The 256,251-nt window shown below is 32.0% G+C and overlaps 2 protein-coding genes and 5 long non-coding RNA genes across 11 annotated transcripts; 2 read left to right on the top strand and 5 right to left on the bottom strand.

The window, feature by feature from the left end:
• Positions 1-41,549: 41,549 nt before the first annotated feature.
• On the bottom strand, positions 41,550-86,725 carry LOC127723685 (uncharacterized). 2 transcript variants are annotated; one of them, XR_007992203.1, is made up of 11 exons: positions 85,734-86,725; positions 77,417-77,738; positions 77,042-77,131; positions 76,312-76,608; positions 73,498-73,581; positions 66,335-66,739; positions 64,990-65,082; positions 62,218-62,640; positions 55,435-55,482; positions 45,798-45,837; positions 41,550-42,440 (listed from the first exon to the last, which is right to left on the bottom strand). XR_007992203.1 is itself a non-coding variant. In XM_052230427.1 (11 exons), exons 4-10 carry the CDS (start codon positions 76,586-76,588, stop codon positions 45,815-45,817), a joined length of 1,332 nt encoding a protein of 443 aa, XP_052086387.1. In that variant the 5' UTR covers positions 76,589-76,608; positions 77,042-77,131; positions 77,417-77,738; positions 85,734-86,725; the 3' UTR covers positions 41,550-42,440; positions 45,798-45,814. The 2 variants fall into 2 exon arrangements, 1 of the variants encoding a protein (XP_052086387.1); XM_052230427.1 differs by having other exon boundaries at positions 64,990-65,061.
• Positions 86,726-95,668: 8,943 nt separating this feature from the next.
• Positions 95,669-105,487, bottom strand: LOC127723691 (uncharacterized). The gene is made up of 6 exons (XR_007992211.1): positions 105,402-105,487; positions 103,188-103,238; positions 102,625-102,723; positions 100,965-101,063; positions 97,823-97,906; positions 95,669-96,921 (listed from the first exon to the last, which is right to left on the bottom strand). It is a non-coding gene; the product is annotated as an uncharacterized LOC127723691 (long non-coding RNA).
• A 1,078-nt stretch (positions 105,488-106,565) lies between these two features.
• On the bottom strand, positions 106,566-107,808 carry LOC127723692 (uncharacterized). Its single transcript, XR_007992212.1, has 3 exons — positions 107,717-107,808; positions 107,211-107,507; positions 106,566-106,621 (listed from the first exon to the last, which is right to left on the bottom strand). It is a non-coding gene; the product is annotated as an uncharacterized LOC127723692 (long non-coding RNA).
• A 22,618-nt stretch (positions 107,809-130,426) lies between these two features.
• LOC127723947 (uncharacterized) lies at positions 130,427-254,505 on the bottom strand. Its single transcript, XM_052230662.1, has 12 exons — positions 254,478-254,505; positions 252,558-252,647; positions 252,038-252,334; positions 249,888-249,938; positions 246,451-246,855; positions 233,617-233,688; positions 188,303-188,737; positions 144,568-144,642; positions 142,664-142,738; positions 141,883-141,957; positions 139,526-139,600; positions 130,427-130,467 (listed from the first exon to the last, which is right to left on the bottom strand). Exons 1-12 carry the CDS (start codon positions 254,503-254,505, stop codon positions 130,442-130,444), a joined length of 1,704 nt encoding a protein of 567 aa, XP_052086622.1. The 3' UTR covers positions 130,427-130,441.
• LOC127723688 (uncharacterized) lies at positions 194,353-196,527 on the top strand. The gene is made up of 2 exons (XR_007992208.1): positions 194,353-194,749; positions 195,330-196,527. It is a non-coding gene; the product is annotated as an uncharacterized LOC127723688 (long non-coding RNA).
• LOC127723690 (uncharacterized) lies at positions 198,541-199,902 on the bottom strand. Its single transcript, XR_007992210.1, has 2 exons — positions 199,700-199,902; positions 198,541-199,072 (listed from the first exon to the last, which is right to left on the bottom strand). It is a non-coding gene; the product is annotated as an uncharacterized LOC127723690 (long non-coding RNA).
• On the top strand, positions 201,739-221,295 carry LOC127723687 (uncharacterized). 4 transcript variants are annotated; one of them, XR_007992205.1, is made up of 7 exons: positions 201,739-201,855; positions 216,135-216,203; positions 216,855-216,911; positions 217,442-217,498; positions 218,427-218,480; positions 220,785-220,827; positions 221,183-221,295. It is a non-coding gene; the product is annotated as an uncharacterized LOC127723687 (long non-coding RNA). The 4 variants fall into 4 exon arrangements; XR_007992207.1 differs by lacking the exon at positions 216,855-216,911 and having other exon boundaries at positions 221,183-221,266; XR_007992206.1 differs by lacking the exons at positions 220,785-220,827; positions 221,183-221,295 and adding an exon at positions 219,082-219,137.
• Positions 254,506-256,251: the final 1,746 nt, after the last annotated feature.

The raw sequence follows: 256,251 nt of genomic DNA, 5'->3' as shown, positions 1-256,251 counted from the left end.
GAGAAATTACCAAAAAACAACTAATTTCCGGCTTTTATACATACTAGAACAACACGACTGGTGTCACATGTGAAACAGGTGTTATGCAAAATATAGTCCAATGACATATTTTCCCAAAGACAACATACCATGACTTTGTATCACGAAATTTTGTCCATAAACAGACAATATGTCAAAAATGACTAGTATGAAGTTTTGACTTGTCAAAGAGAGATTATCCACGGATAAATATTGTGTTTATTAAGACAATATTTCAAAGATGGATTGTCATGATTTTTTTGTCTCATGACTGGGAGGTTATCAACATTTAATACTTTCGAAAATGATACCATTAAAGTGTTTTATTTCATTGATTATAATATAATATCATATCTTATACCTATACCATATTATCGTGGCAGACTTTTTTAATAAACACGTGTTTCAAAATCTCGGTTCTGACTTCAAGTCTTAACCTCCTGATTGCATATGTGCTAGTCTCTCATTCATATATTAAACAAGCTGGCCATGTTATTACTAGTGACCTGAGCATTGTCAATAACTCAATAATGGCCAAACGCATAAATGATAACGTGAATACTCTTTAAAAATTGGTCAAGTGTGGGAAATCGTTGATACACATTTGAATTAAAAACTGTACGTGTTGTTGAACACACATGCGAAATCTATCTTCAAACATCCAAATATTGCTTAGCACCTGACCTACGTCTTTGACAAACATTTGTTTTGCCTCTGCAGACAACGTCCTGAACAACATCTTTGTTGCATGCAAATATCCGAATCCGAGTTTCCGAATCCACTACTTCTTATTAATTCTCTAGCTGAACCAATTTCTAGTAAATTGACTGTCTGTTTTACGTTTTGACAATAAATCAACGGAATTTCATAAAGATAATTTCATTTTTTGTCTTTTTTTATTATATAGTAGGTGAAAGGATTATATCCACACGGTTCACATTTATATTTAGACATTCGACAAGTTAACATAACTGATATATAACTAAAATGGAGTGTTAGCTCCCCTTTTTAACTCCAAATTTCATATTGGTTAATAAATATTTCATTTAATGTTTACAATACAAATGATTTAAATTGAATAGATTTTGGTATTTATGATTTATTTGAAAAGACATATATTGATAATTCAGTATGTGTTTATCTTGTTTTGAAAAGATTTAAAATTTAATTACCAAAATTTAGAACCTTTGAAATTTATATATATAGTATTTAACAAAATTTAGTAAATTGTCTGAGGGCTGGTTAATCCAAATCTATAAATATAGCGCAACTGCCAAAAAACCTACCGTTTCGTGTTGCTCCATTTCATGTTGCTTTCCAAAATCTAAGAGCTATTATATATTTCATTTTCAAATAATGACGATGATTTTGTTTGTGTTTTTTACTGTCAAAGAAGTAGTTTTACGGTCGTGGCTTTTATATCACACTTTATTCAAATAAATATTTTTAATTTTTTCTCTTGTATCGATGTCATTCTATATTTTGATACTCCAATATAATTAACCTCAAGAACGTTCAAATGTTGAACATAATCGTCCTTAAAAAATAACACCCAAAATAAAACAAATAAAACAAATTTGAAATTACACGAACAAACCAAGACATAAGCTTTATTTCATAGATTACAGACGCTAAGTATCAATGAGACAGAAATCCAGTTTTTGACATTTTTTGACAATTAAGCGCTTTACGAGTTTAAATTAAATACTGATTTATGTCAGCACTCGTGGTATAGTGGTATCATGCATAGACTGAAGACTGTATTGATTTACGATGAAAATACGCGCGAGTTCGAACCCTTCATATAAAACTGGTTTTTAAGAGAATGAAAGATCGTAAGTTAAGAGTTAAAAGTTATACTATATGTTATCATAAGATAATACAGTGGTCAGTCGATTCTTACAAAATAATCTACAGTTAGAACAATAGACTGGCGTCAGAGAAATGGGTTAAATTGTTGGATCTGTCAAGTTCTCTACAACATAGTTTTCCAAACAATAAACATATTTTTTTCAGCAACCAAAGCCGGACAACAGTTTTTGTGTATCTGCCTACTCTTTAGGCGATGTGAATCAGATTTGAATACCACAAAAATATCTAAGATCTGTTAGCGAACATATACCTAAAGTCTGTTTTCCCGTGCAATAGTAAAAAAGATTTTTATCACGGTACCCTTTACAGTTGTTTTCCCCGTTCTAAACTTAAAAGCAATTGTACGAAGTATTCCAAATGTCTTTCATTGAAAATAATGTTCAACGTAGAAACACATATCTTGCTTTAGGAAGGGTTCAACAAAAAACAACTCCATGTAACATATCTTCAAGATGCTTGCTTTTTTATTGAAAACATATTTGTTACTTTTGAAGGACATGATTATCAAAACAAAATCGGCATTCCTATGTGAACCAACTTTGAACCTGTTCTTGTCGACTTGTTCTTTTATTCATCTGAGACAGACTTCATTAATGAGCTTTTCAGGAAAATATGAAAGCAGTTTCTATACTTCTTTAACTTCATGTCGCGCTATATAAATGATGTCCTTTCACCAATATGTCAAATTTTTTACCACGTTGAACGCATCTTTTCCATCGAACTAGTTCGAAAATATAACAAATGTTAATATAAATAAGAAGATGTGGTATGAGTGCCAATGAGACAACTATCCATCCAAGTCACAATGTGTAAAAAGTACGGACTTCAACACGGAGCCTTGGCTCACACCGAACAGCAAGCTATGAAGGGCCCCAAAAAGACTAGTGTAAAACAATTCAAACAGGAAAACCAAAGGTCAAATCTATATAAAAAAACGAGAAACGAGATACACTTATGAACCACACCAACAAACGACAACCACTGAACAACAGGCTCCTGACTTAGGACAGGTGCATAAAAATGCAGCGGGTTTAAACGTTTCAACAGGCGCAAACATTCACCCTAACCTAAAACAGTGGTATAACATTACAACATAAAAAGACACACAATAAAATATCAATTGAAATGGCTTAACTCGATCAAAAAGACAATACACAAAAACAAGTAAATATACACTGAAAGAATAAGTTTGATCTATGAAACTATATAGATAAAAAAGATGTTTCAATGTCAAAAAGACTACTTTAACCTAGGACAAAATGGCGTTAAATAAAGTAACGTACACAGGTAAATTTAAATATAATTATTTTGTTGTTAGGAGTACAGAAACATTTTCACAAAATAAATTTTTTATTCATAGTACGAGTACAGAAGTGAATTTTTTTTCGTCATACTAAATACTTATCAAAGTTGGTACATATTAAAAATAGTAAGACGAGATATAACACAAAATAAGTAAACATTGAATAACAGAAATGCATTACAAATTGTGTCAACAGGTCAAATTAACACGAAAGTACGATTTGAGAGTACTCGCAGTTACTGAAAACTAGCTAAAAGCCAAAAACAATTTATAAAAAAAAATCATGCATCGAGACTAAAATCAATTAAAACACATCCCAGGCAGGGATTTAGTGTTTTAATGCCATGGATAGTCAAAGAAGACATGACTTATGCAATGCCAAAATAAAAGTATCGACAGGCAGTAAGATAGTTAGAATTTAACCTTATAATAAATATGTATGGATAAAACAATCCAAAAAAAAAAAACATTCGAAAAGGATACAAATTTAGTTATGTTTTAATTTGTTGATGACAAAAAATCGATGTTAGTGGCAATGAAAACAATATTCAAAAATCTTATTACAACATTAATAAGATAACCTTTACTAATAAGTTTGTTTAAAGGTTCGATAAGTTTACAGGGATCACACTAGTGATTTCCGCTCTTTAAGTACAATATTACTGTAAAATTTAGGATGTGAAATACCATTTTTAATAAGTTTTCTACAGGTACAACCAAATTTACTAATCAAATCTTTGTATCTATGAAAGAATTTAGTAAATGAATTAAGTAATTAATGGTTACGAAATCCCTGACTAAATAATTTACCAGTGATACATTGATTACGTTCGCTAAAATCTATAACATCACTACACACACAGGCATAACGAACAAGTTTTGATATATAAACACCGTATGATGAAGTTAAAGGAACATCGCCGTCTAAAAAAAGAAAATTAACAATAGGGAATGAAAATCGTCTCTTTTGTCGTAATTTTTTGTATGGAGTTTCCGTTTAGAAATTGAAATGTCTAAATCTAGAAACTACTGCTGTGTATGCTAGATTTATTCTAAGTAAGTTCCTTTGGGTAAATTTCGGTAGTATATTTAGAGAATTCTGGATTATTTAATGAAAAAATATCATCAAGATAACGGTAGGTATTGTTGAATGTGTCAACTAAATGTATCAATGACGCGTCTTTACTGATTATGGCAATAAACTTGATTCATAGCAATATGGGAATAAATCTGCTATTAGAGGGGCACAATTAGTGCCCATATGAATACCTACTACCTGTCGATACACTTTATCGCCGAAACGTACATTTATGTTGTCCAGGAGAAAATTTAAAGCTTCAATCATATATTCACATTTCTAGTAAGTTTATCTAGCATACTTTCTTTTTTCGTTACATAAAAAGGCTTTAAACGAGTAACAGCAAATAATTTGCAATGAGATTTTTCAAAAGACCATTTAATTAAATATGAAAACATTTTCTTGATAAGATTGTGTGGAAGTGTAGTCTAGAGAGTAGAAAAATCATAACTGTCAACAAAATTAAAAGTACCATCAAAAGCACGTATTTTATCTAAAACCTCTTAAGAATTTTAACACTCCAAAAATTATTAATACTCGTTAGCCTTGTTTGTCTTTTCGTCGTTTTCCGTTTCTATAGTTTCTCTTCGACATCTGAGGTTTGAATGTCCCTTTGGTATCTATCGCCTTTTTAAATGTATAAATTATACTGATACGATTTTAGGTCATCGTACACTGTTAAACCGAATTGATAGTAATCGAATAACTGCTTCGCTTAAATCGATGTAAATCAGTTGTGGATACAAACATGACAAAACAAATCGTACAATTCATGTAAGTCTCTCTCCGCGTGCAATTACATTGATTTCATAGTTTTGTAATCATTTCTAATGCAACCTACTGACGAACGACTATATTATTTGGAAGCTCATCATCTGAGGTTCTCGTTTATCCCGGTTGTAAAAAATCATATGGTGTATTGTCCGTCCAATCAAGATGAAAGGTTGACAATTTCTAATATATTAAGATTAGAATATCACTGCATAATCTGTCATCTGAATAATAATAAAATAATGTACGGAAAAAATGAAAGCGTTTAGAACAGAAACTAACTGTCATTCTTTAAACGCACTTTGAAATATATATTTTTCATTACTTTTACATCAACCTTTCCAGAAGTTCCAGTGAAAATGAAAAAATTTAGTGGAAACCAAATTATTTGTTTTTGTTTCAACTGTTAAACACATATAACCGACTAAAATCCTTTATGTTGTGCTTAGGACATTTTTGGCATTATAAATTTACTACAATGATGCATAATCTTGATTTGACAACCAATCACAATAACTCACACAAATGTCCAAACTACCGCCATCTGAGAAAAGATCGCTTTAAGCCGTTTTGCGTATGAACATTGTATGTAATCAATATTAATATTAAATTGACAGAATACAATTCTATAATATGTGAACAGTTTAAGGGACTTTTCTTAAATATTTTTATAATTGAAGGTCTTTTATTTATTTAAAGTCATCTATAAAAAGGAAATAAATGGTACATTCAAAATTTAAAACCCATGGTAAAATTTCAAAGACTTGTTGTTTTATACAAATTAGAAAATCTTCTTGATTTATTCATCTGCATTGTGTCTTGTTCATTGTTAAAAATGTATAAATTGGTCAAAGACAGAAAAGGATGTAAAAACTATCGTAAACTGAGTACTGTAACAATCTGTGTGATAAACAATAATTTGTATTCAAGCAACAGAATATGAATATAGGGAATACAAGGTCAGGAATATGACAGTAGTTGTCCATTCGTTTGATGTGTTTGGTCTTTTGATTTTGCCATTTGATTTGGGACTTTCCGTTTTGAATTTTCCTTGGAGTTCGATATTTTTTCTTATTTTATTTTTTCATTACATTGAATTTCATTATATATCTAACCTTTCTTAACCTCTCTATTGGTAATTTAAGAAAGTATTGATAGAGATTAAGGTCCCAACTCCCTCATGCAGGTATAACTTTAGAAGATATATTATTAATTTGGTCATAAAGCTTCTCTTGCAATTAAGCGCTTATACATTATATACATTATATACAACAATTGGTTTCATAATTTTGAGCATTTCAGGTAAATCTTGAAAATGCTTTAAATACACAAAATTGATAAAGTGTTATTTTCATTTATTTAGCTTTAAAATAGCAACTTGCTATAGTTCTAGCTATGATTAGACTTAATGACCTAGATATTAGTTGGTTGTAACACTGCAAACCATAAAAGTCTGACATAAGCACTTTTGTACTCAACTGACCTGATTTTTAATTTAACATTCTGAATTTGTCTGAATTGTACTCGAATTTAGTCTGAAACATACTAAACAGTCTGAATTTGTACTCGACCCTTATCTTGACCATACTGAAAGTCTAAACTTATACTCGGCATTGTTGAAATAGCATTAATCCATTCTGGACCTGTACTCGACCTATATTTAACCAGTACTCGACTTGTTGTCTATGCCTTAACAGGACTCGACCAAATGAATTTAAGATTTGAACAATAATCGACAAAAATCTAAACCATACTCGACCAATCTCTGAACCATACTCGAACAAAGTATGAACCATACTCGACCAAAAACTGAACCTTACCTGACCAATAAACCCCACTTTAGCAATCTTGATTGTACAACTATAATTTATTTTACAATAGACGACCTTTTTTTACATTCATTTTTCTTATCTGACAAATCACTTTCTTATATATTATACTTCTTAGTCAAATTGCTACTGAATGGAAATATATCTTGTAAAAATACTCTAAATAGAAAAAAATAAGATAGACAGATTAGGAATAAGTAGAGATTTGCTCAACTTTGGTCAAGTTTGGTTCCGACGTGGTCTATTATGGTTCAGAATTGGTCCAATATGGTCAGACTTGGTCGAATATGGTTCAAACTTGGTTGAGGATGGTTCAGACTTTTGTCGATTATGATTCGCACGTGGGTAGAGTATTATTCATACTCTTGAAATTGGTTAAGAAACGGTCGGGAACAGGTCGAGTACAAGTTCAGTTTATTTAGTATGGTCAGACTAGAGTCGAGAAATATCGAGTAAAATTCCGACCGATTCAGAATGGTCGAGTACAAATCAGTACAGTTGAGTACAAATACTGCCAATTTCTGACTTTTACTGGTTTGTATTGAATGAAGTGCAAAAATTACTGCGTTGCTGCCACGCCATCAATCCAATCAGCAACAAGATCGTTAAGTAAAGCAAAAAGCCTTCCAGAGTACTTTTGATGCTTCTGTTTAAAAACAAAAAATGTTGATAAATAAAACTTTTACTGAAAGACAAATATATTTGGAACTTTTTATCACAATATAAATTGTTTTTTTGATTTTGCATAACAATTCTATGGATAAAGTGCAACATAATATTCTCATCAAAGATAGTTAGAAAACAACAGTTCCATTTTTAAGAAGTTTGTGACTTCCGGTAGACCATATTTCAGTTGATCATTGGCATACATGAAACATTTACAAAGAGGATATATATACATGGTAACAATCATGTTTAACTTTAGGTAACATATTAAGACAGTTTTGAAAGAATTTGGTCGTTTTTACAATGATTTCAAAATGGTTTATGTCACCTTAACCGACTTATTATTAACGGAGTTTGTCTCTCATTCTGTATGGAGACCGTAGAAAGTTTTCCCGTGCTTGATGTGTATGCTCTTATGGTTTTTGTTTATTTAATGGCCTATTTATTCTTGACATAACATCTCTGATGAGTGCTACATCAATGTTTTTGCTGTGCACATAATGATGTTGTATCATGGATGGATATCCTTTCTTTTATTTAATTTTCGCAAATTGTGTTACGCATTTCGTTTTTTTTTTCATATACGTAGAGGCTATTTTTTATATGTTTTCTTACTTTATTTTAAATGAGAAAATATTCGCGTTATTTATATAAATCGCATGCCAAAATTAGTTTGATATATTATTTGTTTCTTTAATGCGAAAAAAAAAAGATACCAAGGGAGTTATCGCAAGCCATGAGTCGAAGATGGATTAAGAGTTGGTTGATTAGGGTGAATGGCATTTTGGTAATTTATAATTCATAGTTGTTTCAGAAAATAAGCTGTCATAATATCGTTTAAAAAAATATGCAGGCATACTAGTGTAAAGAAGGAAACTATATAAGTGTAAATTAAGACAAATTGTAAACACTTTTTAGGACGTTTTACATATTATTATGTCTTGCCTACTTTAATATTTGGAATTAATGGGTAAATTGTGTGATCTAGGGAAGGATATTATATTTCATAATAAGAAGGATACGGTATTTTTTAATAAATTTCAACTTTCCTTCTTCACTGCAAAACATTTCTATCATTTCAAAATCTGACTGAGTGAATTAAATCCTGTGACAGTATCATAGAGTAAATTAGTTTGGTAGATCATTCTAAAAAAATCTTAGATGGAGCATGAACAGATTGTACTTTAATTCTTACAATTCGAAAATTCTTGAATTAACATAACGATAAAAAGACTTACACAAGACATGTTGTGGAATTCAGATTTCATGGAGTCAATGATAGGCTTCACTTCATTCAATGCATAATCAATCCGCTTCATCAGATCAATGCTGTTTTGAATGCTTTCGAAGTACCCTTGACACGGAACATCACCTGCTAGACCGAGACTTGAGCCTTCCAAATACCCCCACGTTGTTTCTAAATCACTTTCCCGAAGTCCATTAATGTCACTTACATGACAAAGGTAATTCCGCTGTTTGTTTATCGTATCCATCCACATTGCATGACTTGGTTGTAATTGAACACATGTTTTGATTATAAGATGTAAGAGTGTCAAATCAAGATTTTTTAAAGTACACTTTTTATTCACAGTTACACCGCACATACACTGTTTTGAAATACCTTTATAGCCTCTTATCACATGCTTAGAATTTTGATACCCAAACGTATATAGTGATTTCAGTTGTTTAATCGATAGTTGTTTTCTACTGTTAAGGACTGTAGGTACTTTACATTGACAACATGAACATCCTTCTACAAGATGGTAAAGGTCATGTTTGTGTGTCTCAAGAAAAATGAAAAAATCTTTGTTGAACTCCACATTGGTGAGTATATTATTTTCAAAGAAGGTTCGAATCACAGGCAAGGAAACCTTATCAGTAAACATAATCAGTCTGATATACTTTTTTTCTTTTTCTGTGCACATTTTTTTCTGAAAACAAAACATAATAAGATAGCAAAGAAATGATCACAGTAGTTGAACACTTTATTTTATTAGAAATATTGTATTATAAGATTTAATCTGTATGGCATTCCAAGAGCAAACAGACAATAAAACAGCTCAAAAATATATGTAAATATCGTAAGATAGCCAGTAAATGCAAACAGTAAGTCAACATCTTAATGAAATAAAACTGGACTATAAAGTATTAATCAACAGGATCGAAACCATTCTAAAACCCCTCTTTTAATCTGTTACCTTTCCTAGCCATACAACTTATTTTTCATATAAGCTAAAACAGGAAGATAAATCTTTCTCTGTCTGCTATAAAACTTTTTAATACTTAAATGGTCAAAATATGTACATGTTTCGGGTATTTTGTCGAAAACTACGGTGAAATCAAGTTTCCACCGTATGACATATCTATGATAGGATATTAAGAACAGAGTGTATTGATTTAACATGAACATTTTCCAATATTTTGAAGGCTGTTTGAAAAGTTATTATCTGAAACCTTACACATTCTTATAACCGTCTGAATAACATTCAAAAATCAATACCATCAAACACTGAACGCGGAAATAATTATCTACCATTTGTGAACACAACAATTTCGTAGCGAATGTTGAATACAATAGAATAGAACACTGAGGTTCTCATGATTAAATTTATGATTTAATCATCACTACAAAGAACGGTTAAGGTATAAAGATCTGATTACAATTGTCAAACAGGAGACCGAATTATTATTTGTATGAAATTTGAAGATCCTCTTCCAAGATTTCTAAAAATATGGAAGTACACTGCCAACATAATACATTTTGGGCAGCCAAGGAACAACCAGAAAATAATATGTATAAAGTGTCTTGAAGAAGGACACATCGCTAGTGCATGTGAAAATTACTGGCAAATGTAAAGGATGTGGAAAGTTTGGACACAAACAAGACACATGTACTGAAGGAATGTTCACAGAGGAGGAACAACACACAGACAACACAGAAAGTTCAGAATCTGATGAAGAGAAAGGGGATGAAACATTCAAAATACAAACAGGAGATTAAGAAGAAAATGAAACCGGTAGTCAATTAACAGAAACTAAATAAATTCAAAATGACGAAGGAGGTCAGGAGGCGACACAAATCCTGGGTGACACAGGGATATAGATCAATCTCAGTCAAATTTAGACCAAAACATCACAAAGGACAGTATAAGTGGAAACGAAGAAAAACGATAAACAAGACGCAAAAAAAAAAGAACCAAACAAACAAACATAATCCAAGTCAAAGCAATATGTGTCAAACTATGTAGTCAAAATGTCAAATAATACAAGTGAAAAAAAAAAAACCCAAATGTGAAATGTCTTTTGAAAATATTTCAAAAGTCACCTGTAACACCACCAAAAGAATTGCATCAGAGAGATAATCGGTCAAAAATGCAGAAAAAGCTAGACCATGGATAATATTAAGACTCAATAACAAATAAAATATACAATGCAAGATGGTAAAGGTCATGTTTGTGTGTCTCAAGAAAAATGAAAAAATCTTTGTTGAACTCCACATTGGTGAGTATATTATTTTCAAAGAAGGTAAAATTTTAAAGTTTAAGCCAAAAAAATGTACAAAAATATTTAGTCGACATGTGGTTTAATGAAATCAATGCGTCAAAAAGGAGTGATATCGATATCTGTAGTAAATACAAAAATAAGTTGGTAAACAAAAATGAAAGGTGCAATTATTAAAATTAAAATGCTGCTAAATTGCACGCAAGCAAGAAAAATGATTAGAGGATACAAACTGGTAATATGACTTCAATTGAAAGTAAACCAGAACTTGTGCAAAACTTTAATAAAAATAAACAAACTTGAGTCAATTGATGTAGCAAAAACACGTTTATATTTACACATGTCACATGAAAGCATAAGCACGTGGTACTGTTTATATTTACGTATATCACATGGAAACACACAGGCGATATTACAACGAAGTGCGACAAACTAGGTCATTAAATCAAGGTCCGAGTTAACAATTAATGACATGTACCGTACCATAGTAAATAAAATTATCGGTAAGAACAAAAAAATAAAGTATGGTAATCCAAAAGTAAATAAACTAACCTTTTCAAACAAATGGCGTTTAAACCACTTCAAATATGTTCTGTAAACACTCAAGGTTTACTGCAATCTGAAAAAAGAAGAAGATTAATTTAGATGTGCAAACACCAAAAGTGCCAAATGTTTATGGTGCAAGAAATGCATTTCACCGAGAGTATAAATGACACTTTAAATAATGATTTTCCTAGGGAAATTTTTTCATAGTTAGGCTAGTAGCGCATCAAGAGGTGTAGCTAATTGGTTTTCAAAACATTCAAAATATAATATTATAAATGAATATAGAGATCAGTAAGAGCATTATTTATTAATTTATGTTGAATTAGGAGACAATGTTAATTCTCTTATAAACATATATGCACCAAATACAGTCAAAAAAATAAAAAAACAAAAAGAAACGCCCTCTTTAAAAAAGTGAAAGACGGGACTGAAGAGCATAGTTTAGGACAAATCATAATGGAAGGAGATTTTAATGATATTCTTACAATTAATGATACAAAAATAAAGAACAAAAAACTAATTTGACAAACCAGATCACGGGATAAAAATGCCGATGAAATATTTCAAATTCATAGATATTAGGAGAGAGAAAAACCCTACACAAATTCAATACACTTGGCGTAGAAAATCAGGGCTAGAAGCAACTAGAATTGACTTCTTCCTTGTAAGTAAAGATTGTAAATCACAAATAGTCAAAGCAGGTATAAGGCTATTATATTAAAATAGCATTTTATTAAAAATAAGAACTCAAAAAGTAAACAAAGCGAAAGGATACTGGAAATTAAAAACTCATGAATACTGAATGACAGGGACTATTGTTGCAATATAGAAAAGCTAATACAATACTATGAAATTAAGGAAAAAAATACAAAAAATTTAGGTATATTGCGAGATAACTCTAAAGCTGAAGTGAAGGACAGCACTTTAGATTTTTGCAAAAGAAAAGAAAAACAAAAAAATATAAAATTCAAACTTATGAAGAAGACCTTAATAAGCTAGATATTAAATTAGATCAAAGCGAGAGCAATAATAATTCTGATTTACTTTCACAGATAAATAATATAACCGACCATTGAGATCAATTATACCTTGAAAAAACAAAAGGAGCTAAAAAAAGGCCAAGTGCAAAATGGATAGAAGAGAGTGAAAAATACAGCTTTTTTCTTGAACCTACACGGATCAAGACAAGTAAAAAAAAATATAATAGAACTTTACGACAACGAAGGCAATGCAACCACCGACCAAACTGAAATTCTAAAACAAGAAGTAAGATATTATGAAAAGCTATATAAATCATCAAATCCAGATAAATTACAGACAAATGATTATATTCAAAACACTAAAATAGAAAAAAAAATATCACATAAAAATAGCAACAGTTTAGAAGGGTTAGTAACATCTGCATAAATTACAGAAGCAGTGTTGAAAATGAAAATTAAATGGACTTAATGTAGAATCATATAGCAAGTTTTAGCCCCAAATCCAAAATTACTATCCAAGGAAAAGTTTGACAAATTCACAAAAAAATGGGGCAATTTCACCAATCTTTAAAAAGAATGATCCAAAATCTGTTGATAACTATAGGCCAATAACTTTATTAAATGTTGATGTTAAAGGTCTTTCTTATACGCTTGCGCAAAGCCAAATGATAGTTTTACCACATAGTGTAAATGCTGACCAGAAGGGTTATGTGCAAAATAGATACATTGGGTTTAATATAAGAAAAATTCAAGATGTAATTGACAATGCTGAAAATTTTAATGTAGAGGGGGCAATTTTATTTGTATCTGGGTGCATTGTAAATAATGGGTGGATATCAAACCCCTTAAAGATCTATTGTGGAATTCGACAAGGATGTCGTTGTCTGCTCTGATTTTTGTACTAGCGTTGGAAGTACTAACATGCAGAATTAGATCTGAGAAAAACATCAAAGGGTTCCAAATTAAATTAAATGGTAAAGACTGTAGTATAAAAATATGTCAATTGTCAGATGATACAACCCTATTTTCAAAATCCAAAAAGGAGATATCTTTAGTTATGAACTTAATAGAAACTTTTGGCTCATTTTCTAGCTTAAAATCAAATAGAACAAAAAATGAGAAATTTGGCTAGGCAGACTTAAACACACTCAAGACAAATTCGAAAAAATCAATTGGACGAAAGAACCAATAAAAAGTTTAAGCATTTATTTTGGCTATAATAAAGAAAAGGGTCAAAAACTTAATTGTCAAAAACATGCCGAGAAAATTGAAAAGATTATAAGTATGTAGTCAAAAAGAAAGCCAAGTATGATAGGAAGAATAACCGTAGTGAAGTCTCTTATACTCCCAAATACAACATATATTGCAAGCCATATGATATTACCAAAAGATTTTATATAAAACATAAAAACTATGATATATAACTATATCTGGAATGGAAAATATTTTGTCACAAAATTATACCGAAGGGGGATAACAAATAATTTGTTTAGATACTTATATATCAACAATTCAACTCAAATGGATTAAACGATTACTGTATGAAGAAAATGTTGAACAAAATTGGAAGATAATGCCAAAATATGTTTTGAATAAGATAGGAGATAACTTTTTAATATTCAAGATTAATATAGACTATATAAGTTTTATTGAAAAATATAACTAAACAAATTCCAGGGTTTTATCAGCAGTTGATAAAGACCTGGATAAAAGCAAAAGAAAAAACAACACAAAAGCTTACCATGTTTTGGGAAATAAGGAAACACATAATATGGGACAACGCATATATTAAAATCAACAATAAATATTTATTGTTTAAAAACTCGATACAGAGCCACATTCTAGTTATAAATAATTTATTAGATGATGAGGAAACCATATCTTCAGACATCATACTAAGTTAACTTTAAAATTAAGTAAATCTGGATTGCTGAACTAAGAAAACTGAGGAAAGTTAGTCATAAACACTGGACAAATATCATCAAGAACTCACCATCTAAACATATCCAAGTTAACATAAATAAAAATGAAAATCTTAATATCATAAATAAAAAACCTATTCAATCCCTAAATAATCATGACATGTATACCTTTTTGATAAAAACAAGAGGAATACAAGCACCTATTGGCTTTTTAAAATGGAAACCACATTTGCCACAAGAAAATACTAACCCTGCATATGAAACATTGAAATTTGTCCTCACATTTCTATAGATGATAGATATAAAATATTTAGATGGAAACTGCTACATTATACACTTCCCTGTGATAAACTATTTAAAAAAATGGCATATAATAGAAACAAATACATGCTTACACTGTAAAGAATTAGAGGATTATGATAATTTCTTTGTCAATTTTTCATATTTTGAATTCTTCTGGAAGGAAGCACAACAAATTCCCGAAAAATTAAACATTGGAAGACATGTTATTAATCTGAAAAGTATAGTTTTTGGATATAAAGTATATGATAAAGAGTAATATGAAGTTAATTTACTTTTAATCATAATTAGTAACACTATATATAAAGTATACTATATGTCAGACAAAAAAATAAAAAAAATATACAATCACTCAAAATATTAAGACACGAAATCAGAAATTATATTAAAAACAAGAAACTTTTAAGGATACAAGATTGGTAGATTATTAAGAAATGCAAGCTATTCAATCATGTTAATTAGCTTATTTAAAAAAATAAAAATATGAAGAAAGCGGAGTGAACTTGATTTACATAATGAGATAAACTTGCTATTCTTGTTAAAAAATAATACTTCTCTCAAATATAGAAAATATTACTGTAATTTCTACATATGGTAATATATGTTTACCTGCTTTTATTATTTTTTGTATAGAGCTTTGACTGTACTTTTATACAACTGTTGTTTTATTCTTGTTGTGTTATATCATTAGTCTGTTTTTGTTGTTGTCAACTAACCATTTACTGTTTCAATGATATTTAAGATATAAGGAATCTAACATGACAAGAACACTAAGTAAATGAATATTATATTCAACTCAATGATCTGATAAAATAGCATCCAATTTTACTGTAGATATATTTTGTAAAACACATATGAATTTCGATCAAACAATTACAACATAATAAAATGACGACATATCACAAATCCCGCAAAACAAATATTATGAAAAATTCCTTGGCTAATCCATTTGATCAGATAAATTCCATAGCACTACACGTGTTAATCAGGCTATTTTGTAAACAAAACAATTAATTAAAAACATAGCTCAGGTAAAGTCATAAATTATATCCGGATGAATGAAAATGTGTGTACTAACGCAACTAACCATTATATATGTTCTATACTTATGTTGACGAGGACGGGGTAAGGTAACGATATTTGATGAATTTATTAACAAATGTAAATATGTTAATAAAATTTTATTTTAAGAAGGAACAATTATTTATCCCCCTTTTAAAGCCATGTGCTTCTCTGAGAAGCAAACAATAGACAAAAACTGTAGTGTTACTTTTAAACTTAAGGTAATTGTTAAACTTTTCAAAGTCCGTATAATACAGCGTTTACATAGACTACAAACATATATTAAGATAATCAAGAATTTTCTAATGAAACTACGAAAATTTAAAAAATCTGAAAGGGGCACTAGCTACGAGATATATAAAAAAGAAAAATATGACTTTTTTTGTTCAATCATTAATGAAAGTGAAATAGTGAAATAATATATCGCTTTTAGCAGCCAGTATGGTTCAATTTTTGTCAAAATAAGCAAAGAAGCATTGATGATGAACTATTCACTTGCAAGTGAATAATTCGACCTCATTGAATCCTTATTCATGTGAACTTTATTTTAACCCCTTAGCTAGAGATGAATACCGCATGCATTGTGCGTGTTCAATTATTTAAAGGAAAAACATGTCAACATTGAAAGTGAAACAAAAGTAAATCATTTGATTGACTGATTCGCTCCACAAAAAATCATTCTTATACAGGTATAGACAATGATTAACATATATTTTTAATCTATAATATGAAATTAAAAAGACACAGAAAAATCCAAATGCACGAGTCTGATATCTATTTATATCTATATTTATGTTTATATGGCAATCGGAGGTCTTCGGGGGTCAACTCGACAGTTAATAAGATGGCGTTTAGACTAAAATACACACGAAACGAAGCTACATATTATCGAGTCCATGCCCGCTATATTGTTTAATTTAGACTTTTTATAATTTGGATAAATGTTTTACATTGTTGTAATATATATATGAGAATTTGAGTCAAATCGGTGAACATGAATTTGACAGCGAGTGCCCCTTTAAACAAACAACAATAATGACAGTTTTTTAAATTTGGGTATTTAAGTTACACACGGGACTCTTACTAATACTAATAACTTAAATACTTATAGCAACTTTGTTTTATGCATATTACCAATCTCGTTTGCTCTGCTTGTGTCTGTTTTTACGGTTAAGTTTCGACGTAACCTTTGTTTAACTGGTAAAATATTTAGTCAGGTATTTTGTTACCACAAAATTACTGAACACTTTTTCTAAATTCCTTCATTAATACACAGATTTGGTTTGGCTGAACCTATAGAAATCTTCTCACAAGCACGATATCACATCCTATATTTTTACGGGAATGTTGTTCAAAGGGCCGGTTAATTAAGAATACAAACTATATAAACGTGTTTTGCCTTGGAATAAAGCTATTCTTAAAGTTCATCAATTTAACACTGTATAAATAGCTCTCTAATGATATCTTCAACGGTACTATTATTGGTATTGTTTTTAATAAATTGAAAAACATCAAAACATTAAGGGTTACACAGTTAAGAAAAACAAGGTATGGGGAATGTTGGGCAACATAAGTATGTTTTTCCACGCAGGATACGTTAAGTGCTTGTCCTCAGTCAGGAAACTTTGACCAATCATTGTTGCTTATTTCTGTCAGCCTTATTTTAATCATTGGATTTTTTTTTTTTTTTTGTATTTAGCATATGTTTTCTCTTTTGAATTATTTCATTTTTTCTCATGTCGGGGCCTTTTATGGCTTGTGCATCTTTAATGATAGTTGGTGGTCGAATGGTTGTTTACATTTGATTTCTTATGGACTTTGTTGGATAGTTATTGGCAATCACACCACATCTCTTTTATTATTTTATAAACACATATCTTGTGATGTATAGCATCATGCTAAATTAAACATCCCATCCTGCATTGCATGAGGTGTTTGATAAAAGAGACTGACGATACCGAAGAAACAATCAAAAAGTCATAAGTCGAAGGAAAGCTGTCAACCCCGTGGCAAAATAATCTAAAACAACGAATAGATAAACATCACTACATAGAACACTTATAAAATTAAAAAAAAAAAGAGCAACACGAACCTAATCTTGTCTGGTATTATTTGCCGTCATTTGTTAGGTAGGTATTTTATAACAGTCATGCATGATGGTGTCTGTTAAACTTCCATTGGGATAAATTCATCTTTACTAAAACACCTTTGGTTCAATTTTGACCTACTATAGCATTAATGTGTCGGAAATAATGTTTAATTATAACGTAACTTTAACTGATATGTAATCAACATGAACTAAATCTATTTATTGAATTGATAAGTGTTGAAATTATCTTCCTTTTTTTGCTTTGATCATTACAAACGACATTTGATATAAATAAGAAGATGTATTATGAGTGCCAATAAGACAACTCTCCATCCAAGTCACAAAGTATAAAAAGTTACCAATTATAGGTCAAAGTACGGCCTTCAACACGGAGCCTTTGCTCACACCGAACAGCAAGCTATAAAGGGCCTAAAATGACTAGTGTAAAACAATTCAAACAGGAAAACCAACGGTCTAATCTATATAAAAAAAAAACGAGAAACGAGATACACTTATGAACCACACCAACAAACGACAACCACTGAACAACAGGCTCCTGACTTAGGACAATCATGTTGTATAACATGCCCTTTTCTATAAATAAGCGATATGCAGTAAGCTAATGAATAAAAAGACGGAAATTTTAACAATCAAAATATCAGTCATTTCGGACACATTGTTTTAATTTTAAACAAACATCAGACGGATTTCATATACAATAACATTAAAGATAAGCACTTTATATTATATGTTACGGGTATTTTATATTGAAATTATGATTTTGGTTTGAATGAAAGGATATATTATAAGTCCTTTAAATGTGATGAGCTTAGTTATGAACATATCAAACTTATGTTTTTGTGAATAACTATGCTTAAGCAACCTTACTGGTCCCTACGGATCGCACAAAGTTGCGGATCCTTACGATTTGTCAACTTTTAGGACTGATTTAAGAGTTTGTTACGAGTTATTAAGAGTCATTCACGGTTTATAACGGATTGTTCTGAGTTATTGCGATGTATTTATGGCAAAATGTCTCTATTTGTTACGAAATGTCACGAATAACTACGAGCAACTTACAAACTTTTTACGGATTACGGAATGTAACTATTCATCGAAGATATTAGGTGTTAGTTACGACCTTTTAACGTGTTGTTACCATTATGTATGAGTTAGTTACGAGCATTTACGATTCCGCACGCTTTTGCAGCTTTCATACCTTTCTAAAAATCGTGAACAATCCGTACGAATACTCGTAACTACACGTAAAGTGCTTGTTGTAATAACTGGTAACAACCTATAAAGCCATCGTAAAAACAAATTGTTACGAGTCATATATGGATTCTTGCGAGCAGTTTACGGATGGTTACGTGATGTGGCGAGCGGTTTACGAGCGGTTTACGATACTCACGGATTGTTACGAGTAACTTGCGGAAAAATCAAACCGTGGACATGTCAAAAAATTTGCCTCTGCTTTAACGGATCCTTTAGAATGTTTGCGAGTTGTGAAGAGTTACTTACAAGTACCAGCGAATTATTAACAGATGCTTGCGATTGACTATGAGTTGGAAATCCGTAAAAATGCGTAAGACAAATCCGTGTATGTTAAGAAGGTATTGATGGAATATGTCAAAAAGTATGAACCAAAACACAATTATTGTAGTTTCTTTAAATTTCTTATAGTTGTGTTATGTAATACCTTTTTATGCTAATTGTATTGTTGAAATTTATTATGTGAGTTCATAATATTAGTTTATCGTATCAATTAAAGGAAAGTTCGGTTTTGCAATGCTGAAAGTTGAGTACAAAACATTAAATACCGGTACATCATTTTCCTTTTTTCAGGAAATGTTACTAGTGAACAGTGCTAAATGAATATCGTAACTTTAACAATTACGTCGAAGGTTTTAAAAAAATGGTTTATCTTTACCTTAACTAATAGAGCAAAATCAAACATTGTCACGTTATATTTTGATTTAAAAAACCAACATTATTGATTTTAATGCTTATATAACAATATTACCTTTAATAAAGCACAAGTGTAAACTGAATCCCTTAACAACATTTAGAAGAAAGCATTCATTTGATTGAACATTATTAATTTGAAAAGAACTGGTATTAATCCAACTGTTATTGTTTAAACATAATACACAAATGCTGGTAAATGGTTTGTAAGTTGTTTGATTAAATATGACTTCAAATTAATATAGAGAAACACTAAATACCCTTTGTGCAAAGCTCCGAATTATTGTCCTAGTTTAGCTTTACTTTTGGTACTCTGAGATTTTCTCAGCTCTTAATTCAACGTTTATATCAGGTTCTGGAATTTAATATATTTTGGTCGCGACCATCACTGAAGAGACATACATTGTCAAAATGCGCATCTGGGGCAATACAATTGGATTCGTTAATGATATATCTGAGCATCAAAATATTTTCCCTTTTTGTACCAATTCATTCTTTTACTATATTACAAGTAATTTGGAGTCTTAATTAGCAAGATTTTAATTCTGATTACGTTTAACAAATCTTACATTTTCTTAAACCAAGAAGCACTGTTATTTGTAATTCGTTTATATCATGCAAAAAGATACGACTTCAAAAAAACAAATATTTACTGTGTTTAGCTGATATTGAGAATACTTGATTTGATCTTTTTTTTGAAGCCTTTTATTAATTTATTAAATATGGCAAGGGATAAATTATCGTATCTCACTCAAAGTGTCGATAGGTTTAGATTGAATATAACAAAATTGGGTGTAAGGTAAATAAAGAAAAAAAAAATATAAACAGTAAGAACTTTACTTCCAACCTTATCCTTTCCGGATCATAAACTCTATAATTAACAATAATCTGCAGATATAACACCTTCGTTACGAAGTGAACAATGTAATTTCCATTCTCAATGTTAATGTGTATCTGAAATAAAAGCGAAAGGAAGGTTTTATCTGTAAAGTAATGTATTATATACCTTTGGTACCAATTGCGGCAAATCTTAAATTGTAATATGTTGATTTATTTAACATTTTTTTAACGTATAGTTAAACTAAATATTTGGGCTTTTGAAAGTTACATTCAAATTCATCTACAGTCACGTCACAATGTTTAATTCTTTTGAAATTTACTATTTAAATTGACAAACATGGTGTCAAAGTAAGAGCGTTTCGGATCGGTTGTTAGCATTGTGTATTGTGCCTTTAACTATAAAGCTTTGTGTGACATATTATTGTTTGATCAAAACTTAAGTTGAAATAATAATTCATTATCGTTGTGAATCTGAAAAAAAGTAATAAAAGAATACTCAACCCCAAATCAATTTAAAAAAGTGGGAAATCCATAAAATTTGACAATACGAAATGCTGGATTATATCAACCAACGGAACGAATGGAAAACAAATGTTATACTCCTAACGTAGTAAAGGTATTTACTGAAGAAAATGGTCGGTGAAAACTGGTTTTATACATGTAGGTGGCTAATCTGCCACTTGTATGAAAGTTGTTTATGAATTCCTCATATAGACAAAATTGTGTGAGTAACCCAAAACAGACATAATTGGTTTACGAAACAATAATTGGAATCCAGCCGCCAAAACTATGTAAATATACATCATAGATACACAACTGACTTAACACAATCACTACAAACATACTTATAAATCTGACTTATACACTTTCTCGATATACCTGATATAGTTCAAAGTAAGTTAAATACTGATACATGGTTTACAGAATGAAAACAACACATAAAAACCTCATGCATTCGAATTGCACCTAGCGATGTACACGCATCAGGAAAGCCCAATGCTAAAAACCGAAAGATGAAGGCGCAAATACCGAGCAACGTCAAGAGTCAAACGAACAAACGGAACAACATAGTACATTAACAAACAAAGGGAAAGCTGTAAAATATATAAAATGGTGCACAGAGTCTGCACCTATATGTTGTAGAATCTTTAATAAAGGACCATCCGGTATTATTTATGAAGTTTACACTAAATATTTATCTATTAGGTCTTAGTACTTTTTGGTGAACATTTTGCGAAAAAAGACCAGTTGTTCTTTAATGAACCTTGTCTCATTTATTGCCCAAACATCTATGAAATTTTCCAAAGTCGACGAAGCAACTGCTAATTCTTGACTATCGTATGAGTTGATAAAAGTATACTCCATACGCTGGTGTTATTGTTATAGTGCTGCTAAGGCGAGGAACATTCATAATTTTAAAATTGAAATCGTTCCACATGTTTATGCGGTCCTTAGATACAATTAAAGTCGTTTGATCCCTTTTTCCCAATTTTGTCCGACTCTCAATTGAGACATTTTGACTCATTGTGAATTCGCATGGCGGTTTATACATAAATAGAACTAGACTCATAGCCTGTCGAAGCACCCGGTTTCTCTCCTTTTAGAGTTCATGCTTTCTCTCGGTTTTTGTTTGTTACCTTCAATTTGTCTCTTCATAATCGTTTTACGAGATTTTAACATCGTTAAACTACTGTCGCCTTAATCTAGAACAGATCTTGAAACGTCCATCTCTAGTACGTACAGCTTTGGAAAGCTCTACATATTTATCGAATTATTTGTTTTATTCATTTATCAATTTACTTATTCGTTGATTGATTTTTCAATCTGATCTTTAATTATTTCGAACAAGAACTTTTAAATATTTTTATGATTATTTGTTACTGTTTATTTATTCAAGTTGTAATATGTATGTTATTCCTTTTTGTAGTCGTATGAACATTTGTTATAAGAATATACCAAAATTTGTCTAATAGTACTGAACCATATACTATCTATCATAACATATGATTGTATACTGTCATAATGTTCAATCAGGTAAACAGAGATATACAAAAACTCCCCGCGAAAACGTCAATTGATGGGGATTACGTAATCCATTTATATTACCTGTCATATACACCAAACTTGCTCCCTGCACTATGAAATTGTCTTTCCGAAGAAAATATATTTTTGTAGAATAATTATGAAAACATTAGATTGCAGAAATAAGGACATGACGGATATGTTGTATGACTAACAATGGGATAACTATCTACTACAGACCAAATAACGAGGAAATAAACAGCTATATGGCAATTCACGGCTTCAATAATGAGCAAAATTGTTCTAACGTAGAACTTTACTAAAACAGTTAAGCACAGTCATATGATAGATTATTCGGAAGAGAGGATACAATTGATACCAACTGTAATATGAGGTGAAGACAGAGCATGCTCTCTCATGTTTATACTATTCATTATGTTAGTTATTAGTATTGGTGTTAAGTACATTGTTATGATAACCATGTGTTTTTTCCGAATAATGAGAAAAGCTGTGGTAGTAAAGTGAAGCTCGAGTTTTCATGGTAAAGACTTCTAATATGTATTCTTTAATATAAATGAGAATATTATCTTATGTTGATATTATATAAAAAAGAAGATGTGGTATGATTGCCAATGAGATTACTCTCCACAAGAGACCAAATGACACAGAAATTAACGACTATAGGTCACCGTACGGCCTTCAACAATGAGCAAAGCTCATACCGCACAGTCAGCTATAAAGGCCCCGAAATGACAATGTAAAACAATTCAAACGAGAAAACTAACGGCCTAATTTATGTACAAAAAATGAACGAAAAACAAATATGTAACACATAATCAAACGACAGGGAGAGGCACATACATATAGAATGTGGCGAGGTTAAACATGTTAGCGGGATCCCAACCCTCCCCTAACCTGGGACAGTGGTGTAACAGTGCAACATAAGAACGAAGTATAAAAATCAGTTGAAAGAGGCTTAACTCATCAGATGGATACAAATACAAATACTACAAATACAAGTGGACGTGGCCGGGTACTTGTACATCCAAACAACAAAAAGACACTAAGTACAGATCTGAGAGTACTCGCAGTTACTGATAGCTAATTCAAAGCCACTAACAACTAATAACAAAAACCATGCATCTAAGACTAAATTATCAATCCGTACACATCCAACATCCAATGGATTTAGTGTAAAGACGTCATAAACAGTCAGAGAAAAACATGACCTTGTGCAATGCCAAGATACAGGTATCGACAGATTGTAGATCCATGTATGTGTATATGTATATAACAATAATATTTAGTTTGCTTTTAATTTACTGATAACAAAATCAATATACGTACCAATAAAACCAATAATTAATTATCTAATTACAGTGTTGAATTGATAACCTTTTAGAGTAAGTTTATTTAAAGGATCGATAAGTTTACTAGGATTTTTTCTAAATTTCCGGGCACGGTAAACAATATTGCCGTAAAAATGAGAATGTGCAATCCCGTTTGAAATAAGTTTTCTACAGGTACAACCAAACTTCAAAACCAAATCTTTATATCTGTGGAAGAATTAAGTAAAGGTTTTTAAAAGTAATTTGTGGTAACGAAATCCCTGGCTTAATAATTTACCAGTATTTCATAGATTACGTTCGTTAAAATCAAAAACGTCACAACAGACACGGGCATAGCGAACGAGTTGTGAAATATAAACACCGTGATATGGTGCCAAAGGAACATCACCATCCATGTATGCTTCTGTCTGTAATATTATTCAGTATTCATATGTAATTCTAGTGCAAAATACTTGATATGAAGAAAACCGTTTCTGATATCTAAATTTCTTAAGCTGTAAGCTTGTTGCATTAAGGGTATATTTACTTATATGTATGTTTGTATTCCTTAAATCACAGGCAGCCATATTCAAAGCCTAGACGGTGCAAATTTTTATATAAATGATTAGATTAACTTCCGTTTCAAATACATGTAAAGCTTAATTTATATTCACACAATGCCTGAAAAGGCATTCTTAATTGTTGACAAGGCCAAATTTAGTTTAAACTATCCCTTCCCTACTATCAACTCCTTATTTTATCTGTATCAGAGTTTCACAGTGTTATTTATGCTATTGTTTGTAGAAGGTTTGTGGAGTTTGCTGTACTTCCGTATATACAAGATAACTCTTGTATTGCTATATGGCATGCCATTTAAATTTTGCTCAGTTCTCTTTTCTGAACAATATTCTTTTAAACAGTCGGATATTCTTGTTTTTTCTCTGCTGCTTGCACGAATATATAATGCTGACGTTATCCGGAAATAATATAATGTTTTCAAAAGAACGATAAAGTTTTTTTTCTATATCCCGTCATTTATTTATTTACCTATAACAATGTGTGAAGCGATCTTTTGTGAAATTTTATGAAAATCATTCTGTAAAATTTTAACCACTTCTCAAGCCTTTTTTTGGGCAAGAAACGGAATAAATTATCGTATTTCACTCAAAATGTTGATGAATTCAGATTAAATATATTAAAATTATGGCAATGGAAATGAAAAAACCAGTAAAACCTTACTTCCGATCTTATCTTTGCAAATCGTAAACTCTATAATTAGCGATATTCTGCAGATACAACACCTTCGTTACAAAGTAAACAATGTGTATCTGAAACAAAGATGATTGTAAGGCTGAACCATATTATAATGTATTACGTACCTTTGCTACTAATTGGGACAATTTTAAATTTCAATATGCTTAATTATATTCAGAAATACACACTTATAGTTACACTAAATAAACTGGCTTTTGAAAGTTACATTCAAACTCATCTACCGTCATGTCACAATGTAGAATTCTTTTGAAATTTACTAATTGAATTGTCAAACATGGGGCAAAAGTAAGAGCGTTTTGGATCAGTTGTTAGAATTGTGTATTGTGCCTTTAACTATAAAGCTTTGTTCGAAATTCTATTGTTTTATTTAAACTTAAGTTGAGCGAATAGACTGTTAAATTTATAATAGAATATAATGCTGGTATTGTTTTTAATTTATAACAAAATAAAAAACAAACGACCTTAACATTTTTTATGAAACACAAAAGCACTTCTTGCTAGCACCGTTATTTATTATCAAATGCATTCATTTCGAAATATGTTTTTCTAGTAATCAATTTTTATATCCACAGATCTTCGATAAAATATAATTGTAATTAAAGTTTTGAAACTGAAACAAATAATTAACAAAAATACCGAACTCCAAGTCAATCAAAAAAGGGAAAGTTCATAAAACCTGACAAAACAAATGCTCGATTATACCAACCAACGCAACGAATGGAAAACAATTGTAAAATCCCTAAAGTGGTACAGACATTTGTCGAAGAATATGGTGGGTTGAACTTGGTTTTATAGCTAGCTAAACCTCCCACTTGTATGAAAGTTATGTCTTATTGCCAAAATGGTGTGATCAATCCAAACAGACATAATGGGCTTACGTGTCACACTTATTGGGATCAAGCCGACAAAATTGTGTAAACATACATCATAGATATACTACACAACTGGCTTAACACAATCTAAACAAAAATACAGATAATCAATCAAAGTCGCCAACGAAAAAATAGATTTTACAGTTGATAGAACGATATAGAAAAATATAATGGCATATTATGTATACAGTTTCCCGATTACAAGTATAATGTAATTAAGAAAATAATACATGGGTATACATAATGTAAACAACAGTATAAATACCTCACGCGTTTGAATTGCACTTCAGGACCCACCAGCATCAGTAACGCTGAAAGCCAAACACCGGAAAGCTGGATGCACAACCACCGAGCCATGTCCAAAGTCAAACGACTAAAAGGAACAAAATAGTCAGTAAATATATAAAGGGACAAGTGAAAAAATATATAAAATGATACACAACGACATCACATAAAATCTATGAAAAAGTAATGCCATCCTGTATTATTTGTGAAGTTGACACTGAATATTTATCTATTAAGTCTTCGTAATCTCAGATGAACTTTTTTGAAACGTTCTTTGAAAAGAAACTCCAACATACTGATCACTTGTTTTCTTATTCTCTGATTTATTGTTTTACAACATATGGTTTAACACCACTAATTCGCCCCGGCCAGAAAGCACATACCAGAAAGTAGTACATATTTAACACAAAATAGTTCCTACGCATGAGTGTAACTTTCAAAATATGTAGAATATTTAGGTATTGTTGGTATCAAATGAAAGCTGAATGACTGGTGATTATTGTAGAACACTTTTTGACTTATAATTTTGAATATTAAAAAAACTGCACCAAATTTTATAAAGAGGGTACTTTTTGCCTGTATGTCAGATCTGAAGTACCTGTTTTGGTACATCCGAAGTTGCGGGAACCAGTTCTTTCTTATATGCCATTAAAGGTATGTTGATTTTTCCAGTACAAGACACCATAAAGTGTTGCTTTGACATGCAATGATTGTCACTTTATTTGAACTTGAAACAAAATAGCTGTGTCTGCTTGAAATTGAGGAATTTAACATAGAAAGCAATGGGGCCATGAATTAGTGGTGTACTTCCTATTACAGAGAATCATCAGAAATTCAATTTTTAGAAGTTGTACCTATTCCAATGAAAATAAGTCATATTTGATGTAAGTAAACATGTTTAATCATCTTTTTTGGATGAACAATTCTGTTTATGGGAAATTTCAGCTCTTAAATTGACATAATCAGGTATTTTAGCCTTTTATGGTCACACAACATGCATGCAGTTAAGACTTGACTCCAAATTCTTATTTTTGCATTATTTGGGATTGCAATCAATAAAACATGTATATAATGACTTGTTTATGGTAAAAAAAATAGCTCTTGGTCAAATAATCCTATGATTTTTCAAGTTTTATTGGTTTTCTTATGATAGCCATTTACAATCTAGGCAATTGGTATATACTCATATAAGAATTCCAAAATCTCACTGTACATGCAATTTTGAACCAGTTTAGCAAGTTATCCAGCTGAAAAATATATAAATTGCTCTTTATAATCTATGTTGTACCACAGAAGTATGGTTTATACCAAAAATGTCCCTTTTCCAATTTGAAGAAAAAAGGGGGGACAATTTTCTCAATTATGTCTTAGGTTTGGTCTAATATATTTTTATTAAATGAACAAACTCTGGTGAAATATGACTATTGGTAAGCACATTGTTTTCCTAACAGAAATTATTAAATACAACAATGATATTGAGAATAAAATAAGTATATTGGCCATTTATAATATCCATATGCAGTTTTCTTTGAATAACCTATATGTTACTACCAGTCCAATTTGAGCTTAAAATTAGTAAAATAGTATTTGGACTTAAGCCTTATGTGTTTTTTATTGCTTGAAATAGATCATAGAATGAAATAAAGTGATGCTGAAGTCAGTATAGCAAGTTTGGTTCTGTTATAGGTTTAACACCACTAATTCGCCCCAGCCAGAAAGCACATACCAGAAAGTAGTACATATTTAACACAAAATAGTTCCTACGCATGAGTGTAACTTTCAAAATATGTAGAATATTTAGGTATTGTTGGTATCAAATGAAAGCTGAATGACTGGTGATTATTGTAGAACACTTTTTGACTTATAATTTTGAATATTAAAAAAACTGCACCAAATTTTATAAAGAGGGTACTTTTTGCCTGTATGTCAGATCTGAAGTACCTGTTTTGGTACATCCGAAGTTGCGGGAACCAGTTCTTTCTTATATGCCATTAAAGGTATGTTGATTTTTCCAGTACAAGACACCATAAAGTGTTGCTTTGACATGCAATGATTGTCACTTTATTTGAACTTGAAACAAAATAGCTGTGTCTGCTTGAAATTGAGGAATTTAACATAGAAAGCAATGGGGCCATGAATTAGTGGTGTACTTCCATATGCTGAATTTTATCCCTGGACGACAATAACTTTCTAGCTAATGGAACACTTTTGTTGACAAAAGCATTGTGGATTATCTTTTCTAGACGGGTTTTTAATTTTTTATGTGGTATAGTGGTGTAAAGAGTGGAAAAATCTGAATTTATTTAAGAGAAGGCAAATATTCATTTTTTTTTCAGAAGTTCTTAAGAGTTCTTAAGAATCCACATATGCTTAATGCCACTACGAGAGTAGACAGTATTCTGTAACCATTCTTTTTCTTGGGACAATTTTTTGTAAATCTATTGAACAATTCATTGGTAGAAAATGCAGATCAGCGGTCACTGTACCGTTGTTTGTAAGTAGGAGTTTTTAGGTATTCATACAAACAAGGTAAGTCCTCAGATGTGTGGCTCAATGGAATGTTCAATGATGTAATGAAGGACTTGTGATTTGTCAAGACCCCATTTGTATCGTTACTTTTTTCTACATGGGATTACACGAGTGTTTTTTTATTTCCAATTCTTTGATAAGACACTCGTAGTTATATGATTTACAGACAAAAACAATATTGTTTGAAGCTTTGTCCGCCTGAACAACATCACAGCTTTTTGTTTCAAGACAAAAATTAAAATATAAACTCAATTCTTTGGCAGAGATTGTCTTGTGAGATGGGTTTCAATTTGAAATCAATTAAACGTCGTATTGTTGAAATTTGCATAATAAAGATGTAAATTTCAAACTTGATAGTTCATAGGATATTCGAATTTCAATAATTTTAGAACATGTGTAGAATAAATAGTATAGTGCTACATATTTCTATCGATTATCTGTAATTACAATATACAGTGTTAAACTTTTTTTCTTCAAATTAACATTGTATGTATTCTTTAGACACTATCTTTGATATAAATTACTCGAAAAATGGCTATAAATAGTGCTATATAATAAGGTTTGGGGAGCTTTTAAATCTTACATTGTTTTCATGCAGTAACTTATGACGGAATGACGTGATTTGACTTTCAACCAATCAAAATTTAGTATATGTAGGAATTCACCAACTAGTGTTAATACATGTGTTATTATACATGGGTAAGAAATGACGAAAATATCTATACTATTAAATGAGAAGACCTCCGTTTGTGTGTCGCTTCTCTTCCTTCCACAACAAATTAATCATCATGCCTCTGTGTCCTATTGGTACCATTCATAGTCGCATTTGTCATCCTCGCTTATGGTTATTTAGTTTGGGTTATTTTGGGAGGAAAACGAAAATAATGGCGTCCGGATATTGTTTCCATGATCGGATGGACTTTTAAGTCATAGACAAGACTTCCGTTTAGGACTGTTTTAAAATTACACACTATTTTCATAAGTACTTGGGGACAGAACAACAATTATTTTTGCGTTTTTCTGGATACTATGAACATGCATATACTATAAATAAAGTGTATTTGCTATTTACTATCAATTCCAAGTTTACTATCCACGGCGGTCACTGATGTATTATATAGAGACTCTCTGTATACGTAATAATATATCAGTGACCGCCGTGGATAGTAAACTTGGAATTGATAGTAAATAGCAAAATACCCTTTATTTACAATTTACAGAAAAACGCGAAATAAATTGAAATTAACAGAAAACAAAAAATAACGGACTTTGGAAAAAAGGGGGAGGGATAAAAAAAATTGCCCTGTCCTCAAGTACCTGTGACTTTTGGAGCCTTTCCTGAAATTTTCCAGTCATAAAATCATTTACAAAATTCATCCTACAACAGTTTACACACTTTCAACAACGCTCTTAATGCCCGCGATTTCGCGGGTGTGTTCTAGTATCTTTGAAAAATAAAGGACAAGGTATGATAATGGGCGTTTTTTGCCCCCTCCTCAAATAAGCTTATATTCTTATTATTGATAGCCTTTGTATAGAAGCTTGAGAAAATTATGATTTTTTTTATGTTAAGGTAAAAGGAACCAATAATTACCATAATTCCAAATTGGATTGTTTGTTAAAAAATAACTTCAAGTTACAAATGAAAAGTTACTTCAATTTCAGTTTATTAAATGCTTAGCAACAACCTAGCAACAAAAATACTGCTAGGCAACGGTTCAAAAAATTTTTGTTTTTGCAGTCCGAGATATAAATATAGCACTCAGTCTGTTAAAGATTATTTAGCTTCCATAAACGGTTTTTCATTCTTATATGATATCTTCATTCTTTTTTCCTAAGTTCATATTGAGCATTGCAACACACATGTTGCTTAGCAACAGCCAATATGATTCAATTAAAGGAATTTGTTATTTTATTGTAGAAATTAGAATAAAAGCAAATCAGATTGCCGTATAAAAATAAGTAACAGTAAGAAATAATAGTAATTTATTCAACTGTAATTTATGTTTATCAACAACACAGCAACCAAAATAGTGCCTAGCAACAGTGGATTAATTGGTTCTGTTTGTTACGCTTAGTATGAATTTGGCAATAGTATAAAGAATTTTCATTCATGTATGGAATACACTATAGCATAAATATATAAATCAATATTTTTCAAACAAATTTCTTCTTGAGCATAGCAAAATAAACATTGCTTAGTCACTGCCATACATGTTCAAATTAAAGACAGATAGATATATCATATTATTCAGCAATATGCATGAATACAAACCATATTGCCTAGATCTGAATAAGAAAACAAGTAAAAAGAAATCAAAAGTCAGTTCAATTGTAGTTGACTGAGTCAAAGAGGGACGAAAGTAGACTATCAACAACCTAGCAACAGAAATAGTGATGAGGAACGGTTCAAAAATGCTTTTTGTTATTTGAATTATGCATTTTGCAATCTTTTAAAAATTGGCCTCCACATATGGTGTTACGTTTTAATGTAATCTGTAAGTCATCCTTATTTTTTTAATCCCCGCAATATAGCATTTTTTCGCTGATGCGGCGTAAAGCAGCAACTGTATGAGGTACAAATACAGCATAATAGCTCAAATCTTGCTACATGTAACCACAAAAGAAAAAATATGTTAAAATTAGAGAAACCTACAAATGAATTGGTGTTTTTACTCACAAAATAGCATACATGCAAAATAGATTGACAAATTAAAAAACAGTAAGGAATGAACAGTCGGTCACACACCAAAGTTAATATACCTTACATACAACTAAAGCATATTCAACAGAGAAAGTTGTCATATCGACATGGTTTTTCATTTAATTTGAAATAATTATATTATCTATAATCAAAGTGTGTTAATTTACGAACCCAAGAACGTTAATTAAAGAAATTATTTTGTTTGAATCAGATTAAATTCTTACGATTCCACATATAAGCATTGATATTATTGATATAGACGTTAAACGTAAACTTTTTTCATTCACATACATTAACTTTCATATGAACTTTTATGATTCCATCCACAGGAATTGGTAATGGTTCTTTACATAAACAACATTAACAAATTAAATTACATAAAAAAAGTATCATATTGACACTTATATTCCTAAATATATTATGAGCATTGGCAGTATCATTTTTATAATGATTACATTTAAAAAACACAAAGCGGTTAAAAATACTATTGAAAATTCATCATCCGATTAATAAGGTTTTTGTGTTTGTAACAAATACATGTTGTTTGTACAATGCATATGGTTGTCAGTTTTAGTACCCTAGACTCTGAAGTCGTGGAGGTATGCGTTCAATATGTAAACATCACTCCCGAAGATGTGCAGATGAATAAGGCAACCGCCATGAACATTTTCAATTTAAACAAAAGTCATTAATGCTATGATAGATTTCGTGAAATAAACACAATCATTGGATCTCTCGTGGATAGTCTTCTCATTTGAAATCATACCACATCTCCTTATTTTATCCAGAACGTGACACTTATATGTTTATATGAAAACATATACATATGTACTTGGCAAGAAATATTTTATGAAACTCAAATATATTTGAAATTGATGAGATATCATACACGTGCTTTATCGTGACGTTAATGTTGCGGCAAATTAGTATTATGGAAAATAGACGCACGTAAAACCACAACCATGCACTGGTCATTTTGGGGCCTTTTATAGATTTCTTTGCAGTATGGGTTTTACTCATTGTTGAAGGTCGCATGATGAGTGAGATATAGTTTCTCACTTTGACGTCATTTGGTCTCTGTTGGATAGTTGTCTCATCATTTTATTTTTATAAAGTCCTGATTCAAATACAAAGTGACCAAGTGGTTTTTTTGAGAAAACATAGATTAACCGATCAAAAACCTTGATAACCAGTTTAGAAAATCAACTAAAAGTATCACCAGAGTAACTTCTTAAAGGACAATAATATTCAAATAAAATTATATTTAATAATATAATTTAACATCAGTTCTTCTTTATCATGTTTATTATGAAAATAGAAAAATGCTACAGTTTGAAATTTTTATGATGATGATGATGATGATTGATTTATTTGTGTTTAACAGGCGTTTGGAAATATTTCATGCATATAAGGACAAAACCATTTAAAGGCAGACATTTAACCTGTTTTCAACGTATTTGGCAAGACATTTCGGAATTTTGGGTCCTCAATGCTCTTCAACTTCGTTCTTTTTTTGGCCTTTCCTTTTTTTTTTTCATCTTTTTTTATTTGAGCATCACTGATGCGTCTTTTTGTCTCGCGTACAAAATTTTAATCCTGGTATCTATGATGAGTTTTTTTCACAAGGTAACATGTAACCCTCACTGGACACATTGTTCTGAATCAGAGATGACAAGTATTTGCTCTAACAGGTATAGAACCACTTATTTGGACAAGTTCAACTTTTTTTAATTGATTGATTGATTGATTATTGGTTGCTAAAACGTCCAGTGGCAAATATTTCATGCATTTTGAACCCTTCTTGAAATTTTCTTTTGAATACAAATGTATATGAAATTGAAATAAGAGGGCATATTTCAGTGTATTTTTTAGGAGAGTGCGAGTTCAGAGGGGTTTTGTTGCATTTATTTACATATTTTATATTTTACACTCTACAGGAACACTATACTGAATGAGAGTGACATTTTGTATCAAAATACACCGTTTAATAATTGATATCATTTACCTTTATAGGAGTTTCTTAAGCTATAATTAGTTCATTCGAAATCTTGTATGGAGGTTGAACTCCTCTGACCCCTTAGCATGGTGGGTCAGATTTTAGTCTTAAAGACCTTTCAACTATTTTTTTTTTATCTTTATGGACCCTTTCCACTATGAGGGTCTAGCACTGTTGGTCACGTCAGAATTGTGTTGTAGTTTAAATTAGTACTTCTATTATTCATTTTCTGTTATTGGTATAATTAGAAAATTTCAATTGCAAAATATATCGAGGGATCTGTACTTTTTTCTTCAAAATTGACAAAACGAGTTAAATTTATCAAGACCTCGTTATTGAACAACTTCTGAAGATTTATCTGAATATTTGAAAAACTTATTAACTGGAAATTAATTCACTTATTTCCAAGGGACATCACTCTGTATCTATATAATAAAACGCAGCCGTCTGCACTGCTGTAGACTCTAATTACACGTACAGCATATCATATTTATTAAGAGAGGTATATTTCTATTAATACGTGATGTTATGATTAATTATGAACCCCGGAATAATCTCGTAACCGGGCCGTTTCATTTGACGTATTATATGGATTTGTCAAAATTGTAAACAATCAGAATTTTTTTTCGATTTAAAATATGAGCGCCAACATAGACCATCATGATATTTCATAAAATGAAAGATATATAAATGTAGAACTGATGGTTGAAAATTTCAAGATGGTCTACGTTGGCGCTGATGTAGAATTTCGTCCCTAAACATGACTAAATTGTAGATTTTTGACACTTTTCGGCGTTCGTAGCATTTTCAAGGTCCCAGTTTGCACAGAGATGAGCACAAAAAATAACAAAATAAGGTGCTACGTGGACGATCAGATACTACACATCATTTCACATGCGAAATGAGTTTCAACTTTAAAGTTTCTAAATTCGTGAAAAGGGGGTCCAGAAATGGCCCTAATCATACCTTGTCCTTTAAAACGTTTGTGTTCCTATTGACATTTTACACAATTATCTTTAGAAACTATACATACATCATTAAGTGGACTATTTGTATATTTATTCAAATGTTTTTTTCTCAAAAGTTTAATGTAAATCAACTGATAAATTGATTGGCATTTTTTAAATTGCATGTTCCAAGTGTATTCATTAGGACTATTTGGTATGATTTTCCTAAAGGTATACAAACAGTAATTCGATCCAAGACCGAAAGAATATATAATAATTCAAAAGTAGTACACATTTCAAACAAAACAGTTCCTACGCATAGTAGTTACTTTCCAAATGCTTTAAATAAGGTGGGGGTAATTTTGCTAGAAAACAAAGCTTAAGGACCTGAGATCACCGATCAAACGTTGTTTGATGTTTATTTAGAATACTACAAAACTGGGTGATATAGATACAGATTTGACGTGACTCGGTTTTACGCATCCCGCTATATTTTTTTACTTTGGGCGTTCCTGGTGAAAGTTAGTGCCAATTTTGGACGCAATAGGTAGTGTTGTTTCAATTTTTTTTACCCTTGTATTTATATCTTAATTAATTTGCACTTTCGAAAACGTGTATACTATATACGGTATATGAACAATCAACAACAAAACTTTTTTTATCGGATTCGTTGTCAATTTACTATCAACTACAAATATTTTGTCATTTTTTTGTTTATTTTCATCTCTGTCAAATTTGCTATTAACTACAGCAATTTTTGGCTGGCGTCTTTGTTAGATTTATTTGTAAGGTTGTTTGATTTGTTTAGTCAGTGGTGTCGATTATCTGTAATGAATGTTTACACAATTTCGGCCAGTGGATCCCAATTATTGACACCCTAACCTATTATGTCTGTCTATGAACATTTCTTGACGTTAAAAATCAAACACATCTAAAGATAAATTCATCAGAAGAAATGTAGATTATTCCTGTTTTCAAATTTCTTTCTAACATTTCAACTGGACATAAATCAGGGTTAGTTCTTGCTATCACAACGACATTGCCTTGTCTGTAAACATTTATTATCGACATGATGCAGGACCGTAAGCGTTAATGACTGTATAGCAATACATATCTAGTTAACTCTCTCACTTCTAAACCCCGTGGAAATTTGTGATGCAACTTTACAGGATTATACCTCTACTAGGAGGTGTGTCGCATACTACAATGTACTAGGTCAAAAACTTAGTTCAACTTAGCCACCTCTGTGTATATGTAGAAAAACTATTTCAGCTTACTAAGTTTCAAACACTTTGGAAATTGTTAAGGAAACTTAACATGATTTGATGCCACTACCATAAGGTGTGTTGCCTTACAAGGAAGAAAACACTAAAGTCAAGGTAAAAAAAATTTCAACTTAGAAAAATCATTCCCACTTGTAAACCTATTAGTATTAGAAAATGAAAATTGGTTTGATTATTAACAACAAAGTAAAGGCGTGTGGATTCTAGGAAGGAAATCTTACATAAGAAGTTACTAGTTTAACTTAGAAATAACTGTGCATGTGTTCAAAAATTGTTTTTAAAAATTTAAAACCCATTGCAGTTTCGTGTTCAATTAGTGATACATCCGAAAACGTCTGCCTTTCAAGTCCCAATTTCTTGTCAGCTGGACGGGGTCTATATATAATGCCTCTCATCACTATCTTTTAGCTTACAAATTATAAATAAATTAGGTAATTGCAGCCTAAAACGCCACTATCGATAGGAAAACGTTGGAAAATATACAATTGATATTTTTCTTGATTATGGGTTTTCAGAATCAAATATGTTATGCTTTTTTGGTACGATACGCACAAGCTGTTTAAGTGAAAAATCACTCTTATTGGTGATTCTTCAAGTTATAGTTGGTAAATCATCCTAAAGTGCCTCTGTACATTGAATAAAAAGGATATGACAGAGTTTGAAAATATTTTAGACAAAACATTTTCTGCAAAACGTCTAGATTCAGAAGAAGCAACATCAGATATAAATTAGAACTTTAATAATGACTTGGTGCTTAGTGCTTAAATGAAGTCAGGAAACCTAGTGCTTAATGTTCAAAAAAGGTCAGAGAACCTAATGCTTAGTGTTTAAAACAGTCAGGGAACCTAGTGTTTAGTGTGAAAATAAGGTCTAAGAACCTAATGCTTAGTGTTTAAACAGTCTGAGAACTTAAAGCTTAGTGTTTAAAAAAGGTCAGAGAAACTAAAGCTTAGTGTTTAAAAAAGGTCAGAGAAACTAAAGCTTAGCTCTTAAAAAAGGTCCGACAACTTAGTGCTAAGTACTAAAAAAAAGGTCTGAGAACCTATCTTTTATGAATATATAAATAGTATCATAAAATAAAGTATTATACACTATGTTATGTATATATAAGATGAGAGCGGACTTGGATTCAAATGTAGATATGATTAGTTGAGAGGTAAATGTTATATCAAATAGAATATTTTAGTTGTTATGAATGAACACATTTTAACATATGTTCATGTTTAAATAAGTAGATCATGGGTTTTATCATTTTTTATTTTAGCTTAGATTTTGTTCTAAACTCTTGTTACATACCTTTATAAAAATGATAAACTTAAACTGACATTTTAACAGATTTAGAACAGACATTGTTTTCGATGTCTTGTTTAAAGTTTATCATTTATATGATCTAAAATGTGATTTATCGTTTGCTTAGATAGAAAATAAACAGAAAACATATCTCAAAATGACAAAACCATTAAAATAGGACGAAACACAATCACTCACAGAGTACCCGACTTGGTATAGTCAGATAAACATTGAAACTCCCATGTACATATAAATATATATTTCAATCTCGATCAGTATTCTGAGAACAGGTACATAACAGAACAAACAATGAAAATCCAAACTAGAAAAAGTATTACTTCTAAAATAACCTTATGATACAAATACCAACAAAACCATACATCATATCAAAGTAAACTCTGCAAGGACAATGTACTTAACTTTACTGTATGAAGTCATGCTATCCAACATTAATTAAAAAATGAAAAAAATAAAGGATTTGTAAAAGAATCACTATTGAATATAATGAAAATATTGGAACTAGAAATGGAAATGGAAATACATCTGTTTTCCACAAAGACGGCATATAAAGAATGCTTTCTGATACACGATCTACTAGACAATGAAAAAAAAAAAACCCAAATGAATGAGAGTAAATTTATTTATGCCAAAATATTTATGAAATGAAATCAAATGTTCCTACTTATAGTGGAGAAATCTTTGCCAATAATTCACGTAAAAGTCTCTCAATAATAATTAAAAATGGAACAACTCTCAGCTCACTGAAAGTTTAAGACGGTCACTTGCAATGATTTGCTTCATGTCGACCACGCTTCCTCTGTGAATTAATTATCAACTGCGGGGTAATATCAACAAATTATAAACTATCTAGCAAGGATGTGTCGATTTGGTGTAGACAGGGATGTCTAATATACGTCCTTGGTGTAGATTGATGTGAGTACATAGGTATATGAGAGACATTAATAATAGCTTTGTAAGTTAGCTTTCGGTTTTTGTCTCGCGTGCGACGAAAGTCTTAGTATGTGAGACATAGGTATTCCAATTCGGCGGTAGCGGCGACTGCATACATGTTTTGTTTGAATAATTAAGTCTGTCATATGTCCATTGTCCTTGACCTCATTTTCGTGGTTCAGTGACTGCTTGATAAACAAAATTGTTTTATTTTGTAATGTGAAATACTCACTTATAATGAGTAATAGAATAAATATATTTGATTTACGGGTTCACCTGACCTCGACCGTATTCCAGGGATCAGTGATCAAGGTTAAAGTTACGTGGTCAAGTCCGTATCTCAGATTCTATTAGAAATAGGTCAACTATATTTGGTGTATGGAATGATTGTAAGGTGAACATGCCGACTGACAGGTTTCATCTGACCTTGACCTCAATTTCATGGTTCATTGGACAATGTTAAGTTTTTGTGGTTTGGTCTATATATCAGATACTATAAACAATAGGGCCACTATATTTGGTGTATGGAATGATTGTCAATTATACATATCCGTCTTGCAGGTTTCATCTGACCTTGCCCTCATTTTATTGGTTCATTGGACAATTTTAAGTTTTTGTGGTTTGGTCTATTTCACAGATATTATAAGCAATATGTTATTTATATATAGTGTATTGACTTATTGTGAGGTGAACATGTCTGTCTGGCATATATATTTTTTATATGAACTTGACGTCATTGTGATGATTCATTGGTCAATGATAAGTTTTTGCAATTTTGTCAGTTTATCAGATACTATAAGCAATAGGTCAACGTTATTTGGTGTATGGAATGATTGTAAGGTGAACATGTCTGTCTGGCAGGATTCATGACCTTAACCTTATTTTCATGGTTCATTGGACAATGTAAAGATTTTTTGGTTTGATCTGTTTCTCATGTACTATTCACAATAGGACCACTAAATTTGGTGTATGGAATGATTGCAAGGTGTATATGTCTGTCTGGCATGGTTCATCTGACCGTGACCTCATTTTCATAGAACATTGATAATGTTAAGTTTATGTAATTATTGTATTTAAACCTTCATATTACAGACTTTCAACACGAATTCATGAAGTAAAACAGGCGCGACATTTCAGCGTGTGCACTATTGTTTTTTTTGTATCTAGTTCCTGTACTGACGTATATCGCATTTGTATATATATATCCCATTACTCTTTTTTTCCAATTGAACAAAAAAGTGTAGCTATTTTGCTAATACACTGACGAAAGTAAAAATAAAATCACAAATAAATATCAGTGCACAATCTGGTTGTCACCAGGAGCTTCTAACATACGACAATATGTCGTCAGGTTTTATTTGAAAATTAACATGTGTAGTTCTGATCAAACATGTTTGGTACTATTACATAATTTCTTTTACACTACAATTCAACATGCATTTAGTAACTATCAATATCCGATTCTGCAAATCCAAATAAAAAAGTTAAAAGCTTACCATGAAGTTTTTCATTGAAATGAACAACCTGGGGATAATATTTGATATTTAGTAAATATTGATAGTATATCATCCAACAAGAAATATATCATACCAAGTGGCGATAAACATCTTTAGTTAGCGCAAGACAGACAATGCCATGGCCAGGAAAATAAAAAATTGTAGGTAGCACATAAAAAAAAAATATGAAATAATCAAGCAATTGCAACATGGTCCAACGACATCAGAAGGAGTCTCCAAAAATGTAAGCAGTTTTTTTCCACAAACCACGGATATGTCTTGTCATGTCTTGTCTATGTCGTAACCTCAACTCCTCCTTTCTGTGTTAATGCCACAATCGAATGTGACGCATGACCGGAATTTACCTGCAATCAGAAATTGAAGGTCAGGAACTGCATACCTTTCTTAAGCCTAAGTTTTTGATTGGGTTCGTGTTACAAAATATATTAGTTTTCTGTACAAGTGTTATGTTGTCTGTTGTTTGTGTGTATTCATTTTATTCTCTTTTGGACCTGATGTTGCCTGTCCTTTACTACTTACGGTTTTGATTGTACCATTGGTATGATGATCTGGAAGGGGTTTAATGGTCTTGATGGACAAAAATAAGAAAGGACCATAGATTAGAAAAAAGAGAAAAATTGGCAAAAAGAATAAAGAATGGAGAATAATACTGTTCTACGATTTAAAGAATGGAGAATTATGTGGCAAAAACAATAACAGAAAAATATCCTAAAAATTAAGGATTGCCCATCCAGACCCTCTGGTATCTCATCTGCTTTACAATGTTCATGTTAAATATCCAAGCAGCATCTTCATGTGGAGTAGATATTCCCAAAGTAAGAATGTATTTCCGATTATGAATGTTTTAAAATAGAGTTGATATACATCGACGAATATTAGAAGGTAACACGCTTTTCACATTTATTTGGATATATGAATATAGATTTGGAGTTTCTTTTCTAAATTAAGATGGACGTCTTTCTTTTCAATTAACTCAATGCAATATACATATTTGATATGCTATAGCATGAGATAGAATAGTATTTTACAAAAAGAGATGATTTCAGCTTCCAAATTGTGAAGCAAAATTCCAGCAGCGCCTGTATACGGAGTATATATCTCCTAGATGATACGATATTCCAGGGCTTGTATTTCCTATCATGATTTCCTTGATAGAGGTTTGCTGCTCACAAGGAAGTTATTAAACCAAGAGTTCCAAGTGATGAAGTTGAAATCACCCCTTCGTAAATTTTACGGACGCCATCACGAGTTGGTTAACCGTTATGGAATATCCGTTTCAAAGATGATAGTGGATATGTTCCAAATGTCATAACTACAATCCCGTCCCCTTTTCCCCGAATGTGACCTACTGAATAAGACTTATTAACGGGTTTGCACTAACATGAGCAACATGACGGGTGCCACATGTGGAGCAGGATCTGCTTACTCTTCCGGAGCACTTGAGATTACCCGCAGTTTTTGGTTGGGTTCGTGTTGATCAGTCCTTAGTTTTCTATGTTGTGTTTTGTGTACTTTTGTTTATCTGATGGTTTTTTTCTTTTTAAGCCATGGCGTTGTCAGTTTATTTTCGACTTATAAGTTTGAATGTCCCTTTGGTATCTTTCGCCTCTCTTTTCCAGAGGTACCAAAAGAATAAAACTTTGAAGCTGTTAGAGAATGATCATGAAAAGTGGTAAATATTGACACTTTATATAAATATATATAGCAATTTGAATTTACATTTTTTCACTTTTATGTCAAATAATCCATCTGGAGGTACACACAGTATTCAATAATCAGGCTTTTAAAATAAATAACATAAACAAATGAAATATTGGCACTTTTTATTGTCATTACATAAGTGTTAGTAAGGAAGACTCAAAGTTGCTCTGAATTTGTGTAAAACTATCCTTCCTGAGGTACCAAAACACACTCATTAATCGAATAACATTACAAATATGTTTATGTAGATATAGGAAGATGTGGTATGAGTGCCAATGAGACAACTCTCCATCCACGTTACAATTAATGGCATACATGCAAATAAAAAGAATAATGACAACACTGTACATGATACATCATAAGAAAAATAAAAGTAAATGATATAATATACACATGTACTGATAATGCAGTTGTTGAGTCCGTTCTCCCTAGTGATCATGACCTTATAGTGAACAGAGCAGTCTACTGCATAATTGACTGAACTGAACGAAATACAACCAACCTATTTAAATTATTGATATCAAAATACGAACATGTATTTTTAGGCTTCAAAGTTATTTTCTTTAATTTAACATGGCTCAGTTTCATAATTCTTTAAAATTTACTATAATTATATAATTTAATAATTACTTTCTTTTAAAAAAATACTTTTTTAAAGAACAACTTTTTATAATTTTCTCCTTCATTTGTTTTTATTTTATATTTTACTTTAATAACGTAAATTTCATATATATATTTCTATAAGCAAACATTAAATAAATCAGGTATATGAAGGAATACTTTGTGCATGGATATCTGTGTAGAGAGTTATAAATCTAAGCATTTCTAAAAAGAATTTTTTTTTTTTATAATTAAAAGAACAGTCTGAGCTGAACAAACTGTCAACTGACAGGAAGGCAAAAACTGACTAGCTATATTTGGAATAATTTCGTTTTGATTGGTCTTGAATCCTCTTGTGTCGCTAGTTTTCGCCATTTGGTTTCGGTACAGCATTTTCTCTAAAATAGAAAAGAAACAATGAGCATTATGATAACATTTGTTTTTCAAATCAATCAAAGAAATTCGACGTTTGATGTTTTCAATAACTTTGAATCAAAGATGTGATGTAAATTTTGATCAACGCTTAAAGTTTGATGTACTGTTAAGAACTAATATACTCTTATGTATAAAAATGTCAAACCCCGTAAGAAAAAAGATAATTTCAGAATCTGTGACAAATGAGACGGAATAATTTTGAAATTATGAATTTTCCCCATTATAGCAGCAATACACCGACATCAAGAGCTTGCAGCTGCTACTCAGACTTTATAAAACGTTACCAGGGTCTGAGCAGAAAGTTGATGAACCAGGGTTATGTCAAAGAACGTCTCGTCCTTTTTATAAAAAAATTAAACGGAGGATACCAAGACATGGTTGATAAATATTCAGTATCAACTTCGCAAATAATACATGATTGTCTTGAAGTATACGATTCTCGGTAATGACCTTATTTATTATATTAATTACGTGTTATAGTGGTCCTTTTTTTGTGTTCTATATTTTTAACTTTTAATGTTTAGTCCATTGTTGGTAATATCCTTTACGCATGGCTCAGTATTTATACATCCTGCCATTGTGTTATTGTGCTATGGTCATTTTTTTAAATCTTGTCTTTCCTTTTTTGCTTTTATGCTTTGTCTATTGAGTGTTTTCATGCCATTTTGTTTTTCTTTGTTGACATAGTTGTTTGCTATCATAGTGATTAAGATAATCACAAAATGTTGACTGCTGTACCCCAATTTTTGACATTTTACCTATTATGTCTATTTGTGTTGCTCACACATTGTTGTCAATATAATGGAACTAACGCGACTGTAATACAAGTGAGAGGTTGAGCTAGCTATAAAACTAGGTTTAATCCAGCATTTTCTACATAAGGAAATGCCTGTACCAAGTCAGGAATATGACAGTTGCTTTCCATTCGTTTGATGTGTTTGAGCTTTTGATTTTGCCATTTGTAAAGGGACCTTCCACTTTGAATTTTTCATGGAGTTAGGTATTTTTGTTATATTAATTTTTACAAATATAAGCATCCTAACTAAACTGGTTGCGAGACCAATCACATAATATCACAACTTGAAAATACAGACACCCTCTCCCACACCCTAAATCGAATTTACCATAATATAGATGGGAAGTTCTACTGGTCAATACCACACAAAGAACATACATTTTTCGTCTTAGAATAAAACTCATATATTACATGAATGGTAATGTTCTTTGATTTTCGAGTGAGTTAACCTCTGTTATATTTAATGGACTTGATTGCATCAACAGTTGTGTTTAGTAAATGTAATATCCTGTTCAACCCTTTATCGCCCTTTGCCGTTTGCCATACGGAAGAATGGATGGAGCTTAGACCAGTGCATGGGCAACCATTAAGTTGATCATGGCAAATAAACAATAGCATTTGGTGATGTCATAATCAAAATAAATAGAGGACGGAATAGTGGCTTCGACAAGTTTAACATATCTGTTTTCATCTGTAATACAGATTTTTTGTCAATCAAATCATGAAAGTAAAAAAACTTTTGAAGAGCTTACTTCAGGTGTACCAAGAACCCTTGTTTCAATAGCTTTTTGTGAAAGAAGCAACCAATTACTTTTACGAAAATTACGAGTGACAACACATGATCTGAATAACTCCATTAACTTGAAAATATATACTTCATATGCAGGTGCTGATTGAATATTGTTACAATAAAATCGAAATTTCTCAGAAGGAAAATTAAAATTGTCCCTATTGACGTTAAGTTACGTTCTCAGCCGTTTCTTATTTTCAATATTTAGATTTACGTCAATATATTAAGCAGTAATTTACTGTATACAAGTATATGGTATTCTTTATTTCGAAATCAGTGGGACCGATACGATCTCCAAACTTTGAATTCTTCAATGACAGACCTTATTTTTAAAGCGGAGCGTGAAGTTAATATTTGATACTTTGTTCTAAGACTTGTAATGCTTCCTTAGAACTTTCTACATAAAACAAATGAAGTAATAAGTCCACAAGTAGAAGATACAGTTCATTCTAACAGAAATGCCAACTGATTAGTGAAAACACATGCATCTATAGACGTAAGAAATTAGTTGTAAATGAACAAAACAAGTAGAGATTTTTCGTAAAACTTTTTTTTTTTAACCAAATCCCATTCCTGAAACAACATCTTAGTATGTATGTTAGTCTTTTTGTATTATGAAATAAATGGACTTACACTTTGAATGGGTCTTTAGATTTAGAATGCAGAATACTTGTTTCAAGGGTAGAGAATCAAACGTTTTTTTTACTTTGACAGAAGAAGACAGACTGTTATTAGATGCACTGTAACATATCTGTGGAAGGTTTTAGTATCCACATCTTATTGACATTGCCGCCAAAGATTGATAGTTTCACAATGACTCCTAATTAAGAAAGAGTTTATATGGCATTTTACAGACCCAGCAAGATAACTTTGTGAAGGAGACTTATGTAATGTTGGTGTCCAGTACCGTGAAGGAAGATTAATTTTTTCACCTTTGATTGAATTAGCAAAGGAACATACAAAAGACCTATGATTGTTCACGATTTTCTTTCTGCCATGTTAGTAATGAGGGTTTTAAAATTGATAAGCAATACCTTATCCCCTTATAAATCTGTTTTATAATGTAAATGTAATGTAAAATATAATACACGGAAGTTTTAAAAGAACATAGCTTAATTGATATTTAAACCAAAATCTCGAGTAAGTATAGTTTTATCTTTTTTGTTATCTATTCAGCTATCTAAGATCAATAATTGTTTATCCCAGATATTAATTCGACTATGTGTTTTGTTGTTTATTTTCTTAATATCTTTGACCGATGGTTTGTCCAATGTTTTGATTTAGTAAATTGTTACTTCGATTGATCGTAAGATATCGACGTGTTCATTGTCAATGATAACTTCGGGCAAACGAAGATGTTTGTATACACAATCAACATTTGAAATATGAGAGATTTTGAAACAAGAGTTCAACAAAAAAAAGAAGAATTGGAAGTCATTTCTTAGCAAACCGTCCGTAAAATTGGAAACTCAATTGGGCAAAAAAAGTTGCCGGTATAAAATCTGAGATGATCTTAGTTTATATGCTCCAGAGTCCTCTAACATTTAATCAGAAAAGCGTTTTCTTAATTGAGGTCTCGGACAAAGATGCAAACATCTTGGTAAACAACATAGATATCTCGGCCGAGCAAATCAAGATTGACATTTAAAAAACAAAAAATGATAAATCGAGAAATCGGACACAAAAATGTTAAATGTGTCCTTTCAAGTTTTTTATTGAATCATATACCCATACCTTTGGAGGGAATACAATCACTGTATAATGCACTTGGAATCTAAAAAACAAAACATTGAAATACAATTGATAAAATACAAAAGTTGTAACATGCTCAACAAATATGTTCCATTTGAAACGCATTCCGTAATTATTTCAACAGAACAGAACTGGGTTTTATGTTTTTTACTAAAGAAAGGTTTCGTATAATTAAGGAAATTGGATATTTTATGTTATTTCAGTTTATTCTGCGTTGTGTTTATTTCTCAAAATAAGCTGTTATTGCTGTTATCGTTTCTTATGTGTCATTTTTTTGTACAAAGGTGAATCATTCTCAATCACCTCAGACAGATTCAAATATTCAACCATAGACAGTTCTTCTAGTTTAAATATCTTGTAAATTAATTTAAGAATGCAAATGGCAGGAAGAAAAACAGTCTCATTTTTAAACAAAATGTTTGCACATTAAATATTTGTTTTGACATCACAAATATTTCATATTGACTTTGTACCATTGCAGATAAAGATAAAAAAAAATTCAATGTATTTAGATGTATAATCTAATATTACAAGGAGTACATATGTAAGGTGATGGTATTGCATCTTCTCCTTAATACATGTTACAGTTTTGTTTTTATATATTTAACCTTTTTAGAAATATAAATGGCTGGTGAACACAACTGCAATCATCAAATAAATGTTTTCAAGCACCCGGTAGTCCATAGATGGACATAGCTCGGCATATTAAAGGTAATTTACTTAATGCCTTTGGTATACACTTTGTAAATTGATTTCCTGTCTTGGTTTTTGGTACCCAATTTGTACGATAGTCCAACTCAACTAGAATATTTATTTTTAAATTTGTATTTTACCTAATGTTAAGACATGCACACATACCAATTGTAAGATTGCAGTGACTGTGTGTTAGTAAAGAGAGAAATTGTGAGTGAAACACAAAACGTCGCTAAAGACATGGGCATAGCGAACAAGTTTTGATATATAAACACCGTAAGAAGTAAAGGCGATATTCATTAAACAGACTAAATAACAAAAGCAATAGTGAGCTTTTCAAATCTACTAAATAACAATATATATGTATATACGTATACATGACATGTGAGTGTGAATAGCCTTTTTTTTCAGTAACAATATTCTTGTATAATATATATGAATTAAAAAAAACAAACTGGATAGTCTTGTACATATTATTTAATGTTTACCGTCAAAACCATAGTCAAGTAGTTGTTGTTGGGGTATTAAATAATCCTGACTACCGAAAAACAAATAAACGATAAAAAAAAACCTCCACTATTACCGACATGGTATCATTCTCTGCAGAGTTCAACGTCAAATCTCGTACATCGACCAAATCACAACTTTCAATTTCAACAATCAATTCTCTCCACATGTTTTTCTTATTTCAATATATATATATCATGTATATGTAGCTTAAAGGACAACTTACAGAGTTAATTGTTCAAAGCAAACAGTAGCCCGAACAATCCGGCAGAAATGACCCATATAATACTTAGGAAATCTATTTGTAAAGTGGAAAGACATAAATCTTCACGTTTCAGTATACTTAAAAATGTTGCAACCTATGAGGCTAAAATGAAGGCTTGATATACGATCTGCAGTAAGTTATTGCAACCGACACATTCCATAAGATGATGAAGTTGTGGGGATAAAAGGCAACACACCAATAGATGTACAACAGCGGGACTGATACATGAACTGACTTGGAAATTGACGAGGTCCCTGTCGAATCACCCACTCAGACAAGGAATTCAGACTCTATAAATGAAAATGGTACTTTTATTCCTTAAAGGAAATACACAGAAATTCTATTCATATTTGTATACAAAAGGTCATACAGGTAAACCAGAGAATGTATATACTTTTGTGTAGCATATTAGATATTCTTTTGTACATAGAATTAAAACAATATGAAGATATTAATTTTCATACTCGTTTCTGTATAAGTAAAGGCAACAGTAGTATACCGCTGTTCGAAATTCATAAATCGAATGAGAAAAATAACAAATCCGGGTTACAATATATCATACATTTCACAACTGTATATACCACTTGTCACCGAACGTAAAGCAAACAGCAATCAATGAACCTATTTAACACCTTTATAAATTACTGTATATTCCCCAAAAAAATTTCGTAGATTTATTATTGTAATTGTTGAACAGCAAACACAAATGCAAAATAGATAATCTATCTAATGCAATTCAATTCGAGGATTCATTTAAAATAAATATAATGAGATGTGGTATAATTGCCAATGAGACAACATCAACTTAAGTTCAAATGAAGTGGATGTAAGCAATGATAGGCAACCGTGCGGCCTTCAACAATGAAAAAAACTCGTACCGTATAGTCAGTTATTAAAGGCCCCAACATGAAAAATATGAAACAATTCAATTGTGAAAACTAATAGTCCAGTCATTCTATGGTTATACCTCAAACTAATTGCAACAGAAATGTTTTTTGCGGAATTCGTGAGAGATATAACGTATAAGAAACATATTAAAAATCGAGAAAAATCGAAATAGGGGAAAGTCGTCAATTTTAGCGAAAAAAAAAATCAAGATTTTACTTCAAATATTATGGAAAGATATGGCGCCCGTAGATTGAGAAGACGATATGGGAGACAACTCGTAATGGTCAACTGCAGACGACGCATCTAGTGTCCATCCTTTTCATTCTGGTAAGTAAATATAAGACTTATATATAAAAGTTTTATATGTATTTAGCACTCTTAAGAGTAAAAGCTGTCATGCAAGGTATTTTTGGTGTTTTTGAAAGGCGTAAATACACGGGAGACGGCAAAAAGTAGTACAGGGCAGAAATGAGTTCATTTCGGTTTGCCGAGGTCTCTAAACCACAAATCACGTGTAAAACAGCTCTGCTTTTTATATTTGGACTAAATTATATACATTTCATATATAAATCGCCCCGTAAAAAAAAAATTATAGTCTACTGCCAGGAGTTGCTGACGAAAAAAAAAAGTATGGAACGCCGTTAGTGCCAAAAAAGTTACACTCCAACAAAATTGAATTCATGGAAAAAGGAAGTTGTACTGATAATAAAATTTAAAAATCGATACAGACAAATTGTTTTACCAAAATAAGATGAATATTTATTAATCAAATGATAGAGGGACATTAGAATTGTCCAGTTTAACAAAGCTACCATTATACAATTGAACTGAGCTACCATGCACCAAGCAGGGGAAAGGCACTCTATCAAACTTCATATTACATTTTGGGGCAATTTTTATTACTGTTGTTTTTCTGTGCATACATCAAGCAGGTATTTTACCCGAAAAGGAGCAGGGGCGCCACTTAATACTTGTATTAATGTCATATGTTTCTGTATAAGAGTTAACATGATAAAGTAATAAAAACACACTGAACTACGGCGGAAAGTACAAATAGAACCAGAATATCGACAAATAGAAACTATTAACAAACTGAAAAAAATTACTGTTGTAATCCTTAATCATAATGAGTACAGACACTACATATGCATTATTTTATAGTTTTAAAAAAGTCAACATAGATCTTTTTTAATATTGTATCCAAAACAAATCTTTTGATAAAATAATATGAAAGCAAAACCAAATTAATTGAATCTCGTCTTAACAGTTTTATCATTTTTTTAGGTAATGATGGATGCTTGTGTTTTCTGTCGGGTGTCTCTAAACAATGGTGAAGAAATAACACAACTAAGAGAAAAAGGTTGTAACACAGTTAATAGGACCAGCCAAACCAGAAATGATACGATCGACACAACTCCAGGACAAAAAGTTCAACAGAAATGTCGACGTGATTACATAAACGCTAATTCAATCAAGAAGGACTTGCGAGACAAGAATTTATCGACAACCGAGTTAAGTCGTGACTTACGCTCTTCCACTCCTGTTTTCGAGTTCCAGAAGAACTTTTTATTTTGTGGAAATTATGCAAAATTTTCGGAGAGTAAAAGGGGAATCGACGTGTTTCCTGTCAGGACAACAGATTTGTCTAAGACCCTTAGAAACATCTGCAAAGAAAGAAATGATGAATGGTCCGAAAACGTTTTGAGGAGGCTAAACATTGCGCCATCCGATTTGCACGCTGCATATGCAATATACCACCAAACATGTAGTGTTAATTTTAGAACTGGTAAGCAAATCCCCGTTTCGAAGCAAGCAAACAAAGAGGTCAAACGAACGACACCAGGACGACCAAAAGAAGATTTATCAGAGAAAGCTTTCCTGCAAATAGTTAGACAATTAGAAGAAACACAAGACGAACCTGCAACCGTAAGCGATCTTGTTCAGGCTATGGAAGAAATTTGCGGAGAGAAGGCGTATAGTGTGGTGCACATGAAAAAGAAACTGCAAACTCATTTTGGATTCGATATCATCATCACGGAAGTAAACGGAAAGTCGAATATAGTCACATTCAGGAGAACAGCATCATCTATACTGAACGAATTTTACAGAAGACCATCATCTAAGAGTCCAGAAGATGAAAAGCTGTCGATGATAGAAACAGCAGCTAAGCTAATAAAAGCAGATATTATGAGCCTTAAAGATTCAAAATATATATATCCGTCTTCTGTTGATATAAACTCACAGCAAAACACTGCCTTTGTCCCAGATTCGTTACGAACTTTTCTAAGTGCATTATTTAGTCAAAACGACTCTACTGTTAAAGTTGCATCTGTTGGTCAAGCTATAATTCAGGCAACCCGACCAAGAACACTTATTGCACCGCTACAAATTGCCCTCAGTGTACAAATGCATCATCACTTTGGATCAAGGTTTTTGTTGGACACTTTGAACACTCTTGGTTTTGCTTCTTCTTACACAGAGGTTCAAAGGTTTGAACTTAATGCTGCTGCTGCTCATGACAGAACCGACACACAATTTGGGAATGACACTTTCGTTCAGTATATAGCTGATAACGTAGACCATAATCTGCGCACTTTAGATGGTCATGGAACATTTCATGGTATGGGCACGATTGCAGCTGTAACTCCAGGATTTAGACTTGACAAAGCTGTCCCTAGGCTGTCTCCCACACTAAAGGAAGTCTCTGACTTAGCGAAGATTAACATAGATTATTATTAGATGCAATATAAACAATCGTTACAGGCAGAGTTCGCAACCATGAATTATGAGCCAAATATGGTCGATACAACGTGGAAGTTAGACCTTCTGTCAAACGTATGCTGGCCTTTGACATGCAACCGACCTAGTTGGTAAGCCATTATGCACAAAGTGATGGACGGTGATTATCCAGGAAAATCATCTGTTGTTTTTTTGCCAATGATAGACATGAATCCTAGTGATCTCACATGTATAAATTCAACACTTAACTTCATAAGCAAGCAAGCAAAGGCTCAACATTGTTCACCTATTTTGACATTTGATCAACCCCTCTATTGGAAGGCAATGAACATAATTAAAGATGAACCATTGGATAGTCCTTTAAAGTCAGTTATCTTGAGACTTGGAGGCTTTCATTTAGAAATGAGTTTTGTAGGCGGCATTGGTCACTTGATGGAAGGATCTGGAATTACTGAGCTACTTGAAACAGTGTATGCACCAAATGCAGTAACTCATATGACTAGTGGAAAGGCTATTGCACGAGCAGTAAGGGCACATTTCCTGGTAGACACAGCTCTCACGTCAATAATCTTGTCACACATATACGGCATACCACTTCCAGATCAAATCTAAAATGAGAGTGGAACCAATGATATTAATCCGGCAAATTACATAAATACCGACATTACTGATATGAACGCTGAGGACCTTTCGGATGAGTTGCATGAAGCAGATTCGATGTTGGATGAACTACTGAAAGGGGACATATCCGTCGAAAAAGCTTGCGAAAATGTTTTATTAGATCAAATAAAATCTAGGATAGATAACTTTCGGGTGTCACACAAAAGTTTTCGTACTTCACAACTATGGTTCCAGTATATGGATATGATAGATATACTCCGTAGATTCATCAAAGCTGAAAGGACTGGTAACTGGGGTCTACATTTACAAACAATCAAAGACATGCTTCCGTATCTTGCAGCTTCGGGACACAATCTGTATGTCAAATCATCACGAGTATACTTACAACAAATGCAGAACTTGAAAACAACACATCCTGACGTATTAGCTTTTCAACAATCAGGTTATCATGTTATAAGAAGGAGTGATACATTCTGGGCAGGTCTTTCTTCTGATTTGGTCATAGAACAGGTTTTAATGAGAAGCTTAAAGACGACAGGCGGTATGACTCGGGGCAGAGGTATGTCAGAGGGTCAGCGAGCCCAATGGATTTTATCTATGCCAGACTGCGCGGAAATGAACAATGCTTTGCAAGAGTTTACTGGAGTCAATTATGGAACAAGTGACCAACATAAAGAAGGTGGGGATTCAAGGAGATCGAGAGACTGTCAAGATTTGAAAACATTTTTATCGTTTCTTATCAGCAGAAATCCTTTTGTAGAGGAAACCAGTTTGCGAAATATAGAAACAGGGGTCTCGGCGGACAAATTTGTCAATGTTGATAATTCGAAGGAATTAGGGATTAAAATTCTAAAGTCCATGGACGGACAGAAAATTGATGAATTTTCATTTAAAAGGAAAGAACAGGCCATTATCTTAAGTGCAAAATCGGCTATCAAAGTTGATGATGATGTCATTACTGTTGATTCACAGCTTCTCTTTCAGCGCTTTCTTGCTGCATCAAATGGCATATATGAAGATCAGTCTGAAATATTCACCTATGAACTATGTAGTCATCCCAGTTCAATGTTTGATCCAAATGGGCTCATGCGAACAGCACAAAAGTCTAGTCTTGCAGATGCTATTTGGGGAAAGGGCGATTGTTGCGCATTTGAAATGAACGAAAACGACAAAACTCAGTATATTATTGATGGCGGCTCTCTTCTCCATCGTATACACTGGCAAAGCGGACTTTCTTTCGGTGAAATTTGCCAGAGGTACGTTGACAGCGTAGAACGGAAATACAGTAATGCTATAGTTGTATTTGATGGATATGCCTCGGGTCCAGATACTTAAGATGCCACACACCAGCGACGCACCAAAGGAATCATAGACACAAAAGTTTCATTCACGGATAGAACTCCTTTCAAATCTAAAAAAGAAATATTTCTAGCAAACATCGAAAACAAGCAAAACTTCATTAATCTCTTGAGTGCAAAGATGGTAGAAAAGGGAATTGAAACTAAACACTCAGATGCCGATGCTGATGTATTGATAGCCCTTACTGCAATCGAGTCATCGAAAACAAAACTAACTGTTTTGCTAGGAGAGGACACTGATCTTCTGGTACTCCTTCTTTGTCATGCGGACGTTACATCAAATTCGCTGATATTCAAATCTGGCAATGTGTCAAAACTCAACACAAATATTAAAATATGGGATATTTTGAAGACCAAATCGCTTCTTGGTGAGGAGGTATGTACACTGTTACCTTTAATTCATGCTATCAGTGGTTGTGACACAACTTCAAGAATGTTCGGTGTCAGTAAAGCAGCGACCCTAAAGAAATTCGGAGAACAAGACTTTGTAAAGGCTCAGGCACAGTTATTATGCAATGCAAACACAAAGGATAATGTAATTTCTGCTGGTGAAAACATTATTTCCTCTCTATATAATGGTGCTCCATATGAAGGACTGAAAGTTCTTCGCTACAGAAAGTTTGCTGCAAGAGTATTGACAAACAAAACGTGCGTTCAAATTCATACTTTGCCGCCAACATCAAATGCGGCTTCATTTCATAGCCAGAGGGCTTATCTTCAAATGAAAATGTGGATGGACAGGGACAATTTAAATCCATGTGAATGGGGTTGGAAAGTCGCTAATGGAAACCTTGTTCCAGTTAAGTGTACGATGGACGCAGCTCCCTCTAAATTACTCAACATTATTCGATGCAATTGTAGGACAAACTGTGACACTAAAAAATGTACTTGTAGAAAAAACGGACTTGAATGTTCAGTAGCATGTGGCGAATGTAAAGGAACTGGTTGTACAAATTCGAACAAAACAGTTGACATGGACGATTAAGTGACAATTAACTTCAAAAGATCTATGTAGAATACACAAAAAACGTAATTAGCATAGTTAAGGGGTTTGGGTAAAAACTACTACATGTTTTTGTTATCCTATAACGTAATTATTTTGGTTTCAAGAAAAAGTATCATACCGGTCAATCGGTTTTTATTGTTGTTATAAGATCTATTGACTTGACGAATTTATCATTATTTGATCTCCCTCAATATTTAACATATACAAAGTAAATTTGAAGACTCATAATCTTATTTGAATTTGGGTTTTTTAAGAAAACATAAATTCCCAGTTTTTATCGATTTTTGGCTAAAAATCCAACATTTTCACCCAAAATTTTCAACTTCCTGTACTTTGAAGTTCATCATATTTTCAAAAATTCATTGTTGTAACAAGATCTATTGACTTGATTAAAAATTATGTACGTTGCTATTTTAGTTTTTTAGTAACGGCAAATTTCCAGTTTTCAGCAATTTTTCAACAAAATCCAAGGGTTTTCACCCAAAATTAACAATTTCCCTTCATCCAAACTTTCTCGATTTTTCATATGTTCAACAGTACACCAAAATCAGCTAGGAAAACTAGAAGAACATTCTGTTGCAATTAGTTTGAGGTTTGGTCATATTTTGGCTAGAATGACTGGACTATAACGGCCTAATTTGATTTTAAAAACAACTTGCGAAAAACAAATATGACAAACATAAACCAACGACAACATCTGAACTACAGGCTCCTGACTTGGGACAGGCACATACATAATGATACTTAGTTAAGATCTTAGAGTACTCGAAGTTACTGATAGCTAGTACATAACCAATAACAATTAATAAAAAATCATGTTTCTAAGACTTAGATATCAATCAGTACACATCCAACATGCATTGGATTTAGTGTAAAGAACTCATTTACAGTCGGAGAAAAACATGACCTTGTGCTATGCCAAAATATAGGTATCGACAGATTGTAGTAAAGGTTTTAAGTAATTTGTGGTAACGAAATTCCTGACTTAATAATTTACCAGTAATACATAGATTACTCTCACTGAAATCCAAAACGCCGCTACATACACGGGCATAGCGAACGAGTTGTGATATATAAACACCGTAAGAGGTAAAGGCGATATTCATTAACGACTTTATTAACAAAAGCAATTGTGAGCTTTTCAAATCTACTAAATAACAATATATATGTATACATATATACATAAGAACAACTCAATGTTAAACATATAATGCCTGGTTAGACAATTAGGATGTCAAATAAATGATAAATGCACAGATTCAGTCATATGTTAGGAAAACAGTATGCACAATATAGTATACACCTTAAAACATAGCATAAGTTAGAATTAAGCACAACCGATAATAGCAACAAAAAGCTATACAAATTAAGCAGTCAAACACAATAATTTTTTTTTCAAAGCACTAACATTAAAGCACTAAATGCATGTACTGCATGAGCTGTTATTCGGAATCTAATTTTTTTAGTTTTTTTTTTAATTTGTCAAAAGGCAGCTCATTCGTAATATGTGTAGCATAAATAAAAAACGATTTCAAACCATACCTAATAGTTCTGGCTCTTGGGAGTACTGCTGATCCATGTGATCTAAAACTATAGTTCAGAACGTCAATTAAATGATGCAGATATCTTGGACTTGGAATAATTTCTGATGTTTCAGTGGCAATAGTTTTTATTCCCCTGGTTTAACAGAAAGTAATTTAGATTTCTCTAGCAGTTTTTTATAAGAACTATCATACTCTTCATACTGGATCAATGTAAGAGCTCTTTCATTTAAGAATAATTTCGTTTTCTACAGTAGTGGCTTAGTACTAAACAAAAGTTTGGCAGAATTATTGAAAATTATTCTGTTTACCTGCCTAGCCTATTGAGATGGTATTTGCCCACTCGTTATTGAATAGTTAATTGTCTTACAATGTAATATATTAATGTCTGTTTACATATTTAAGATATATGACATAAAGCTTGAATCTATTGTTACTCCAAGAAGTTGAACATTGTATTCACATTGTGTTCCCGTTTAAATTGAAGATCAAATTATGTTTATTTTTCCCAATGGCTATAGCCTGATATTTGTCAGGATTAGCCTTCATTAAATTTATCAAAAACCAATTTAGCAGATTTTTAATAACAGTTTCAACGATGGTATCTATGCTACAATCACTATATGATATAATGTTATCATCTACATAATTATAGTATGCACTTTTTTGTACAAAAAGAAATATGCTTTTAAAAAGGCATTAAAAAGAACTGGCTCAAGTATTGACCCTTATGGTGCACCTTTAAATTTTTGATCCCATGAACTGAAATAACGTTCAATTTTGATACACTGTTTTGTGTTTTTTCTATATAACATTTGCATTTTAGAGATGTTTTTGACAAATCATATGCTTCCAATTTTAGTTTAAGTAAATCGTGCAGCAAACAATCATATGCGTTAGAAAACCCCATCAGAATTGCAGCAATAAAATTGTTTTCGTCCGGAACTTTTATCCACTTTTTTTTTACAAGTGTTGTGTGACAACAGAATCCAGACCTAAATGCAGAAGGTAGACGGCACAGATGTTTATTTGGAGATTCCTTTGATTGATCATGTAAAGCTCTTTCATCAATTTTGATAACACATTTATGATTTCCTTTATCTAGATAGTTATTCTATCTATACAGTAGATAGCCTATAGATCATCGCGACAAAAATAGATTCCAGTTGATTTGTTAACCAAAATTGTAATAGGATATGATAGTAATGGTTGTTCCATTTTTATCATGGCTTTTAGTGATATAGTAACATATCCTATAACTTTTGTTATTTTAATTTTGTTCATATGTTTACTCAAGCACTATTCTGTTACAGTTTAAAAATTCAATTCATTAAAACCAGTTTTATTTTTTTCGATTTTTAAGAAAATGGGTGAATTCTATCTATTTTAAAGTTTTTGTCCCCTGTGTACTTAACTACATTTCTGTTACCTCGTTAGGATCACAGATAATTTTATATTTTTCATATAGAATAATTTGTTTGTAAGTTTGATTTAAATCTTTTATCATATACACACGGTTTAATTGTTGCGATTTCATGAAAAGTTGCATACAATTACGTTTTTAAAATTGAAAATGTTTATTTTTGCGACACAATACACGTCACAATTTTTGCGATTAAAAAAATTGGTAACATTTCTATATTACTTCGGTGCCATCAATCTTTTTGCGTTAAAGACATTTGCTCCATACAAATGCATCACATTACAATAATGTCATAGTTAATTATTTCACTTAGCCTCTTATGCAGGTCCCTACTGCTAATGTAAAGTTTCACTTTTATTTTTCATAAAGATAATAACACACATACAGTCTTACAAAATTCATATTCATGTTATTTCTTTTAAACCTTTTTCCTTTATCAAAAGTGTTTGCACGAAAGATCTATACAAAATACTTTTTTCGTAAAAAAAAAATGCACAAACACTTTTCTAAAGTTTCTAAACTAGGAACGGATACATTACTATGTGCATCGTAATATCAAACTGGATTTATGTGAGCTTACACCCTACCCTTTTACAAGATGTAAATGTAAACTATGTTGTTTCAGAACCTTTAATCGATGCAATACAATCTCCTATTTATCAGTCTTTGCTCAGCTTTTTACCTCAGCTCCATTTTTGAAATTGCCATCTTACCGTTGTTTGCCTATATGTTCACGGTCTTTGAAATTATCAGTATCTGATGGCAGAGATTGCCTGTTAGATATACACATATTGTGCAATTGTGCAATACGACGACGACAACGATAAAATGTTAAAGTATCTCCTAGCGAAACACAGTAATGAGTAATGTTCTAGCATTTGGGTTTATGCATCGAATACTGTATATCGTTTTTTTTTCGCATCGGCTTTTTTTCGCGATATGATGACAAAATAAGCAGGTTAGATTTTTACTGTGTATAAATTTCGCTGAATGGGATAATACACCCGAAAAATAACTATATCGTATTGTTAAAAATGTAAACAACATAAACTATATTGACTGACCGGTAATCGATTACAAATAAATATGAGTACTTCAAACGAAAACACAATATTCAGTGAACTTTCTAGGAACATAAAATATATAAGTTAAGGCATGCTAAAAATTGAAGGTTTTGATCATTACAGATATACAAATATCCGTGTAAATGTGATTTATTTTAAATCTTAAAATTACATTAGATACAATGTACAAAGATCTGTAAAATATTTGGGTTATGACATCAATCAATAGATCGTCGCTAATTAACATTTGTTAACCTGTCACTGATTGTTGTGTTGTTAAAAGGTGTGCCATGCATGATTAGTCATTTTAATTATTATATAAACAGATACCTTAATTAAATATACACTTTCTTGTGATCTACCGAACAACACAAAAGACTCGACAATCAACAGCATAATATAAATATGAAACTTTCAAATAACGATAAATCTGAGAATATGCAGTGAACATTATGCAGGGTCAAATTTTCGCGTTTCTTTAGCTGCCGCTAACAAAGCAAAAATTAAACACTCGCAAAAAAACCCAATATACGGTATGCTAAAAGCTTCTGTGCAGATAACCTATGTAAAAATATACAGATTTTTATTAGCTGATATGATGCTCTACAATTTTCTTTTTTTATCAAAATAATGTTTCGTTTCTTCAAATGGACAAAAAAATGATGGAAGAATAATGATCGATACAAGCTTGACGGCTCAAATATTTAAATCAGCAGGAATTATTGCAAAGTCAGTGGTTGATCTAGGATTAAAGATAAAGAGGAGTGACCAAAAAATTGCTATAGTATCTTTATTTTGCATGCAAGTATAAGAACTTTCACCGACAAGTCGTCTTCCTTAGTCCATAAACAATGATAAACTTCCATCTAATGGTCTGCTTCTAATTTGTACATTGCTTTTCCTTTTCGGCTTGCGTTGCCATAGCCCAAATTATTTTCCTTTGATATCCTTTTATTTAAAGCAATTATGGATTTAAAATCAATAAATTCACGATGAATTCGATGCAAACAATCGAAAGGGCTGCAGTGCTAATTATTTCATTTAATTGCTAATCAAAAAGCATCGTGAATAAGGCTGTTGTTGAAATGCAAAATAAAACAACTTTGCGTGATATTAACTGCCACTTGGAAAAAAAGCTGTGCATATTGACAATTAACTGAAAGAGTACTACAGTTGTGTATCACACTGATTGTTCGTACAATGCGTATTTTCCTTTACAAAAACGATAGTTTCACGAGACACGTGTGGTATTGTAACAGAGTTAAATCGTACACACATGTAGAGTAATAGATCGTATAAAACGGGGAACGATAAAAAATATCAATTTCATGAAAACAATAGCTTAGGGAGGAGGGATTATCTGTTTCATTTGCATCAATGATATTTTATGTGTGCCACATATTTTTTCTTGTATTTAGCAAGAATTCGTTACTGGATGATGTGAAGTTGACGATTACCCTTTAATGGATTTTATTCATATTCAAATAATGTGCTGGAAAGAAAAAAAGGTTATCTTTGAGCAATTTGAAAGTGGTACAAATGAATGAAAATAACACCTTGTAAATTCTCCCCTTATACTGATTAACCTTAATCAGAAACGCTAGAACCAAAACATTTGAAAGTCCGGGATTTGTATATGCGGAGAAACGTTGGGAGCTATATTATCATGTTCTTAGCTAATGCTTTAATTTTCAATGTTTAAAAAGCTGTTTGTTTTCCTGAATAACTGTCCCTCTTTGATCAATTTCAATTAATTGAAACACCATCTGTCTACCACTTAATAGCAGCATAGCATATTATGTTGTAAACTGACAATACTTATCTTTGTGGACAAGTATTCCTTTTTTTTTTCAGTCAGAATTTTTCAACCTCTTTTTTTTAATGAGACATGTTTAAAGTCTTACAATTAATAATCCGGACAGTATCCCTAAATTTAGCTATAAAAGTCTAATGTATGACAAAATGAGGAAATAAATAGAGAGGACACTAACGTCCTGATTGTGATAAGATGCTTATAGATTTAAATGTTCAAATGTTTTGCTGCTGTGATGATGTGTGGCTTTAGAATTTAACTATTACTTAAATATACCGCAGCAATTTACCTCAGGGAACTAATTTGAAATAATTCTTACATAAACAGCAACAATTATCCTTTTAAGATGTTGATATCTCAGTTTCACACGGAAACATTACGACAAAAGGGACATTTTTTTTTTCGTTTCCTATTCTTAATTTTCTTTTTTCAACGGCAATGTTTCTTTGGTCAAGTCTAATGGTTTGTATATATTTCAGTTCGCTATTTTTGCACATGTTAACATTCACGTTTTAGAATTCAAAGAACGAAGTTTATATATAACTTGTAAATTTTAAATCATGGATTTCGTTACAAAAATTACTTAAAACCTTTGCCAATTCATTGATACAAATATTCGATTTGGAAATGTAGCTATGTGACGTTTTATGTATAGTCAGGTCCATGGGTTACAAAGGGAAATTTCACTCACATGAATTTCACGTGAATCTAAATGCATGTGAATCTGACGTGAAATTCATGTGAATTTCACCTCAAACGAATTATTCGTGAAACTGACGTGAAATCGGTTCATGTGGGTTTCATGTGAATCTCATGTGGTACTCATGTGAATTTCATGTGAAAATCACATGATTTTTATTCACGTGATATTCACGTGAATTTAAAAAATAAAGTTATTCAAATAACATCTAAATTTTCAAATCTAATTAAAATCATGAAAAATACCAAATTTTTGTGTTGGAAAGTTCACATGAAATTCACGTGAAAAATTTCATGTCATATTCATGTGAATCTAAATTCACATGAAACTTTCCATGTGAATTTCATATATAAGCTCGTTTGAGGAGAAATTCACGTGTATAGTGATATCAACTAACCACAACTGTGTAGCATCTCAACTGAACGCAATAGGGCAATGGTCATCGAAAATATACACCACCTGCATTTTAAACCTTTTCTATCAAAAATAATGCCCCATCATATCCTACTGACAACTTTCATTATGTTACAGACAGAAATCAATACCCCCTGAGAAATGCTATTCAAGGAAACCTCATACTCCCTAAACCAAAAATCTAATTGTTCAAGAAATTTTTTATGTTTTCTGGACCATCCATGTGGAACACTTTGCCTATATCTTTCCGAAATTTAACAAATGTTAATTCTTTCAAATGCAAAATAACCATTTATTGAAATCAATCAATTAAAAAAAATATTTTTTCATAACATTTTATGCAGTTGTTGTATTGAACATAATCATAATATATGTTCTTGACTAGTGTATGTCATGTATATGTAGCATTTGTTTTAAAGATTGTTTGTTTATGATTTTCTATAATGAGGGTCTCAGTGAAGATTATTGATTAAGCTAACTGCGTAACCCTCTTAAAATAAAGTATTGTTGTTGTTTTTATAATCATGGTCTGTTATCCTCTGTTAAAAAACTAGTGGGAATTCATTATATTCGTACTTAACTGTTTCATATACAATTATAAATTTTAATTAACTACTTAAAGAGGGAAATGGCACTTCAGTTGTTGATATTAGTTCTGCTTTGGACAGAATGATGGCAATATTTATTCACGGAATTCATTGCTCGAATAATTTGTTTATTTTGGTGACTTTTATTGAAACTTAGTAGAATAATCTGACACAGAAAAACGGACAACAACGTTGACTAACACAAAAGAATCAAAGATAGTCAAACAGAGAATAGATTTACGAATAATCTACCAAGTATTCATTTTTATGATATTTGCACTTTTGTACATTCTATATGAAAAATGTCAGCTTAAAGTCTTTCATCTAAAATGTTTTACATAATGGAATTTATTTAATGTTTAACCTTTTTACCTTCACAAAATATGTCACAGATATTTTGTGGTTGCCACAAGTGAAACAGGTTCCGATTATCCTTCTTGAGTACCTGAGATAGTCTTTTTTGTTTGGGGGGGGGGGGGTCCTTGTTGCTCTGTGTTCATGTTTATATGTTGTGTGTTGTGAACTTTAAATTGTCGTCGTCCTTTGTTTGTCTTTTGCCATGAAGTTGTCAGTTTATGCCTTAAATAGCCCCATGGTATCTTCCGCCTCTTTCAAAAATTTTAAACAACCATAATGTTTAAACATATATCTCAAAGCAGTTCTAAAGTATGAATATTGATATCAATTTTAGGAAAGGCATTTAGAGCAGAAATGGAAACACTTATCTTAGGACTTTTTTATGATTAGATTACAATGAAAATTAAATACTGTATTCTCACTCACTTTTAGCTGCTGGAGGAGGAAATAGTTTATGGGCAAGCTCTTTCTGATCCATGGTTGTAGCGTCTATACAATTTGGTAGATGACCAAGGAACTTTGGGATCTCCGCTGTTGCAATCTTTATCAAATGTACTGTTATTGTGTTGTCGTTAACAAGATAGTTAACATATTCTCCTATTAATCGACATTTATGTATATTTGGTGAAACGCAAACAAATACTTTGGAAGAAGTTTCCTCTGTAAATTGACTTTTTAGTGTTTTATACCAGTGATAAATTGTATATGGCTTCATGAATTCTGTTTTTTGATTTAGAAAATTCAGTATCCATGCATCATCGATGAGTGATCCACAAAATATAACAAATAGCTGCTTTCTGAAGCCTGTATAATTTCTCAGTTCAACTTTATGATAGACTGCAGTCATCACTTAAGAAAGAAATCATAATGAAAATATAAAGACAATTATTCAATAAAAAACTTTTGAAGGTCTCTATTCCTCATTCTTAGCATGTTGATGGAATGATTTATTTATTTGTATTCATAACGTAATAACAAGTTTTTCATATTGATTTATAGTTGTTTGCACATAAAGTCAAGTAACAAATATTTCATATCTATTAATTGATAGACTCTATGCATAACGTCTAATGAAATCCATCAATCGATTGAACGTCAAGGTATATATATTTGTTACTGATTGTTTGATAGACTGACAGTTTGTTTAATATTAAGTGACAGTTATTTCTCATTTATTGATTAATTGGTTGCTTGATTAAGATGATTGATTGATTTGGATTATTGATTGCTTATTCAACGTTCTATATCAATCATTCTTCATTGACTAATTGATTTATTGATTGATTGTTATTTGCTTAGCTGTAAAGAAAAAATATTTTACGCATATTTAGTAAATGGAAAACATAACAGTCTCCCCAAAGAGGTCATCGGGTCGCTTCGGTCTGAAATGATTTCTATATCCTGAGAATGTAACGAAGGAGAAATTGATAATTGGATAACCAGCGAGAAAAAGCGTTAACAAAGAAAAGTGTTTAGTTAAACAGAGTGGGTTTCAAAACCGATATATAATTGTTCCATATCACAAATCATATAAATATCAATATTATGCCCCCCCAAAAAAAGCGACAGAACGTAATAATTATGTAAATAATTTATGCAGGTCTATCCACGAAAAACAACATTCCAATGTCCATTACCAGCGCGCATATTATATTTGTCCATGAACAAACATTTCAAAAATATCTTTTTTATATAATTGTTTTTGTTCGTAAGTACCCTACAAGAAATGTAGGCATGACATGTTATTTTGAATAGAGTTGTTTTGTTCCTCAGGCCGTTAGTTTTCTCGATTAGATTGGTTAACATTGTGTAATGATATGATCATTTATAGTTTGCTCTGTGATATGAGTTTTGGTCATTGGTAAAGACCGTACGGTGACCTTCATTTAATAAAATCAACGTCATTTGTTCTCAGGTAGATATTGTCTCATTTGCGATTATAGAATATCTTTGTTTAATGACCAATAACAGGTATATGCTCCTTAAACGACAAAGGCTCCAACACAGTTAGCAGGAAGAACGACTGAAATCGACGCTATATACTTTTTGAGGTCATTACTATGATTGAGCTGACCGCTACGATGTTTCTGTATTTCAAATCAGTAGCGACATGTTTTCGCGGACTTCGATCTTTGGATTTGCATGGTAGGTTATAAATTTACGGCAGGGGTCACTTACACTGTCACTGCACCCGGTCTCGCTTCATTTGTATTTCCTGCGATTCAATTTGTTTTTTACTCGATTTGTATCTAGGTAGAATGATGGATATGAACATTGGCAATTAACTGTAGCCTCAGAATTTGTAGTGAATACCCTCATACTTTATAACATCATATCGCTGTATTCATGCTACTCGCACTATTTTTTATTGTTTCAAATTAATGAAAATTACATTTAATAAAGTCCGCGCGTCCGATACGCTTTTCTCGATTTACCTTCAAACTGAACGCTCAAAACCTTAAATACGAAGGATGAATAAATACCTAAATACGTAAGGGACATAAAAAGAATAGCCAAATCCATCTAGGGTCACCTTTGTCTGAGGGAAGTTGATCCCTAATTACTTAATAATCAATGAAGAATTTAAGCAAGTATAATATAAATCATGTCAGTAACGGTTCACTAGAACTGACCATAAAGCTTATGATATTCTTGGGGACTTAAAGTCTAGCAGCAGTGGTATAGATCCAGTGCAAGTGCTAGTAAATGAGATAATACTTAATTAGTTCTGGGCTTTCGAGGAATTTTTCTGGATTAATTATCAAAAGAAAAGATCAAACTTAAAACTCAGAAAGCGAAGGTTATATCATTTCCGGAATACGCGAGGAGATATAAATTGCTTCATATATAGATGGAAAGACACAAGTTCGTGCAGACACAAGTTCGTTCAGATGGATAGGCGAACACATTCGATGTGATAGCTGCATATATTCTTAAAAAAAGAAAGGAAGATTTCGAAAAATTTGATTATTCTTGATAATGATTCTCTTTACTTCATTTTAATTTCATGAAGGTGTCCTTAAGCGAGATTAAGGTAAAAGATTCTTTCAATTCGTGTCTTACGGCTGACTTATACCTTGTATACATCTATATCACTGTAATGTTTTTTTTATATATATATAATAAATAATTCCAAATCTATTTGATAATAAGTATATTTCAAAAATTGTTCACTTCATTTTTCAAGTATTTACTTACATGCCGACTTGCACTTATCACAATGTTCGTCTTGTTCGTCTTTAACGTTTTGTATCTTTTTTCTCAAATGATCTTGAATAAATAATCATTGTTCTAAAAGTGTAGATCAAGCATCACAAAAGGGAAGTAAAAAAACATATGTCGCTCCCGATATTGATAAAAGAAAACAATTGACAAAAGAATCAACAATTCTCACAACAGTACCAGAGAAAATTCAAGTGTGATAAGTGAGAATGAACTGACACCTCACTCGAAATATCTTAAATTTATGTTCAGTTAACCAAAACTTCTGTATAAAATTCAGAATAATAATTTATATTTAAAATAGAGGAGAAAACACCAAAACATTATAAGTCGAAAATAAACTGACAATGCCAAGGCAAAAAAAAAACAAAAACGAAAAGCTATCAAAAGACAAAACAATAGTTCACAAAACACAACCTAGAAAGACTGAACAACATGAACCCCACCAAAAATCGGAGATTATCTCAGTTGCTCCGGAAGGATAAGAAGATCATGCTCCACATATGAAGTTTATTAGACCTTTGGTTTTCCTGTTTGAATTGATTTAAACTAGTCATTTATAGCTTGTTGTTCGGTGTGAGCCAAGGCCCCGTGTTAAAGGCCGTACTTTGACCTATAATTGTTTACTTTTTACACATTGTGACTTGGATGGATAGTTGTCTCATTGGCACGCATACCGCATCTTCTTGTTTATATTTATGTCATCATAAATACATTCAAGAATTGAGGTTGGTGTGACGACGACTTCATGATATACCTTAACTCAACCTAAACCTGATACGGGACGGATAAACGGGCTAGCACACAAACACGAAAATCAAATTTACCCATGCTAGTAAAGACGGCGCATAAAATTAGTCAGTTAAATCAAAAATTAGATTTGTCATATTATGAATATAAAAATTTAAAATCCCTGAAGTAAGCGTGACATCAATAGCTTGTGACTTTTCATAGATGTGTATATCTAATGTGCTGGTCAGATAAAATGTGGTAGCCTTGTACATGTTTTATCCATGAAAATGTCAGTCTTCTTTCTGCGACATTTAGATTTTCATCTTACAACAATTGATTCTTTGCTTTGCTCATATTTTATGCAAAGAAATTAGTCGAAGTGGACCGATATTTTTTTTTTCTCAAATAGTTATATTTAGTCATGTTAACAGTTCAGCAGTCAAATTTTATTATTTCTGCCTTATATTCATAATAAATTGTCATACTGTTGAACGACACTGCCAAATCTGTGAATGATAAACACCATTTCTGCTGAACCATGATTCAATTTTAACTCGAATTTTTGTAATATTGTATACATTTCACTCACCTGGTAGTTTAGTCTTTAAGGTATCTATAAGTCGTGGAAACCAAAGATGCTCACAGGTTGTACAGTTGATGTATGGGAATTTCCAAAGCTTCCTACGTATCTCACTTATGTAATCTAATTCGACAATTATGAGCGACATTTTATCGTCCATATAACTTTCATACTGAGCATAATTTGCCTCCGTTACTGTTAATATAACTGCTTGACATTTATTAAGGTACTGAAACAGTCTATGTTTTAATGGAAAACCATACAGATAATTTTGCGTAGGGATAGCACAAGTTATATCATACTTCGCTTTTAACACTGTCGAAATATTCTGTATCCATTCAATTTCTCTTTGATTGTCACTATTTAAAAATGCTACATCAAATATTTCGCATTCATTCCAGTGTTTCTCAATTCCTGTTAAAAAAAAATGTTAATGTTAATATGAACTGACTGTAATCGTTTCCGTGTACATTTTGCAATTCATTCCAAATTCTAATCCGTTTGCAATTGTTTCAGTGTATCAAACTCTTCAAGGGGAGTGTGGTAAAAGGGAGGGGGGGGGGAACCAAAGGGACATTCAAACTCATAACTAAACTTGTCAAAATGTTACCGAAGCGCTCTAAGTGAACCACAGTCCAGTCATTAGTGTTAGTAGTTCAAATGACCTGGATGTGAGCAAATATATGTCACAGTAAGGCACCCCACAATGTGCAAAACCCGAGCCGTATAGTAATCTATAAAAGTTTCCGACGTTCCAAGTTGTAAAACAATTCTACCGAGAAAGGTTATTGTAGATTTCATGTCTACTCAAATGTTGCCACAACAGTACAACTAAATGTCATCCTTTTTTACAATGTCTGAAGTTATACAACTGGTAATGAAGTAATGATTGAATTTCTATTTAACTGTCAAATTTAGATTATCGACTTTTTCCTTTAGGAATATCATTTTTCTTGTAATTCCATATTAAAGATTTCTATATAAATTGAGATGTAAAATATTTAGCCAAATATTTGTTTTGGCTAAAATATGCTTTTAGACAAATTAACCTGATCAGCTTTATGTCATATCAAAAAGGGATGACAAATATAAGAAAGCATAACAGAAGTACCCAACTCCCAGGTAAATTCAACAAAGGGAAACGTCATAAATACTTTAAAATTCACACGTTAGACTTCATCAACCAACATTTCGAAAAGAAAACAACTGTCATATTCTCCACTCTGTACAAGCTCTTATGTTGTAGGAAATTGTAATGGAAATAAGTTGATGGGATTGAAAAAAGAAGGCGGAAGATACCATGGAAACATTCAAAACTCTATTTGAATTAAAAATGCTTTCTTTTTCCGTAATTTTGTTATTTCTAAATTTGAAAACAGTTGAAAAATTTCAGACAAATTGAACAGTTTGATTTAATGAAACAAGTTGCAATCCGGTCAACTTTTTTGGTGAAGTGATCCAATAACAGTCAGGTCACAGAAATACACGTGTTTGTCTGGTTCGTTATTATCTATGTTTCAATATTTTCATAGTTATAACCTTAGTGTGTAAAAAGTAAAATAACAAAAATACCAAACCCCAATGAAATTTCAAAACGGAAAGTCAAATGGAAAAATCAAAAGCTCAAACACATTAAACGAATTGAAAACAACTGTTAAGACAGGATTGCAGACACTGAGGAACGTTATTCATAAACAGACGTCGTTGGTTTAGAATCAGTATCTTTGGTATATATTTCATACTGTATATTTGTATATGTGATAATGTATTTACAATTTATAATTAGAAGAATAAAATAGGATAAGATTTACATCAATGAGACAGCAACTGAACGATAATTTCTGTGAAATTACTTTTATTCGTGGGGTACCATTTTCGTGGTTTCTGGATGACTTTATCCACGAATTCACGTGTCCAACGAAATATGACAACTGTTTTCCAAATCAAGACATGGAAAGATCCCTCTGTAGGTTTGACAGCATGTACATGTATGTATACGGACATACAATCAGAGAATACATATAATATCAGCAAACGCAATAGAACAATATATACAACCTCATAACTGTTCTACTTTTAACCTTTTAATTCTCTAGGTGTAATACCATCAAATCATAGAACGTCACATCCAGTTTCATACGAAAAAGGGTCGAAAAAAAGTATTCCCTTGAATCTGACAGTTGTAGGAAATTAACCCTGCATTTCATTTCAGAAAAAAAAATTATAAGCCAAAAACATATATCTTGGGTGTTTTAAAGCACCCTTTTTTATTTGGTGTTTTTATTAAATATTTTGGAAACTTGAGGTGACATGGGGAATAGTGATATTAGTTTTCATAGATGAACGTCTGACTTCCGGTGATGAAATGCGATAATGAAGTGTTCATTTATCTCCTTTCAATTCTCATACGAAAAAAATGGGGCTTGGTATTTCATCGCACTGGAATCAATTCTACAATTCAAAGTACATTTGTAGCATTTTATGTAACTGTTTTCTTTAAGTGACATGTTTATGGCCCAGCTTAACTTTGACGGTCGTTAATCACTTGATCATTCTATCTCGGGTTAATTAGTGTAATCAGTTCTTTTTCACATGTGCAACAATTAAAGTGTTTATATAAATAAAGTTGTCAATATAATGGAATTTGGTGCGACTGTCATACAAGTGAAAGGTTTAGCTAGCTATAAAATCAGGTTCAATCCACCATTTTTTACATAGGAAAATGCCTGTACCAAGTCAGGAATATGACAGTTATTTTCCATTCGTTTGATGTGTTTGAGCTTTTGATTTTGCCATTGGTTAGGGACTTTCCTTTTTGAATTTTCCTCGGAGTTCAGTATTTTTGTGATTTTACTTTTTACTTTGCAATTTCCTTCAATCGAGACAATTTGTAAGCATAGATTTCGGTAAGCTATTATCTTATTAAAAATTTGATAAATGTTGTCAGTCATGAAAGCCTAACAAGTAAGTGAAAAGGAATACCTTATTTTGCAATGTCCCACAAATCATTATTAAACAAAATATAATTATTTTCAAGAATCTTCGTTTATGATTGATTCAAATTCTTCACTCGACTTTTTTCAGAAAACTACAATCCACGACTTTAAGAACCCGCGAACATGCAACTTTTGCTGAATCCACAAAAATTGATACCCACGAATAAAAGTACTTTCAAGTATAACAAAAAGGACACATAAGAAGCAACATAGAGTCCTCAACGATAGACATGCGTCTACACAATTTAGCAAAATCAGCACGTTCTGAAAGAAAATATTTTTAAGAGGGCCACGACTACTTTTAGAAAAACCTCATATTCATATTTGACGTGGGACAACTTTGGGGACAACATTTGCTCCCCTTTGAGCATAACTAGTTATTGGTTTCACAAACCACGGTCTATATACTACTATTTAAATCATTTGATGAAAAATTTAGATTATAAATCAAACATGCTTAGTCTCAGTCACACATTCAGGATTTTTGAGGACGGCATTGATAGGACCATTACCGATTAAATTTTACCACAATTCTTATCAAGATCCTAAGATTCTTGGCTAGATATTCAAAAATTGTAAAAAAACATATGATTATCCATGACAACAATCTAATATTGTTCAGAAAGCGTCCCGATTCGGCCGTTTTCAGTCGAATTCGTCCCGAAACCCCTGATTTGTTTGCACCATTCGCATGGTAAAAAACAACCATAAATGTCCTGAATCTCTTAAATGTGATACAACATACATAAGACAGCTTGCTTAACCTTTCCTGATCTATCTCAATCCTTAGGAACGTATACGACTGCGTTAATAAAATGATAGGACATTCCAGATAATTAAAGTTAGTAATCCGACTTTTTTTCACATTTCGTGTCGTAGCGCTGTACGATTTCAAACGGAAGCCATAACCGGCTATGTGTGAACGCCTAATCAAGGGAACTATGAAACTTGTCATGGATAATTGTTTTATAGGTTGAAAAAAAAAAACAATCGAAGATCTAAATAAATCGCAAGATATAATGCTTGATCAAAGGTTTACATGACTCTGTTAAAGCAACTTCTTTTTCTCGCCATCCTAGTTATAAAGGAGAGGCGAAAGATACCAAAGGGACATTCAAACTCATAAGTCGAAAATAAACTGACAACGCCATGGCTAAAAACGAAAAAGACCAACAGAGATACAATAGTACACAAAACACAACATAGAAAACTAAAGACTGAGCAACACGAACCCCACCAAAAACTGGGGGAAATCTCAGGTGCTCCTGAAAAAGTAGGGACTAATATTGTCACAGACCCACAATGAAATTGTGAAAAAAAAACTGACATTCATCAGTAAATGTACTTCAAATTATTACATCCATCATATACGAAGAGAAATATTCCCTTATATCTAGTAAAACACGTATGCACTGTAGTAACCAATGCATCATTAAGTGGAAAAAATTATAAGAAGTAAAAAAAAAATCGGTAAAAAGAAATCTTGGAAACTTTCATAAATGCAGCATAATTAAAGAAGTCGCCAAGTTTTAACGTCTATTTTTCACTTTTGCTAATGGAAACGACATACCATCCGTCTCACTCAAAGTCCTAGGACCCACAATTTTTAAGACACTGAATTAACATTTCATCAAATCTTGTATTCATCTACACCACAAAATGAATTGGTTCCGGAATTAACACTAATGAACAGTCGTAGACAACTACCGAATATGAAAAAAAATCTTACTTAAGCATTTACCAGAGAAAATTTTGAGATACATGTAGTCGCTACGCAAAATACGAATATATTGACGAATGAGACTCGGTGACATTCTAATCTGGATTGAAATACAAAATTAATGTCACAATGAATTACAAAACGTGTCAATTTCTTTAAGATATAGGCAATGTTGTCAACGATGACATTAGAACTTCAATACAATGATGACTATAATCTCATATCGTGAGGATATATTAACGGAAATACAATATATAAAGACATTTCAGCCACAAATGAACTATTTTAAATACGACTTAGATATTCCTACTATTGTAGCATTATGTCCCTATTGTAAAAGCATCATCTGACTCCAAATGTGACAAGGTTCCCTTGGAAAACATAAAAAAGCCTGACAAATGTCTGGTTTACATGAAAACGTTAGCAAAAAAGAAATAGATGAACTTTACTGCAGACCTTGGCAACTTATAAAGAATTATTGAAATTATCAAAGCTGTCAAGTCGTTTATTTTATTAGAACGCATTCAAAATATAGAATGTACAACGAGCGTTTTGGTTTCTAACCCTTTCAAGAAGCCCGAGGGTGTGGATGCTTCATCCTCTCTTCACGACAGAAGTTTTGTTGATGAAACAGACAGAGAATCTAACAAAATGTATTTGTAAGCAACACTCATTAATTTGAATGTCGAACTAAAGAACTATGAATTCACAGCAAAACCTGGAATTCAACATATACCCCTAAACCATTATGTTAGAAGATAAAAAAAAACCTTTTGTATTGATATACGATAGGACGATGGAAATTTCACATCTTTATACTGGATACCTTAATTTCACAAAATTCCTTATAACGAACAAAATATAACCGGTGGTCTATATGTTCAACATCTTTCTAAAGTTCTTACCACCATTTTTGTACAGTAAAACAGAGCTGTTCTACAAAAATGGGAAGCGTGTATACATATTCTTTCATTTAAAATCAAGAATAATCTTATCTTGTGAAGAACCACACCGATTTCAAAAACTAAAACACCGAATATGATATCATTTAAATCTTGGTATTTTTAATCAACAACATATTTGTTACATTTAGTGCATTGATATTTCGACAGATAATCGGCTTTCCAATGGTACTTGTTGTACACCACTACTCGCCAACTTGTTGTTGTACTCATATGATTCAGAATTTTAACAAAACCAATTCTCAAAGACAAAAAAAGGCATCTTGCAAAGCTCTTTATTTCACTTTCTGGTATGTTATTGATGTCTTGTCACTCAATATCCTACCTTTCAAAAAGTGCTTTTTAAACTCTAGAATACGGATATGACCCCAACTATAAAGTTCGCTACATGTCTTGATTTCTTTGAAATTGACATAGATTCATGACTTCAAACAAGAATCTGGAACAAACGTGATGATTTGATCTTTCAAATTGACAACTTCCAATTCTCAGCAGTACAAACCCTCTGCCCCATCACATGACGTTTACATATCCAAATTTATACATAACGATCATGCATGTTTATACTATACGTACTTCATTAGCAGGGGCGTGCTCCTTTCTCAAATACTGCGTCAACAAAGTTATGAGGAAGAATGACTGAAATCGACAGGGCACAAGTTTAACGTCCACCCTCACGAATTGGTTTGACCGATACGATTTGCCTATGTCTCAACCTACATGGGACCTTTAATGTTGTCTGTAGTTTACTTTTTCAAATGACTGTTACTTTGAAAACAAATCATCGTGTTTCATAGAACAGCTTGGATCAGGATCTGGTTATCCTTCCAGAGCACCTGAGATCACCGCCGGTTTTTGATGGGGTTCCTCTTTCTGGTCTTTAGTTTTCTATAGTGTGTTTTGTATACTGTTGTTTTGTCTTTTGGTCTTTTTTTCTTCATTGAAATTATTTTTTGCCATGGCGTTGTCAATTTATTTTCGACTTATGAATGTGAGTGTCCCTTTAATATCTTTCGCCTCTCTTTTACAAATGTTTGGAAAAAGAATTAAAAAAAACTATTAAATTATCAAATCACAATCAACTCTTATTATTCTTTTAATATTGTTTTAGAATTGTTTTTGTATGTTAATATAATCAAGTACCTACACGTTCTATTGTTAAATGATGCCCGAATGAGATTGTCAGCTATTTTTTATATTTACGTTCCCGCATCGTGACGACAAATAAAGATAGAAGCACATACAAGGCATACACAGATGGAAATCTACGAACGGAGGATATAATTTGTTTAAACCTTTATGGGAATTCGGTGCTGTTAATCCCTTGACAACTGAATGCAGAATATCTTCGACCTATATCAAGCTTACTCTTAATGATCTCAATGATTATTCACTGGCACATGCAAGTAGAAATTCGGAGCCAAATAATTCCGATGATTGCAAACTTCATTAACATGATACACAGATACAAGTTAATAAAATTATACTACATACTAGTTTGGTGTTCGTAATCTGTATCTTCTGTTTGAACAACTTTATCTTCTATATGTATGTTGGGTAGTTTGCAGGATACGTTCACTTTAACGAAACATTCGGATATTAGAAATGCTTTGGAACGAAATCATTGAACAAATATTGTGAAGGCAAATATGTAAGACTCTGAACTGCGATGGTACTCCGAACCGCGAGGTCACGTTGAAGTGGGTTTTTGTTCACGCCGAAGTGCGAAAGTGGCATTGTGACGCTATCTGTTGATAGCTTCGCTGAAGTGCGTTGGTGGTAACGCTGAAGTGCGATGGGCTACATAAACTTGTAATTGATGGAAAGGGGGAAGTTTACCTTCTGTAGCGATTTTTTTAATCTACAAAACGTTCTTTTAAGCAATCGAAGGAGCATGGCATTATCTAAATGCATCCTGGTCCGCAGACAGACGTATTATAATATTACGGTAAACGAGGAACTTATCAGAGAAACAAATTTAAGATAAAATGTTAATGAAGAAATGTCTCGAAAATCAGAGAGGATAAACACTCATTTAGTATGAACTGTAATTAAGGACATACACAGACAATGATGAACGCAAATTTATAAACTAACTATTACAAAAATGCATTTCTCATACGAATTGCACATCTGTAGATTTTAAACTAGCCGTCATGCGTCATATAGACCATCGCACATCAGCGAACGGACCATCGCACTTCGGCGCAGACCATTGCACTTCAGCGCAGACCATCAAAATCCAGCATGACCATCGCACATCCGAGTCCTATAAATATATTACTTAAGCTATAACTCTTGACATTTTAATTTTTCATCTCTTGAAGTTATCTTTGATCATAAAGGACAGTTGTTATATATACACGAGAGAGGAAATAACCAACGAAAAGATCAGATCAGGCAAGAAATATAATCATTAAAATAAAACAAGTTTAAAAATCGCCATTTGAATCTTTCTTCTGTGACTTTAAAGACAGATTAGTAATTATAAGTATATAACTGTTGTTGTACAATCATTTTGTCATTTTTTTCTTTTGTATGGAGGGGGGGGGTACATCAATTTCATACATAATATAGTTTTGAAAACAAAATTTGTATTTTGTAATTAACTCAAAGCATTGTAATTATCAAGTCTTTCTGCTTTTTTATGCTGTAGTTCTGTAAATATTCCTAGAAGGCGGTATAAGGAAGAACGACACGAATCCACACTATGCAAGTTTTACGGCCCCCACTAATACGTTTATCAATAATATGTACATGTCTGTGCTTTAACCCAACAGAAACATATCATTTAAGTAATGACTGTAATAATGTTTCTGTCTATAAAGAAATAACATCCAAATTTAGCGAGTTTTTTTAAAATGTGCACCACATTTTTGAGGTTATTTCGAATAGACAGAACAAATATAACGGTCATTTCTTTTAATTTAATTCTAAATTCCATTTCTAAGGGGTAAATCATGAAAAAAAAACGTTGATGATGTCACGGTCACATGACAAAATTAAGTCTATGAGCTGATAGACAAAAAACTTTCAGCCAATCAGAAGACATGTTACATCCAAAATTGAATTATTCTCGTTTGTTATGTAACTTTTAACATCACGTAATTATCAATATTGTGACATTTTTACTGAAACTTGATTCGCTTTATATTTGTTGATTGCATAGAACTTAGAAGTGTACCTGTGGACGTACCATATCGCAATCCGTTTTGAGTTTAGATGATTTCCTTTAGATTTTTTCGGTGGGTTTGTAAACTTAAAATTGATCTACGAGTTTGAACATCAGTCAAATTTGTTGGCTCGAATTCATTTATATCAGGAACTTACTGGTTGTCCTAAGATATATATTCATGCCTTTCTTATCTATGATCTACATAATTTCGTGTGAATGTAAGATCTTTTATATTAATAGCAAACTATAGCCTTCAAAACACATGTCTAGTATTGAAGACCGTATTTTGATTTTGTAATCATTTTCAATATTTTTATCAAAAAAAATCTCTTTAATATCCGTGTTGGGAAATGTTAGCTTTGCTCGCTTTACGTGACGAACCTTTGCAAACACCATGATAATGATCCGTGTTTGATCTATTGCAAGGATACATTGCGGTCCCAATCAAACATATCCTTTCTCTAGTGGCAGTTTAAAGTTCAGGTCCTTCATTCAGGTTGATACAATTATTATAATAATTGTCAATGTGTTTTGGTTCTTAATATCCGTGAAATATTTGCCATTGATTTTTACGAGAACATCAATGAATCGATCAATTCTCTTTTTGTTTTTTCAATTGTTCTGAGGTTGTTGTCACATCTCATTTTATTCATTGACATATCAACGCTTTGTTTGTATTTAACCATAGCGTGCCGGACGCGAGTGCAGGAGGACGTGTGTTCCATCTCCGGCCGGGTCAAACCAAAGACTTTGAAATGGAATTTGCTGCTTCCCCGCTTAGCATTCGGGATTTATAAGTAAATGCAAAGACTGATTGCCTCAGATTAGTCAGAATAATGAGATATCTGTTCTGGTCTTGAACATAAATGAAATTTTGACACTGAGAATTAGGCAAAGAATAATCAATACAGTAGTTAGACAAGCACTTTCTATTAACTGGTTTATGAAAATTTAAATGAAGGTTATCTTATTATGCTCACGTTAGTATGTTTATATTGAGACACCACGGAAGCTAATTTGGATCATAATAGCATACAACAGCCATTGGTGAAAGGGCGAAGTTAGGCACTGGTGAACTCCCTCATTTTGGTTCATTATGGTGCAAGTACATAAGTGCATTAAGATTCACAAACCTTCATTGGCATTCAAAATGTGAAGCGTGACGTCAACTTGGCATGGTATTTCTGTATTGATATTACAATCTTCTATCATTTTCGTAAGAAATGATATAACCGCAGATTCAAATGCTTCAGGATCACGAAGTATACTTGATGCTATCGTTGTTAACATAATCAAAGACCCTTTCCTCACAAATATTTTCTTAAATATTTCATCTTTGTTTGATGGATTTCGAAGAGTTGCTTCTACAACTTCAAGGTTCCAGTCCCCAGGAGTTGCTATTTGCCACATGACAGGACATTCCAATGAATCTATGTTAAAACAAATATTTCATTTCTTTATTTATTTTATAATTAACAGGTACAATTATATAATCAGATGACAAAATCTTCATACAATTTAAGTTTAAACGTTGCATTTAGTTGTCAAAAGTACTAAGGATTTTCTATCAAAGGAATTTATTACCTAAGCTGTATTATGCAACACATTTCTGCATTGTAGGTCTTCAATGCTCTTCAACTTCTCACTTTATATGGCCTATTTCAACTTTTTTGAGCTTTCCAGAAAAGTCTTTTGTAGACCAAACGCGCGTCTTGCGTACAACATTATAAGACTTGTAATTTTTAATGAGATTAGTTCAAGCTCTTAAAATTATTTTCTCTTTTGAAATACAACACATGCTTAATATCAAACATCTATTATAAGAGAATTTACTAATGTGCTACATGTAAACAGAAATTCTACCTAGTCATGGTTCCACAGGTACAAGTAAGTGATCAGGCCTTTCATACTTCACTGACAGCATTAAGTTCTGTATTGCTCTGATCATTTCCACTAAAATTAAATCATAATTCACAAAAACAAATGATAAAACATTAAGAATATGTAAGTTTAAGATTTTACTCATGTAACCTTCAGAACTCTTTTCTTCCCTCAGTTAAGACATAAATAGATATAAACAAATTAAATTGAAAATTAACATGATCCACGGAATTTGTAAAACAAACAATTAATAAGTTATTTCATTTGAAAATCTTAAATTCTCTTTAGCCTACTATTTATAAAAAACCAAAACATGACGTTTCGAAATAAAAAAAGCATATAACATAATAATCTTGCCTTGCTTTTCCTTGAATTCCTTTTGACTTTCCTTATATTCCTTGATATCTGATGTAGTTGTATCTAGTTGGTTTTCAACCATTTGTAGACTGTTTGCTTGAGATTCTTTCACTTCTTTTACCTCGTGTTTAATATAATTTTCTAAGTTCTTCTCTGTATTTTGTAACTTTTCTGACAGTGCATGTTTCGTTGTTTCTACTTGTATAGAAGTGTTTTCTTTGATATCTTCTGTGTTGTTAATTGACAACATTTTAAGCCTGCTTTCCATGGCTCCAAAATACCTGATATTGTCAGTACAGGAGGAATTAATTTTTTGTAATACCTAAAAATTAAAAAAAACTGGAGTGACAATTCTGTTTTTTCCAAAGCTGAGTGAGGTTTCGTCCCCGAGGGTATTACCATTTCAATAGTCAGCGAGTATGTGTTGATATTAAATATCACTCAATACGTCATTTATTTTTTTTAAATTACAGTTAATTAATTAAGGATGTACACCTCTGAGGAGCGAAAAATTTCTAGAATTAAACTTTTTTTCTTAACCTGATTTTTGGGTTTATATGACTGTAAAAAAATAATTGGCGAAGAAAAAATCATATTGTGGTGCACTTCTTTTTTTGCTACAGCCATTTGAAAGCACATAATTTTTATGAATTTTCCATTTTTCCTCAATTTTTACCCATTTTTGGGCTATTATCATGAAAAAAATCACAGTTTCACAATTAAACTTTTTTTCATACTTTCACTTAAGATGAAGTGGACCAATCTGAATAAATTTAACTTAAAAAACTATGGGTAGGTGTTAATATAAGAAAGTTTTATAAAATTTTGTTGCTTTTTCGTGTCAAATTTACCATGTTGTCAATTTTGTAAATTTCGGTTTTTTCTCTTTTTTTTTAGAACAAAAAGCATATTATTTCAACTTCTTTGTTATAAATGATTGAAAAAAAAAAATTCTAAGAAAATGTACATGTATCTGGTAAAATCATTTCTTGTACCCCTCGCCTATTTTCTCAACTTTTTGGCTAATGAGACTGACTTGATTGGTTATAACATTTGAAAATTTTATTACTCAAAAACTACTTATTGTAAATACACAAATTTTTCACAGAGTTAAGTTTGATTATAATATTTTTAAAATTCATTGATATTTTCCACTTGTATCACATGTTTTGGAAATAATTTCAGAACGAGATTTCAACGAGACTGAAACATCAGAAGAATACATCCTTTTATCTTAACAGTTCATTCGAAATACCAAGGTTTTATTTCCCTAGATATAGATACAATACATCATGAGTTACCAAATTTACTGATTTATGATACCGTCATATCATTTTTATTATAAAGTTAAAAAAACTGCAAGTGTTAAATGATGCGGATAAAAATGTTTGGTGGCCTATATTTGTTTACTCCTATGCAATTTGGTCTCTGGTAGAGACTTGTTTCATTGGCATTAAAAACCACATCTTCTTATTTTTATATTGTAATACGAACTATCATCAAAAAATCAAAACTACCGACTTTTTAATAACGTTTCAGCATTTTGAATAAACAGAGGAAATCTTCGCACTCTTAATCAAAGCCTTCAAAATTTTGTATTGCTAGTATTTATATTATACAATCAATCCTGGGTTACCAAATTAGCTGATTTATTTTAACTACACATAACTTTCATTATGAAATACAAATAAGGCCTGTGTTGATTGCTGAGGGCAAACTCTATTGTTATAAAAAATACTGAAATTTAGTGCGGGTTTAGTATTTTGAATAGAAAGAAGAAATTCGGACACTTTAAATCAAAACCGACAAAATATTGTAGTCATTGTGTACCAGTATTGCTGTCCTTCATATCATACAATCCATCCTGTAATGAAATCGACAGTCAAATAAAGTAACTGTTCACCAATATTGTAGTCATTTATCATGTTTATATTGTACAATCTACCCCATTGTACGAAGTTTAAAATGCTTATATACAAATATTTCAATTTAAAGTACACGTGTGACCATTATCAATGCATGCTATCATAACCAATATTTTAAGCTTACAACTGTAAGTGGACTGCCAAATTTCTAAATGGATCATAGCTGGACCTTTTGAATAAAACAAAACTGATTTGATAAATAGATTTTTTATTATAATATGTGTAATGTATGTATGTATGCAAACTGTGTCTTTCAACAGTGTGGCCAATATTTTTTTCTACTTTTTAAAAGGGAAACGAGAAGATAATGTTATTCCAATCAAAGTTCTGTGCGGACTGTTTTGTTACCATGAGAAACTTGGAAATTTTAAAATTGTTATCAATTCATGCAAAACTGTCCTGGTCACACGTTAACTAAGTGTGGAGCAGACCTTACACCTGTCCTAAGTAAAAATTTTACCAGTCAAAACGGAACGTATTTTGTAAAACTGAATGAAGCTTGCTTCTAACGCATACACTTTCAGTGAGAATTCTTTTTTTTTAATTTATTTCGTTATTCATAAAATTTTATGTAAAGGATGGAATGACAACCCATATCACTGTAATGCATGTCACAGTAGGTATAGTGTCCGGCTGGAATCGTGTGAATTCGAGTACTATAAATTCAAAGGTTTTTATTAATGCGAATAATATCTGATCACTATATCTTAATGCATATTTTACTGAAATCGCAATAATTAATCTCGCATTTTTGTCCATTTTTCACAAATTGCAATAATAAATGCACGCAATAATGTCTGAATTTACAGTAATTTGATCGTTTTTTTAGTCTGACTACGTTTTTTCGAGTCAATTTGATAAAAAATGTAAACAAACAGACTTTTTTTTCTTGTAAGACGTGAAATTGATGCTTGAACTTAATATAAAAGATCAAACAAGGTAAGTAAGTATTTTAGATAAACAGATATCATCAACACAACATTATTTAGTGTTAAAAAAGTTTAAAAAAACAGTACAATGCTTTTATTCCAAAATAAAGTATAAAGCTAATTTTATACAAATACCAATGCAAATGTCAAAGAAAATGTATATTTGGAATCTATATATCATTAGATATACAGACAATTTATAAAATTTCTCTGTATTGCAGTGAGAAGGACATTTTTACAATAAATTCATTTTTATATGTCCGTGTTTTTTTCGACAGCAGTCCAGGCATTTTAGTGCGGTCCAGGTTTTTATCGAGTGAATGAACACATTATTTGCAAAATCTGATCAATTGCATGGACACCGGCATAGGTATATTTGAATACATAAAACATGTCCATACCCTTGTTAACATGGCAGAACTATCCAACATGTCAACGTCCAGGTGTACATGTGCATGTCGTACAGATCCAAGCATACGTATATCGATGTCGATTCCATACAGTAAATTTGCGTGAGGTGAACAATTTTCATGTTCGTGTACCGAAATTGATTTCATACAGTACCGATAAAAGAGTACTCACAGTAACTGAAGGCTAGTTCAAAACCAATAACACTAATAAATAAATCATGCATGTTTAAAAGACTAAAGTATCAAGCAGTACAATGTTGGATTGAGACATACATACATTGTGTGTGTTAAGCGGGTATGTGTATTTTTTAAACATAAAATACATCCTAAATGTTTCGTTTACTATTTGTTTTTAGGAATATTTGTTTTATCGTCCTAGATATGGATAGAAGAATGCTGTTCAAATGCTTCTACTGTGAAGAAGAGTAGAATCAAGTGTTTGTTATATTTGATCATACAGCAGTAAAGCACCAAGATTGCTTTCTTTCCATCAGATAGTAGTGCCTCAAAATGGAAAATACGGATTTCTATCTAGACATTTCAATTAACAATGTATATTTACGGAACTATGCCATATGCGGGAGACATGAATTAGATACACGAGGTGTATGCTGTTATATACACATTTTTCTAATTATTTCAGAACGAGCATATTAAAGCTTTTAGATTTTTTATTTCAAATCTATTTTCAATGGGAAGCAGTACATGCTGAATAATTTTGTGTGGGTTTTTGTTGTTTATTGTATTTTATTGGTGGGGAAAACTGCCCAAGGCCTCTCTTTGTTGAATATTTGTGTATATATTGCATTTTTCTGATTTATTGCTGCTGTCCTTTAGGTTTCTTATCCCTATTTTTAAAACTATTTTTAAAACTCCAGTGTTTTCCACGGTAATATATATTAATCATAAAATTGTATTTACTGTAAAAACAAAATGTAGCATGAAATGAAAAAGGTTATGAGTCCCTCGTTCTCCGTTCTAAAGACAGTTTTACAAAGAATCTAGTAATTTCTAATATTATAAGTTACATGGTGTGCTACTGACCTAATACGATATATATGGGTGTCAGTAAATGCTATATGGAATTTGCTGACCCCATATATATCGTAACGAATTATCGTACCGACTATCTTAACATGTGGTATTTAGACTAGTGGCCTATCAAAGTGATCAAGTCTTCAATACCGTTAGTATTAAGAACCTACTTCTATTGGTCTATACAACAACAAATGCCAACAATAACAACTTGTTAGCTTTAAATGTGTTTTATGAATTTATTACAATCGTTCATCATCAATGTCTTCGTCTGTTTAAACGTTTCAGCTTTTTCCTCAACACCGTGTTGTTTTTATAAAGGGACGTAACACCACTACTAACCTTGTATTGAAATAAGCCCCGCCTACTTACCCCATATGAAATATGCAGAACAGAAAGTTATCGTTAAAAGGGTTGAATCACCATAGTAATCATGGTAATATGTTTTTGTGACTTATTAAAAATATGTAATTTTGTCCTTCGCTATATTTCAGTTACAAACTACAAAAAAATAGGTTTTAAGCTCCCACAAAAAACCAGGACCATTTGTTAAGAAGCACATAACGTTTTAAAAGTTGCTCTCGTAGAAACACAGACAATGTAAAACACTAAATTGTTAGTGAACTACAAAGAAATTGTGCGTTGTTTGTGCGCACAACATGTATAGTAGTCAGAATAAACAGTCATGAACAAATATTATACTCACGAAATAGCAGGAAATCGATCTGATCTCTCGATAAAACACGATCTCAGCCGAACACTATACATTTCTTGTATGTGCTAAACTGTGTTTTTTTTATATCTTTTATGTAGCTACTAGTGCCTCTTATAATTAAACTAGTCATATATACGAGGAATAAAATTATGTACGCCAGACAAGCGTTTCGTCTACAAAAGTAGTATCAGTGACGCTCGAGTCAAAAAGTTAAAGGACCAAATGAAGTACGAAGCTAAGAGCATTTAGAATCCAAATTCTGAAAGAATATTCCAAATACAGCTAGGGTGATCTATTCCTGGGGTAGAAAATCATAATTATTTCGAAAAATGTAAAGGTTTGTTTATAGTTAATTTATAATTCTGACCATATAAATGAAAATACCTATCAACACAGAAGTGCTTATATTATTCTTCCACTTTGTGTCTAACTTGGTGTAGTATTTTTATGATTTGTTCTGACTTTCTTTTAGTTTTTTTGTTACTTTTTTGATAATTTATGGTAGTCCTGCTTACACCTTTTAGCTTTGTTCTCATTTATGCATTACTCGATTGTCTCATTTCGATTTGAATTCCAAATTATGCAATTGTGTCTTCCCCTTACTTTGTCATTAAGTTCTACCATATCTATACAGACGAATGTTTCGATTGCTGTTAAATCTATTTTGTCAGATGTTTCGTTAAAAGAGCACAGGACAATATTTCATAGCAGTTGATATTAAATTATGTCCGCCAAGGGAAGTAATACAAAGGTTATCGAAATGTTTTTTTTTTTTTTTATTATACTTGAATTCTAATTAATTAAGAAAGGTGTATTATAAGTAGATGAATTTAAACATAAACAAATGGATGGCAGTGAACACCAACAAATTTACAACAATCTTAAGTTCAAGGAAATACCCTCAAAACTTCAATGAAAATGTGAGGCGAACACTTCGAAGAAAATATCAAAATCATAAAACCAAATTTTTACAGCAACAGTTTCGAAATGGTGTCCTCTCACAGCAGTTGATATTAATTATGTCCTCCAAAGTAGATAATATAAAAGTCATCAAAATTGATAAGTTACAGGCACAAAAGAATATGATGGAGTTTAAAATCATTGTTTTACCAAATTTACTGTTCTAGGACCAAATGTAATGGTAAAAGGTGTCCAGTGATAACATGGACACTTTTTCACAGATATGAACATTTTTTCAGGTAAATCGTGTCCTGGACACATTTAAATAAGTAAATATTGTCCATGAATAGCATTTACTATGAAAAATGTCTTTAAACAGGGAATTTTTTAGGGAATCACATTATATGTAAATTTAGGAGATAACGAGTATTATTTTGAAAAGTTTCCTGTATCTTATATACTGTAGAAACTTTCGTTTCTATTTTTCGTCCATCCATCGATCGGACAATTTTAGAAGATTTATAAACAAATTTAAACTTAATCAAAAGTCAAAGATTCCACGATAATTCGGAAAGCCCAAATCTGAACCAAAAGTCAGTTGACAATTATAAACAAATCTAACACTTCAACAAACGTATGCGGGAAACTGTAGAGAATTCTTTTCATTCACTTATCGCAAGATTGCCGTAAAATTCAATTTAAGCCCTTAACTTCCCCAAAAGTCAAGAGATGCTTTCTGCTTAACTAAAAGCATGATAATCACCAAAGAGGATTAACATATGTTTAAACAAAAATAGTGATATATGTAGGTTGTGTACAAGTTATAAGTGTGTACAATTTATAATTTGTACAATGTTTTTGTAAAAGGTATCAGTGTTTTGACACAAATCTTCTTTCAACATCGATATAGGTTTTTTTCCAATATTCAACCAGCTTGATGTTTTACTTTCGAAATAATTCTTTCAAACCATGCTCTATGCTGATTTTTTAAAACATGAATAGGCATTATAATAGTCAATATCTTTATACCGATCATTACCTATATTAAATTGAAAACAGAGCAGGGCATGACACAATGATTTCGATTTTGATCGGAAAATTTACTTGTATACTTTAAAGCAGACCTATTCATCAACAATTTTCGTAGACAACCCTTTTTGATTTGTTGGAGCAATTAGAAAGCAACTCCTAGGAAACGTCCGTTATCGTTTAGCTATATCAGCAACAAAGTAGGTTGACATAATGAGGTGGCGCCACAATAGTCCTTTTTTGGACTTGTCATGATTATAATATAACAGAATTGTAAAGTTTGTAGGTGTTGTAAATTGTAAGAAGTAAACTGAAATTGATATCACATCATCGAGTTAGTTCTAAAAATCTATCCACTATCTATCTATGATCATCTATCTTCATATATTAAAAAAAATATTGAGAGTAAATCACTTGACGGTTAAAGAACGTTTAATATCTTAAAGGAAATCGAGGATCCTATTTTTACATGTACATAATTATGAAGCCCTCATTAGTGACTAAAATACTATTATTCTGCAGGTTTTGGAAGCGTTTCTATAGTTTAAAGAGTGATTCATGTGAAAGGACCAGTTTCGTTACGTGGTAAATTCTTTCACAGTATTTAAATATAGGATTTTAGTAGAGATATGAGTTTTTTTTAACAATTTCATACGTTAAATTCATTGTAACGTAACAAAATCCTTCTCGAACTTTATTGGCGGTTTTCTTTTTTTAACACGTCATTTCAAATTAATGAAATATGTGACAGTGTCATATTGCGGATATTGGTAAAGTGAAACAAATATCATGCTTATTTTCGTTTGAAATTTGTTCGTCTTTAAACATATCATTTATACTGGCAACAAATCTATCAAATACTGAATGGACAAAAAAAAATATGGTGACCGAAACACTTCAATGTTATACGAATTGTCACGTTAATGCCCGTCAGAGTAGATATTTATGTTAATGAGAGAACAATTTGTACAACCTGAACTAGAAGGAGGAGTTGAGCGCTCACAAAAGCATTTTTTGTGCCTGTCAGAAACCTGTAATTCAGTCGTTGTCTTTGGTTCATGTCTTTCATAGTTGTTTTTCAAAAATTGTATTGTTATAAATAACAATGAATAAGGCAATCAGTTTTCTCATTTGAATTGTTTCAAGTTTTTGTTTATGACGGGGCCTTGTCGATAGCTAAATACGGTGCAGAAGTTTGTCGTTGTTGCCTCATGGTATCCTATAATTGCTTTTATCTTCTTCATTTGAACTCTGGTGAATAGTTGTCATATTGGCAATCAGACCACATCTCCTTATATTTCTCCTAATTTTTCAATTTGCAAAAAGGTACATCTTACTATTATAGACATATTTTCTTAACTGGACGATACTCACTAATTCTACTTCCTGTACTCTTTTCATCAATTCGGTTATTTCTTCTTTCTCCAAATTAACTTTTCTTAACTCTTTAATTTGCATTCGAATAAGCCTTTTGTAATGACGGTCCGCTAAATCTGCAAAAGCGTTCTCTAATTCATTCCATGCTGTATTCAACTCGGCCATCGTGTAACAGTTCATTGAATGTGCATGACAAATCTGACTTCTGTAAGTGGTAACTGTATCCAATGCTCTGGTCTCGTTTTGAGACAACGACGTCAAATTCCTAAGAAGAAACGATATTGCGCTGATATCTAATTCATGAATCGCGATATTTCGTGTGATATATTTGTGTAGACACACTTGTACAAGCCTTCCGCTATTTCGGACAATATGTCCCCTATCTTCAGTACCAGACTCATCATACATTTTCTTAAATATCCAGTTATCCATAAGACCCGTTCGCTTTAGGCTACAACCTGCCGGCGGACAAGCACAGCATAACAACTTCTTAGATTGCCACATGTGAAATATTTTATGCTTCTTGTCGTCAAGAAACAATTCAAAAGATCCACCGTACGTTGGTAAAAGTTTGTAGTCAGCAAAGGCTGATAAAACTTCAGTCCCTGTATCTACTGCACATTTAAACAGTCGCAGCAATTCCTGTGATTCATTCGTACTGTTAGTCATTGTAAAAGGACTTTTGCGGAAATATTTAGATATATTCTACAACGTTTTTCGTCATGTCAGGTGAACTATTCTATTCAATTGTAAACAATTATAAATCTTGTCGCCATTTTAAAAGTCGAATTCTTTTTAAATCGACAACTCCTTGTTATTATTAAAATTATAATTTTGTGAAACTGAACGAATCCATTGAATTCAAATGATGCGAAGAAAATCAATACTTGAAAAGTTCATACGCACAACAAAGACGGTATTCTTATTTGTCTTCAACAGTATTGTCCATGATCTTTATCAACGAAACAAACATGGCAGTTTATATGTATTCATCGGCCTGCTTTAAATAGAACAGATCAATATATAAGGTCTACCTTTGATAATAGATTTAAGATATTTAAATAAGGGAACATCTCAGAAGTATAAATTTATGTTTTTATTTACTCGGGCCACCAGTAGTTTTTTTAACATTGCTGCATTACAAATAAATATAAAAACGTCTTTTCTAGCATGATTTTTGCTTGTTTTGCATAACATCAAGTGACACGTTATTCATATAGATTTGCTGATTGTCTTTATTGATTATCTTGTCTGACGTAAAGAGACGCTCATATTATATTGATTGATTGAATGTGTTACTATTAAACGCATTTTCTTTACGCAAAAAGTTTTAAATGTTCACCCTCATACAAATACATAGGCAGAGTAGGGGAAGGGACTGTCACTTGATCTAATTCACGGGACCAGGTCTTGATAAACGTGCAACCAATAAAAAGGGAGGGTCTGGATTCCTTTAAATTACACGTTTCCAGGCCAGTGTAACATTGTACATTTTTTTTTATTTTAATCATGGCATTTCTTTGATTTTGCAAGTATTAAGCACCCCTCCAGTTTCCCCCTTCTCCAAAATTTTTTTGCATGTAACTTTATAAAGGAGAAGGTATGATAAAGCCTTTATTTTTGCACTTTAAATTCGAAAAATAAAAATCAGTGTAAATCTGCAAAATAACCTACATCAGTTTTTCATAAGATATCAAATCATTAATCGGTATTTATATGTTTAAACCACATATTTGTATCAGGGCTTCAAAACTGCAAAAGCTGCCAAATAGCCACATTTGGAGATCGTATCGTTAATATTCAAAGAAGCAAATGTATGTAAAATATATTTTGTGGTAAACAACCAACCAACCAACCAACAGAAAAATGCTTTGAAGCAATATAAGAAAAGCTTTTTTACTAATTAAATCGGAGATTTAAAAATAGCAAAGATTTCCCGTGGTACAAGGATGAATTTTAATTTAAAGAGGTCAAATGGATATATTTAGCTATACTCAACAATTAATACTGCGGCGGTCAACTGTGCCAATCATATTTTTTTTCGAGCAGTGAGTGTCTTACTCGTTTTAATATGTGACAACATCCAGATATTTAGTCTTCGTAAACTGTGGACATTGTTCAAGTAAAAAGTGTTGTTAAACATTTTAAATAACTTGAGGTATTATATAACATATACATTGATATGATAAGGGAAAACAAAGACAATTGTTTTTTTCGAAACTTTTTGTTTTGCAGGACTCAAAGTGCCAGTTTGATATTCACAATATATTGCAAAAGTGTACGAGAGACTGAATAAATGACCCTGAGACTTTCCTGGTCTTTCACAGTCAATAACATTTGTCTTAATTTAAGACTAGGTATTTGAATAGATGCTATCAAAATGATTTCTCAGAAAATTTTGATCTTCGATATGAAATTAGTGTAACTTTTCAATTAAAGTCGTCTCAAATGCAAGACGAAGAGCCCAAGCATTGCATAGACCATCCCGATTACTCAATATTCATAAGATTATGCATAGCGTTAGCTTACATAGATACAAATGACATCAATGGGAATTTTATGACATTGAAAGATCATGGAAGTTAATCCAACCAACTCGACCCTTTTCCATTGTTTGTCGTTTGTTATATATAAACATTTAGTAAAGTGGCACTTAAAGGCTCCTGAATATATCAAAAGTCGAAATTTTCAGATATATCCTTTTGATATTATTATTATATATGCCAAGTCTAACTATATCCTCAAAAAGGTCACAGTGTCATCTAAGCTGTCCCCGGTGGTCTTTTGTGATATAATTTGAATATCAAAGTGGCACTTTGAGCACTTTGTACATTTTGAAGACATACTGTTAAATTCCTCTTTTTTAACACATATATACGTTTTATTCCTAAATATTTCCTGTATACAATTACCTCAGTCGTCAAGGTAACAGGCTAACAAATTGCTCTTACAGTATCTGTATGTAGATATTAATTTACTCTGTTCTAAATGCTATTACGATTAACAGACCATGAAGGTCTGTCTAACGCACACAAACTTATTCCGCTGATTTGCGTTAAACTTTTATAGTAAATTAGCACTTTAAGTCTTACGTACGTATCAAAAATGAGATATCCCTTTGATAGTTCTGATATCTATGCCTAGCCTTACTGTCACCTAAATTGTATTGACATTAACAGATCAAGATGATCTCATCGTCATATAAGCATTTCCTGGAAGTTTTTTTGCAATAAACTTTAAATATGAAAGCGCTTTGACAATGTTCTTGAGGGTTTTCCATAGTTAGATATATTTCATACGTTAATAAATTGTCCGTGTTTCATTCCATAAATTTCATGCGTGATCATGTAATAAAATAGTATTGTTGACTCATCTGTATCGATGAAGATTGATAAACTACAGAGATAGAATCGTCTTCAGTCATAGGGTTTATATTTGAGAACAACTGAAAATTACGATTATTTATCGGAGTTAGAAAACGATTTGGTCGTATAACTTTTGACATGACAGGTTATTTATGCATCCCACCATCGGGTTTTTGATTTTTTGAATTTAGGCATTCCAGGTGCAGGTGGATCTTGAGGTGTGATTCGAACCCAAAGAAACATATTAGCACGATGACAAATAACAGAGAAGCTAAAACCAAAACGATACACAACTTCAGCACCAAGTATTTATAGCTCAAGACCATCTTATATTATTTGTGAAGTAGACACTGATAATTTATCTATCAGGTCTTGATACTACCCGATGAACTTTTTGAGAAAAACTACGAGACGTTCTTTCATAAAACGTTTAACATAGGCATATATAACATAAAATACTACAACGTATAAGGAGAAATGGTTCGTGTATTACGAATCGTAAATCTTTGTACATCAATTTAAAATCATGCTTGTTTAATGAGCATCTGGTATGTCCATGACGTATGCAAGTCTTGTCTGATATAAGGTAATACAGTAATAGTTAAATACATGTATTGAATGTAACTAAACGAACCATTTCAGATACTTTTTGAAATTGATATATTACAAAAAGGAAGGGATAGGATAAAACTTTAAATATGTAGTCACTTAACATGTCCTGAGTAGGTATTCCAGTAGAATCTGATCATCACATGTTTTTTTTTTCAAATAAGTTAACAGGTTCCTTTACTGTGACAGTCATCAGATCATTATGACAGTTCTGAAGGTTGTAGTCTATACCTAGATAACATATCTTTTTTTTTCAGTCTGTGCTCACCAAATGAATTGATTAAATTCATTACCAAAGACACTAGAGCTTTCCTACATTTTGTGAATCTGTTTAAGTTATACACAATTCGCTGCCTACATTACAATTCAATCAGGGGTTTATACTGGCTTAGACATCAGTTCATCTCTTCCTGAAGAAAATATTATTTCCAAAACGTTGAAGTAAAGTCAAGATAAGGAAAGAACGAAATGAAAGATACTGAATTAGAAAAAGAAACGGGTTTTGACGATAGATACTATTACTTTACATTGCATATTACGCTTGTTTTACGAGGCATTCGTGTGATTAAAGCTGCTCAAGACGATATGAAGAACAATTCGGACCAAGAAGATAAACTCTAGCTACACAGGTTAGGAAAAAAATGCACCTTTTCTAAAAAAATGAATGATCCCGCAACCCGGCAGGATGGAAATACTATTTTTGTAAATGCAATGCCTTCATATTAATTTTTTGTTCTTTGAAGCAGTCACATAAAAGATGAATGCAAAGTGACAACACTACATTTGTTGAAATGCAGTTCTTTTTATTTTAGAACATGAACTTTTGAAGCTTATCTTTTGATAAGGCACAACTCAAGTATATGCCAGTTTAAGAGTAGGAAAATATTTTTTTTTCTTTATTTTTTGTAACATTTAGAAACCATTGGGGTATACCTCTTCATTGGAACCAAAACAAATCTTTAAATCACCTCTTTTTATATGTGTATGATTGGAAAGTTATCATAGATACCCATTTATCATTTGGAATTGGGAATTTTGACAATGTTTTGGATTTGATTTTCTGTTTTATGCACGGTTTCATACCGATATGAAAATTAATGTGCCCTTTGTTGGTTTTGAACGACTTTCGATGGTATTTACTTATATTACAATCGCTTGGAATTCGCGAGTGTTACTTGCACAGAATAAAATCGTGCTGAAGACTTATTTGATTTCTCCGCCGTATTTAAACTTAGGTAAACCAATTTATCGATTTGGTTTACCATTTACCATTTTGGTTTACCATTTAACATTTAGGAAAATACCTTAGTTACCAAAACCGGAACTGGTAATTTCAAAAATAGGTAAAACGTCATTGTACGTCAATTGAAATAAACAATTCAGAGGTGTTTCGAATGTAAAAAACAAAGACAAGGATAATACAAAGTTTTAGAGTTAACAATGTTTAAACATACTTATACAAGAAATATATAATAACAAAAGTCATATAATATTAATTTTTGAATGTTTTTGTGAGTATTTTTTTTTTTACATTTTTAGACGTTGGTATACATTTGTGAGGATTTCAAGAATACTCATTTCTAAAATTTTAACAGTCTGAAATTAAAAAACAAATGTCTCTTTATAGATTGGATAGTTTGAAATGTTTGATAAATCTATAAAATCAGACCCAGTTGCATGCTAAAAGCATTGAAAAGTGTTGTCTTAGTGTCTATATATAATGAACAATTAGGTAAAATTAATATGAATTGTAGAAATACACATACTATTTTCTGACTGTACTGTATATTCTAATTATATTTGTTTTAGGTCCTTTTTGGTCAAATAGTTTCTTACGTTTCTAAATATGAATTCATCTCTGACTACAATATGATTGGGTCTGATCGTTAAAGATTACAGCAATTTCAAAAAGAGGTTCAGAAGCACGAAATTTAATGTTCATTGTTACAAGAATATTTTCATCATAAGTTGTTTTGTAAGAAAGTCTCTTTAAGTTATAACAAGGAATACGTATGTGCTTAGTCTATAAAGTATATATGTTATTTTGTTTTTCTTTGTTGACATAAATGTTTGATTTTATATTGATTAAGTTAATGATACAATGTTGGCTGCTGTACCCCAACTGATGACATTTTACCTATTATGTCTGTGGTTTTGCTCACTCATTGTTGTCGATAGAATGGTATTTTATGCGACAGTCATACAAGTGAGAGATTTAGCTTGCTATAAAACCAGGTTTATTCCGCCTTTTTGAACACAAGGGAATGCCTGTACCAAGTCAAGAGTATGACACTTGTTTTTCATTCGTTTGACGTCAAATAAAACAATTCAAACAGGAAAACAACGTTCTAATTTATATAAAAAACGAGAAACGAGAACCACCTATGAACCACACTAACAAACGACACCCACTGAACAATAGGCTCCTGACAGGTGCATAAAAATGCAGCGGGTTTAAACGTTTTAACAGGATCAAAACATTCCCTCAAACCAGAGACAGTAGTGTAACATTACAACATAAAATAAACACTGTAAAATATCAATTGAAATGGCTTAACTCAATCGAAAAGACATTTAAAAAAAAACAAGTAAACATACACTGAACGAATTAGTTTGATCTATGAGACAACCTAAATACAATATTAAAACGTAGGTGCCTATATAGCATAGACGTAACAGGTAATAATAAAAAAGATGTAGGAAGAGTTTCAATAAGACATGTTTTACCTTGGACAATGGCGTTAAATAAAACAACGTACACAAGGAGATTTTGTCTGATTTATAACATTAGGAAGAGTTTCAATAAGACAACTTTTACCTTGGACAATGGCGTTAAATAAAACAACGTATACAAGGAGATTTTGTCTGATTTATAACATTTAATCGAAGTCAGTACCACTTAATTCAAATGAATTGATAAAAGACGCATGAACATAGAGCGAAGGTGAGAGAAAATGTTTAATAATTTTATATCAATCTTAATTTTGAAAATATATATTTTATTGTAATTGACCGTTGTATATTGCAAGTGTGAAATTGAACAATGTTTTTATGCCATGTTTCATTATTTGTTCGTCAGTCCGTCATTGTCTTATTATTTTTAAATGGGAACAACTTTTTGGGCATACTACTCATTTCATATCCTGTAATCGAAATTATTCTACGATATGAAGGTGTTGTACAGGCTGAATTATCCCTTATTTTATCATTACTATTTATCGAACAGACATTTTGATATAAAAACACATGAAAGCATGACACAAATGAATTTAAGATTAGAAATTGTTATTTCTAAAATTGACACTATAACATGTATAACACGTTAAAAACGTCACCACTGAGAAGAACAAAACATGCAGGACTTTGGCTAAATATGACATGGGATTCCAGTTTTTTAACGTAGACAAAAGGATGGACGAAAGGTAAAGCAAACTTGTGGTATTTTCTTTTTAGAAAGTTGTTAGTACCAACGTTTCATTCAGCATTGCTCAATAAATATTCTATTTTAATATCATTGTTTTTCTGATTCATGAATTTCAGGGTGCATACATTTGTCATTTTCATGGTAAAATACTATTTTCAACGTTCCCTATACATTAATGCATATCCTTATAATCAGGCATGGGAAACGATTCAAATAATATTTATATGGACTTCATTTACAATGCTGTAGTAGCACACTAAGTTTCAACCAAGTTTGATAACACCTTGTTGACTGTTTTTCATTGTTTGATGATAGGCTGGTAGTTAACTACTGTATATTCAGAAATTATTGCGTGCATTTATTATTGCGAATTTGTCATTTTAGACTAAAATGCTATTTTAATTTTTGCGATATTGAGAAAAATCCTGTTCAATTCATATAAAAAATTTCAAAATGCGAGTTTAAATTATTGCGATCATAACCCTGTCGCATTTTTCGCAATAATTAAAACATCCCAATAATTTCTGAATTTACAGTATATGAATACACTGAGAGGAAAAATCAAGATATTTCCGCTTAAACATAGCTTTTTTGCACGGAAACAAACATTATCTGATGCAACAAAAAATCATCCCTAACCTCCAACAAGGGGTTTTATATTAAAAAAGTAGAAACGATTGTTGTACATAAGACTTTCAATTGACGGTTTTCAAACTTGTGCGTGATAACTTTTTAGTAGAAGGGAATATTCGAACCCAAGTCTCAGTACAAAACTCCAAAGAGTTTTAAAGTTAGAGAGTGGAAACTTTTTTTTTCACATATGCACAGGGATCGCTAAATTAAACTAATACAAAAATAAAAGGAGATGATTTATAATTGTAATTGAGACAAATATTTACCATCAGAGACCATTTAACAAGGACATAAATAACTATATGCCAACAATGAGCAAAACTCATACCCTATAGTAAGCAATAACAGACATGACTAAATGTAAACAATTCAAACGAGAAAACAATCAGTCTGATTAATCAATTAAAAACAATGGTGGAAACACATATATAGAAAACGGCAACCAACTACCACTGAATTGTGGACTCCTCACTGGGGACCGGCACATAAAGACTATAGTATGGTTAAAATCTTTGTGAGTCAAAGTGATCTACCCTTCACCTATCATGAGACAATGGTAGAACAGCACAACATGGCGACGAACGTACTTTTTCACCACATCTTTTAATGTTTCTTATTTGTGACACCCTTTTTAGCAGTGTTGGATTATCACGCCATAGACTAGTTGCAAAATAAGATAAAAAGTTCACAAAGTCATCACATCATTTCCCTGTTTCATATATAGTTGATACCCAGGGTATTGAATAACTTTCACAATGATCGATATATATCTCTGATTTCGGTATTTAGAAAAAGAGAAAGGTAAAATACGGGCCTATATTGAAAAAATCACATAAACAAAATCAGAAGAAAAATAGAAAATATTTATTAACAATACATACCTGCATAAACAGTTTATATATGACCAACGTTTTATGATTTATGTCATTTAAAACATGTACAATATAAATAAGCATTAGTCACTCAATCTTAAACAACAACAAAACCAAAAGTTTCTCATACTAATGAAAGATATTGGTTATTCGAAATATTTATTTATTTTATGTCTATTTGCCAATATTCTCTCTTGAAATTATTTTTTCGAATTGTTGTAAACTTTTAAAGACATACATTTTATTTATTTATTTATTGTGTACAGTATTGTTGTTTTTATTGATCAAACGCCTTGAAAGAATGATCGTTGACTATTCTCTAGACTTTATATATATTTATAAATTAATTCAACAAGTTCACAAATATCTATCTCTTTTATCAACTTTTGCTTTAGAAAGTAACATTTTTTTTTTTGAAAAATGACAATTCAGAAGTATATAAGAAAATAGACGATGGCAAAAAAGGAAAATGATTAATGAAGAATTATTTTGGCATTTTGACTATTTTATCCCGCTTATGATTAGACAAAAGACAGCTTCAATCAGAAAATATATATTTTTTAATAAAGGAAGAAAAAAAATAATAAAAAAACCAATACGACAATGTAAGCCTTCAATATATTTATAGCCTTCAATATAGTTTTTAACATATGAAAATACTGATTAAAGCATTTCCTTAATATTGTTTACTGGTTAATGTCATAAGGAAACCTTTTTTTTTTTTCTTCTTTTTTTTTTTGTAGCAGAGCAATTTATCAAATCTATCATTTTGAATATTATGAAAATTGTATTAAAGAAATAATGCCCCTCAAATTTAAAATCATGAACACATCCTATTAAAAATATATTTCAGATCAGATTTAACCTGTATTATGTTCCTGATGTCTAATCAGTTTCATAAAAGCTATGAAATACTCAACTTAAAATATCTCTAAACTTTTCAAATACTATAGCAAATAAATAAATCAAATCATACAAAATTATCAATAAATTTCTTATTATGTATTTCATGCTTATAGTACCCTTTAACTTTTACGATTTTGGATTTTGTTTTAATCTTACAAACTATCATAATAATTACATTTTCAATCTATAGGAAGATCTTAAAGGGAAACTGTATCTGCATTCTAGTTGATGTTACTCGCTGATTTAATAAGTTTGGTTTATTATGATATTTATAATAACCAGTATATATGATGAAATTTACAAATTAAAGTGAAATCTACAACGGATTTCATTTAACTACCAAACCGTCGATTTATTGCAATGACCATTACTTATCATTTATAAAACAATGACAACAAATAGAGAACGTAATATATGTTTCTTTAGTCTGATTACTCTCACACTATTATTCAATGAAATACAATATTCATATTTTATTTGCTGATAATTAAGTCACAAATGTATCTGAAGATTCTTATACTCCATATTTTCAAATAATTAAAATTTGATAATAAAATTATCTCAATAAGGCCTAATAACACAATTATTGAGAATATACCAATTCCTTATTACAATAAATGCCAATTAAAAAAACAGTTTAAATCTATGATTACAGATTTCCAAAGACCCTTAATAAATCTTGGAGTCAGGTTGACCTACTCTTTATTGTATTGTACTACACCCCTCTAGAAGCTTCTTTATACCGATTTATGTGTTAGAACTCGCCTACTTTCTGAAATCTGAACATGGACTCACAACTTATTCATGTTATTATTAGTGATGAATTTCAAAAACAGAATCAACTCCCGGTCCATAAAATATAGGCATGTTACCTACATTTTATTGCATATGGTCCGTCTCACAAAGATGCATCTGCATAATTATAGTCCTGTATTTATATTATTATTTGTCTTTCTTACAGGTATCTGCATATAAGCACGCGTAGGCGCATTACCTTTTATGATGATGAAAAATTGTACATAACATATTTAAGATAGACACTTCACTTGCAGACAATAATAATCAAAGGGAGATAAGTGTGTTATCACACTTTAAAACTGTTTTGTGTTTTAAAAGGAAGTCTGTCCATACTCATGAGTTCAGAAAAGGTATGGTTTCACAAAAATAAGAATTTTAGTGAATTTACATTTATTCGTAATAAGACGTTGCTTGCATCCTCCTTGGTATTGGCATTGAAGTCCTTCGATCAAAATGTTATTAACTAAACATTTATCAAGACATTTTACATTTATTTTTGTTTTGTTTGTGTTTGCTTCGTTCCTGTTCATGCCATTCTCCAGAATCATCCTTTTCAACAGTTACCCAATTGTTTTCACCTGCCAAAAGATTGTTTTAATAACAAATTTATACCATTTTCATATATAGTTTACTCCAATAGTTTATTGATTATGTATATATAAATAATTAGAAGCCTATAAATAGCAAAACATAAAATACAAATCTATTTAAATGTTGATTATTCAGAACTAAGATTAATTCAATTACACAAATACAATTATAGATTGCTTAGCAATTTGATTGTAACACACTTTTTAATATGTAAATATTAAATAATATTTCAAAAATAATGAACGCAATATTTCGGTAGACAAACTAGATTCATCCAGTGTGCATCTATCCAGGAGCCTCAGGTGCAAATAAAAAAAACATTGGCAGATCGTTGTACGTTTTGGTCAATCAGATCTTATTTTGCTGCGTTAAAATTAAGATGACGTTCAAGTTAAAAAAGAAATAGAATTACATTGTTGACTAATCTTTATGTATTTCAATTTGTGTACTAATTAATCCAAACTCAAACATATTATATATAGATATTCAGCTATGTGTCCATCATCTGTGCAAAAGTAAGGACCTCTAACTATTATAAATTGCTATACATTCATTTTGAATGTTTCAAGGTTGAATAAAATATCTTTCATTTTAAGTAACGTTTGTCTTTGTTCTAATTTCATGTTGTTTTTGTTTAGCTTTTTCGTATATGTTGTTCAATGCCAGTAAAACGATTTTTGTATTGATTTTGTACCTTATTTATGATGGTTTTTTTGGTCGATTGTCTAGATTTTAATTTGATCTAGGGGAGCCTTCTTGAGAATAGTTAAGCAAAATAGAGACAACACAATAGTCTTCATTTATAAATGTCCTTCCACACACATATAAATAAATATAGACTGAAATATTCTCAATTTCTATGTTAATGTCAAAATATTTATAATTAACCTGAATCATTCTGTGGCACAGCTTTTCTTGTTGTCCTTTTTGTTAAAGCATTCAGTATTTCATTAAGACTAAAGTAATGATGGTCTGGAATTATTAAAAAAAAATTATCAATTCCCTCTTAACATTTTATTTTCTAGCGTCTGAAATATGTTGTCCACATGCTCTAACTATGGAATGAAAATTGAAATGTATCAAGCAGGAAATGGCTTAGTCAAGCTTTTTCAAACTGAAATAAATTCTATCAAAACTGATTTTTCAACCCTGTATACCACCATTGCCCATCTGAAAACGAAAAATCGTCTAAAAGAAATAATCCACAATGCTTTTCAATATGAAAATGGTAGCATACACTATAAATTTATTGCTTTGATATACCATACGGCATATTTTGTTAATAGTGGACAAACACGTAAAACATGCTACACAGAGGAACAAGTGATCAGTATGCTGGACATATTTGTAGAATTTGGAGGTAGACTTTTGCAACAAATTGTCAACATTCTTATTGGCCTCTCCTTGCCGATCTCTTCTTATTTTAATATGAGTCGGAGTTCCTTCAGACACTTGTCAAAACAAGAAGATTAAAGAAGCCAGATCAGTTAATTTCAACTTTAGATATATTGATGATGATCTTTCCATTAACAATCCAAAATGTTCTGATCATGCTGATTGAGTTTCATTAATATATCCCCAAGAACTAGAAATTAAAGACACAACAGATACGGATTCCTCCGCCTCATGTTTTGATTTATACCCCGGAATTGACATAAACTGTTATCTCAGTACGAGAATATATGACAAACGAGACGATTTTAATTTTGTAATCATAAATTTCCCCACCTTAGCACCAATTTACTAACTGCACCTTCATATGGGATATGCATTTCTCTAATCATTCGGTGTTTAAAAGCTTGCAGTTGCTACTCGGATTTTCTTAAACGTCACAAGTGTCTGAGCAGAAAGTTGATGAGCCAGGTTAATGTCAAAGAAGGTCTCGTCCTTTTTCTTAATAAGTTCATCGAAAGATACCAAGACCTTGTTGATAAATATTCCGTATCAACTTCACAAAACATAATACATGATGGTCTTGAAGTATAGATTCTAGGTACTGACGTTGTTTATCATCTTAATTACGTGTTATAATGTTCTTTTTATTTGTCTTTGTATACTGTTAACCTTTACTGTTTAGTTCATTTTTGGTAATATACTTTTGGCATTGCTCGGTATTTATACATCCCATCATTGTGTTACTGTGCTATTGTAATTTTTGTATTTTTGTCTTTCATTTTCGCTTATGTCCTTTGTCTATAGAGTGTCTATATGCCATTTTATTTTTCTTTGTTCAAATAGTTATTTGTTTTTATTGTGATTAAGATTCTTACACAATGTAATCTGCTGTACCCCGATTTTTTACATTTTTACCTATTATGTCTGTTTGCTTTGCTCACACATAGTTGTCAATATAATGGAATTGAATGCGACTGTCATAAAAATGAGAGAATTTCTAGCTATAAAACCAGGTTTAATCCACCATTTTCTACATAAGGAAGTGCTTGTACTAAGTCAGGATTATTACAGTTGGTTTCCTTTTGTTTTATTTAATTAAGCTTTTGATTTTGACATTTGATAAAGGAATTTCCGTTTTAAATTTTCTATTGAATTCGGTATTTTTGTCATTTTACTTTTTACAGTTTGTTTTTATTGAGTGCACATGAAAATGTTAATGATAAATGATAAACTCCGCCGAAATCTAGATATATCTGTCCAAAGTCGGGAGCATGATATCAGTCATATTCATCAATCGTTTATTCTTTTGGTCATAAATCAGGCTGTTTGAACAGTTTAACATATTGTCATGTCGGGGCTTTTTATATATGACTATACGGTATGGATGTTGCTCAATGTTGAAAGCCCGTTTCTCTAATTCTTCGTCAATTTATCCCTCTCTGCACCCATTGTATAAAAAAAATTAATCAACGTGTGGTTCGTTTGATCTCAGTTCTTCATTGGTTAAAATCCGATTATGACGTCGAATTTTCTTGCTTTCCTCTGAATTTCCTATTGTGACGGCATGAAAAAAGGCGACCATGCCTGATGACGTCACATAGAAAGAACACATCTTTTTTTGCAGATCATTCAAAAAGAAGGAATAAGTTTGCCTGCATATTGTTTGAAAATCATTAGAGAAACAGATTCCACCACCAAATCTCGTGTAATACGATATTTATCCACTCTCGACAGTTAAATTTTAAATATTTAAAACGCTCGGCGAGCCTCGCGTATTAATTTTGAAAATTTAACTGTCTCGAGTGGATAAATATCGTATCACACTCGATGCAGTGGTAGAATCTATATATATATACAATGTATACTAAGATGCATTATAATACTATGATGCAGTAGTTGTAAATTTACTGATACTATATCATTACACACAATGAAAACGAGGCGCTCTAAATAGCCTATGTCGCTCAAATAAGGGTCATGTGAATCTTCAACTGGTAATTTTTGTTGCTTACAGTTTCTATCTTTTAAAATATACAATGTATACAGTGACCTATAGTTGTTTAAATGCACGTCATAATTGTTATAAGGATTGAGATCTCACAAAACATGTTTAACCCCGCCGCATTTTTGCGCCTATCCCAAGTCAGGAGCCTCTGGCCTTTGTTAGTCTTGTATGTTTTTTTAATTTTAGTTCATTTATATGTTTTGGAGTTTAGTGTGACGTCCATTTTCACTGAACTAGTACACAATTTTATTTAGGGGAAAGCTGAGGACCACGTCCGGGTGCGGGATTTTCTCGCTGCGTTGAAGACCCATTGGTGACCTTCGGCTGTTATCTGCTCTTTGGTCGGGTTGTTGTCTCTTTGACATATTCCCCATTTCCATTCTCAATTTTATCTCATTGGCAACTTACCACATCTACTTATTTCCATATTAATGGTACAGCATATGACAAAAAGGCCTATATTAAGCTTGGAAGCAGAATTAAAGTTGTTTTTTTTTCTATGGATAATGATAACAGTTATTTATAATAAAAAAAATATTTTGGACAAGCTGAAGCCAGCTTTCAGAATCAAAGTATATCCTCTTAAAAGTACCATAATTTTAACAGCTTCTAATTATCATGTATACAAACCCGGTTTTCTTTGTCTCAGAAGAGTTAAGGCATCTCTTACTTGTTCCTTTGTATATCCCATTTCTAGAGATTGTTTTACAGCTTGTATTTCCATATCATCTGTCCACGAATAAAATCTCAATTAAGATCTTCAATTATTTTTTTTCTCACAAAATCAGCCATACAATTATGATACTAACATGCAGTAGTTGTAAATTTACTGATACTATATCATTACCCACAATAAAACAAGAGGCTCTAAGTAGCCTATGTCGCTCAAATGGGACCATGTGAATGTTCAACTGGTCATTATTGTTGTTTACAGTTTCTCTCTTTTATAGTTTTGGCACAAATTCAACATAGGGTAAAATATCATCATAATTTAATGGCAATATCTCCTATATGGATTAGACAGACAATTTATGCCACATGTATATGACTTATTTATTGATTTTATCTTGCTGGGAGTAGATTTGTTTTCCCAATTAATTGTATATCATTTCTTCCAATGGTTGAAATACAGCTAAGATTATTTTTTATAACATCAACAATTCATTACTAGACAGCAGCTACTAAAATTTCAGTTTGGAAGAAAGACGTATGTTATTTATGACTTTATATATATAAATGTTCTTATTATCATTAGTTGCATATGTTAAGTACAAAATTAATGGCATTTAGAAAAACGTTTGAAAAATAAGGAACGAATTGGATTACACACTCGAACAGTTTCTTTCAAAAGAGTAATTGATTAAACTCTTTAAATTAGTTCTTTTTAAATCACACATTTATCTAAAGTTGTAAGTGAAATACAGAGTGCAGTGTTTTATATATAGTCATATTTTAAAAACAAGTTTTTAAAATACTAAACCCCTAACGGGAGGGATTGTACTTGATTTTCATATGATGAAGACATAATCTTTCAATCAGTTTAATTGAGGTCTGGAGCTGGCATGTAAGTAACTGCTAGTAGTCCTTTGTTAATTTATGTATCATTGTCATTTTGCTTAGTTTCTTTTGTTACCTAATCTGACATCGGACTCGGACTTCTTTTAAACTGAGTTTTACTGTGCGTATCGCTGTGTGTTTCTTTATTCTACATTGGCTAGAGGTATAGGGGGAGGGTTGAGATCTCACAAAACATGTTTAACCCCACCGCATTTCTTGCGCCTGTCCCAAGTCAGGAGCCTCTGGCCTTTGTTAGTCTTGTATGTTTTTTAATTTTAGTTCATTTCTATGTTTTGGAGTTTAGTATGACTTCAATTTTCACTGAACTAGTACACATTTTTATTTAGGGGCCAGCTGAGGACCACCTCCGGTTGCGGGATTTTCTCGCTGCGTTGAAGACCCATTGGTGGCCTTCGGATGTTTTCTGCTCTTTGGCCGGGTTGTTGTCTCTTTGACATATTCCCCATTTCCATTCTCAATTTTATTATTATTCGATTTCACTTGGTCTTTTATGTATAGTTGTCAGATTGATAATCATACCACATCTCTTAATGTTATACTAACGGTTTTTTTGTTGCTATGTAGTGATGCTGTACTTTCTATAAAATATTAATACTAATATTTCATAATTGAGGGTGTTTTGATCACGCTGAAGTCAGATTTCAGAATTAAGCCATGTCCACTTAAAAACAATACCATGATTCTAACACATCTTATTAGCATGTATACACACCTGGTTTTCTTTGCCTCAGAAGAGTCAGGGCATCTCTTACTTGTTCATGTGTATATATAATTTCGACAGATTGTTGTACAGCTGGTATTTCTATATCATCTGTTAAAGTTTAAAGTAAGTCATTTCATTATTTTACGTAGGTGCATTTGTTGTAGATTTTCCGATAGTTAATCGGGTGACCAAATAAATAAATATCGACTCTACAGGACCTATGACGCTAAAATGAGACTCTGTGTATCTTCAAATTATATGTTTTGTAGCTCACGGTTTTTCTCTTCTACCGTTTAAACCAAAAAAATAAAAGAGGGTAAAACTCAGCATTATGTAAGGGCAATAACTTCTAGAAGCAGTTGACAGGCAATATCAGCCATTTTTGTTTTTCAAAAAATTTACAAAACAATTTTATTAAATAACCCATCAAAACCTGTCAGTTGATTTTCTTTGGAAAACAGTTATGTTTCGAAGTTGTATGAATGGATAAAAACCATCTATAATTTGTAAAGGCAAATATTTCAAAATCTATCTTTTTTATATATATACAGTGGTATTCTATAAGTACATACCTAAACTCGGTTCATTTAGCGCTTCATGGGGGAACTCACAGCTTATTGATGCTAAAATAAGAAACGATTTATTATGTTATTTTCAAGCAGTTAAATATCTTTGATAATTAAAATTTGAAACAGTTTTATATGGGCATTGCATAATATGATATTTTCACTTAATGTTTAAAACATTGATTTATGAATACTACTCTGTATTCCAACAATCGGTAGGATGGCATGTTTTCATGTATATGAGTTAAATACATTTAACATGCCTACAATAAAAGCTATCAGACTGTCATACAAGTATATGAATGCTATCCACTGTCATAAAGTAAGAGGTTAAGCTAGCTATAAAACCAGGTTTAATCTACCATTTCTACATAAAACAATGCCTGTACCAAGTCAGGAATATGACAGTTGTTATCCAATTTATCTGAATTTGCCATTTACTTAGGGACTTTCCGTTTAGAATTTCCCTCGGAGTTCGGTATTTTTGTAATTTTACTTTTTGTTTTTATGTATTGGTTTTGTTGTGATTAGTTATACCGTTGTCATAGAGCTTAGTTGATTACCGTACAAAATTAAAATCCTGGTATGTATGAGTATTTTTCCAATCATTGGATCGATACCACTGATGGATGAGGTTGTCTTCGCAAGGGTATTACCAGCCCGTATCAAGCACTTCTGTGTTGACATTGATATGGTCATAATTGAAAATTAACTGTTTACTAAACTTTAAATTTTTCGAAATATAAAAATGTAAAGTGCTAAAATCACATGAAACACTTTGGTTTTTCTTCTCCATTGTATATATGGCCTTCGCCCATTTTGGACTGTTTGTCCTATTTTCAATGCTCTGCAAGTTCGTAATTGATATAGCCTTCAGAACTGTTTTCATGATATGTATGTAGACGAAATAAAAATGAACTATGACAATGCTTTCAAAGATATGCCATCAAGCTCAAGTATCTTAAAGGTCTAAAAGAAAAACGATATAAGAGTTTAGAAAATATCCCTACTGCTACCTATAATTCAATCATTAGTTATTACTCAAATAAAGTGAACAGACGAGGTACCTTGTAAGTTATAGACGTATGGACATGTGGTTGGATTACACTACTTGTTTTGCACTAAACCCTTCCTACCCCGTTATTTTTTTTATAACTCAACTATCAGTATCCTTATTTAATGCATTAATTCATGATTATTTCTGAAATTAATTGTTTCATAGAATTGATACGGTTGATGACGTCTTCACTATATAGTTTCATAGGTGAATTCCAAATTTAATACAACAATTCACTAAAAATCTTTTTCAAAACCATTTTATTGTGCTTCATTTTTCATGTTTTCTACCTTATAGCAATATAGTCATGCTACAAAAATCCGAAATTGATATCTTATATTGTACACTTTAAATAGCTAAGAAGTCTCAGAAAATACATATTAGATATTAGTTCTGAAATCTAATGTATTTTGTATGAAATTTTTAATTGGAGGAGTCTCGTGTTAGTAGTTGATGTGGTATGTTGCTCTGTCAAGTATTTTCATTTTCTCTTATTCTATCCTATTTATATTTAAATAAGTTATGAGCTAACATCTTAATTCTTGCTTTTCAATTTCTGAAATTTTATCAAAAGTCTTAAATGAACAACGATTGACTGTCCCTCTGGTATCTTTCGTCCCTCTTTTGCAGTTGTTATTCATAATTGAAAATTGTCTAGCAATTGTTTAACTGATTTTGTCACATTTTGCCATTTATATTTTTTACTATTTCCCCCTATTTCTCATTGTTCTCTATTTTCTGTTCGGAGAAGGGGCATGTGGTCAGATCATCTGTATTTTGTAACGGTGACAGTTATTCTTTTTAAGGTCTAATGAAAATGTTGAATTTGAAAACGATTTGGTTATCAGCCATAATTTAAGATCTGAAACGTAATTGTCAATTTTACTTAGGCAAGTGAGGTTAATGGTAAAAAATGCAAAGGAATGTGTTTTTAAATCGTCGGACGATGATTAGGCGGACAATGGCCAAAGCAAACATTTAACGCTCATATTGACTATGTTTCAGTTACCATAAACGATAAATAGAGTTATAGAAACCTTAAATCATTAGTTATTGAAAGAGGTAACGCAATGATTTAAAGTCAGAAGATCAGGAAGTGTGATTAAGCTGCGAAGTATAAAACACAATTCTGTTATAACAATTATAATCATTCCTTTACATACTCGGTTCAATTTCGTCGTGTATGTCATCTGTTTGAACAAATTTCTCATCTGTAGGCGTGTCAGGTAATTTTTCTGAAATATTCACTGTAACGAACAAAAATAATACTCTTAGTCAACTGTAACTGGCCAAAGCTAATTTTAACTCTATACAACTTACAAAAATGTATAATATACTTTTTATACCGGCATTCCTTGTCTTGCATTATTTTTCAGAAAGCGTTTTTGCATTTTTTATAATTTTTATTGTGTGATAAGTTTTCGGTTGGAACACAAATCATTAAGCTCTTATCATATACTATTCATTACATGTTTAGTTTAGAATAGCCAAGTGGCTCAAAGAAGATTCAAATAATATTTCCCTTAGAGTCTAACGTACACTTGTTTGTTTCACAAATACAAAATAATATTGTTATCTTCCATGAGTCAATTCTGAATATCTCAACTCATGTTATGATATTTAACCAACAACTACGGAAAAGCAAAACTGCTTTTTTAGAAAAAAAAATTTAAAAATGAGTTTTTATATGTTTATTGCCACATTAGGATTTAAAAAAATATCTAAAAATAAGATTATTTACATCTTAAATGAGTATTTGGTATTGTTTCAGAAGTTACATGTCTTCCAATTGTCATAACCTAAACATGCTAAATAAAATCCTGATATCATATTTTGAAAATGTGTTTTGCAAAAATATGTTTACGATAGTTTAGAATATATTTCAATTTGCTTTTTAGGGATTCGTTGTATATTGAAATGCATGCATCCTCATAAGTCATCTTAGGTGAAGATATACTCTAACAAATTCACATGAATATACATGTCAATTTGTTAGAGTATATCTTCACCTAAGAGGATTTACGAGGAAGCATGCATGCGTTTGCATTACAAACACTTCAATTAACCATAAAAAGAAACGTCAGAATTTCACAACTACATGCAAATGTGGTATTGACAAATCAGTGCAAATTTATTCATGTTCATAGTAAATGCTTTGAGTAAGTTATCAATTTTAATTGGACCTTGATTACCCTAAAGTAAATCACTGTTAATAAGAATATAGAAATATACAATCTCGATAATAATATGCTCATGAAGCACATGCATATGATTTATGTTGTAATCTAATTCCTTTAGACCTTTCAATTTTTTAAATCTTCACCTTCAGTTTGAACGGCTTTTTCATCTGTAGATGTGTTTGGTACTATGCAGGTGACGTTCACTAAAAGGCAAATTTTTAAGCTAAACATCTAAAAGTTTATACAATATTATAGGTGGTAAAATATATATAAAGGAAAAGGTATGATTGACCAATTTCTTGCTCCGTGGATTCAAACTGAAATGAAAAAGCATTATATATCTCCCATATAATATCATCAGTTGTTCTTGTTATATAATGGTGTCAGATAATATGACATTATTATGACATCAAGATCTAACCACAAATAACCGTATGACGAACGATCGGTATAAACTAGAATTGATATACTTCGCGTGTTTTTTTACAAAGTTCACTTTAAAGGTAGACCAAGTTGGTTTCCTGTAAGAAAATTTTTACCGACCGTGCGAGGGCTGTATAGCCAGTCCAGGTCGTTTAAACCTCCCATCATCAATGTACACAAGTAAAACACAAAACCAACGTGACAAAAAGCAACCAACGACAACCACTGGTATGTATATATTGAGACACTACAGAAACTTATTTGGACCATTATAGCTTACACAGCACATAAGCTAAAGTGCTACTAAAAGAACATTTCCTTTTTATAATATAACTATGTAACTACGTAAGTGCATTTAGATTCACAAACCTTCATTAGCATTCAAAATATGAATCGTTACGTAAACTCTACAAGGTATTTCTGTGTTGATATCACAGTCTTCTATCATTTTCGTAAGAAATGATATGACTGCAGCTTCAAATGCTTCAGGATCACTGAGTATACTTGATGCTATCGTTGTCAACATAATCAAAGAGCCTTTCCTCACAAACTTCTTCTTAAATTGTTCATCACTGTTTGATGGATTTCGTAGTGTTGCTTCTACTGCTTCTAGGTTCCAGTGCTCAGGAGTGGCTATTTGCCAAAGGACAGGACATTCCATTGAATCTAATTTTAAAATAGAACTATTGTATCTTTTTTTCTACAATTAACAAACAAACACAATCATAATATCATATTGCACAGTCTTAAAATTTTTTTTATGAATATAACGTTGCTGTTATAAGGAAACTCATTTTTTTCTTAAAAATACAACACAGGCTTCATAGTAATCGAGTGCTATAATGCAACTTATTACATATATAAAGATATTCTACCTGCACTTGTTTCCTCAGGTACAAGTAGGTTAGCAGGTCTTTCATACTTCACTAACAGCGTTAAGTTCTGTATTGCTCTTAATATTTCCACTAAAATAGAATCAACAAATGACAAAACATTAATAATATGTATTTCGAAGAATTTTTAAAACCTAGATGAACAAACATTTAAACTTGTTGTACCTTCTTATCTTTTGAACCCTTTTTGTTTTCGCAGTAAGGAAATTAACAACAAACACAATCAACAAATAGGATAGAAAAATTAAATTACAACCAACAATAAGATAACAAAAGGTGACACCAAAGAGACAGAGAAAAAAGATAAAAAATAGGGTGAAAGGAATAAAAAAGAAAATTGACATAGGCAACATGGGTTAGAATATTTTAAACCTGATAAAAGAAACATAAAAACAACAGAGTTAACGAATTATGCAGATATGAAAAAATAAAAAAAATAAAGTCCTGTTTAGAATATACAATTCATGTAAAAAACATAACATTTCGAACTGGAAAAATATATAAAAACTTTGCCTTGTGTCTTCTCTTGGTTTTCTTTTACTTCCTTGATCTCTGTCCTGGTTTCGTGCAGTTGGTTTCCTAACTGTTGAAACCTGCTTGCATGAGATTTTTTAACTTCGTCGACCTCGTATTTGATATAGCTTTCTAAGTTCTTCTCTGTATTTTGTATCTTTTCTGAGAGTGCTTTTTGTGCTTTTGCTGCAGAGACGCTTGTTTGTTCAGTTGTATGTTGTTTGATGTCTTTTGTATTATTGATTGACAGACTTTCAAGTCTGCCTTCCATACTTTTACAATGCCTGACATTGTTATTACAGGCGGATTTCAGCTCTTGTAATACCTTAGATTTAGTATTTTTTTTAAACTAGTAATAGATGTGCTCCTAAAAACTATAAATAATCAGACCAATAACGCATTTGTGAGCCTAACATCAAACGAGCGTATCTTTTACTGTAAACAATGTACTTATCGTCATATTTGCTTCAGAGGCTTTGCAAACATTGCCTAAGGTCATATGACATATTATTAACCTATACATTAATTGATATGGTCAATTTGAGTGTCAAACCAATTTGGCTAATAAGAATATCGATTGTGATTTAGCGAAAAAAAGGATTTCTCTAGACCTAGGAGGTTTCCCCTTGGCCTACAGAATGCAGCTGCCTATATTGTTTGGATCGATCAAATAGTAAGAAGGTGGGTCGAGTTTAACAGATTTTTTGGACAAAGGTATTTAACAGACTCCTTCCCAGTTTCTATAATTCAGCTTGGATCAAATGATTTAGGTATATTTGACATCAGGGAAACTATTCAGGAAAATAAAATGTGACCTGCTTCGGTTACAGACATTATATTCACCTAAGAAAAAATAAGGTCCGATATATATTAATGAGACCGTATTGACACAATGCCAATAATATTGTGGAAAAGCCATTGGAAGGGATCGCAAGATAGTGAATCTCCGGGTATAAAAATTGGTTCTGCAATCGGTGGATACGCAATGAAGCACAGTAATAAACGTACTAAAGAAAGCAATTTGTACAGATATGATGGGACACAAAGCTAGGTAATGATGGTGTTCTAAACAATTTACAAGGAGCACTTGAAAGGTTCATGATACCCGGAGTACCAGTAATAAGAAGCTGTTATTGATAGAATAACATGATAAACTCTGTTCGGGACTTCAATATGATGCCAATCAGTTTAAGATGGGTTTTGAGGTGAATTCTTTGGCAGTGCATGGATATACTCCACTTATTTGACGGGATATAACAAGACGAAAATCAAACATTTCCCCATATTGTACGCTAGCTTATGTTTGTGGTTCTCTTCTGTGTTTTACAGAGATTAGATTGGGTCTTCTTTGAATATCACAGAGAGACCGGTTGCTGAATTAGTCTCAGTTAGAAACTCAGTATGTTCTCATTGAGATATAAAATTAATACCTGCAAATGAGAACTAACCAGTACATGGAGAAAATGTTCTACGTATCGGGGCTTATTTTGTATACGATATCACTATTTTACAATGAGTATTGAAGCATTCATTGCCTGCTAGTGAAGTACATACTTACCAAAAGTAAAAGTTCGGCAGTTTTTTGCATTCATCTTGTCTTATCTTGTGTGCACAAAAATTCATACTTTGGCCATATCATTCCATATTAGTTGTTTATCGTATTTATCTTTGATACTCAAAATGAGATGAATTTATATATTTTATATAAACTATACTTCGTTAAAGAAATGGGGTGATCGTAAATGATATATAATAAAAGCAGCTGTAAGTCTTTGATATAAGATAAACTTGGAAGACCAATCACATTATATCGAATATACTTACATAATTTACCTCCTCGAAGTTTTTCAACAATTCTGTTATTTCTTCCTTATCTAAATCGATTTTGCGCAGGTACATGGTTTGTTTTCGAATTATTCCTTTGTAAGAAGGATCCGCCAGATCTACTAAAGCATTCTCTAATTCAGTCCATGCTGTATTCAAGGCAGTCAATGGGAGGCAGTTCATTGAATGAGCATGACAAATCTGACTTCTTTTAGTTGTAATTATATCCAATGCAGTGTTCTCATTTTGGGATAAATTCGCCAGATTCCGAAGAAGAAACGATAGTACACTAATATTAAGTTCGTGAATCGAAATATTTCGTTTGATATATTTGTGGAGACACACTTGTACAACATTCCTGTTATTACGGACAATATGTCCCCTATCTTCAGGACCATTATCACCATAAATCTTTTTAAATATCCAATTATCCATGCGACTCATTCGTTTAAGGTTGCAACCTGATGTCGGACATTCACAACATAATAACTTCTGAGATTGCCAGAGATGAATTATTTCATGTTTTTTGTCATCAAGAAGTAATTGAAAATTTCCGTTACATGTTGGTAAAAGTTTATATTTGGCAAAGGCAGTGAGAACGTCAGTGCCTGTGTCAACGACACATTTGAATAATCGTAACAATTCCTGTGCCTTGCGAGTGTTGGTACTCATTACAGTGGAGTATTAGCATATGTTTTCCATAATATGGTGTACTAATATCTCTTATTTAAGGTAAATATAATTAAAGATAAATTATTCTATTCCAGTGTGACACATTAAATTTGAATGCTTCCATTTTTTATCAAGTAAATGTTCTTTAATTGCAAGAGAAGTCTTCCTTTCTAATAATTGTTAGATACTTACATTCTGTAATATTTTGATGAAAAAGAATGTCTTCTATCCCTGAATTCATAAAATTTGCTGCAAAAACAAGTCGAAAATCAGCAGTCAGTAGAACCTTTCATACAAACAACAAAGACAGTTCCTTTCTATGATTGCAATTACCACTGGTAATATATATTCACCCATCAGCTAATATTTTCCAACGTTTCTAGCTATAAAACCAGGTTAAAGCCATCAATTTATTCGGAAAATGCCTGTACCAAGTCAGCAGTATGACAGCTGTTTTCCATTTGTTCTGTAGGTTGATGCAGTCTAACGTTTGATTTTGTCAGTTTTAATTTTGTATAGGCTTCCCCTCTGTAAATCTACAAAGGAAGTCCGTATTTTTTATATACTTTTATACGCAAAACAAATACCTGTTTAATAAAAACAAAAAAGACGTGCACGACTATACAGGGAAGTTTATTCAAAATAGATTTTGTATGTAGTCCATTGTATAGTGAATAGACCGATAAATATTACATTTAAATTGCAAAACCTTCATTGTGAAATATTAAATTTCCTTCTTTTATTCAATTTGAAATACCTTAAAGGAAAGCATGAATTTTATAAGATAAGATCGATGAAGATAGCAAAACTAATAAAATGCATTTTGCTGTCATTCCGGAAAATGTTAATTTAAATTTTTTTTATATATATATTTCAACATATAGTGTCTGTGCTATGACAATTATCTTCTATATTTATATTCTATTCTTGTTTGAAATAATGTTGTATCTGCTTACCCTACTGGAGCACACGAGATCATCTCCAGTTTGTAGTTGGTTCGTTTTGTGCTCAGTCTTTAGTTTTTTATGTGTGTTGTGTGTACTGTTGTTTGTCTTTTGGTCTTTTCTTTTTTTTTTGCCACGGCGTTGTCAGTTTAGATTCGACTTATGCATTTAAATATCGCTCAGGTACCTTTCGCCACTCTTTTGTAAATTTGTTTCGGCCTAATTTAACAAGAATGTTTATCTCTAGTTTAACAATAAACTCAACAACGTGGTATAAACCTAAAGTTGATCCAATGTAGGTATAGTCGAACAAGTCTTATCATTTTTTTTTATTTTATCATTAAGCAAACTAAGCATTTAATATGAAATATTCATTGACGATTTTGTCAGTAGGATCGTTGGTTTGATTGATTAGTTTTATTTTGTTTTTTCGTTGATATTTTTTGCACGTTCTAAACAGGCAAATTTGAGTAATGATTTGCCTACACGGGTTAATTCAGACTGTAGATAGTTCTGATCTTTTAACAATATGTTTTATATGTGCCATCATTCTCGAGCCGTAAATGACTAGTTTCCTTTACTGCTTGACAATTTTTTTGTTAGTAGATTAGTTCTTTTAGCCTGCTTTCAAAACAATAAATGCTGAGCACATACTGATATTTTATTACTTGTGACGTTTTAATTATAACGTTCTTTAATGTATTTGTTATTCTGATTTATACTTAAAATTATAGAGAACTTGCTTTTTTGAGTGCTTAAAATGACATTTTTCTTTAAGGATTTTATTTCATTAAATGCTTTCAAATTCATGGTTGCCTTAAATGAATTGACGTTGTTTAACAATAAGAAATAATATGGAGTAACAAAACTCTGTATATGAATGTGTTAACACTTTTGGGACAAAAGAAACATATATAACAAACAACACTCACTTTGTTACGTGTAAAATTGATATTATTGATATTAGTTTTAATGGAGCCTTCACGTTTTGGTTGATCGTTATGAAATATCCGGGTCACAGATGAAACACCATCTTATTAAAATCAGTTTTCCCCTCTTTCTCCTCATTTTAATTCAGTTGCTCTTATGTAGCGACGTATAAACAACCGAGGAAAAATTAAAAGCAAGTGCGGAAAACTAGCTGTTATTAGATTGCAGATGACAATGAAAAGGTTCCAGTTGTCGTAGCCGCAACCCATCTTCTATTTCCTCTATCATGACACCAACGAATCACCGAAATTATGCCACTACTAAAACAGGATATGCCCCCTTGGCATCTTTTGTTTTTTTTTTTTTTAATTAGTACAATTGTTGTGATAAATTACATTCAAGTCGATAAATACAATTTCTAGAAAAGCAAACAACAAAAATACAAAATTTTACTGTATAATCATGATAATACACCTACTAATACATTACTGGTAGGGATAACCAGTTAATATTGTTTCTGGTTTGAAAATTGGTAATAGACTTTGAAAATTAAAATAGTACTAAATAGTAAATAATTTTTTCTAACCGGATTTGTATCGTGTACAAATTTACTTTGGAGATTGACAATATTGTATTACTGTAGTAGTAGTAGTAGTAGTAGTAGTAGTAGTAGTAGTAGTAGTAGATATTTACAGAAACTAGTACATAGGATTACACTTTAGACTTACGATTACAGTTGGCAAAAACAATTTTTAAAAAAAGCAAAATTTTTTTTCACAAAACAGTCGATAGTAGAAGGTACATGTAGATCTTTTTTGTGTATAGGCATATAAAATTCCGCGGGAAAAAAATCCACAGAAAGATGAAAGAATAATCTTTTTTAAGCATTTATTTGCACCTCTGCCCCAAACGACAGTGGTTTGTTAAAAAATCAAAAACATGGGAAATACTCTCATCGAAAAGAGAAAAATTGAGTACGACTTTCTATATTTCGACGTGTTCGAGTGGACCGTTTTGTCTTGCATGAGAACGTAAAAAGCAAAACATATTTGATACATTATCTCGCTTCAGATTCTATTATTTTTATATATTAAGGCTACAGTTAATATAAAAACATTACAAATTCACAGTACTAAAAAATGAAATATATGAGTGAAGTGAATTACCTTTTTAATGAGTCATAATAACAGAGTACATGTAGGTGTGTTTGAATTAAAAAAAATACTAAAAGTACTTGTCGATAGATTTTAGAAGTGGATCTTGAAAATGCATAACTTAAAAAAAATATTTTTGTGTGTTTTGTATCTAGAGTAATAAGTCATCAACCTCTAAAATATTTAGTCTGCCTTACACGAAATATTTAATTTTTAAGTATTTTTTCCCGGACAACCGAAAATTGGTATAAGTCAACATGGGTCCTAAAAGTACATTAAAGGATGCTTAAAAGCTAGTAGATACATTTGTCTTTTAGAATACAACTGTCATAAAAGAATCGTAATGAAGCTATGTGGATAAATTTATCCTTTTTCAAGAGCTAAATTGGCAGCGCGTCAACCCCTACACTATAGTGAGTAACAAGTCTATATAATTTTCTACCATATTCTTGGGTTTTTTGACGATCTGTTGTCTTGTAGTCTTGTATAAAGTGTCATTTATTTTGTCTCAAACCAAAAAAAAAAAAAAAACAGCAGAGAACCATACGCTTTCCCTGAGAAACAGTACATTTCAATGTTATGGTTCTAGATGGTTCTAGTATGTGTCTTCCCTTACATAGAGTGTGATTTTATTTACAATTTCTTTTCGCTTGATATACCTGTGCAAATTTTATCCCGTTTAATCAACAGAATAATTTTGCGGAGAAACTTTGTGTTGAAATGTACACAGTCATAAGCGCACCCTATAGTACAAATTTTTATTTCGAATCAGGAGTTACTGCTTATACTTCGATCATGCTAGACCCACCCATGTTAATCTTAGAAAATAATTGACATCGTGGAAGAAAACGTTCCTACTAAAATGAGTCCCTAGACCTCTTTAAAACATTTCACAAAAACAAACAAATTTGAACCCCGTTGTCAATTTTTTTTTATTGGAAAAAATGGATAGTCTAATTCCACCTATTTGAGTACAACTATTCGTACAGTTTAAAAGAGTCAGAAAAATAGTTGAAATTTTATATTCGAAATAAAGATTTTCATTGTTGACGGTGTTGTATTTTTCCCGTATATTTTCGTATTTTAAGTCCAGAAAAAAATAAAGATTATAAAAATATACCAAACGTCAAGTGAAATGTCATGAGGAATGAGCTGTTTTTAAACACCAGCCCGCTGTTATTATTATTTTCTTAGCATAAAAACTGAATATCTTTTATATGCTCTTATTGATCGCCCCTTTTTTAACACTAAGTCTGACTGAAATCAACTATAATTGGCCAAAACTAGCCGATGCAACGGCAATTGCAAACTTGTCTTGCATGGCTCATATCAAATATAAAATGATGATTGTCAATTCTATCATACTCCGTACATTTACCGCATGTTCAACTTGCATGGATAATATAAGGTACAATAATTAATGTTTACATGCATTTCTTTAACACCCCGTTGTTCAACTATAGACAAACATCATAGGAGTTAAACTTTGTTTTGAAACGACGGTTTATATTAACACTTTGAGACGATCCCAGTTTAAATGCAACCTGAAGTGTTATTGTGATCCTAATTGTATGATAGTTTCCACAACTAGTTGTAGTAGTAATGAATATAGTATATTGGAACTAACCTCTTTTTAATCTCGATGAACAAAAGGAACATACAAACATAAATCAACGAAGAATAAAGATTGATATATGTCATTCAGAAAGCAACCCGGCAACACATAAATACCAAAAATACATCTAGAGAGCACCAAGATAGCAACGAATAACAAGTGTCTTTACATTTTGCCAAGCCCTCAATTGTCTGGTCATATAATTAACGTTGTAAATAAATTAAACAGAAACAATCAAAATTCTACTATAAACCACGATTCTTCATTTGACGAAGGCATGCAGTACCACACTCTGTATTGACGAGTTCTGGAAGTAAAGATGGTACATTATTATGTGGTGGGATGCAACGAGTATGTTCAAATCTCATTCTTCGTTCTTTTTAATCATATTCTCCATTGCTTTGCCCATACGTAAATACATAAAACTTGTCTTAATCATGCGTAATAAATAACTCAAAGGAAAAAGTGGGATGGAAAGATCCATACTGACTATCTTTGTTCTTACTATTACAATATCAATATTATAGGAAAAGAACATTTCTTTCGTTGTAAGGCCTGCAAACATGATATGACTGATAAATATAGATTATATCACTGCATCAAGTGTTATACGATCATTCTCCAATCGGTACAGTTAAGTTTTTAAATTGAAAACGCGAGGCTCTCCTGCCAATTCAGTATTTACAATGTAACTGTCTATTATTGATAATGAAAAAAAAAAAAAAGAACAACGAACAGTTTGAATAAGAAAAATTTCCATATGAATTAGAAACATGTATTTTGAGAAATTAGTGAAATAATATCGTCTGGGAAGCCGTAATCAAAAATCAGTTTTGTCATACACTCGACCAGGTGTTGCAACAATATTTACAACCGTGCACCGGCAAATCGTTTATTAGAAAATAAGATAAAGCACCGACGAACAATAGGTGTTGCAACACTAATTCGGGCCCTGTCATTAAGCAAATATCAGAAAGTAGTACATATTTAACACAAAATAGTTCCTACGCATGGATGTAACTTTAAAAATATATATATATTTATAACTTTTTGTATCAAATGAAAGCTGAATGACTGTTGATCATTGTAGAACACTTTTTGACTGATAATTTTGAATAAAAAAAGATGCAAGAAATTTAAAAAGGAGGGTAAATTTTGCCTGTTTGTCAGATCTGTAGGATATGTTTTGGTACATCCGAAATTCCAGGAACCAGTTCTCTCTCTTATATGCCATTGAAGGTACCTTGATGTTTTCAGTACAATTCACCATAAGGTGTTGCTTTGACATGCAAAGCTTGTCACTTTATTTGAACTTAAAACAAAAGAGCTGTTCCTGCTTGAAATTTGAGAATTTAATATAGAAAACAATGGTGCCATGAATTAGTGGTTTACTTCCATTAGCCTTATTTTATTTACCTAAGTAGGGAATAGATAGAATTGCTTATGAATTTGTTATGCGGTTTAAATATTTAAGTTTTATATTTATAGAAACAATCAAATACGACTTCAAACGTTTATTTAAAACAAATTGTATGCGACTGTCATACAAGTGAGAGCTTTTGATTTTGCCATTTGCTTAGGGACTTCCCGTTTAGAATTTTCCTCGGAGTTCGGTATTGTGTTATTTTACTTTTTATCGTATTTTAAGTTTGTCTATATTTGTACATGTAAATGATTGATTTAGAAAAAAAAAAGGAATTTTGCAAGAAGTCCATTTGTAAAGAGACGGAACTGCATAGGCTCATTAATACTTTTTACGATGTTTTGTATATGCTTAACCTTTTGAGAAATAGCAAGTACTTTACCACGGCTGCACCTTTTTGTCATGTTTATAGTTCGATGTCGCACAATCATCAAGTATTTGTTTACTCGGACTCTCATATCGATGCTTATTTTTCGAGAAGGTCGTCGTTTGTCATAATTAAGAAATGTACCAAAATTAACAGATGTGAATATAATTTTCAAGCGAACGTAGGAAGGTCTTTCTTTGGGAAATCCTGACAACACGAGGTATAATATACGATACGAAAAGCCTCAAAATATGCATTATTTGACTTAAATACCGTAAAAACTAATATTTTCTGCAAAAAACTTACCAATATCAGGAAATTTTAAAAACATAGAAGTTAAAGGTGTCATCCCCTTAAGGTGTCTAATTTCTCAAACGTGTCCAATTCATTTTCCCCAAACTGGTCCGACCATTGCTATTTGCCGAAAGGTCTCTACTTCAAGACGCCATTACATCTCAAAACTCTTAGTGCTAAAATGTCTACAGTCAGTTACTCCAGTACTTATTGGGTCGATGGCAAATTTAATCCATGGATATCTGGTTTCTGCTGCAGTCCAAGGTAAAAAAACAGAATCAAACGCTATCAAAGGCTATCAAAGAAGATGTCTTTTTTGGAGAAATTCCAGAAGATTAGAAAAGATGCTTAGAAAAAACCACAATGAAGACAACGCTTAATTGGTCAGGATGCGTAATTGGTTTCCCATAGCCGGAAATGTTAACTTTTTCTTCAGTAGCTCAGTCCATATCGTAAAGTTGGATATGTATGATGGCTCGTTTTGAAGCTGAAACATTTTCAAATGGTTCTTCGCCCACACATTTCATTTGAAATTGTTTGATAGATATAAGAAGATGTGGTATGAGTGCCAATGAGACAACTCTCCATCCAAATCACAATATGTAAATGTACACCACTATAGGTCAAAGTACGGCCGTCAACACGTAGCCTTGGCTCACACCAAACAGCAACCTATATAGGGCCCCACACATTACTAGTGTAAAACCATTCAAACAGGAAAACCAACGGTTTAATCTATATAAAAACGAGAACCAAACGAGAAACACGTATGAACCACACCAACAAACGACAACCACTGAACAACAGGTTCCTGACTTAGTGACAATGTTTTACATCTAGGAACACTGATCCTTAATAAACCGTCATTTGAACCCCCTTTGTCAATAACAAAATTATAGCACCTTTTGAAAAAATTTCGTTTCATAATGTAGAATTTTCTATTTGAGTCTAAGGTACCAGTACTAATGTTGTCTGGGTTTGATCTCAAATAACATTAATTTTGTGAAAATGATTGAAACAATTTTTCCTTAAGGTAGAGATGATCAGACAGACGCTTTTAAATTATGTACATCTTCAGCCATTCATGTTTTGGTGTCCTCAATCATGTTGGGGAGTTTTAGAGACGTCATATTGACACGTTTGGAGGGATGGGCACATTTATGATTGTCACATGTATAACAGGATCAGTAAAATACATAATTATTAAGCAACATTAACCAACGGCAAGTGAAGGAATATTCCAATGCTCTAATGTGTTAGCAGTTGCTGCTCTGAAGTGTTAGCAGTGTCTCCTCTAAAGTGTAAGCAGCTGCTGCTGTAAAGTGCAAGCAGTTGAAGTTCAACAGTGTTAGCAGTTGCTGCTCTAAAATGGTAGCAGTTCTTACTCCAAAGGATATGCAGTTCCTGCTCAATACAATGGTCTTTTCCAATTGTCGTTGTCTTCACTCACTCCTTTCCCATGTTCATAAAATTACTGAATGTGACTCAATACCGGATTTTACATTTAATTAGCAATTAAAAGAGTTCCAATATAAACAACAGGAACTGCATACCCCTCCAAAGCCTCATTTTTGACAATGGTCATATTACTCAACGTATATTTCAATTTTGTGTGTTAGTGCTAAATTAATGACGGCCGTCGTTTGTCTTTTCGTCTATATTTTATTTTGAACCTTTTGTTACCTGTCCGTTAACAAAAAAATGACTTTATTTCCCATTTGGTATCTTTCCGTCTTTTTATCATACAACAAAATATACAGCAGCGTCAAAATAATTATATTGCTACATGTACTACCTCACAATTAATAAGGCATTTGAGATTATCAATTGTTATAAAGGAGTGTCATATAGTGGTAATTTCAAAAAAAGTAATACGTTTTCATTTACATTTATTTTCTATATATGAATATAGATACAGCACATTATATTTGTTACAAGTAATTTACTAGATATATTTGAATAGCAGTTTAATCATTCACATCAATTACAGATGATATTCTATGTAATTTTTTTCTTTTTTTTAAATTTAGATAGAACTCTTTCTTTCCAATGAAATACAAAACATATAGCAAAACATATTATAGAATATTTTTCTACTAAAAAAAAACAATTACAACAATTGCAGTTGGTTGACAAGATTTCATGGCCTGTAACCAGGTGAACTTTATATCAAATGTATGATTACACATTACAAACAGACAACAGAATAATCCTGAAGGTAGATCGAGGGTTTAAAACAATTTTGTATCCCAAAAAGCTGAAAATGATCAATCTAAATTTTTAATGAGAAATGCAGACATGGAATTTGGTTGTCAGACTTATAGTTCTATAAACAAATCAAAAATAAATGTATCTCATGCATGTAATGGTAAAATATTCTCTTTACATGAAACAAAAAGGTTTCATCGATTCAAAATTTTAGTTTATTTTATATCAGGGAAGATAACTCAGATATTTTTAAAAAGATATGATCAATCAATAAACAAATAATTTACCTATTGTATAATGTAGCAGGTGAACTAAAACGTTCTTATTTTCTGAAATCACATTATTATCATTTTCTATTTAAAAATTTTATAGTTTTTAAATTTCTTCTATTCACATGAAAGTGTTGTTTCTTGATATAATTCATATAAAATATGACAATTTTGCACAACCGATCAGTGCGGAAAAGCTAAGTGCTCGATTCTTTTGATTGTATTTTTAAAATAAGTATAATATGAACTACATTTACGCAAAGTATAAACAAAATTACATTGTTTTCAATTTCGAATCATTGTCTATCTTAAATTCAATTGCTTTTTACCAGAAAACATGTTGTGCAATATTATGATTTTCAATGTGCACCCGTTATTTTTTATTATTAGAGACTTTGTGCACTCTGCATTATACCAAAGGCAAAATGATACATTTTCCTTAGCCCTTACGAAACTTGGATGTCTTTTCAACGCTAAAATGAGACACGTGTTTTTAAGTGCAAAATTGATAGGCAAGGGAGATAAGTACAAATTCCGTTAAGAAAAGCAACGGGAACCTATATTTTTGGGATCAAGTCTAGCAAGGTTTCGTTAAACAAATCAACTTTCTAAAGTCTGTATCTTAAAGAAGGCTATCATTGTCATCTATGGGGAAATTAAATGTTTATTGCAAGGGACACGTTCCTTAAGTATAGACGACAACAAATGAATTATTATTATATTTTCATGAAGTCATATCTGGAGAATGCATTGCTGCAGACACCACATCATTTAAAAATACTAGTAAAGAATAAAATTAACGATAGCGGAAAAAAATAACAATCCCCTGTGTCGTACTTCATGGTATGAAAACAGTTGTATTCCAAATCTTCTGAATAAATTAAAGTCACTTGACGTTGGTATTAAATGCATTGCTAGTTTTACAAAACATTAATGTGTACTGAAAGAGGAGATCACCAACTTCCACTGTCTAGCACATTTCAATATTTGTAAACGAAAATACAATATTGTACATTGTTAGCTTAGGAATTAGGCAAAGGTTTTAACGCTTTTTTTTTGTAACTGAGCAATTGTCTGAAAGCTCAAAATGTGCTTGTGGCGAAAGTATTTGTTTTATGTTTGTCCGCTGTATACTGGACATAGATTTAAACTCTAATGTAAGATAAGGAAACTCAAAAATATTAATCCTGCTCTATGGTTGCCCAGACCCTAATATGATTAAAATATTTACAAATGTACAATGTATATTGAAGACAAGAATATTTCAATAAAGTTATAATGACTTGTATGATTTTGATATTGACCCTTTTTTTTATCACCAATGCTCCACATTGCTCCAAATTGTTTACTTATAACTACATTTCACTTCTCTTCTCCTGAACCAATATAATGAATTACGTTAATATTGATTCTTCATTAAAACATTTATAACTTAAATAAATTTTACAAGCAAAACGTCTAGATATTAGTCAACGGTCTTCCTTACGAGGGCGCTGGATCGTTACGTGTAACAATAAATGTACACAATAAATAAATTATATAAACGGTTAAAAAGGGGTTCAAAACAACACAAATATTAAACTAGCGGCTTTAAAGGGTCTTTGTCGCTCACCTCGGTCTATGTGCATATCAAACAAAGGACACTCTCCAACATTGAAGACGAGCATAGACTTCATGACAAAAATCTCGATTTTGTTGATCTTGTATTTCTGATCTTTTAGCCTGTTTAGTTTTCTCTATCTTCTTTACTTTAGCTCAAAACACAGAAGATGGTAAAGCAAAACTTATTTAAGGGCAATCACTCCTATGAAGAGTGACAGTCTACCAACTATTTCGGCAACATTTGACTTTTTAATAGATCTTGCCTTGCTGATTATTTTTGTGATTTAAAGTTTTTTTTCTATTATAATTTAATTTAATTAGGCATATCTGGGAAAAAAATGTATATCTCTAAATAACATAGTTTTCATGAAAATAGGCAAAAATGAAAAAAATGGTAAAATTTGTCATTTATGAACAATAACTCCTTTAGAATATGTCTAAAAGTTTTGACGTATATGGACAATTAGAAGAGCTCATTATTCTGAGCATTTTTGCTCGTTTCAGATGTTCTCTTATTTATAACGGTTCAAAAAATAATAGACAAAACTTGCATTTTACCCCTATGTTCTATTTTTAGCCATACTGTATTGTTGGTTGGTAAGTGGGGTCATCAGACACATTTTTTAAAACTAGTTACCCTAATCATGATTGTGGCCACGTGTGGTTAATTTTGTCTCAGTAGTTTCAGAGGTCAAGATTTTTTTAAAAGATTATAAGAATTTGCCAAAAATTGTTAAAAATTGACAATAAATGCCCGGAAGATAGATCTTGACCTCATGAACATGTTTTTTCTAAGTTAGATTTGCTCTAAATTCTTTAGTTTCAGAGATATAAGCCAAAAACCAACTATAACCTCTATGTTCTATTTTTAGCCATGGCGGCCATCTTGGTTGATCGGTGGGGTTATCGGATACATTTTTAAAACGAAATACCCTAAGGATGATTTAGGCAAAGTTTGGTTTTATTTGGCCCAGTAGTTTCAGAGGAGAAGACTTTTGTAAAAGTAAACGGTCGACGACGGACGATGGACGACGGGCGCCAAGTGATGAGAAAAGCTCACTTGGCCCAAAAATTTGATATTGCTGTTGTTTTGTACAGTTTGTATGCGTTTATATTGTGGCCATATATATATATATATATATATATATATATATATATATATATATATATATATATATATCCAGCTGCTCACTCTGGTTCTGAATGCAACAATTTCACCTTTAATGGTGAACATTACCTTCAGATAAACAGGACAGCGATGGGGACGAAAATTGCACCGTCATACGCCAATATTTTCATGGGAAAATTAGAGAAACAAATTATTTCAACATCTTTATCCAAACCTCTGTCTTGGTTCCGTTTCATCGATGATGTTGACATGAAATGGATTGAATCCCAACAAAAATTGGATGATTTTATCAGACATGCAAACAACGCAAACCAGTCAATTAAATTTACATATGAAATTTTCGACTCCAAAATATCTTTCTTAGACACTACTACCGCTATTAAGGACGGTGTCATATCAACAGATCTCTACTGTAAACCTACAGATAAACATCAGTACCTTTCTCCCCAAAGCTGTCACCCCAAACACTGTACAAAAAGTATCCCGTACAGCCAAGCTCTCGAAGTAAAGCGGATTTGCTCCTCTGAGGAGGCTGTCACTAAACGGTTACAGGAACTTCGCCGTTTTTTTACCAAACGAGGTTATAAGAAATTGGACAAAGATAAGAGATTTGCGCGTGCTAATAACAACAGCCGCAATAACCTATTACAGTACAAACAGAAGAGCAGCAAAATAGTTCCGTTTGTTTTAACATACAATCCCGCCTTTACTAACCTTTCACGCTTGATCCGTGCCATTTAGCAAACTATTGCCAAGCACCCAAAATTATCCAAGATCTTTCCAATCCTCCTGTCTTAGCTTTTCAGAGACCAGCAAGTCTGAAAGACTTATTTGCGAGAGCTGACGTCTCCTCTTATAAAAGCTGTTCAACTGCAGGATGGTGCAAGTCGTGTGGTAACAGACGATGTCTGACTTGCCAACAAATACTATATACTCAAACATTTATTTGCCACTGGGTCTGTGTACACTATATTTTGTAATGTAACTTGCAAAACACAGAATGTTGTATACCTTCTTCAGTGTCGATGTGGCATGCAGTATATTGGCGAGACAGAACAGCCATTCAACAAACGCATGAATGGTCATCGAAGTGACTACACCTGCAAGCCCGACCTCCCCGTAAGTCGTCATTTGAGATCACCTGGGCACGCCCAAGCTGATCTCAAAAACCTAACAATCACAATCATAGACCACAACGAGGGTTGGTCAAGGGCCGAAAGATTTGCTCGGGAAAGGTTTTCGATAAGAAAGCTAAGGACAGTTTCCCCAGACGGCATAAATGAAAAAACATAGAATGAGTCACTCATTTATCCTACCATCACTCATTTTCCTGACATCATTTGTTTCCAGTTACTGCGGCTTCCTTACTTGACTCTTACAGTTTTAAGGATTCTTTTTGTAAATTTTTAATTTTACTAGTTTAAATACCAGGGTTCTTTTCATTTGGTAGTAATGTACAAGTACGCATCCACGTCCAATTTTTTAACCTTAGTCCAAATTTACTATTATTTTTTCTTTTCATTATAAAACTGCTATTTATTTGGGACGATAAATACGCAGCCTCTGTTTGACATATTTTACCAGCTTATATCGATCAGTGCTGTTTTTTTTGGGAATGTATTTACACGCAGTTGTTGTAACATCTTAACTGACGTCATTTTGGAATTTTAGAGTTGTGCCAGTTCATATCTCTAATTACTATTTTCATTTTAAGCATGTCTTTGAGTCGTTTTGTGGAAATTTTAAAAAATTATTAGCGTCTCTACATATGATGTTCGGGTGAAACTGTTTCACTTTTTTTATTGTATAGAATTCAAGATTGCTATAGTTTAATAATCAGAATAGATTGATCTGATTTATTTTACATCGTGCTCATACTGATGAAGGATATCTGTTATCCGAAATATCTATAGTTACATTTGTTCGTTTATAGTCATTTTTTGGTGATGTTGTACCCTTTTAGACTGGTTATATATTATATTTTGTAGAGTTCTGTATCATATCTATATGATCCATCGCCCCGTAAGATTAATCGTTGGCCATTATTCAGTCATTTTTTATATATTTATATATATATAAACAAGTCTAAATTGAAAACAACGTTCAAACCTATGATTGCGTTGGATAAAAACCGCAATTTTTATACGTGTGCATGCAAAACAAATTTCTTGTTAGAGGGGTCTAAATACAGCACAAACAACATTTTCTAAAAGACCAAAAAAAGTGAAAAAGTATTTTTTAACAAAACGCATTTGACTAACAGGTCGAACAACAAATGTTCTTAAACCCTGCTGACTGCCGTTGCCGATTGCCAAATAAACGTATCACCGATGTAATAAATGGATCTTAATTATCAATTTAATACTAAACAGAAAACAATAAACTTGCGGAAAAGATGGTATACCGCAAACAAAAGGTGCAAACGTTTTTGTACACCATATCCAGATTTCGACAATTAATGTCTCTAAAATTTACCTCAATTTAGGATAGACTCTTGAATTTAGAGGAGTCCAAATAGGATGAACGGATCATATAAACCCGAAGGCAAATAAAATACAAGCCCAAACGAAAAAATATAAACAAGTCTAAATTGAAAACAACGTATAATGTATATATATATATATATATATGTTGAATTGAATATATCTTCTAGCAAACTATATGAGCGTAGATGGTTCACATCAAATAACTGTACTGAAATATGAGCGTAGATGGTTTACATCAAATAACTCTACTGAAATATATTATAGTGTGTACATTTTTATAAAGATCGATCATTATGGTCGCATTGAAATACTCTACATTTTCCTTAGATTGCTAACCCTTATCACTAGATAACTTCGTATGATGCATCTACGAGCATTTTACTCACTAGTGAACCGACGGAGGGTCCACTAAACTAACACTATGTATAACGTTAAGAATAATCAATTGATAGACGATGGAGGCTTGTCTCCCCTTACTCATTGTGAGACAAAGGGATGCATAAATTATTGTTAGACATAAAACAAGTTATCCTTCTCTGCACATAATTCTGAAAAGGATCTTCATGGGCCAAACTTTTATCTAATTAATAGCTGTATATTGAAGACAAGAGGATTTCAATGAAGTTATAATGACTTGTATAATTTTGATATTGACCCCTTTTATTTACCATTTATAAAATGAATTACAACTGTCGATTATTTTATTTTGTTTGACATTTATTTATAGATAATTGATTTAGACAGTTAAACCTTTGAACTGAATTGAATCAAATTTATCTTAAATGGATATTAAGTATTTTTTATCAATTGATATCTAGAGGTTAAGGTTACAGTAAACAGGATCAAAAAGCAAAGTTTTGTATTATTTGCATTTAAATGCACTGCAATAACTCGATGCGGTTGACGGCATATATGTAATTAAAGAGAATACTGCATACTGCACAACTGATATACATAATGGGCATACAAATAATGTTTCAGTTATCTATATCAGCTATATTTGAACATTGTTACTATCAGTAAAAATTGATAGTCTCAAGTTTTCTTTTTTTTTTTTTACACTTAGTTAAGAAATGCTCTTCCTCAACTGTTTTATTGAAACACCAATGCTGATATAAATGTTTTTCTCTTTTTTTATATTTCTGTACCCAACCCTTCAGAATATGGTTGCTTACCCTTAATCTAGTAAAAGTTTCCCTTGTTTCAACATGTTCAAAGTTATTTTCCTCATGTTAATTTGGCTAAATTTATTATAAGTTTCTTCAATTTTACAATAGACATATAATTTAACAGTTTCTGTTAAAAACTTAATTTTTCAAAGAACATAGAATATTAATGATTTTCTTGTATAATCTCCAGCATATGTATAATTATTTCATATTCTTCCTTAATCAGGGAAGGGGTCAATTACTTTAAAATGTAATCAATTGAATTACAATAACTTTGCTAATTTAAAGTTAACGATAACATAACAATTGCACCTGATTTCAAATGTCATTGATTACGTTACATTACTCTTGTTTAAGGTAATCATGATTACTTAATTTGGATTACATTATATTCTGTAATATATAAAAACTCTTTTATCCTTACATAAAAAGCTACTTTGTGAAAAATTGTGTTTTTTTTTACATGTATCTTTAATATTTTGATGTTATTAAGAACTTGGACTTAAGGCAGTGTAACATGTGTATTATTTGATATCATAGACAAGTGTTGTTTCTCTGTAAAAGAAATAACATTGTTTTTTATAAATTTTTTAGCCCAGTGCAAATGTTTCAATTAAAAAAAAAGACCTGAACAAATAACATAAATAATGAAAAGTTAATGATCAAGTAGTTTTATTGTCAAGATTAGACAATATAAATACCTAAATAAAGTATCACCTCAATATTGACATAAAAAAAGAGTTATGAGAGACTATAAAAATCATTTCTAAAAACACACAACTATCTACAATTATAAAACATTCTTGTTTTCTTTTTACAATTATCTACAATTATAAAAAAAAACACTTGTTGTTTTAATAACACATCCTAATAGATGTTGGCTAAAAAAATAACATACAATTTCATCAATTGATAAAAACCTGAATTTATCATCATCAGACAAATTCACAAAATTACAATTAAAGAGCTAGCATGGCTAAAAAAATCTGCATATACAAGACAGTTCAGTAAAACATATTTCTTATCTTCAATAATATTATTTTCATTACATTGTTCATGAACACACAATCTATATTCAATCACAATATCTCTATTACGACATATTCTCATAGGCGCAACAACACAGGTTCGAGAGAACTCGGCATAGAGACATCTCGTACCGTCATTAAGTCAATCCGAACCGTCCATAAATCAACTCGGACCGTCTATAATTTCATTTCAAGTAACATAAGTAACAAGTATGTCATTTACAACAGATACATTTGATTTGAGCACTAAATATTACTTAGACATATACCTGTAAAATTACGAAACGTTATCTCATAAAGTTAATATTTTAAAAAGCACAAACATTAAACTGTACGATTCATCTCGTAAGGTAGAATTTAAACAATTATAAAGTTCTCACTAAGCACAACAATCAAGTAGAAATTAAAATTCCCATGTTTAATTTCTTTTATGGTTATGTTTTGCAAATTCAACAACATGAAAATGATACTGTCGTGTAAAATATAAATTTAACAATTAGTAATCAATTAAAGTTTTCAACTCCTCTTTGAATCTGTTTAACTGATTTTTTTATCAATAGTAATATCAGTATTACATAAAAACTCCATATTCATTTCTTTAAATTTCACATGGACTCTATGGTTCCAATTTTTAAATCTACTTTAGAACATTTATTTCCCAATAAGAAAACTTTTTTTTACTATATTACTCGGCATCCAACCCGTATCTCTATATAAAGCCGTTAAGGGTGTATTTTCAAACACCGATATATAATCTCTTTGCTCTTTGGTTTTTACAGCATTTATAAAAGAAAAATCTCAGTGACCCGAATTGAGGCACCGTATGAAATGGCAGTGAAAAAAACAAGTGTATCGAAAAGTTTTGTAAATGTCTCAAATTGAAAACCTCCATTACCTCCACATTTACTTATTAACCAACCTGATGACCTCCTTTCAAATTTAACTACTGCCTTTGTTTTACGATAGTAATCCAAAAATTCTGTTAACAGTTACCAAAAATAAATATTACAAGGAACAATTTCCATATTACTATTATTAAATACAAATGTGAAATCTGACTTTGGTGTAGACTGTATATTAGGTCATGCATATGATTTTACAGTGTTAATCAGTACTTATTTTTTCGGACAAACAACAGAAGAGCATATATATTACAATTGATTGTCTAAATTGCATTAAGTTATTAATTTACAAGTAATTTATTTTCATTATTCTTTGCAAATTTCAATACCTGATATGCCTAAAAAGCACATATAAAAATGTTTATGGGAAACAAAATTTATACAAATTGTGAAAAACGAATCTGGTTCTAAATTCCATTTTTATCTAAGTTGGCTAATTTATGTCGATAATTAAAGTCAAAGTTGGATTCAAATTCCCCAAATTTGTGTTCCATGCTATTGACTCTCCATTTATATGATTTAGTTATTACAAACTAAAATTTAAGTTAATATCAGAAGTATTACATTAGGGAAAACAAAATGTTTTCAAAGCATATTCTTGTGTTACAAGGAATCAATCTCACAAGGAAACATTTGGACTGTAAATTCATTTACTGAACTGTTTACAAAATAAATCATACATTTTCACTTTATATGCCAAAGCTGGTTTATACTAAACTTGTTATATAGAAGATATAATCAATCATAGTAAATACTAGATTGATAATGTATGTTCATTCTAGTATATCAAAAACTATTTCCATATACAAAATTTGAATGTTATCTAAAAGTTAACATGATTACACCCTTTGTTACATTGTAATCGATCAAATTACGACTACATGTAATCAGAAATTGCATAATTACTGATTACATGTGATAACATTACAAAATGTAATCGATTACAGACATTGGATAATCATAATCAGCACTCGTAGTCAGTGCTGATTATGATTATCCCATGTCTGTCCTTGATAAAGTTAATATTATCTGTCTCTATATAATTATATTCTTTATATGTTAAAAATTAATAAACCAGTAATAAGATGGAATACTATGTGCATGGATATCTGTGTAGAGTGTTATAAATCTAAGCACATGAACAATGCGTTTTTATTACATTTAAAACAACAGTCATAGCTGTCATCTGACAGGATGACATTATATAAGTTAGTTCTATTAAAAAGAATTTCTGTACATTTTGTCTAGAGTCCTCCTGTATCACTGCTTATCGCCATTTGACTTCTGATTTTTTTCTCTCTAAAATAGCAAGGAAACAATGTTAACAAGTTTTGAAAAGTAAAGATTGAATGAAAACTTTGATCAGCGATTTTAATAAGATAAACTGTACTCTTATGCATAAAAGTGTGATTTCTCTCAAAGAAACAACGTAAGACGTATATGAAGAAGATAATACCAAAACGTTGTTGTTTCATATTATTTGGAATTTAATGCCTGTTACATGTATTTGGCAAAATGTTTTCAACTAATCAAACATTGATTTTAAAAATCAATCAATTAGTATTATTTTTTCTAATTTCTTAATGTTTCAAGTTAGTTTTACTAATTTAGAATAGATCACATAGCAGCTGTGTATAATAGACAAGTGTTAACATTAGATTTGAGAAAAAGGGGAATTACGCTTTATTGAAAAGGCACTTGACGAACATCGATATGTTAAACAAACTATCATTCAATGGGGTATGTAATTCATACAAATGACGGTAAATTTACAATACGCATCCTAACTAGACTGGTGGCAAGACCAATCACATTATACCACAACATGAAATGATAGGACCCCCCTTAATTCAAATTCACCAAAATATAGTTGGAGGAAGGTCTTCGTTTGGTGAACTGGTCAATACCAAACATGAAACATACATTTTTCATCTATTCATTTATAATAATATATACATAAATAATAATTATACCTTGATTTTTGAGTGATTAACTGCTGTTATATATAATAATTTGAGTGCATTAAACCAAATAAATACATCGGACGAACAAATCTGTATTTGCTAACAGCTATCTCGATTGAATAAATACGCAAAATTGGATACAAATTCAAGTAAAATATTTCCCGTCAGTCTTGTATTTTATTGATTCAAATATCATTACCTTTGGTGTATGATATCACTGTAAAATGCACTTTTTGGGATCTACAATAAGACATTAAAATGTTGAAAAAAGCTGTTATACAACGTACCTTTTTCTGGCTTTGATACATTCGTGTAACACGCAGTTTATGCTTCGTTTGTGGTGTACTGGTGTACTGTCGTAAATTCATGGGAGGTGTCCATTGCTATTCTGTGGTTTACATGTTGTTATGCACTATTATATTATCTATGTATGTTTTTCTCTGTCCTGCGTGTTATTGCGTTTATTTGTATTGTATTCCAGTCACGTAATGTTGTCATCTTAGCAGTATTTTTAACATTTCCATATAAGCGGGAGGTTTGGATAGCCATAAAACCAGGTTCAACCTACCATTTTGTTTTCTTAAAATGTCCTGTACCAAGTCAGGAATATAGCAGTTGTTATCAAATAGTCCTTTTCTATGTTTGTTGGCGCTTTTAAAATGATTTTCTTTTTTAGTGCAGTTCAGTGTTTCTGTTTTTCCGTTGTTTTCCTCATGTAGTTGTTGTTTTTTCCTTGATTTTAGTTTGTAAACGGGATTAGTTTTCGCCTAATCGATTTATTACTTTTGAACAGCGGTAAACGACTTTACATGAATATAGTATATGTTTCATTAAAAAGACATCACGTAATCATTTCGGATCAAATCTGTGTATAACAAAAAAATCAAACTCCAAGGTAAATTAAAAAGGGGGGGGGGAGGGGTTCCATTAAAACTAACAAAATCAAATGTGAGACTTTATCAACCAACAGAACGAAAGGAAAGCAACCTGCATATTTCTGATATGATAGAAAATTGCGGGTTTAACATGGTTCTATAGCTAGTAAAACATTCCACTTGTATGACAGTGGAAGACACTTGCACAGTAAATCGGATATGTTTATAAAGTTTTGTTTGTTCGAGGCAGTTTTCTCATGCTATTGCTGTTACCTTTTTACATTTTCATCAACATGTGTTATAATGGTATTTTAAGTTTAACTTTTGTGGAAATAATATGAAGTAGGTCACAAGACACATCATCAAATATACGCTGTCAACCACCCAATATTCGTCATATTTACATCTAACTAAAAGCTGAAAAAAAGTTCAGTGGCCAATCATTTTACTTATATTTTTGATCATATCATAATATATACTACATTTTGGCAAAATATGAAACAATTCTATTTTTGTTTATTCTTCCATATCACTTTAAGTGAATGTTATATTTTATCTGATTGCTGATATATCTTTAACTATTTTCTGTTTTTACTATTGTATATGCATATTGTTCTCATGTTCCGAAGGGTCGATGTAAGCTTTTTGGAAACCTTTACTTTCACATACTTTAATACACATAGAGCTCTTTAAACAATGCCAAGTGTCTTTTGTTAAAGGCTTTAAGATGCCCCGTCAATGTCTATAAATCATTTTGTCGTTGGGGTGCTGTATCTTTCACGTAAATTCAGCATATATTATAATCAATGTTTAGGCATTTTCAGTGTTATTCAGAGTTTTTATCCGGAGCCATTTATTATCAATTCAGTGTTCGTAGTCTTATCTTTCTATTCAAAACATTAGCACTTAATTGTGTGAGGAGAACATGAACTGAATAGCAAAGATTGAATAAGAGTGAACTATCAAAGTACTGATTGTAACACAGGATACTTTGTAAACAAATAACGTTACTTTTTAAAAGAACATTTCTATTTTCAGACATTTTATATCATACTAGGATAAAAAGCAATGCAAAAACTAAATTTCATGTTTGCTGCGTATGTGCGATATAATAGAAGCGTTTTCTTTTTGTTTAAATCGTACGATGACTTCCTGAGGTTAATTTGTTTATTTTAATCGAAGTTTCTTTGTATTCAAATAAAGCTTTTACACCTGTAATTAATTAATTACACGATGGGTAAGGTTGTCCTGCGAGAGAACGTTCTGTGCTGGTGATTCGGTCCTTACTGGTGCTGGTGATCATTAAAAATATGTAAACAAAGACGAAAATGACGAATTTTCTCGCATAAAAAATGGAAGGAAACAGTTGAGATGTTTTAATTTTGTTTCTTATGGGTTCATAGGCAAACAATTACAAATGTGACCCTCTAAACTGTTTCAGTAAGCGTAACACAAAAGTGCTCATTTTTAGAAAATCTAGAACTGAAAAAATAAAACAAAAATGCTCCTGGAGTCCGCTTCCTATACCCAAATCCACACGACAAAATTATTTTGTGAAAAACCTGTGCAATTTATTAAAATTGTGCATTTTCTCAGTTTAGACATGTCCTGATTCTGTGCTGGTGGGTCCTGTCATTGTGCTGGTGGGTCCTGATACGGTGCTGGTGATTTTGGGTAAACAGTTGGTTATATTTGAAACAAACGTTACAGAATCAATAAAATTGGGCAGATAATTGTATTCAATCGGATTTGTGACTCCTATTTTTACTATTGTGCATCCATTTGGCTGTTTAATAAGCGTTTTCAAATAATCGTAACTTATATTACATAAAAGGGCAACATCTTCCGTCCAATATCAGATGAAAATATATCTAATTAGAATAGTTTTATTTAAGATATTAAATGCCCTTAAAGTGATGACTCTCTACATAATATGCTAACTAAAACAGTTTTAAAAGGTGCTTAAGGTTAAGCGACATGTATATTATAACGACAATAAACGTTTGACTGGTTTATTTCAGTTAAATATACGAGGTTAGATGATCTTACTATTGGTGCCTCTAATTTCTTTCTTAATATATACACTGTCTCCAATACATTTCGACTGGATAAAAAAAACGACCTAGACTTGCTTTTCATACATGACTGATAAAAACTTACTAGAATGGAACAAGATGTGAACAATTGCAAGTCAAAGTATGACCTTCATCAACGAGCAAAAACCATAACAAATACTAGCTATAAAAATCACGGTAAACGATTAAAAAATGAAGACCTTCGGCCTGATATAAAATACAACTTTGAACAAAAAACAAACATGACAGATAGCAAGCATCGGCAACCACTGGTTTTGGGCACTCGTGACAGGGCTTAACATGTTTGTTTGCGCTACACACCCCACCCAACCACTCCTCCTTTCCTCCTTCATTGGTACAGTGGTGTAACAACACAACACTTAGCACACAAAATAATAACATAAAGACACAAATTATTGAACCACGAGTTCTCGCAGCTACTTCAACTAATAGATAAACCATGTTCTCTTAGATTAAAATCTCAATCGGTACACATCAAACAAATTTCGCAAAACTTAAGTTTACATTTTAATTTTTGTTTTAGCAAAACTTTAAAACTGTGCAGTAAATCTTGTGCTCACAACAGTTATTGTCATAAATATGTATACATCAGACATCATAAAGGCATGTGGAAGATACTAAGTAGTATTTTACAGTTCAATTTATTGATCACAAAGGGATGGAGATTGCATGGAGGTTAACATAGGATAAGAAGAATTGATAGTATTTTTGGCGAAAGACTTTAAACCTTCTTTGCATTAAATTCTGAAAGTTTTCTTGTTGCCGTAAATGGTAAAATCATCAACAAAATCTCAATAATTTGTTGGAATGAATAAAGATTTTAAATCAAATTTTCATGGACTTTGATCCACTTTTTAGCTCCCATCCTGACGAGCCATGTGAGCTGTCGGTATCCTGTTGCACCTACCGCCCGTAAACTTTCACATTTCCATCTTTTTACCCAATTCATACGTGACAGGATTATTATCCTATTAACCGGTGTTACCAATGTATCGAACATTTTAAGTTAAAAAATTCCACAATACTATATTCATTTTGTGTGTCAAGATACAAGAAAGTATTTTTTTTAGATGTCATTATTATCTGTCGATTTCTAGATCTATGCATAGTATTTATTTCAGATGACATGGATTTCACACCCTGGTGACCCTGCTTCCCTTCATATATTCATATTTATCGTCCTTCCCTACGACTATATCACACTGCTCAGTCGCTCCGTAATTCTCGTTTCACGGCTTTGAGACGAGACCAGGCATAATCAGCGACGTCACAATATCTGAGGAGAAGTTATCAGCGACGTCACAATGTGAGTGGAGACGTTATCAAGCTTGCTTTCGTCAAGCGTAAAAAACAGATAATCGGGTTTTCTTCGTATAGATATCGTAAAATATCTGCCGCTCGACACAATGTGAAGCCTTTTCTCTCGTTTGCTGCGCTCACTCGCCGAAAAGGTTCACATTGTGGCTCGCGGTTGATATTTTACGATATCAATGTGTAGAAAACCCGATAATCTATACACATATATAAATAAACAAAGTAAAGGCTGCAACTGGTATTTTTGCATTTAAAATGATTCATTGGAACAAGAATATTTGTATTGAATGGAAACTGTGTGGGTCAAAATCTTGTATTGCTGATGAATGTTGCTGGACCAAGTTTCGGTATCTGACCTGAATTTTCTGAAAAGTGCAAGGTAGATAGACATTGGCCTGTTGAATATTTTTACTCGGTAAGTTTTGATCTAACCATGCTAACTGCTTGAACTTTTGCGATATAAACTAAAAACTCGAATATATTTTAACAAACAGTGGTCATGTTTGTTGATGAATATTGTTTTTCCTAGATTAACTCAGGAAAATTCATTTGGTAACATTTGGTCAAGCAATTTCAGAGAAGATTTTTTTTTAATTACGGACGCCAAGTCAATAGCTCACACGGCCCCTTGATACAGATGAGCTTAGAGCGAAACGGGTTGATAACCAGTTGAAATTAAACCAAGTTTTGTAAAGTTTGTATATTTGGATTGTTTAAAACTGTTTTTATGGCTTTTAAAAGTTAGATGTAAGTGTATAATTTAAGATTTTTTGCATCTTATATACTTGTTTATACTCAATTGTCAATATGAAGCTACGAGATATTGTAATTTTTGCACATTTAACAAAACAGCCGATTTCGGTAGGTGCAAATACTTCTGGGTTTTTAAGATGCATCAGCATAAATTTAACTAATAAATTTAACTAATAAAAAAACATGCACGAAAAGATAAAATATTGATCTTAAAAAGCATTAATTTGCATCTCTGCCCCCGGCAACAGTTATTTTTTTTTTTGGGGGGGTGGGGCGGGGGGTGTCTAAAAATGGGCAATTATCTTATCGTAAAGAGACAGTCGAGTACACATTTTACGTTCAAGGCGTGTTTGAGTTGTTGTTTCCTGAAAACGTATAAAATAAAAATAAAATGTTTGATATATCTGGCTTTAGATTCGATTTTTTCTTTATATTAAGCTACATGTTAATATAATAATACTGAGAATTCACAGTATAAATGGATGAAGTGAAATACCTTTGTAACGAGTCATTACCACAGAGAAGGTGTGTTTGAAACACAAAAATTAAAAGCTTCGGGCTATTACAAATATTTAACTAAAAGTGTATTTCTTAGTCTGGTATTTTTTTTTTTTTTCGTTCACTCATTTTTCACTCATTTTCAATTAAAATTTAGGCATATTTTATTTTTATTCAGGAAATATATTTAAAAATAGAAAATTAGGACACATCGTTCACTTACTCCCCCTTAATTCTTTATAAAAAATCCTTGACAACAGACTTTACTTTTGGATCTTTAAAATGCACTTATTTTTGTGTGTGTTATCTAGGGTATCTAGTCTTCATTTTTGACAAATTCTAGTCTGCCCTTCCATGAAATATTTAAATATTTTTTTTAATGTTTTATTGAACTTTCGAAAATTCCCACTGACAACCGATCAGACAATAATTTTATGTTGACCAGAGGCTTAAAGGTACAGCAAATGATGCTAAATAGCTAATAGATACATTTTTCTTTTAAAGTACAACTTTTAAATCTTACGGGAACCCCCCTTCCCCTCTTGGAAAATGTTTTTATGGTAAAATTATCAACTGCAGTTATAAAATCAATCTTGATCATCTGCATCAAATTATTTTTTATCAACAATTTTAGAATTTCAAAACGATTTCAAGCTTTAAAACTTTCACCGTGACCTCCCTCTTCCTTATTCCAAAAAAAAAACCCGCAATATTATTGTCATCCTTTTAGTAAACTCTAAATTGTTACAAAGAAATGTGATTTTAGCTGCTGAGGACACATGATTCTTACGCGCAGAACCAAGGCTGAGATTCATTTGCTTGAATAAAAAGAAAAGTATATACAGTATCGTACAAATTTGTCAGAGAAACAATATTCAGGATGCTTAGGCTACACTGAATGTATTATCTAAACTCATCTAAGAAATGTTCAGACTCACCTGATAGTTTGCCGTGAACAACTTAGGTTGTGCTTGATTTTTATATGATGAAGACATAATCTTTCAATCAGTTTAATTGAGGTCTGGAGCTGGCATGGGAGTAACTGTTTGTAGTCCCTTGTTAATGTATGTATCATTGTCATTTTGCTTAGTTTCTTTAGTTACCTATTCTGATACGGACTCGGACTTCTTTTACACTGAGTTTTACTGTGCGTATTGCTGTGTGTTTGTTTATTCTACATTGGCTAGAGGTATAGGGGGAGGGTTGAGATCTCACGAAGCATGTTTAACCCCGCCGCATTTTTGCGCCTGTCCCAAGTCAGGAGCCTCTTGCCTTTGTTAGTCTTGTATGTTTTTTAATTTTAGTTCATTTATATGCTATGGAGTTTAGTGTGACGTCCATTTTCATTGAAGTGGTACACATTTTATTTAGGGACCAGCTGAAGCCCGCCTCCGGGTGCGGGATTTTCTCGCTGTGTTGAAGACCCATTGGTGTCCGTCGGCTGTTTTCTGCTCTTTGATCGGGTTGTTGTCTCTGACACATTCCCCATTTCCATTCTCAATTTTATTAGAATAAAAGTCCTTTATTCTATATTTATGCTCTCCATTTTTAGGCAAAACCTTTTACATTTTGATTTTTCGGGTCATTGTTGAAGGTCGTACGGTGACGTATGGTTGTTAACACCTAGCTCATTTGGTTTCTGATGGAAATTTGTCTATTGGCAAACATACCAGATAATCTTTTTTATATAGGTATTGGATATTTTACACCGTATTTTGATGGTCATGCAAAAGGATCGTAATCCCGCAAATCGTATGCATATTTTCTTATCTCAAAAGGGGGCAAGAGGGGTTCAATTAACAGGTCAATATTTTTTTTTATTTTGTTAAAATCAGATTACAGTAAATTTAAAATATTGATAACCGATAACAGCATTTTAAATCATCTTTGATGAGAAAACAGTGAATTCAAAAATCAAAAAACAGTAAACAGGGGTATTTTTTTTTCATAATAACAGTTCACAACAATGTCAATTTTAAGAAAACAGATAACAGCTAATTAGTCAATAACAGTTAACAGCACATATATCTTCAAAATAACAGTTAACAAAAGTTTTAAAATGCCAAAACATCTCAACAGAAAGATCTTGCACCCCCTCTCAAAAATCAAATAAAAAAAAACAGACTCAACTTGGCTCATATGAAATATCCACCAAATATATGCTAGGTATATTTTCTATCAATTATACAAATTTTCTGCATCAATGATCTTGAATATTTGCAACTTTTAACTAAAATATAAAGGCACAGAACTAGGACATAGGTGCACAGAACCAGGACCGTTTTTCTAATCACCAGCACATCGTCAGGACAATTTTGTTTGGCGAATTTGCACGACTTTTTCAATAAAAAATCGTTGTAACATTCCTCGCATGGTACTTAGGAAGTATCAGAGAAAAATTAAGCAACAGAACGGTTGTTTTATTGCCGTTCTGGTACAATGTAAACAAACCCACCAGCACAGAATCAGGACCCACCAGCACAGAATCAGGACCCACCAGCACCAGTCAGGACCGAATCACCAGCATAGGACGTTCTCTCGCAGGACAACCTTACCCACCGTGAATTATGACATAGTTTATTACCTGCTTGCTCAGATTTCTCTTTTTTCATACTAGTATCTGATGTTTTCAAGATCTCAATTCCATCGACAGACTCTTCTGCAAACCCAACGGAGTTCTTCCGCCTTTTCAATTTCTTTAACAAGCCATCTGTGTCCAAAGATATATTTAGAAACAAAATCTTGTTTAAATGCCATAACTTCTTAAAGGATTCAACTGCCGATTTCGGATTTACTTATAAGCAGATTTAATGATGATTTTAACTACAAAGAATCTATTTACAATACTTGAAGTCCACCAGAATATAGTACAATGATTTTGAGATAAACAATTGAACATAAAACCTGAATTTTGTTAATCTATTTTGAACTGAACCAGTTATATGTTTACACACTTTGGGCGCTTTAAACCATCTCACGTATCTATTGTTGAAGGCGTTAAGATGCCCTGTAAAAGTCTGTAAGTTATTATGTCGATATAATGCTGTCTCAATCACGTATATCTAGCATATGCTTAAACTAATTTTTAGGCATATTCAGTTTTTTTCAGAAATTTTATCCGGAGCTATGTATCATCAATTTGGTGTTCGTAGTAATATTTGTGTATGCAAAACATTAGACACTGAATTGTTTGAAAAGAACCTGAACTGAATAGCAAAGATTCAATAAGAGTGAAATATCAAAGTACTGATTGTATCACAGGATACTAATAACGTTACTTTTTGAAAGAGCATTTCTATGTTCAGACATTTTATATGATACTATGATGAAAATAAATGCTGAAAAATAAATTTCATATTTCTTGTGTATGAAAACAAAACCTGAATGGCATAGCAAAGATTGAATTAAAGCGAACTGTCAAGTACTGAATATATTACGGGTATAAGTTGTGAAAACGTAACTTTCCTCTTTTGAAGAACATCAACATTTTCAAATATTTCAAATTATATTATGATGAAAATGACTGCTAAAGACCTTATTTCATTTTCTTGTGTATGTGTTTTCGTCTTTGTTGTATGGATGTAATCTGTATTGCCTCATAAGATATTAAGACCTGCTGCGATATAATGTTAGCGTACTCTACACTGTTTGACATTGTATGATGACCTCTAGATATGTATTTCCTTGTTGTAAGCCTAGTTGTGTTGTTTTCAATTGAATTGATAAACCCTGTAATCTAGTAATACAAATATAGCACATTACCTGATCGCTCAGTTCTGACTTTTTTCATATGAAGCTTTGGCTTTTTTAAGCTCTCCCTTTTTTCAATAGAGCAAACTGTAATAGGAAGTGTAACATTAGTTATTTATTGTAGTCATAATTTTGAAATGTCAGTTTTGAGGATATACCCGATCACCGAAGCTTGCTTAAGTGAATGTTATCTGATTGTTTACATGTCTTTTACTGTTATCATGTATTACTGTTGTTTATTTCGGACATGTTTAAAAGGGTTAACGTAAGTTTTTGCAGCACTGCACTTTCACAGTCCATATTGGAAGATTTTAAAAAGAGGCAATTCACGATCACTGAAGCTTGCCTAAGGTGGTATGGTTGTCTTTCGCCTTCTTTGGTTGTAAAATAGCAGAACACAATAGGTCTAGAATATATTCAGGTCAACAAATTTCGATGCAGCAATGTTATTTACTAACAAGAAATCATTTTAAAAGAACAAATTAATGTGATCTTATGTTATTATTATGGATGTCAACGAGTACTCGAATATTCGAGTATCGCTTGGTAGTACCTAGTATCGAACATCAAATCGATACTCGACTAATCGGTTTCCTGTTAGAATATTGCTCTTCTTTATATAAAATTGATATTATTGAGAACCTCTTTCGGAAATTTAATCACTGATTAATCATACTGTTAAATAAAATGCATGTTGTCTCGAATGATTGTGCTAAATTGTCATTTAAAATGCCTCCGTAAATACGTGGGTTTTACATAGGCTAACACTTTCAACTAAAAGTGTCTTCGCCATTCTATCACATCGGTATCATCAGAGCAAATATGTTCGTTTGCAAGACTGTAATTTACAAAGTTGCAAAACTGACTGACACCAATAATAGTTCACAAAAAACTGTTTCCAAATAAAACAAATTTGTTGCATCCTCTGGTGACCCTCAGTGAATAGTTAAACTTCTAATCATTACACCTTTGTAAACATTAAGTATGTTTCATTAACGATTACCAAATACTATTGTTCGATATGGTTATTCCTTGTCATAATTTTAAATAGGTGTTAACTTAATTATATTGATTAGATTTGTTTTTCACGTAATTAGTATTTGTTGGTAATGAACTGTTAAAAATGGTGTGTAACTACTCCTTGTCCCACAAGCTTATGTAGATGGTTTTTCTTCCGTTGAACAACAAACCACAGAATGTATAATACGTATTTTTGTGTTTCCGTTTTGTAGATATATAACCGAGCGAGTACTCGAGAATCGCTCGATAAAACTAGCGAGTACTCGATTAGTAATTGTTCACCGAGTTGACATCCCTAGTTATTATCACTCATATTTTGTTTACAAATGTAGAATATCTTTGCTTTATTATATTTGTTTTTAAACTCTGTGCTTTGAGGAGAGGTAACTCAGCTAAATAATAACTTACAAAGGAATTTTCTATTTTATCGTATAGCAGAAAAAACGTACGGTGATCCCATTTTTTTCGTTTGGTATCCTGAACGTAATTCATAAAAGCTATCTTCTCATTTTTCATATTATGAGGCTTTTTCTCTGTATAGTCTATACAAAATATGTCATTTTCTCACAAGCTGTAGCTTGAAAAAAAGCTCAGTGACCTATCATTTTTATCATATTTTTTATCACAATATATACTACATTTTAGTATTAAACAATTCTATTTTTGTTTATTCTCCCATACCCACCTTAGGTGAATGTTATATTTTATCTGATTGGAGATATATCTTTAACTGTTTTCCGTTTTTACTATTGTACATGCATATTGTTCTCATGTTCCGAACCTTAACTTTCACATACTTTAATACACATAGAGCTCTTTAAACAATGCCACTTGTCTTTTGTTAAAGGCTTTAAGATGTAATGTCAATGTCTTTAAATCATTTTGTCGATGAGGTGCTGTATCTTTAACGTAAATCCAGCATATCTTATAATTAATGTTTAGACATTTTCAGTGTTATTCAGAAATTCTATCCGGAGCCATTTATTATCAATCCAGTGTTCGTAGTACTATCTTTCTATGCAAAACATTCACACTTAATTGTATGAAAGATTGAATAAGAGTGATCTATCAAACTACTGATTGTATCACAGGATAATTGTAAAAAAATAACGTTACTTTTTTAAAGAACATTTCTATTTCTAGACATTTTATATCATACTAGGAAAAAAATCAATGCTAAAAACTAATTTCATGTTTGTTGTGTATGTGCGATATAATGAAAGCATTTACTTTTTGTTTAAATCGTATGATGACTTCCTGAGGCTTATTTGTTTGTTTAAAACCAGATTTTTTTTATTGATCTTAAACTTTTACACCTTTAATTAATTAATTCTGATATAGCACATTACCTGCTCGCTCAGATTTCTCTTTTTTCATACTAGTATCTGAATTTTTCAAGGTCTCAATGTCATCGACAGAGTCATCTGCAATCGGAAGTGTAAGATTTGCTATTAATTAGAGACAATATTTTAAACAATCAGTTTCAGGAAATGCCCGACCACCGAAGCTTGTTAAAGAGCATTGCATATGCTATCTGATGGCTTATATGTCTTTAACATTTTTCACTTGTACTATTGTGTATCGCTCACACATTTCAAATGGTCAATTTTAGCTTTTTTGCACAACTTCACTTACTCCTACTTTGATACACTATAGGCGCTTCAAACCCTGTCACGTATCTCTTTTTGAATAGTTTATGATGCCATATAAATGTCGTAAGGTTATTCTGACGTTAGATTTCTGTCTAATTGACGTAAAGCAAACTATATCCAAGATATCTTTTAATTCATTATAAGACATATTCAGTATTACTCAGCAATCTTGCTTTTAAGGAACATGTACGTCTTCAAGTATTTCATATGATATTATGATGAAAATGTGAAAATGACTGCTGAAGACTTAATTTCATTTTCTTGTATATGTGTTTTCTACTTTTTTGTATCAAAGTATCGTATTTGAAAAAGCTGCACATCATATTGATACTCGCTGCAATATAATGAAAGCATACTCTGCATTGTTTGACATCGTATGAATACCTCTCGATATGTATGTTCTTGTTGTAAGCCAGGTTAGTTATATTCAACTCAAACGATAACCCTGTAAATCAGTAATTATGATATAGTACATTACCTGGTTTACCAGATCGCTCTTTTATCATACTTCTGTGTGACTTTCTAGGGCTTTTCTTTTCATCGACATATACATCTGCAATATGATGTGTAACGTTTGTTATCTATTAGAGTTAAGATTTTAAAATGTGAGTAAGAAACAAATGCTCGATCAGCGAAGCTTATTTCATATTTTCTATAATTGATGACATGTTTTTTTTTTAATCTTTTCAGTTATCGCTATTGAATATCGTTCACAAAGGGTCAATGTAAGCATTTGCAGCACTTGAATTCGATATACCTTCATGCGCTACGGGCGCCTTAATTCCTACCACGTGTTTATTGTTAAATGATATCTGATACCTTCTAAATATCTTTATGTTATTTTCTCGTTTGGTTTATGTATAATTGACGTATACCCAATATACCCAACCTGTCGTTTAATTTATTTTAGATATATTCAAATCTATCAACAATCTTATGTGGAGTCACGTAAGAAAAAGTAAGTAAGTACTACTATGTTCCTAAGCAAAATATTGAACACTGAACTGTCTAAAAAGCAACTAAACGGAAAAGCAAAGCTTGAATGAGAGCGAACTGTCAAAGTACTGAATGCAGGGGTAAGTTGCGAAAACGTCACTTTCCTCTTTTAAAGAACAATTCAATTTTCAAACATTCATATGATATTATGATGAAAATGACTGCTGAATACTTAGTTAGATTTTCTTGTGTATTGAGTGTCTACTATTTTGTATCGAAGTAGTCGCCGTTAAAAAAGCTGCACATCATATTGAGACTCGCTCCGATATAATGAAAGCATACTCTACATTGTTTGACATCGTATGATGACCTCTCGATATGTATGTTCTTGTCGTAAGCCAGGTAAGTTATATTTAACTCATGCAATAACCCTGTAAATCAGTAATTATGATATAGAACATAATCTGATCGCCCAGATTTCTCTTTTTTCATACTTGTATCTGAATTTTTCAAGCTCTCAATTTCATCGACAGAGTCGTATGCAATCGGAAGTGTAAGATTTGCTATTAATTAGAGACAATATTTAAACAATCAGTTTCAAGGAAGCCCGACCACCGAAGCTTAATAAAGAGTATTGCATATGCTATCTGAAGGCTTATATGTCTTTAACAGTTTTTACTTGTACTATTGTGTATCGCTCACGCGTTTCAAATGGTAATTTTTAGCTTCTGGTACAACTTCCCTTGCTCCTACTTTGAGACACTATAGGCGCGTCAAATCCTGCCACGTATCTATTTTTGAATTGTTTATGATGCCATATAAATGTCGTAAGGTTATTCTGACGTTAATAAATAAACTCATCATAGATAAGTTAAGTTAAGTTTCTGTCTAATTGACGTAAAGCAAACAATATCCAAGATATCTCTTAATTCATCCTATAAGACATATTCAGTATTACTGAGCAATCTTGCCTAGAGTCATGTTCGATCAATTCAGTGTTCGTAGTTCTATTTTCCTAAGCAAAACATTCAACACTGAACTGTCTGAAAAAAAATCCTCAACTGCATAGCAAATATTTAATAAGAGCGACCTGTTCTGAATATATCACGGGGAAACAGTTATGACAACGTAATTTTTAACTTTTAAGGAACATTTACGTTTTCAAATATTTTATATAATATTATGATGAAAATGTGAAAATGACTGCTGAAGACTTAATTTCATTTTCTTGAGTATGTGTTTTCTACTTCTTCTGTATCAAAGTATCGTTTTTGAAAAAGCTGCACATCATACTGATACTCGCTGCAATATAATGAAAGCATACTCTACATTGTTTGATATCGTATGAATACCTCTCGATATGTATGTTCTTGTTGTAAGCCAGGTTAGTTATATTCAACTCAAACGATAACCCTGTAAATCAGTAATTATGATATAGTACATTACCTGGTTTACCAGATCGCTCTTTTATCATACTTATATGTGACTTTCTAAGGCTTTCCCTTTCATCGACATAGACATCTGCAATATGATGTGTAACAATTGTTATTTATTAGAGTTAAGATTTTAAAATGTGAGTTAGAAAAAAAAATGCTCGATCAGCGAAGCTTATTTCGTATTCTATCTTATTGCTGACATGTTTTTTTTTAACCTTTCCAGTTATCGCTATTGAATATCGTTCACAAAGAGTCAATGCTAGCTTTTGCAGCAATTGAATTCTATATACTTTCATGCGCTATGGGTGCCTTAATTCCTACCACGTGTTTATTGTTGAATGCTGTCTGATACTTTGTACATATCTTTTTGTTATTTTCTCGTTTGATTTATGTCTCATTGACGTATACCCAACATACCCAACATATCGTTTAATTTATTTTAGATATGTTCAAAAGTATCAAAAATCTTATCTGGAGTCATGTAAGATAAAGTAAGTAAGTACTACTATGTTCCTAAGCAAAACATTGAACACTGAACTATCTAAAAAGCAACTAATCTGAAAAGCAAAGATTGAATGGCAAAGTACTGAATGCATCACAGGGATAATTTGTTAATAGTTTCCTTTTCTCTTTGAAAGAACATTACAAAATTTATTTTCAGACATGTCATAAATTACTATCATAATGATTTGACTGCTAGCTAATAACTATAGTTTCTTTTTCTTTAGTATGTGTTTGTTTCTTTGAGGTATCGAGGCCGTCTCTTTTGAAAAACTCTCATCGTATTGAGTTTCCCTATGACATCATGTGCAGATGGGTGCAGTCCTAACCTGTACAAAAGTTAACTTGGAGCAGACTTTTTAACTGCTTTCCAAGTTAACTTACGAAATTTTAAGAGACAAGGAAGTTAACTTCGTCGGTGATAGACCAGACCTAGGTCTGCTTTTTTAAGACTGCTGCAAACCTGTGGACAAGTCTGCTATTGACCAGTCCTGAGGACAGGTCTGTCCCAGACCAGACCTGAGGACAGGTCTACCCCAGACCAGCCCTTGGACAGGTCTGCTACTGTCCAGACCTCAGGACAGGTCTGCTTATGACAGATTGCCGTGTTTAAGACTTTCATTTTAGACCTGAGCTTTCATTATGTATTGTTCTTTTCCCCAAGTATAGCAAATTACTATACTCGATAGTGTTTCTGTATACATAAAATACTCATTAAAAATTTCTTTTTTTTTCATTTTATATTCTTATAAACATTAAATAATGGCTATAAAACTTCAAACTTGTTGATCGACATATATACATGCAGCTATCATAAAAGAAGGGAAAGATTTTTTTTTTCAATTGGAAGGCGAATAGAAAGGTTATCCAACGCATTGGACAAATATTTTTTATATGATGGAATATAAAAATCACTGTTTACGTTGCTTCGTTCCCCATTTTTTACAGTCTCTTTCTAAATACAGTTATATGCATTACATGGATTATTCATCGTAATTCACCTTGTTTGCCTTGGATTTACGATTATGTTTTTGAAAAAATGTTCAAACGAAAATCGTATAGTGTCCGGATATATAAGGTGTTGTATAGTTATGAACCATCTCGTCAATTTCCGCATATTCATCTTTACCCGATTATAAATAATATCTGGGACGTCCGAAAAAAATATACTTGTTCTGAACATGAATGAAATATTTGCCCGTGGACGTTAAGCAACTGACAAAATCAATCAAACGACATTATATACTAACAGTCAGTCATTCTACTATTCCAAGATGATACATTCTCATACTTTTCATTATAAAGTACAAATATAATCAGCCATGTCAGTCATGTCAGTGTTGGATGATGTAGTCAAATAGTTTTTCTGTACGAGCTAGACTGAGATAGTAAAAGTAATGATTTTTTGTGACGCGTCAATGTTTTAAACAAAAATAGGACATGCTGGCACTCTAACTTGATGCGGACAAAATTGTGTAGTCATTGTGTGTAAATATGCTGTCATTTGAACATGTTGTTTAAACAATCCGTCCTGACATAAAAAAAAACTTACTGATTTATTATGCAGCCATATAAATGAACATAATAAGGTCTGTTTTGGTTGATGCAATCAAAAAAAAATTTGTTATACGAGCCAGTCTGCGGAATCAAAACTACTGAATTTTTGTTACGAGTCAATATTTTCAATAAAAAGTGGACATGCTGGCACTCTAAATTGATTCGGACAAAATTGTGTAACATTTATATGCCCGCATAATCAATCAGTAAGGTTTTTTTTTCAAGTCAGGATGGATTGTATAATACAAATGACAGCAATATTGGAACACAATGACTACAACATTTTGTCTGCATCAATTAAGGGTGGCAGCATGTCCTCTTTGTATTCAAAATATTGACTCGTAACAAACATTCAGTAGTTTTGATACCTCAGGCAGGCTGGTATAACAAAATTAGTTGACCGCATCAACCACAACTAACCACATTTGCACTTTATTGTGTACATTTATATGGCCGCATAATAAATCAGTAATTTTTTTTTATGTCAGGATGATTTGTATAATACAAATGACAGTAATATTGGAACACAATGACTACCAATTTTGTCTGCATCAATTTAGAGTGCCGGCGTGTCCTCTTTTTATTCTTAATATTGACTCATCACAAAAAAAAAATAGTTTTGATATCTCAGGCTGGCTGGTATAACAAAATTATTTGACTCCATCAACCAAAACTGACCATATTTGGACTTTATTATGTAAATTTATATGTCCGCATAATAAATCAGTATTTTTTAATGTCAGGATGGATTATGTAATATAAATGACAGCAATATTGGAACACAATGACTACACAATTTTGTCTGCATCAATTGAGATTGCCAGCATGTCCTCTTTTTATTTAAAATATTGAATTGTAACGAAAAGTCAGTAGTTTTGATACCTCAAGCTGGCTCGTACAACAACAATATTTGACCGCATCAACCAAACTGACCATATTTGCACTTTATTATGTAAATTTAAATGTCCGCATAATAAATCAGTAAATTTTTTTTAAGTCATGATGGATTGTATAATACTCATGAGAGCAATATTGGAACACAATGTCTACAAACATTTTGTCCGCATCAATTTTGAGTGCCAGCGAGTCCTCTTTTTATTTACAATATTGACTCGTAACGAAAATTCAGTACTTTTGATACCTCAGGCAGGCTGGTATAACTAAATTATTTAAACACATCAACCAAAACTGACCATATTTAAACTTTATTATGTAAATTCATATGCCTGCATTATAAATTGTAATTTGTATAATGCAAATGACAGCAAAATTGGAACACAATGACTACACAATTTTGTTTGCATCAATTTAGAGTTCAAGCATGTCCTCTTTTTATTCAAAATATTGACTCATAACAAAAATTCAGTAGTTTTGATACCTAAGGCTGTACGCAAGAAAACATATGTTTTTGTTAAAGTGATTTTATTAACAGATGGTTACCTTCCTTTATTAAACTATTATCACACACTTAATCTTATATCAATTGATATGTAACAACCCTCAGAAGCCCAAGATCTCTTAGATCAGCGAAGTTTTTTTTAGGGGGATTAACTGCTGAAATCGACACACAAAACGTATTTTACCTAAAATATAGGATAATGTTTTTCCGACTTCAATAGAGAAGTATACTCTTTCTCTGGCTTTGTGTTTAGCAAACATTTGATAAATGTACAATAAATATATTTTAAAAAACTTTCAAAATTGTTGAACTCGACTCTGTCACATGCTTTTTAAATATCACAGATATCTAGTTAGTTGCTTTTTTGTAAAATGAAATTATGCAAATTTAGTTAAACAATGGCATGTTAATTGAAAAAAGAGTTGAACTTATTTAGACGAAACAGTGTGATAAAAGTTCCCATTAAATGACGACTGATAAAAGAGTCTTATTTATAATTGAAAACCTAAAAACCGTCGTTTGCTTGTCGCTTATGTCATAAAATATAAAATATATCAATTCATCATTCTTATCGATTGTGTCTTTTATCCTTCTTAAACTGGACGATTAGTGTTTTCTTTGATTGTTTCACAATTGACTTTTGAAACTTAAAGTTTGTATGTGCGATAAAATAATACATAATACAAATTAATAAGTTTTAGGTAACAGATTTCACAAATTGGTCATATCACTTATTATGCATTTTTCAGATAAAAAAAAAAACCATACCAAATTAGACCGTTTTTATTTATCTTATTTTGTAGAAAAGACAAATTGAAGTAATGAAAAGGCAATTTAATTGTTATGCACCTTGAATTCGAAAATGAAAAAGTGTTATAATTCTACCAAATAACATCATTCGGGTGTGCATAAGACGTCAGTCTGTTGGATATGAAATTTATATTTTAGAATTTAGTCTTACATATGGGTACAAGGCTAGGACGTTAAAGTTCTTAAGTTTGGTACAGAACATCAAAACCAGCTCCATGTGTGTAAAATATCTTTTGGGGTTAAGCTGTACAGCTTATGTATAGTTTGACCAAAAACTATGCGTGAAATGGCCATTGTAGGTAAAACATGTGAATTTGGACATGTTTATGGCATCAAATGTGACTTGTCTGGACTAAAGTGTCCAGTTAATTTCAATATGTTCATTTGTCAATAAAATAAATTTGAAAGGCTTAACTTATTTAACAATTTTTGTAATTTCAGTAGACAAATAATGGCTATTATTTTACCTCCTCCATATTTGACAGAAAGGTCATAATTCTATATAAGAGTTTTCTAATCTAGTTCTAATGTGTACGATATTTCAAAAGGAAGGTATTTATTCTTAAAATGAACAGAAAAATCCACCAAATTATTTGTTCAGGTCAATTTTTTGTCCAGTTAAATCTAAGCTATTAGCTGCAATATACAATTTATAATTTCTCTTAATATTGTAATGGAATCTACACTTACAAGTAACATATTTTCTACTTACTGATAAATGTGAGCGGGGAAAAATGCTTTATCCAATATATCTTTTTAGAGGATTTAAAAACGTATAAATTGATAGTATCATGTACATTTCAAATATGTCAAAATCAAATCATACTAATTGTTTTAACAAGATTAGCGTGCAAGTGTCATATCCCAAAACATGCGACAAATATATTCGATTTTAATTAATCTGCTACCTTTTTTGTTAAGTTTGCATAACTACGGAATTAACCTTCAATTTTCTTCGGTTTTAGTTTGTTACCCGGATTTGTTTTCCCTTAATCGATTTATGACTATTGAACAGCGGAACACTACTGTTACCTTTATTTAATAGTGTATCAAACAAGTTTCTTTGATTTTTTATATAAAATTACCTGTCTTCCTGGTGAAACGATGTAGTGGTGAGGAGGTACTTTTCGTCTTGAAATATTTAAGCAAACGTGTGTATGCATAGGATATTACTTAATTTTCAATTCAATTGAAAACGAGTAAAGAATGGACTCCTTACAAACTTAAAGATAACTTCACAATTTAAAAATAAAAATTTACACTACCAGGAACTTGCCTAGCGTTTACATGTACTTTTAATGCCACTACAAATACAGTACTGATAAAAAATAGAATCAATCAGTACATTTCTTACCCCTATCTTTTCAGTACATTTAATTATATGCATGTTTTCAGTAATGTTGAGAAAAATTTGTTTTCAGTACTGAACATTTCAGTTATTTTTCAGTACTGACAATTTTAGTCATTTTTCAGTAATGAATATTTCAATCATTTTTCAGTACTGTTCAATTTTAGTCATTTTTCAGTACTGATTTCAGTCATTTTACTGTACTGAAAATTTAAGTAATTTTTAAGTACTGTAGATTTCAGTTGTTTTTCAGTACTGAATATTTCAGTCATTTTTAAGTACTGGAAAGTGTTGTCATATTCAAGAACTAATTCAAAAGTTCTCTGTTATGCTATCACAAATATAAAAAGAAGGTTATGGATAAGTACAAGTATTATCTTTTAAAACGCCATTGCTGTAATTCTTCTTTCATTTCAACACGTTAAGGCGTTGGAGATTCTTTTGATAAACTATATGGCTACATTCTTTATGTCCCTGTTTATAGCCAAGACTTTTAGTTTTTGATTGTCGTTGTCTTCTGGTCATAAATAGTGTTATTCAAAGTTTTGACGTAGATCAGGACTTTTTTTTCCTAGGATCAGTTTCACTAGTTATCAAGTAGACATTTTAAGCTTTCCATGCGCTATGATTTTTCCATTGTTGATGTGTGTGAAAACGGGAAAGGAGCAATGTCACGAAGACAGCCAAATTCACATAAGCAACAAATACAAAACTAGTCTTCGATGTTTGGCAGTCCACACCATACAGTAAGCGGTGAATGCAGGGGCAGATCCAGCCATTTTCAAAAATGGGGGGGGGGGGGGGGGGGGTACCAACCCAGGATAAATGGTGGGTTCCAACCATATGTCCCCATTCAAATGCATTGATCGTAAAAAAAGGGGGTTCCAACCCCCGGACACCTCCCCCCCCCCTGGATCCGCCACTGGAATGTCTCTTACAAAAATATAAAAATGGAATACTATCAAGCTGTACAGCACAATATCATACTATCGTTCAGTAAACTAAATATATAAATACACTTACCTAGACATATCTATGACATGAACTTGTCCGATTTTGGACCGAGGTGCATATAAATGTGGAGGGGTTAAACCAATTTTGTTGACGTCTAACGTTAGACATTTTGGTTATACCTAGTATCCTTGTACTGTGGTTGATAGTTGCAATCATACCACATCTCCTTGTTTTTATAATACAATTAAAACTAAAGATTATATAAATATATGCAGCCATCAGAATTAAAACTGTTTCTGTATAAGCAGCAATGCGGGGTCATAACTATTTTTGACTAGATACGTTTTTGGACCATTCAATTGTAATGAAGTCTGTAATGCAGTTCACATGAATCTCCTATATACACTTTCTTTTGATAACATGGTAATTTGTTAAAAATTTAAAGTGATTTTAAAGAAAATGCAAACATTTCAACATATTTATATAACATATATCTTGGCTTAGATTAATCAATTTCTAAATATTACCCTTTATCTAAGTAAACCTTAGTTTTAACATATCTTTTTGGTTTTAAAGAACAAATGGATCCGACTCAAGTTTTTATTTCCAACTTGGTCTATTGGTCATATAGTTCTTCAATATACATTCTTGTATTTCAAATGTTCGACTCTGAGCGTTCCTGATGAAGGTAAATCCAGAAAAGAGCTTTAAACGCATGAAAGTTATAATGTGTTGTTTTCATTGTTTAGTAAAAGATAACCTTTGCAAAAACATTCAATGACGTACTTTCTGCACAAAATACCAAAGTTGACACGAATGCCATACAGATGTAGTTAAAATTGTTAGTGATGTATAAATACCCTGCCACGTCTGGTCTGTGTTTTTATTATATGTTTTTCTGCTTTTTATCGATCTGATGAGTTAGAAAATCCTTTCAACTGATTTTTATAGTTGTTATTATCTTGTGCTGTAACAACACTGTCCCAGGTTGGACAGGGTTGAGCGCTCACACACTGTTTAACTCCGTCATATTCTTTATGTGCCTGTTCCAAGTCAGGAGCCTGTAGTTCAGTGGTTGTCGTTGGTTCATGTCTGTCATATTTGTTTTGTTTTAAATAAGGTCGTTAGTTTTCTCAATTGAATTTTTTCATATTTTTCATGTCTTTTATAGCTGACTATACGGTATGGATTTTTCTCATTGTTGAAGGCCTTACGGTTAACTTTAGTCGCTTACACCAACTTCATTGAACCTGTGGATAGTTATCTCATTAGCAATCATTACCACATCACCTTATCTTTATATTCTAATACATCAATGGAGTTTCAACTTCTTTGAAAAATAAACTAGAGGTTCTAAAGAGCCTGTGTCGCTCATATTAGTCTATGTGCACATTCAACAAAATATAAAAAATACATAACTGAAGTTTGTTACACTGATCATTTATTCTGTTTAGTTTCTCTTTTTCTTCTAGTTTTTGCTCAAAACACAAAAAAGGGTAAACACAATTCTTCATTTAATTGCAATCAATACAGTAACTATAAAGAGTGACAGTCTACTAACTAACTATATCAGCAAACTTTGACTTGTTAGTAGACCTAGACTTGCTGATCATTTTTGTGATTTAAAGTGTCTATTTATTTATCATACTTTTTATCATATTAGGCAAAACGAAAAACAAATATGGTGAAAATCGTCATTAAAAGGCAATAACTCCAATAAGGTGTCCGGGGACAATTTCCTCCATATTATCCTAATTGTAGATCGTTTTTGCTGATCGTTTTTGCTTATTTAAGTTTCTATCTATCTATTATAACTGATAAGATATAAGGTAAACACGCAAACAATTGGTTAAAAACGTCTTCAAAGGGCAAGAACTTTAATAAGGAGTCGACTAACGATTTCGACTATGCAAATTTCTTTGTAAAACTTGGCTGGCTGATCAAATTTGCAGTTAAAAGTTCTTTTTCTCTATTATAACTTTCAAGATAGTAGGCAAACATTATAAAATTGGTCACTTAAGGGCAATAACCCCTATAAGAAGTCGTCTTACAGTTTTAACGTATACGACAATTGGTAGACCTCAACATTCTGAACATTTCTTTTCGTGTCAGAATTTCTCTATATATTACGGTTATCAAAATAATAGACACAAATTGCATTTTACCCCTTTGTTCTATTTTAAGACATGTCAGCCATCTTGGTTACCAGGCAGGGTCATCGGACACATTTTTTTTAAATTATATACCCCAATGAAGATTATGGCCAGGTTTGGTTAAATTTGGCTCAGTAGTTTCAGAAAAGAAGATTTGTATATAAGTTAACAGACAACGACGGACGCCAAGTGATGAGAAAAGCTGACTTAGCTCTTCGGGCCATGTGAGCTAAAAATGCGATTATAAAGCTTTAAATTACTTTGCATTTCAGATAGCTGGCTATCAGTTGAAGCAAGAAACCAGCAATTTACCAATATTGGTATTTTTTATTCAAATTGCATGCAATTAGAACCTGAACGTTGAAATGTTTCTTTTTGTTCTTCGTGTGGTTTTAATATTACATGACAATTTTGACAGCAGTAGATCTTAATTGACGAGCTAATTTTTAGGATAGTAAGGCAAAATCCAATTAAAATACATAAATTGAATTAAAAGAAATGTTAGTCTAATGTCCATGAAACTTCTACCCATGATATTTCAGTCTATTACTAATTCGGTTTTCTTCATCTTTAATGTCACTACTTATAGTGTGTTTAATTACAAAAAAAAGGAAATTTTTGCTTTGAATTAAGCACTTCAATCCGAAGCCATTGGTACGAAAGAAGTTATTTAACATACACAAATACATTTTCTACCCGTGAATTTCATGTGAAAGTAAGGTGAAAGGAGCTTGCGCATGACAAATTTCATGTGGAGTTAGCATGAATCGAGCTTTCATAAGATTTTGACAATAACTGAACATATTTTAGATAACGTTAATCTTCATCTAGTACTATACCGTCTCTCTTTTATAATATATAAATTTAAAATATAGATATGTCTTCTTTTTGGTATTGTGCATGTGTTCATACTACCATCCTACATGTATATTTCTTTCTTGTTGGTCAAATTTATTAGTCCTCAACAATGCTAGTCAGTCCTGTAAACTCCGACCAAAAATGTCTCTAAATGCAACAAGAAATGTCTCGCCTGCTTTACTATTCCTGAATTATTTTATGTTAATAGTCCTAAGGATAAAGTTTTAGTATAATGTGTCGCATAAACTTAACATTATCAATGATCCATGAAAATGAGGCCGATCATTACATACACCTAGCATAGTTTTGCTATTGCTTATATCATACAACTACAAGAAACAGAGAAAACCATGGAAATTTTAAATTGACCAACAAACCATGAAAAAATGAGGTCAAGGTCAGATAGACATGTATGACTTAAAATCATTTCATACACCAATTTAGTTGAACTTTACCTTTTGCTTGAAGTATAAGAAAAACTTAACATTAACAAATGATCTGTGCAAATGAGGTCAAGGCGGACATGTATATACCTTACAATCTCTATTCCATACACTAAATATAGTTGACCTGCTGCTAAAAGTATCTGCGTAATGGACCTAATCATGTAACTTTAAACTTGTTCATTGATCCAGGCAATGAGGCGGAGATTATACAATTAGTTCCTATTACTAATAAGTGAGAAACTCATATAACAAAACAAGAAACATATTTTCAAGCAGTCGCTGAACCATGAAAATAAGGTCAAAGCCAACAGACATATGACAAACCTTCGAAATATAAGGCATCTTTACGCAAGACATGAAGCGTCCAGGTCAATAACCATCTAAAATATAAAGCTCAATACAAATAGTTTGAGCCACAAAATGTGTTTCCTTATGTTTACATGTTGCAGGTGTAGAATGTCATGTACATTGTTGACTCGCATGCTGGATGATAGTGGTACTATTCTTGATCAATTTTGAAAATAAATGAAGAATGTGTTTATGGGCCACGGATGCTCCCGCTTGTAAATATACATGAGTCAACTTCTACATACAGATGCAGGATTCAGGCAGTTAAGACTGTTTTGTGATTTCAAGCATTGTGTATAAGTTTCACAACATTTGGTTGAGGCAAACTTAAGTTACAGAATGAAGACAGATTTATATAGGGGCATAACTCAAGAACATTAAAAGTGACGCCAGTTAATTTCGAACTCGATCTGTGTTTTGTGGTAATTAGCATTGTATATAAGTTTTAAAACATTTGGTTGAGGCAAACTAAAGTTAGAGAACGAAAACCAATTTTGGGGACGTTCGGGACTGACAGGAGGGACATACGAGACGGACAGACATGGGTAACACTAAATGACCCCCTCCGCTACGACCGGGGCATAAAAACAAATTACGTATGGAAAAGAGTCCTGCTTGCAAAAGACAGAAATGAAAGATGTAAATTATTTCATGAAAGCTTTTGTTAATCAGTAATCTACAATAATTTAATCTTCCAAAGATAGTTTACTCAAATATTCAAGTGCCTGTACCAAGTTAGGAACCTTCCTATTGTTGTCTCATGTCAAAACTTTGTATTTAAAAAAAAATGGGGAATGTGTCAATGGGACATAGATGATGCCCCAGCTTGCATATAACTTTATAAAGGGACATAACTCAAGACTGTATAAGTGACGCTACCCAAATTCGCACTTGATCTGAGTTACAGAGGGGACATGAAAATTGTTATTTTGAAAATTCTGTGTTGATACATTTTTTATTTATCTTATTCACAACATTTATAGACTCCTGACAATGAGAGTATGCAACATGTATGGTGTATGGACTGCATATTGCCCTTTTGATGCTTGTTTGGTTTTTTTTTCGATGGGTTGCTGTCTGATTCATAGGCGGATTTTTTGGGGTTGGGGGCAGGGGCCCAACCCCCCATATGGAGCTACAAAAATGGTTTATGCATAGACTATTTACATGTCCCACACCAAGGAATGACCTCAAAATTTGCAAAAATTCTTGCTATTTCATTTTAAACTAAATTGTCTATTTTAAGACCTTATCTGTAATGTTCATACAATGATTTTAATTGGAATTGTATAATATTCTGAAAGAACTTTACAAGTTAATTCCAGGTGATTTTAATCTCTTGAATACACCACTGTTTGTCTGTTACATTGTAGTATTGTTTAGAAGTTCTCTCCTGCATATAATTGCTATAAATAGTAACCATTGATTTCTTCATACATTTGCATGGTATATCCTTGTAAGGTGTTGAATCAATGATAAGTTCCTGTTATGCATTAACCGTATCAAACTCTTGGAATACTTCATACAGTTACTGTAATCTAAAAATAAAAATCAGAGTATAACTTTTGTAAAATAATCATCAAATACTACATTACTAATCAAGGTTCTCACACTTAGAAATATATATTCTAACCCAAAATAATGAAAACGTACAATCTTTTCTATCTTGCTCTGCTTGCCAAATGTACAAAGCATATACGTGTATACAATACATAAATATTGTATGTGGCAGTTGACTGTAAAAAAAATGGGGCTAGAAATTAAAAGTCAGGTTTTCTTTAAATTTTGTGAAAATTATGTTCCTTCATACCATTTTTCTGCTCTAAACATAACAATTTTTATGTAAATTTGAGGAGAGGCATGTTGTCTAGAAAAGCATTAAAGAAGAAGAAAAAAACAAACAAATAAACTTTTTTTTAATCAATTTTTCACTTTTGTATATGTAACATACTTTTATTGTTTAGTGTATATTTGTATTATTTTGTAGCAGTCCGACTCCGATTGTTTGGATTTCATACTTATAAATATCTTATATCATAGGACCAAAGACCCCCTGTTTGTTATGCTATTAAATTTGCATGTGTATACTTTTAATATTTATACATGGGATTTTGAAAATAAATACAATCTCCAGTTTTTTTTTTATGAAAGAATTACAACAATTATAAATGACATCTTCGAAGAATCAGTTTGTATACTGTGATATAACAACAGAAGCATTGTGAAATAGGAAATATATATATGGAGAGGTGTATGAGTTCTAAAGTTGTCCATCTCCTGGCCTGGCTTGTACACAGTGGGGTCTCAACCTAAAAATTTGTGTACAGACGTCCGGTTGAGGTTTAGAAAACATCTCTCATTCATATATTGATTTATGTGTAAATCGCTTCCTATTCATATATCATGTATAAATTTAATAAGAAAATCAAAACTCATTAATATATATTTCCTAGCTATCATGAAATCTGATTTCAATGACATGTTAACCAGATGGGATCTGTGATTCATATTATAAGATAAAAATATCAAAACACAGTTTTTATAGAAATCTAAACCAGTCTTTACGATCAACTTTTAAAAGCACAAACCAGAGGGGCCAGTACAATCGGAAGACCACAGGCCCACCTGGAATTAAACAGGCCCAAATTTTTAACAATTGAAAAACACTTAACCTGAATACAGGTTGTACACAAACTACTTCTACCTGTTTAACTTTGATGTCTATATAAGTGGGTGCCAGGTAATCAAATAATTTTTTTTTTTTTCATTTTGTGTTTGTTTACTTTATTAATTTCAATTTCTACTATCTGCTAAATGACATTTTTATAAGCTGTGCATACTATAGACCCCTAGCCATCCTCAGTAACCAAGGAACAAGTGCTAGCTAGATTTTGTAATTTATATCATCTATATAAGAATAATCCGTGTTTCATACTATCAACAATGAGATATTACAGACACCATAAGGACTTAACAGAAGATAAACATGTATTACCCATTGTCATATAGATTTTTACCCATACATATGTCACCTCCTGGAATTTACACCCCTTTGATAAAACACTTACCCATTCCGCTCTACAAGTAGCTGTGGGTATACGTTCATTTAGGAAGACCCCCCCCCCTTTTTTTTTTGTTAAAGCTGAAAGAAATGATTTTGCCCAAGACAGGAGGAAAATTAGTTCTCTAGAACTCAAAATGCAGGAATAAATTGTGTACAAAGTAAAAATGAAACTTTGCTGCAGTAAAAATCAAACTTACCTTGACCATAACCATAAAACAAAACGTAACCTTACAGGGTCAGGGCTTTGTCTCCTATAGTACAATGTAAGTATAAAATTAAAAATGCCTCCAAGTTTGAACAACATATGCATCTTCATGATCACCATACCATACTACCCAAATGAAATGTGAACTTCTTTGTTTTATGTCGTAATTCTTTACCTAAAATCTCCAGTTTTCTTGATCTGATGACAGTTCTCAGTTCATAAGTTGTCATTATGACATTAAACATGTTAAAATGAGTAGATTTTGAAGTTGTCGTCAGCAAAAGATTAATCCGTTCTCATTGTGGGCTTCAGTTGACTTCATCGACGATAAAGTATTTGTGTGAGTTGCCTGTTTTATTTCATTGATTCATATGACCTGACTTTTGTTTGTCAAATTAAATCAACAGCAAAAAGTATATTGTTGACAGTCTTCTGCCGGCGTCCTTCTCGTCATCATTATCTACTTCTCAGAGGCGTTTAAAAAACCGACTCCGGACACAATATTTACGGATAGCGTCATGCTGAAGTCTTTTTCACCTTTTCACATGTTTTTGACTTATTCATGAAAAAAATAAGATAATTATATATAGAATTACTGAAAATTAAAAAAAACTTTAGTACAGAAAAATGACAAGAATGTGCAATACTGAAAATGACTAAAATTTTCAGTACTGAAAAATGACTGAAATTGAACAGTACTGAAAAATGATTGAAATTTTCGTTACAGTAAACTGGCTGAACTTTTCAGTACTGAAAATTGACTACTGAAGAGATAGGGGTAAGAAAGGTACTGATTGAATATATTTTTATCAGTACTGTATGTGTAGTGGCATTAAAAGTACATGTAAACGCTAGGTAAATTCCTGATAGTGTATAAGAAAAATAAATTCAAATTTGATATGGCAGTTTTGTTATTTGGGTTAATTTTGATAAACATTTCACTTTTGTCATCAATCTTATTCAACTTACCATTTTTTTTAAACCGGGCCATTTCAAATCCTTCCCATAAATGTATTATCATTAAAAAAGAACAACGCTTAATAGATTTTACTTTTCTATTTTTTCTATATAAATATAGTACCAAATGTTTTTAATTTTGTTGTAAAATCATTGCGTTTGGTATTTTGGGGTATTACTATCAAATAACTCGTTAAAAAGTTTCTTGTATCTATCTTTATTTAACTTTTTTACTTTGAAAATTGCACATAATGATATCACTTTGTGTTGCTGAAATGCATCTTCTTCGCATTTTCAGGCATTAAAAAAAGAACAAAGAACGAAATAGTGTTGGCACTTTTAACAAAACACCTGCAGGAAAAAAATAAATTCCGTTTGTTGCAGATCGTTCTCGAAATCATTCGCGAATGCACTTATCATAAAAAATATGTCTTGCTGTATACACTTGATACATCTCTCCTATTAAAACATTGTTTCATTTTACCACTTTTTAAAGTATATTTGACTGTCCTTTCAACTGCAGGTTTCAACCAATTCACTGATCATATGAAGCCTCTCGTTAGATGTACAGCCATAAACTTGAATAAAACGCTGTTTTTAAATCAATTCCGAATTCAACTCTGTGTTTTAATTGATTCATTGTTTTCTCTTTTATGCAATTACCTATCTAAACGGCCAACTATCAAAGGTGTGTTAAATCTGTATTTCTTTAAAATATTTTAAGCACAGTATGCCATAGAATTGTATGATTTGTTAGCATATCTATCAATTGAGCCCTGTTCTTACCTCTGCCCACGTATAACATAGTTTTGCACATTAATATGCATTTTATCTTTAAAATAGAACTCATCTGCCAAAACTTATAATAAGAAACAAACATATTGAGATTCCATCTCAAAAAAGTCCTTTTCGTCGAAAAGAAAAAAGTAAGTATTTATAAATTCAATCCACTAAATGAAAAAAAATATGCACATGTTCACTTTAAAAGACCTCTACACCTTTTTTGTTCTGGCAATATGATCACTTCAAATCTCGTAAGGATACCGCTCTTTGTTTATGGTAGAGAAACTTATCAAATTTTACCATACATTAACAAAAGAATTTAAATAATGATCACATTTGGTCCAATATGGAAAGTTGCATTACATTTATCTACAAAAAACAAGAAAATAGAAATGAAGAATGCGCCAAAGAGAGAACAATCTGACCAAATAGCAGATAACAGCCAATGGCCACCAATGGGTCGTCAAAGCAGCCAATGGCCACCAATGGGTCGTCAAAACAGCCATAAAATCCTGCATCCGGAGGCAGGCTGCAGCTGGCCCCTAAACAATAATGTGTTCAGCGATATGGACGCAAACTAAACTCCTAAACATATAAATGAACCACAAATTAAAAAAAAAAAAACACAAACACACAAAAAACTAACAAAGGGTAGAGGTTCCTGATTTAAAACAGGCGCATAAATGCGGCGGGTAAACATGTTTTGCGAGATCGCAACCCTCATCCTATACCTTAAGCCAAATGTGGAATAAACAAACACACAGTGAAAAACTCAGTAAAACTCAGTTTAAAAGAAGTCTTAGTCCGATGTAAGAATAAAAAAGAACGGAAGAAACTAAGTTAAATAGCAATGATTAACATACATTGACAAAGGACTACTCGCAGTTACTGACATGCCAGACTTCAATTAAACTGATTCAAAGATTATGTCTTCATCATATGAAAATGAACTAAAAATCCCTCCAGTTAGGGGTTTAGTATCATGCCATCATAGATAATACGAGAAAAACATAACATGTATCATGCCAACAACTGGTTTTAGAATAAATGTGTTTACTTCCGATGCAGAGACCCTATGAGTAAATTCATACTATTTTTAAAAAAGGCCATATTTAATGACTTGACAGTAGCATCGTAGCTATATCCTTGTGAATAAATATGTTTAAAGGTTTGGAAAGCTTTTGATGTGAATATTACGTTTGTGTGTTTTGTATCGAATATTACCATAAAACATGGAATGTGAATACCTGAACGTTAAAGATGTCTGCACGTTGATTTATATTTACGAATAATGTCCTTGTAGCGATGATAAAATTAAAAAACATTTTTGATATCGAAAATTCTGGTGTAATAATGTGTATGTAATACTGATATTTCTTTCGTTAAAATCAAATACGTTGTTTTATAGTCGAGTGAATCACCATACGATTGTACAATTGACGGATAATAAACTATGATAAATGAAAAATCAACCATTTTATCGTAAATTTTAGTATTACGCTTCTCCTGAGATATATAGATATACAGATCCTGGAATGGTCAGGACATTGTTAATTGTTAGTATTAGCTTTATTTGAAGTAAGTTCTACAGGATAAATCTCTTTATTATTCACACGGTCATTATTATGAACCAACATATCATCCAAATATCTAAAAGTGTTATAATTTTTTTGTATTTTTAAATAAATATACATAAAGTAATGAGGTTCGAGTTCATATATATCTTTATAATGCCGTTGTATAAACATTTCTTGGAACTTTAAGTCTATTCTCCTTAAAGACGTATTGAAACCACCTGGTATAAGCTATATCTGCACGACAAACAATTCGTACCAAAGGGTACCATCAGCTCAAAATAATGAGCTTAAATGAAAAATCATTGTTTGGTCAATTTATATGAATTGATTGTTCGTAAAATGTTTGAATTATTCATAACATTAATGTGTATGTACGATTTCCCAGTCAGACAAGAAGAATACAACACAGACATTGTAAATAACTTAAGAAAACTGAATTAAAAATGTTTGAAATACCATATTACAAAAGGAAGTTTCAAAATGAGCAATTGCAAGCATGACATCACTTGTGAGGATGTTTTTTTTATGTCGCCGTCAGTCCATATGTGGCTTTTCGCTACCAACCTTTCTTTTGGCTCTGTTTCCTTTTCATCGTGCCAACTTTAAATATATTTTAAACCGAGAAATAGTGTATTCACCCTGTACGCAGTTGAAAAGGGAGAGCCATAAGAGGAGTTACCAGTCAGCAAAATAGGAAAATCCTGATGGGCCGTGGAGCTATGATTGGCAGCGGTAATATTTCATATATTATTAATTTATTATTCTTTTTGTGAAGACTAGATTTACATTGAGAAAAAGTATTCAAATGTTATAGACAACCATCAGCGGTCTAGTGTAATACTGCTACAGTGTATTACTTGTACATCACCACCCTTTCCTTGTTTTCTATGGTTTTTCTTTACAAAATCAAGAGATTATGTTTTTGTAAAAAAGTCCAATTGACGCTCACTGTAATTGCTCTTAAATGTTTACAAAACAAATATCTCTTCGAACCTTTAGAGAAGGTAAACATTAACACACAAAGAAAGATAAATTGACAAAATGTTACTAAAATATACATGTTTATACATGTCGCCTGACTTGGAAAATGTGGTATGGCCAATCCTGTTTTTTTATAACCCAAACTTCTCTAATCCCCGACTTACATTTCCAGACCACCAATGCCATCATATAATAGAAGCAAAACCATACTTGAAGATTAAGCAGCAAGCAAAACATAAAAGGATATATTGTAAAAGGAATTACCAAAAAGATAAGAGTTTAACAGATCACACCAGCCACAAATCATTTTTAAAGACTTTTAATTTGACCTTATTCTTAAAAAAAAATTGTAGACATAAACCTGACCCTAGACTCTTTACAGTAAAATGTATTGTGTACTTGAATTTTCCGCCAAAAAAATACTAGTCACATGTAATGTTTCATTTTATTTACACGTTTTATTTCGTTGACATGTATTAGCTACCAAATGAATATTGATCAAATCAATAAAACATATCACTTACCAAACTTTTTTACATTATTCACTAAAAAATTCGGTGTTATATTTCATTTGTTTAATCACATTTTTTTAAAGATTTTCATGAAGTTGATACATTACACATATTTGCTTTATCCTTCTGACACCCACATGTATAGCTGCTTATGTACCCCCTAGCAATGTACCTTCCCAACTGTGATAAAAGTTTATTAATTTGTATGTACATGTAACTTTGTATTTAATGAATGAAGAGAATCAGTCTGATCTTTCAACAAAAATGAAAACTTTAATGGTAAATGTTATGTACTAATGTTCTTTACTTACATGTAACCTATATATAACATGTCTTATTTTAAAGATATGTGTAAACAGTGTTACCAACAATGTACCAAGAACAAGAGTACTGAATAAGGTAAGAGATATTTCTTAAATGAATAAATTATGGATTATGATATAGATGGTCAATAAGAAAAATGACAACTCACATTTGCAGCAATTCAGGTGGTGAAATTATTTCAGTTAAATGTCAAATATAAGAAAAATCGCTGGTGAATACATGTTTGCAATGAATATGTTAAGAATTTTGTAATGCATAATATTGTACAAACTCCTCAACCCTTGAATTTTTATCACTATCCTTGGATTTCCAGAATCAGTTCAGATTTTTAAATTTGGACATTAAATTTTAAGATTACATGTATATATGAAAAAAGGTTTAGAAAACAATTCTTAATCCGTATGATTTTGAAAGACTATTATTAAGTTTTATATTTGTTGTTATAAAATTAAAAACAAGCATGACATATGCATTTGAGAAATAAAATTCATATATTTTTTTTCCAACAGTTAGACTAATTATTGTATCATTCTTTTTTTTTGCTCAAACTTTACAATATGTTCAGTGGTGTTTCCTGAATTTATAGATATTCAAAAATATTTAAATCAGGAAAAAAGTTTTTGTTTAGAATGTTCAGTTTACATTAGGTAGTTAAGTACTGACCATTCATCTTTTGTTTTGTGGAGTAGGTATTGGTGTTTTTCAGCCCATGCATTCTTTTTCAACTTTAATTAAAACTACAAAAATGTATTTTTTTAATAACTTAGAGGTCAGAAACAGTTTGATGATAAAAAATGAAAGATTCTTTCACACAAAAAAAAGAAAAAAAAGAAAACGGTGTCTGAAGTTTAAATTTTTTGCTGATTTGACATCACATTTGAATAGTTTATTCCTCCAAAAACAGAAATTTCATTGATTGTGTTGATACCCTTATTATACTGATACCTTTATGATCAAATGTGCAAACACATGTATATAAAATGGGTTATATGTGTAGATATCTTAGCTAAAAATCATAAAATAACAATTTTTTTTTTTCATTCATGATTACTTTTACATTTTTAAAGAGGAGTTACATTTTGCAACAAATTAACTGTTTAATTTTCTTACGCAATTAATTTGAACTTTAATCTACGGTTTCACTCATATAATGATGGTTCATATGAAAGGAATGAGTGATTTGTTATATAAGTTCTGTCTTGTTCAACTGAACTTGCGAATTATTACAGATAACTGAATTAATCCAAATCTTTGTTCATCCGACCAGTACCCAAATGTAATTATCTACTAAGGATGTACAATTTGATGTATACAAAATCTTGAGGAATTGTTTGAGAGATTGATTGATTGATTGATGTTTAACGACACTGTCAGCACTTTTGTGTTATTTCGTGGTGGTCAGTTTTTATTGGTGGAAGTAGCCGGAGTGCCAGGTTTTGAATTTTACTTTTAATATGTATACTGCATAGCTTTAAAAAAATGATCATGATATATACCAGCTGTTAGTTAAAGTAAATGTACTTGCCTGTTCCTTAAAAATCAAACACCGGACCCAAAGGTTCTAATATAACCACTTTACATTTGCTGTTATTTCAACAGTCCTTAATGAATGAGAGGAGATGGTCGATATAGTGTATACGTCATCGAGACAACAAACAGACAACACAAACAAAGGAAATGATATGGTTTAAATGAATTAGTGGTAGAGCACTTTTATTTTTTAAAGAACAAAATGAAACAAACAAATAATGATTTGGTCATATAAATCTATGTGGAAAAAAGGATTCCCCAAAAATCATGTCATTCTTGAAAGACAATGCAATGTCTTTTGAATACAAACACATCTGCCTACTCATCATCAATCTTGGTACATTGTGTAACAGATTAGACTTCCATTTGGTACTGAAAGTCTAAGTTCAAAGTCAGGTCTGAATTCTGGTCGCTATTATACAGTGTGTACTGTTTATTTTATATACATATGTCTATTGTCTATCAGCTTTCTATCCGTAAAATTCACAGGAAAATTAATAATTAAAATCGGATGGGTTAAAACAATTTCCATACATAGTATTGCTCCTTCAACATGAGACTGTGAAACATTAAAGTTTAGATATGATCCCTATGGCCATGTAATTACAGGGGACATCAACATCTTTCGAGACCAAGAGGTTATAAACTTTCTGAAAAAAAGGACCAAAATATCGTCCACCGTCGAAAATAACTTGGGAAGAGAGTCGTCAGGTTATTAAAGATGCTCTTTCATCATATTGTAAAAAATGGTGTAAACGGGAGAAATCTGACAAAAACTCACTTGATTCCTATTTAAATAAACGTGTGAATATTGTTTATATTCGCTTATCACAATTTGAAAACAATTTAGAAATAAATAAAAGAGTAAGTAATACGCCCATTTATAGGATTAAACAAAATTTAAGTACTCGCAAAGCGTTTTGTGTTCGTACCGGCCGACAAAGCAACCAACAGTGTGGTGGTGATATGACGTAAATACTACACGGAAGTCCTTTACAATGAAATTTTATATCTAACTTCATTCAAGGCCGTATGCTCTACAGAGAGTCATAGAGTAGATAATCATGTCACTGCCACAGCTCAGCTTAAGGCCTCCTCTGAACTTTTGACAGTCCCCACTATATATTGGTTACCTTAATACAAACTACTCGTATCATCTTATCTCGGCCTCTAATAAGTGTTTTACCTCTAATCTTTCTGTGCTTTTGACTAGTTCCTTAACTTCTATCAAACAACTAATCATTAATTGTTGTAATAAAACATATGAAAATGTGAAATTAATCATTTGTTGGAGTGTAAAAAATTCTTTGGACGTTTTAGATAAATTACGTGTTTTTGATATTTCTTAGGATTCTGTTGACAGTTTTGACTTTTCCACTTTTTATGCTACACTTCCACACAATTTTATCAAACATAAGTTTTCCTATTTAATTAAACGGTTATTTGATAAATCTGATTGCAAATTTATTTGCTATAACTCACGTTAAGCCTTTTCTCAAATGAGAAAGGTAAATATGCTAGATACACTTACTGGAGGTTTAATCAGATGATTCAAGCTGTAAAATTTCTCCTTGACAACATTTATGTACGTTTTTTGCAAAAAGTTTATGGACAGGTTGTATGTATTCCTCTGGGCACAAATTGTGCCCCTTTTATAGCAGACGTGTTTCTATACTGTTATGAATCACAGCTTATGGTCAAACTCAGTAAAGAACCGTCCAAATTTCATTAACTTGATAAATTCAACAACACTTACCATTATCTTGATAATATTTTCTCGTTAAATAATCAAGAAATCTCTAAACATACTGCAGAAATTTGCCCAAAATAACCTTTTTTAAATAAATCAAATATTAACAGCAATAACTGTCCTTTCCTATAATAAGATATTTCAGTGTTACACCAGAAACTCTACACAAACATTTACGACAAAAGGGATGATTTTTTTAGCCTATTGTTAATATTCCTTTTTAGACGGTGATGTTCCTTTGGCAGCTCAACTCGTTCGCGATGCCCATGTATGTAGTGACGTTTTGGATTTCAATCAGCGCAATCTATGTATTACTAGGAAATTATCAAGACAAGGATTTCGTTACCACAAATTACTTAAAACCTTTTCTAAATTTGTCCATAGATACAACGATTTGGTGTGCAAGTTTGGCTGTACCTGTAGAAAACTTATTTCAAACGGAATAGCACATCGAAAATTTTATGGTGATGTTGTTTACCGATCCCGGAAATTTGGATAAGATCTGAGTAACTTATCAATCCTATAAATACACTTATTATAAAAGGTTATCAATTCAACACTGTAATTAAATCTTTGAATATTGTTTTTTTGGCATACATACTTTGTTATTAGTAAATTAAAACCATACTAAATGTTATTGTTTTATATATATGTACTTTCACGGTACTACAATCCGTCGATACCTTTATTTTGGCATTGCAAAAGGTCATGTGATTCTCTGACTGTTAATGACGTCTTTACATTACATCCGCTGGATGTTGGATGTGTACTGATTGATATTTTAATCTTAGATACATGATTGTTTTTATTAGTTGATATTGGCTTTGAACTAGCTGTCAGTAACTGCAAGTACTGTCAGATCCGCTTTCAAACAACTACATGTAGCAGCTAAAATGATAATTGAGCTCCTGAAAATCATTTTTGATCTGCCTTGTCCTCTTCGAGTCTTACAAATGTTACTACGTGGACCGTAGTGATTTTCTAGTTTGTGCAGTAGTTTGGCATTTGTTTACTTACTACATTTTTCTTCTGGAAAAAGAAGCAATATGTATCTAGGAAATTATACGACAATGAAAATGCGTTTTTCTCGAACAAATCATCGTGTAGACTTTCTGTTACCTTTGGAAAAAAGTAAAACAAAAAAAATATCGAACTCCAAGTAAAATTCAAAACAGAAAGTCCGTTAACAATTCGCACAATCAAAAGCTCAAACACATCAAACGAATGGAAAAAAACTGTCATATTTCTGACTTGCTACAGACATTTCATTATGTAGAAAATGGTGGGTTAAACCTGGTTTTACAGCTAGCTGAACCTCTCATTTATATGACAGTCGCATTATATTGACAACAATGTTCGAACAAAACAAAAAAAATAATAGGTAAAATTGTTAAAAATAGGGGTACAGCAGTCAGTGTTATAATTTCAATCAATATAGAAACATAGAAATATGTCAACAAAGTAAAACAAAATAGCATATAGACATAGCACATACGCAAAAATGAAACACAAGAAGGTGTAATACCACCAAATCATAGTACGTCACACATGTCACATCCGGTTGCATACGAAAAAGGGTCGAAAAAAATATTCCCTTGAATTTGACAGTTGTAAGAAATTAATCCTACATTTTATTGCAGGAAAAAATTTCTGGGTCATTAACATATATCTTGGGTGTTTCAAATCACCATTTTTTTTTTATTTGGTGTTTCTATAGAATACTTTGGAAACTTGAGGTTACATGGTTACTAAAGCTTGTACACAGGTGAAAAAGAGGTGAACATTTGATTGGTTAAAGTCCAGTGATGGTTATTTTCTTATATGCAACATTTTTGTACAATGAAATGTAATGTGAATTTTTTTATTCTTGTACTGGAAAGGATAAAACTTTACTCATGCTAAATTCTGCACAATCTTTTGAAAAGATCAAAAACATGACCACAGCACAAAAACACAATGGTGGGATGTAAAAGTACCAAGCCACGCCTAAAGGATATTACCAAAAATAGACCAAACAGTAAACGTTAATAATTTACAGACAAATAACAGAACAATATAACACGTAATTAAGGGCATATGATACAGTAGAGATCCCTCGTTAATTTTTTTCTTGAAATTTTGATAGAAGTTCAGTAGCAATGTGTACTTTTGAAACATACAAAAACAAATATACCTTCTTGACTTACTTTTTGAGATTTTTTGGTTCGAAAAAACCCAGAAATTTCATATTGAAGGACTTTCAAGGAAAGTAGCAATACTTTTGAACGAAAAGTCATAATTTAACCGTTTTTTTTTGTAAATTGTTCCCTTGACACATGGTTATAAGACATTTAAGGTTGAAATGAATAATTAATTCCTAAATTTAATATATAAATATTTGTTAAATAAAGTTGAAATATTTTTGCGTCTACACAGAAACGCAGACAAAATCCTATCGTTGATTTTTTCTAAAAATTTGACGGAGAGTTCTTGAAACAGTACTTGATTGATTGCAAAAGAAAAAAATTAGGGGTCCATGTGCTCGTTTTTTCAATAAAAGCCGTAGACCTTAATTTTTAAATGGCAATCGTCCCGTTTGCCTATAGGGCGCTCAATTACGTTGAAATAAGTTTGTATCGCAACAACGTCGTGCAATCATTCCCGCCGTACACGATTACACTGTTCAGTTCTACTGATATAGCAATTTCTTTTTTACAAAGCAACGATATTAATCATCAAAACTTATAAAGCTGGTAACTCGTTAAATAGCATAAAATAGTTGACAAACCTTTATGAAATGTTACGAAACTTGGACAGACATAATCAAGAAATAGCACCTTAAAAAGTATTCTAGTAAATTACTATGCGAAATGTACGGAAACAAAAAAGATAAATCTTAGAAATAATTGGTATCTCTGTCCTGAAATGTTTCATGTTGACAACACAGCTTGCGCATAGTTTAAATAATTCAACAAGCCCCGACATAAAAATGTGAAACAATTATAAAGTCAGTGGGATAATATAAAAATAAGGACATTTGATATGATTGCCAATAAGACAACTATCCACCATAGTCAATTGATGAAGATAAAAGCAAGAAAAGTTCACCATACAACCTTCAACAATCGAAAAACACACACCGTATAGTCAGCTATAAAAGGCCCCGACATGCAAAATGTGAAACAATTCAAACTATCGCCCTAATTTAAACCTTTTTTATGTTTCCTCTTTATTTCAGTGCACTTCTTTGATCGTTGAATAGGTCAAATAGGACAAGAGGTATATCATCTCGTTTCAAATTCCTTTTCTGATTACATTCAAAAGATAATCTCCTCGCAAACTTTAATTTCAAGGAGAGACAAATATATAAATCAACTGAAATGTTCTACGTTGGAAACTAGGTGTAATGTAGATTGATTTAGTAACGTGGATTGAGGATAAAAAGAATATTTGTGGATACTTAATTTCGTGGTTTTGACAAATTCTGTAGGCATGTCAGTCTAAAGTAAAATATAAGTTTGTTGTAAACCTGAATCTATGGTTTTCCTTTTCATGGGAAGTCAACGAAATTGAAAATGTTGAATTCCTAGCCTTCTATTAATTAAAAGTCATGCTACATTGTGTTTTAAATGCAGAATTATCAAAATAAAAGATATGCATGTCAATAACAACACAAATATTGATTTCGTTGACAAATATTCCTGGTAACCATCAGAAGGTGAGAGCATGGATGGTAAATTCTGTCTCTATACATGTAGGCATACATGTTATCTGTACTGGCAACCACACCCACATTTACTCGGGTTAGCATAAAAACTACACAGAACATGTTTAAAAAGAGATTATTTAGAGTGCAAATTCATGTCATATTTGTCTCAATAGTCCATTACGTTGTAGTGTTACATTTCGTAGGATGTACAGCGGCCAGCATTAGAGAATGAGATTGCATAATTTCTATATCAATAGATAAGTTACCTATCGTCTTCGGGGTATTATTTATTATGGTACATATGATAATTTACTTTCTTGTCTTTATTATACTTCCACCCTATATTGCAACCAATTTGTTTGTCCATCAGTCCGGTCGTCCAAAATATATTTTTTGTTACTTTTCTCAAAAACTACCTTAAAGAATTACTTCATATTTGTAGTTGTAACGTGTACACTTTTCTGATCTGTCATATGCATAATTCCTTCTATTTTTTTTTCTCTCAACATGAACAAGAAGGGATATGCTTAGCTCATCAAAGGGAGCCTCTTGTTTTGGTATATCATGTTGGGTTTATTATAACTATGTCTTTTTAACTGACAGTTCTCCTTCATACACATATATATTCCACTGGTTTAAATTAAAAAAAACAACAACGTAAAACTGCGCAACTTTTTAATGCACTTATTCAAAATCAGGAACAGTACGAGACGTTGTCTTAATTTATTATGTTATTTTGTTATTTTGTTGACAGTCTCTGTAAGATTTATCCGCACAATGACAATTCTACATACGATTTAGAGTTTGCCAAATGTTATAGATATTATATATTATTATATGACTATCAATTTTCTGTTTTCTCATTGGGTAAAAGCATAGGAAATCCTCTTTGATAAAAAGTTATATTCACCGAAGTAAAAACAACGAGAGGTTAATACAAGATTTGGAACACCGTCATTGTACCTAATTTTAGACATGCCAAGGCAACGTCAAAGACGTTGGTTTAAGACGTCAAGCAAATTCCCGTTTTTTTTTTCATTTTCTTCTTTTTTTTCTGTGTATTTTTTCTCTTCTTCTTTTTTTTTGTTTTTTTTTTTTTGGTGTATTTGTTTTTAGTAACTTTTATGGAATATTTGAACTTATGAAAATTAGCAACTGCAAAAGCACATGATATATGTAGTATACACAAAGAGGGCAGTTTTAAAAGTATCTTGATCAAATACTAGAAAATTGGAGAAGGATAAAAAGTCATATAATAAAACAATTGTTGACTTTTGATTTCAGTTGATAGAATGATTTATCAACGCCAGAGATATGACATTCACCCTCAGCCGTTGGCCTCGGTGAATAACATATCTCTGGGGTTGATAAATCATTGTATCAACCTCATCAAAAGTCAATAATTGTATTTTGACGAAGACACTCCGTTGATATTTAAATTACTTATTGGACTCTTTCTGTAGTTGGTCTTCTGTCTCATTGACGTTTTATTATTTACATATCTTTTTATTCATTTCCTATATAAAAAAAACACACACACACAATTAGAAATGTTGATTTGATATGTATTTATATTTAAAAATAATATTGTTAACTTAATTATTAATGAATAAATATAACAATTCCCGTGATATGGCCGCTTTCATAGCAGGTACCTTTTTTATGAAACTCGCGCATCTGGATTTATGACGTCAGTGAATTTTCTGCAAATATGACTACATCTAAAGCGACGTCGCGAAATGTTAGCGTTCTTATTAGAAACATCGCGAAATTACAGCGTTCTTATTAACAACGTCGCGAAAACAACACGAAAACTTTTGAAAACGTTATTATCTACTGCTACTGTATCGTATGCCCTCCCTTATTGACATAACCCTGGTTCATCAATTTTCTGTTCAGACCCTGGTGACGATTTACAAGTCTAGGTACTAGCTGCAAGCTCTTGAAAACCGAATGAGTTGGGAAATGTATGTCCCATATGCATCTGAAGTTGGTATATTGCTACTAAGGGTGGGTGCGGGAGGTTGACTTGATAATTTCAAAATCAATATCGTCTCGTTGGAAAGCACTATCATGCTACGACTCATTTGAAGCATCAGATGCAAGTTCAATATTTTATTTCAGCAAGTGGTTAACAATGCATGGTGAATAATGCAGTGCCTTGTCCTTAAATTAATCTATACAGAGTAAACTTTTCATTGGAATGTCGGACTGGGGCTTTGTGTCAGAGAAAACATAATCTGCACGCTCAATCGACTCGACATTTTTTTCTGCAGAATACACATTTGGACCAATCTGATGGTAATGCCATGGAGCGTGTTTTAACAGAAGATGATTCATCCGCGTAACGTTTTGCACACGCTGTTGAGCATAGGTTTTTTTTCACTAATTCAAATGTATAAAACTGTATTCTACTTGTACATGTATAGCCATTATAACACGACCTAAGATACTTCATTTGTTCTAATGGATTCAGGACTGTCCATAATTTTCTGGATTAATTCGGGTATGTTTCAAAGTGATTTAAAATTAGTCTATTCGAAAATCTCAACAAGAATAAAAACACCTCAAAAGTAACTAAACTTTACAACTGTACTAAAAATCTAGACATAAAAATTGATACAATGCATTTTTATTTACAAAATTTAAGAAAATGCACACTCATTTAATTTGAAAATAATTCATAAGTCAGGGAAAAATAGATAAAGAGTGTACAACTTGACTTATTGAGATGAAAATCGAATAGAAAACTACTATATCATGTATATGCTGAGTATTATAAAAAAAGCTTGTATTTATTCGTATGTTCTGTCAAACTTTAATTTGATATATTGAGAATTCTTAAGTATGGGTTGTTCCACCATTTTTTGTCAAAATCGACTACAGGTGATGTATGTAAGAAATTAAAGGGGCACTAGCTGTCAAATTCATGTTCAACGATTTGACTCAAATTCTCATATTTGATTTATAACAATGTAAAACATTTATCCAAACTATTGAAAGTCTAAAATAAACAGTTAACAGGACATGACCATGAAAACACGTAGATTCGTTTCGTGTGTATTTTAGTCTAGACGCCATATAATTTACTATCGAGTTGACCTCCAAAGTCATCCGATGACCATATAAGCGATGTAAACATAAATAAAGATATAAATAGATTAAGCGAACTCGTGCTATTGGATTTTTCTAGGTCTGTTTAATTTCATATTATGGATTAAAAGTATATGTTTATCATCGTTTTTACCTGTATAAGAATGATTTTTCGTGGATCGGATCAGTCAATCAAATGATTTACCTTTGTTTCACTTTCAATGTTGAAATTCTTTTCCTTTAAATAACTTTACACATACAATTCACGTGGTATCCATCTCTAGCTAAGGGGTTAAATTGAAGTTCACATGAATACGGATTCAATGAGGTCGAATTATTCACTTGCAAGTGAATAATTCATCATCAATGTTTCTTAGCTAATTTGACAAAATTGAACCATACTGGCGGCTAAAAGCGAATAATTATTTCACTATTTCACTTTCATTAATGATTGAACAAAAAAAATCATATATTAGATTTTTTATATATCTCGTAGCTAGTGCCCCTTTAAATAAACCATGACAGACGGTAAGATCGAAAATTCCAAATGCAATTGAAATTCTTCCAATTCACTAAATATGTATTTTTATACTTTAATTAAGTTCGATATCAAATTAAAACTGATACATTACTCGTTTATTTTATTTGCTGACAACTTTATTCAGATATTAATTGTAAGCGTTCCCGTGTATCATAATGAAAAAATGAAAAAATAGTAAAGTCACGCTTTATCGTAATCTGACAAAAAAAATTCCGCCGTAGGAAAACTCTACAACAGGGCTAAAATACTTGTATAATGTTTACTCTATCATCAGATGGATTTTCAGCCATGAGATATGTCGGTGCATTCAACTCTTAAAATTAGCGACTTTTTCTTGATTTGTCACTCCAATATATTAGACAGAAATTCATAAGGTTCTATGCAATTTTTTTAAATATACTTTTGCTGTAAAAGTGGAAGTTGTATTACATTCACCTTGTCCATCCGTTTGTCTGTCTGTTAGTTTTTCGTCTGATCATTCGTCTAACAAAAATTTCAGTCACACTTTTCTCAGGTGCTAATAAACAGAATGTTATATTTGGTCAGCAGCTGACGAGTGATCAGTTGTAACATGTGATATGAAAAATAAGAAGATGTGGTATGATTTCAAACGAGACTTCTTCTTTTTCTGAAGGTATCCATTTATCCAATAGATTTTTTATAATTACTAATTGCTCATCTCCACCTCTCCTCCAGAGACCAAATAAAGTAGAAGGTGCACATTTTTGAGATCTCTCACCTACTTCCGGTTACCCCTAGTTGAGACAAAACAAACTATTTTAACATTGGTATTTGCCTCTTTTTTGCCAAACACGCGACATTTAGAAGTAGAAGCAAATATTAGTATTTGTTGGCCAGGAGTCAAAATAATGCACAGATATTTTTCCCTATTGTCTATTTACCTCGTGAACTTGCAGTTTAAAAATATAAAAATATGATTACGTGTCGTTCTTGAACAAGTATCATTCATATTTCATAAACATAAATTGCCTAAACATTCATGAAATGTTTGCCATTGGACGTTTTGCAAACAACAACCATCGTAAACATACAAAACAATCTTTAGCTTTGCTCCGCTCGGCGGTATGTATTCTGCAATTGTGCTCTCTTTAGAAAATTCTAGATCAGCCCCTGATTTTTGACTTGGTACTTGGATTATCCAGAAAGAAATCGTGATTCAAACCAAATTATATAGCTAGCTAAACCTCCCACTTGTATGGCAATTGTTTATCGTTTTATATTTACAAAAAAAGTGCTCTCTGGCACGTCCGCGTATTGATGAATTAAAGCTTTTCCCGAGAAGACCCCTCGACGCAAACGTTTCTCACGCAGTAAACACATGTTCCTTTTTAGAATCATCTGATAAATAGATTATACATTAAGAATTATTCTAATTTATTATGTGTTTTCATAATCAATTGTATAAAAGCCTTATTCACATTAAACTGGTACTTAAAAGTAAAAATGGATGTCTACAGAAAGGATATTTATATAGAAAATGGTGCATAAATATTTTAGAAATCATCAAGTCAATTCGTATATAAAAATTCTGTACTAGGCTACATATATTTATTTTTGATATGTTTTAAACAAGAGTCAACTTCAATAGTATGATCAAAGAAATTATTTCAAAACCCTGGTCTTGGAAGATAAAAAATTTAGAAAACTGAGAGTTTTTGCCATTTTCCTTCATGAAAATATTTGATAATTTTGTTGCCATGGTAACCAAGTTTCCGTGCTTGTATCTATGTTTTCAAATGTTATCTTTTTAAGTTGAACCTTACAGATTATAAGATCTGGTATATATTTTCTAAACAGTTACTATTGTATTATTTAGATTAGAAAAACACTGCAAAAGTAAGGTTTCAAATGCCATTAAACACCTTGTTGCTAGGTAGATCTGTTTCTAAAGCAACAGCTTGAATTTTCGAGTTCTTATTACCATTTATAAAAATTCTGCTTTAAGTTGAATTTAGCTATTGCAGATAAATATCCCACACTATGGATGTATCACCTCTTGCATGATTCTTAGCTGGACTGCTACTTAAATCATACATAACAACTCATAACACAAGCATTCAAAGTTACCGCTTAATCTTCATTACTGTCGGGGAACCATAAACAAACAGCGAGATCCTACAGGCCCCAACAACAACAACAAAAAAAAGACCAAACCAAAAGCTGCGGCAAAATATTGTAATCTCAAATTTCTACTTAGAATGATTATACCATTGACCAACATATTCCGTGCTTGAAACAGGCGCATATGCGAGTTTCACTCATTTAATTTGATTCAAAAACTCCCCTATGTTTTGTCAGAAGTGAAATAAAAAGGACTACAGGAACGCATAGTAAAACTAGATAAGAGTAAAAAATCGATGCAAAAATCATGAACAAAAGGGAAATTCCAAAAACAAAACAAAATCGGGTACAAGGAAAAAAGTCAAATGTCTCATATAAAACCAAAATTGTATGAGTAAACACTGACCCCATATGATAACATTACTATCGTAATCAATCGCACATATTACTGTTGTAAACGTTTATGACATTTGCTATTGGAAATTGTCTAGAAGCGAATCTCGTGCCGTAAATTTTAAACTTTCAATTTAAATAATCCAAATAAATGATTTCTGAATTTGCAATATTCTGTTAGATATTAACATGAAAATATAGGAAGAACTCAATGATTCCATAGATATAAAGATTTGGTTTTGAAGTTTGGTTGTACTTATTTCAAACGGGATAGCACATCCTCATTTTTACAGAGATTTTGTTTACCGTGCCCGGAAATTTAGAAACGATCCTGGTAAACGTATTGATCCTTTAAATAAACCTATTCTAAAAGGTTACCAATTCAACACTGTAATTAGATCTTTGAATATTGTTTTTATTGGAATTAATATTGATTTTTGTTATCAGTAAATTAAAAGCCAACTAAATGTTATTGTTATATACATGCACTTTCATGTATCTACAATCTGTCGATACCTGTATCTTGGCGTTGCACAAGGTCATATTTTTCTCTGATTGTTTATGACGTCTTTACACTAAATCCATTGGATGTTGGATGTGTACTGATTGATAATTTAGTCTTAGATGCATGATATTTTTTTATTAGTTGTTATTGGCTTTGAACAAGCTGTCAGTAACTGCGAGTACCCTCAGATCTGTACTTCGTGTCTTTTTTTGTTGGGATGTACAAGTACCCTCCCACGTCCACTCTGTGTTTTTTGTTAGATGTATTTTGTGCTTGTATCCATCTGATGAGTTAAGCCTTTTTCAACTGATTTTTATAGTTCGTTCTTATGTTGTACTGTCACACCACTGTCCCAAGTTAGGGAAGGGTTGGGATCCCACTAACATGTTTAACCCCACCACATTCTGTATGTATGTGCCTGTCCCAAGTCAGGAGCCTGTAATTCAGTGGTTGTCGTTTGTTTCTGCCTTACATATTTGTTTTTCGTTCATTTTTTTGTACATTATTTAAGCCGTTAGTTTTCTCGTGAGAATTGTTTTACATTTGTCATTTAGGGGCCTTTTATAGCTTACTATACGGTGTGGGCTTTGCTCTTTGTTGAAGGCCGAACGGTGACCTATAGTTGTTAATTTCTGTGTCATTTGGTCTCTTGTGAAGAGTTGTCTCATTGGCAATCATACCACATCTTCTTTTTTTTTTATATCAGATAGTACTTGTATATATATATATATATATAGACCCCTCTACCAAGAAATTTGTTTTACATGCACATGTATAAAAATTGCGGTTTTTATCCAACGCAATCATAGGTTTGAACGTTGTTTTCAATTTAGACTTGTATATATATATATATATATATTTGTTTTGCATACACGCGTATAAAAATTGCGGTTTTTTATCCAACGCAATCATAGGTTTGAACGTTGTTTTCAATTTAGATTTGTATAAAATTGAAAATATACCACATCTTCTTTTTTTTATATCAGATAGTATTTGTATATATATATATATTTAGACCCCTCTACCAAGAAATTTGTTTTACATGCACATGTATAAAAATTGCGGTTTTTATCCAACGCAATCATAGGTTTGAACGTTGTTTTCAATTTAGACTTGTATATATATATATATATATATATATATAAGTGCCTAAGAATGTAACTTTAACACACTAATGAGTAATAAATTAGTTGTTACATTTTATATTATTCACGCAATATTTTGCTAAACAAATTAGCTTCATCAGGCGTGTGCATCTCCACGTCCACTCTGTGTTCACGCCTGATGAAGCTAATTTGTTTAGCGAAATATTGCGTGAATAATATAAAATATAACAACTAATTTTATAACACTCATTAGTGTGTTAAAGTTACATTCTTAGGAACTTATATAATTTAATGTAGTAACTGCATCAGTTTATTTACAAACTGATCCACGCCTAGATAGATTGAATGTTGATTGTTGCTATTTTTAGACACTAAATACATATATATATATATATACAAGTCTATATATATACCGATGTAATAAATGGATCTTAATTATAAATTTAATACTAAACAGAAAACAATAAACTTGCGGAAAAGATGGTATACCGCAAACAAAAGGTGCAAAGGTTTTTGTACACCATATCCGGATTTCGACAATTAATGTCTCTTCAGTGATGTTAGGAATCGAAACGGTATTTGGAAGGCCATATAATTTACCTCAATTTAGGATAGACTCTTAAATTTTGAAAGAATCAAAATAGGATGAACGGATCATATAAACCCGAAGGCAAATATAATACAAGCCCAAACGAAAAAATATATAAAAGTCTGAATTGACAACAACGTTCAAACCTATATATGATTGCGTTGGATAAAAACCGCAATTTTTATACGTGTGCATGTAAAAAAATATTTCTTGGTAGAGGGGTCTAAATACAGCACAAACAACATTTTCCAAAACACCAAAAAAAAGTGAAAAAGTCTATTTTAACAAAACGCATTTGACTAGCAGGTCGAACAACTGATGTTCTTGAACCCTGCTGACTGCCATTGACGATTGCCAAATAAACGGATCACCGATGTAATAAATGGATCTTAATTAAAAATTTAATACTAAACAGAAAACAATAAACTTGCGGAAAAGATGATATACCGCAAACAAAAGGTGCAAAGGTTTTAGTACACCATATCCGGATTTCGACAATTAATGTCTCTTCAGTGATGTTAGGAATCGAAACGGTATTTGGAAAGCCATACAATTTACCTCAATTTAGGATAGACTCTTGAATTTTGAGGAGTCAAAATAGGATGAACGGATCATATAAACCCGAAGGAAAATATAATACAAGCCCAAACGAAAAAATATAAAAAAAGTCTGAATTCAAAACAACGTTCAAATCTATTATTGCGTTGGATAAAAACCGCAATTTTATACGTGTGCATTTAAAACAAATTTCTTGGTAGAGGGGTCTAAATACAGCACAAACAACAATTTACAAAAGACCAAAAAAAGTGAAAAAGTCTATTTTAACAAAACGCATTTGACTAACAGGTCGAACAACTGATGTTCTTAAACCCTGCTGACTGCCATTGGCGATTGCCAAATAAATTAATCACCAGATCTAACAAAATGGATCTTAATATCAATTTAATACCAAACAGAAAGCAATAAACTTGTGGAAAAGATGGTATACCACAAACATGAGGTGCAAAAATTTGTACACCATATCCGGATTTTGACAATTAATGTCTCTTCAGTGATGTTAGAGATCGAAACGGTATTTGGAAGGCCATGAAATTTACCTCAATTTAGGAAAGACTCTTGAATTGAGTCGAAATAGGATGAACGGATCATATAAACCCGAAGGAAAATATAATACAAGCCCAAACGAAAAAATATATAAAAGTCTAAATTGAAAACAACGTTCAAACCTATGATTGCGTTGGATAAAAACCGCAATTTTTATACGTGTGCATGTAAAACAAATTTCTTGGTAGAGGGGTCTAAATACAGCACAAACAACATTTTCCAAAAAGACCAAAAAAGTGAGAAAGTCTATTTTAACAAAACGCATTTGACTAGCAGGTCGAACAACGGATGTTCTTAAACCCTGCTGACTGCCATTGGCGATTGCCAAATAAACGGATCACCGATGTAAAATGGATCTTAACTATTAATTCAATACCAAACAGAAAACAATAAACTTGCGGAAAAGATGGTATACCACAAACAAAAGGTGCAAAATTTGGTACACCATATCCGGATTTCGACAATTAATGTCTCTTCAGTGATGTAAGGAATCGAAACTGTATTTGGAAGGCCATATAATTTACCTCAATTTAGGATAGACTCTTGAATTTTGTAGAGTCGAAATAGGATGAACGGATCATATAAACCCGAAGGCAAATATAATACAAGCCCAAACAAAAAAATATAAACACGTCTAAATTGAAAACAACGTTCAAACCTATGATTGCGTTGGATAAAAACTGCAATTTTTATACCTATATATATTTATATATATATATATATGCTGCAATTAGCCAAAATATCTGATGCTTTTGAGAGTTAAGAGATAAATCGATTAGGAAGAGAAATATTAAGGCAACAAACAAAAACCGAGGAAATCGCATCAACATTCAGTCAAAATGTCAAAATCGGGAATAGTACACAACCGGTATAATCACAGATCAGTAGAGTATACTGATCTAACACCGCAAAAACATATCGCTAGTGAGTTCAGACACCGACACACGGTATCGGTCAACCAACTCGTGATGGTGACCGTAAGATTATATAGTTTCGATTCCAGTCGTTCTTCCTCATAACTATTTTTGGTCATTTTAAGGTAGATTTAGAATGCTACTCTATTACAGATTCTCCTGAACGATAAGGGGTTTAAATAAAATCATAATTTCCTTAAGAAGAGATATAATCATAGCAGAGGACGCTTTATCTGTCTACGGACCCACTCTTGCTTCTTTTGGTGTAAATGCGAGTTTCTTTCCTTGATTTGTATCATCTGAATTTAATTATGTGATTTGAACTACTGTTGCCTGAATCAAAAATATTTGTAGGAATTACATGTGTATCATTCATATCTTATCAAATGATTCATAGACAATGCAAATAATATTCCGAATGTAACTTCATTGGTCCCTTTTTGATTTTCCAGCACTTCAACGTTTGAATTCATTTGTGGATTTTCAAATAAAACATACTATAGAAAATTTAGGCAACAGCAGTTAAATTGGATGAGGGGTCTTAATTAAAATCCATATTTTTTATAATTTGTCAAAATGTAGTTTTTATCATGCTTTTTTCCCAAATATAATAAAAAGTTTGGTTCACCGGACTTTTTTTCACGCTACAGGTTGTGCAAAATTTTCAGATTTTGTATAGATTATGCATGGAAATATCAATTTTATGTGATAAAAAGAAAACTACACTATATCATTTTAAGATAACTTTTATAACATGCTTTCAGATAAGAAAAAGAAAAAAAATGGGGTCACCGGACTTGTTTTCTTGCTAGATATTAAAATAGGTAAATTCACAACATTTTCAAGTATAAAATTTATTTTATCTGAGTGATCTCCCCTACTATCTGAGTTATCTCCCCTTATGTGGCAAAGTTGAAAAAAAAATGAATCAAACACAAATATTGCGATTTTTTAGAAAATACAGCCGTAAATATTATAAAACACATCATTTTCTATATTAACAAGAAAAGTCTTACATATGAATTACATACTACTCTTAAAATGTGCACATTTCATTAAAGATCTAGACAAATTGTTATCTGCTACTTTAAAATCCAAGATGGAGGAAGTCACCTTAACATATGTTCAAATCTCATAATCGATTAAGAAGTCAAATCAAGGTAACAATCGATAACTGAGTAAATCGCATGAAGTCTACACAGGAGAGCGACCTTTAACTCCCGCTAAAGTAGATTGAATTATTTCAGGTAAAAGTTATACATAACGTCATCGTCAGAAATAGTATATAGAGAGAGTTACAGATACAATGATTATTGAAACTATCCATGTTCCTAGGTAAACAGAAACATTTTTACATTTATATACTTGCGTGTTGTTTTTTTTGTTTTCACTTCTTATGTGCACATTCTAGACCCATGTTATCTAAATTTCACAATAAGCTAGACTAACAAATTACTTATGACATGTAAATATCTAATATATATATATATCGGTCTTCTCTAATAAAATGTACAGGAACAGAGCTGTTTTTATCACATTTCGAATATTATGTAACACTCAATAGTAATATGTTATTAAACGCAATAGATTAGATGTAATGTGAATAAAACGAATTGTGTAAACAATCCAGATTAAGCAAAGGGAATGGGTTACGAAAAAACAGTACCAATTTTTTTTTTCAGCGTCATTTGAGGCGGTTCTAGAAACCAATGCTGTCACTTTAATAAATCCGGATTTTAATTTATGCTAGGCGTTCCCAATAACATGTATTTTACTAATGTTACATATGTCTCTACAGTGAAGCTCGAGGCCAAAAAAATAAAAAGCCCAAAAGCTTATACAAACTTTGAAGAACTGATAAAACCAAACGGACCAAAAGTAAAGAAAACCCGGACAAAGAATTAGAGCTTTTCTTAATTTAAAATTATTTTGAAATATTATAACAGCTAACTTAAATAAAACAATACCCCTATTTGCATGCTAGTACCGAGCTGATGATACCCTCGGCACTAACAGTCTACTAGCACGGGTATCGACCAAATAGTAGTAATAACATTAACGGTCATAATTTAACTGCACCAGATGCGCATTTCAACAATAATGTATCTTCGGTTCTTTAACCCATTTGAGCCAAATAAATCTAAGCAACTTCATAAAAAAACAATCAAAACTAACTTTTGTAAGTAATAATTTTAAGATGGCGTGTTTATCACATGTAACTAATAGCTTCGAATCGTAATGCAAATCAAAAATGATTTTTAATAAGTTGCATCCGGTAACGAAAACTCCTCAACTCAATCAAAGTTTCATTTCCGAGGAAAATCATCATTAAAGCAAATGTTTAAATAACTATAACTATTTTACACCGATTTTTTGGTGGTTTCGTGTTGCTCTGTCTTTAGTGTCTTATCTTTTGCTTTGTGTACTTTTGTTTGTCTGTTGGTTCTTTTTTTTAGCAACGTTGTTGTTAGTTTATTTTCGACTTATGAGTTTAAACGTTCCTTTGGTGTCTTTCGTCTCTCTTTTAAAAAAGTTATTCCAAAAAGTAAAAAAAATAAAAAAACTTAGTTCTGTAGTGCATAATCCTTGTTATATAAGTGTTTTGACGGAAAACAGTTTGAATTAATAACAGTTTCAAAATCTTCTTTGCAATACATGTATTTGTCAAGGATTTATACAAAATGTAGCTATTCATTAACTATGTATCTAACGTCACAAACGTTACCTATTGTTTACATGACGTATTTGTACACGTTACGTTGCCATGTGCGCATCAAGTCATAGCATCAATACAATTTGTATGAAACATACGTCTTTTCAATCAAAGTGTAGTGCTAGTAACAGCCTTCGTGATATTGGTACCGTGACTAATGGAGAAATACAGAGCCAAACAAGGTGGAAACATAAGTGCAGTATCCTGGTTTATCAACCTAACCAACGACGAAATTACGCAAAATGACATTAGTATCCAAGAAATACATGCAGCATCGGAGACCTTTGGGAAGAAGTGAGACATTCTTCAGAAAAAGGATAGTCAGATACTGAACACATTATATGGCGTTGTCAGTTTGTTTTCGATCTATGAGTTTGACTGTCCCTCTGGTATCTTTCGTCCCTCTTTTATATAACTTGACGGCATGGACCAGGAAATCCTTGAAGACGACGATTACAATATGGAAGTTGCTATTCGCCGATACATAGACATAGTTTTTTAAAACAAAACTTACACATTTCAACCAACGGTGAGTGATTCATCTAATGTTCCAATAACACATACATCAAATTTTCCGTCATCTAGTACTGTGGATTCATTATTATTCATGATACACCAATGTTCGTGGATTTTGTGGGTACAAATGACCCCGAATTCAAATGTTCAACGAAGTACAAATTTTCTATAGGCTTGTATGTGAACTTTGGTAAAACCACGAAATCAAATATGATCGAAAATACAATTTTTCCTCTATCCACGAAAACTAAGAACCAAAAAAATAAATGAATTCACATTACTGCAAATCATACCTCATACCACCAAATGGAACTTCGACAATAAGCCTAACAGCAGTTGGATATGCAAAGAGAAATGAACGCAATGAACGAAAAAAGATTAACATACTCAAAATCGAAGGAAAATACTGATGGAAGTATTAATTGTTCCCGTTATCGCAGCGCCGTTACATGATAGCTTGACATACAATGCTGCTAAACTTCAATACCTCAGTGGACTTAAATTAGCAAACCCTGTTAGCGACATGGATAAATTCTAGATTGCAATTTGATAAGTTCTAATTATAAATGGAATATCGTAGAAGATACAGTAATCCCTGAACCAAGCCCGACCACAGTAAATTCTAACTCGGATACCTGCTTTCTGGACCAATGATAGATTCAACTGAACCCACATCATCAGCTTCCATGTTTTAAACGTTCTGATATAACACTATTCAAAAGAGGTTCATTTCGAACGTTTTTTTAAACTCGATTTAAGGGGAAAAGTATCTGACGAATCATTGAACTCTAGTGAGACCTTTTTCAGACTTGTAAATCAGGCAGCACTGAAAGGAAAGACAACCGATATATTGCAAACCCTCCTTGTAAGGAGGAACACTCGGATTTGCCTAGTAATTACAACATCACAAAACGCCATACGTCTAACATGATAAACGAATTGAGCACGGAACTGGAAATGGTGACAGTCTATGGAGACATTATAGCTGGCCATGAAATACGACGGTATGTGGAGAAAATTCAGGATAAAAATGCAGGTGAGAAATTACACTACAGTCCTAACCATGCTGTCATGGAAGACTCACCTAATACCCCAATTGGCAGTTTGTAGGATTAATTGCAGCTTCTGCTAAACATCAGACAAAGCTAGTTTAAATGATAGCCTAGTGTCCGTCCTACCACACATAACTGAGTTAATTGGGATAATAGCACAACACCAATGTGAGGCAACGACAGGCAATGAGAAAGCTTTCCTTCAAATTGAGCTTGACGAAAAGGATCGAGAAATTGCGAAATTCTGTTGGCTAAGTAAACATGACGACTCAGCAAGCCAGCTAATAAAATGTCGTTTCATAATATTCTTATTTGGTATAACATGTTCTGAGTTCATTTCGAATGCTAACCTATTAAAACATTTTAATAATTATGTGTCGGTAACTGCAGAAATGTTGAAGAAAGATTAAACGTAGACAATGTTTTGTCGGATTTCCAAATGTTGACCTTCTACAGAGAATCAAGAAATTATTATTCAAAGGAGGATTTAACTTGGAGTCTTGGAAATCGAACAATGCCATATTACCCAAGTTGCAGCAGCGGAGAATTCCTTTGATAAAGACAAATCTGTAAAATAATCGGACTGCTATGGAACGTAGATCAAAATACAATTTCGTTTCAAGATTGCATAAAATTGGACAGACAGTGTATCAAAGAGAACAATATTACAACAATCATCTTGGAAATCTGATTCATTAGGCATATCAAGTAATATTACTGTACGAGCAAAGTTGGTGATAGTGATTAAAATATAGATTGTATCTAGTGCGCCATAATTTTGATAACGATCATGATAGTGATTAGACAGTCTTATGATTTATATTTATAACATGGACTTTAAATGGTTAATTATCATATGGCTAATTATCAATAAACATTTCGTTAACTAATTAAACTTTTTGAATAATTACAACTTCTCGGCGCCCCCCATTGTCAATGATTTGCTGCAATTCATAAACAATATATCTAACGTCACTAACGTTACATACCGCTTACGTAACGCCTTTGTACACGTAATGTTGCATTGTGCGCAACCAGTCATTTCATCAATATGCTTTGAAATCAAACGCACGTCTTTTCTATAAAAGCAAAGTACCTAACACAACTTAAACCGTAATATTCTTTCCAAATTGATATTTAAATTCATAAACAAATGCAAATAGCACTATGAATTTCATTCGTTCAAAGCTATTTCTGCTTTTGACTTCATCAGGAAAGCTCAAAACTAAACATTAGAAAGCCAGGAATGTGTGGACATGTAGAAAATGTAGGTGCGATATGACCAAAAGCTACCTATTAAGAATAGTGAAATTCATCTAAGGTAATTTTCCTGCGAGAATTGGAACCTTATTTTCTCCATAAAACAACCACAAGTTAATTTCAACCAATGTTGTCGTCAGGGTTAAACTATACGAATATTACTTTATACATTTGGTGCGTCTGAAGTGATTTGCATCATTAGGAACGCTCAAAGCAATACATTTGTCAATGACGTAAAGTACTCTAGTAGCAGTGTAATCAGAAAGGACCTGAAACGAATACCTGTGGTCAATTTTGTAAATAACTGATGATACAACCAAATTCATGAAAGTATGCTTCCATGGCGTCGTTATCGGTTATGTTGCATTTTACACCTTAATCGATGAAATCATGGAACCACAATGATACTAAGTGAAAACCATATTCTATACATTTTTTTTCTAGAAAATAAGCATTTGATCAATATGAATTGAAAAATGAACATATTACAGATCAACCTAATATCCTAATATTAGAATAAGATACAGTATTTGTTTCAGATTTAAAGTCTTGAAAGTATTATTGTGTTACCTATAGCCCCTTTTTGAATTGAAACATTCATATTAATGCTTATAAAGGTTATTTCAAAACCATGTATATTGATTAATGAAAACTTAATACATACATTTATTTTGAAACTAAAAAGATCATACCATTGATATCAAAAAGCATGATTGTATTCATCTGGATTTTTTTAAAGCTTTGTATCGCATTCATATATTGACAAAACTTATGGCAAAACTCCGGAAATAAAGTTAAATGTACTATATTGAAAGACAGCAGTTTTAAAAAAATATTTGCATGATATGATTACCGAGCGGTCAACGCAAGTTTTTGGAATAACCTTATTCAGATACATTTGAAAAGCCAAAAATGTCGAACTTTGAAAGGGTCTTAATGGAGCGGCACACAAGGTCTGAGATAAGGTTTGCCTGAGGGAGTTGCAAATATTGTATATCTTTCTCCGTTATATTTTTGCACGGCGTTTTATAACCTAGATCAATTGTTTAGACTTTTGGCTATACTGGAATACCGTTTGTTGACATATAGTTATCTCTATTTCCTTTCTTTCGTTGGGGATATCCCACATCTCCTTTTGTTTATACACACGATGTCAAAGTGAACCCTTTGACATAACACAATATTTGACATTACTAAATAAGTTAATGTAACAGACAGATCGTTGTTTAAAATAAAACAGGTGTTGCGTTTAAAGGCATTCTTAGAAAAGAGGATTTAATAAAACTGATACTCCAGACGGTTCCAATTTAACTGCACATGATTTGCCTTCCCACACGTTATCTCTTTATTGATGCTCAAGGAAAAAAAATTTGTAAATCGAAGACCAAAAACAAAAGTTGAAAGCTAATATGACCAGAAAAGACCAGAAGTGAAGACAAACTTAAATAAGAAATCACAACAATGCATGGAAGTAAATCATTCTTGAACTCCAGATCATTTCCTTCGTTATGTTACTGCAAATGTTATATAGAAAAATCCGTATTTTCATGCCACTTTAAAGTTACTGAACTACTGATGATAAGGCTGTAATTATAGATTATTTCATGGCATTTTTCATATTGGCCCTGGTATCATCCCGATAATCCCATATCAAGCCAGAGGGCGTAGCCCGAGTATTTATATTGGTCGAGGGCTGATACATGTACCTAGACCGATATGAAAAATGACATGTAATGATCTATTTATCACATAATTTTTTAATTGTTTTTGATTGACATGTTTACGGAAGTAAAATTCGGGGGTCAATATGGGTTTTTGATGGTAAATATTGATATTGAAAAACAGCGGTATACTACTATTTTCTTTTAGCTATTGACCCCGAGGACAAATAACCGAATCCGACTACCGGCTTTTCTTTGACATAAAACACAAACATATAAGTACAAAACATGTGATAATACACTTTATGTATTGTTGTGAAATGATCAAATTAAAGGCCCCTAACTGAGCATCAATACGCTTGAACGAAAGACTTGTTTTGTGTAGGAATGGAAATGATGTTGCTTACAACGATTTGATAAAAAATGTGTATTTACAGTGGAAATTAATTGTAGTATTTATCATTGACTTACTTTTAACTGATAAAAATATGATATCTGCAATCTGTTTCAGGTTCATACTCGTAGCATCTATAAAATGGTCTCTCAAATGAGTGTAATATGGCCTTTCTTCTTTCAATCGAAGGACAAAGGGTATCTCTGTGTCCGCAATCATTACCGCACATAACTCTATTACCTTTGACACGATAAGAGCGTTAGCGTATTTTTCTAATGATTGACATTTCTGAATATTTGATGAAATTAGAATAAACACTGAGTGTGTAGTAAGTCCTAATGGAGTTTCAAGAGATTTTTTCCAGCTATCAATCCTGTATGGCTCTGTGCAATTCGTCATCTGATGAAGAATATTCAGTATCCATGTCTCGTCCATAATTGATCCACAAAGTGTTAACTGCTTTTTATATACTTCATTCCTGAATTCAACTCTGTGATAAACTGCAGTGGTCACTTAAAATAATAATAAAAATAAAATTGTTCGATTATGAAATAAAATTATGATACGATTCTGTGATGTCAAGCTACAAAAAACAAAGATTTTTGTTTATAAGATTCTGAAATCTGTAAGAACGTATGCCACTTCTGTCTGTTCGCACAACACATTTTTTAAGTACCTGCAACGTAATAAAAAAAAGGAATAAAGTTGAGAATGGAAATGCATGGGGAATGTGTCAACATAGCCAGAAATTAGTAGTACTTTTGCTAATTAATATTCATTATATGTAAATGAGAATTGTACCACGTGATAATAGTTTGAACTGGACTGGCTTGATATCATTAAAATCTTTAAAACACGGATATTATAAGTTGCCCGTCGCAGAGTCCTTGTTTATAATCACTCTGATATTTCCGTAAAGTTGTCAGGCGGTCAAAATCAAAACAATGAACGCGAATTTAGTGAATTTTTAGTGTTTTCGTGAGTTTATTCTTCTTGAAATAGAGGCATTTTAACTTTACGTGGGAACCTAGAGTTCAACGACTACACATACAAGGTTTGGACTTGCTTATTCTTTGGACATTCAAGTTTCAAGTTTCACCCCGGCAACCTGTATTTCTAATGACCTTGATAGCCAATTTTCAACACGAAGTTTGCAAATTTGACGTTTCAGCCATTTTAGCCTGTATTTTATACTGCAATGTTAAAAGCCTCTCGCTTCGATTTTTAAAATAGCTCAGGAACCTTGATTTTCGCAACGCCGGTCATTATATTTCGTTTAAATGGTGTATATTGTTGTGTATATTTATTTTCTGCCCCGGCAACCTGTCTTTCACTTAAATCAAAGTTAAAACAGACATTTTTTCTAAATTCCCTATCATTTCAATATAATTTCCGTGACCCGTATCCGATTTCTTTAGTATAATATTCAAATAAGCAAAGTGGCGTTGATTTCTGGATATGAGACAACAACCCGACCAAAGAGCAGAAAAACAGTCCAAGACAACCAATGGGTCTTCAACACAGCGAGAAATTCTGCACCCGCAGGCAGGCTTCAGCTGGCCCCTAAACAAAAATGTGGATTAGTTCAGTTAAATTAAACTAAATAGATTGTGATTGACAATGATAAACTATCAACCAGAGACCAAAGACTAGGATTTACTAATGCAAGTCACTGTATGACCTAAAACAATGACCAGTCAGGGGCATTACTTAAACAAGTAACAATTTTTATGACGTATTCGCGTTATTTTTATCAAATCTGTATTTAACTAAAAGATCAAGCTCTTTCTAATTCCCATTCGAATTTACCGCGGTTTTTTTACCAGTTCCTAGTCTCGCGTGATTCATTCGTCATTTCCCGCGTTTTTAAGATCACTAGGATTCATCAAGACAAGAGCAAATCGAAGAAATGTGAGTTTTTGTTGTTGTTAAATAAAATGCGTTTTCGTCCATTTTTTGACAGAAATTCTCTTATTTTATGCAATTTTATTGATGTTGTTTATATTTTTCCAGGTTTTATTAACATTTCATATGTCTATTTCTGTAATTTATACGTCGACGCACGTAGGAGCAGTGTCGACGCTTTTACTTGGAAAGCAGGTGGGGTCTGGAAAAAATAACTAGAATAAGTATAAATTTTTTTTTACCTTGTTAAAAGATAAATATTAGGGAGACAACTCTTGATGCCTTGTACGCAATTTGATTTAAACACATAAAACGAACTTTGTAAAATGAAACTGAAAATGAAGCGATGTAAATACTTGTTATTGTTTTGATTTGGACACGTGTAGCACTCTGCGACCCGAGATATTGCTATACCCTGATTAAAATTGTATGTGGTTTTGTTGTTAAACTGAATTAAAATAATTTCCAGTTGACAAGAGAAAAGCTTTGTTTTAGTATAACTAATTAAAAGATTATATAGATTGGTGGGATTGGTCAAAAATCATGTACATGTTGGATGTAAATATTTTGCTTCAGACTGTCAGATAGAAGCATTTTTATGTATAGTAATAAACAAAATTATAATAATACTGATTATATGAAATACACATAACTAGGGACTTATAGGACTATAATTATTGACACAATGGATTTATGTCTGTGCAGTGTAAAGATTGGAAGAACGGGCTGTCAGAACCCCTGGCCTTGGTGAATCCGGGTCCGTTCACGCCCAATCACGTTCGCCCCCATGCACGTTCGCCCCCTTTCACTTTCGCACCCTACACGTTCGCACCCAAAGTCAGTTCGCACCCTACACGTTCGCGCCCAATTTTTATTGGTTTTGTGTTTAATAATTTGTAAACGAGTTTTGGTAAGTGTATTGCTATAAATATATATTTTTTCATTGTTTCTAAATAAAGTGAGATTCTGACAAGGTTTTTTTTGTGTCATGGTAAATGGTAAATGTATTGCTATTAACATTTTTTTTTCATTGTTTTTAAATTAAGTGAGATTCTGACGACCAGTATTTTAGTTTTGTGTTGAATAATTTTTAATCATGTTTAGGTAAGTGTATTGCTCTATATATATCTATATATATACAAGTCTAAATTGAAAACAACGTTCAAACCTATGATTGCGTTGGATAAAAACCGCAATTTTTATACGTGTGCATGTTAAACAAATATATATATATATATATATATATAAATTATTTTTTTCATTGTTTCTAAATAAAGTGAGATTCTGACAACGTTTTTTTAGGTGTTGATAAAATCTTAATCATGTTTTGGTTAGTGTATTGCTATAAATATTTCTTTTTTATTGTTTCAAAAGGAAATGGGATTCTGACAACGTTTTTTTTTTATATGTTGAATAATTCGTAATCATGTTTTGGATAGTGTATTGCTATAAATATTTTTTTTCATTGTTTATGAATAAAGTGAGATTATGACACACATGAGATCAAAGGAGCCAAGCTGTTAAAAACAATTATCTTTCATGTTTTTTATTTAAAATCTTCAAAGTTATACTCATACCAAGCTAAATACATGCAGTATTTACATTTAAAGCAAGTTAAAACAACCATGACAACAATCATGATTTTTAAACACCCAACAATAACATCATATTAGGCTGTGTATAAATACCAATTAGCAGTAATCATACATAATTAACATTTAATAATTAATCATCAAATCAATTTAAAACAATATTTCATTTAAAAATTCCCGAATTTTTATTTATGAAAATAAAAATATTTTACAAAACATCTAAAAATTTATCAGGTTTTTGAATAAAAAAAGGGTGCGAACGGACCTAGGGGGCGAACGTGTATTGGGCGCGAACAGACCCGATACCGGCCTTGGTTTTACGATCAAGTTATTTGAATGGGGACATATTTTAAACCCCCCTCTCTCCCTGCGGTTTCTCCTGGGTTGGACCCCAGTGGTGGATCCAGGGGTGCCCCCCCCCTAGTCCCCCCAACCCCCTTTCTGGACAAGCAATTCATTTGTATCGGAATGTATATTTGGACCCCCCTTTACCCTGGGTTGGGAACCCCCCCTTTTGAAAATGGCTGGATCTGCCCCTGAATCAGCTCCTTGTCCAGAAACACAATTTGGCAATTAGTCCTGGAAGTAACAATACACGTAGTTATTTCTTATTGTTAGTTCTGCAAGTACTGTAGCTAGTTCTTAAAAAAATAGCCTTTGCAAGAGGTGGCTGAATTTTCATGTTTTGAAATATAAAAATGACCTGTTTGAGTTATAAAAAAAAAAACATGCTGTGCAAAATTTTTATTCCCCAGCTACATGTACAAAAATATACAATAGTAGAGGGGCATTATGTTTTCTGGTCTGTGCATCCGTTCGTCCTTCTGTCTGTCATGTGTTGGGTTAAAGTTTTTGGTCAAGGTAGTTTTTGATGAAGTTGAAGTCCAATCAACTTGAAACTTAGTACACATGTTCCCTATGATATGATATTTCTAATTTTAATGCCAAATTAGAGTTTTTGACCCCAATTTCACGGTCCACTGAACATAAAAAAAGATAGTGCGAGTAGGGCATCAGTTACAAAAAAAATAATGCTTTTGTTCAAATTAAGCTACATTTTGTACTAACATGACTAAAGTAAATTAGGGTTTAAGCACAGTTTTGATTAAGAAATTAACATTCTGTTGGAAAGCTTTTTATCACCACACTTATGAATTTTGCTCTCATCATGCTCATAAAGCTGTATTATATTACTGTCCCAGGTTATTATAGGAGAGGGTTGGGTGGCACCGTGCCAACAAATAGTTGACCTCCCAGTAATGCAGTATTCATTTGAAGTGAATATTCCAAGTCAGCTTATAACTACGTGGTCCTTGGTTTGCTGTAGTTCATATTTGGTTTTATTTAACTGTTCTTTATCAAGCACACAAATTTTATCCTAAGGAAAAACCATGTTTATATTAGCTTTTGGTTGATGGTAGCATGTACAATGTAGTTTGCATCAATGAGGGTCGCAAAAGGGTGTGTGTGTGATGACATCATCATGTGCATGGAAGAAATTGAAATATTATTGTCATTTCATGATGAACTAAAAATTACATTTACTTGCACGTTGCTTTTTTTTTTTAACAATTTCACAAAACATGGTACATAATCAGTTTTTTACACAGAAGTAGTGAAATGAAAATAGCTTAATGCGTTGCATCAAAATAACCATTTACCACCCTTTTCCGTGTTTATGCCCCTGCTGCAAGGCGAATGGACCATTAAGTGTTACTCTTTTTTTCATTTCCGCAATCTTACTTAAGTTTGTTATGAAACTCATACACAATGCTAAAAATCACAACATGCAGACAGGGAGGATATTGGTAGTGACTAATTTACCATTCTAGAGTTATGCCCCTTTATAACTTGGAAAATTGCATTTTTTTTCATTTCTGCACTTTATTTTGGCGGATCCAAATTTTATGAAATTTATACACAATGCTTTGAACCAAAACAGTACACTGACAGATTTCTTATATTAACAGTGAGTAATTTGCCGTTTTAGAGTTATGCCCCTTTAACACTTGGAAGGTCCAATTTTTCTCTCGTTTCTGCACTCAAACTCATTTGGCTTATCTAAATTTTTTTGAAAAAAAAAACTATGCTTAGAACCAAAACATGCAGACAAAGTTTGAATTTGGGCAGAGAGTCATTTACCGTTTGAGAGTTACATGTATGCCCTTTTATAACTTGGAAGATTGCAAAGCTTGAGCGGGGCCATTGTGTCCTCGGACACATCCTTACATATTTTAGATTTTTAAAGGCAGTGCTTTAATGCCTTTCTAGTTGCCGGGTTAATCCTTCCTTCCGCGATATCCAACTTATCTACGTGGGGGGTCATTAGGCTCCAAGTAGATCCGGAAATGTTGAATTCTCTCCTCTTTTTATTGTGATATAAAATGTTTTTTGTTTCATTTCATTTACATTGGGAAATAGAGAAACGATCATTGTGTTTTGTTAGTTTAAAAAACTTTTGATATATTTGTATTTTGCATTATAAGCAGTCAACCGATTGACAAACTAGAATTATTTGAATTCCGTGTGGAAAGAGCTCGGGTTAATTTCGAGTGTTATCTGCAATCTAGATGTTTATAAATCATTTCAGTCGTTGATATAATAATTAAGAGTCGACTGAACAGTAATTATATTATACAATTTAAAGCGCATTTCTGTTTATGCACGTGAACCCGTCTAACGTTATTGTTATTTCGCAGTTATATAAAGTAGCAAATTATCGTTCCTGAATAGGTGGCGCCGTGGTAGCCGATCCTGTTCCTCAACTTCCGGTTTCTGCACTGTGCAACTATTTCAGTTACATTTTAAATTAACGATGCCAAGTACTTGTTGTTGTGTACCTGGATGTCATTTAAGAGAAGGACATGCATTTCCAAATGACTTAAAAAGAAGGAAAAGTTGGATCAACGCCATGGCCCAAACGCAGATTGGACGAGAACACGATTTCATCGTGGAGTCCATCTCAATCAGCTGTTGTTTGCAAGGCACATTTTACTGAAAAAGACTACGTGCAGGAAACTATTCATGGTAAAACTCTATTTTCTTTTTGAAATATATAGTTATATATGTAATCGCCATGCGAATAGACCAAAGCCTGTTTACAACCGCAATTATCGTTTTAGAATAAAAGGGGGTGGTTAATTCAAGACGTCATAATTTTTTGGATTACGATTCAATGTGATCTGTTTGAGATTTTTTTGGTGATTGCTACAGTTATAATGATTTCTTACAAGAGGTATATCATACTGAGAATTATTTTAGCACTAATTATGCTAATGTAGTAATGACAGGAATGCATAAGCTATGCCTCATAGACTTTCTTGAAAAATATCAATGACAATGTTAACAGGAACAAAACAATGACATGCTCTCATCAATATTATAGTTATTTAGGTACAAACAATGTACGTTTGTTGCATAAGTCTCTCATTGTTTGTCCTTTGGATTTACATAACATACATCATGTACATTGAATCAGGCAAACATAGTTTTATCCAGATTGTAATGAATAAATCTAGTTAATATTTCGCCAGGTAATACAAAGTATACATTGCTAATGGAAGTTCATTTAATTATCAAAAAACTAATGTTTTATAACCTTTTTCAGGGCGCAAACCCACCATACAGAGACCTAAGTCTACTGCCATTCCCAGCCTATTTTCCTGGACCAAGCAAGAGACTGAATCAACCGCAAAAAGAAAAATCAGGGCAGTTTCGTGTGAAAACAAAAGAACTAAACTTGATGAATATTGTAGTAGAAATCTAGAGGAAAGTTTTGATTGTAAAGTTGGTTTTCCTGAAGAAGTCATTCATACTGCAGAAAGGATTTATGACTGTCCACCACCAACGTTAACTGCTGAGCTAATGTTGAGCTTCAAAGATGGAATTACGCAAACACCATCAATGTCTATGTTTTCAGCAGAGAATTTTGAAATGAAGACACGTGACACAGCCATGCATTTTTATACCAGTTTAGAGTTGTATACTAAATTTTTATTTGTTTTGACCACACTTGGTCCAACAGCACATTGTTTGAGATACATATATTTTCAAATTGATAGGGTGTCAGTTGAAAATCAGTTTTTTTATGACTTTGATGAAATTGAGGCATTATACAACCAACTTTGAACTTTCTAGATTCTAGATTGAATCTAGTGTTAAGAATATTGTGTATATACATGGATTGTTTTTATGCCTAAACAGTGGTGTGAGGCTAACACTTGGCCATCTAGTGGTTTAGTCAGGCATTTTTCGCCATCCAACTTCAAATTAAAGTTTCCTACGACTTGGATTATTATTGACAGCACAGAATATCCCGTGATAAAACTAAAGCTCCTAGAGCTCAGGCAACCTTTTCATCATATAAAAACAGAAACACTGAAAATACTTGTATGTTCGACGCCTGGTGGTTTAGTCAACTATGTCTCTACTGCATATGTTGGTTCTACCAGTGACTATGAAATAGTTGAAAGATGTAGAATACAAAATGTAGTTCAGTTATGTGATCCAGGTGACAGTGTGATGGCAGACAAAGGTTTAAATGTGCAAGATTTGTTTGCTAACTTTTTTCAAAAAAAGAAACAGAATTAGTTCCAAAACTCTTATACGGGATAGAGAAGTCTCCAATTAACATGTGCACATAGAGCGAATTATTGGACTTGGCAAAACATACAAAATTCTAACAAATCCTATGAATGGAACTGAAACAAAACTTTCATCTGAAATAACATTTAGTTGTTTTATGTTGTGTAATTTTAAAACTTGTATTGTGCCAAAGGATGCAGAAATAAAAGTGACGCAATGAATTTTGTTCTGATATATATATATTTATAATTACATGCACATTTAAATTGTAATGCATATAAAAATAAGGAGATGTGGTATGATATTCAGTGAGTTTATCGAACTAAAGTGCATAAGAAATGGGTTTAAGCAGTTACAGGTGTTACTGTTACCGTACAATCTCCAACAATGAGAAAAACTTGTACCGTGTAAAAAATTTCAGAGATCTTACCACTAAGTTTTGTTGTCTCACCTTGACTTTGGTGAATTGTTTATATCTGTTGATGTAAATATAAAAAAGAAGATGTGGTATGATTGCCAATGAGATAACTCTCACAAGAGACCAAATGACACAGAAATTAACAGCTATAGGTCACAGTATGGCCTTCAACAATGAGCAAAGCCCATACCGCATAGTCAGCTATAAAAGGCCCGAAATGACAATGTAAAACAATTCAAACAAGAAAACTAACGGCCTAATTTATGTACAAAAAATGAACGAATATAACAAATATGCAACACATAAACAAACGACAACCACTGAATTACAGGCTCCTGACTTGGGACAGGCACATACATGTACATACAGAATGTGTCGGGGTTAAACATGTTAGCGGGATCCCAACCTTCCCCCTAACCTGGGACAGTGGTGTAACAGTACAATATAAGAACAAACTATAAAAATCACTTGAAAGAGGCTTAACTCATCAGATGGATAAATACAAATACAAGTGGATGTGGTCGGGTAGTTGTACATCCAAACAAGAAAAAGACAGAAAGTACAGATCTGAGAGTACTTGCAGTTACTGACAGCTAGTTCAAAGCCACTAACAACTGATATAAAAATCTTGCATCTAAGACTAAATTATCAATCCGTAAGCTCCCTTTAGAATTTTATAAATTTTAGATTTTACATTTCTGAGTTATGGTGTTTTATTGGGATTTTCAAGTTTTTGTCGAGCCTGCGACTTTTGTCGCAGAAAGCTCGACATAGGGATAGCTTCTTAAAAGCTTTATATTTTAGTTGGTGGAAGACCTGGATGCTTCATACTTTGTATATGGATGCCTCATGTTACGAAGTTTCCGTCAGCCACATGTCCAATGTCCTTGACCTCATTTTCATAGTTCAGTGACTACTTGAAAAAAAAGTTATCATTTTTTGTAATGTTAAATACTCTCTTATTATAAGTAGTAGGATAACTATGTTTGGTATGTGCGACCTTGCAAGGTCCTCATGCCCGTCAGACAGTTTTCACTTGACCTCGACCTCATTTCATGGATCAGTGAACAAGGTTAAGTTTTGGTGGTCAAGTCCATATCTCAGATACTATAAGCAATAGGTCAAGTATATTCGGTGTATGGAAGGACTGTAAAGTGTACATGTCCAACTGGCAGGTGTCATCTGACCTTGACCTCATTTTCATGGTTCAGTAGTTATAGTTAAGTTTTTGTGTTTTGGTCTGTTTTTCTTATACTGTATGCAATAGGTCTACTATATTTGGTGTATGGAATGATTGTAAGATGTACATGTCTAGCTGGCAGGTGTCATTTGACCGTGACCTCATTTTCATGGTTCAGTGGTCAAAGTTAAGATTTTGAGTTTTGGTCTTTTTTTCTAATACTATATGCAATAGGTCAACTATATTTGGTGTATGGAAATATTTTATGATCTTTATGTCAGTCGCGCAGGTTTTATTTGACCTTGACCTCATTTTCACAGTTCATTGCTCTGTTAAGTTTTTATACGCCCGTTTACAGGACGTATTATGGTATACCGTTGTCCGTCGTCAATATGTCGAACATTAACTCAAAAATGCTTTTACCAATTTGCATAAAACTTTGGTGAATTGTTTATATCTATTGACGTGAGCTCCCTTTTATTTTTTATAAAATTTAGATTTTACGTTTCCGAGTTATGGGGTTTTATTCATTAAAAAAAGGGGGATTTTCCAGTTTTCGGACAATAAGTCAAGAATGCTTTCACCAACTTGCAAGAAATTGTGGTGAATTGTTTATATCTATTGACATGAGCTCCCTTTCGATTTTTATAAATTTTAGATTTTACGTTTCCGAGTTACGGGGTTTTATTCATAAAAAAAGGGGGGATTTTCCAGTTTTCGGACAAAAACTCTAAAATGCTTACAGCAATTCTTATGAAACTTTGGTGAATTGTTTGTATGTATTGATGTAAGCTCCCTTTAGAATTTTATAAATTTTACATTTTACATTTCTGAGTTATGGGGTTTTATTCATTAAAAAAATGGGTGATTTTCCAGTTTTCGAACAATAACTCAAATATGCTGTCACCAATTCTCATGAAACTTTGGTGAATTGTTTATATCTATTGTTGTAAGCTCCCTTTTTATTTTCATAAATTTCTAATATGACATTGAGAATTAATTGAACTTTATTTGTTTATAGTCTGACAACAGGTTTACTAAGTATTGCACAACAGCAAGAAATCTTTAATTGCATATTCAATTCATATAACCAATTTCAAGATCTTTGACTACATTTATTCAGAAACCTATAATATGTCAAATATTTAATTACAATCCAAATTCAGACCTGAATCAAGCTTGAATATTGTGTCCATTTTTGCCCCAACTGTTCAGGGTTGGACCTCTGCGGGCGTATCTAGTTGTGTTTTGGTCTGTTTTTCTTAAACTAAAGGCAATAGGTCAACTATATTTGTTGTATGGAAGAATTGTTAGCTGTACATGCCTGCCTGGCATGGTTCATCTGACCTTGACCTCATTTTCATGGTTCATTGGTCAATGTTTAGTTTTCTTGGTTAATGTTAAGTTTATGTGACAGTTGTAATAAAGCTTTATATTAAGGACTATCAACATAATATCAGTGATTAGTAAAGAAGGCGAGACATTTCAGCGTGTGCACTGTTGTTGGACAACAACTCAAAAATGCTTTAAGCAGTTCGCATGAAACTTGGGTGAATTATTTATAGCTATTGATGTAATCTCCCTATAGATTTTCATAAATTTCAAATATGACATTGAGAAGAAATTGAACTTTATTTGTTTATAGTCTGGCAACAGATTTATTAAGTATTGCACAACAGCAAGAAATCTTTAATTGAATATAAATTCAATTCATATAACCGATTTCAAGTTCTTTGACTACATTTATTCCAAAACTATAATATGTAAAATATTTAATTACAATCCAAATACAGACCTGTATCAAGCTTGAATATTGTGTCCATTTTTGCCCCAACTGTTCAGGGTTGGACCTCTGCGGTGTATCCAGCTGAGCTCAGCGAATCAGTTTATTTCTTAATTAAGAACTCCTTTTTTCATTCATAAATTACTTTAAACTTGGAAATATAATTTTGCTTGGAGTTATAGTTTCTAAAAAAGTATTGTCATTGAAAGAGTTGACATGATGCAATGTACATTTATTCTACATAGTTCTATGGTACCAAATCAAAAGTTTATATAAAAGAAAGAAGTCAAAGGTTTCCCATCACAGTTTAGTTACATACATTTTTTTTGTACCTGAGGTCGTTGAATATAGATCATTATATAAATAAAGAGATGTGTTATGATTGCCAATGAAACAACTATCATCCACCACATTTGCAGAGTTGAATAAAATACAGTTGATAACATTTACTTATTTCTAAAAAGAAAATGCCTAACTATTTTAAACAGTATTTGAATATCAATTATATGGTCATTTTTATAAACTTTCTGTTACAAAACTTTGAATTTTTCGAAAAACTAAGGATTTTCTTATCCAAGGAATAGATTACCTTAGCCGTATTTGGCACAATTTTTTGGAATTTTGGGTCCTCAATGCTCTTCAACTTTGTACTTGTTTGGCTTTATAACTATTTTGATCTGAGCGTCACTGATGAGTCTTATGTAGATGAAACGCGAGTCTGGCGTATTAAATTATAATCCTGGTACCTTTGATAACTAATTTGACTATAAACATAGATAAAAAAGGTACAAACTGGATATAATGCACAAGTTCATAAACAAGTGAGAACAAACGCCTTCATATAGTGCTCAGAATATGACATTCATAAAACTTGTTCAATATCATTAGAGAACTCTAAATCTTAAATACTGAAAGCCACCTCTGATAAGTACACTGTACTATGCAAGATAATGATATAACTGGACTAAAAATACACACAACCTGTAATTAACTGCCTTTACAGCGCTTTCGCGCTTTGATTATATCTGGTTTCTGATCATGATGACTTAGGGAACTACCATTTGATTTTTATGGGGGGGGGGGGGGGAGCTAGGATGAAATTTTTCAAAAAAAAGGCAGGACAGGACTTTTGAGTAAAAAAAATGGCAGGACAGGAATTTCAAAAAATGGCAGGATGAGCAACTGGGCAAAAAACCTGGATAAACTTTTAAAATAAAGGCAGGACCAAATAAAGTGAAAAATAAAAAGGCAGGACCGAGATTACAATTAAAAAAATGCAAGCCTGCTCCAGTACTACCCTATATAAGCAACAAAAGTTTTCCCACAAAAAAGGGGGCGGGGTGCTCCCTCTAAATCTGCCTCTGTATACAGCTAAGGCCAATTCAAATTAATTGATAGATTTTCATACCACCCACCCATCTGAAAGAGGGGCAAAAGATACCAGAGGGACAGTCAAACTCATAGATCGAAAACAAACTGACAACGCCATGGCCAAAAATAAAAAGACAAACAGACAAATAATAGTACAGATGACACAACATAAAAAACTAAAGACTAAGCAACACGATCCCCACCAAAAACTGGGGGTGATCTCAGGTGCTCCGGAAGGGTAAGCAGATCCTGCTCCACATGTCGTGTTGCTTATGTTATTACAAATCCGGTAAATAGTCTAATTCGGTAAGTCACATTCGTGAAAAGGGAAGGGTATTGTAGTTACAACATAAGGAACATATCCGATATCATCTGTGGAACGGTTATTCCATAAAGGTCAACCAACATGTGATGGCGTCCGTACAATTTACGAAGGGATGATTTCAACTTCACCATTTGGAACTCTTGGTTTAATAGCTTCCTTGTGAGCAGCAATCCTCTATCAAGGAAATCATGATAGGAAACACAAGCCCAGGAATATCGTATCAATTGGGAGATATATACTCTGTATGAAATGTCCCGCCTTCATTTATTTTATTTTATAAATTTTAGGATTTGCAGATTTGCGGATTTTGTTCATTTCTGTTACCGGTTTATATTGTGACATTTTTCATGTTTATTTGGCTTCATTACATCCTGTTCAAAATTTACAAGGGATAATTTAGAAGTCTCTATGTTTTGCTATGTAGTAAAAATATTTACTGGAAAGGCACAATTTATTATTATGCAGATACCAAGTAAGAAACAGCATCTTTGGTAGATACAAATCATGTTACTGTTCTCAAAACCATGTCAGTGTAATATAGGGAATACAAATTAAAAAATAAAATCCTCCCACCCGACCGATTTTTTCTGAAATTTGGATGAAAATCTACCAATCAAGTTAGCCTGAAGGCGAAATCATTATGTAAAGTAATTTTCACTGTTCAATACGCAATACATGTTGGGCTGCTTAAAGTATCACTACAAACTGCTCAAGAGTCTGAAAAGACCAGATTTTGTGCTCGACCAGTAAAGTCGAGCACATATTTTACTCGACTAGTGTCGACATTGTCTCGACAGTACTTAACTGTACTCAACTAGGTCTCGACTTTACTTAATTAGTCTGATTCAGTACTTGCTGAACTTGGTGTCGTCTGAAATGGTCTCGACCAAGGCTCGACCAGTCTTGACCTGTCTCGACTAATCTGGACCTTCAAGTTTAGTCTTGACTGGTGTAAATCAGCCCATCTAACTAAATTAAATATAGATCTTTCAAAATTCCAGTTTATTTGGTAGTTTGGTTCATTGCTGTGAAATTAAATAATTTAATTAATAGGTACAAAAAAAATGATTAAATTCAGATATGCATCTTTAATTATTTTTATAACTTTTTCAAATCAACTTGGATTTTCATCAAACTATACAGCTACCTTGGTAATATATTGATCTTACTGAATCACAGGTCGTTATGTAGTTTGATGTATTGCTGTCAAATTTAAGGATTAAATTAATCTAGGTAAAAAAAGCTAGGATTTGCAGTTCAGACAAAATTCAGATAGTACACTTTAATTTTTTTTATAACTTTTTCAAATCAACTATGATTTTCATCAAACTATACAGCTATCTTAGTAATATATTGATCTTACTGAATCCCAGGTCATTATGTAGTGTGGTGTATTGCTGTCAAATTTAAGGATTAAATTAATCTAGGTCAAAAAAGCTATAATTTGCAGTTCAGACTATATTCAGATAGTACACTTTAATTCTGTTTATAACTTTTTCAAATCAACTTGGATTTTCATCAAACTATACAGCTAACTTGGTAATATATTGATCTTACTGAATCACAGGTAGTTATGTATTTTGGTGTATTGCTGTCAAATTTCAGAATTAAATTAATCTTGGTAAAAAAAGCTAGAATTTGCAGTTCGGACAAAATTTAGATAGTACACTTTAAATTTTTTAATAACTTTTTCAAATCAACTTGGATATTCATCAAACTATACAGCTACCTTAGTAATATATTGATCTTACTGAATCACAGGTCATGATGTAGTTTGGTGTATTGCTGTCAAATTTCAGAATTAAATTAATCTTGGTAAAAAAAGCTAGAATTTGCAGTTCGGACAAAATTTAGATAGTACACTTTAAATTTTTTAATAACTTTTTCAAATCAACTTGGATTTTCATCAAACTATACAGCTACCTTGGTAATATATTGATCTTACTGAATCACAGGTTGTTATGTAGATTGGTGTATTGCTGTTAAATTTCAGAATTAAATTAATCTAGGTCAAAAGAGCTAGAATTTGCAGTTCTGACTATCATGACTATATTCAGATAGTACACTTGTTATTTTGCTATTTCTTTGTGTATAGTCTAAAAACAGATTTACTAAGTATTGCACAACAGCACATTGTATTGCACAACAGCATGAAATCTTCAATTGAAAATAAATTCAAATCATTTAACCAATTTCAAGTTCTTCCAATACATTTATTCTGTGACAGAAACCTATAATGTGTCAAATATTTAATTAAAATCCAAATTCGGACCTGCATCAAGCTTGAATATTGTGTCCATTTTTATCCTAACTGTTCAGGATTGGACCTCTATGGTTGTATCCAGCTGCGCTCAGTGAAGCACATTTTTTTAAAAGTTGAAGCTCTAGTGATTATTAAAATTACTATTCTAAGTTATTTTGTATCAAATGAAATATTTTAAAAGAATATATATTCAAAGATATAATGCAGATTTTACTGATGTGCAGTATTAAACCCAATTTTAAACCCTAAACCTCAGTGTATTAATATATTGATCCCTCCTGTTTTGGAGGTACAAAATGTAATTGAAAGTTTGCATTTCTATGGTTGGTTGTTTTCTAGCTACCATATTCAATATGTATAAAAAAAAGAAGATGTGGTGTGATTACGAATGAGACAACTATTCACAAGAGACCAAATGACACAGAAATTAACAACTATAGGTCACCGTACAGCCTTCAACAATGAGCAAAGCCCATACCGCATAGTCAGCTATAAAAGGACAAATGTAAAACAATTCAAACAAGAAAACTTACGGCCTAATTAATCTACAAAAAAATCCCAGCCATAGTTATATTTTTCATTTTACATATATATATACATGTATTATAATATCATGAATATCTGGGGTTGTAAAAGGTGTATCTAATAAATAAGGTAGAATTCATGAAAGACCCCCTCCTAAATTATAGATAATTTAACATAAAGCAATATATATCTTTGGGTGTAAATTAGATACACCTTCTCAGGTTGTCACCCTTGTGGTGTATCTAATACAGAGGTTTCCAAATTCCAACAGATTTTACTAGCATGTAAACAGATTTTGTCAAACATCTGGACATTTTTACCATGAATAATAACAATTAATCAAGCTGATATACTACAGGCTTGTACATTGTAGGTCAAAGATTTATCTGATAATTGTAGTATTAAATATCAATTTCCTGAAATTATGATTCACTGATTAGAACTTTATCATTTTCAAGTTTTTTACAATTTATAACCCAAAACAATATTAATTAATAACATATTTTTCTTATATTACAATGTATATTAATTATGAATTTCAAAGATTTTTTAATGATCACAGAGATGACTTAAAGAAGTGATATTTTTACTACATTGTACCCTTTAATATGCTAAGCCAAGACCAGTAGCAGGAAAAATTTACCTGATACAATTAGGTTTTATTATATAGGGATGCACTTAAGCATAATTAGAGCAGGGCCCCTATGGCATGCAGTGAGCCCTTATAAAAACAAGTGGATCTTTGTATTACAACTATTAATATCAATTCTTCATTGTATTTATAAATTATGTCTATGTTTTTAAAGAAAGATGTATATAAAGTATTAAGGAAATATAGATTCTTTCATTGTTAGCAGTGGATTATCGTGTTTCCCCAATAGAGATAGTTAAATATGGAATTTTAAGTCCGAGCCTCTGCAAGGATTTAAAATTCAATAATTTAACTATCAAGATTGGAGAAACACGATAATCTACTGCTAACAATGTAAGAATCTGTTTCTCTAATGTCCAAAAAACGCTATTATAATTTCAATAGAAAGTAAATTCTCCCAACCATGCCTTTACTATGTCGTCAGACAGTTTAAAAAAAACAAATGCTGAAATGTACACCACTGAGCCAAAAATAGCCGGGTTTGATCATGACTTTGGTAACATGTTTTCCGATTCAATTTTATTCAAACGTGTTTATAGTTGATTCACATTAGAAGAAAACCCTTTTTTGCGGATTTTTGAAAACATTTTGTTTCTTTGAATGACAATTTCTAATGTACTTTCCATATACTAATAAAGTCTTTTTAGCTTATCCTATATTTGTAGCTTTTAAAGTTTAGAGTCTTGTTAAGATAATGTGTGATAACAATAATATTTTCGTTCGTCTGTCTGTCCCGTGTCAGGTTAAATTTTTTGGTCAAGGTAGTTTTTGATGAAGTTGAGGTCCAATCAACTTGAAACTTAGTATACATGTTCCCTATGATATGATATTTCTAATTTTAATGCCAAATTAGAGTTTTGAACCCCATTTCAGTCCACTGAACAATATGATAGTGCAAGTGGGCATCGGTGTACTATGGACACATTCTTGTTTCATCATGCTTGAAGATATTGACTTCATATTTGGCATTTAGTTTAACCATGACAAGTTACAGATCAAGTTTAAATTTTGTTCCCATCGGCTGATTCTTTGCCGTTATGGTCCTTGGACTTTTTGGTTTATAGGTTAACCATGACAAGTTACAGATTTTTCATCACACTTAAAGATATTATATTGATATTTGGTTTTATAGGTTACCGATGTCTGACAAGTTTCAGATCAAGTTTAAATTTTGTTCTGGTTTGATGATATTTTGCAGATTTATGATCCCTAGACCTTGAAAAATCACACAATTAATCAATTTTCTCCTTTTTAGCTCACCGGGGCCGGAAGGACCTCATGTGAGCTTATGCCATCACTTGGCGTCCGTCGTCGTCGTCTGTCGTCGTAAACTATTTCAAAAATCTTCTCCTCTGAAACTACTGGGCCAAATACCTTCAAACTTTAACTAAATGTTCCTTAGGGTATCCAGTTTTTTCTGTGTATTTTGGGAAAAAGGACCCTGGCCAGTTTTGGGAATTTTTTCACGCGCTTTTCAATGAAATAGGGAAAACAGCAAATATACCAGATTTGAGCTTAAGTGTGTTTAGCTTATTTAAGGAATGACTGTAATAATTTTTCTGTCTATGAAGAAAGCGTAGCGGGTTATTTTAAAGTGTGCACCACATTTTTTATGTTATTTCGAATAGACAGAAAAAATATTACTGTCATTTCTTATAATTTAAGTCTAAATTCCATTTTAAACTGGAGTAAACCATGAAAAAACGTTGATGACGTCACGGTCACATGACAAAATTATGTCTATGAGCTCATAAACAAAACAACGTCAGCCAATCAGAAGACGTGTTACATCCAAAATTAAATTATTAAAATTATCTTTTATTGTGAAAATAAAGTAAGAAACTTCCAGAATTTTACTGGCCCTTCAAAATAGAGAAGAAATTACCTCTTGGAATTGTAGTTATATGTTTACACTATAAAAACATCTACATGTAATATCAACATTTATTAATGATTAGGAAAATTACTGTCACATTTTATTGGATTTTGACTTGAAAATTTGTGAACCAAAACAATACAAATCCTTGACTAAAAGTAATTTTGAGTTTCTGTATAAATTATTTCCTGTTTTTTCTTGTTTTCCCATATATCTTTTGGTTTTCAATTCTAGTGTTTATATTTCATCATCAACATGTATTTTGTCACCTGCCTGGAATTATTATTTTTTTATTGTATTTGATCGGCAAACCCGGAATTACCCTTATCCGTCCCCGGAATTGACCCGGTATTGTTATGGTAGCAATACACAGTTAGGAGTTTGGTTTCGCATTTTGGCCCCGGTGGATTTTTCAAATATGAAAGTTATTGTGTAATAAAATTCATATTTAGACAGCTGAGTACTAATTTAGCCTTCAAAGGTGGTTTATAAGAACATCAAGATTATTTTTTACATGTTTTATGGGCTATTTTCTGTTTGACTCTCCGTATTTTCATAGCTAGACCGGTCATCGGTCCAGAAACTAATGTAATGTTTACAAACACATTTTTTCTACACGAAGTTTTTGACGCAATTTTACAAAAAAATGAGACGAAAGACATATGATTTTCATTGGATTTATTGAAAGATATATGTAAACAGTTTCAGAAAAGGTATTACTTGAAGTGATTGAAATTCTACTTTTGGTCAAATTTTGGGGAAATATGTGACATCTTTTCCCCCCTTTTTGCTATATTTTATAACAAAAAAATACAGATTGTTGCCATGGATACACCAAGGAGAAATTATATTTTACCATTTCATATACTGGATATGAAATCTATGGAAGATTCTGATTACATACATATGCACATATATGACACAAACAGTAAGCTTAATATTGCAAGAAGGCAATGAAAAGGGGATGGTAAAATTAATGAGGGAAAATTTTAATATTTTTTCCTAACTGTTTATTGCTACCTTATGGCATACTTACCAAGCTCAGAATTGTACAATTTAAGACTTTTCATACCACAAATCTATTGATATTTAGATTCTAAATCAACTTCTGATGGGATTAAGTGTTTAAGAATGACAATACATGTCAATTTTATTGTTTACAGTCCTTAGCAACCAAAATTAGACATTTTGACACAAAGCATATAATTGTACTCTATTTGCTTAACCCTTGCTTCTGGAGGATTGCGCAGTTTGTAGTAGCCTAAGTATTGAATGTTTTGTATTTTTTCTTGCGAATATATCAAATTATTATTTTTATCAAGATTTCATGTTACATTTTGACATATATTAAATGTATAGTTGATTCAGCTGTAAGAAATTGATTCCCCATTACCAAGTGTTTTAATCAAGTCTTTGGTATACATTAAACATAAAGATTAACATTTTCATGCTTGAAATTGTTAAATTTTGTACAATTTTGCATCATCAGAGGTTTTATAAAGATTTTCAACATTAAAAAACTGACAAAAGAGGTATAGTTTTTAAGATTTTGCCAAAAATTGAGGTAGAAACAAGATTTTACACTTTGACTTGGCACCTTTCTTTAAATCAGTTTTTGTCGCGTTTCAGTGTCAACTGCTAACCTTCATAAAATATTCATTACTCAACCAATTTTCAAAAATAAAAGGCCATTTTACTCGTTTTAGCTAGCAGAACACAGAAAATTAGTTAAAGGGGAGAATTTGAAAAAAATATTTACTATTAAGGTAGCAATACACAGTTAGGAGTTTGGTTTCGCATTTTGGCCCCGGTGGATTTTTCAAATATGAAAGTTATTGTGTAATAAAATTCATATTTAGACAGCTGAGTACTAATTTAGCCTTCAAAGGTGGTTTATAAGAACATCAAGATTATTTTTTACATGTTTTATGGGCTATTTTCTGTTTGACTCTCCGTATTTTCATAGCTAGACCGGTCATCGGTCCAGAAACTAATGTAATGTTTACAAACACATTTTTTCTACACGAAGTTTTTGACGCAATTTTACAAAAAAATGAGACGAAAGACATATGATTTTCATTGGATTTATTGAAAGATATATGTAAACAGTTTCAGAAAAGGTATTACTTGAAGTGATTGAAATTCTACTTTTGGTCAAATTTTGGGGAAATATGTGACATCTTTTCCCCCCTTTTTGCTATATTTTATAACAAAAAAATACAGATTGTTGCCATGGATACACCAAGGAGAAATTATATTTTACCATTTCATATACTGGATATGAAATCTATGGAAGATTCTGATTACATACATATGCACATATATGACACAAACAGTAAGCTTAATATTGCAAGAAGGCAATGAAAAGGGGATGGTAAAATTAATGAGGGAAAATTTTAATATTTTTTCCTAACTGTTTATTGCTACCTTATGGCATAATTACCAAGCTCAAAATTGTACAATTTAAGACTTTTCATACCACAAATCTATTGATATTTAGATTCTAAATCAACTTCTGATGGGATTAAGTGTTTAAGAATGACAATACATGTCAATTTTATTGTTTACAGTCCTTAGCAACCAAAATTAGACATTTTGACACAAAGCATATAATTGTACTCTATTTGCTTAACCCTTGCTTCTGGAGGATTGCGCAGTTTGTAGTAGCCTAAGTATTGAATGTTTTGTATTTTTTCTTGCGAATATATCAAATTATTATTTTTATCAAGATTTCATGTTACATTTTGACATATATTAAATGTATAGTTGATTCAGCTGTAAGAAATTGATTCCCCATTACCAAGTGTTTTAATCAAGTCTTTGGTATACATTAAACATAAAGATTAACATTTTCATGCTTGAAATTGTTAAATTTTGTACAATTTTGCATCATCAGAGGTTTTATAAAGATTTTCAACATTAAAAAACTGACAAAAGAGGTATAGTTTTTAAGATTTTGCCAAAAATTGAGGTAGAAACAAGATTTTACACTTTGACTTGGCACCTTTCTTTAAATCAGTTTTTGTCGCGTTTCAGTGTCAACTGCTAACCTTCATAAAATATTCATTACTCAACCAATTTTCAAAAATAAAAGGCCATTTTACTCGTTTTAGCTAGCAGAACACAGAAAATTAGTTAAAGGGGAGAATTTGAAAAAAATATTTACTATTAAGGTAGCAATACACAGTTAGGAGTTTGGTTTCGCATTTTGGCCCCGGTGGATTTTTCAAATATGAAAGTTATTGTGTAATAAAATTCATATTTAGACAGCTGAGTACTAATTTAGCCTTCAAAGGTGGTTTATAAGAACATCAAGATTATTTTTTACATGTTTTATGGGCTATTTTCTGTTTGACTCTCCGTATTTTCATAGCTAGACCGGTCATCGGTCCAGAAACTAATGTAATGTTTACAAACACATTTTTTCTACACGAAGTTTTTGACGCAATTTTACAAAAAAATGAGACGAAAGACATATGATTTTCATTGGATTTATTGAAAGATATATGTAAACAGTTTCAGAAAAGGTATTACTTGAAGTGATTGAAATTCTACTTTTGGTCAAATTTTGGGGAAATATGTGACATCTTTTCCCCCCTTTTTGCTATATTTTATAACAAAAAAATACAGATTGTTGCCATGGATACACCAAGGAGAAATTATATTTTACCATTTCATATACTGGATATGAAATCTATGGAAGATTCTGATTACATACATATGCACATATATGACACAAACAGTAAGCTTAATATTGCAAGAAGGCAATGAAAAGGGGATGGTAAAATTAATGAGGGAAAATTTTAATATTTTTTCCTAACTGTTTATTGCTACCTATTGTCTTCATTTCCGGTTTATGGCATCCATTGTTTTTCAATGTTGTTTTTGTCAGTCATATACGATTTTACTCGGATTTACACATTACTTGTTGGCGATTTTCGGCATAAAGCTAGCGGTTGAACAAAATGAACATCGCTGTCATGAATAATAAAGATGAAAATAAATTTTGAGATCGTTTGGGAATTTTGCTCCCAAAATTGGGAAAAATGTAGGGTATACGTATTTGCCATTGGGAATGGGTCCGAATACCGGACCCTGTGGAATGCTAGAAAAATCCATGAGTATCTAGTTCGGCCATATTTGTCGATGGATCAAAACTTCAGATAAATTTTATCTGAAGTTTTGATCCATCGACAAATATGGCCGCCATGGCTAAAAATAGAACATAGGGGTCAAATGCAGTTTTTGGCTTATACATGTATCTCAAAAACTAAAGCTTTTAGAGCAAATCTGATGTGGGGTAAAATTGTTCAATTGGTCAAGATCTATCAGCTCTGATATTTTCAGACGAATCGAACAACCCATTGTTGGGTTGCTGCCACCGAATTGGTAGTTTTAACAAAATTTTGCAGTTTTTATACGACCGCAAAAAAATTTTTGTGGTCGTATATTGGTATGACGTTGGCGTCGTCATTGTCGTCTGGCGTTGTCCGAAGACACATTGGATTTCGCACTCTAACTTTAGTTTAAGTGAATGGATCTCTATGAAATTTTACCACAAGGTTCAATACCACAAAAGGAAGGTTGGGATTGATTTTGGGGGTTATGGTACCAACAGTAAAGGAATTAGGGGCAAAAAATAAGCATTTTTGTAACTTCCAGACATAACTTGTGTGTTAGTGTATGGATCTCTCTGACATTGTACCACAAGGTTCCATATCACAAAAGGAATGCTGGGATTGATTTTGGGGGTAATTGCCTCAAAATTTTAGGAATTAGGGGCCAAAAAAGGGGCAAAAAACAAGCATTTTTCTAGTTTCATGACAATAACTTGTGTTTTAAGTGTATGGATCTTTCTGAAATTGTACTACAAGGTTCCATATCACAAAGGAAAAGCTGGAATTGAGTTTGGGGGTAATTGCAGAAACGTTTAGGAATTGGGGGCCAAAAAGGGGCCAAAAATAAGCATTTTTCTAGTTTCCAGACAATAACTTGTGTTCAAGTGTATGGATCTCTCTAAAAAATTGTACTGCAAGGTACCATACCACAAAGGGAAGGCTGGGATTGATGATGGGGGTAATTGCCTCAATATTTTAGGAATTAGGGGCCAAAAAATGGGCAAAAAACAAGCATTTTTCTAGTTTCAGGACAATAACTTGTAAGTGTATGGATCTTTCTGAAATTGTACTACAAGGTTCCATATCACAAAGGGAAAGCTGGGTTTGAGTTTAGGGGTAATTGCCCTAAACGTTTAGGAATTTAGGGCCAAAAAGGGGCCAAAAAACACATTTTTATACGCCCGTTTACGGGACGTATTATGGTATACCTCTGTCCGTCCGTCCGTCGTCAACATGTCGGACAGTAACTCAAAAATGCTTTAACCAATTTGCATAAAACTTTGGTGAATTGTTTATATCTATTGACGTGAGCTCCCTTTCGTTTTTTATAAAATTTAGATTTTAGGTGTCCGAGTTATGGGGTTTTATTCATTAAAAAAAGGGGGATTTTCCAGTTTTCGGACAATAAGTCAAGAATGCTTTCACCAACTTGCAAGAAATTATGGTGAATTGTTAATATCTATTGACATGAGCTCCCTTTCGATTCTTATAAATTTTAGATTTTACGTTTCTGAGTTACAGGGTTTTTGTCGAGCCTGCGACTTTTGTCGCAGAAAGCTCGACATAGGGATAGTGATCCGGCGGCGGCGGCGGCGTTAGCTAACTTCTTAAAAGCTTTATATTTTAGAAGGTGGAAGGTCTGGATGCTTCATACTTTGTATATGGATGCCTCATGTTACGAAGTTTCTGTCAGTCACATGTCCAATGTCCTTGACCTCATTTTCATGGTTCAGTGACTACTTGAAAAAAAAGTCCAGATTTTTTGTAATGTTAGATTCTCTCTTATTATAAGTAATAGGATAACTCTATTTGGTATGTGCGTACCTTGCAAGGTCCTCATGCCCGTCAGACAGTTTTCACTTGACCTCGACCTCATTTCATGGATCAGTGAACAAGGTTAAGTTTTGGTGGTCAAGTCCATATCTCAGATACTATAAGCAATAGGTCTAGTATATTCGGTGTATGGAAGGACTGTAAGGTGTACATGTCCAACTGGCAGGTGTCATCTGACCTTGACCTCATTTTCATGGTTCAGTGGTTATAGTTAAGTTTTTGTGTTTTGGTCTGTTTTTCCTATACTGTATGCCATAGGTCTACTATATTTGGTGTATGGAATGATTGTAAGGTGTACATGTCTAGCGGGCAGGTGTCATCTAACCTTGACCTCATTTTCATGGTTCAGTGGTCAAAGTTAAGTTTTTGAGTTTTGGTCTTTTTTTCTAATACTATATGCAATAGTTCAACTATATTTGGTATGTGCGTACCTTGCAAGGTCCTCATGCCCGTCAGACAGTTTTCACTTGACCTCGACCTCATTTCATGGATCAGTGAACAAGGTTAAGTTTTGGTGGTCAAGTCCATATCTCAGATACTATAAGCAATAGGTCTAGTATATTCGGTGTATGGAAGGACTGTAAGGTGTACATGTCCAACTGGCAGGTGTCATCTGACCTTGACCTCATTTTCATGGTTCAGTGGTTATAGTTAAGTTTTTGTGTTTTGGTCTGTTTTTCCTATACTGTATGCCATAGGTCTACTATATTTGGTGTATGGAATGATTGTAAGGTGTACATGTCTAGCGGGCAGGTGTCATCTAACCTTGACCTCAGTTAAGTTTTTGAGTTTTGGTCTTTTTTTCTAATACTATATGCAATAGTTCAACTATATTTGGTATGTGCGTACCTTGCAAGGTCCTCATGCCCGTCAGACAGTTTTCACTTGACCTCGACCTCATTTCATGGATCAGTGAACAAGGTTAAGTTTTGGTGGTCAAGTCCATATCTCAGATACTATAAGCAATAGGTCTAGTATATTCGGTGTATGGAAGGACTGTAAGGTGTACATGTCCAACTGGCAGGTGTCATCTGACCTTGACCTCATTTTCATGGTTCAGTGGTTATAGTTAAGTTTTTGTGTTTTGGTCTGTTTTTCTTATACTGTATGCAATAGGCCTACTATAGTTGATGTATGGAATGATTGTAAGGTGTACATGTCTAGCGGGCAGGTGTCATCTGACCTTGACCTCATTTTCATGGTTCAGTGGTCAAAGTTAATTTTTTGAGTTTTGGTCTTTTTTTCTAATACTATATGCAATAGTTCAACTATATTTGGTGTATGGAAATATTTTATGATCTATTTGTCAGTCACACAGTTTTTTTTTTTACCTTGACCTCATTTTCAAGGTTCATTGCTCAGTGTTAAGTTTTTGTGTTTTGGTCTGTTTTTCTTAAACTAAAAGCAATAGGTCAACTATATTTGTTGTATGGAAGAATTGTTAGCTGTACATGCCTGCCTAGCATGGTTCATCTGACCTTGACCTCATTTTCATGGTTCATTGGTCAATGTTTAGTTAACTTGGTTAATAATAAGTTGATGTGACAGTTATAATAAAGCTTTATATTTAGGACTATCAACATAATATCAATGATAAGTAAAGAAGGCGAGACATTTCAGTGTGTGCACTCTTGTTTTCATAAGAAAAGGAGGGATTTTCCAGTTTTCGGACAAAAACTCAAAAATGCTTTCAGCAATTCTTATGAAACTTTGGTGAATTGTTTGTATGTATTGATGTAAGCTCCCTTTAGAATTTTATAAATTTTACATTTTACATTTCTGAGTTATGGGGTTTTATTCAATAAAAAAGGGGTGATTTTCCAGTTTTCGGACAATAACTCAAAAATGCTGTCACCAATTCTCATGAAACTTTGGTGAACTGTTTATATCTATTGATGTAAGCTCCCTTTTTATTTTCATAAATTTCTAATATGACATTGAGAATTAATTGAACTTTATTTGTTTATAGTCTGACAACAGATTTACTAAGTATTGCACAACAGCAAGAAATCTTTAATTGAATATAAATTCATTTCATATAACCAATTTCAAGATCTTTGACTACATTTATTCAGAAACCTATAATATGTCATATATTTAATTGCAATCCAAATTCCGACCTGAATCAAGCTTGAATATTGTGTCCATTTTTGCCCCAACTGTTCAGGGTTGGACCTCTGCGGGCGTATCTAGCTGCGCTCAGCGAAGCAGTTTATTCTAGTTTCCAGACAATAACTTGTGTTCAAGTGTATGGATCTCTCTGAAATTGTACTGCAAGGTTCCATACCACAAAGGGAAGGCTGGGATTGAGTTTGGGGGTGATGAATCATAATGGGGTTCAAAAAATTTTGGGGGGGGATTTTTTTATTTTCCTTTTTTTTTTCTTTTAAAATTTTCCATTTTAAGTTGGTTATTTCTGATTTATATTTAAAAGCAAATAATAATGATATGGTAGGAGATACACACCAAACAGGATGTGTAAATTTTTATATAATAAGTATTGTGCAATAGCAAGAAATTTTCAATTGCACAGTATTGCACAATAGCAAGAAATCTTCAGTTGCACAGTATTGCGCAATAGCAAGAAATCTTCAATTGCACAGTATTGCGCAATAGCAAGAAATATCCAATAGCACAATATTGCACAATAGCAAGAAATTGTCAATTGTACAGTATTGCGCAATAGCAAGAAATATTCAATTGCACAGTATTGTGCAAAAGAAGATACTTCGTATAAATTGCTTATTTCTTGACCAATTTCAATCGGGTTTTATTCTTGAATTCTTGGGGTTCTTTAATATGCTGAATCTAACCGTGTATTAAGTTTTTGGATTTTGGGCCCCGTTTTTAAATTGGTCCACATTGAGGTCCAAAGGGTCCAAAATTAAACTTTGTTTGATTTCATCAAAAATTGAATTATTGGGGTTCTTTGATATGCCGAATCTAACCGTGTAGTTAGATTCTGAATTTTTGGTTCCGTTTTCAAATTGGTCTACGTTAAGGTACAAAGGGTCCAAAATTAAACTTAGTTTGATTTTAACAAAAATTGAATTCTTAGGGTTCTTTGATATGCTGAATCTAAACATGTATTTAGAGTTTTGATTATGGGCCCAGTTTTCAAGTTGGTCCAAATCGGGGTCCAAAATTAAACTTTGTTTGATTTCAACAAAAATTGAAATATGGGGTTCTTTGATATGCTGAATCTAACCATGTATTTAGATTTTTGGGCCCCGTTATCAACTTTGTTCACATTGAGGTCAAAAGGGTCCAAAATTAAACTTTGTTTGATTTCATCAAAAATTGAATTCTTTTTTAAAAAAATCCACAAAAAATATAACACCGGACATTCGGACCGGAATTCAACAAAATTTTACCAGACCGATCCATTATTCACCGGATTTGTCCAACGGTCCGATGTATTTCGTGTAGTCTGACATTGATCTAAATTATTTAAATGCAAAAGTAAAAAGTATTACATTTGTAGATCTAATAGAGGAAGTGGTGCTCGAACAAATGGAAGTGGGAGAAAATGGAAAAAAAGACGATGGGAAACGTAAGTATTGTTTTTATGTTTCTAAAACAAAAGAAACATCTAATAAAAATGAAAAAAAGAAGCACATTAAAGTGTAGATTGAATAAAGGTTGTCTTCAAAACAATGGTCACTTTCTTTATGTTTTAAAAGAATGTAAAGACTTTTTTTTTTTAAACTCATCACTGTTTCTGTAACCTTTGGTTCCATTGAAATTTAATATTATTCTCTTGAAAGTAACTATAAAAATTACCTGCTTAGGTAATTAAACAAATATATGACTTGTTTAGGTAACCCATGGCTGATAAAAATGTTGACTTGATCATTTGTTGCTCGAGGTCCTCGTAGTAAATTTTATTATGAGAGTTTCAGTCAAATTGGTGAACATACATTTGACAGCTAGTGCCCCAGTCTAAACATATTTTATTTGTTTAATATACAAAAGGGATGCGACCCAAGTTAAAACAAACTTATGAAGTCATCTCCATAAGAAAATACCTGTTTAGGTAATTAAAATAAAATATAACTTGTTTAGGTAACCACTGGCTGCTCATAGTTAACATCAAATAATTAACAAGTACTTAACAATATTTGTACGGTGAAGGAAAATAAAGAATTAATTAAATGACTTCATTTTGAAGGAAAGTGTAGTAATTGCATATATTTAATTTTAGACCACATGATAATGATGACAAAGAAGATGAAGAGCAGCATCCTTTAAATGAATAGGGGTAAGTCGTGATACTTAAATGCAATAAATAAATATCTGGTATTGGGGAAATGATTTAAACCTTTTAAGAAAGAAGCACATTTAAAAATTACCTGTTTAGGTAATTAGAAAAATATATAACTTGTTTAGGTAACCCTTGGCTGATTAAAATATTGACTACATGTGTTGATCGAGGTCCTTGTAGTAAATTTTATTATGAGAGTTTCAGTCAAATCGGTGAACATACATTTGACAGCTAGTGCCCCAGTTTAAACATATTTTATTTGTTTAATATACAAAAGGGATGCGACCCAAGTTAAAACAAACTTATGAAGTCGTCTCCCAAAAAATACCTGTTTAGGTAATTAAAAAAAAATAAAACTTGTTTAGGTAACCACTAGCTGATTAAAATGTTGACTTCATCCTGCTCATAGTTAACATCAAATAATTAACAAGTACTTAACAGTATTTGTACGGTGAAGGAAAATAAAGAATTTATTAAATGACTACATTTTGAAGGAAAGTGGAGTAATTGCATATATTTAATTTTAGACCACATGACAATGATGACAAAGAAGATGAAGAGCAGCATCCTTTAAATGAATCGGGGTAAGTCGTGATACTTAAATGCAATTAATAAATATCTGGTATTGGGGAATTGATTTAAACCTTTTAAGAAAGAAGCACATTTAAAAATTACCTGTTTATGTAATTAGAAAAATATATAACTTGTTTAGGTAACCCTTGGCTGATGAAAAATGTTGACTTGATCATGTGTTGATCGAGGTCCTTGTAGTAATTAACAAATATCTGGTATTGGGGAAATGATTTAAACCTTTTAAGAAAGAAGCACATTGATGTGTAGATTGATTAAGGGTTGTCTTCAAAACAATGGTCACTTTATTTAGGTTTTAGAAGAATGTAAAGACTCTTTCTTTTTTTAAAACTCATCACTGTTTCTGTAACCTTTGTTTCAATTGAAATTTAATATTATTCTCTTGAGAGTAACTTTTCTTAAAAATTACCTGTTTAGGTAATTTAAAAAATATATAACTTGTTTAGGTAACCACTGGCTGATTAAATGCAATTAATCAAATCAATATCAATTAATCAATATCTGGTATTGAGAGATGAATGTGAAGATTAAGATCAATCTTTAAATAAATCTGATTGACAAGAAGAAGAGCATTTCTTAAAAAGTAACTTTTAAAATTACCTATATAAGTTATGTTAAAAATGGGCTTAGAATGTAACTTATATCAGTTATTATTCTTATTATCCTTTGTTTGTATCTTACAATTTACACATAAAAGTTGATATTGTTCATTTAATAAAAGTTGAAACGGCATACATATATATTAAATGTGGAACCCAGATTGAACTGAGCTTTAACATAACAGCTTGCAACAGAAAACTGATACCAGTATATGTTCAATGCTTCTGTTATCTGTTCACCTTTATTTGTATAGTAGAAAGGTTGCTGGCAGGATAAAATGCTTTTAGTACAATACTACATGTTAATACTTATTTTTTGTAGACCAGAATGTCAAAAGAAACTATTTGAAGATGAGGACATGGTTATAGATGATAGGTTTGTAAATCAATAAAACAGTAATGACCATTTTTTTAATATAGCGGTTGTCTTTGTTATCTTAATCCAAATTTTCATTTATTATTTTTCCTTAAATCAGGCTGTTTATTTTCTTGCTTGAATTGATTTTTAGCTCTTGCCATTACTTGGTGTTTGTCGTCATGGTCCGTCATCTGGTGTAAACTATTTCAAAGATCTTCTCTTCTGAAACAACTGAACCAATTCAAACCAAACTTAAGCTGAAGGATCTAGAGGGTATCTTTAATAAAGTTTGTTTTATTTTCTGTTAAGTCCAAAACTATGGCCACCATGGCAAAGATGTAAAATGCAGTTTTAGGCTTATATCTCAAAAACTGCTAAAAATAAAGACCATGGCATGTATGGCTAAAATAGAACATAGAAGAAAATATGACAGATACATGTACAAAGAACACTTAAATGGCATTTGTAAGTATATTTATATGCATTGAAAAGCAAAAATAATCATTGATGAAAGATTTAAGCAAAAACCTTCAGGTGAGAGATTCAGCATGTTCAGGCTCTTGAGAGCATTTTGTTTTTATAAAGTTTACAAAATTATTGAGTTTATTCTTTTTTTTAGTTTTCATGGCAGTTATGGTTATAATAGTGAAGATGAGATGAGTCCACTTTACCCTCTGGATATATAGTTCCTTGTTGAGGTAAAATAATAGAATTATTTTATTGATCATATGTTAATAAATTTTCTGTTCACTTGAGAATGTTGTGCAAACATAGTTGACATTGAATTATCAACCTATTATATATATTTATTTTATTGTTGTTTCACTGTTTTCAATATTGCACTGTGTTCGAATTTAACTGTTCCTGTTTATTACAGGCTTCATCATAAGGAAAAGAGCTTTAATATCAAGAATGTGTTTTTGAACGTTTTATTTACCAAATGAAGAATGTCTTGCATTGTCTTAAGAGTTAACATTTCATTCTTTCTAGCTGTCATACATTTTCCAATTTAAATTGATACAATACTTTTCAGAGTTACCAGGCATTTAATTTTTGCTACACCTGATGTGTGTTTTGTCTATACAAGACTCATCAGTGATGCTCAAATCAAAATAATTGTAAGGCTAAATAAAAGCATTGAGGACCAAAAATTCAATGAGTTGTGCCAAAAACGGCTAAGGTAACCTGTGCCTTGAGGTAGAAAATCCTTAGTATTTATAATAATTCTATGTTTTTCAAACAGTAAATTTATAAAAAAAAACAAAAAACATCATTGATATTTCATGCCAACACCAAAGTGTTGACTACTGGGCTGGTGATACCCTCATAGCTGAAAACATTTCAAGCAACCCCATGTAATAAATTTGGCATTTCTATATTTTATAAAACATGTTTATATTAGCTTATTTTATTGTTGAATAGTGAATCATCGTTTCTAACAGCTTTGGCCTCTGAGTTGATGGAGGTCCCAGACAAGGTAGTTGGTTTTTCTGCTCATGTTTTTTTTCTATAGATGGTAGATTTAACATGTGCATAGTATATTTTTCAGAAATAACAGCAAATTTGTTTTTCCTTTTTTTTCTAATTCCTTTTCTTATAAATGCATGCAATGCATGAAGATAATCAAACACCATAGTTTCCCTACCTCACCGAGGTTGACAGCAGGTCTAGTAACCGATAGCTAAGCATGGTTTAATCTTAATTTAAACACCACTAGAAAATCATAAAAAGGCACACCTCATCAGAATGTGGAGATTTGCCTGCTTCATATTTACAGTTTATTGTATTGTTGTTTCACTTGAATTACTAAAACCTGTACATTACTGTCAAATCTTTAAGTGAAAAGTGAGCAAATGCGGGAAGGTCTTCATCAATGGACTAAAATTCTTAATGTGTCAGTTTTAAGATGAGTATTGAATGAATTCGAAGGAGTTGACCAAACATGATTTTACCACTACCAATGTTTTAAATAGACAATTTTTATAGGAACTGATTCTTTCATGAAGTACTCACGACTCCTTTTGTCGAGATGAGTGAAATATAGGCATTAGATGGCATTAAATGAATAGCTATTAAAAAATTATTTAACAATTACCATAACTAGGTAAACATGTGCATAAATAACAATACCATGGAATTCCTATCAAATTAATCAAAAATTCTTGAGCCTGATTAATGATTGAAAAATCATTACTATCAAGTGAAACATGAACAGGATGACCAATATTTACCAATTACTGAAAATTTATTAGTTGAAGACGTTTATCATGTTTAGGAAAAAGACTTCTAATTAATTATAGAAATGAGTTCATTGTTTTTCAGGATGGTATAGAAGTGGTGAAAAATACTCATGCATTTAAGATAGGTATGTATATTTTTCGATTCGAGCGTCACTGATGAGTCTTTAATAGACGAAACCCGCGTCTGGCGTAATATAATTTAGAAGCCTGGTACCTTTTATATGTATTTGTAGCAGGAGTTGATTAGTATTATACCCTATATATTTCAAGTCTGAAATGTGAAAGTTTCAGTGGAATCTAATTTGCAAGAAAATGGTAGTCTTACAGACAATGTATAAAGGACATAATAAATGTTCGAACTAGAAAGGTATAAAATAAACTGGTGCAAAGCTGAAAAAGCATCTTTATTCTTGGGCTACCAATTGTTTTTTGTGCCTTGCCCTTTACAGTAATAGATAACTGCAATTTTGATCTTTTCAGGTGATTTTTTACTAGTTGAATTCGACCTGGTGAAAAGCAGCAAGAAAAGAAACTACATAGCAGAGGCAAGTATTTTTGAGGATTTGTCCACTTCTACTAAAGAGTTCATATTTTTATGATGAGGTGTTCTGCATGATAAAATGTTATCTACTTAGAAAAGATGTTTTCCTGTACTCATGTGTTAATAGAAATTAGAACTGAATTTTCTGAATATATGCTACTCTCAGAAGTCAGTTCACTTAATAAATATGTTGATAATTCAAGAAAACACATGCTGGTCAATGCTTAATCGTACAGTAAACATGGTTAACATGGTAAAGGCTTAACAATTGCAAGAAATATTTTCAATTTATATATAATGAGTTCTACTCGTGCTACTTGTGACTGCTATGTCAATATGCACGTGCAATTAATACTACATGTACTTTATATTTTATTCTTATTATTTTAGATTTTAGAATTGGCAAAAGGGGAAGATGATGAACCCCTCTACAAAGTAAAATGCTTGAAGAGAGTAGAGGAAAATCACTTTAATTGGCCAGAAATACCTGACATATGTAATATAGCAGAAACTAAGATTTTGAAGCAAATGGACCCTCCAGAAAAGGTACAGAAAAGGAGGTCCATAAAAATGTTTTTCCCAAACCTCAATGAAGAAACATGTTGACTTTATCAGTTTATTTTAGTCTTTTGTACCTTTTTAGTTATATAGCTTTTTTTGTCAATGTTCATGATGTGTAAGCAGGGTCGAATTTAAGCTTTTTATCAACATTTTTTTACTGGTCAGCCAGACCCACAGCTGACAAAATCTAGTCAGACAAAAATTTTGTTTGTCCTGTCCCAGTGTTAATTGTTTACCCCTGTGTTTAGGTGATGTTGTTCAAAGAAAAGTTTTATCCCAGGGTATTTTAATTTGCTGTATGAATGTAAAGTAGGTTTTATTTCATTTGCAATGATTTGGGATGTAAGATAGTTAAGTGGGAGTGTTATTTCTCATTTTTAGAGAGAGAAAGTTGAAATATGTTGCTATACAGTCTCAGGGTCTTTATCATGTTTATATGCTGTATGAATATGAAGAAGATTTTTATGTTATTATATTTTATTATCCATTTTTACAGTTATAAGTTCAAGTATTTTGTACTTAAGCAGAGGGTAGGTTAGTTTTTTTGACAGTTCAATTGTGAAAATATTTTCTATAATGATGTTGAAATTAAATAACTTTGTTTTGATCATGTTGTTTCAAACAAGATATACAATTCATTAAATCCACCAATGTCATGCAGCCCATGATTTTCTTAAAATTTTATATAACTCTGTTAGAGTTACTTTTCTGGTAAATGGTTTTGTCTGTCCTATCATGTAACAGGTTAGAAAATTTTAGCCAACAATACAGTCCATTGAAATTATTTTAATCTTGCTTATACCATGTATACAGTCTTGATTTATTTTAATGGTGCAATGACTGTAATGTGTTAGATGTTTTGTAATCTTTTAAAGTTATATAGTTATATTTTGTTAATGTATAAGTGATGCTGTTTATAGAAGTTGTTAATGGATAAGTGAAGATGTTTATAGAAAAGTTTAATCTCAACCTCTTTTTACTTGCTGTATGAATGTAAAGTAGGTTTTGTGTCATTTGTTATGATTGTTGATATTTCACTTTAGCAGGTTTCTTTTTGAAACAAGTTTTGAAAATGTTACTTATACAATCTCCATGAAATCTAGGTTTTAATTTCGATGTTATTTTTTTATTGTAGTTATATGTATGACCATGATGAAGGTGCAAGTTATATAGAAAATGTTGTGTCTTCTATATACTTTTAAGATGTATACACTGTTATTTTTTACTAGACATGCTAGCTGACTGAAGTTGTTAAAGAGAAAAGTTTAATCTCAGGGTCTGTTCTCAGGGTCTGTTTTATTGGTTGTGTTAATGTAAAGTAGTGATTTATGTCATTTGTTATGATTTTGGCCCCTAGTTCACTGTTCTATGAGCATTGAACAAGTTTTGAATGTGTTGCTTATACAATCTGCATGATATCCATGTTTTTAGTACGATTTTACATATTTTTGTTGTAGTTTATATGTATGACCATTATGATATGCAAGTTTTATAGAATATGTTTCTTCTTTTTATCCTTTTTAGATATATAGCTATTATGTTTGACTAGATAAGTGATTTTGTGTATAGAAAAGGTTTTATGTCATTTGTTGTGGATGCAGAAAAGGGTGTGCATGGTTTCTTGCTACAATCTCAGTTTTTTAACACTTCTTAATATTTTGAGGATCCTTTGATTTGCTGTATAAATCTAAAGTAGTGTTTTATGTCATTCGTTATGATTTTGGATGTAGGCAATGGTAGGATACTTAAGGGAGAGCTTTGTTTCTCGTTTTGTGAAAGTTAAAATATGTTGTGATACATCTCGGGGTCTTTTAAAAAAACTGTTGAAATGTGAGTAGTGTTTTCTGTTATAACATTTGTTTTTCCTTTTAACAGTTTCGGGTCAGGATTTTTTGTTATTGAGCAAAATCTCTGATTTGATTTCAAACAATTTTCAATTCTCTCTCATTTTTAAAAACTATGAATAAGAACTTTAATTTTTTATAAGTGTTTATTATGTCAAGATTTATCAGCCCTGAATTTTTAAGACAAATTGAACAACCCATTATTAGGTTGCTGCCACTAATTTGGTAATTTGGTAATTTTTCAGTTTTTGGTTATTATCTTGAATATTATTATAGATAGAGATAAACTGTTAGGGCAAAAATGTTAAGCAAAGTAAGATCTACAAATAACGTAAATGATCAAAATTGTCAATATACCCCTTAAAGTGTTGTTGCCCTTTAAAGACAATTTTCAAAATTTTATCCTCATGTTTGCTGCCCACTTAAAAAAAAATCTTCTGAAACTACCAAACCAAAATCAATCAAACTTAAGTTGAATAATTCTAAAGGGTAACTAGTATAACGTTTGTGTTTTATTTTCTGTTTCCTCAGGAAACATGGCCCCCCATGGCTAAGAATAGAACATAGCATTTCATTATTGATGAAAGATTTAAGCAAAAAATTACAGGTGAGCGATTCAGGCTCATGAGAGCCTCTTGTTCTTTTATAGAAATCATGAAGGAATTAATTATTTAAAAAATAACTGAAATAAGTTATATTTTTGTAATTTTTTTATATTATTGTTATACATCTGTATACTTCTCTTAATTTTATTATAGATAAGAGATAAACTGTTAGGGCAAAAATGTTAAGCAAAGTAAGGTCTACTTTTTTTTTTGTATAAAATAATGAAAACGCTCATTTCAACCTCAACAATGTTCATGTAGCCCATGTTTTTATTGAAATTTTAAATAACTCCTTTGAGTAATTTTCCCCCCAAAAAAATGTTTTGGTAATTAAAAAAACCTCTTTAAGGTAACTATTTTTTTAAATATCTTGATAACGTTATTTAGATATATTATAGTTTTTGATCATTACTGTTTATACAAATAGTAAATGTGTAATCTTTGTTTTGTTGTTTTTAAACCTTAGATTTAAAAAAAATCATAACACTCTTTATGCTTATTTTTGGGATGATGTACCTTTGTTTACAATGTATAAAGAAATGGAAGTTCGTCATATTTTGATTTTTAAAGCAGTGGGAATTTTTTATTGGTTGACAATGTATTTCAGATCCCCAAAATTTACATGTTTGAAATAAGTATTTTAACAAAATAATGAAGCATCAACATTTCTTTCATTTATGTACATTACAAAGACTTATTAGATAGTTTGGATGTTCAATTCAGAAGAACCTTAGTTGTAATCACATGCATGTTAATCCATTATTTTTGTTGAGCCTTCGACTTTAGTCAAAAAAGCGAGACATAGCGATCCTACATTCCGTCGGCGGCGTCCACAAATATTCACTCTGTGGTTAAAGTTTTTGAAATTTTAATAACTTTCTTAAACTATCCTTGATTTCTACCAAACTTGGACAGAAGCTTGTTTATGATCATAAGATAGTATCCAGAAGTAAATTTTGTAAAAATAAAATTCCATTTTTTCCATATTTTACTTATAAATGGACTTAGTTTTTCTGCTGGGAAATATTACATTCACTCTGTGGTTAAAGTTTTTAAAATTTTAATAACTTTCTTAAACTATCCTGGGTTTGTACCAAACTTGGACAGAAGCTTGTTTATGATCATAAGATAGTATCCAGAAGTAAATTTTGTAAAAAAATATATCCATTTTTTCCTTATTTTACTTTTTAAATGGACTAAGATTTTCTGCCAGGAAACAACACATTCACTCTGTGGTTAAAGTTTTTAAAATTTTAATAACTTTCTTATACTATTTTGGATTTGTACCAAACTTGGACAGAAGCTTGTTTATGATCAAAAGCTAGTATCTACAAGGAAATTTTGTAAAAAAAATAAATCCATATTTTCCATTTTTTACTTTTAAATGGACTTAGATTTTCTGCCAGGAAACAACACATTCACTCTGTGGTTAAAGTTTTTAAAATTTTAATAACTTTCTTATACTATTTTGGATTTGTACCAAACTTGGACAGAAGCTTGTTTATGATCAAATGCTAGTATCTAGAAGGAAATTTTGTTTTCTTCCAGTTAACATTACATTCAGTCTGCAGTTAAAGTTTTTAAACATTTATTAGATTCATAAACTATCCTGGATTTTTACCAAACTTGGACAGAAGCTTCTTACAATCAAAAAATAGTATCAAGAGGAATATTTTTATTGATTTACTTCCTCATTTTTGTTGAGCCTGCGATTAACAGAAAAAGTAGGCGAGACACTGGGTTCCGTGGAACCCTTACGAATTTTTGTATTAAATTGTCTTATAAGATAATAAAAGGTTCTCTGATCAAAAATAAAATAATAAATCTATCAGAAATAAAGCATGACATAAAAAAGTATATGTATAAACCACAATCAATGCCACATACTTCAGATTTGTGTAATGAAAGGTATAGACGTTCACATTTTTTTTTATGTATAATCATAATAAATGCTACCTTGTTTCATTCAATCAAAATTAAAATTAAAAGAATTTATTGTGTTTGTTTTATATTTCCAAACATTTATGAGTTTGAATGTTCCGTTGGTATATTTCACCTCTCTTATTTGAATATACAACTGTATAATATGAATATACCGAGTCATAGACAACAAAAATCAAAATATTTGAAAACAAGGGAAATAATCCAAGTTATTCACAATACCAAAAGCTCACACATATTTGTTTATTTCAGCTAAAAAAGATAACTTGTTTCAATTATTTTATTTACAAAATAATGACTTAAACAGGTAATTTTTATCCAAAAGGGCGATAACTCTAGTTTTAAAAAAAATTACTTAAATAAGTAATTTTTTAAAACCAGTAAATAAAGAGGGATAACTCCAGCAGATTCAAATTATTAATTGATTGAGTTATAAAAATTGTTACTTGTTTAAGTAATGCCCCTGACTGATGACAAAACTCAAACCGTAAAGCAATCTATAAAAAGCACCGGCAAGACAAAATTTAAATCAATTCACAAGACGAATAATAAATAGGCAGACAGCAAAAAAAGACGACAACCACTGGATTACAGGCTTCTAGAGAATTTGTCAGTGTTAAAAACGTTTATGAGTGTTCAATCCCTCCAACAAATAGATTCCCTCTTAGAAAATATAAGTATTTAAACCAAAGAGTCTATGATATTTATTTAGCAATTAGCATAAGCCGTGCTTTTTAAATGGATTTTATCTTGTACGCTAGAGAACAAAAAGTTCTAAAAAATTAAAAAGGAAACATACTTTAGGTTAAAAATAAAATTCTTAAACAGAACAGCCAAAACAGTCTAATGTTTAATTTGCCTGTAAAAACTGCACCCTTTGTTTGAGCACAATTAAGTAATTTATAAACTGCAAATTTTCACACAAAATATATCATATAAAAATTCATCAAACATACCAGATTTACAATTTAGTAAGCCAGATGCTCCTTTCATCTACATATGTCTCATCAGTTGCGTTCAAATCAAAACAGTTAACAGACAAAATCGTTTGCTTGCAAAGTTGTAGACCACTGAAAACCTACAAATTCCCAAACAAATTAGTGCGAACGCATTGGCTACTGAGCCCTGGGGGCTTTGGAACCTGGCTGATTATCAAAACAGAAAAATAATACGTTGCAACAATATAAAAATGAAGTTACAAATCCTTTTACCATACACGTATTTATATCTTCCATTTTACACCTGATATTTTGCGTTTCTGTCAGTGCTATTAAATAAAATTAATTTTTTAAAAACCGTTTTTCAATTTCAAGATTAAAAACAATAAATAATAGTCAAAAATTAAATCCTCGAAATCTTGAAATAAGGAACATTCTTAAATCATTTAAAATAAATTTTTGAACTAAGACATAATTTAATTATCATCAGAAGTAGAATTTAAGTCCTTATTTTTTTTCAATTTGATGTTACTAATATAAAAAAGAAGAAATTGTGTAATGTTTTTCAATAAGCCAACTATCCAAATGAAGCGGAATTTTGCAAATATAGGTTACTGTACCGCCTTCAATGACAAACCAAACAAAATGGGAAACCATTAAACCAAAAAACGTTCTGATTTATGACAAAATAACGATAGCAAATGAATTACATGCTTCTTACTTAATAATGTACAATAAATATGTAATAACATAAGCAACTCGACGGGTGCCACATGTGGAGCAGGATCTGCTTACCCTTCCGGAGCACCTGAGATCACCCCCAGTTTTTGGCGGGGTTCGTGTTGCTTAGTCTTTAGTTAGTCTTTCGTCCCTCTTTTACTTGGGACATGCACATATAGAATGTGGCGGGCATGGACATGTTTGTGACCTGAACAGTAGTGAAACAGGACAAAATGAGAACACACTGTAAAATGTAGAGTTACTCAATAGATCGACACAAATTACAAAAAGGAAATATTACATACTACCCATCTAAGATTACTCAAAGTTACTGAAAGCTACACCAAAGCCAACTATTGATAAATCATTTTCTCTCGGACTAAAGTATCAATCAGTAAACATCCAGTCTGTGAAAAGCATGATCTAGTGCAATGCCAAACTTAAAGCACATACTATCGATATTAACGTTATCATTTTACTGTACCAGACGCACGTTTCTACAATAAATGTGGCATTAGTGAAGCATTGCATATTAGTTATATTTGAATTTATTAAAAACACAAATAGTCCTGAACACGCATGACAGATTTCCCACTAGAGGATAATGATAAGATGAATGTCCGCTAGATACCTGCATTGCAAGAAATTTTTAAATCCTAGTCGGCGATGATATTATTATATCTTACTGGAAAGCCGTGTACCTTAAAATTTCCCGAATTACTTTAAAACTTCTGAAACTTTCTATAAAACTCAAAATCACACTCCATAGGAAACTTACAATAATTGCTTTTTTGTAAAACATTTTATAATTCAGGTTACAATTCACAACACATTAATTATTTATAAGTTATAATTATCTATAACCTGCGATTGTTGATTGATTGCCAAAAATGGTTAAACAAAAGTTTAGATTAAAAATATTTTTAATTAAAGAGTTAATCTAGTTACATATAATAATATTATGTCAGTAGTACTGCGTTTATACTTGAATGCACAATTAACGTCCGAAAACTGTGTACATGGTGTAACCGCTTCTTCTGTGTCTCTGATTGTTGTTTAACTTTTTTTCTTACCATTCCTTAATTTTACTTTCAATAACTCATTGTATGGACATAATTTTAAAACATAGAACAATTCTATATCAAAAGAAATTTGTCAATCTGACACCTGCAGTCATTTTTATATCATTCTGATCGTAATAAATGCTAATCACCACGGAAGTCAAATTCTTCTCCTCATGTTTTGTAAAAAAAATAGTTATAAGTGAAGACATGTGTGATCATGTTAGCACACTCACTGTCAAAACTAAAAATTTTAAAATAAAAGTATGGTTTCAGACATTCATAACAAAGCATTGTTAACCTTATAATTGATCGACATGGTTCAAGACTTTAAATGTTAAATATTTTCTTTCCTTTTTTAAAAGATAAACACATTAAGGTTTATGTTTGGAAACCACTGTTACAAACCCTCATTCAAACCAATACAAACTTACAGCTATTATTTCGGATATTGCAAGTCACAGACTTTTCAAACCAGTTCGCATTGGAAAAGATGAAAAAGAGAAAAGATCTTTTCTTAAACTTTCCTTTGCCAACAAAGGTCTCGATGGCGCCAACTTAGGCAATATCCTTCATCATAAATTAGTTCAGTCGAAAATACCTCCTTATTTTAAAGATCAGTCTGTACCAATAATTTCTTATACCTATACCAAACCAATTGCAACTAAAATTTTCAATTACAAACACGTTTTGCAGGATCTCAACATTGACGACTTCAAGTCTAAACCTCCTGATTGCACCTGTGCTAGTTCCCAATTCACATATAATCCGACTGGCCACGTTATTACCGGAGACCTCAACATTGTCAATAACACTTCCCTGCGAAATTTGTTATCCAAAGGTCCGAAATATCGTGAGCCTAAATCCATCAATTGGAAATACAACTTCAAAATACTGATGGATTCAGTCGATGATTATGCCAGGCAATGGGCTAAACGCGAGAAAGAAGACGTAGATACTCTTTCCGAATGGATTAAGGCTGTGAGGTCGTTGATACAAATCCGAATTAAGAAACTAAATGGGCATATCAATACCCACACTACATCAATTTTTAAAAACCCAAATGTTGCAAAACACTTGTCCTACCTCCATGACAAATATGTTGTTGTCCCCGCAGATAAAGCCCCAAACAACATCGTTTTTGTGTGTAAATATCATTACATAAACTGCTTGATAAATGAATTAGGTATTGACAATTCACTTGGAAACTCAACATATACTAGTACCCTCACGACACTTACCAAAGAGGAAATCCTAGATAATCATAGGTCTGTTCTATGTTCCTTTGGAATTTCAACCAAAGACGAAGAACTGGATCTTCCATCACTGTATTGGATACCTAAACTACATAAGTGTCCTTACAAACAACGGTATATTGCTGGGTCTTCCAAGTGCTCCACGAAACCTCTTTCTAAATTATTAACATCTATTTTATCAGCAATCAAAGCCGGGCTCCAAAGTTATTGTGAAACTGCCTATTCTAGAGGTGGCGTGAATCAGATGTGGATATTAAAAAATTCCAAAGATCTTTTAGAGTACATACAATCTAAGACTCTCTCATCTTGCAATAGTATTAAAACATTTGACTTTTCTACACTTTACACAAGTATTCCCCATTCCAAACTAAAAGACAAATTGAAAGAGTTGGTATTACTTTGTTTCATTAAAAAGAATGGCGAACGTAGATACAAGTATCTTGTCTTGGGGAGGGATAAATCCTACTTTGTAAAGAATCACTCTGATTCAAACAAAAAATTCTCTGAAACTGACATTATCAAGATGCTTGATTTCTTGATTGACAACATATTTGTTACGTTTGGAGGACGTGTTTTTCAACAGACTGTCGGAATTCCAATGGGAACCAATTGTGCCCCTCTTCTTGCCGACTTGTTTCTTTATTATTATGAGGCTGACTTCATACAGGAGCTTCTTAGGAAGAGAGATAAGAAGTTAGCAATATCCTTTAACTCTACGTTCCGCTATATAGATGATGTTCTCTCACTAAATAATACAAAATTTGGTGACTATGTTGAACGAATCTATCCCATCGAACTAGAGATAAAGGATACTACAGATACAGTTAGGTCTACCTCATATCTTGACTTACATCTAGAAATTGACAATGAGGGTCGGTTGAAAACAAAACTTTACGACAAAAGAGATGATTTCAGCTTCCCAATTGTGAACTTTCCATTTCTATGTAGCAACATTCCAGCAGCGCATGCATACGGAGTATATATCTCCCAATTGATACGATATTCCCGGGCTTGTGTTTCCTATCATGATTTCCTTGATAGAGGATTGCTGCTCACAAGGAAGCTATTAAACCAAGGGTTCCAAATGGTGAAGTTGAAGTCATCCCTTCGAAAATTTTACGGACACCATCACGAGTTGGTTGACCGTTATGGAATAACCGTTTCACAGATGATATCGGATATGTTCCTTGTGTCGTTACTACAATACCCTTCCCTTTTCACGAATGTGACTTACCGAATTAGACTATTTACCGGATTTGTAATAACATAAGCAACACGACGGGTGCCACATGTGGAGCAGGATCTGCTTACCCTTCCGGAGCACCTGAGATCACCCCCAGATTTTGGTGGGGTTCGTTTTGCTTAGTCTTTAGTTTTCTATGTTGTGTCATCTGTACTATTATTTGTCTGTTTGTCTTTTTATTTTTGGCCATGACGTTGTCAGTTTGTTTTCGATCTATGAGTTTGACTGTCCCTCTGGTATCTTTCGTCCCTCTTTTACAGCAACATGATTGAATATCAATGAGTAAATATCAAACCTTCGTGGTATACGAGTTATGTAATTCCTTCCATTTCTGTTTATTCAACACATTTCTATTTTGATAATTGTGAACATAGATAATTTGAATAGTGGTTTCCCAACTGATGACAAATTTGAACTAGATGCTCTAAAAAGCCTGTGTAGCTCATCTGCATCTTCAACAATTGCCACTTTTTTTGTAAAAATCATAATTAAAGTGGATATTAAACAATATTAAGAGTGAACTGACAATTTTATCCATGCTAACGTATTTGTCGATCTTATCCTGCTAATAATTTATATTTTTTTAAATTTTCTATTTATCTATAATAGTTTTCAGGATAATAGACAAATAACGCCAAAAATGGTAAAAATTATCAATAAAGGGTAATAACTTCAATAAAGAGTCAGCTGAAGATTTCGACTATAATGGGTATTTGTAGATCTTGTCTTTTTGATAATTTTTGCTTTCAAAGTTTCTATCTATCTATTATTGTTTAAAGAATAATAGGCAAAAACACAAAAAAATTTTAAAAATCGTCATTTAAGGGCAATAACTTCAATAAGATGTCAAATAACAATTTCGATCTTGTTGACTTTTATTTAGATCTTGTATTGTTGATCCCTTCTGTTATTAAAAGTTTCTTTCTGTCTTTTTATTTTTGAAATAATGGTCAAAAATGGAAAAAAAAAGATAAAATCTGTCATTTAAAGGCAATAACTCCAATAAAAGTCTTCTAACTGTGGTGATGTCATAGATATTAGGCAGATCTCATCATTCTAAGCACTTTTGCCCCTGTTAGATTTTCTCAATCCTTAAAGGTTTTTCGAGATAATAGCCAAACATTGTATTTTACCCCTATGTTCTATTCTAAGCCATGTCGGCCATGTTGGTACGGAGGCGATGTCATTGGACACATTTTTAAAGCAAGATACCCTAATTATGATTGTGGCCCCGTTTGGTTTCAACTGGCTCAGAAGTTTCAGAGGAGAAGATTTAAGTTAACGGACGCCAACAGACGCGGACGGGAGACAACGACGGACGACGGACGCTAGGTGATGAGAAAAACTCACTTTGCCCTATAGGACAGATAAGCTTAAAATGGAAAGGTTATCAATACTTCCTTATTTTCTTACAATACTTTAATTTAAATTTTGTAAACATAGGTTGTTTTTAAATAACAAAAATATCTAGCAATTTAACTCATTCATCCTAAAAGGTATTTCGGGGATCTTTAGTGTTCAGTGTTTTTTTTTTTTTTTTACTTGTTATTGTTTCCTATTGGCCATAGTGTTGTCGGTTATATATTCAATGTGGTTTTGTTCTGGCCCTTTGTACAGTCTCAACTGTTGGTCCTAGTACATGTGCAAGGGTAAAATCGAAAGAAAATTACGAAACATCTAGTATTTATTTAACGGAAAATTTGATAGCATGTTGTATTCTACTTTCTATTTTGTTTTAAAGAAAAACTGTTTCGGAAAATTATATACCTAAATTGCAGCTTGAGTTTGCTGATGCTTCGGATTATGTAACCTTACAAATATAGAAATTAAATAGTTATTCATCATAACGTGTTCTAACTGGAAACTTTGTGCAATTTAATTATGATGAATTTGCAATATTTATCAGGAAAAATACTGTGATTATTGAGTTTGAAAATCAAATGTTATTTTAACTATATTTTGATGAAAAGCAAAGCGTAAGACAAACATGCACAGTTAACATATAGCACTTAACATACATTCTCTATACAAGCTATAAGAGTTCCACGAATGAGCATGATGCATATTGGAACTGTAGACGTATTTACTTGGTAAATATTCCGTTAGCTGTAATACCTTTTTCTGTAGAAAGAATAACTATTTCAAACCCATGCAATACATACATTTTATCGATTGCTTCTCTACATTTGTCAATTATTCATTACCTGTGTTCTCGCATTTTTCACAGTCTTCATTGATTTCCTTTTGATCGTTTTCCATTGTTTCCCCTAAATGATCTGTAATAATAAATTAGAGTTGTATACAAAATTACAAAAATTAATAAATAACCGTAAAGGAAAGACAAATCAAAATAACCTAAGGTGCTCTGGAAGTATTATTTGTTCCTGCCCCGCTACTCGTATCTGTTGTGTTGCTCATGCCAAGTAATTTCCAGTGATAAGTAGCAAGTTAGAACGTCACAAAATCAACCAAATAGTCGAAAATATTTAGTTTAGTACAAATAAATTATGCATATATATGATATAGCAAAGGTAAAATCAAAAGATAAAACTATAATCTTATAAATCTTCTGAGAAACCCCTGAATAATGTCTGTATCATACAAATAAATTAAAGGAACAAGTCTCCTAAAATAAAAGTCCGTAGCTTCCTTCGTATAAGTGACTATCTGTTGTAATGTCTGGTCCTGAACGTTTTCTACTAGGCTCGTTTAGCGCCAGTATTCTTGCTGATGATCGTAAATATCTTTAAAGATGCAAACACAAAATGATCCCTTCAGCAGTCCTTGCACTGCAGATGGATAAACTTGATATTTACAAGACTACGTATCTTGTAAAGGAAAATAACACACCAATTGCATACTCCAACCTCTTATTTATTAACCTTCCTCAGTAATCCACAAACTTAACACATTTGAAAGATATTTGACCAGTGGATAGTCGTCCCATTGGGAATCATACCGAATAAATCTCTTTATTTTTGCAGTCCTTGTACTGCAGATGGATAAATTTGATATTTACAAGACTACGTATCATGTAAAGGAAAATAACACACCAATTGCATACGCCAATCGCTTATTTATTAACCTTCCTTAGGAATTCACAAGCTTAACACATTTGAAAGATATTTGACCAATGGAGAGTCGTCCCATTTTTTTACAAAAAAAGTATAGAAAAAATCATCTCAGTTTACTTTTTCCTAGTTTCTTAATAATTTCGAAACTTCTTATCAAAGGGTGAGTTTAGAAATGTTTGTTACATCCGGTCAGTACTGAAGGACTGACCACTACGTTGTTGGTGGACTCGTGACATAACAATCTACCGCCAGTGGTATCGACTCAACACTGGTAAATGAAACAAACGATTTAAACGTGGTATTAGAGATTACGGCGAGTCTCAGTATCGACTGTTTACAACAACTATGATAGGTAAAAGGAAGAGGATGGTCACAAAATAAACAAAAAAGACACTAAAGAATTAGCTCTTATAGATAATAGTTGCAAACAGCTGTTAAACAATATTCTACCCTAACGATTTATTGAATTAAATATAGATTGTCGTTAGTTCACAACTTCTGCACAGGTTTCCAAATATATGTCTGAGTTTGTGTCTTGGGTGCCTTTATAAAGTTTCCATCACCTAAACAAATTTCAGATTATCAATTCCATGTTCCATAAGAATTAAATATTCCTAAATGATACACTGAATTTTTGACACTTTCTTTTCTGGTAATAAGGTTTTCTTTAACTTGCTGACGCGCAAATGGGGTGATTACGGGATTCCAATTTGGATAAAATCTTATTTCCTATCAGTACACCTGAAAATTTCCTTAAACACCTTCCACATCAAAATGTACCGGTTGTGAACGACCGGTCAGATCCAGCTGAGGAGACTCAAGCGGAATCGAACAAGTCAGATGAAGCCCGAGCTGAAGCAGCACCGTTCATTAAAGATGTCCTTAAACCATCCAATGAAAAAGAAGCTTGAAAATGAAACAAAAGCAAAGGGCGAAAAAGCGACCGCTGATGGATATTATATGGGAAAACCACATGGCATACATAAGCTTCACGGTGAAAAAAAAAGATAATGAAAGTTATCGGAGTTAGTTCATCCAAATCTGATTAATTTGGTGAGAAGAAACCAGGAAAATTTATTTTCCTTAATTTCATCTATTTTCTGTTATGATTAATATATAAAATTTCATAAATCTGATCCCCTGCTCATTAGCTCACTTGAGCAAAAAATGTATGTGAACTTTTGCCACAATCACGTGGCATCCGTCGTTGTCCGTTATCTTTTCCGGCTTATAAAATATTTGAACCAAACTTCCGAAGCTGCACACAACACCTTACACATATAGATTTATTTCGTCGTCAAGACATTGTTCCACTATTAAACTGTCTATTCCACTTACTAGTACACTTGGTACAATAAAAAACCTGGTAATAAATTGTTCAAATAAGGCCTTTGCAAATAGTTGGAATTAATTACTTTTGGAATGTCAAAAATTCGTTGGAAGTACTTGATAAATTGCATGCTTATATTGGTGATTTCGAATCTGTTTACAGTTTGTATTTTTCTACCCTATATACCACTTTGCCTCATAATCTTATTAAGAAACAAGTCACACACATGCTTAAATGCGCAATTAAAAAATCAGAATGCAAATATATATGTTCAAACTCTTTAAGGTCATTTTAGTAACAACAAATAAAAGAACTATGTCAATTGGACATGCTTTGCTACTACAACTGCCCTTGCATTTTTAACTAGATAGCATTTTTCTTCGCTTTGGAGATTCCGTATATCGTCAAGTTATCGGAATTCCAATGGGGACTTACTGTGCACCACTTATTGTGGACCTGTTTCTGTATTGTTATGAGTTACAATTTATGACTAAAATCAGCAAAGACCAATCGAAACAACATCTGATACACAAAATTTAATAACACTTTTAGATATTTGGATGATATATTGGCTCTCAATAATGACGACTTTGGTATGTACACTAAAGAGATTTATCCTGCTGAACTGACTTTAAATAAAGCTAATACTAACAATGAGCACTGCTCTTTCCTGGATCTTGATATCTATATCGTAAAGGGAAAGCTTAATACTAAAGTTTATGATAAAAGAGATGATTTGCATTTCCTATTGTTAATTAATCATTTTAAGATGGTGACGTTCCCTTGTCACCATCTTATGGTGTTTATATATCTCAACTTGTTCGATTCGCTCGTGTATCTAACAACGTATTTGATTTTAACGAAAGAAATCTCTGTATTTCTGAAAAATTATTACACCAGGGTTTAAAACATCAACTAAATTTTATCATCGGTACAAGGACATCATTCGTAAATATAAATCAACATGCAGACATCTGATACGTTCAGGTATTTCACATTCAATAGTTTATGGTTATATTCTATACAAAGAACAAAAATGTCCGCATTCACCTCAAAAGCTAACCAAACCTCTAAACAGACTTATTCAGAAGGAATACAGTTACGATACTGTTGTCAGGTCTTTAAAGATGGCATATTTTGGTATTAATATTGATTCACTCATAGGGTCTTTGCATCGGAAATAAACACATTTATTCTAAAACCAGTTTTTGGCATGATATGGGTTATGTTCTTCTCATATATTTTATGATGGTATAATACTAAACCTCTAACAGGAGGGATTGTGCTTGATTTCATATGATGAAGACATAATCTTTCAATTATTTTAATGAGGTCTGGAGCTGGCATGTCAGTAACTGCTGGTAGTCCATTGTTAAGTTATGTATCATTGTCATTTTGCTTAGTTTCTTTTGTTACCTATTCTGACATCGGACTCGGACCTCTTTTAAACTGAGTTTTACTGTGCGTATTGCTGTGTGTTTGTATATTCTACATTGGCTAGAGGTATAGGGGGAGGGTTGAGATCTTACAAAACATGTTTAACCCCGCCGCATTTTTGCGCTTGTCCTAAGTCAGGAGCCTCTGGCCTTTGTAAGTCTTGTATGTTTTTTTTTTAATTTTAGTTCATTTATATGTTTTGGAGTTTAGTATGACGTCCATTTTCACTAAACTAGTACACATTTTTGTTTAGTGGTCAGCTGAAGCCCGCCTCCGGGTGCGGGATTTTCTCGCTGTGTTGAAGACCCATTGACGGCCTTCGGCTGTTGTCTGCACTTCGGTGGGGTTGTTGTCTCTTTGACACATTCTCCATTTCCATTCTCAATTTTATTGGTACATGTATATAGGAATGCTCTTTATAGATGGTGCAATACAAAAATTATGTCTGACAGCCCTAACCGATTTTCAAAATCGCCAATAAAACTTTTGAGCAGTTTATTTTTCGTCAAAGGCTACTAAATATAAGTTTGAAATTAGATGGTAGAAATGTTCCTTTGTTTATCTTCCACCAAAACAATTGATTATTCCGACAAATTTGAAACTTGACCACCATTGCCTGTGATTGTTTGACTAATTTTCGTCAAACACTTTTTGGCCTATTCGAACCAAGATTTGATAGAAATTTCCCAGGGTAGCAATGTTTCCAAAATGTGTCCGATGGCCCATGAAGATCGTCATAACGGCCGCCACAGCTTCATATTGTCGGCACAAACTTTCAAGTAATTTTCGTCAGCATTGTTTATATGTTCCCGTTTCTCCCACAACCCCAGATTAACTAACCTTCAGTCTATTTTCGTAGCGGTGGAACATACAAATCTCTTTGAAAACAGGATTTTGTTAGTAAGTACTCTATTCTATTGTAGTTGTAGAAAACAACATTCAAAATAACTTATATGGCTTCATATACATGTGCATGAGCCTGGCAACATATCGGCTTAAATATGCTATTACGGAAACTCTGGGTTTTTGATCCCAATTTTTGCTCCTTATTGTCGGTGGAGTGATAGTGTGCTCTATCAATGGAGACTTTGGTTTTATTTGCACAAAAACACCAACTTTATAAATCAAATTTGTTGTAACATTCACATTTGAGATGACCCCATGCATTTCTCATGTCAGATTCGGTGTCAACAGGCGGTACCGCGACTTTCAGTAAATCTATATTAATAATCAAGCCTGATTTTTATTTTTCACGTTTACAATTTTATATATATCATTTTCTATTGTTGGCTCATTTCTTAACTTGTATAACCATTTTATTTTTGGTCTATCATCATAAAAAAAATGCAGGTATTTCAATCTTGTTATCATAGATGCATGCAGATTTCTTTGTTTTGACTTACAATAATTTCATTCCATATAAAATGGATTTATTAGTATATTGTGGAAAAAAATAGTTCAGACGATTATATGTAATTCATTCGGTGATAGATTATTGTGTTTTTTAGATTTTGCAATGACCATAAATGAAAATGTTGAGTTGAATGAGGTTACAGCTCGCAAAAAACTTCCAACTGGAGAATGTATAGAGAACATAAATACTTGTTTGAGGAGTTAATTGAATAATTATTCTGTGGTTATCATTATCATGCTAATTAAAAAATTCAAAATATGATATGATTAAAATATTGATTTTCTATTATGACCGATTTTTTTGATTTTTTTTAATGTATTGTAAACGGCTGTCGGCAATCATATGTGATCAAACTGTGCTTATTTTAGATCGACTTATTTTATTATCCATAAGACACTTTCGAATTCATCTTTAATCTTCTGTTCAAAAGTTCACTAAAACCCATAATTTGATTCGTCTGTCAACGAATATCTGTGTCATACATGACATATGATATATTCCATTTGTGGTATACACAAACACATTTTACAGCATATCTATTTTTACTTACGAGTCAAGGAATCTACATACGAATTATCTCCCTTAGAACGTTCTCATAACTCGCAACACCTAGATGATTTCAAACATCTATATAACCTTGAACATCCGGGTGTCAGTCCATCTCAGTTATCGGCGGCAACAAAATAAGACGTTCTAACTGTCTTACGACTTTCGTTTTTCGTAGTTGAAATTTTTCAAAGACGCCCACACGCAAACAAAAATGCTGAAAATCTAGATTCAGACAGTGCCGGTGAAATGGCAACAGGTGAAATTCTCTTGAAAAAGTTGCAAGGACAACAACAGTCTCGTCGTCGAAGAAAAAAACGTGTCAAAGACGACTGAACTTGAAAAAAAGTTGCGGACAGGTTTGATAAGACATTTGATATGTTATTTACTTTTTTCAACAAGTCATGTAGTACTACAAATAAATAATGTTACAGAAGTTACACAATCTAGTGGTTTAGCTACGCAGAGAGAACAAAATTCGGATAACGTCCCAAGTACAAGGGAACGTAGACCGCTTATATCTTTGAATGCAAATCTTGATGATGAGTCTTATATATAAAAATGTAGATTTTGACAATAGGTCAGAAATTTTTCTACATCCAGAGAGTCGTGAAAATGCTGATTAACTTGGTTTGTGTTCATCAGAGGATGTAATCTCTCGTGGAGGAAATAATCCTGCTTATTCCCAGGCTGGTAGTTAATCTAAAAGTGTTGATAGATTTAGCCAATATTTACATGCTCAACCTATTAGTAACAATGTTGATATTCAGTGCAGTCAGAGACAAACATGTAACATTGATAATAATAACAATAAAACTGTAGAAAAACAGTCAAATAATTTGAGTTTATTGTCCAAACTGTTTAAAGAAGAAATTCCTCCAGAACCTTCTGATAATTCCGATGGCTTGATTATTGATATACCACAAGGTCGAATTTTAGAACATTCATGGAGAACTTAAACTCCAATAAAACACTAATTATTTGCCATCTTAACAAATTATCGTGATCAGGTAGGACGCACAGGTGCGATTAACCATATGATACGCAGGAAACCTGCAGCTGCTAAGTCTGTTTGAATACTATGTAAGATATACAGACCAAGGTTTTATATTTCCCACATTCTAATGAGAGTGTATTTGGTAAAAGTTTGGAAGACAAACTTGAGAAACGTAAAGAGCAACATGAACAACTGGACGATCTATTACCAGAATATAAAAACAAAAATAAGAGAAAGTTTGATTCTAGTCATGTAAGTTGATTGGCAAAATAAAGTTTCTAGATATAAATCTAATAGTTCTAACAATATCTAGATCAGCTGATAACAAACGCTCAGGGTTTAGTTATGATTAATCTTCTGTGATATCTGATTGAAGGAAGTCTCAGAATGAAAGTAAAACTGATGAGTTAGGGAAAAAAGATAAAGAATAGAAAACAGGTTGAAATTATAGTTATTTTCTGATCCCCAAGGAAAACAGTAGCTGACTCAGAATTGAAGTTAAAATTTAATCAGAATATGTCCAAGATACCAGTTGGGGGCAGTCTTAGTTTTTTTTCTGGAGAAATGGGAAAAAAATTACAGACGATCAATGGGTTTTATCAGTAATAACAGTTGGTTACAAACTAGAGTTCACTTGAATGTCGTTCTGGAAAGGCATACGGAAAACCTCTGTGGCATCAAAAGATTCCAATTTTTTAATTCAAGAAATAAATACTCTTATAGAAAAAGACGCTATAGATCATGTTCACCGGCAAGATGCAGCAACAGGTTTCTACAGTTAATTTTTCCTAGTCCCCAAAAAGAACGATTAAAATTACACCAGTTATAAATCGCAGACTCCTCAATATGTATCTAAAGAAAATGCAATTTTAAAATAGACACTCTCACAAAAGAATTGAACTAAGTAAAAAAAGGAGATTGGGCCAATTCGTAAGATCTAATTGATGTTTATTTTCACATCCCAATATTTCAAAAACATCGCAATTTTCTCAGATTTGCTGTTCGAAATCAGTATTATAAGCATGATACGTGGAAACCTTCTAATTTTTATATTATCAAAGAAAAGTCCTTTCTTTCGGACCACCTTTAGCTTCGAGAGTCTTTAAAAAATGGTTTCAGTAGTAGCAGCTTTTCTGAGAAGACAAGCAGTCCATCTGGGCGATTGGTAAGAAGTCGATCAAAGCAAGAATCAATTATATCAAGGTCGAAAGAAATGTTTCGATCTTCTAATTTCTAACTGGTTTTCTTATCAACAGAGAAAAATCCAGTCTAGTACTTACTTAAAGATTGGTATATCTTGGGAGACTGTTTCATTTGGACAAGGGACCAGATTGCCCAGCTCAAGGAAAAATAGACAAACTGAATATGGCAGTATTGATTCTGTTAACAGGGAATGCATCGTCAGCATTTTACTTCCTACAATTATTTAGCATAATACCATCTTGCATAGAGTTAATTCCAAATGCTCTCTTGTTCAGGAGACCATTCAATTATATTTCCTCTCATTTTGGAGACCAAGTTGTCAAGATCTTTCCATCAAGATCCCAGTTACTCCAAATCTGAAATCACATTTCAGATAGTGGCAAATCTCAGCAAACACGCAAACACGCAAACACGCAGAGAGGCCAATCTTTTTAACAGGCCCAAACTTCTATTACAGATGCTTAGGGGGTTTTATGAACAATAAAATCTTTAAAAGGGATGGTCAGAAATACAGAGCTAGAGACATATAAATTCCATAGAATTGAAAGCAGTGCAAGGTCAATACGTTCTGATAAGGTCGAACAATACCACAGTGGTCCACAATATAAACAAACAAAGGGGGACGAAATCACCCACTTTTTCCTTCAAAACATTAGATTTATGAACTCTTGCAATTCAGAACAATATTCGATTGAAGGCTGCTCATATAATTAAAATTTAACATTTTAGCAGACCAACTCAGCCGAAACCAAAATTCAACATACAGAATGGTCTTTGAACAAACATGTGGTTCAGAACCTATTGCGATCTGGGAAACTCCTTTGATATAACTATTTGCATCTATAGACAATCCTCAGACAAAAAGGTGTTGTTCATGATGCCAATATTAGAAAGCTTTAGCCGTGGATGCTTTGACAATTTCATTGGAGAGAATGTATGCTTTCGCATATCTCTAAATTTGTCTGATTCCGAAAATCCTACAATATATAAGGCAGTACCATTGTCAGATTTTGTTGATAGTATAGACGGGTTCAATGGCGTTCGGACTATATGGAAATCAAGAAGGAATATTTCGCTCCTTAAACTTTTATTTTAGCAGTCCGGCAAGACCGAACAACAAACTCCAAACCAAATGTAAAGTAACATACAACCAATAACAATATATATAAGCACAAGCAATTAAAGGATTAAGAAGATTAACATATGCCAAATAGAAATAGCAATAGATTGGAAGAGTAATTAATGTCCGACACTTATAAGTAAATTATTGTCTAAACTGTTACAGAGAATAAATAATTAAATGAATAGAGTAAATGAATTTAAGTCCTTTGTCCAAGATTATGACACATAATCCGTGTCAAACACTTATGTCTAAATTTACGACAAAGTTCAGAATAATAAAATAAATGCAAAACAAGAATATACATTAGAACAACTGAATTCATAAAATGTTGTTTAAAAACTATTTTCACACTGCACAGTCCAAATAGTCCGGTCATATATTCTTGCGGCCCCTGAAGACACGACCCGGGTCTAAATGATCATCTAAAATTGTTCCGAAAGTTTCTTCTGTGATAATAATTATCTTCTCTTGTATTTTTACAAAATTTGTCCAATTCGTCTTCTAGTTTGGTGATTCGATCCCGCATATGTTCTTTATCGCGTTGTAGAATGAATTGCTTATCGATTGCTTCACATATTTGATCGTACAGCCCAAAATTAGATTCTTCAAGGTTATTAGTGCGTTCACGTAATTTTTCCATTTCCTTTTGGTCAGCTGCGTTTTGTTTTTGAAGTTTTTCTAGATTGCTAACAACACTGGTATGCTTTTGATTTAATTCTTTAAATTTCTTTCCATAGTGTACACTTTTAATTTTGAATTTAACTCTCTCGGAATTCACTCGGTCGTGCCTGAGTCTTACGTTATCTATGTTTTCCTTGTTATATTCTAAGGTTGGAAAGAAGTCCATCAGTACTATGGCATTAAGTTCTGCACAAGGAAACTTTTACATTGCTTTCTGTTCTTTGAATTTTCTCATTCTTTCTGCGTCTCGACGTAACTTGGGTTTCGATTTAACCTTAACAACTTCTACGTCCGGTTGTCTGTGAAAATTACACATTCTGACGTAATGTCCAAAACTTCTGCACTTATAGCAAAATGACGTTTTTGCTCTACATTGTCTAAAATGAAATTGATTGTTCACAGTCTTTCCACAAAACTTACATAGGTAGTTGTCCATATGTTGAAAATTTCTGTTCTGAAAGGTAGTTCCATTATCAGGCATCTGGTATCTCCAGTCTCGGCCAAAATTTCTGGTTCTCTGCGTATCCATTTTTCTGTTTGCTGGGGGATCAGCTTCACAGGTAGAGCAAGGTATCCGATGGATGCGTTGCCCGAAGGTCCTAACACCAAATATAGCCGGGTAGAATGGAGTTCCGACTATATGGATATCAAGAAGGAATATTTCGCTCCTTAAACTTCAATTTTAGCAGTCCGGCAAGACCGAACAACAAACTCCAAACTAAATGTAAAGTAACATACAAACAATAACAATATAAATAAGCACAAGCAATTAAAGGATTAAGAAGATTAACATATGCCAAATAGAAATAGCAATAGATTGGAAGAGTAATTAATGTCCGACACTTATAAGTAAATTATTGTCTAAACTGTTACAGAGAATAAATAATTAAATGAATAGAGTAAATGGATTTAAGACCTTTGTCCAAGATTATGACACATAATCCGTGTCAAACACTTATGCCTAAATTTACGACAAGGTTCAGAATAATAAAATAAATGAAAAACAAGAATATACATTAAAACAACTGAATTCATAAAATGTTGTTTAAAAACTATTTTCACACTGCACAGTCCAAATAGTCCGGTCATAATAGCTCCCCAATAGCCACGTAAACATTGGTATCCAGAACTGCTTCAATTCTTGATAGCAGTTCCTATCCTGATGCCAGTAATTCCAGAGTTGTTATGTCAACCGAAAACTCGGATTGATCGTCCCAACCCACAAGTTTTCAAGCTGACTGCATGGCTTCTATCAACGAACAGTTTGCAACAAAATGCTTAAATATTTTTCTAAGGGAGCTAGATAGTTACTCTCCGCCTCATGGCGGAAAGGAACTCAAAAAGATTACTGCTCAAAATTCAAAAGAGTTCAATAGCTGGTATTATACAAGGAAAGTTGATCCTCATAAAGTATCTTTAAGTCAGATAGCAGATTTTTTAACATCAATGTATTTGATATTTGTTTGCAATACAGAACAATTGCAGGATATCGCTCAATGTTGGCCACCGTATTACTTCCAATAGATAATTTTCCAAATTGGACAACATCCTCAAATAATTAGATTCATTAACGGTGATTTCAATACTAAACCACCAGTTGCTAAGCTACTACCAGAGTGGGATTTACACCTAGTTCTAAGAATATTAGTATTTAGATAAAACAAAACCGTTGCGAAAAAAAATTACAACAAGACCAAAGAAGGAAATTATTTTTAGCATCATGTCAACCTCACAGACAAGTTGATTCTCAAACGATTTCACACTGGATTGTTCAAATCATAAAACAGGCTTATTCTGACTCTGATTCATCAGGGAAAATGAAAATACATCCACATTCAACGAGAGCTATTGGGAAAATAAATGACACTTGGGCATTCTTTAAAGGAGCATCTATTAATTCGATCTTAGAATCTGCAGATTGGAGCTCAGAATCTACCTTCAGTAGATTTTGTTTCAGAAAATAGACGAAGTTTACTTTTTCGGTGAGTTGCCTAGCATGTTTTTGTTACTCACTTGAAGTGTAAATGGTGGAAAATGTTTATTTGCTTTAAACTATGAACTACATTTTAACTGATAATGACGTTTGAAATGGCGTATAATCACAGATATAATAGGTTCAAATATGCTTTGAAATCAGCAGTAATCCTAACGTTTATTCCTTTACTAACAAGTACAAATAATTCATAAAATTAGAACTTGAAAACAAATTCTCAGTTTTACTGTTCCATAAATCACGTATCAACAAATATTACTTATTACCCGATTCAAATTTGTCATGGTTTAGTTGGCGTTTCTCACCGAAAGACCAGGTTCTAAAAATCCTTCCAAAAGCATCTGATTTTACCACCATTCGAATCTGCTTTTGAATAAGGATCGAAGTATCTAAATTTTAAGTCTTATCGTTTGCGTAATGTGCATTTATGACTTTTTTCTGTTGGCCACGGTGTTGTTGTTCCGTCTTTGTGCTTTATGAAAATAAAGATTGAAACCTCTTGTAGTATAGTTCACCTAAACACCTTAGTACACGATGACTGTGCTAATGCGTAAACCATGTAAATCATGCTATTGTGCTGATGGCATATAATAAATTAGCTTTTGTATGTAGCTTCTGAATGACATTTTCATATTGCCTTTCCATTCTTCTAGTACGTAAGCGAGACTTCAGTGGTTTAACATTTCAAATTCGGCCTTGTATTCTACTCTACTTATAATGCAGAATCTATAGATGAAGATGTGGTATGAGTGCCAATGAGACAACTCTCCATCCAAGTTACAATTTGTAAAAGTAAACCATTATAGGTCAAGGTACGGCCTTCAACACGGAGCATTGGCTCACACCGAACATCAAGCTATAAAGGGCCCCAAAAAATTACTAGTGTAAAACCATTCAAACGGAAAAACCAACGGTCTAATCAATATAAAAACGAGAAACGAGAAACACGTATGAACTACATAAACAAACGACAACTATTGTAATCAGATGTGATAACATTTGCTCGGGAATATCGAAAATTTATTGAAGATTAAGTTATTTTGACTGAACTAACTTTTATGAATAAATGAGCTGACAAACTAGATGATCATCTTCGGAATTTCTTTTTTTGTAAATTTTTATACATGTATCTTAGATTTTTTAGATTGATGAAGTGAGGTTTTACATATGAATGCTAATCATTTCGACGCGCAATGTTGCTTGTTACCTTATCAAATATAAGTTTTTGCAAATCACTTACCTGGAATCTTCTTCTTCAGGGTATCTACAAGTTGTGGAAACCAAAGATGTTTGCACGTTGTACAGTTGATGTATGGAAAATTCCTCAAATTCAAACGAATTTCATTTAGATAATCTAATTCGACAGCTATGACTGGCATATCATCTTTTATATAGAAATCATACTGTTCATAATTGTCCTTTGTTAAGGTCAATATGACTGCTTGAAACATGTTGACATACATGCCTAGTCTTCTTTTTATTGGAAAACCATTCAGATATTCTTTAGCAAGGATAGAGGACTTAATATCATATTTTGTTTTTAACATTGTCGACATGTACTGTACCCATTCAATTTCTTTTTCGTCGTCCCCATTCAAAAAGGCTACATCGAATTTCTCAGTTTGTGCCTTATGTTTTTTATCTCCTGGAATAAAAGGATTACTATAATGTATTTGAAATTAATTCTATCGAAATTTTATATGAACAAATTTCTGATTGGATCATAGTTATTTTGCAGTTAGATTTGTATGTTTATAAATTGATCAAAACTATATAGAATTTTCTTCTGTCCAAGTGGCATTATCCATCTACGTTGGGGAAGTTTAGACATATGGTTCAAAATAAACATCAATCAACAAACATTTGCCAAACTTTCAGTCTTGACCTTTGACCACGCGTCCTAAAAAAATACAAAGCGTTGACAATGCCCTTGAGTTGACAAACAAGTTGGTGATTTGACAAACAAGTTGTTTGTCAACTCACGGGCATTACAAAACAATGTTGTAAAGATTAGACATACGATCACAATGATAACATACGAAAACCAAACCAAATTTTTGCCCACATTTCATTCCAACAAAATCTATTTTAACTTGATTTTCAACCTTTTGACCCCAAAATCTATAAGGATCATTTCCATCGAACGAAACAGTCAAACAAACTAAGTGAAAAAAAAATTAGAATCAAAATTTTGAGGAAATTTCGTTTTATTAACAACAGCTTTGACCTTGACATCTGGTCTGTTAACCCCAAAATCAATATCTTCTACCATCGAATTATATTTTGTAACAAAGGTAGACATATGGTTCAAACGATAACATCTGGAAACTACAGTTTTGATCAAATTTCAGCTTATAAATAGCTGTCATGACCGTGACCCAAAAATTAACAAATGTCTGCCTCTGGACATTTTTGCGTATATGTAGTAAATGTATTTCTTTTTGTATATATGTAATGAGAGGAACCTTATTTATATGGAGGTAATGTTTAACATCAATATGTCGTTTCTGTCTCGAACATGACTTGTATGGTCGGTTCTAATCTTAAATTTACCAAAGTCATTACCGATTTTATGACATTATCGAGATATGTTCATATTTTAAAAGAAAAATGACTGTTTTCATAATATCATAGTTACGTGCGCCCATGCAAGGTTTTGAAAAGATGTTGACATGTAACATGTCTATATAGAATACATATCATAAATTACAATTATGAAAGCTTTAAAAAAAGCAAGAGATGGGTGGATGAATGAAAAGTCCATTGTTATCCTTGCCGTTTGGTCTTTTTTGTGGATATTTGTCACATTTTCAATATAACCACAACTCAGTTTTCCGCATTATGCAAAAAGATGTTTCTCTTGACATATGAAACACTGCAAAATGTTTCCATCCCCCCAAACGTGTTTGATATCAGAAAACGTGTCTATTTCGCCCAAATGAGTCCTTAAAATCTCAAATCGCCCAAACATGTCAGATTTTAAAACCCCAAACGTGTCCGATAATTGTTATTCGCAAAAACGTGTATACATTAAACTGCTCGAAAGCTTCAAAGTTTTTAGCACTATTTGTTCTCAGTGACTTCTATAATGTTTACGGCTATTCAATGATAGGGAACACGATTGAAGACGTCGGGTTTCAGTTGGATTAAAAAAGGTTGAAGAAGCTATCTAAGGACATCTGGAGGAAAGGTGTAATGATGCGTATAGACAAATGTCCAAGATATGGTACACTATCCACAGTGAAAGATGAAATCACTGACTTTTGCTTTCAAATAAACAGACATAAGATAAGTACTTGCAGTGGTTTTATTAATCTTTTTTTATCAATATGATTATTATTGTTTTAAATTTTAAATAGAGGTACTTCACACTTAATAAATTAAAAGCGTTATTCCAGTGCCTCACTGTTGATTAGGTGGTCATTTATTAGCATTAGTTTACTCAACGCATGTTGTTAATATTCAGCATGATTGCAAGTTTAATTTACAACACATAAGTTAACTCTTGACTGTTGATTGCTTAATGTCCAGTGGCAAATATGTCTTATATTTTATTTTCAGTTTTCTGCATTATAGAAATAGATGTTTCTCTTGACATATTTATAAATTTTCAGCGGTAAATCTTTAAAATGCATATTTGAATTATCAGTAATATTAGTAATGCATGAATATGTATCGAATGAGATCCAATTTACTGTGTGTAGTACGCCCAGAGCTATAATCGAATTCAACCTTGAAATTCTTCTGGACGTTCATGTTACACACAGATAACCAAAGGCTAAACATGTGAAACATTTACATTAAAAGGGTAAAGGACATTAGCTGACTTTTCTGGTGTAAAATATTAAGAATAATCATATTTGTAAAGGTATAAAATTTATATACAGGTTAATGTTCACCAAATTGAATGATTACAATATATCTTGATCTAAAATGCTGCAGGACTGATACTAAGAGACAGCTTAACAGTTTAATACCGATACATTTAATACTAATATTTAGCTTCCGTCTCAGAATTAACCCTGTCGACTTTTTTTTGTCTTCAACTGTACTTGATAGTATAGTTAGTAGGCCTAAACAAAACAAAAAAACAAGCTTTCTGACCAGCACTCAATATTTTATTTTAACTTTGTATTATAACGTTTGTTCTAGTAAATGTTCGAAAAGTGTGTTTTTGCTAATATAAAATCCAGTCAAAACTCGCTGTAGGGGACATGGCTTCATCCTTTTTGTTATATTTTGTACTTGTTTATAATTTGGCTTTAAATTTGAATTGCTTTGAACTCTCTTGAGAAAGTGAATCAAGAAATTAGCCAGTCTAATACGTATCACTTTGTTTTGCGCACATCCTTTTCAAATTTTGTCTTTTTTTGTTATGTTTTTTTTTTGTTATTCATTTTTCTAAACAAAATCACACTTGATGAATTTAACAGATTAATACAAACACTTTTCTGATCAGTCTTTACTGTTGCCAGGCAATATATTAATGCAATAATATTCCACTTTTAGTTTTTGCATTGGCAAGTTCAGTTGTTTCATTGAAAATATTGAAGATGTCAAAGATTTTACATGCAAAAAAGAAAATTAAATTGCCGACCCGGAATTCAGGAAGAGCGAGCAATCATTTACATGTCTGTTAATGTCATTGGAAAATTAAGATAACTGTTAAGCACATACCTGAACCCTGTTGATGTAGCTCCTCGAGCGGAAGTTCACAACTAATAGCTACTGCAAAATAAGGTAAAACAGTGTTATTCAAAGCGGATTTGGCGTACTAAATCTCCAGCCTACAATTAGAACTTTGCATATTATGCCGGGCAAAAAATAGGCGAAAAATACCAAGGGACATTCAAACTCATAAGTTGAAAACTGAAAAAGCCATGACTAAAAAGGAAAAAGACAAACAGACACATAATAGCACACAAAACACAACATAGAAAACTAAGGACTGAGCAACACGAACCCCACCAACAACTGGGGTGATCTCAGGTGCTCCAGAAGGGTAAGCAGATCCTGCTCCAGATGTGACACCCGTCATGTTGCTCATGTTAGTACACACTCGATAATAAGTATAATACGGTTGGTCACATTCGAGGAAAAGTGGACGTGATTGTACTTACGACATTTGGAACATATCCACTATCATGTGTGACACGGATATTCCATAATGGTCAACCAACTCGTGATGGCGTCCATAAAATTTACGAAGGGATGAAATCAACTTCACCACTTGGAACTCTTGGTTTAATAACTTCCTTGTGAGCAGCTTATCAACCCATTACTTTAACCTGAGTTAGTTCATTTCTTACCACACTTTCTAAACCGGTGATTGAAATAGAATTACCAACCCGTCAGTTTTATATATTTTGGATGCGTCCACCAATTGAATAAAGTAGCATAAAAGTGTCATTTGCTGCCAATTAACTGACCACAATGGTTTACACGGGAATAGAAATGTTGTCATCCCTTGATTGTTTTCCGTTCACAGAACAAAATCATTGCTAAACTAGAGCGTTTGTTGGGTTGTGCGAGATGTATCAATACGCAGCCACGTTCGTTCGAATACCTGTTGTATGGAGAATGCCACGCTCTGCATGTTAAAAATCCCTTGTAACAACTTTTTGAGTGGTTCGTAGGTGGTGTATTGCAAGTTCCAATTGCCATTTACGTTCAACATATTTTCATTTCTAGCGCGGTCAAAATTTACCGTCCTTCGTCCTGGTAGACCTAACTTCCATAACATACCTAGCGTCTGTTAATGTGTTCATGTACTGAATATGCATGAAATGTTCGCAACTGGACGTTATCGAGCAACGATAATCTTCCAAGAAATTAAATTTGCAGGTTATTTGTCTATTGTTATTTTTAATTATTTAGTACAATTGTTCTTTTCGATGTTTGAAACATTTGCATGACTGCCAATTTGACCAAGTGTACATTTTGCAAGATTTGTTTTCATAGTTGTTTTGGTTGGTTCCCGATGAAGGTAAATGCCGAAAAGCGCTTCGGACGCATGAAATGTATAACGTGTTGTTTTCATTTATTGCGCTTGTGGAATGATTTTGTTTTGGAAAGATAGAAATAACATTTTTCTTAAGTTGATCAGTTGTTGCCCTTTAAAAAAACCCACTATAATTTACTTAATGCATTTATATAGCAGACGTACTTTTAGTGTAATTAAGAGCCGGAAGATACAAAATGCAGATTCAGAGCTCACAACTTGACAAAATATGACAACCCCATGACAACAAAACAAAAGACGAAAAAAAACAACATAGAAAGCTATGGACTGAGCAACACGAATCCCATCAAAAGCTAAGGGAGATCTCAGGTGTTCCGAGAGGTCATTTTGCTCTACTTTGGTAACCGTCGTGATGATCATGGTTACTTCAAACTAGTTGATAAATCTCATTGAAAATGTCACAATCGTGAAAAAGAGGACGAAGTTATTTTCAAAAAGGATTGCCTGGCAAATGTGAAGAATTAAAATATACTAATGTTTACTAGAGCGAGTTTTGAAAACAATACACAATCAGAAGGTTTTTTATACACGATAAAACTTCAGACGACTTCAGATCAAACCTTAGTCGCAACATAATAGTAAACGCTGATGTTGACACTTTATTACAGTTAAACTTCATATATATATAATGTATCAGTAGATATATATTGATACAATTCAGAAGCTTATTTTGGATAATTATAGTAAACTTTAAAAATTGGTTTAATGGCTCAGTAAGTCACTCGTGAACCCCCCACCCCCCCCCCCCCCCCCCTTTTTTTGGTCCATTATGGGGCAAGTATACAGTGCGTTAAGATTCACAAACCTTCATTAGCATTCAAAATATGAAGCGTGACGTCAAGTCGGCAGGGTATTTCTGTATTGATATCACAGTCTTCTATCATTTTCGTAAGAAATGATATGACTGCAGCTTCAAATGCTTCAGTATCACTGAGTATACTTGTTGCTATCGTTGTCAACATAATCAAAGAACCTTTCCTCACAAATTTCTTCTTAAATTGTGCATCTTTGTTTAATGGATCACGAAGAGTTGCTTCTACTTCTTCTAGGTTCCAGTGCTTAGGAGTTGCTATTTGCCAAAGGACAGGACTTTCCATTGAATCTAGGTTTAAAACAGTAAATTGCATACAATTAACCACCACAATCATAATATCCTACGATTTAATTTTGGGATATAACGTTGTCGCTAGTCATTGGTAGTAAACTTTTTTTTTACTTTACGGCGTATATTTCATCTTGCAAAATTCAACACATGCTTAATATAAAACTTGTATTATAATTATATTACATATTACTAATTTGTAACATCAATGAATATATTATACCTGCACATGTGTTCTCAGGTACGAGTAAGTTAGCAGGTTTTTCATATTTCACTGACAGTGTTAAGTTCTGTATTGCTCTTAATATTTCCACTAAAATAGAATTAAAATTAAACGAAAAACATGAAAAAAAATATAAGAATATGCATATTAATGATTTGCAGGCATAACATTTAAGCTTCTTTTCTTTCTATTTTATCTTTTGAGATTTTTTATTTTCTCAATTATGGCAAATGCAATTGATAAATAGGGTATTAGATTAAAACAGATAAAACAGTAGCATAAAGTGACACCAAACAATTATATTTACTCTTAGATGCATGATTTTTTATATTACTTGTTATTTGCTTTGAACTAGCTGTCAGTAACTGCGAGTTCTCTCAGATCTGTGCTTAGTGTCTTTTTGATGTGGGGATGTATAAGTACCCTGCCCCGTCCACTCTGTATTTTTGTTAGATGTAATATGGCTTTGTATCGATCTGATGAGTTTAGCCCTTCTCAACTGATTTTTATAGTTTGTTCTTATGTTTTACTGTTACACTACTGTCCCAGGTTAGGGGGGAGTTTGGCGCGCTGTATGTGCCTGTTCCAAGTTAGGAGCCTGTAATTTAGTGGTTGTCGTTGTTGCTGTATATTATATTTGTTTTTTGTTAATTATTTTGAACATAAATCAGGCCGTTAATTTTCCCGTTTAAATTGTTTTAGATACGTCATTTCGGGGCCTTTTATAGCTGACTATGCGATATGGATTTACTCATTTTTGAAGCCTGTACGATGACCTTTATCTGTTAATTTCTGTGTCATTTGGTCTCTTGTGGAGATTTGTCTCATTGGCAATCATACCACATTTTCTTATTTTTATAAACATGAATTTAGCGAATTATAACATTAACATATTAAATGTAACATGTAAATATCAACAAATAAAAAGGTTTCAACCATATATTGGTGCTAGAGACCTTAACACTCAAGGGTGTACAATCCAAACCTGATTGCTTTGTTTAATCGGATGAATGGTTTCTCACCCTTTAAAAAAACTTGGTTTTTATTGTTTTGTCCAATTTTTACAGTAATACCACTTTTTTTTACGGTTTGCACTACTATTTCCGATGCTCGATTGAGAGATCAGTCTCAATAAACAAACTTATTTCTGCAAGATATGAAATCGTGGAATCAAATTTATATTTAGTTTATCAAAAATTTTACTATGGTAGGAACCAAGCTAATGCGGACAACAAAATACAGATTATAATATCATCGTTCAACATATTTGTTTGGTAGATTGATATATAAACAAACAGTCGTATACAAAAAAAGTAATGTGTGCACCATAATGACCAATTTATTTTTGTGTGCACATCAAGTAGAATTTACACAGAACATTTTAAAGATAAAAAGAAAAATAATCTTGCAAATTTCTGCGATTTAGCCTTCAGATATATTTATGATGTCCCGTCACTCATTAACCTCTATTACAGGGCATAATTGCATCTTAAATATTCAAGTGGACTAGAGGTAAAAAATACTATGAGACTAGAAAGTCTGCTTCATATCTTGATCTTTTCCTGGATATTGCACTGATGAACTTCAAACTAAAAACAATAATAAACGTGTTGAATTCAATGTTCCGATTGTCAACTTTCTATTCGTGGCAGTAACATATCCTCATCGTATGGCATTTACAGATCACAATAAGTACGTAACACTTGTGCATGCTCACCATATACGGACGCCATTAACACGGGTATGTTCTAACAGAGTTATGAGGAAGAATGACTTAAATCGATAAAATAAAGGATTCACAATGACAATCACAAATTGATTGACCCGCACGACCCGTCTGTGTTTGAACTCACTAGCGACTCGTTTTCGCAGTCTTTGACCTTTAGATACCAGGATAGTCGTTAAAACGAATAATGTTACCAGTGTGTCCTATTCTTGATTGTGACATTTTGACTGATTATGGATTTGCATGACGCGTAATTTATGCATAGCCGGAGATGTTTACCCAGTCGACTCGACTGGTCTTGCTTCTCTTGAATTTTAGACAATTCCCTTCGTTTTTCAGTTGATACCTTGATCTGTATCCTCAATTTATAAGATTTGTGAATTGATGAATTAGTGTTGCCTAGATGTATTACTTCTAAAGATGTGAAGCTCCTAATTAGTTGTATATTAAAGAAAAGACATAATTTTTAATCAGGTAAAAATGAAGAATAGGACATCCTTGCCTTGTGTTTTCTCTTGATTTTCCTTGACTTCCTTGATATTTGTCATGGTTTCATGCAGCTGGTTTCCTAACTGTTGAAAACTGCTTGTCTGAGATTCTCTCACTTCTTCGACCTGGTGTTTAATACAGCTTTCTAACTTACTCCCTGTATTTTGTATCTTTTCTGAGAGTGCATGTTGAGCTTGTTGAATATCGACTGTATTATTGATTGACATATTTGCAATTCTGCTTTCCATACCTTTAAAATGCCTGACATTGTTATTACAGGAGGATTTCAATTCTTGTAATACCTGAAATAAAAAAAAGCTGTACTGAAGATTTTTGTTATAGACATTATTGCTGCCAAAAAAGTTATTGTATTTGCTCGTAAAAACTATGAATAATAAAATACATAACGCGTTTGTGAGCCTACACCAGACGAGCGAAAGTATTAATGCCAAAACCGTCTAATAGAAAAACAAAGGATATGCAGGCCATCCATGACACTAAATCAGTACATGCACAGCAAAAAACAGACAAAAGGCAAAGAAACAGCGCTATATTTGCTGTTCTTCATCTTAAAGTCATAGTGGGGCCTTCAGCAAGCTTAAGACGGCCCCTAGTACCCCATTGCTTGAGAGCTCGAGGCTATGCAAACATTGCATATTATATGTTCATTAATTAAATGACAGATAATCAGAATGGTGCCTGTATCCATCACAAACATATTTCCTAGTACGATAGAAACAACCCTGTTATCCCTTTCTCTGTAATGTTTTACAATAATGTTGACTTCTCATGCGTACGACCAGCAACATTGGTGTCACTAGTGGTGCAGGAACCGCTCACAGGCTTCCGTTAGGCTTGAGTTTGTCCCTTGTTTTTGTTGGGGTTCGTGATAATTGGTTTATTTTTTTTATATAATTTATATAAAAATTAGGAGATGTTGTATGATTGTCAATGAGACAACCATCCACCAGAGTTAAAAACACATGAAAAATGTGAACTAATTCAATGAGAAAAAACTAACGGTCTTATCTATAACAAGCAATGTATGAAAAACAAATATGACAGACATGATTCAATGACAATCACTGTACTACAGACTTCTGACTTTGGACAGCCAGATAACAAATGTGGCGGGTTAAACATGTGTGTGAGCGCTCAATCCTCTACTGACCCGGCACAATTGTGTCACAGCACAACATAAGAATAAACTGTAGAAATCAGTTGCAATTGGCTTAACTAAAGATCGGTACGAGGCACAAAAAAGTATCCAAACAATAGACACAAAGCCCCCAAATACGAGTATTCGCAGTTACTGAAAGTTAGTTCAAAGTCAATAACAACCATCTAAGAAATCACATTCACCCAGAATTAAGCATAGATTAGTCCAAATCCACCGGATGAAGTTTAAAGACGTCATAAACAGTCCGAGAAACGCATGGCGTTGTGCAAATTCAAAATATAAGCAAACAGTATTGACAG

This window comes from Mytilus californianus, unplaced genomic scaffold, assembly GCF_021869535.1.
Source record: "Mytilus californianus isolate M0D057914Y unplaced genomic scaffold, xbMytCali1.0.p SCAF_13, whole genome shotgun sequence".
In the NCBI taxonomy this organism is placed as follows: Eukaryota; Metazoa; Mollusca; class Bivalvia; order Mytilida; family Mytilidae; genus Mytilus; species Mytilus californianus.
This window is presented reverse-complemented; position numbering and strand designations above follow the sequence as displayed.

What these genes read in the sequence shown, in the direction of transcription:
- LOC127723685 (XM_052230427.1), bottom strand. Translation starts at nt 76,588, where the DNA reads ATGTGGCAAATAGCAACTCCTGGGGACTGGAACCTTGAAGTTGTAGAA. An exon ending in AGATTACGAACACCAAACTA is followed by an intron (nt 66,740 to 73,497) that starts GTATGTAGTATA and finishes TTTTTTTAACAG; the next exon opens with GAATTGAGAAACACTGGAAT. An exon ending in CTTAAAGACTAAACTACCAG is followed by an intron (nt 65,062 to 66,334) that starts GTGAGTGAAATG and finishes TATTTATTCAAG; the next exon opens with ATCATTTGAGAAAAAAGATA.
- LOC127723947 (XM_052230662.1), bottom strand. Translation starts at nt 254,505, where the DNA reads ATGTCACAATCAAGAATAGGACACACTG. An exon ending in CATATTTTTATCAGTTAAAA is followed by an intron (nt 144,643 to 188,302) that starts GTAAGTCAATGA and finishes ATCATATTGCAG; the next exon opens with ATGTCTATGTCGATGAAAGG. An exon ending in AGAGCGATCTGGTAAACCAG is followed by an intron (nt 142,739 to 144,567) that starts GTAATGTACTAT and finishes ATCATATTGCAG; the next exon opens with ATGTATATGTCGATGAAAAG.